The sequence below is a fragment of the Neolamprologus brichardi genome, chromosome 3, assembly GCF_056152115.1.
Source record: "Neolamprologus brichardi isolate AB-2024 chromosome 3, ASM5615211v1, whole genome shotgun sequence".
Taxonomy (NCBI): Eukaryota; Metazoa; Chordata; class Actinopteri; order Cichliformes; family Cichlidae; genus Neolamprologus; species Neolamprologus brichardi.
The window spans coordinates 12735358-13000000 of record NC_142106.1 but is presented as its reverse complement, the minus strand read 5'-3'; the positions used below and the strand labels follow the sequence as shown (position 1 = coordinate 13000000).

General features: G+C 40.1%; 13 protein-coding genes and 5 long non-coding RNA genes across 24 annotated transcripts; 12 read left to right on the top strand and 6 right to left on the bottom strand.

Annotated features, from left to right (window-relative positions):
- Positions 1–14120: 14120 nt before the first annotated feature.
- On the bottom strand, positions 14121–22453 carry LOC102779248 (programmed cell death 1 ligand 1-like). The gene is made up of 3 exons (XM_035916390.2): positions 22210–22453; positions 20738–21073; positions 14121–14743 (listed from the first exon to the last, which is right to left on the bottom strand). The coding sequence occupies exons 1-3, from the start codon at positions 22265–22267 to the stop codon at positions 14376–14378; spliced, it is 762 nt and encodes a 253-aa protein (XP_035772283.2). The 5' UTR covers positions 22268–22453; the 3' UTR covers positions 14121–14375.
- LOC148103541 (uncharacterized) lies at positions 21757–27333 on the top strand. The gene is made up of 2 exons (XR_015718602.1): positions 21757–21856; positions 26834–27333. It is a non-coding gene; the product is annotated as an uncharacterized LOC148103541 (long non-coding RNA).
- Positions 27334–28079: 746 nt separating this feature from the next.
- LOC102778957 (ICOS ligand-like) lies at positions 28080–35408 on the bottom strand. Its single transcript, XM_087838845.1, has 3 exons — positions 35324–35408; positions 29268–29621; positions 28080–29029 (listed from the first exon to the last, which is right to left on the bottom strand). Exons 1-3 carry the CDS (start codon positions 35391–35393, stop codon positions 28836–28838), a joined length of 618 nt encoding a protein of 205 aa, XP_087694971.1. The 5' UTR covers positions 35394–35408; the 3' UTR covers positions 28080–28835.
- Positions 33067–42159, top strand: LOC148103540 (uncharacterized). The gene is made up of 3 exons (XR_015718591.1): positions 33067–33225; positions 39116–39475; positions 41539–42159. It is a non-coding gene; the product is annotated as an uncharacterized LOC148103540 (long non-coding RNA).
- Positions 42160–44746: 2587 nt separating this feature from the next.
- Positions 44747–56939, top strand: LOC148103539 (uncharacterized). 4 transcript variants are annotated; one of them, XR_015718582.1, is made up of 6 exons: positions 44747–45057; positions 47754–47852; positions 50939–52792; positions 53938–54036; positions 55022–55096; positions 55805–56939. XR_015718582.1 is itself a non-coding variant. In XM_087838878.1 (4 exons), the coding sequence occupies exons 2-4, from the start codon at positions 47828–47830 to the stop codon at positions 56044–56046; spliced, it is 342 nt and encodes a 113-aa protein (XP_087695004.1). In that variant the 5' UTR covers positions 44747–45057; positions 47754–47827; the 3' UTR covers positions 56047–56939. The 4 variants fall into 4 exon arrangements, 1 of the variants encoding a protein (XP_087695004.1); XR_015718580.1 differs by having other exon boundaries at positions 55022–56939; XR_015718581.1 differs by lacking the exon at positions 50939–52792 and having other exon boundaries at positions 55022–56939.
- Positions 56940–58688: 1749 nt separating this feature from the next.
- Positions 58689–61783, bottom strand: LOC102775811 (uncharacterized). The gene is made up of 4 exons (XM_006810451.3): positions 61697–61783; positions 60490–60834; positions 59914–60270; positions 58689–59813 (listed from the first exon to the last, which is right to left on the bottom strand). The coding sequence occupies exons 1-4, from the start codon at positions 61770–61772 to the stop codon at positions 59617–59619; spliced, it is 975 nt and encodes a 324-aa protein (XP_006810514.2). The 5' UTR covers positions 61773–61783; the 3' UTR covers positions 58689–59616.
- Positions 61784–69211: 7428 nt separating this feature from the next.
- LOC148103532 (butyrophilin-like protein 2) lies at positions 69212–238885 on the bottom strand. Its single transcript, XM_087838129.1, has 5 exons — positions 238867–238885; positions 236599–236934; positions 232725–233066; positions 70448–70807; positions 69212–70209 (listed from the first exon to the last, which is right to left on the bottom strand). Exons 1-5 carry the CDS (start codon positions 238883–238885, stop codon positions 69971–69973), a joined length of 1296 nt encoding a protein of 431 aa, XP_087694255.1. The 3' UTR covers positions 69212–69970.
- Positions 86621–107349, top strand: LOC102778389 (uncharacterized). The gene is made up of 4 exons (XM_087839496.1): positions 86621–92283; positions 99510–99863; positions 106513–106854; positions 107126–107349. Exons 1-4 carry the CDS (start codon positions 92268–92270, stop codon positions 107347–107349), a joined length of 936 nt encoding a protein of 311 aa, XP_087695622.1. The 5' UTR covers positions 86621–92267.
- LOC148103538 (low affinity immunoglobulin gamma Fc region receptor III-like) lies at positions 110148–116038 on the top strand. Its single transcript, XM_087839495.1, has 7 exons — positions 110148–110246; positions 111219–111254; positions 113093–113353; positions 113433–113678; positions 113764–113967; positions 114106–114195; positions 115884–116038. Exons 1-7 carry the CDS (start codon positions 110216–110218, stop codon positions 116036–116038), a joined length of 1023 nt encoding a protein of 340 aa, XP_087695621.1. The 5' UTR covers positions 110148–110215.
- On the top strand, positions 121326–124612 carry LOC148103537 (cell surface A33 antigen-like). 2 transcript variants are annotated; one of them, XM_087838866.1, is made up of 3 exons: positions 121326–121416; positions 123446–123787; positions 124026–124612. In XM_087838866.1, exons 1-3 carry the CDS (start codon positions 121326–121328, stop codon positions 124148–124150), a joined length of 558 nt encoding a protein of 185 aa, XP_087694992.1. In that variant the 3' UTR covers positions 124151–124612. The 2 variants fall into 2 exon arrangements, 1 of the variants encoding a protein (XP_087694992.1); XR_015718577.1 differs by lacking the exons at positions 121326–121416; positions 124026–124612 and adding an exon at positions 121822–121894 and having other exon boundaries at positions 123446–123533.
- On the top strand, positions 136305–139937 carry LOC148103536 (uncharacterized). Of its 2 annotated transcripts, XM_087838696.1 has the most exons (10): positions 136305–136531; positions 136692–136826; positions 137059–137207; positions 137306–137442; positions 137540–137633; positions 137769–137892; positions 138011–138228; positions 138310–138493; positions 138731–138855; positions 139027–139937. In XM_087838696.1, the coding sequence occupies exons 1-10, from the start codon at positions 136336–136338 to the stop codon at positions 139360–139362; spliced, it is 1698 nt and encodes a 565-aa protein (XP_087694822.1). In that variant the 5' UTR covers positions 136305–136335; the 3' UTR covers positions 139363–139937. The 2 variants fall into 2 exon arrangements, with proteins under 2 accessions (XP_087694822.1, XP_087694823.1); XM_087838697.1 differs by lacking the exon at positions 136692–136826.
- Positions 141161–216408, top strand: LOC148103534 (butyrophilin-like protein 2). The gene is made up of 8 exons (XM_087839494.1): positions 141161–141590; positions 142862–143181; positions 166205–166247; positions 201486–201776; positions 209893–210074; positions 213729–213840; positions 215164–215496; positions 215735–216408. The coding sequence occupies exons 1-8, from the start codon at positions 141521–141523 to the stop codon at positions 215917–215919; spliced, it is 1536 nt and encodes a 511-aa protein (XP_087695620.1). The 5' UTR covers positions 141161–141520; the 3' UTR covers positions 215920–216408.
- LOC148103535 (uncharacterized) lies at positions 147238–153770 on the top strand. Its single transcript, XM_087838865.1, has 5 exons — positions 147238–147467; positions 147547–147792; positions 147879–148046; positions 149497–149583; positions 152998–153770. Exons 1-5 carry the CDS (start codon positions 147446–147448, stop codon positions 153039–153041), a joined length of 567 nt encoding a protein of 188 aa, XP_087694991.1. The 5' UTR covers positions 147238–147445; the 3' UTR covers positions 153042–153770.
- On the bottom strand, positions 178945–195329 carry LOC118455690 (NLR family CARD domain-containing protein 3-like). The gene is made up of 6 exons (XM_087838693.1): positions 195233–195329; positions 187275–187415; positions 186861–186962; positions 181220–181298; positions 180871–181057; positions 178945–180752 (listed from the first exon to the last, which is right to left on the bottom strand). The coding sequence occupies exons 2-6, from the start codon at positions 187391–187393 to the stop codon at positions 178945–178947; spliced, it is 2295 nt and encodes a 764-aa protein (XP_087694819.1). The 5' UTR covers positions 187394–187415; positions 195233–195329.
- Positions 221303–223801, top strand: LOC148103533 (uncharacterized). Its single transcript, XR_015718605.1, has 3 exons — positions 221303–221425; positions 221626–221721; positions 223724–223801. It is a non-coding gene; the product is annotated as an uncharacterized LOC148103533 (long non-coding RNA).
- Positions 238886–239955: 1070 nt separating the features above from the next.
- On the top strand, positions 239956–241299 carry LOC148103531 (uncharacterized). Its single transcript, XR_015718599.1, has 3 exons — positions 239956–240459; positions 240534–240625; positions 240793–241299. It is a non-coding gene; the product is annotated as an uncharacterized LOC148103531 (long non-coding RNA).
- Positions 241300–242216: 917 nt separating this feature from the next.
- Positions 242217–256834, bottom strand: LOC148103530 (junctional adhesion molecule B-like). Of its 2 annotated transcripts, none has more exons than XM_087838854.1 (3): positions 256673–256834; positions 242696–243028; positions 242217–242457 (listed from the first exon to the last, which is right to left on the bottom strand). In XM_087838854.1, exons 1-3 carry the CDS (start codon positions 256737–256739, stop codon positions 242300–242302), a joined length of 558 nt encoding a protein of 185 aa, XP_087694980.1. In that variant the 5' UTR covers positions 256740–256834; the 3' UTR covers positions 242217–242299. The 2 variants fall into 2 exon arrangements, with proteins under 2 accessions (XP_087694980.1, XP_087694979.1); XM_087838853.1 differs by lacking the exon at positions 256673–256834 and adding an exon at positions 248197–248383.
- LOC102779233 (uncharacterized) lies at positions 244228–261352 on the top strand. The gene is made up of 6 exons (XR_004844230.2): positions 244228–244370; positions 249298–249407; positions 255284–255369; positions 259232–259356; positions 260343–260468; positions 260577–261352. It is a non-coding gene; the product is annotated as an uncharacterized LOC102779233 (long non-coding RNA).
- The last annotated feature ends 3291 nt before the right edge of the window (positions 261353–264643 follow it).

Below are 264643 nucleotides of genomic sequence, written 5' to 3'. Positions count from 1 at the left end.
AAACACTAACATCCACTTTCTAATATGACAGAAGAGGTTTGGTGACAGGAGACCTGCGTCCTCTCTGTGAGCAGCTGAAACTAAAGCAGCTCGAACATCTAACAGCGGGTAAGAAATAAATCGATAGGATTTTAAAATAAAACTCACCTGCACAGGTAAACCCCACGAGGGAGACAGACAGTAAAGTCCAGCAGAGCCACGGAGATGTTACAGCAAACATGTTTCATTAGGCACATTCAAAGTGCATGAGTGAATTAATGTGAGATTGTGGAGCCGGCTGTTTTTTTTTTTTCTTTTTGTCATGCTTCACGCCTGCGCTTGTTATTGGATAAGCCTGCTGTCAATTATTCACTGTTTCGCTAACACTGGTAGACGAGTGAGTCCTCCCAGAGGGTTACCCTAACCCAGAGGCGGTGAGCCTCCGGTTTCAAAACTCACTTTTAGTGCAACCGGAAACGTTGGTTTCAAACACCGCTACATGTGGTTTCCTTAAGATTCACGGCTTCAGGTTTCCTTTCTCTCTAAAGGCCAACAGATGATGCGGTTGTAAAAAGACTTCCTGTTCTGTCTGTGGGAAATAGCTTTCTGACTTGACCTTTAAACACTTTACTGCTGAGTTCGTGGACTCAGTCACTTGTTTTCAGTCCATATTGAATAAAAGATTATTTTGAAAATACTTGTATGTTTAAAAATGGAGGAATACCTGAGTGTTATTGTTGAAGTCACCAAAGAAGTGCGACCCTGATGGGGTTTGGAAAGGCAGATTGAGTCAGATGGTTCATGGAGGGTAAAAGTACCTGCTCTCACTTCTGCAGACACAGTCAAGTCCAGATTTGTTGCCTTTTTTTCTGTGCTTCCTGATTTTTGTGCTTCTTAGTTTAAAAGTGACTTTTCTATTTTTGAGACAGGACGACAAAGGAAGGCAGTAGCTAGCGAGCTGATTGGAGACCGTAAGAGCCAATCAGAATTTTTGAAACCAAGTCTGTGATTGGTTGGATTTGTGGCACACTTATAACGGTGTACAGAGAGTTGAGCATACGAAGCAGAGAATGTTGTGAGCGCAAGCAACACATTGCGAGCAAGCCAAATGAAAAAACTGAGCGAGAGGGGGTGCTATTGTGTGTGTATGGATAAGCGCAAACACTGAAATACGTTTTTTGCACGCAGCAATGAATTTTGTTCACTCAAATTCAGCTTTTGTACGCTCAAAATAAATTTCTCCTCAAAAAGCAACACTTGCACCTGCAATTTTTTTTTTTACGTGCGCTCAAATTTTTTTTACGTGCGCTCAGAAATAACGCCATATTTATCTAAATACCTGCCTGTGTATGTGTACACCTTTTAGTACATTTAAAACCTAACATCCACTTTCTCACATGACAGAAGAGGTTTGGTGTCAAGAGACCTGTGTCCTCTGTGTGAGTGGCCCAAACTAAAGCAGCTCTAACATCTAACAGCGGGTACGACATAAACTGATAGGATTTTAAAATCAAACTCACCTGCACAGGTAAACCCCACGACAGAGACAGACAATAAAGCCCAGCAGATCCACGGAGATGTTACAGCAAACATGTTTTATGAAGCACACTCGGAGTGCACCCGCGGGTTTATATTGGGAGTCACGCAGTCACTCCTCCTCCCATTTCTAAGGCACAGCCTCCACCTACAGAAAGCTAAATCTCACGGCTACGTCACAGTCACCCTGTTTAGTGACTGTACTGTGACTGTCACTCTGTGACATACTGTTTAAAAAAGTGGGCTTGAAACGTTACGTACCGCATTGTTTGACAGAATTGAAAGCAGATTAGCTAAACAACAGCTAGCTAATGAACTTTATGACACCACACTTTGATAATAATGTAAATATGATATGAGCTTCAGGAAACATTCAAAGTGATTTTATTTCTGTTTCTATATTCAAATATTGTTCTTTTAATATACTGGCATTACTACATTTATGTGAAAGCTGACTTATATGAGTAAGTAAACTTTTCAAGCTCTGATCAGCTGCATGCTTCTGATAAAATGTGATATATTAAATATTCCTTTACTGTGAATCATGTCATATCATAACTGTTTTAAATCAGATGAAGAAGAGACTTAAACAGGCTGATTGTTGCTAAATCGAGCACATATACACAGCAGGACTGTCGAAACTGAAAATCCACGTTCTCCCACTACACACGCATGCGCACAGAGCATTCTCTGAGCATTCTGAGGATTCTCTTTTTCAAATACCGTAAATTCCGGACTACATAGCAATAGAAGGAAACAAGCAAAAAAAAACAAACAAAACAAAGCAACATACTATACACAACACCATCGCATTAATCTAGCTAAGTGTAAACAGCAGTAAATACTAAATATTGAATGTTGTTGTGCAGCACGCAGGACAGACAGCGCACAATGTGCTTTGAAGTAGCAGCCAAGAAAGGTGTGATTTAAGTCTACGAACAGTGAACACCTGTGTGCACACCTGTGTGGATCGGCGCGCTTGTATTCAGAAGGTTTCCCCATGTAATGGTCTGCTAGAGGATGTAGAGAGCCATAGCCCCGTCCCCCAGGGCATGAAGCAGGCATGGAGGAGATCCAGGCCTCAGACATCCAGAGGCCCCAGAGTGCGAGAGCCCAAGGAGGACCACCGGAGGGGCATCCGTGCCACCTTCATGGGAAGGGCTGAGGATCCCCAGATGAGGGGTCACCCAGTAGCCACCGGGCAGAAGCTAGAGGGGGCTGCACCGGCGTGCTCGCCGGCTCCGCCAGCAGTCAGCTGTGCCAGAGTGAACCGAGCCGCAGGCACAGAGGCCGGAGGCCCGAGGGCCCTCCGCGCCCCGGAAGAGGCCTGACCGAGCAACAGGCGCCAGGCCCCGCCAAGTAGCCACCGGGAGTGAGCTGGTACATACCTGAGCGCCCAGCCCCGGACACCAAGAACCAACAATGCACCGACCCCTGAGGGCATCAGTCACCGGCAGGGAGTGTGGTGAGGGGAGATAGGCCTCCACACTTGGAGGGCCTGGGAGTTCCCAGAGAGGTGGAGTCTAAGACCCGACCTGACATATAGACACAGACAAACAGGCACACACAGACACAGACATGCATTCCCACCCTCATACACACATATACAAACACTCAGCACTCACCCAACGTAGGGATAAACGTAAATGGACATGTACACACAATCACACTCCTCAAACATACTCTATACCCCGGGTCCAGGTATCCTCGCCCCCAGAGGGGGAAACGGCACCCAGACCCAAGAGATGTTACCCTTCCCCCCGGGGTGGAGGCAAGCAGACCGCCCCAGGCTCCGCAGCAGCAGGGAGGCCAATCGGACAGCCAGCATCTCTTCCCAGCCCCCCCGCCCCGATGGCTAGCAGAGAACGGGGGTGTGTTAAGACCCCCATAGCGCCGCATGCTCTAATTTTAGAAAGAAAATCAATTTTGTACTTGTACAGGGCGCACCGGATTTTAAGCCGTATACGGTTCACTTGTAATATGAGATATTTACACAGAAATATTACACATGAGGATTTTTAACGTTAATCCGTAAGGTAACATAAACATGGTAACATAAACGTTATGGTAACATACAAAAATACATACTGCAAATGCTTTTTTTCCTCCAACAGCGCCTGTAACACGGCTACTATTAAGTACGTATCGGTAACACACAAATTATGTTGCTTATGTTTTTTTTTTTACGGAACAGCGCACGAACAACATTACAACGTCTCTTAAAATATAGTAAAAATATATACCGTATATATACTACTTATCAATTTTATTGGTCTACTGTTACCAGGCAAAATGTTTTTGAAAAGAAAATATGCATTAGCCGCACGTCAGTATAAGCCGCAGTGTTCACAGTGTGGGGAAAAAGTAAACGGCTCGGCTTATGACCCAAAAACTACGGTAATGAAAGAATGACATTTTTGCAGATTCTTGTTCAGTTTGACGCTTATATTTTTATTTCCTTTTACTTTTCATATTTATACAGATTATCTCTCGTCGTCTGCAAGTCCTTAAAATTTTGAGAAAACGTGACACGTAGAGGACAGTTTATTATTTAGCTTTCTTAGCGTCTGTTTGTTCTTACTGAACGTTTGAAAACAGTCTACTGCTCTGGACCAGAAGTCCACAGAAATGGTAATGATATTAAATATTTCCCCTAAATCCCCTGAGTGGATCTACACTCTCCGTTCACACATGTCCCGGTCTCGTGTAGACAGATAACCAGATAGCTCGTTACACAGGTCAGGTCTCCCTTACCTGTGCAAAGGTGACTGGTGACAGCACTTTGCACAGGTAAGGGAGACCTTACCTTATACAAGTGTCACAGCAGTGACAGCCAGGCCAGTAAATCTGTCCCCTGAGGTGATGGATGGTCTTGGCGTTGCCAAATTGCCCTGCCCCGCTGAGCCATGGACCTTGAACACCAGGGGGCGTAGCGAATGGGACACCAGCAGCTGTAGGAGGTCTTTGCCCTGTCCTGAGGGCTGCCACCTCTCTTACACGATGCTATCATGAAGCTCAGGGTTGTCCCACTGGGCGTGGTAGCATTCACCTTGGTCGCAGTGCTGACACTCCTGTCCAACATCGGTCTCCTGCTGTTACTACAGCTGTTGCATGGTCAGAGGGAGGCACCCTTCTTCATGGAGATAGTCTGAGCAGCAGCAACATTTGATTAGTTCTTTTGAGAAAATTTCTGTCCCTGCTGTTACTGAATTCAGTGCGTGCTGTACCTCCTTTGGTCAGCTGAGACAAGCACTCTGTTTGGAGCTCATCTCAAAGCTCAATGCTTTAGAAGTAAACAAATGTACTTTCATCTCTTTAACCCCTCTGCTCTGTGTTGTTTCCATTCAATTAAACTTTATTTATATAGCACCAAATCACAACAACAGTCACCTCAAGGCGCTTTATATTGTAAGGTAGACCCTACAATAATACGTACAGAGAAAAACACAACAATCATATGATTAGATGAAGACTTTTCAGCGAGTTTTTTGGACATCCTGATAATAATGAATTACAGTGGTCCAGCCTGGAAGTAATAAATGCATGAACTAGTTTTTCAGCGTCACTCTGAGACAGGATATTTCTAACTTTAGAAATGTTGCGCAAAAGGAAGAAAACAGTCTTACATATTTGTTTAATATGTGCGTTGAAGGACATATCCTGATCAAAAATGACTCCAAGGTTCCTCACAGTGTTACTGGAGGCCAAGGTAATGCCATCCAGAGTAAGAATCTGGTTAGATACCATATTTCTAAGATTTTCAGCGCCGAGTACAATGACCTCAGTTTTATCTGAGTTAAGAAGCTGAAAGTTAGCGGCCACAATACCTACAGCATGTTCTAATCACTCTAACAGGATATTATGGTCAACAGTATCGAATGCTGCACTAAGGTCAAGAAGGACAAGCACAGAGATGAGTCCACTGTCAGAGGCCATAAGAAGATCATTTGTAACCTTCACTAAAGCTGTTTCTGTGCTGTGATGAGCTCTGAAACCCGACTGAAACTCTTCAAATAAACCATTCCTCTGCAGATGATCTGTTAGCTGTTTGACAACTACTCTTTCAAGGATTTTTGATATGAAAGGAAGGTTGGAGATTGGCCTATAATTAGCTAAGACTGCTGGGTCTAGAGATGGCTTTTTAAGTAAAGGTTTAACTGCAGCCACCTTGAAGGCCTGTGGTACATAGCCGATTATTAGAGATAGGTTGATCATATTTAAGATCGAAGAATTAATTAATGGCAGGACTTCTTTGAGCAGTTTTGTAGGAATGGGGTCTAAAAGACACGTTGATGGTTTGGAGGAAGTAATTATTGAAGTTAACTCAGAAAGATTAATTGGAGAAAAAGAGTCTAACTTAACATCAATGGTACTAAGAGTAGCTGTAGATAATATTACATCTGTGGGATGATTATTGGTAATTTTTTCTCTAATGATAAAAATTTTATTTGTGAAGAAGTTCATGAAGTCATCACTAGTTAACGTTAAAGGGATGGTTGGCTCAAAAGAGCTCTGACTTTTTGTCAGCCTGGCTACAGTGCTGAAGAGAAACCTGGGGTTGTTCTTATTTTCTTCAATCAGTGATGAGTAGTAAGCTGTTCTGGCTTTGCGGAGGGCTTTCTTATAAAGCAACAAACTATTTCTCCAGGCTAAATGATGATCCTCTAAATTTGTGACACGCCATTTCCTCTCCAGATTACGAGTCATCTGCTTTAGGGTACGTGTTTGAGAATTATACCACGGAGTCAGGTACTTCTGACTAGAGACCTTAGTTTTCACTGGAGCTACAGTATCCAGAGTCGTACGTAGTGAGGAGGTGAAATTATTAACAAGATAATCGACCTCTGTTGGGGTAGCGTTCAGATAGCTGCTCTGCTCTGTGTTGGTACAGGGCATTGACGATGATAACAGTGGCTGGATTATATTCTTAAGAGATGTAAAGTGATGCTTAAAATGAGAAAGGTAGCAAAGGGTAGCAAAATTATAAAAAACTTCAGTTAATTTTGAATGTTCTAAAGAAATTCAGGACATTATTGTAAGAGGTAAACTAGAAGGGGAGGTGGTGACGCTAATCAATCTCTATATTCCCCCTGAGAGCAACCAACAAAATGTGAAGACTACTTACAACAGTCATGTCAGAATCTGAAGGGACAGTGCTGTGTGCAGGAGACTTTGTAGTATTTGACCACAGGATTGATACAACAAGCATGAATAGGAGCAAAAACAGCCTGGCGAGAATGGTTAATACCTTTATGAAAGAGCAGGGAATGGTAGATGTATGGAGGGAACATTATCCGCTGGATAAGGAGGATACACACTACTCAAAGACTCACAACACTTACTCAAGAATTGACTATGTCTTAATGAACAGAAGGGATCTATATAGAGTAACTGAATGCACAATTGGAGTGACAGATATTTGTGATCATTGTGCCATTTGGAGAGAGGCGATCATGATTATCTCAGTAATCCTTAAAGAAGGAAAAGTCACTGAATATTGTATCAATTACAGACTCGTATCGGTACTCACTGTGGATGACTAAATATACACATCTATAATTGCTAAACAATATGGGGCAATTGTGACAGATCTAATTAATGATTAATTAATGATTAATTAATGATTAATTAATTGGATACAAACAAAAAAGGACAGTGCAGCCCTAATAATCTGGATGCAGAGAAGGCTTTCCACAGTGTAGATTGGAGCTTTGGAGCTTCCCATACGCTGTGCTTGAAAGGTTTGGCTTTAATGACGGTGCTGTGATGTGTATCAAACCTATTTACTAATCTGCGACAGCTGGACTGAGTACTCATATTAAACATGATCTAAACCGATGGTCAACTCTTCCACTAGACTTTTTTAGTGCAAGAATCACAACAATAAAAATGAGTATCCTCCCACAGCTATTGTACCTTTTCCAATCCCTGCCAGTTAAGATCCCAGTGGAAAAATTCAACGACTGTGATAGGCTCATCTCTAGATTTGTTTGGAACGGTAAAAGGCCTAGAATAAAATATTCAACATTAATACTGTCTAGGAAGCAAGGTGGTGTGGGACTCCCTAATCTAAACAACTGAGACTCTGGACTTCCTCTGTTACTGTGTTTCCACACAGCAGCTGCTGCATTAGACTAAGTGAAAAGTTTGCCTTGTTTTCTCTTCATAAAACATGGTTTCTTGGTAAAGAGGAACTTCTCTGCTGTCTTTGCACACATCAGAATAGCTTCAAATTACAGATACTCCTGTATGAAACTTTATTTTATGGCCTTTGTTGTAATAGAGGTACAAACAATCATCACCTCTCAAACTGCTGAAACTTGCACAACTGTCACTGAAGAGTAAACACAGTTTCACAACACAGAGAGGAACAACCAGCAGCAGGCATGTTGGTGATATTCATGGATGCAAAGTTGACGTAATGTTCATTTGGTGCCAAGAAATATGATCCCTGCTCAGATTAGCACCAATGTCACGTGGTGTTTTAGTACTCTGATCTCACAGGAGTAAATGTGACACAGGAATTTGCTCGTGTGAGCCAGCAGATTCAAATCAACACATGTTTATTGTATTTATCCCAGAAACCCTTCAGCAAAGCTCCACTTTCTGCTTCCTTACACACAGGAAGTCTGTGAAAAACTGTGAACCAAATTTAAACAGTCTCACTGAGTCACTGTTTAACAGTCAAACAGTCTGTGGTTATGAGTCACACAAAGGCCACAAAATATCACATTCAGCTTTAACTCCTTCATACGGCTTATGTCTCTCTAAGAAATTATCTTTTTTAACTTCAGATGCTTCATCTTCTGTGAATTCAGTACAATTTGGAACAAAAGAAAAAACAAATCAGGTTAAAAAATAACAACAAAAAATAAACATTCATCTGATCTGATATGTTAACATACACAGTGAGCCTGGTTTGTATTTCTGTCACATCTTAGACTGATATGTGTATTTCTACTCTAAAAAGGACATCTGAAGAAAAACTAAATATCCATCCCTTCACTTCCGTTTATCCTTTTCAGGATTGTGGGGGGCGCTGGACTCTATCCCAGCTGTCATAGGGCGAGAGGCGGGGCACACCCTGGACAGGTCGCAGGGCCAGCACACAGGGACAGACAACCAGAAGCCAGAGTACCCAGAGGGAACCCACACAAACACGGGAGAGAACATGCAAACACAGAAAGAGCCCGGCCTGATGGTGGAATTGAACTCAGGACCTTCTTGCTGTGCGGCAACAGTGCTAACCACCGTGGTTAGCACATTTTTAAACAAAACCTTTAAAAATGTAGTATAGTAGTTTAGCGTTTCATTTTTAGTTCTGTGAAAAAGTAAATAAAAAATATTAAAACATTTTAAATAAAGAAAAACTTGCCTTTTTAATCATTTTATTGGGTGATTATTTATTTTGTCCTATTTTTTTAACAATTAAATCTGTTGTTTGTGTTTTTGTTTCTGCTACTTTGATGTTTTATGTTTCAGTTTCTGCTGTATTTTTACAAGCTAAAGAAAATAAAAGAGACCCTTTTACAAACAGCTGATACTGACGGCTCAAAAGTTGCAGAACTACATTCCAGATAGAGACAAGTAGATTTACACTACAGTCAGTTTGGACCCTTTTCATTTAATGGTTTTTCTTTATTTTCATGACTATTTACATTGTAGATTCTCACTGAAGTCAAAACTATGAATGGAGTTATGTAGTAAACAAAAGTGTGTGAAATACCTCAAAATGTGTTTTATCCTTTATATTTTTAAACATTTTCTTGACTGACTGACCTCCAGTTCTTAAAGTAATGATGGGCTGTCGATTCTCTTAACTTAGCTGATTGGTTCTTGCCATAATGTGAATTTAACAATTGTCAAATAGGGCTGTGTAACAACCAGACTTCTGCACATCACAACTGATGGTCTCAACCTCATTAAGAAGGCAAGAAATTCCACAAGTGAACCCCGACAAGGCTCAGCTGTGAGGGGAAACCATTTCAGGTGATTACATCATGAAGCTCACTGAGAGAAGGCCAAGGGTTTGCAGCACTGGCAACAGCGAGCCCTGCAGCACAGGATTATTTCTTCAAGTAAAGGCTGATAATAATCCTTAATACTGACCTTCTTTGATATATAATAAATAAAATAAAATTAAAATGTAACCTCCACAGCTCCTAATGAGCCTGTGACTGTAAGCAGAGAAGAAAATGGAGGTTGTGGTTTGCCATTCAGCTTCACCTCCCCCTCCTCTGCTGCAAACTTGTGTTCAGGGCTGGTTTCAAAACCTCCCCCACACCATAGAAACAGCAGAGCGCTGCCTTGTACACAGAACAAAGAGTAATTTTTCTTTAACTCACACATAAAACAGTTGAAGTAACACAGTTTTACTATTATTTAGTGTTAGTCTCAACATATGCAGACTCAATCTATCTGTATGATTCATCTACGTGGTATTAAAGCCACATTGTCACACATGACAGCTACAACAGCAGCATAGTGCATGTTTGCATTTGATTTGTTTGCTGTCAGCTTCCCTCTAAAACTGCCTCCATGCTGCACAAAAACTGAATTATGGGGGTGGAGTATAATTACTTTCCTGTGGGGCTGAACTCAGTTCTGGGACTTGAAATCAATAGCAAAGGTTTATTTTAAGACAAACACCCCCTTTTACTTCCATTTATTTCACTAATGCCAAACTAAAGAAGCTGTGAATGGCACACAATGTCTTTAATGCCTGTCATGTGACTCACATGCAAACTCCAGTGTCACATTTCACTGTAGGTGAAAAAGCACACAGTGATGATGACTGTCTGTGTGTGCTTGTTTTATCTGTAATCCTAAACCGACCACAGCTCATGATAAAAGTCTGGATGTTGTATAACTGTGTTTGTATACATAAGCAGAATATAGAACGACACTATTGCCTGTTAAACATTATTTTAGTCATCTCTGAAGATAAGAAATTAGTAAGGAGAGACCATGAATTAGTTCAATTAATGAACTAAATAAAGTGGAGGGTGTAGTTTGGTAACAGTCTGTCAGGTTGGGTGTTGTTATATTTAAGACTATTTTTTGCTCATTTGATGTCAGAGATACTAAAAAATTTTAAACAGGAAGTGAAACTGATTGTTACATTTACAGAAGTCTAATGTGTAATTTGAACAAAAATAATTGTAAAACTCTGGTGAACGCAGTTAAATCGTGTATGATCTGGATGAAATTCAACAACTTAACAGTTGTGAAAATTATTATTGTTGAGGTGACCAAAAATAAAATAAAATAAAATAAAATAAAATAAAATAAAATAAAATAAAATAAAATAAAATAAAACCAAGAATGTTGGGGACTGTTTGTTCATGATTGGATAGCCTGGTGCACGCTCCTGCCGCAGGGTATACACATTTTGTTGGGCATAGCAACAGTAGCTTGGGTCAACACCTGTCCTGCTTTTTTCCACATGTAATGGTTCATTTGCACTGTAACCGTTGGTGATTTGCAGCTGCAGTGTTGTGATACATCTTAGAGTGATGAACAATGTGGGTGGTTTTCATGGTCAACTGGAATCAGCAGTTGCAGCTTTTATGCTAGATTTTACCTGGATGATGTTCTGAAAGCTCCCGTGATGGTTGTTGTGCCACATTATGCATTGCACTAAATTACTAAGCAAGTAAAACAGCCTCAGATCCAGAGGGTTGAAATAGTATCTGCTGAGACACACTTGTCTTTACAGTCACGATTTGTTTTTCATTCGTTATTTCTACAACTGTATCAAATAAATCAAATATAAAGTAAATCATCTGCATAGAGTCTGACCCAAGAGTCATTTAGTTGTCAGCGCTGCATTAATCTGACAGGTCAGGTTACAGGATACCTTCAGATTCACATAGAATTTAATTCTATGTGAATAGAAAACACTTCCATCAGCTTATAAAACCCATGCATTAGTCAATTACAGCATTGGTCGCTTTTTGGCACTTCAAATAGGATCAAACATTCTTGAAGAGAGAAACTTTGTGATTTCACCTTTGAGATTATCTGTGTGCAGTAAATACTTGATGCAGTACTGCGTTTGGCAAGAGTGGAAAATTCCATCGTCAGCTTTTCTTTGACTCACAAAGATTCATGTTCAGTAGTTAGAGTTATGCCACACCCACTGATTGCAACATTCAGTCATACAGTATACAGTAATGTAGGCAAGCTACAGTCGTGCTTCCTGCCTGTAGCTTGCCTACATTACACCACAACTCCACTTTGTCAGTCTTAATGACCCCAAAGCTTTTATTTATCTATTTATACACCAGTTCTGTCAAGTGAGTCAAGACTCCAGCAAACTATTATAGATGGAAGCTTGTGGAAGGATACCATAAATGTCTGGCCCAAGTGAAACAATTTCGGGGCAAATCCACCAAATACTAAGGAAATGTATGCATACTTCTGACTTCGATGAAAGTTATAAAAAGTACAAAACAACTCTCTCTTTATTCTGACATTTCACAAATACAAAAATCAGTTAAATCCTTTGTTTTTTCTCTCTGCAGTCATAAACAACCAGGTTAACAAATTAAAACATAAACATGTTTTACAGCATTTATAGCAGCTGTTGTGTTTATGAACTCTGTCACGGTTTATGGGATTCATTATGTATTCTTAATATTTATTGGTAAAATAATATTTGTAGTAAAATTGTCTGAAAACTGCAAGAAAAACAAAACAAACAAACAAAACGTGGATCACTTTGATTCCAGCTTCAGTTTTATTCAGGAAACAACAACAGTCATATCAAAAGGCACTTTATCTTTACAGTAGAAACATTAGAACCACAAACCCCCTGAAACAGGAGCATAACAATTGTATGAATCGAAGTCAATTGCATTATAAATGAAATACATTTATACAATATTATTAAAAAAATAAATCCTACTCCTCATCACTAATGAAGTCCGCAGTCAAAATAAATATATTAAATACAGTGTGCTCTAATAAAGTTAAATGCATGCAGTGCTTAAAGCTATATATAATAAATGTCAGACGCTTTTGTAATATAAATATATGTTTTATCTGTTTAAAGTGAAGCAGGAGGTAGTTTGATATAACAAGCAAAAGTAACAACTTTCTCTTTTTAAATAAATATGAAGGCTTACAGTTCAGATTGTTGAGTAGTCAGTGAGGAGCTAAAGGCACAACTTGTTCTTTGGATCATTTTTATATAACAACAATAACAATAATAATAATAATAATAATAATAATAATAATAATAATAATGTGTTTAAACATAAAACCTGAAAATATCTGCTGGACTGTTTATTGATGCTTCGCACCAAAAAAATTAAAATAAAACTTGAAGAAATTTGTGAAGGCACATGTGACATTTCAGTCTGCTCCTGTCTCACTTCCATGAAAACCACTAAATATTTTCTTTAAGCACAAAAAATATACATATTTGTGATGAATATTTAGTCTAATTTTACAAAGATGCTTAATACAAAATGTTAGATGTTCTAAAATTTAATTTCAGGATATTCTAAACTGTACCATGAATGCTCAGTGTTGCTCTCACAACCAAAATCCTGCTACCAACGTCAGTTTTGAATAAATTTCATTTTTGTTTAATTAAATTTATGCATTTGTTCATTCCTAAGTTGTAAGTCTACACCAGCCAAAATACTGTCTTTGGTTATTAACATTTGAAATGATGAAGACACTTGAAAAGTAACACAAAATTACCAGAAAAAACACAAAAACTTTGCATAAAACCTTACAGCTTACTCTTTCGCTCCCAGGCTTCAAGACTTCTGATTGGCCAACATTTCTACGTGGCTAGGATGTGGCATGTTCTTGACAGCATTTGACTTTGTTTTTGGCGTTCGCATGTGAACGGAGACATTTTTAAAAAAAACGCATGTGTGGACGGGATTTAGAAAAAAGAAAAATCTGAGTTTTCAAAAATACCCGTGTACCTGTGTACGTAGACTCAGATCATCCGGAAAAAAAAAAACCCAGAAACATTACAAACATGCTGCTGTTCAGCTGGAGGCTGGAAACAACCCTGCTTCTGTTGTTTACATTTTCTGTAGATCACGACACCAACAAAAGCAACTGGAAGACCAACTTTTAGTCCAACAGATCCATCCTCCTTCCCTCCATCCTCCTTCCCTCCATCCGTCCTCCTGTCTGACCTGCAGGTCAGACACAGGTGTGAGGTGTCAGCTGTCAGGTAGGTGATGAGTGAAGAACAGAACAGAATCCATTTCCTCTTCAAACTGCTGTCAGACATTATCTACTGCACTCTGATGTTTCTCTCTGGAAGCAGTCCTGCTGTTTCCTGAGGAGGAGGATGAAGTAGTTCATTCTCAAGTGTCAGAGTGGCATCAGGAATCCTTGTGGAGTGTTGGTGACAGCTGTTTTCTTCCGGGTCATTTCTGTCATTGTGTTCATTAGCAGGAGATTCAGAACTCTGAAATCTCTCAGACATTTCAATCTGTGGTTCAGTGGTGGAGCAATATGAGTCCTGGCTACGTTGTTTATATTTTCTGTAGATCAAATAACCAACAAAGGCGCCACCAGCAAGAAGAAGGAAAATAACAACTGGAAGACCAACTTTCAGTCCAACAGATCCATCCTCTGTGTGTCCTCCAGGCTGACCTGCAGGTGAGAAACAGGTGTGAGGTTTCAGCTGTCAGGTAGGTGATGAGTGAAGAACAGAACAGAATCCATTTCCTCTTCAAACTGCTGTCAGACATTATCTACTGCACTCTGATCACATCACTCAGACCAGCTGCTTTCTACAAAGTCTCATCAACAACATCTTTAGAAACAAACATCAACAACCAGGAAGCAGCTTCACCTCTGATCACACACACACTCAACTCTACTCACTCACCTGGAGGATCAACATGAAGGTGGATGATGCTGATGAGGTCACCACCCTGATAAGCTCTCTTCTTGCGGTTTGCTCCCATCTTGAAGACCCGACACTCGTATGTTCCAGCGTCATTAATCGTCACATCCCTCAGAATCAAAGACACGTCTCCATCCTTCATCTGTCTGTCCTGCAGATCCACCCGGTTCTTAAAAGATGGATGCTGGTTGGCTGAATCAAAGTGTCCACCCCGGTACACAAGGACATATTCTGGCTCCAGGTCAGCTCTGCACCACTTTACAACGTTGGTGTTGTTGTTTGGAACTTGGCATGGCAGAGTGATGTTCTTCTGTCCAGGCTTAGCTGAGATGGTTTTCTGGCCTGAAAGATGAAAAACACAGAACAGAGAGGTTAAAGATTTACCTCTTCAACAGCCAATCAGTATGAAGAGCTACAGAGACACATATCAATGAGCTTGAACACAAATTGAAAACAGTTTTATTTCCATTTCCTCTTCAAACTGCTGTCAGACATTATCTACTGCACTCTGATTGTTGCGGCTCCTCCAACCTATGGCCGCGGCAGGCTAAACATGAGGACACAGATGACGCGCAACAATGAACACATAAAATACACTTCTGTACCATTTGCTCCTTTTATTCCACATGCAACTGTCCAATATACAAATCAGTGCCTGGGATTAACTTATTAAACAAATGCACAGACCACAAACAAATAACTGCAACTCACCAATAACTGCACTAACTACTATGCCAAATTACAACTTGGTCCATGGCATCAAATTAGTGCACAAATACAAAAACCATCAAATTACAGTTAAAATACATCAAAATAATTCAAGCTGCGATCAAGTTGCGGTCAACAGAAAGTTCTGCCTCATGCTCACCCTACCTTCCTGCTCATCAACATCAGGTGCGGTGAACAAGTGAGTGCAACCACATTTATTATATACCACACCCATGAGACACGCCCCACACCCGTGCACCAATACAGTGAGTCCATTTAAACCAACCCACTTAGTCCAAAAAGGAACAACTCATATGGCTCCTACATACCGGCCCCTAATTATTTTAGAGCAATAATTACATCATACTCACCATGTAGGAGACATATTGAGAAACATGATCAATCCTTTATTAAACATTCAAAGATACAATTTTTAATTCAAAATAATGAAATACACATTAATACAAATAGACATTTGAAAAAGTCAATCTTTATGACTCTTCTGCTTCCTGTAGAAGACACACTTTAGTGATCGGCCTGTCCAAACAACCAGTCTTTGTTTTAACACGAACCTGACGTACAAGTCCTTTACCGTCAGGAATTGCTTCCACAATCCTTCCAGTCACCCAAGAGTTACGAGGCGCAGAATCATCGACAACGATTACCACATCCCCAGGAATGAAGTTCCGTCCGATTCTCTGCCACTTCTGACGCTCTTGAAGCTGGGGCAGGTACTCCTTAACCCAGCGCTTCCAGAACAGGTCAGACATGTACTGTACTTGCCTCCATCGACGTCGTCCATACACGTCCCCCTTCTGAAACACTCCTGGTGGTATCAATGGCTTGGTCTTAAGCAGCAACAGATGGTTAGGAGTCAAGGCCTCCAAATCATTAGGATCAGTAGAGGCTTTGGTTATTGGTCTACTGTTCACAATAGCCTCTGCCTCACAAAGAACTGTACAAAGGCCTTCTTCGTCCAAATTCTGCACTTTCAAAATGGAATTTAACACCTTCCTGACAGACCTCATGAGACGTTCCCAAACACCGCCATGATGGGAACCAGCAGGAGGATTAAAAATCCACTTTATGCCCTTTTGCAGCAGCATCTCATGAATCTGTGCCTGATTCCATCCTTCCACTGCCTCTTTCAACTCACGTTCACCACCCACAAAGTTTGTACCATTATCCGATCGTATCTCCAATACCTGACCCCGCCTTGATATAAATCGACGAAGCGCATAGATAAAAGAGTCTGTGCTCAAAGATGACAACACCTCTAAATGCACAGCTCTCACTGCCAGGCATGTAAAGATAATTCCATATCTCTTTACTTCACACCTTCCACGCTTAACTTGAAAAGGTCCGAAACAATCTACTCCAACCCGAGAAAATGGAGGTTCATCTGGAGAGATGCGATCTTGTGGAAGGTCTGCCATCATCTGATATCCTGGTGCTGCATGAAGTCTGCGACACACAATGCATTTAGCCAAAATCCTCCTTTGACAAAAGCAAAGAACTGCATTCTCTGCCTCGTTAAGTTCTTTTACCTGATTGCACCTAAAAGGTAAACCAATGGTGTAATGACCATCAACCAACTTAACAGAGTCCATCACTGACTTCATAAACTGCTGATCTTCTCTAGACAAAGCAAACTGCTCATCTTGAACACATTCTGGAAAATCAGCCTTCATTTGACGTTCCCACAGCTCATCCAATCTTGCCACGGAAATCCTATTGACACTCACATCAAAAATGTCAGTCTTACAATCCTCTCTGAGAGGACCATTCACCGTCCAACCCAGCATAGTTTTTACTGCATAGGGACCTCCATCCTGACTTCTAACAACCTCCCATGGCTCTAAAGCCTTGGGCACATTGGTCCCGATCAACAGGTCTACCCCGGAATTGATCTCCAGTATCTTAATATGGCGCAAGTGTGGCCATCTATCGAGATCTTCCTGTCGGGGAATATTACATCGAAGAACAGGCATGCTTTTCTGAGTAAATAAGTCAGGCAAGTCACAGTAGTGATCTAAATCCAAACCAGCTACTTCCAAATCTGAAACCACATAACTACTGACCATTTTCTCCTGACCCATTGTCCGCAAAAGAATGCCAGTTTTCCTTCCTGAAAGATTCAGCCTATTCATGAGCCCTTCAGTACAAAATGAAGCTGAGCTCCCAGGATCTAGAAAAGCATAGGTTATCAGTGACTGATTACCTTTCTTGGACTTCACTCTAACTGGTATTACGGATAGAGCACTATTTTGCTCACCGGCCCCAGTAACACCACTGCTTTGCACCGCACATTTAGGACCTTCATCTGGAGGTTCTCCCCCTCCTATAGTTTGCACTGAAACACTTTCCCTCTGCTTGGAGTGGATATGTAAGAGTGTGGGGTGTTTCTGTTTACAGACTTTACACAAGAGACGTTTCCTACAGTCCTTGCTTCTGTGCCCAATGCGCAGACAACCAAAACACACACCATTCTCTTTCAAAAAAGATAATCTTTCAGAGTGCAACTTTCTTTCAAATGAAGGACACAAATCCAACATATGCCCTGCTCCGCAAAACAAGCAAACCTTGGTCACAACTGAACCACTCTCTCGCCTCAACACTGGCTCAATCTTCCCTTCCACCTTGGCCACTGTAGTAGCAAAACTACTCCGCTTAGCCTTAGGGTAAAACTGAGACTTATCATTCCTCGCCTCTTTTCTGATGGCTGTTGGGGGATCCTGTATATCTCCAAACAATGGGTCACTTGCGATCTTAACTTGCCTCTCGACAAACTCAACAACATCGCAAAAAACCACTTTACGTTGAAACCTCTCCTGCAAATCGCAGACAACATTCCTCCACTTATCCCTGAGCTTATAAGGCAGCTTTTTTATAACTGTTTGCATATTAGCAGAGACATCCAACTCATGCAAGGATTCAACGTCTCCCATTGCGTTACAACATTACCTTAATAAAAACCCATATTCCTGCAAAGCCTTCACATCATCAGATTTTATAGGAGGCCATTTACTGACCCTTTCAATGTAGGCAGCAGCAATTTTCAGCGAATTGCCAAAGTTCTCCTGGAGCAAAGATTTAGCTTTAGCATATCCATGCTCAGCAGGCATATACTGACAGCTTCTGACCATTTCTCTTGGATGGCCTGTAGTGTATTGCTCGAGGAAATATAAACAATCCTTAGCACTGTGAGCTTGACTCTCCACCATGTGCTCAAAAGCTCTCATAAATGTTTGATATTGCAAAGGATCGCCATCAAATAACTGAATGTCACGCCTTGGTAGCAAAAACAGAGACTGCTGCTCAGCCAATAAAGTTGTAATTTCATTTTGTTTCTTCAAAACTGTGACTAGATGATCATGACCCTCACTACCTTGCGCTGTGTGTGTAAGATGTTTTGATTGTGCGTGAGACTGCGACATCATCCGAGTAGTTGAAACTGCACCTGGAAATACTTGTGGCTTCGTCTCTGACTGTTCCAACGAAACGACCTTAGGCTGAGAAATATTTTTAACCTTGGGCCTTACATCCAAAACCTGCGCTTGATGATCACTTGCATCAACACCCTGATATGGTCGCTCTGGTAACACAGGTTTGAACGTCGGAGCATTAGGATTTAAAACCCCTAAACTCCCCTGCTCTCGATCTAAATACGAATTCATTCCATCAGATTTACCATTAACAGCACTTGAGACTCGGGACATTTCAGAAGCTTTTAAAACATTCACCTTTGCTGCTGAGGCTGCTATTTCAGTTTCTAAGTCAAGCAGCTCCTTTCTTTTCTTAAGCTGTATTTCTTGTTCTTCCAAAGCATGCTTTTCTTTCAACAACCTCTGTCGAACAAGAAGGGCAGCCACGTCAGCCTCTGCCATTATGCGTGCTGACAAGGCAGATGAAACCATGGAGCTACTGAGTGATGATTTGCTTTTCCTACAACTTCCGTTTCCAGCATTAGAGATGCTATCACTTGGATTAACATCATCTATCACAGCACCTTTACCAACATTCCCGGTGTGCCTAGAAGCACCAGAACCCTTTCCAGCAGGTAATACATCAGAGGAATCAACACCAGGTGGATTTAAATGTGGCAAATCAAGCTCAGACACCTGATTTTTACTCTGAGGGTTTCCCTTTGCATCATGAAGCCATTTCTTTATCTCTTCCATAAACTCAGTATTATGTGCTCGCACACTTATAAACCAAGCAGTTTGTTTTTCTTGCTCTTCTTGAGGAAGCAAGGTTTCATGCAGATGAGTTGCCTCATTAAGCAACGCAGACAAACTCTCCAAGTGAGCCTGAACAATGGAAACATTATCTTCAGATTGCTTTAATTCTTTAATAACCTTTATGACATTTTTAATTTTATTCATCTTAGTGTGACGTTCTGTTTGCAGCCTTTCAATCTGATTCTCCAAAGCCTTAGCAGTCGGTTTCGGCTGTCTTTTCTTTCCATCCACATCACCACATTGTATTAATTGGTGTGTCTCCATTTTTCTTCAAAATATTACAAAATCCAAACGCTAAACTGCACCTATGCCACACAGCCTCATTCCAAGACATAAACTTGGTGACATTCCCTTCAATAAACCTTGGACACACACAGTTAACAGGAGCAATATCCCCCACTATCTGCCTATTAAACCTAACTAACTTAACCTAGTCTTCCGTACATACTAGCGGTGGGTATTTATGTACCTCCATACCGTCAGCTGTGAGGAAGACAAACTGTCTTAAACACAAACTGCGGCGGTACTCCCAAGCCAATGGCTTCAGCCGCCTGATGCACAATAACTAGAAAATAAATCAGTACAACGCCTAGCGCAGCTGTACTGCTGAAACCTAACAGGGGAACAAGACTCCTGAAAGAAATCTGTTTTGTGTAGCCAAAGGCTTAATCTAAAAGCTGGGTGGACAAAGGCAACAGCAAACTATAAAACTCATCTATATATAAACAATCCAATAAAACCTACAAACTTTTCTGTTGACAAGTTGTTGCGGCTCCTCCAACCTATGGCCGCGGCAGGCTAAACATGAACACATAAAATACACTTCTGTACCATTTGCTCCTTTTATTCCACATGCAACTGTCCAATATCCAAATCAGTGCCTGGGATTAACTTATTAAACAAATGCACAGACCACAAACAAATAACTGCAACTCACCAATAACTGCACTAACTACTATGCCAAATTACAACTTGGTCCATGGCATCAAATTAGTGCACAAATACAAAAACCATCAAATTACAGTTAAAATACATCAAAATAATTCAAGCTGCGATCAAGTTGCGGTCAACAGAAAGTTCTGCCTCATGCTCACCCTACCTTCCTGCTCATCAACATCAGGTGCTGTGAACAAGTGAGTGCAACCACATTTATTATATACCACACCCATGAGACACGCCCCACACCCGTGCACCAATACAGTGAGTCCATTTAAACCAACCCACTTAGTCCAAAAAGGAACAACTCATATGGCTCCTACACTGATCACATCACTTAGACCAGCTGCTTTCTACAAAGTCTCATCAACAACATCTTTAGAAACAAACATCAACAACCAGGAAGCAGCTTCACCTCTGATCACACACACACTCAACTCTACTCACTCACCTGGAGGAACAACAACACTCAGTGTGATGTTGCAGAGAAGCCCCATTGATTCTCCTGATTTCTGTACAACACGACACTCGTATGTTCCAGTGTCATTAACCTTCACATCCCTCAGAATCAAAGACACGTCTCCATCCTTCATCTTTCTGTCCTGCAGATCCACCCGGTTCTTAAAAGATTGATGCTGCTCTTCTGGATCAGACTGCTCATCCCGATATGAAATTACATATTCTGCCAGATCAGCTCTTTTCCACTCCACAACTGGGATGTTGTTGTTTGGAGCTTGACATGTCAGAGTGACGTTCTGCCCAGACTGAGCTGAGATGGTTTCCTGGTCTGAAAGAGAAAACAACACAGAGCAGAGAGGAAGCAGTAACTTCTACAGCAGCCAATCAGAGTGAGAAATAGAGATAACTGGTCTCTGGTATATGCTGGTTGAATCACACAAACGTGACAATAGACTAGTTTAAAACTGTTAAAGCACCACAGAATCCCACTGAACTCCATACTAATGAATAGCCTGCACAGGCTGCCTGTGGACCTGAGTTCACACTGTGCAGGACAGGGACAAAAACCTGCACTGTCTTTGTGTGGTAAACTTTACAGAAACCATCGTTTCCATGCGACTTTTCCAGTGAGGTCACACGTTGTATGCAGCCAAGATAACCCGTGCTGGGGGCGGGTTTAAGACTGACAATCTCCTCTGATTTATTCATAAATCCATTTCCTTCTGAGTGTTTAACGCAGCGTGAGCGCGCTCGCCCGGCTGCTTGTCTTGCCGGGGCGTCCGCGTGCACGCCTCCGTTCCAAAGGCGGGGCTGTGTGCAGCTACACTACACACTACACTACTACTACAGTTGGGAGCCTGCGTGGCTTTAAAACGTCGCTTCGTTTGGGTTATTAACGTTTGTGTTATCGTTCGTGGACGGTAGAAAACAGCTTTGCTAGAAGCTTAAACAAGGAGTACCCGAAGGCAACGCGGGCTTAACTTTGGAAAATATTTTTTAACTCATGTCGTTGAGAAAAAGGAGTCTGTCAGCAGCTTTCAACGTCTTAATGTTTGCTGCCGAGTGGGATCAGGCACAAAGTAGCAGGTGTTTAGAGCCTCTGCATGCCGTGGTAAGTACAACGGGCTGGCTACAAAAGGCTATAAAATGGCTGCTCTACGCTCTAGTGGGTGTCGTTTCCACACCTTTGTGCGCGTCCCGGTGTAGGGCAGGTTGTACGGTTTCCTTTTTTTTTTTTTTTAACTGCGGGCTGCTCTACTGACCGTGACAATCCTCTGTCAGGAGAATAGGTCTACACCGAGGGATTCGGTGCAAGAGGTTCAGTTCATTCAACGTGATAGTATGTGAGGGTTTAATAAGGTGAGATTTAAAAAAACAAAAACAAAATCACAATCTTGTGTGCGTGTATCTACAACGACAGTAACGGCAGTTCAATACAAGAGCAGCGGAATAGTTAGGTCTCACCTGCAAACACGAAGTGAAGAATCAAGAAACAGAGACGTGACGTCCATTCTAGACGCATCTTGTGATCTCACCGGCTCCTGCAGCTACTAGTGGTGTTCGGGTCGATCCAGATATCGATATTATGGGCACCAACGTTTGTATCAATATCGATCAATACGAGTTTAATGAGATCGACACTGTTGCTACTTCTCTCCTGTATGCACTGCTGCGGTTTCATGGAAGGGTACTGTAAGTGCCGCTGCTTTTGTGCACATGTACCACTGCGTCATGTGACAGGACTGTCACATGACGCAGTGGTACTAGGCTAACAAGCCAAGCCCACTAGGCAGTGCAGTATGGCAGAGAATATTCTGCTATTATTACGACAGTTATCTTCAGAAATGACTTAAAATTGTCAAAGTGCAACTGGCTGATTCTTACTTTAGCCAACTTAAAAAATATAAATTATGCTAAAACCTTGATATAACACATTTATCTCACGGAAACATGTTATTTAAATGAAAACATTTACTGGAACTGAAACAAATATGCTGAATATACCATGGTTCAGATTCGATAGAATATAAATACCCTTTTGTGTTAACTGTGAAATGGATACTGTATGATTACTGTATTTAAATTGCAAGTAGATGTGCTACAGACCAAGTAATCTTATTATTTTGTGCCAAACTAGGTATCCCCGGCAGAATTTGTTTCCCCTGCGTCGGGAGCATTCACTGGCCTTTCAAAGTCATAGACAAACAGTATCCCACATTCGTGATTTTTAGTTCATCAACACTTCAAAATTTCAAAGTTCTTTTTTATGAATTTTTTTCTTTCAGTAATATCATGATAACTGGCTGTTATTTGAGAGTTTTGGAGAGGACAGAGTAGGGCTGACAGTTGAAAGTCACAAGCACTAGTGACTTTTAACTTTTTTTTGGTAAACATATTGCACACACAAGTATATTGACGCCTCAGCGTCCACCTTTGTCATGGTGTTCGTCACGGGAAGCATGGCAAAATTTCTACAACAAACCCATTTACATTAGGTGGTACTCATTTGTAATGGAAAATCAGAATACTTTATTAAGGCCTGAGGAAATTATGTGGTTACAGTTGATCAAAAACAGCAATGGTAACAGGCTGAACTAAATTCAATAATACAATATATTACAAAGTTAGAAAAGAAAAGAAAAAGCTCCAATATATAGAAGTAGCTCAATAATAAATATTTAGAATATTACAGAGATTATATATATATATATATATAATATACACATACATACATACAGTTGTGGTCAAAAGTGTACATACACTTGTAAAGAATATAATATAATGGCTCTACCGAGCGTCCCGTTATTTCTAAAACTCTGATTTTTCCCTGATAGAGTGATTGGAACAAATACTACTTTGTCACAAAAAACATTCATGAAGTTTGGTTCTTTAATGACTTTATTATGGGTCAACAGAAAAAAGTGATCACATCTGCTGGGTCAGAAATATACATACAGCAGTGCTAATATTTGGTTACATGTCCCTTAGCCATTTCCACTGCAATTAGGCGCTTTTGGTAGCCATCCACAAGCTTCTGGTTGAATCTTTGACCACTCCTCTTGACAGAATTGGTGCAGTTCAGTTAAATTTGATGGCTTTCTGACATGGACTTGTTTCTTCAGCATTGTCCACATGTTTTCAATGGGGTTTAAGTCAGGACTTTGGGAAGGCCATTCTAAAACCTTTATTCTAGCCTGATTTAGCCATTTCTTTACCACTTTTGATGTGTGTTTGGGGTCATTGTCCTGTTGGAACACCCAACTGCGCCCAAGACCCAACCTGTGTGCTGATGATTTTAGGTTATGTTGAAGAATGTGAAGGTAATCCTCCTTCTTCATTATCCCATTTACTCTCTGTAAAGCACCAGTTCCATTGGCAGCAAAACAGCCCCACAGCATAATACTCCCACCACCATGCTTGATTGTAGGCATGGTGTTCTTGGGGTCAAAGGCCTCACCTTTTCTCCTCCAAACATATTGCTGGGCATTGTGGCCAAAAAGCTCGATTTTTGTTTCGTCTGACCACAGAACTTTCCTCCAGAAGGTCTTATCTTTGTCCATGTGATCAGCAGCAAACTTCAGTCGAGCCTTAAGGTGCCGCTTTTGGAGCAGGGGCTTCCTTCTTGCACGGCAGCCTCTCAGTCCATGGAGATGCAAAACACGTTTGACTGTGGACAATGACACCTGTGTTCCAGCAGCTTCAAATTCTTGGCAGATCTGCTTTTTGGTGATTCTTGGTTGACTCTTCACCCTCCTGACCAATTTTCTCTCAGCAGCAGGTGATAGCTTGCGTTTTCTTCCTGATCTTGGCAGTGACGAAACAGTGCCATGCACTTTATACTTACAAACAATTGTTTGCACTGTTGCTCTTGGGACATGCAGCTGCTTTGAAATGGCCCCAAGTGACTTTCCTGACTTGTTCAAGTCAATAATTCGCTTTTTCAGATCCATGCTGAGCTCCTTTGACTTTCCCATTGTGGCGTTTGTGGGCGTTTGTATCCAATGAGCCCTATTTAACTGGCCTGAGAGAAGTCACCAGCTGTCGTCACTCATAATCACTCACAAGCAGTTAAGAGGCCATGCTATGAAGCTCAGTTCACTGACAACTTTCTAAGTCACCAAAATTGCTAATTCATGTTGCTGTATGTATATTTCTGACCCAGCAGATGTGATCACTTTTTTCTGTTGACCCATAATAAAGTCATTAAAGAACCAAACTTCATGAATGTTTTTTGTGACAAAGTAGTATTTGTTCCAATCACTCTATCAGGGAAAAATCAGAGTTTTAGAAATAACGGGACGCTCGGTAGAGCCATTATATTATATTCTTTACAAGTGTATGTACACTTTTGACCACAACTGTATATGTGTACAAGTACATATGACATTTTGTACTGTAAACCGTAAAACCTGTTATTTTCGCTGTATAGGGTGTGCAAAAGGGTGTACCTATTGCACTGTGAGCGGTGCATTAGATGGACCCTAACCCATAGAGGATGGCACTGGCCCACCCTTGCACTGTGGTAGCTGAGATAGACATCCTACCATCCTACTCTTGGATATAGATATTGCTGGATATATATAGCTGGAGTTTTAATTGTACAATTTGTCAGCAAAATGATAAGTAAGATCAGCTTTAAATAAATAAATGGTATGGTGATCTCTCTTTGCAGGCAAAATTTAAGCTGCCACGTTTCGTGCAATTGGGAGGACTCGAGACCTCTCCCTCCAGTCCATTTAGGATTGGTCTGTAATCACACAGGCACAAACAGTTCTGTCAGACCAGTCACATCTCCGTCACCCTGAGAACGAGCTCTTTCCTTCTGACAGAAACAGATTCCCAAAATGCATCTGAATGCTTTAAAAATGTATTTTTTCCAACAGGAATCAAGCTTTTGAATAAAAGTTATTTGTAATATGAGTATATACTAACTAGTATGTTTGTAATTATAAATAAACAATTTTATTTTTTTAAAAGCATCTATTTATTTCTTTAATGTTTATTGACTCTGTGACGGCAGCATTTGTGGCAGTACTTGAGTCCACAACAAATTTCCCTAAGGGGACAAAAAAATCCATCATATCATGTTGTTACTGTGCTTATTTATGAGATGCCACAATTACAACTTATTTACTTTATAACCAGAATAATTTAGTCAGTTTTAATTGGATACACACAGTGTTCATAGTGTAGTGTTCAAAGGAAATCTTACTTATACTTATTTTTTTAAGCCATAAGGAGGTTTGCTAAACTCAGAATCTCCTCTAAACTTCACTCTGACAACAGTCATGGTCCATAAATGATCCCATTGTAGTTCTGTGCACATAATAAATATAAATGTGCTCTTTGCACTGATGTCCTATATACACTATATGTCCTAGTTCCACCTTTGTGTTTCTGTCTTCTGTCTTCTGATGTTGGACTGTGTTTTCTGTTAAGCGGTGATATATATTGTCATATCGCACAGCCCTACTCCCCAATCTAAAATTGGTTAGTTGTCTCAGGGCAAGAATACACAATAAGGATACCAAAATGTCACAGTTTCCTATATATACTGCTGTTTATATAGCATTTTTCTATAGAGCACTCAAAGTGCTTTATACTACATGCCACCTTCACTACATACACATTCCTACAAGCACTTTCTCTACATCTAAGTGCTTTCCTTCTAGAGTTCACACTCTGCCACAAGCGATTATTTTGATAGTCGACTAGTCACCGATTATTTTTGCGATTAGTCGACTAATCAGATCATCATCCACTGAACGTAAAAGGTACAGCTTATTGCACCAGCAGCATCTGCTCTTATATAACTATCATTAGCTTACAGCTTAAAGTGTTTAAGGTCTGTGCTAACTAAAAAGAAAGACAAGATGATAGTTTATTAAACTCAATGAAATTGTTTCGGTGGAGTTTAATAAACTCACCCTTCTGCTCCAGCAGAAAATATGTCAAAAGTTCATTAAGTTAAATAATAAAACACTGAAAGTTACATTATTGTAACTGTGATGCATTCACTGACATATAAAGAGAACAGAGAGGCTCTGCTTTGTGCTTCTATTCTCCTCCTGTGTGTTTGTGTGTGCAGAGTTTCTACCAGAGCCAAATGTCATCGACTCCTCACTGAAGTCGTCCACCAGTCCAACCACTGGGATCCAGCTGCTGCTCTCTAACTGGTCCACACAGCAGCTCAGACCTGACACATTCACTGTAAACACACTGGTTTATATTCTGTTTGTTCTCCTCATGAAGGAAACCTCACACAACCACACAACCAAGTTCAAATGGAAAGTTATTATTATTTCTTTTATAAAGAAGCTGGAAAAAACTTTCTTACACTAGTTTTTTAGTTTTTATATTAAAAAAATAAAAAAAATTTTTTACCAGGCCTTTCAGAATAAAAGCATGACCAAGACATCATTTATACATAAACGGTAATAAATGGTATGTAACTAAAATGTAGATGTAATCCATGTTTTCGTGTCTTCAGTAACTTTGCTGTTATTTATGTTATTTCTAAGTGTGCTGTCGTCTCCACAGCAGTGATCTGGTTTCTCTGCAGGTTCAATAAACTTTGGTCTCACTTGATCTTCTCGTGTGCTTCTGTGGGTTTCACAAAGATGTCTGATGGAAAAACGTTGTTTTCTTTTCCTGATGGGAACATAGAGCCAGTCCTAGATTGGTCACTGACTCTGTAAATACTGAGGTACGACCATGAACGCAGCTTTCTGAGTCCTCATGCAAAGTCCTGGTTGAGCCAGTTACACCGACACCTTTTTATGACCAAGTTATTTATATTCTGTTTTCTGTTCGTAGCATCCAGAGACTACAGCTGGACAAACTTGTTATATAATGACAGTTAATGTCTAAATGTTGTCTCATGTACAGTTTCAGAGTCAAAGTGAGAGAAAGTCAGTGAGCAGGTTTTCTGTCAGGTTTTTAATGCAGTTTGATTCTTGCTTAGATCCAGTTCACACATCAGCTCAGTGAGGTTTGTTTGGGTCCAGCTCAGATTCAGTTTCACTGCAGGATTATTCATGAAGCAGCAGGAAACAACAACCACCATCTGAAGGCACTTTTACAGTAAAAACATGAGAAACAGAAAGTTGTGAAAACTGATGAACCGAGTCAACAGGTCAGAAAGTTACATTAAAAACAAACATGAAGCCTCATCATCCACTATTGTAACGTGCATTAGAAATAAATATATTAAATACAGAACAATAACAAAGTTAAGAAGTGCGTTCAGCGCTTAAAGCTGTATATAATCAGAAGCTCCTCTGATATAAACATGACAGAAGCAGCAGGTAGTTTGATCTTAACCTGATGGGACCTGATATGATAGGAGGTCATTTCACTCTGGACAGCAGAGGGCAGCAGAGTGCTGTGGGGACTGAGTTGTGCGCACAGCTGCTGTGAGCTTGTGGTTCTGGTAAGACTGACCAGGCGACCAGCAGCGTGGTTCCTGTGTTCACTCTCTCTCCTGTTTTACAGGATCGTAATCTGGCTGCGCCCTCTACAGCTGGGCCTGTAACACATCCACACATGTGGACATCACATTTTGGGTCGTCTAGAACAAAATACAGAATTTTACTCTACAAGGGTCTGAATCCACGTACGAGGACATTATACTGACATGTTCTATGAAATTTAAAATAAATGTCCTCATATGTGGATCTCATTTTTCTTAGAAACAAAAATCAGATTAAAAAAAATAAAATCTGGTAATTCTTTGTTTTCACATTCATCAGGTCCCAATCAGCCCAAATATCACAGAGAAATTAAAAATACCATGAAAGAGTTTGAGTCTCAGGAGGTTAAAGTAAAAGTTAAAGAGATGTTAGCTCAGCAGCTGGTCGACACTCGATGATGTACGTTTAAACATAAAACCTGAAAATGTTTCCTGGAATGTTTGTCGACATTTTACACCAAAGAAGAAGAAAATGTAAAAATAATTATAAATCTCTTTTTGGCACTTCTTAATAACATGTGTGACATTTGAGTCTGCACATGTTTCACTTACATGATTGGAAAACCACAACTGTCTTTATCCTGAGTGCTCAGTGTGACCTCTGAGAAGCTGAAACATTTCAAACAGGCTGAAGTTCAACTGGAGGCTCGTATGAAGCCTGCTCCTGTGGTTTACATTTTTTGTAGATCAAAACACCAACAACAGCAAGAAGAAGCACAGCAGAAACTACCAAACCAACGATCAGTCCAACATATCCATCCTCCTTCCCTCTATCCTCCTTCCCTCCATCCTCTGTGTGTCCTCCTGGCTGACCTGCAGGTGAGAAACAGGTGTGAGGTGTCAGCTGTCAGGTAGGTGATGAGTGAAGAACAGAACAGAATCCATTTCCTCTTCAAACTGCTGTCAGACATTATCTACTGCACTCTGATCACATCACTCAGACCAGCTGCTTTCTACAAAGTCTCATCAACAACATCTTTAGAAACAAAGATCAACAACCAGGAAGCAGCTTCACCTCTGATCACACACACACTCAACTCTACTCACTCACCTGGAGAAACATTTAAGCTGACTGTGCTCATGGGCTTTGTCTTCAGATGAGCTCTCTTCCTGCGGTTTGCTCCTCTCATGAAGACACGACACTCGTATGTTTCAGCATCATTAATCGTCACATTCTTCAGAATCAAAGACACGTCTCCATCCTTCATCTGTCTGTCCTGCAGATCCACCCGGTTCTTAAAAGATGGATGCTGGTTGTCTGGAACAAAGTGACCATCTCGGTACAAAATGACATATTCTGACTCCAGGTCAGCTCTGCTCCACTCTACAACTATGATGTTGTTGTGTGGAGCTTGGCATGGGAGAGTGACGTTCTGTCCGGACTCGGCTGTGATGGTTTTCTGGCCTGAAAGAGGAAACAACACAAAGAGGTTAAAGGTCAAAGTTTAAACTGTTCACTTCTACAGCAGCCAATCAGAGAGAGACCACTGGTCCATCAGGTTCACTTGATTCAACCTGCATAAACCTGTTAGAACAAGTGCACCGATTAATAAAAATAAGCTATAAAAAACTGTCACTTCTGTGAACATGAGATGAACTTGCCCAGGTTGTTTTAAGAAGACTGACATTCCCGAGAGTTCTTCCTCCTGATTTCACCATGAGACCTACAAGTCCATGAACCTATATGAACCTCTAGTTTATACACCAGGCCCACTGAACCTTATACTAATGAAGAGCCTGCACAGGCTGTCTGTGAACACAAGTTCATACAACATGACTGCAAATACTGTGTGCATTGAAACTTTATAAATGAGCTGTTGGATAAGCAGGGAGAGCAAGTTCTCCCGCTGCTGCTGAACCGAGCTGCCTAGCTCCAGGGAGCTTGTATCCTGAGCATGCTGTCCTCGGCACTGTGTGGCACTGCAAGATTTGTTATTGATCCCTTACCAAGTAAATACAGGGCCAGTATCGCCAATACTGGCCCTGTATTTACCGATACTGATACTTTTTAACAGTTAAGGTGGATGCATCATCAAATTGCTAAATCTGAATGGATGAGTTAAAACCCAGGACAGAGATAATATAATAATTTAGTCTGTAGCACATCTACTCGTTTAACTAATCACACAGTCTTTCACAGTCAAACAAGTATTATATTCAATCAAATCTGAGCCAAATTATATTTAATTTACGGTAATTTATTTATTTCACACTTGGTTTTAACAGTTTCAACAGCTTTATCCTTTCATACACACAAACCATGCTCTCCCTTGATATAACACTGCAACCATGAGTGAAAAGGAGCAGGAAGGTGAAAATATTCCTATTAAACCCTGCCCACATCTACATTCCAACTAATATTACAAGTGGGCACTATTAACCAAGGAACACACTAGCATTTACTGTGTCTACAGATCATAGCGCAGACCAAACAACCAAATCGCAATCAGCAATATACCACACCACATAATAACATAGAGAAAAAAAAGTAAATAAAATAAGAAGAAAGCTTTTTTCCATTCTTCAGTTAACTAAAATTTCTTTCATATTCTTCATATTGATTTCTCGTTTTAAACATGTAACACTTTTTAAAACAATGTAAATTTGTACAGCTCTTAATATTATACTGAAGAGAGTTCTACAATTGTGTACCCATAACTGTTAGACTCATTAATCTTTGTGTAGTCCTAGTGAACTGATGCTTAAAACGATATTTCATTCTGCTGCTTTCACCTCCCAATCACATACATCAATAATCTTTGTAACTTGAGAGGCAATATATTATTTTTAGCCTTAAACATAATTACTAATGTCCATAGTTTCACTAAATCTTCTCATTTCAATAGTTTTGATTTTATAAACAATTTATTTGTTCTCTATATTTAACATTATGAATCATTCGCATCACTTTCTTCCGTACAGGTTTTATGTTGTTTCTCTATTGTGAAGCACTTTGGTGTGCCTTTGGGTTATGTGCTACATAAATAAAACTGTATTGTATTACATTGTATTGTTTTTTGTTTTTTTTTAATTCGCATGTGTATTCAAATTTCCACACAATAACTGAGATAGGAGAAAAACAATGACAAGTATAAAATGCGCATTGCGTCGTAGTCTAATCAATCTCTAACATTTCCTAAAATATAAATGTTTTGAGCATCTTTTTTCTAATATACTCAATATGAGATTTTCACGTTAACTTTTCATCCACTATTACACCCAAAAAAACAGAATTCATTAACTCTTTCAATCAATACTCAATTAACGCACATAATTACTTCTTCTTCCTTTAAACGATTACCAAATATCATGAATTTTGTTTTTGTCAGATTCAAAAGATAATTTGTTTACATCAAACCACTTTTTTAAATATTCCCATCTCAGAAACCATAATTTCAACCAAATCTTTAAAATTCTCCCCTGAGCAATAAAAATTTGTATTTAACATTTTTGTTAAATTGAACATTTTTGATATGTCGTATATATCATTGATATATAAAATAAAAGGTTTAGGTCCCAAAATAGAACCTTGAGGAACGCCACATACAATCTTAACTCTTTCTGAGGTGTTACCTAAATAAATAAAATAAAATAATATAATGTACATACTGCAACCTATTTTCTAAATAACTAAATAACTCCTTAACAATTCAGTGTAACTAAAGTGCAACTCCTCTCGCAGCATATCAAAAGCTTTTTTTGTAAATCAACAAATATTCCAACAGTGTATTTATTATTATGAGTTGCAGATGAAATATCTTCAATAAATGTCATCAATGCTAATGCCATTGATCTATTTTTACGAAATCCATAATGCTTTTCAATTAATAGTTGTTGTTTTTTTTTCAATAAAACTATCAAGTCTTTGTGCAAAAAGTTTTTCAAGCACTTTCGAGAACTGTGACAAAGAGACACTGGCCTGTAGTTGTTAGAACTACGCTTATCTCCTGATTTATATAGGGGTATCACTTTTGCCACTTTTATTTGATCAGGAAATACACCCGAATGTAACTAGAGATTAAGAATATAGCAAAGAGGAATAATTACACAATCTAATGTCTTTTTAACTATAACCATATCTAAACCATCACAATCAGTAGATGTCTTTTGTTTTGAATTTTTCAACAATTGCTATTTAATTAATTATAATTTCTTTTACAGTAATATCTGCTAAGAATGTAGATTTAACCACTCTACTTTCACCTTTCCAGGCTTCCTTATATTCTGGCTAAGTTTGCTAAATTAGGTCCAACATTTACAAAAAGGAATTACATGCATTTACCACTTTGTCCATGTCATCAACAACTTGATTATTCTTATCAAAATAATTAGGCAGATTTAAAAGTGTGTTCTAATTACCCAATACTTCTTTGAAAATATTCCAAATGCCCTTAATATTCTTTTTATTTTCATGAAAAAGTTTACTACAAACTCTTTCTTGGCTTTCCTCAATATTAATACCAGCTTATTTTTTATAAACTTTATATTACATTTCCACATTCTTTGTTCTATGTTTTATCATTATATAAATTATTTTTCTTATTACATGCATTTGCTAGCCCCTTAGTTATCCAAGATTTCAAATTCTTTTTCTTATATTTAAATGGTACCAATGGACAATGTTGACCATACAAGGCCAAATAAGTATTTAAAAATGCTCCGTATGCAACATTTACCTTAATAACTTAAACCTCCTTCCAGTCCACAACCATGAGATCTTGTCTAAACTTAATAATTACATTGTTGTTTCTTATCCTTCAGTCAGCACACTGCGCTGTGCGGCCTAGTTAGCTAAGTATGCTCCAACATGCTCCGCCCATGGAATCTACTCGTCCACACCCCTTATAAACTCTCGGTGAAGAAGCCCTTTTGGCTTCATGTCGGTCATTAATGGATAAAGGAGAAAAAAGACTTGGGATATCCAGTACTCGAAGACGACTATGACTTAACTTTGAAGTTTGAAACTATTTTTAACTCGCGAATCAGCGTTACAGCCTCTGCGTGTTGGGGTAAGTAAAACACGGACATATGTAGATGACGATTTATGGCGGCGGTAGTCTCTCGCAGGTTTATTTCCAGTCTGTAGCTAACGTCATTGTTTGGACAAAATGGTGTACGTGTATTTAACGCTGTGTTGTTCTACAGTGATAATCCTCTGTCAGGAGAGGCCTACACCGACGGATTGTGCTGCAAGAATTTTATATTCTGATAATTTGGGATGTTATATGATTGAAGTCTTATGGACATTAAAAATGTGACTTTCCAGAGAGATCTGGCTAAGAAATATACCATCACAGTCCTGTAAGCATATTTTAATTAACCAAAAGGACTCGGATGATTGTAATATTGGTACAATTACGGAGTTATAACACTTCGAAAACAGGTAATTTCTTTATTTTATATCTAACCTTTTCATTAATCTTGTTCATTACAGTCAATGTTGAAAATATACAGCTATATATGCAATATTAGACATAAGAGAAACATCGGAAATCGCTTTGGGACACATCTGAAACTTCACTAATACCTTCGACATGACCCGACTTGCATTTCCCGAATACTGTGAACTAATGGGCGGTTACGATATAAGTTAGGAGGTAGTTTCCCATAGCAGTTAAAATCAAGACAAAAAGCCAGAAAGTGGCCAGTATATGCTTGGTTTTTGCAGCCAGTGGCAGTACAAAAGCAACCCCCTTTAGTGCTTTTTAGTTTGACTTTTCTTAGATTTGGACCAGTCGACACTTTCTTAGAAGTGTACCAGAATTGATATAATGTATCCTTCCGCGAACAGGCGCCGCAGGAGTCGTGCTCAGATTGTGTAAGCGACCTGCCGACTGGTGATTGGTTGTCAAGTGAGCTCGAAGAGCGCAGTGTTCACCGCATGAAAAGCACCGTTTGTGGTAGCCGTGGACGACTTGTTTTTAACTCTCAAATTCACTTCAGCTCTTTGCATGTTGCATCTTACCAACCAACCAACCCCGTCACCTCATATTCTGACTGGCACAAACATTTATTTATTAAATCCAGCTTCACAATGTTAAATCAATCGCATTTTTAGAGCAGGGCTCAATGGTGTAACCAACCTAGCCTTAATACAGCTAGCGATTCATGTCCACTGTGTATAGTTACAAGGGTGCAGGTTTCCAATAAATGGGACAATGGCACCACCTACTGTCTCAAATGTCATTCTACATTGAATGTGAATGGCAAAGAATTGAGGTGATGTTATCAACACAGCACTTGGACAAACAAGACTGCGTATTCAGCCAGGCTCTGATGTCCAAAGGAGTCCTGTAGTTGTGGGTGTGCTTCCACAGGACAAGTTTTAATAGAGTTCAAATAGTTTCAAGTGTGTTTTGAAGTGCCGACTTTAAGTTTTCTGATTAAAATCCACTTTTTACGATATGAAACCAGTTAGTGTGAGGCCGCAGGTGACTGATGGTAGCCTTGATTGTATAGATTTCTCCTGTTTGTCATTTAGTCCTGCTGTTTACTATTATATCCTATTCCGGCACAGTTGGTGTGGAGCATCCACAATTTGGTTGGACGTGTACAATGACAAAAAGGGTTATTCTTTTAAGAGCGATGCTAACGTTACCATCCAGACACCAATAACAATCACCACTGTTGACAAGTTCGTTAGCTGCATAGCTAAGAGAAAATCTTAGCTGGAGAGTTAAGTCGCTCGCTCGCTCGCTTGCGCTAGTAGGCCTCGTCAGGAACAGGAGTAGATCGGGTCTGTATTTATCATAATGAATGGTGTGGAAAGCGATGTTGTAGCCAAACATTCTCCTGATCTTGAACCCCCCCCCCCAAGAAAAATAAAATAAATCTTATGCAGATTTTTTTCGATCTTGTCGGCGAGCTTAGTTAAAGTAACTTCCAGGCGCTAATGCTAATGCTAGCGACGCCACTCAGGATTTGAGATTATTATTCACGATGTGTCTTGTATCTACAGTGACATTAAAGGTAGTTAAATTCAATAGTAAGGTAATACTCGCAATGACACCGTTTGATGACGCATAAACTATTTTGCTTAGTTTTTCCAAAAGACATTTAACTTAAAAAAAAAAAGAAAAGACATTTAACTTGGAAGTTAAGGCTTACCTGCAGACACCAAAAGAATAAAATAGGTAAAGAGCGTCGCACAGATCCCGCAGAATTGTCCAGGATCCATCTCGTAGTTTTTTCATTAGAGTCTTCTGAACTGTATAGAGGTGTAAAAAGATCTTTTATACCAAGGGGGTGGTGTACAGGTGTGTCAAGGGAGGTGTTTAAAAAAGGGACTTGAATGTGTGAGTGGAATGTGACAAAACCGGCCGTTTTAAAATTTGTAATAATAAAATAATAAATCAAAATATAATAATAATATATATATATATATATATATATATATATATATATATATATATATATATATATATATATATATATATATATATATATATATTTTTTTTTATTTATTTATTTATTTATTTATTTATTTATTTATTTTTTTGTCCTGTTTGGCTCTTTAGCCATCAGAATTGTTGTCTCAAGGCCAAGAAAGATGCCATTTGATTGACCTTTATTATAATTATGTATTTATTTTTATTTTATTTTCGGTTGCTACAGACGGGACAGACATGACTGGGGGATAGGACAGGGAGAAAGAATGAAAGAAAGAGAGGGAGAGAAAGAAAAACAGAGGGGAGAAGAGACGGTGAGAAAGGGGGGAAGAAAGAAAGAGAAACAAACAAAACACCTGGATCACCTGTATGGAGAAAAAAAAAACAGAAGAGAAAGCAAACAAAAAAGAGCAACATAATAAATACAGCACCATCACAATAAACTAGCTAGCAGTAGATAACAGTAGATACTAAATATGAGCTGGTACATGCATGAGCGCCCAGCCCCAGTCGACAAGAACTACCAACACACCAACGTCTGAGGGCATCAGCCACCGGCAGAGAGTGTGGAGAGGGGAGATAGGCCTCCGTACTTAGGAGGGCCTGAGATGTACCCAGAGAGGTCGAGTCTAAGACCCAACCTGACATATGGACACAGACGAACAGGCGCACACGGACACAAACGTGCATTCCCACCCCATATACACAACCAAATACTCGGCACTCACCCAACGTGTAGACAGACACAAATAGACACTGCACAGACAGTCCCACTCCCCAAACATACTCTATATCCCAGGTCCAGGTACCCCCGCCCCCAGAGGGGCAAGCTGCACCTAGACCCAGAAGATGTAACCCTTCTCTCTGGGGTGGAGGCAAGCGGACCACCTCCTTATCTGCAGTAGCAGGGAGGCCCCGCATCCCAGACCCCAATCTGACGGCCAGCACCTCCTCCCAGCCCCCCAGCCCTGACGGTTAACAGAACCGGGGTGAGTGAAGACCCCAAACCTCCCTACGCCCACTCATATGTAGTGTTGCTGTGTGCTGTTCTAAAGTGCATTTAAAACACAGGAGAGCATGGTTCCTGCTTCCTATCAGGGAGCAGCACGGCTCCTCCCGAAAACCCTTAGTGTCTATGTGCATTTAAAATTGAGGGTAGGGCACCAGCGCCAGAGGTGGGTTGGAATACACCGACCATCCTCTGGATGCTGTAAAACGTGCCCACCCCCAAGGCCCCAAGGTCTAGGTTGCAGAATAAAATTGAGGCACAGGCGGCCAGAAGGGGACAGAGGGGGAGTGCCTCCCCTGCACCCTGGTGACATACCAGCACCCCAAGGTCTGCATGTGTGGGTGGGTGTGGTAGAGCGGGAAGAGGGAGGCAGCTGCGGATGGGGAGGGAAGCTCCTCCGCTGACCCCAGTAGGCACCCCCACACTCTGGAACCCACCAGGGCAAGGGGGCCCAGGCCCATCCGGACCGGGGCCCACAGCAGCAGCACCGCCCAGCCCCACAGAGTCCGGGGCAGCCCACCCAACTCCACTGCAGAGAAAACTGCACCCACCCCATCATCCAATCATCTCCCAAACTACACAAGACAATAGACACCCAGGTTGAGTTCATTCTCTATCTCTCCCCCACCTGCAGAGTGAGTTCCTGTAGAGAGGAGACCACCTGCAAAGATGTAACAACCTCTCCACCAGTTAGAGAGCCCCCTAGTTGGGCTGATGCACCAGAGGTCCCCTGCACCCACAGCCCCAGCGACACAACAACATGGACCCAAGCCCCCAAGGCCCAGCCAGCACCCACCCAGGGGCAGCCAGGCTACCAGGCCAGTAACCAACGTCCACCAGCACAGATATGAGAGTGTAGTTAAGTTAATTACTATTTATCAGGAAGTCAGATATTCAAGAAATAGTTTTGACTGCAACCTTATATTTGTTTTAACATTGCATGCTATTCAGTCATATCTAATATGTATTACTGTGTATTTATGAAAAAGAATAGTTATTTAAAAGTTGTTTTTTATCAGATTCTTTTCAGTAATAACTGGCTGTTATTTGCGAGTTTTGGAGGGAACAGAGTAGGGCTGACAGCTGAAAGTCACTAGCACCAGGATAAATGCAAATTTTTTTGGTAAACTTATTGCACACTTACTAATAATACAAACAAAAACAACAACAACTCTGGTGTCCACTCTGTGACAGTGGCAAAATTTTCTCTGCCTTGTATGTGAATAAATAGTCTTCTTTAAGTTAAAGACTTAAAGAAGTCCAGACGCTTTTCTTTGCAAGCTCCTTTGACTACGATGACCTGGATGACTGAGAACCTTCACAGACGTAACTCTCTAAAGTTTGTCACATAACAGACTGAACTAAATTCAATACAATAAATTACAAAGTTACTAAATAAAAGAAAAAGCTCTATTATGTACAAATGGCTCAATAATAAATATTTAGACTATTACAGAGGTTAAATATGTATAATTGACATTTTTCACTATAAACTGTAAAGCTTTGTTTTCTCTGTATAGGGTGTGCAAAAGGGTGAACAATTGCACTGTATGGTGTGCATTAGATGGACCCTAACCCCCAGAGGATGGCACTGGCCCACCTCTTGCCCTGTGGTAGCTGAGACAGACATCCTACTATTGGAGATATAGTAGGATGACAGTTTTTAGAGTTATTTGCAATATGGGTGTATACTAACTAGTATGTTTGTAATTATACATAATAGATTTTATTTTTTAAAAGCATCTATTTCTTATCTCTTTAATGTCTGTTGTATTTGACAGGACACTCAAGGCTAAAATGGTTTAAAACAGGGGTCGGCAACCCTGGGCACGGCACGCGGAGCGTTAACTGATGGCACGACACGCAGTGAATTAATCTGAGAAGGTGCATTAAAAAATAAATGGCCACGCTAGCGGCTCACATCGTAAATTAGCTCGCGTAGATATATTAGTTGTGCCGCTTCTTAATGACGGTATCTTAGCTAACAACCCCAACTACCAGATTCAACGTGTAATTGCTTCTACAGTTTTCTTTCACTCATTACAGTTTCTGTCATTACAGTTTCTTTCATTACAGTTCCTGTAATGACCATTAAAACCTTCATAAAGCTCCTGATCCACAAACTCTGACCTGAAGAAAAGTGAGCTTTGTAGCTGCTCCATTCACCACCGTTTGTTTTACACACTTTGACTGTAGCCCGTTAATCTGAGACGCCACTTACTTTAAAATACTGACATGATCCAACATGGTGATTCACTGATGTCTTGTTTTGTTGATCCTGTTTTCTCGACTTCTGTCTTCATTGCCCTTCCTGAGTTCACATCTCCGGTGGGGCAAAGATATAAGGAGACGAGTACCATGGGTCTCTAGCAATACTCAGATCTCTGCTTAAGTGACTACATGTCTCTGTTTGTAGCTTCTTTTAATTATCGCTGCTGTAAAAATGAGTAACTGCACTTTGACCTTCATAGCCTCTCTGCTGTGTTTCTTTCACTCTTTCAGACTAGAAAGTCGTCCCAGCTGAGTCTGCACAGGACGTCTTTCTGACATGTCGAGCTCCAAACAACAACTTCATAGTTATAGAGTGAAGAAGAGCTGACCTGGAAGATGAACGTGTCCTTTAGTACTGAGACAAGCAGTTTGATCCAGACGACCAGCATCCATCTTTTAATAATCGGGTGGATCTGCAGGACAGACAGATGAAGGATGGAGACGTGTCTTTGATTCTGAACGATGTCACAGCTGCAGATGCTGAGAAATACAAGTATCGTGTCTTCAGGAGAGGAACAAGCCGGGGGGAGAGAGCCCTTTTGAAGAATGACCCCATCAGCATCGTCTCCCTGAGTGTTGTTGTTCCTCCAGGTGAGTGAGTAGAGTTGAGTGTGTGTGTGATCAGAGGTGAAGCTGCTTCCTGGTTGTTGATGTTTGTTTCTAAAGATGTTAATGTTTAATGTTTGGTTACATTTTAGGATAAATTGTAATTATTGTTTTATAATAAGTTTGTATAACTGTGGATCTTTAATGCTACTGATTGTAAACAAAAGAGACACGTGCATAAAAAATTTAGCCATGAAATAAATTTACTGCATTGAAGTGTAGAGTCAACACAATATGGAGGTGAAGACAAAATGGGGAAGAGTTAGTGTGGACACAGTTTCTGCTTGAAACAGGAAGTTGCTTCTTTTTCACAGCTCTTTGGCAGCCTGCCAATATTTATGTAATGTAGCAATAGTAGGATTGTTAAACGAACTGGTTCTTATTGCTTTTCTACTTTACCTGAGTATTTAAAGCACTTTATATACATTTATTGTTTTTTTCTTCTTTTTTTTGACACTGTAGTTTTTATTAATAGTTTATGTCACAGTTTAAACAGACATTTCAGGAGAAATCAACAAACATAACTAATGTGAATAAAAGATGTGGGTGCCAATTATAATCAACTACCAGCAGCGTATATTCTCCAGCACATATACACACTTTTCCTACATGCATATATATGGATATACAAAGTTAGAGACATAAACCTTAAATGTTTTGTTCGTTCATTCATTTTCCCTTGGTGCCATATAATCTCCACTTCTCACTTCAAATGGCCATCTTTCATTATTGTACAAATCACTGTTATTCCTTTTGTTCCCACTTCCTGGATCCTGAGTCGTGTCCACTTGGTACAACACCAACATCATAATCAGCCCAGTTTAAAGTCTTAACCTCTCTTTCCAACTTACTTTGTTTAACTCGGCCGAAACCACATCTCTAGAGTGTGGGATGTTATAGGAAAGTTTTCTTAAGTTGGGACTGGGACATCCTGTAATTTTACTTCAATATCTTTCCATTTAAAGTTCTGATCACTCCACTTTATCGCTGGTCTGGTTTAGGCTGCATAGTAATAATCGTTTAGATTAAGAGTCTCACACCACCTTGCTTCCCAGACAGTATTAATTTCGAATATTTTATTCTAGGCCTTTGACCGTTCCATACAAATCTAGAGATGAGCCTATCACAGTTGTTGAATTTTTCCACTGAGATCTTAACTGGCAGGTATTGGGAAAGGTACAATAGCTGTGGGAGGATACTCATTTTTATTGTTGTGACTCTTGCACTAAAGTCTAGTGTAAGAGTTGACCATTGGTTTAGATCATGTTTAATTTGAGTGGTCAGTCCATCATTGTTTGTTTTATTAAGGTCACTCAATTGTTTAGTCACAGTTACATCCAGGTATCTTATTTGTTTTGCAGTCCAGTTCAGTTTAAACTTATTTTAACCTCTTCAGACGGCCAATAATTGAAAGCAAGTATCTGAGTTTTGGTCACATTACTTTTGTACCTCGAGTTTTACACTCTCAGTAGGGCAGGAACAGAGCAGGAGTTAGAGAGAGAAAGGGGGGAGGGGCGGTAGTTACAGCAGGAGGGGGAGAGAGAGAAAGGGGGGAGGGGAGGTAGTTACAGCAGGAGGGGGAGAGAGAGAAAGGGGGGAGGGGAGGTAGTTACAGCAGGAGGGGGAGAGAGAGAAAGGGGGGAGGGGAGGTAGTTACACTTGCAGTAGGGCAGGAAAAGAGCAGGAGTTAGAGAGAGAAAGGGGGGAGGGCGGTAGTTGCACTGTCAGTAGGGCAGGAACAGAGCAGGAGTCAGAGAGTGAAATGGGGGAGGGGCGGTAGTGACAGCAGGAGGGGGAGAGAGAGAAAGGGGGAGGGGCGGTAGTTACAGCAGGAGGGGGAGAGAGAGAAAGGGGGGAGGGGCGGTAGTTACAGCAGGAGGGGGAGAGAGAGAAAGGGGGGATGGGCGGTAGTTACACCTGCAGTAGCAAAGGGAACGGAGCAGGAGGGAGAGAGAGAAATGGGGAGGGGCGGTAGTTGCTGTATATAAAGAGAACAGAGAGGCTCTGCTTTGTGCTTCTCTTTTCCTCCTGTGTGTTTGTGTGTGCAGAGTTTCTACCAGAGCCAAATGTCGTCCACCAGTCCAACCACTGGAATCCAGCTGCTGCTCTCTAACTGGTCCACACAGCAGCTCCCTGAGACGTCCTGGAGACTCGGACGATCGTTGTCAGAAAGGAAATCACTCAAATAAGTCAATAACTAATCAGAGACGTCTGATTATCAGACAGTTACAAGGTTGATGGTAACACATTTTATATCCTTGGACTAAACTCAGTCTGCATCTACAGGATGGCTCTTATTGCATTATTACTGACTTATTATCACCATTTAACCTCTGCTTTATAACTCAAGTGCTCAGCAGCAGGTTTTCATAAAGTCAGACTGAAGTGAAAGAAGGAGTCAAATACAATCTCTTTATTGTGTTTATTTAAAGTTCACAGAGGAATGAATCACTGTTTGATGTCACAGCTGTCTGTGTCACTGTGAGAGACAATGAAGATAAAAATAAACATTTAAAATCTGAATATTAACACATTTATAGATGGTTTGTAAGATTTATAAGATTAATATCTCATAAATGTATATTTTTCACTATTTTTCACAGGTACAAATGTGTTTTGTAACATGATGGAGATCATTTACTCCATTAATAAACAGCCTTCATCTACAATGTGTCGGGTTTTACTTTCTGAGTGAAATTGTTTTCAACACAGTCACACGTTTATGTTAGAGCACCCTCCACTGCGCATGTCCATCAGTGATTCTCTTCACTGACCCACAGATTTGAAATCAGGATGTCGCTCACATGTAAAACAACGTGTGTGTCTCTGAGCAGCTTTTACCAACCACCAAATTCATGAGACTGTAAAACGTTTACTGATGCTTGTTGCAGCTCTGGCAGCAGTCAGGGCTGCAGGTGGGTTGTTTTCACCAGAAGTGACCACTGCTACCAGAAATATGACAGCGTGACAGGTAACAGGTGTGACGTCAACTCAAAGCAGACGATAGTTTAGGTGGTATTCATTTTAAAGGCATTATTTTTTTTCAAGTTTTATTCTTTAATGAGGAAGTGAGTTTGTAATTTGATGCAGCCAAGATGAAGTGGTCTGTGCTGCCATCTACTGACATTAAAGTGCAACAACAGGCTGCCCACCTCTGAGTCTGCAGCACTGAAGGTTTAATGTTTTCACTTCACACAGGATCAGGAGTGCTCAGCTCTTTACAAGAAAATCTGTCACATGTTTTCACTGACACTGAACACCACAAAAATATACAAACAAGTTTTATTTCATTACAATCATATACACTCATTGGCCACATTATTAGGTACTCCTTCCTAGTACTGAATTTGGTCTTTTTTACTTTCAAAAGGCACTTAGACTAAAACAGATATAACTACGTTAATCCCACCGTAAAACAAAACAATGTACGACCTCTTCCCATGCTCCCAGGATGTAGGTGTGGATTCCAGAACACTCTGGAATGCACACCAAGCCTTTGCAGCCTGCTAAAGATCACACATCCTATCACTACACAATTGATTATACACCTCTAAGCATATATGGTTAAATATTTCCTAATACAAATGACAATAATAAAATCTAAACCCATCAACCACAATCTCCTTAAAACTGCATGAACTGTATGTAAGAAGTTCCTGAGTTCAATTCCACCATCAGGCCGGGTTCTTTCTGTGTGGAGTTTGCATGTTCTCCTCGTGTTTGCAAGGTTTCTCTCCTGGCCCCACAGTTCAAATACATGCAGTCAGTGGTGAGTGCGAATGTTTCTCTGTGTCGATGTGTTAGCCCTGCCACAGACTGGTGTTACGTCCTGGTCTGGGGGTACAGGGGCGCCCTGGTCCCCAAAACCATACCCAGAAGACGAATTAACAGTGAAAGGTGGTTTTACTGTGTCTAAACTGCAGTGTAGGCTGTGGGTAGGTGTCTCCTGATGAATGGCACAGGGGGAGGAGGCAGTAGAGTCGTTGAAAGAAAAGGGTCAGTTGAGGTGCTGGAGGCTGGTATAAACCCTGCTTCTGTTGTTTATGTTTCTGTAGATTCAAACACCAACTCCACAAACAACAGCAATACCTCCTTCAACACCACTGCTGACACCATCAACTCCACCAAAACGAAAAAATGCTTTGATGGCATCGTCACCAACTTCACCAACACCCACAGGACAAACACCATCGCCAAAAACTGCCACGACAACTCCAGATCCACCTGGTTCTCAAAAGATGGATGCTGCTCTTGTGGAAAAAAGTGTCCATTCCAGTACTTAGGGGCAGATTTATATAGGTCAGCTCTGGACCACTCTTCAATTATTATGATGTTGTTGTTTGGAGCTCGAAGTGGCTGGGTGACGTTCATCTGTCCTGACTGAGCCGTGATGGTTTCCTGGTCTGAAAGATGAGAAGAGAGGAAGCGGTCACTTCAACATCAGCCAATCAGAGTGAGGAACAGAGACAACTGCTCTCTGGTTTATGCTGGTTGAATCACACAAACGTGACCACAGACCTGTTAAAATCTGTTAAGGAACCACAGAATTCAGACGAACAACAAAGCGATAAATTCTTGATAAAGAACAAAGTCTAAACATATCTCAGTGCAAACAGAACAACGTGTGTTTAGCTCCCAGTGTTAGAAATCAAACAAAAACACAATTTGAAAGGATTTAAAAAAATAAATAAATTTGCAAACACCTTTGAACAGCTGCATATTTGTTGTTTTTGTTCTTATGCTCAGAAATATGCAATGTTTTGGGATGTGCCTATGTGTACTACTACTACTAATGAATTAAAATAGAGAACCTAAAAAATATCTGGGCCAAACGTGTGTAAATGCTCAACTTAAAACATACATAATAAATTAGCCTATAGGGTTTTGTGTCACTAGTGTACAAAACTACAGTTTTGTGCACAGTGACAAAAACACAAAGTTTCATTCTGCAGTTTTTATAGCAGACCGTTTTTATTATCTTGTAATATTAGTAAAACTTTGATTTATCATTGATAAATCATCAATTCAATCATAATGTTAACTTGTGAACTTAATTCTCATCAATAAAAACGCATAACTGAGGTGGTGGAGACATAACTACAGTCCAGTGGAAGCAGAACTGCATGCCAAACCAGACATTTCACCAGAGAAATAACAATAGTGAAGTTAACATTCCTGCATCTGTGTGTGTCCGACCGGGGGGGGCGCTGTAGTATGTACCATACTGTACACTGCCCCCTATTGCTCATGGGCTCGCTCTGCACACGGGGAACGCACTTCCGCAGCAGTCTTTGTGACCTCGCTACACGGTTTCCCTCCGTGAGAAGAGAAGCTGTTTGTGTTATCGTTCGTGGACGGTAGAAAACAGCTTTGCTAGGAGCTTTAAACAAGGATGCCCTTTACTCGAAAACGACGTGGGCTTAACTTTGGATATTGGAGCCTGTTTTTAATCGTGACGTCGAAAAAACGAAGCTTATCAGCAGCTTTCAGCGTCTTCATGTTTGCTGACGTGTGGGATGAGGCACAAAGGAGCTGCTAGTATGTTTTTAGAGCCTCTGCATGTCGGGGTAAGTAAAACACAGACACAGAGTCATAAGAAGGTCGTGTTTCACGTCTGGTTGTAGTGCTCAAACATGGCTGCTGCTCTAGTTGAGCGTTGTGCCATTTATCACCGACGAGCGTTCCCCAGCGTCGGGAGCGCGCACTGGTCAGGATCCAGGTTACTCCGCTTTCTTTACAACCAGCTAGTCAAGTAGTGATGTTTTAATTTGGTGACAAAGTTAAAGATGGATGTCGTTACATTACCATAAAGTGGAAACTCCTAGAAAAAGAAGTTTAGTTTTAGGAAGTCTTACGTCCTTGTTGTTGGTTCAGAGGTTGTTTCAGCAAATTGCTGCGGAAATGTTAAAGTTTGAGTGCATTCTCAAGTGAGGGATTTAACTTCTATTAGAACAGGAGGAACGAAGCCCAAATATCAACAGGACCTATTTTTTTTTATCCCTGACCTTCGCTGTCATCCAGTTTCTGGATGGGGAAGACTCAGATAAACTTCACTACAGTGATGTTCTCAGCAGGTACTTGATGCGAGAGAAAAAATGACTGTTCCTTAACCAGGCTCTGATGTTTAAATCAACCACACACAATGCGTGCAAACAGTGCTCCAGTTGTGCGTCTCCTCGAGTTTTAGTACTTCTTTAGTGGCTTTGTTGTTCTCCTGAGGTAACGCGGTCGAGTGAACCGTGATTTGTGCGCCGCGATGAAGCCAGTCGACCTGTTACCCGCCGCGAACATTAAAACTCACGGTAGCGCTTCTTCTCCTTCGCTGATCGCTAGCATAGCGCGCGCTACGGAAGTGCGACATCGTGTCGAAACGCCTGTTTCGCCTGTTTAACTTTCTCCTGTAGCAGAGCACTGCACATGCTAATATAATTATATTAGTACCGACTTCAGGTTTCCCGGATTAAAATCCCCTGTTATGACGTGAAAGTAATCCGGGACCAGTCCGCTTTTCCCCGCTACTCTGATTTGTACCGCTATGCTAATTTGACGTGTCGCTTTACTGTCGCTAGCTCGGCAGGTAGCCAAGTGAATGTTTTCTGTTATGTGAGGTTTTAACCGAAAAACGATGTTCAGCAAGTCTCGGTGGCTCTAATAGTGATCACTTAAACTACACACAAACACTAAGACTAAGCAAAACACACAGAAAACTCACACCACATAGAGCCGCTTCTACTTCGCAACTAGCGAGCTAACTTGCGCTCGAAGCCCGGTAACCGGCGAGCTTCGCTAATCACGCTTACGTCCCGGTTGCGTGTATTTAATATGCCAATAACGACAAATGAATTCATCAGCAATCTAAGAGTAACATCTCACCTGTTAACGCAAACGCGAAATAACAGAGGAGAAGAATCCCGAAGAGCGACGTACGAACACCCATCTTGTCGCCGTCGACGTTCGCTCGGGACGGTAACGGTGCCAAATACGTTTGTGCCCTAAACAGGTTTCCTGGTTTCCGCATTAAAATGATTGGCCGTATTTACATTGCTGTAAATGACTTGTTGGTGTATAATATGTGAAACATGTCAAATAACGCAGGATTTAAGATACTTTGCAAAACAGCTAATTTCTAAATTTTATATATAAATCGTCATAAAATCATGTTCACTAAACTCTACTTACCAATATAAGTAAAGACAATACACATAAAAATAAATAGAAACATTGGAAATGACTTCTGTTTAAATGATCAGTTTTGTAAAAACTCCAATAATCCATAAATGCATTGATCGGCTCTACTTTCTAAAAGACTGTATGTTTGTTATATTTATTAATAACTGTTCATTTGTTTTTAGTTTTTAGGGTTTTTTTTTTAAACATTGCAGACAGATCCTTAAATGTGTTTATATATGTTGATAAAACAGAATAAATATTCCAGTCAGTTATTTTATACCTAATATTTTGTCTTCATTATGTTTTCAGTCACATCATAATTGAGTTGTTGAAGACTTTCAGAAAGGACAGAATGAGACTGACAGGTGAAAATCGATGATGACAGCTTAAGGATTCACTATCGTTAGCACAAGTGCACTGACACTTACAGCTGACATAAGTAGCATTATAACTTTTATTTATTATTTTTATAGTTTACATGTTGTGTATATTTAAAGTACCTAAATACATTTATAAGAGGGCCACATGGTGACACTGAGCGTTTGCATCCACCACCTGGTCTGGGAGTCTCTGTGGGGGGTTTGCATGTTCTGCTTGTGTTTGTGTGGGTTCTCTTCAGGTACTCCAGCTTCCTCCCACAGTCCACAGACATGCAGTCAGTGGGGTTAAGTTCACTGGTGATTCTGAATCGCCCAGAGGTGTGAATGTGAGTGTGAATGGTCATCAGTACCTGGTACCAGGTATTTCTATAGTACCTGCTCGGCCGGGTTTCCAAGCGATCTGAGCAGGTACTAAACTGTGATGTCACCGATTGGCTGGTCGGTGACATCACTCGATGAGTCGTAACAAGTCTGACAGGGGTACGCAGGTGATGCTGAAGAGGTTCATCGAGTGGACACTGGTGTAACATCCGTGATGTCGATCAGACGTCCATCTTTGAAATATTCTTTAAAAAAACTATCTGTGTGTTTTTGTAGCAACTTTAAGTAACAGGGCGTTCATACCACGTGTTAGAAGAGAGTAGCCATTACAGTGTGTTAATAGTTGTATATATTTTTAATGTATCTGACCTCGACTCTCTTTGTACCAACAGGAAGGAGGAAGAGGGCGACTTTACCTGGTGTCAGAGACAGAAATGAGAAAAAGCTGAAATGAGTGAGAAGGACGATGAAGGAAACATCTGTGCTGCTCTGTAAGTAGAATCTCCTGCACTACAGAGCAGGTTTATTATACCCAGGGTATCACATCAATGTGAGCCGTGGCAGGAAGGTTTGCTGTGTGTCAGTGTAGCGTCCAGAGCATGGAGGCGCTACCAGGAGACGGGCCGGTACATCAGAAGGCCGTAGGAGGGCAACAACCCAGCAGCAGGACCGCTACCTCCACCTTTGTGGAAGGAGGAACAGGAGGAGCACTGCCAGAGCAAAATAACCTCCAGCAGGCCACAAATGTACACGTGTCTGCTCAAATGTTTACAAACAGACTCCATGAGGGTGGCATGAGGGCCCGACGTCCACAGGTGGAGGTTGTGTTTACAGCCCAGCACCGTGCAGGACGTTTGGCATTTGCCAGAGAACACTGAGATTGGCAACTTTGCCACTGGCAATGAAAGCAGGATCACACTGAGCACATGTGACAGACGTGGCAGAGTCTGCACACAGCGTGGAGAACCTTCTGCTGCCTCCAACATGATGATGGTTTGGCAGTGGGTCAGTTATGGTGTGGGTTAGCATTTCTTTGGAGGGCCGCACAGCCCTCCATGTGTTCATCAGAGGAAGCCTGACTGCCATTAGGTACTAAGATGAAATCCTCAGACCCCCCTGTGAGATCATATGTTGGTGAGTGTAGCTCTGGTTTCCTCCTAATGCAAGACAATGCTGAACCTCATGTGGCTGCAGTGTGTCAGCATTTCCTGCAGGACGAAGGCATTGATGCTGTGGACTGGTCCAGCTGTTCCCCAGACCTGAATTAACCCAGCACATCTGGAACATCATGTCTCGCTCCATCCACCAACTGCACCGCAGACTATCCAGGAGTTGGCAGATGCTTTAGTGCAGGTCTGAGAGGAGATCCCTCAGGAGACCATCCACCACCTCATTAGGAGCATGTCCAGTAGTGACGGGTCGTTCACGAACGAAATGGCTCTTAGAGCCGACTCTTTGAAGTGAACGATGCGAGCCGGCTCCTTATTGGGAGCCGTGAGGTTTTGTTTTTTTTTTTTGTTTTTTTTCTCTCACCCTCTCTCTCGCCCTTTTTTCCGCTAAACTCCGCATGCGCGGCCTGTACTTTGCGCTGGGCAGAGGGGGGAGGGGGGTTAGTTACACTGGCAGTAGCACAGGAACAGAGCCAGAGAGAAAGAGAGCGAGGGACAACAACATCACATTAGAAAGGTATAGTAATCATCCACTATTTTCAGTTGCAGATGATAAAGGATTCAGAAATCATGCAGGCCCATATGACAGAGAATGTGCATCTTCTTTTTGTTTTAATATTTTAATTTATATTTAATTGTGTTGTGGTTTGCAGTGTTTTGTGTTGTTTCACGTTAAATTTATTTAAAAGGAAAAAGCTGAAAATTTAAATAGTTAAAAGTTTAAAATGTAGATTGTTGTTTTTTGTATTATATGATTTATTTTTTACATTTTATGTGGAGTGAATAAATAAAGTATATTTATGGTGGACCTTAGAGACAAAGCACGTACAAACTCCAAAACACATACAAACTCCTAAGCATGTACAAACTCCAAAACGCGTAAAAACACGTAAAAACTCAGAAGCACGTACAAACTCCAAAACACGTACAAAAGACAACAGAAGTGCTCCAGGTTTCTAGGGCGCAGTGTTGAGCTTTTGTTACCTAGTGGCTACACAAGCCAGGAAGTATCAACAACCGGATTTGGTGTGTGGTAGTAACAGGTAAATGAACTTTTTTTAAAAATTATTTGAATAAATATGAGTGCTTGTCTATAAATACACAAACAATACACACATGCTTTCTATTGTGTAATTTAAGTGATCTGGGTAGCTCTGTTTGGAAGTTCAGTAAACGCTAGAAATGTGTTTTGGAGTTTGTACGTGCTTTGTCTCTAGGGGCCAAATCATATATTTATATATAAACACATATAAATAAAACCACTTTTTTTTACATTAGTAATTCCTTTTCTGCATAATTTTATATTATTGTTAATGATTAAATAATTAAAGCAACAAAACAACCTGAAGAGCCGGTTCGGAGCCGAAAGAGCCGGCTCTTTTTAGTGAGCCGAGCCGAAAGAGCCGGATCTCTAAAAAGAGCCGGAAATCCCATCACTAATGTCCAGGTGTTGTAGGTCATACAGACACGTGGAGGCCACACACACTGCCGAGCTTCACTTTGACTTGTTTAAGGACATTACTGTAGTGTGTTTTTCCTCTTTGAGTGTGACTCCAAATCCAGACCTCCACGGGTCTCTACATTTGATTTCCACTCATCATTTTTGTGTGATTTTGTTGTCACCACATTCAACTATCTAAAGTATTTAATAAGAATATTTTATTCATTCAGATCTGGGATTCTTATTTTTCTGTTCCCTTTATTTTTTTGAGCAGTGTGCAACACAGACAGAGTCAACAGTGCAAGTGTTGGAAATGAGAGGAGAGTGTTATGTAGTCCAAGAAGTGTGTGGAGAGAGTCCAGTGTGGAGGAGGGCAGCAGGTGCTGCTCCTGATGCTGCAGAGTCGTCTTCTGGGTGGAAGGAGGAGTAAACAGTCTGTGGGAGGGTGATGTGGGTCAGCCATGATGTTAGTGGCTTTCTGAATGCAGGGTGAGGTGTAAATATCCTGCAGACGGGGCAGAGAGCTGCCAACAATGCACTCAGCGGTTCCCACAATCCTCTGCAGCTCTGTGGTCGGACGTGTGACAGTTTCCATACAGATGTGATGCAGCTGGTTAGGATGCTCTGTGGAGCCTCTGTAGGTGTTAAGGATGAGTTTGTGGAGGCGCACCTTCTTCAGTCGTCTCAGGAAGGAGTGTGTACTATATTACTCTTTAGTCCTTCGCTACACCAACGAGTCCTCAGCAGCTGTTTATTTATTAATGTCACAACTTATTTTATTACAACACTGGTAGAATAAACAGTTTTTACTGAATAAAGTTACAAGTTTAAGAGTCAGTAACTCACTTTAAATGTTCAGATGATTCTGGGAAATGCAGTCTTCTAATGACAATGTGTCTTAAATGCTCTCTGTTAGCAGAAAAGTCAATCGTGCTCTGACGTCCTCTGTGTGTGTTTTATTGTGCAGATGCAGCTGCAGTCGGCTCAGCAGAACTGAAGATGTCGTCAAAGAGAATGTTATTTAAATAAATAAATAAATAAATAATTAGTTTTAATACCATATAAATACGTCCCAGTACCGGTCCACAAGAGTTGAGGCTCGGGTGGGAAATTGATGGTTTTTAGGGTTTTTAATCATTTTTTATTGTTCACTTGGTTTTCCTGGGTCTTTTGCCGTGTGTTATGAATAAATCTTCTTTTTTTGGTAGCTGTACTGGTTTTATTTTGTTGTATTTATCTGCGACACTTTAAAGGCCGGTCCGTGAAAATATTGTCAGACATAAACTGTTCGTGGCAGGAAAAAGGTCTGGGACCGCTGAACTAGCAGACACAGGGATAGTTTCTACCCACAAGCCATCAGGCTTTTTGAACTGCTGACATTCTGCATGCGTCATTACACACTTACTACAACTACTGGACTCGATACACTACCACTTTAAACCACTTTACATCCTCACTGCCAGTTTTTGCACAACTGTAAATACAGAACTGTAAATTCCGAACAAGTGTCTCAAATTCTCTTAATATTAATACTTTAGTATTTTGTTGTTTGTTACTTTTATTATATTTATTTCCTTCTTTAATATAAGTGCCTCTATATGCTCATGTAAAGCTGAGGAGTACGAGCCAAAGTATTTCATTATGGGTAAATGTGGCTACACTGCTTATCTGTATATGACAATGATCTTCTGGTAACGTTATATCTGTGTTTATACATGAGGTCCATGGACTTCAAGGTGCTTGACCACAAAAACAGAAGTGTGCTCATTACATCCATCTTAATTAACGATCCCGATTGCTGTTTTCTGAAGTTTACATAAAGGTTGATGTAACGTTTTACATGTGTTGCCTCAGGCGTCACCACTGTCCTCTAAATGTGGCAATAAAATGAACTGTGAAGTACACGGAGTGATTTGTAATGCAAATAATGTGTTGCTGTTTCTCCACACAAATGTTTCTCCTTAGTTTGTACATGTTTATATTAGATTGTGTTTTCCATTGTTACAGAAAGAAATTTGCTATCAAAGACTTCAACATTATTTATCAACATTTTGACTCAATCGTGCTCAGGAGTCATAACAGTAACATGTACTGCATTCATTAATATTACACTGCAGTGTCACCCAGGTTCCTACTGTTTTTATGCATGCGCTCCATCTACACACAGAGGGGCATCCGTGAGTCATGTTAATAGTAAAGAGCTGAGGGGATTTAAGGAGTGATGGTTGAAGTAAATGTAGATTTTCTATTATCAGCAGTGTCGGAAGGATGAATTAATAATAACAAACCTTGAGAGCAGTTTGTCCAGCAGCTTTGTCCAGCAGCTAACTTCTAACAGCGCATCACAGCGTGTAAGAAATAAATCGATAGGATTTTAAAATCAAACTCACCTGCACAGGTAAAGCCCACGAGGGAGACCGACAGTAAAGTCCAGCAGAGCCACGGAGATGTTACAGCAAACATGTTTCATGAAGCACAGTCAGACTACACGAACGGGTTTATGTTGGACGAGCCGGTGCACCGGTGTGTCGACAGGACAGTACAGCACATCTGTTTGTTTTGTTATCTTGGCCTTGGATTTGATAAGGCTGCTGTCAATCATTCAGTGTCTCGCTTACACTGGAGGAGACTGTGACTCCTCCCAGAATGGGGCTGAACCGAGTTACCCGACTTCCGTTTTGAATCCTGACGCTATTGAAGGACTTCCTGTATGACTGTTGTTGGCTTTTTGGCGCCAATCGGGAGAGGTTGGTGTGGGTGCTGTAACGGAGCTTATGGAAGTTTATTTTTTTATTAGCAGCCCCCTTGATAAAGGCACAAGGTATGTTTATGATGTAAATAAGTACATGCTTAAATATTTTGGGTGACGGAAACTGCATTTGTTATAAATTTGTTACATAAAAGGTTAGGTATTAAACAACACTTAGCTAATGTACTTCATCACATCACACTTTCATAATATTATGTAAATATGATATGTAGACATTACATTTGTATTAACATATGAAACGTATTTAACTCTGTTTCAGATACAGGAAACATTAAAGGTGCTGTTATTTCTGTTTCTATATTTTCATGTTCTTTTAATACACTGGCACCACTACATTTATCGGAAAGCTGATTTATCTGAGTAATAAGAAACTTTTGAAGCTGTGATCAGCTGCATAAATGAATGAAATCTAGACTGATAAATGAAATATCCCTTTATTGTTGATCATGTCATAAATGTTTTAAATCAGATGGAAAAGAGACTTAAACAGGCTGATTTTTGTAAATGAGTCAAATAGATCACATTTAGACTGCAGGACTGGCGAACCTGAAATGCTGACTTCCTGTTTTAAGATTGGGTGTAGGGTTGTACATTTCCGGTAGCTTTATTTTGCGGTCAATCGCTACTGCGAAGATCGACTACAAAATCATGTCCAAAATACAAAAACGGAAAGATTGCATTAAGTTACAAAGAGCAGAAGGTGGGAACACTCACCATTACTGTGTCATTAAAAAAAAAACAATTTTAACGTTTGAAGAGTGTGGATTGATTGGTTGTTTACATCACTCAACACAAGCAGAACTGCATCACTGCAGCAGAAGACACATCGTCCACATTCAGAAGCACATCTCTGTATAGTGACTGTTCTCATGATTTAAACAGGCAAATGTTCAGCATTCAAACTACAGGTGAACAATAGTCAAAGCCAGATGTTTCCCCCGTTATGTCGAGATCAGCTAGTCAAGTACACACCTACACATCATATCAACAAACCGTGAAAAAAAAGCCACACAAAAAATGAATGATTGCTGGTAAGGGTCTTTATATATTAGTATTTACCAAGTGTATTTTGTGACTTACCTTCAAAATTACAGTGGTCCCTCGCTATAACACGGTTAACCTTTCGCGGCCTCGCTGTTTTGCAGATTTTTTTTTTGTTGTGTGTAATTTTGCATGTTTTTTTTGTCCTTCTACAGAGCCTTGTGTTCTGGGTCCTGATTGGCTGTAGATCATTGTCGATCTCCTCTGTGCCAGCTCGCCTGTACAGGACAGAATTGCTACATCGATCACTAGCAGTAAGTTTTCTCCCCAACAAAATCAATGTCGACAAAATGTTTTGCACCGTCAAAGGCACCTGCGGTAGCACCCAAAACACAGAGAAAGATGCGAACCATCGCACAAAAAGTTGGACTTCTTGTTGGACACCCGCGATAAACGAGGGACCACTATACAAATACTGAGAAATATGACATTTGAATGCTTTCCCTCTTTTGCTCTGAGGCGCGGGGAAAAAAATATTGACAAGACGATGAACATCATCTACAGATATATTCAGTAAATGCCCAAGACATCTAGAGAAATGTAAATCACCGCTTGATTCATCGTTTTGGAAAACCCGACCGTAAACAAGGAGCGAATATAAACAAAGCACTCTACAGGAGTTTCCCCACCGGAAGTAGCATATGCTAAGGTGCACATAAACTGTCATTTCAGCACTCAGCAGCTTCCTGTTTTTACAAATAATTAAAGAATGACATTTTTGCAGAGATTCTTCTTGAACACTGGCTGTAATATCACTCAGGAATCCTTTTAGTTGTATTTTGGTTCAATTTGGCATTTTTTTTGTTTTTACTTTTCATATTTATAAAAATGAAGCTGCTTGCAAGATGCGACCACTTCATGTTTCAAATACTGAGAAGCTTCAACAACAAATGTGTTCAAGCCAACATGATGTTTGCTCCTGTAACTGATTGTTTTTCCATCTTCTTCTCTGAATATTTTACAAAGGGCTCCATAACTAATGTCATTCATTTTGTTTGTTATCATTAAAACTGTTGTAGAAAATCCACTTTGTTAAGAAAACAGAGAAACGACCGTCTTTATATGAGACTTCAGAAAAATGTTGTACAAGACAAACTGAACAACATCAGAGCGACATCATGACTTCCTGTAACTTTTCTCTATCCAGCCAAACATGAGTACCTTCCATTTTCTCCTGCAGAGGATTCTGGGAAACGTCAATCGTGCTCTGACGTCCTCTGTGTGTGTTTTATTGTGCAGATGCAGCTGCAGTCGGCTCAGCAGTGAGAACTGAAGACGTCGTCAAAGAGAAGGAAAAACAGTCAGAGCTGAGAGGTACAGCTGCTCTTCTTTTAGTACAAACACCATAAATCTGTTGCTCACAATCAAACTTTATTTTCACGTTTGTGTCACTTTTCAAACCATCGTTACGAGGGCTTCCCAGAGACGATGAGTGAAAGAGCAAAGAGTAAATTATGAATCAAACTACAGCCACACAGACTCAAGTGTCATGTAGTGAATAACTTCCAACAGCTGGATGAATAAGATGAGTTAAAGTTTATATATTAGTCTTTAACAATGATTTAAAAGAAGACACTGATGAGGCGAGCCAGATTTCTTCAGGCAGGTCGTCCCAGGATCGAGGAGTCCTCACAGCAAACATTCAGTCGTCTTTAAGTGTGAGCTGGGAACAGTGAACAGGTTTGTGCCTGCAGCATCTCAGGATGTACACACTGACTGGGACACAAGCACCAGTTCTAGTAAATATTCTGGTGCCAGTAACCTGTTAAGATGGAGCAATTTGATGTTATTTAATCATTTATTTTTCATCCTGCAGTTAAAATGTATCAAAACAAGATTGTGTGTCTCTGCAGATGCTGTGTGATCTGACACACCAGCACAAAATGTGTCAAAGTCCAATAAGTTACATTATTGTAACTGTGATGCGTTCACTGACATGTCCTCATGCTTTGCTGTATATAAAGAGAACAGAGAGGCTCTGCTTTGTGCTTCTATTCTCCTCCTGTGTGTTTGTGTGTGCAGAGTTTCTACCAGAGCCAAATGTCATCGACTCCTCACTGAAGTCGTCCACCAGTCCAACCACTGGGATCCAGCTGCTGCTCTCTAACTGGTCCACACAGCAGCTCAGACCTGACACATTCACTGTAAACACACTGGTTTATATTCTGTTTGTTCTCCTCATGAAGGAACATGAATTCTTTGGAGTCATCGATTATGAATTTATATTTTTCTCTTATTTTAACAGCTACAGGTGTGGTTTGTAATACGATGGAGATCCTTTACTCCATTATTAAACAGCCTTCATCTACAATGTGTTAGATGTTTCTTTGAGTGAAATTATCTTGAACACAGTCAGTCATGTGTTTATATTAGAGTGCAGCTCGATAACAGACACACTGCACATGCTCATTAGTGCTTGTGCTTGTATTCACTGACCCACAGATTTGAAATCAGGATGTTGCTCACAGATACGAACAACATTTGTGTCTCTGAGCAGCTTTTACCAACCACTGGAAATTCATGAGACTGTAATAAGTGTATTGATGCTTATTGCTGCTCTGTCATCAGTGAGGGCTGCTTGGAGGCTTGTTTTCACCAGAAGTGACCACCAGAAATATGACAGTGTGACAGGTAACAGGTGTGACGTCACCTGAAAGTGGACAATAGTTTAGGTGGGCATTATTTGAAAGGTTTTTGGTTTTTTGTTTTTAAAAAACAAACTTTTCTTTAATGAGAAGATTATGTGATTATGTGGTCTGTGCTGCCATCTACTGACGTTAAAGTGTAACAACACTGACTCCGCAACGCTGAAAATTCAATGTTTCCACTTTGTGAATGTGCAGCAGCTGTTTTGTGTCTGATATGGAGGAAACGTCACACTAACAGATTTAAACTTTACAAAATGTCTTCTGTAAATACTTTTTACAGGCTTGTTCACACCTGCTGTTCACAGCTGGTCTTATATCACACAACCTGCTCAGTGACATCACACAGGATCAGGAGTGCTCAGCTCTTCACAATAAAAGCTTGTCACATGTCTTCACTGACACTGAACACCACAGAATATGTATGTTTTGGTTCATGTGGACGTGAGAGCGTCACACAGCTGGTCTGTGTTCTTTTTCTTACTGATTTTCAGGTGTGAATAAATTCATTTTAAGACATTTTAACTTTATGACTTCATGAAATGATGGTGATACAAATGCAAAAATTCATATCTTTTTTCTCATCCATGGATCCAGACAGGTGGAAAGACTGTTCAATATTTGGAGTCACGATGGAGAAATGTTTTAACCACCAGGGTAGTGACTCGGTCACATGAATGAAAGCAATAGCTAGAGCAGGGAGCGATACCAGAGTTCACTGTGAACTGGAAAAGTTCAAATCCCAATAAATAAAGCATGTTGGGGGACGGTCGTGGCTCAAGAGTTGGCAGTTCGTCTTATAATCGGAAGTTTGCTGGTTCGAGCCCCGGCTCCGACAGTCTCGGTCGTTGTGTCCTTGGGCAAGACACTTCACCCGTTGCCAACTGGTGGTGGTCAGAGGGCCCAGTGGCGCCAGTGTCCGGCAGCCTCGCCTCTGTCAGTGCGCTCCAGGGTGGCTGTGGCTACAATGTAGCTGCCATCACCAGTGTGTGGATGGGTGAATGACTGAATGTAGTGTAAAGTGCTTTGGGGTCCTTAGGGACTAAGTAAAGCGTTATACAAATACAGGCCATTTACCATGAAAAGCACAGCAGCAACAGCAGTCACACTTTGCATTGTTTTTAACACTTCAGTTCTTTGTGTGTTAGAACTCCACTAAAAAAACACGAGCAGTGGGGGCTCACAGGCCGGTCGTCTCCTTCTGGTAACAGAGCTCACTGCAGGCAGACGGACAGACCCTTGAGTGGAGCGGACACTCGCTGTCCTTGGTGCTGAAACATCTGAGCCCCACTCTGAGCTTCAGCACCAATGAACCCACAGACAAAGTAATAGTCCAGTCATCATCCTCTCAGATACTCACACCTCAGCGCTCTGAGGACGAGGTCAGCGTTCAGCTGCTGGGGCCTACAAATATGTACAGTACACACTTTAAATAGAAATGTTTCTCATCCATCAGTCATAAAATCATTGTATAATCCACACTGGTGTCTATATCACAGCCAAATGTGGGCCAAGAAATATGTATATGTTGATTGGATGGGTTGTTACTGACATCTGGTGTTAGTAAGAACCCCTTAAACCCAAGTCAGAAGCACCTTTATAAATATAAATATATTTTCTAAGAATATTTGTAATATGTGTTTAATAATCTTATTTTACCAGCTGTACATAACCAACACATTTTACCTTACTACAATGACCCTGTGCTATCAGAAGCCTTCTTCACAATGGTTATGATTATTATTCTTTATGCTGATATATTCAAAAACTGGTGAAAATACACAGGAGGAGTCAAAAGTGCTGATCAGACCAGTGACAGCAGCAGGCTGCGTCAACTCGATGTGTTGTTACATCAGGTTAAATGTAAGGTCCCAGCATAGATTTCCCATTGAAGCATAAACTGGGAATGAGAAGTGAACCATCTTAATATTGCAGTAAAACCAGAGTTAACCCTGAAGTTATCTGGATGAGACTAAATCCTGCTCCACAGTGCAGACCTCTGATCACTGATGATGGAGGAGAAGAAAAACAAATCAGGCTGAATGTAAAACATTTGCTCTGCAGGACTGAGGTCTTTGTTATCACCACTGGGTGATGGCACTGATGCCTCACAGCAACAAGGTCCTGGGTTTGAATCCAGCATGAATTTTACACAAAACACAACATGTTTGTCATGTAGATATGTTACAGGGCAAGTTTTAAAATTGCGTTTTGTGACTTTTTGCAGTGTACTTGGTGTGTAAATGCCTCAAGTCTTAATCTTAGGATATAACTCAAAACTTTATTTATAGCACTTCTCATACAGTAAGGAAGACACTCAAAGTGCTGTACACATTAAAAGCAGAAAAAATACACATACATCACCTTCACTACACCCTCTCATCACCCCTCCATCCCCACTCCCACACCCAGACATCAGACACTCACTCATCAGACAGAAACACAGGAGAAAGAAACAATAAATAACATTACAAGGCTACTAAGAACAGATTAAATATAATAAAAATGGAATAAATAAATGGTGCAAAAAAAGGAAATAAATAAATAGTAAATTACAATAAAGAGACATACAAAACCATAAAATGGCAAACTAAAAAGAAACAGCATGATAAATAAAAGATGGTCAACAGTCTCCTGTCTTGAGGGCTCTGAAGTGCTCGTAGCATAAAAGTAAATCAGAAAGATGAGAAGGTCCTGAACCGCTGACTGTTAAAAAACCAGTAAATGAACCTTAAAGACGACTCTGACTGGGAGTCAATACAGAGACTGTAACATTGGTGTAATTTGGGCTCTGGAGCCGAGTTTTGAAGCAGCTGCAGCAGCGACAATTTTTTTTTTTTGAAAAACTAGAAAGATGAACATTGCAGTAATCAATCCTGCAGTAGATGAAAGCAGGAGTCAGTGTCTCTGCATTGACCTGAGAGAGAGACTGTTGCACTGCTACAATATTCTATAAATATGAAAATCAGTTATTAAATATTTTTGATGCAAAATTCAAATGTGAGTTCTGGATCAAATAAGACCTGAAGGTTTTTAACCTGCTCACACAGGTTTAGTGGAAGAGTGAAGTTTGTTATGAAGTTTCTCTCTGAGCTTCAGAGCTATCTATACGTTTATATGTCATTTTTATAGTTAACCATGTTTCACTGGTTTTAATGTGCTCTCTCTCTCCTGTCATGGTGCTATGTTTCAGACCACTTCCTTTTTTGCTTCTTCATCAGGAGGAGGAGGAAGGGCAGGGTCCTTCTTGTGTTTTTTAGAGATCACAACAAGGAAAACAACAAGGATCACAACAAGTAACAAACCAAAATCTACCAGTTCACCATAATGTCCTCTAGCAACTCCATCTTTCTCCTCTCCATCCTCTGTGGTTCCTCCTGGTGGAGCTGCAGGTGAGAAACATGTGTGAGGTGTCAGCTGATCACATCACTCAGAGCAGCTGCTTTCTACAAAGTCTCATCAACACACTCAACTCTACTCACTCACCTGGAGGAAGAACTGTCAGGTAGATGATGCTGATGAGGTCAGGGTCCACATTCGCTCTCTTCCTTCGGTTTGGTTCTTTCATGAAGACACGACACTCGTATGTTCCAGTGTCATTAGTCGTCACATTGTTCAGAATCAGAGACACGTCTCCATCGTTCATCTGTCTGTCCTGCAGATCCACCCGGTTCTTAAAAGATGGATGCTGTTGATCTGGAACAAACTGTTCATCTCTGTACATAAGGACATGTTTTGTCTCCAGGTCTGCTCTGCTCCACTCTACATCTCTGATGTTGTTGTTTGGAGCTCGACATGTCAGATTGACGTTCTGTCCAGATGCAGCTGTGATATTTTTCTGGTCTGAAAGAGGAAACAACACAGAACAGAAACATACCGTGGAAATATACCTTTAAATTATTTTATTATTTTTATATTTCATTTAAAAATTCTTTATAAAGATGTGTTTAAAATGTGTAATGTTCTGTCTGCATATTTGTCACAGTTAAATGGTTCAAATGAGCCAAACTTTAACATTAGACAGATTACTGATTCCAGACACATTGATCTCTACTCTCTCACCTGGAGGATCAGAGACACTCAGGTAGATGCTGCTGGATATCCATGAGCGCGTTTCTCCCATGAAGACACGACACTCGTATGTTCCACTATCAGCAGTCGTCACATTGTTCAGAATCAAAGACACGTCTCCGTCCTTCATCTGTCTGTCCTGCAGATCCACCCGGTTCTTAAAAGATGGATGCTGGTTGTCTGGATCAAACTGCTCATCCCGATATGAAAGCACATATTCGTCTCCCAGGTCAGCTCTGCTCCACTCTACAACTATGATGCTGCTGTTGTTGTTGTTTGGAGCTCGACATGGTAGCATGACACTCTGTCCAGACTCAACTGTGATGTTTTTCTGGTCTGAAAGAAGAAACAACACAGAGCAGAGAGGTTAAAGGTCAGAGTGTTTAGATCAAACAAATTTTAATATTAGAAAAAGATTATTTATCCAGTTAAAAAGTCTCATTATCATAAAAAATTTGCTTTTTTTAAGAGTAATCTGACCAAGAAGCCAGCAGAAAATGCAACAAATATAATAGTTCTATAACGATATTTTAAGTGGCCAAAAGGGTCTTGACTGTTTATAATGTAGGCACAATAACACAGTCATTAAGATGCGTGAAAAACGGTTAATATTTAACTTTTATTAATACAATCCGTTTGTATATCATGTGCGGTAAAAGTATATTAGACGTCAAAGATAAAAACACACTGAAATATTGGCACAGCCCCGGTGGAGCTAGAGAGCATGAAGTTACGATTGAGACAAGAGTGCGGCCTAACCCACGGGGAGTCATTCTCCTCTATTTTCTTGGCAACTAGAAGCAACTTTTAGCCAAAATGCACCCACGTTTGATTCGAGAGAGAAAATAAAACCCTTGCAGCGTCACGCAAAGCGGGACAGTTGATCACTGTAATCAAGCCGCTGTTAGAGAGAAACGGAGCAACTTCTTACCTCTAAGAGCGGCTTTCCCTCCAGCTGTGGATAAGCGGTTGGCAACACTGCCCCCAGCTGTTGAACGTGCGATACAGCGAACGTGCGATACAGCGAACGTGCGATACAGGCGATTAACTTTAAATCAAAACGCGGGACATGTCTTTCACATTTGATGCGCGAGAGAAAAAAAAAGATAAAATACCTACAGTGTCGCGCAAAGCGGGACATCTGGCCACACGGCGCTGTTAGAGAGGATGAATGAGAGGAAACGGAGCAACTTCTTACCTCTAAGAGGGGCTTTCCCTCCAGCTGTGGATAAGATGAGCAGGAAGATAAACGCCAAAACGCATTTAACATTCATTGTGTCTGAAAGAAACTCTTTCTAAAAATATATGTTTTTTTAATCGTGCTGTCGGATCAACGCATGCTGGTCTGAGTAAATGTTAGTAAATAGTTTCCTGCTTTGAGCTCACGTGGTCTTCGTGGGTGAAGCACCTCCCCCCAGCTGTTGAACGTGCGATTCAGCGTCACTGAAGTAAATGGAGATTTAAGACAGCGGCACCCGAGGCGATTAACTTTAAATCAAAACGCGGGACATGTCTTTCACATTTGACACGCGAGAGAAAACAAACTAATAAAATACCTACAGTGTCAAAGTGGGACATCTGATCACTGTAATCACGGCGCTGTTAGAGGGAAACTGATGAATAAGAAGAAACGGAGCAACTTCTCACCTCTAAGAGCGGCTTTCCCTCCAGCTGTGGATAAAACGAGCAGGAAGATAAACGTCAAAACGTGTTTACCTCTCATCGTATCTGAAATAAAATCTTTCTGAAGCTATGTTTCAGTGGTGCTGCTGGCGGATTGTTGAGCTAGTTAATAGTTATGCCCTCATTGTCATCTGTTGGGATTTTATTTTGAACGGATGCTTCCTGTTATGCTGCAGAGTGCACGCGAGAGTTCAATAAACAAAGTTACCTTTTTGGTGTGAATGTTCCGGTAAAAGCCGATACCCCACGTGTGATTATTCCTCCGACTAAATAATAAGTATCTTCAATATTAATATTCATGCAGATCCTGCTGGAAGACCCGTCTCTGCTAACACGGATCAACACATGCTAGTGTGACAAAATGTTATTAAATAAGCCCCTCCTTTCACCAGAGAGTCAAGACAGAATCGTTGTTATAAATTAACTGGTGATTGACGGTCAAACACATGCGTTTATTTTTACTTTTCGCTTCACTGAAAAAACAGAAAATAAAAGTGTTTCTTTGTGGTTTTTAAACACTACGAGTGTTTAATATGTTAAATCTAGTAAAGCAAAAATGAACACTCCCTCTGCCCCCCCCCCCCCCCCCACACACACACACACATAAAACATATTAAGGATTGTGCATTAACATAAAGCTGTTGTCGAAATTCAACAGAGAAACTCACACACAGACATGAAGAGAGAGAGAGAGAGTATGCATTGTATGCAGACGGCTACTAAACAGCCATCATAATTCGTCATACAATGAGAACAGGACAAATCAACAATTGACAATTGTTGTTAAAATCTGTAACATAATGTATTGTTTGGAGTTTAGTCTGTTACTGTTACTATTTTTACCATTTCTTCTTGGAGCAACTGTAACCCACATAATTTCCTTAGTAATAAAGTATTCTGACTCTGATTGTTTCAGGATGACCCGCCATTATCCAATCACACATCTGATTACCTGCATCTTTTACTTGTTTCTCTTCCTCTTCTATTCTATTTTTTCTCAACTGAGGACCTGATGGCTTTGAACTTTTCTTGTCCATCTTCCATTGGTTTTAATTTTGCACTCCAGTATGAACACCCATCCCTCAATCCGAGGATCACCACAACATGACCTAACACACCTACACCTTAGTTCACAGATTCACTTTGTCTAGGGTTTATTTCTGGGATTTCACACAACCCAGGATTCAAATCATGAATACATAATGGGCTCTGATTTACAACATTATGAATGAAATGTGCTCTATCTGGAAGAAGCAGGGCCCCCTCCCCTTTCGACGGGTTGTGTGTGAGACTTTAAATCATCAAACTGTAAATTATAAATTTTAAATTGTTATTGATCCCTTTACCCCGAGTCCTAAAGTGTATATTTATTTTCTTACTCTTCTTATATATATTGTTTGTTTACTTGCACTGCTGTAACTGGAGCCTCGTCGTCTCTCTATATACTGGACTGTCTGTAGCGGAGATGACAATAAAGTTTACTTTGACTTCAGCAGTGAGCAGGCGCACTCTCGCGCTCACTTTTCATGTATAGAATTTCGAAAAAACATCGGTGCAAATTATAAGTCTGTATCATGATGTCTGGTGTTTTCATGTTTGTTGGTTTGTTTTTATTATGTTTTATTTTGCGAGTTGGTTATTAGATGCTGCTCCAGCCAGAGACTCCCCCGCCGCCCCGCCCTCTCCTCCCTGTGTCGCAAGCAGCAGGCGCACCTAGCAAACGAACGGCGTCCTTACTCCCAGCAAATGTGCGATAGAAAACCGATCGGTGCCTATGCCATTCCCAATATGCGCTGGCTGATGTCGGGGCAGCATGAGTACGAGCAATTTTTTTTTTTGGCCGATGCCCATGATGCCGCCCCGGGCAACCGCCCGTGTCGCCCGTATCAAAAACCGCTACTGTGCGTCCATCTGAGTGTGAGGGTGTGACTCTCAGGTTAAAAAACACTGAGGCTTAAAAAGTCACATGTGAGAGTAAGGATTGATGAGGCTTAAAGTGTTTTGAGGGTTAAAATGGAGTAGAAAAAGACTACTTAAATACCATGTAAGACTTCTGTGAGGCTGCTGTTTTCATCATCCTGACACTCTGGTTTCAGCAGCTGTCAGCTGGTTCATCAGAAGAATTCTTCTTTGGCAGTTTTTGTGTGATCACAAGAACAACAACGAACACAAAAACAAGTAACAAAACAAATGCTACCAGCCCATAATGTCCTCTACCGACTCCATCCTCCTTCCCTCCTTCCTCTGTTTCCTCCTGGCTGACCTGCATGTGAGAAACAGGTATGTATGTAACAGTATACTTACTTCTTGCCTACAAGAACCACCAGGTCATCATCCAATTTCACCTGTGATCTTGTATCACCATTGCTAGGGATGGGTATTGATAAGATTTTCACGATTCCATTTTCGATTCTGTTTAACGATTCGATTCTTTATCGATTCTCTTATCGATTCATTTTTTTTAAAAAAAGGAGAACACTAAGGTCGATTAGCTTAGAACTTTGTTTTATATCTTCTCTTTGAACAACAGTAACATGGCCTTACAAACCCAACAGTGAGATCTTAAGAGATCCACAGCCTACGGCTCTTCAATGGGGTGTCACAGGGTCCCAGGAAAAAAAATTGTAAATGTAAAAGAATAAAATAAATATTCTTCTGTAGCAATAACAAAGTATAACATCAATTATTCTGTAGCAATTACACAAGAATATCCAGTAATGTCCCTGCCTACAATTAAACACATTCACTTACCGAAAATCATCTGCTGTGGCAAATGGGTGCAAGCCTTTGACCACAAACTGAGTCACTGCTCGGTGACATTCGTCTATCCTGGCCTGAAAGGAGACGCTACCGGTAGACTGCAGTGAGAACTGCCAGCATCTGAGCCAGACTCTGTCTGTCTCTCTCATCATGGTCACCTAAACGCACAGTAATGGCAGGTTTGTAATAAGGCAGATCGCGCTAACATAATCTGCACTGTTAGTTGATTATTTACCTGCCGCATTAACGGGAGAGGACGAGCAAACGTTACCGCTGCTGCTGGGTTGAGATTCACGAGTCCGGAGCGGAATTAAAAACACGACATTCATTTAAGGTCATCACGTGTTTTGTGAGCAAATGCTTTTGCATATTTGTAGTGTTTCCTCCCTTAAATGAAATCTCTACTTTGCAAGTATTGCAAGTTGCCCTGTTGTCTTCCGTTCTCGTAAAGTATAACCAAACTTTTGAGCGTTTGATCCGCTTAGGCGCCGTGTTTCCTGCCAGGTAAATGACGCTCCGCAACGTGGTGACGTCATTCGGGGCGACTGGAATCGATAAGGGAATTGTTTGTAAAAATGGCAAACAATTCCAAGGAATTGAAACAGTGGGAACCGGCTCTCAACAAGAATCGGGTTTCGATACCCATCCCTAACCATTGCTCTCTGAGCTTTGTTCTTCTATCACCTGACAAATAGGACAAACATGACAATAAGAATAAAATGTGGAGCTGATTCAGTGTTTCTGTCAATTTGTGCAGATCTTGACTCATCAGTAATGTTTGTAGGGTGAGTGCATTTTAAAAACAATTTGTGCAAACTGCACTACAAGGTGGAATATTTGCACAATCATGACTACCTCATGATATTTTGTCTCAAAAATTAACCCTATGAATATGTCAGTACCATTAGGATAAAATTATTGTGTCACCAACATTTAACATTAGACATATAATTTTAACAGCGTCTGTAAACTAATATCCTGGCTCGCTCGAGGCTCTGTTTTCTCTGACAGTTTCAATCAAAATTAGAAATGCTGCTCTGAGACTGAGAGAACTAATAGTGCTGCATGTTGTGCAGTTAGTTTTATTCATGGTTGCATACAATTTTAGACTGATGTGGGCCAAAGCCTAGCATAGCCTGTAACGTTATTATGACACATTTTATGAGTGAACTTGACTTTAAGTGACTTACAGGTTTCTTTGAAAAATACTTTCTTATATCCAGGTTCTTCCTTTGTGCTGCCGTCCTCCTCTCCTCCTCGCAGCGCAGGTTCCTTCATACAAATCCTCCTTCTCATTATTATAACACTGCACCCATGGGTGAAAAGGAGCAGGAAGAAGAATACATTCTTGTTAGCACCTGCCCCCTATCTGCAATCTAATTATTCTTACATGAGGGCGCCAACAACCCAAAAACCCTCTAACATGTATCTTTATGTAACAATGCAAAAACATTTTCCTTCCACATTTAGCCCAAATTACTTTCATGTTCTTCATATTGATTCATCCTTTTAAGTATGTAACACATTTTGAAACGGTGCATATTTGTACAGCTCTTAAGATTATCTTGAAGAGAATTCCATATTCTTATACCCTTAACTGTCGGACACATTTGCCTTTGTGTGGTCCTAGCAAACTGATGCTTAAAGTCAAACTTCCTTCTACTGTCCCCACTTCCTGAACACAATACAAACAAACTTTGTACCTTGAGAGGTAATGTATTATTTATTATTATTTAACTCTTTCTTCACCGCTCGCTGAATGAGACGCTGACAGATCGTTTTTTTCTTTCTATCGGTTTTGTTTTTCTTTACTCGAAGAGATCAAATTATTGGTGGGGACACGTCCCTTCTGTCCATGCCAAATTTACGCCCTTGCTGTCAGGGATCAACTTTCAGTGACTATTGAAGCATGAACTTAACTCTGAAACGGAGATTTGACTCTCATTTCACTGTGAGTCATTCTGAGACAGAGGTGAGAGTTAATGTGGATACAGCTGTTTGTCTACAACACAGACTTCATTTTGTACAAATAAAAATAAACTTTGTTAAAATCAGTTTAAGATTCCCAGAGAAATATTTAGTACTGTCTGTCTAACTGACAGTACTTTAGTTAGACAGACAGTACTTGTCTGTCTAACACATCAGCCTCTGTTGTGACTTCTTCACAACAGAGGCTGATGTGAAGAAGTCATTCAAGCTGTGGTTTGCCGATAAACCACAAACTCTCGGAGAACAAATGACTCAGTGCTTTCTTAACAAATACAACATTTGTGGTCCTGGATAGAAAATATTCTAGTCAGTATGTGACACCGTCAAACCACAAACTGATCATGATAGAAGTGAAGTCCTCTGTTTCTTTTAGATGTGCTTATTTAACAGGGACGCCCCCGAGAAAACCTCGGTAAGAAATAAGACACTTGTGACTGCTCCACATCAGGACCTGCCCAACATGAGACACTTTCAGAATATGTTTGAAAACCAAATTCTATTCCTAAGTTTTTAAATCAGAATAAGTTCTTAGTACTTTTGTCTTATTTCTTACTCAGATGTTCTCATTTTATGCTTCTCTTTTTACATTTTTACATGTCTTCAAACATTTTAAACTGTTTTGATTATTTGAAATGTACAGCACTTTGGCCAAGAGTTGTTGTTTTAAATGTGCTGTTTAAATTACATTTTGACATTCTGCTATTAAATAACAAAACTTACATTAAATAGTAAGTAAAGATGCAATATGACACTACACACACATCTGAGGCCCCCTTTGGCCCATAATCATGTAAAATAATAATAATAATAATAATAATAATAATAATAATAATAATAATAATAATAATAATAATAATAATAATAATAATAATAATAACAACAACAACAACAACAGAGTTAGCAGTTTACTTCCCTACTCATAGGTCTGCATAGTGTTGAATCCTTGAGCAACAAACTGAACTCTAAGCTTCCCCTGATGCATCTATTGGAGTGTGAGTGTGTAAAATGTAAAGCAAGGCAGTCAGGTATGGGATGATGCTTTCAAATGTGTGTGTGAGAGTGGGTGAATAAGCAAACTGACTATGAGTGCTCAGTAAGAGTACTCCTTTCCCTCACCTATGGTCACGAGCTCTGGGTAGTGACCAAAACACAGAGATGAGGATGATACAAGCAACGGCACTTAGTTTCTTTATGGGCTGATTCTTTTTCCGAGATGGGGTGAAGATCTCGGTCATTCAGAGGGACTAATGATGAGGGCTTTCCTACTGAGCATTCATAGAGCTTTCAAATACTCTTTTAAATGTCCAAAACAAGTCCTGTCCTACCAGGAGGAGGCCCTGGGGCAGACTTGGGACTTGTTGGAGGCATTTTATCTCTTGTCTGGTTTGAGAACACCTCTGTGCTCTCCCTGATAAGGTGGCAGAGTCTGGCTTCTTTGCTATGACTGCTAGCCCCGTGAACCAAACCCTGGAACAATGGAGTCAGGTATCCTGATATATATTTTCTTTTTTTCACCCAGAAATAAAAAGAAAACTAAAATAAAATGGATCGTCAAGTGAACCTGTAAATAAATAATGCAATAATAATCTGGGTAGTTATTTTAAAGTCTGTCCAAATGAAAAGGGAGAGAGCCGTAACTCTGTGATAGCAAACACCACAGTGGGCTAAATTTCAGCGTTGAGCTCTATGTCCTGTGGTTCAACAGGAATCAGTGGTTTCTGTTGTGGTTCATCATGATGATCAGTCCTGCAGGCCGCGTTACTTTCTCTATATTCTATATTGTCTCCTCTTCTAGAAACAAATACAGCTGGACAGAACATCACTCTGATGTGCTGAGCTTCACATAAACACATCCCAGTTTCAGAGTGGAGCAGAGCAGGGCTGACCTGTTACAACACCGGGATGAGCAGCATCTTTTAAGAACCGGGCAAATCGTCAGTTTGTGTTGTGCTCGCTTTTGTGATCTTGTTAACTGAAAAAGAAGAATTCCCCACTTCGTCCCCATCATGTTCAGAGTTAGTGGGTTTATTCAGGCTGTTTTTCCAATCTTAAAAGATCAAGGTCAACAAATCAGCAGACAAATACATCAAACTGCAGTTAACATGCAGTCACATCTATAAACATCACATGAAGTCAGAGTATTATGCAGACGTTAAATTAGCTAAAATATTTTATTTTTTCAGTTCCCAAACATTTTAATGATAAAACATCTGAAATATGACATCAAAACATCTGGAATAATAATTTGAACCTCAACAGCAAAACAAATATTTACCATTTATTAACAATAGTCATTACAAAGCTATATCCTGGATTCACATTCAGCCACAGAAGAAACAAGAAGGCTGCAATCGTCATAAAACATTCAAAAAGTCTCAGTAAGAAGCACGATTTGTGTTGCTACTTGTTAGCTTAAAGGAACAAAGTCTGCAGGTTTTAAATGTAGAAAAACTCCATCAGAAATCACATCTGTGGTCTGAAGTCAACAGTGATGGGCCATCAAAGTCTAAGCACCAAATACTTCAAATTGAATTCTGTACTTCGTTTTCAATTTCAATTCCTTCTTAAGAGCTCTACTCGTTGAAATAACCTGCCCACAATCAGAATCAGGAAAGATCTGATCTGGATCTAATGCTGCAGTCATGCTGACTTCTAGTAAAACTCTGACAGTGACTCTTCAGCTTCACAAAAGGCGAGAACACTTTGCTTTCATTTTATATTCAAGGCAAACTGAGGAGCTGCAACAATCAGGATCAAGGATAAAGACAAATTCCAAAATGTCATTCATTCAATAATCACAGTTAAAGATTATTTAGTAAAAATGCACCAGAGTTCTGTGCAATTCGATCTGTGGAGGAGGTAGAGTGGGTTTTGTGCAAATTGAAATGTTGGTGGTTTGATTCCTGGCTTCTGGAGTCAGCCAGTGTCAGATACAGAAGCCTGAGTTGCCCTGATTCCTCGATCTGAGTGTGAGAGTGTGTGAGGCTACATAAGTAACAGTCCATGTAAAACTTAATGTTGTATGAGGCTGCTGTTTGAATCATCTCAGTGACACTATGGTTTCAGAACAGCTGGCAGCTGGTTCATCAGAAGGAAAATCCTTGGATAATTTTCTTCTTTGCAGTTTTGCAACAACAAAAAAAGCAGCGATGAATACAGGAAGTAACAAAAAAGAAGCTATCAGCCCATAACGTCCTCTACTGACTCCATCCTCCTTCCCTCCATCCTCCTTCCCTCCATCCTCCTTCCCTCCATCCTCTGTGTGTCCTCCTGTCTGACCTGCAGGTGAGAAACAGGTGTGAGGTGTCAGCTGTCAGGTAGGTGATGAGTGAAGAACAGAACAGAATCCATTTCCTCTTCAAACTGCTGTCAGACATTATCTACTGCACTCTGATCACATCACTCAGACCAGCTGCTTTCTACAAAGTCTCATCAACAACATCTTTAGAAACAAACATCAACAACCAGGAAGCAGCTTCACCTCTGATCACACACACACTCAACTCTACTCACTCACCTGGAGGATCAACAACACTCAGGGAGATGATGCTGATGGGGTCACCATCCAGATGAGCTCTCTTCCTGCGATCTTTTTCTTCCAAGAAGACTCGACACTCGTATGTTCCATTATCATCAATCATCACATTCTCCAGAATCAGAGACACGTCTCCATCCTTCATCTGTCTGTCCTGTAGATCCACCCGGTTCTTATAATATGGATGCTGGTCATCTGGAACAAAGTGTCCATCCCGGTACACAAGGACAAATTCTGGCTCCAGGTCAGCTCTGCTCCACTCTACACCTATGATGTTCTTGTTTGAAGCTCCACATGTCAGAGTGACGTTCTGTCCAGACTCAGCTGTGATGTTTTTCTGGTCTGAAAGAGGAAACAACACAGAGCAGAGAGGTTAAAGGTCAAAGTTGAAACTATTCACTTGTACAGCAGCCAATCAGCTTAGGGATCAGAGATAAACCACCTGAGTATCACACCTGTTAGACTCTGTTAGAAGAAGAACAGGGAATAAAAATAAGCCCAAAGTCTGCAGTAAGAACAAAGTATGAAATTTATATTCCAGTGCAAATAAAAGCTTCATGTCAGCTCAGTGTTCACTAAAGAAAAATAGATTTTTAAAGAATAAAGAGAAAGTTTCTTATTAATAGTTTTGAATTTGAAAATTTGAAATTCTCAGTAAAAATGTTTTTTTTTTTTTTTTTTATCTGGTTTATGTCCGACAATATTTTCACAGACTGGCCTTTAAGGTGTCTCAGAAAAATACAACAATATAAAACTAGTACGGTACTAAAAAAAAGAAGATTTATTATTATTATTATAAGATTTATTCGTAACACACAGGGAAAGAAAGAAACTCAGTTAACGATAAAAACTATTTAAAACAACGGTAGAAATCTTTAAAACGATAAATTTCACAACAGAGCCTCGACTCTCGCGGCCTGGTACCAAACGACTCACTGACCAGTATCGGTCCGCCGCCAAGGGGCTCGCTGCTCTAAATTATAGATCCTTCAAGCATATAAAGCTGTCTAACTCAAGAGATTGTTTACTACACATAACCGAAAACAACAAAAAAAATGTATCTTTAGGCACTTTTTTACTAGCAGCCCATCAGAAAAACACATCATTTCTTCTAATTTCTAATCTGGAAACAATCTGACTGGTAGCGCCTTCAGTAAAATCATACCTGGGTAGAATAAATAAATAAATATGGGAGGCCAATCCACAGCTAATACCCACAGTGCTTCAACATAACTCATCATCTGGACAGAGAACTGATCAAAAGGCTGAAACGTCCAAAGAAGAGCTTTGAATGTCCTTCAAGAAGCTTCAACAAGTGTAGACCTGTGACATGTTTACCTGCTCACTCAGTGACTGTATGTGACTGTTTCCTACAATCCTTTTCTTTAGAGGTGGGAAGCTCCATACTGATGTTCAACACTGTGTGGAGCTTCTGGACCACAGAGGTTTCCAAACACTGCTCTGACTGAGGATTTAGGGCACTGAAGTGTAATTAAATAAATATTATATAGATATAAACAAATATAATAATAATAATAATAATAATAATAATAATAATAATAATAATAATAATAATAATAATAATAATAATAATAATATATAAATGTCTTATTTGAATGATTAGTATCATACAGATGAGAGAATGACAGACACTGGTGGGTGGGCTCCACTCACTGATATCAACAGAGAAACCTGTGCTGTAAATTCATTAAAACATCTCAATGAAAACTGTCTCTGCTTTCAGTGAGAGAATAAAGTTTCAGCTTCGACTGGATCTGTTCCCTAGTTTTTCTACTTTCAACAGAAAATAAAGTAACCCGACGGGCGGGGCTGAGATAGATTTTGGTCGCCCGACCGGAGATATCGCTAGCTCCGGGACGTTGGGCTAGCGATTTTGCGAGCCCTGAAGTGACTAAGTGACACTGTAACCTGTCACTCACAGATACTGTGCCACCATAAAGAAAATATTAATACTGTAAAAAGATCCATTAGTTACAGGTGATGTTTTTTTTAAACAATTTTAATAGCAAATGAGTTTTTCTTTTACTTTTTTCTTGCCACTTATGCTTCTGATGTGAATATCTCATAAACTGGAGGCAGGTTCACTGTAACCAAAACTCCAGACTCACAGTAAAACATCATGCCAGTGTTATAACATACAACATGCATTCAAAATGCCAAATTATATACACAAAGTCATAAAGATCACCACCCTTCTTCATCATGATATCAATACTTTTTCCCATAAGAAAAATGTCGTGAACAAATATAGACACAATAATATTTCACCAGTGTTGTAACATCACATGTCGTTAGCATGGGTAAGATAACGAAATCAATACCTCAGATGGAAGCACCTTGACTGGGTTACTTCAACATCATTGGGTGACATGTCACTTTGATGCACCGACAGTGGAATTATAGTTCAGGTGACCTGCATACCTTTGCACTTTAAAGACACTAGAGCACCTAAAGGACGCACGGAAACATCAAGTGATACACAGATAAGACTGTTGCACAGAAATATGCAGTATCTGCACACTGTAACATGTTTAGTTGCTTTACTCAAGAGCCTGACTTCAGATGAATGGCTCTGACCATCTCATTTTTCTTCCAGATTGAATGCACCTTCTGTGGGAAGTGGTACCACACAGTGTGTGTGGACTTCCCCTGTGCAGAAGGCGACTACAAATGTTGTGGTTGCTAAATAAACAGAAAAAATTGATCCCTGTGGTCTTTGCTTACTGATTGTTTTTAGTGTTGACAATCCACATTGCTGCGATTGCATCTTTCAACATGTTTGTGGGTAGATCTGAATGTAAGTGGGTAAGTGCAGCCACTCAGCCTCTACTCAATGTGATCATAGCAGCAGGTGCAGATGTGTCACAAGTTAATCTAGTAGTAGGCTGTGGTATTTGGCCACAGGTGGCAGCAGTGGACTGACCTGCATTGGAGACTGCTCCAGCTGCTATGTGATAGTGGATCTGCTACAAATTGAAGATCATAAGCAAGTGTTGGAAATTAACGCTTGTATTATGTTGAAAAACAAAAAAGTGACATTGATTTTGTTGCGGGTCATTTTGACCCGTACTGTGTAAATCCACTCAGAACTGTCAAGAAACTGCAATAAAACAATAGCAACTTTATTTCCCATCAGATAAACATGTAGAACACAGACATACAACAGTTAGACTTTCCATAAGTATTTTAGGAACAATTTGGTTTTTCGTTCTGACAAACACATTTCTTTTGAACCTGCCCAACGTTCTCAGTTTTTCAATGCTCAACATTTTCAATTTTGTCCACATGATGGACAGAATGTAACTGTGTGCTTTCTGCAGATGTACTTCTTGCATTTCTCACACAAAGTGCTTGTTTTACAACAGGAATCTTCCTAACTTAGATTTAAAACAAAAGATTTCTACGTCTCCTCCAGTCTGACAAACAGATGACAAACCAATCGACACACCTGAGTCACTGACTTTCTTAAATCCACTCACTCTCACTGGCTGTTTATTACTAATCACTGTGTAACTGCTGTAAATTCACAGTAACTGCCGTCTCCTTACAAATGTTCATTAGATTAACCACACTTATACAGACTGTATATAACCACCAACTCTCCAGCCATGTTGACGGATTGCCTATATTGGCTGGAAATATTCATTTCCAGAGAAAAGACACAGACAGACGATGCTTACAGGATGTGATGTTACAACACTGATGAAATATTGATATGTCATATTTGTCCAAAGCGTATTTCATTGTTATGGAACAAGAGAATATTAAAATCATGATGAACAATTGGAGTGGTGATTTCTATGACTTTGTGTATAGAATTTGGAATGTTGTACAAATGTAGGCCAATAACAAATATATGATATCATTTCATTCATTTCAAAGGTTTATTTGCATGACGCACAAACAGACACAATTGAAAGGTACAAATGTGTTGTGCATGAAACGAATTCAAACGTGCTGCAGATGTGTGTCACAAGTTGATCACAAGTTTAGATCAACGCCAGCTGATCTAAACGCCAGTAGATCTGGAACACCGGGACGGATTTTCTCCTGTCACTTTCTTGGCCTTTACAGCTTCGGCATCTCGTGCTCTCCCTGGTTTTTTCCCCTGCCAATTTTAGCAGCAAGCTGGCTTCTGTATCACGTAATATAAGCCCCCCCTTGTCATTTGTTGAGCAGGAAGAGGGAGCGCTTGTTTTCATGCAGATTATGTCCCGGATCAAAATGCGGTACAATCGTCATCTTTTTTTTTTAATAGTTGTCATTTGGAAATGAGTTTCTAACGATTAATTGTGCAGCCCTAATATATACTGATGTTACCACATAAACAACGGTATATGGTATGGAAATATTGTAAATGAATACATTTATAGATGAATAACTACCCCACAAAAATTTACGGTCTGTCTCTTCATTTAAACACGACACCAGAGCGCGTCTCCGTGAATCACGTAACGCGACAACGCGCACCCGGAACCCTCCGCACCCAAGTTCTCACATCTGGCGTCGTCGTTTGACGCGATCTTCAGCACATTATTGGTATAATGACGGTAATATAACTCAGAAAGTTTAACTCTGGTGGCAGGACGACTTTGAAGGAGTACCTGGAGATAAACTCTGCTTAACTTTGGATTTGGACCTTTTTGTTTTGTCGTGATTGTTTCTGGACGTCGATGAGCGTGGTGCGAAGTTTCCTCCGTCTCCGGATTATTCGACGATAAAACGCTTGTTTTCGTGTTTAATCGGTCACAGCTGTGTGTGTTTGTCAAAGCAGCTACAAGCTGTTTGAAGTGAACATGGAGCGGAGACAGAGACGGAGAGGAATGAGGAGCTTGTGTCTGAGCTCTGGATATGTCTACAGGAAATACGCACATATGGCGACTCGACTGTGCAGTTTCTATGGGTGGGTCTCTCCCTTTACTCTGCACTGAGGGTAGATGGCCAGACCTAACCGACATCATATTAAGCTGCCCTAAATCAATCACGATGATTTCTTCGAGAGGGCCTACAACAGTCTGGGGGAGATCTCTAAACGTGGAACACCGGCAGACAAACCACATAGAGACGTGGACGGCGGAGGTAGCTGAAGCAGAAGTCGCTACGTGGTTTGACAGCCTGGTCCAGGCTAAACCTCCACAAACAACAGAACATTCATCACAGTGACATGAAAGATGTGGATCGCTGATCGGTAAACGTCATCCGGAACATTTAAAGAGAAATCTTTACGGAAAACACAATGAATCGGGTAAAATGAGACGCAGGGTTGTGTGTGTATTTACATCAGACACCATGAGCCCAGTCATGTCTGTCCTGATCTTAAAGTCCCCACAGTATCAAAAACACGTCTTTCTATCCATCTTGCTTCTAGTCTAGTAATCATCACTACATCTAACATGTTTGCTGTACATGTTTACTCGACTGGTGAGAAATCCACAAAGCTGCTAACTAAAAAAACAACAAAGATAACTTGCACTTTGTTAAAAGTTACTGTGATCCAGGGTTAGTTCTTACCTGCAGGCGTGAATGAGAGAACAAAGTTAAATATGACCCCGCAGATTAAAACAGATGTTCCAGTATCCATAGTGGGCTGCTCTGTGGGTTGTGGAAAAGTTTCTGTCCTCGATCACTTTCGAGAGGTTACACACGAGTGTGCGGCGAAGTATGCTGAAGGGGAACGTTGATTGGTGAAAAGTGGAGTAGCGCCGCCTCCGGCCACACCCACTTGTGGTGCGTTTAAGGAATTATTTTTTTGTTTCTGTGCTTGTAGAACCAAGTTAAGGATAATTAGTTATACTAAATGCTAAATATCCAAAAGTTAATTCTGTTCATCTGGACGTAGTGTTTGTGGGAGGCGTTAGTTTCTCTCACAAACGCTACGACCAGATGAACAGAATCAACTTTTGGAGATTTACTTACCTGGATGATTGAGCATGCATCAAGACGTTAAATGCTAAATAATTCACAGTGCGTTCATCATTTTTGTTCTGGTCACATTAGGTGGTTTTGTCCCAAAATGTTTCAAAAATTTCATTTTATTTGTATTTTAGAGTTTGAAAACAGACACCAGGGCAAAACATGAGGAATTAATTCTTTTCCGACCTTTTAACTTGTCCCTTAATGCAGCTTTACACATGATGACTAAAATACCCAGTGACTCGATGACAAGAATATGAGGGAGCTTGTGAAAAACAAGTTGATTTAAAAATGTTATGGCATTTCAGAAAAGGTGACTAAACGGCAATAAAATGGAGGGTATTGTGATTTTGAAATCTAATAATTACAAAAACTGCAGCTCTAAAAATTGAAAATGATGACGCTGTACCTGAGCACATATTTAATAAAGTGATGTTAAATAAATGTCATGGAATTTAACTGTCATTTAGCCTGTATGACAAAAATCATTTATTTATACTTTGAATCTCAATTATTATTTATTTATTTATTTTTTAAATCAAATGAGAAAAGATATAACCCCAGTTTTTCTTCTTTTTGTAATAACAGAAAAGCTGGTGCTCAGAGGAAGAGGGCCAGTGAGAGAAATGATACAAGCTCAAATGAGTGAGAAGGACGATGAAGGAAACATCTGTGCTGTGTCTGCTCTGTAAGTAGAATCTCTGTGTTTGTTTGAATTCTTGTACTTTGACTGTCTGCTCTCCTGATAACTGATGATGGAGGAGAAGACATGAAAAACAAATCAGGCTGAATAGAAACTCTGCAGGATGGAAGGTGTCCCATAATCACATTGATTACTGTTTGAGCAGCTGAATGGTTGATGTTTACAAAGAGTAAAAATGTAAATGTTACACAGCAGGGGTGGTGCATTTGTATAAGGATGGTAGCACATCCTTATGGGAACAACACTTTCACACTTTACATTGAGTGGTCAGTGTGTAGGACTGCTGAGCTGCTCCTTCAGGTTCCTGTGCAGTGTTGGGCACATTACTTTGAAAAAGTAAATAATTATAGTTACTAGTTACTTCTTCAAAAAAGTAACTGAGTTACAAGATTCTAATAGTAATTAATTACTTCAAAAGTAACTGTTGATTTACTTAAAAAAACGTTTAACCCTCTGGGGTACAGGGTACGGGGTTCGTATGGGTGCTTGAAATCCTTGAATTTTAATGTTGTCTTTTCAAGGTTTGAAAAGTGCTTGAATTTAAGATGTGGTGCTTAAAAGTGCTTGAAAGTGTAACTGTATTTCATTCACCACAAATAACTATCTGATTGAATAGTTTTCTTATAAGACAGAGAAATAAAATGAGTCGCAAAATGTAAAAGCAAAATTTCCCCGCCTGGGCTGCCTTGCGCCTCTGTCAGTTTCAACGTGTGACCTCTTCCTCGGACAGTTGGGGATGAGTGCGCTAACATACCTGTAGGTTGCTGTTTTAATGAGTGTTGATGGAAAACGACATTGGCGGAGTTTGCGCTCTCCAGTCGCGGTATGAAAAGGAAAAAACAAAACAAAAAAATGAAGCATCGCTGAATATGTTTCCAAACCAACTTCATTCTAAGCCAAAAACTAGAAAATATGGTGAAGCATATCTGCCCTTTGGTTTCACCTGCACAAGTGCCAAGGTAGGTCTCCCCTGCAGAATTGGTTTTCCCTTCGTCGGGAGCAGCGCTGGGTTCTCCAAATCACGGACAAACAGTATCCCACATTCCCGATTTTTAGTTCACAAACACTTCTTGTAATGACTAACTACTCCTGACATTTTGGAGATGTTTGCTCTTTATACAGTAAAGTTACAGTGGGATACAAATAACATCAGGCTGATCCTGCCATGATTTGTTGCCCCGGTTCAAATCACAGACAAACAGCATCCAACAGTTGTTTATGTTTTTGAACCCATTTTGCAGAGGGATTGAAAAATTTATTGATAGCAATGTTGAATATTATTACACAGGAAAAAAACAACTACATGTAAAATAATTACACCGTGACGCCTCTGCCTTTCTAAATGAGGGACATTAACTGCGTGTGTACAGTGGGGCAAAAAAGTATTTAGTCAGCCACCGATTGTGCAAGTTCCCCCACTTAAAATGATGACAGAGGTCAGTAATTTGCACCAGAGGTACACTTCAACTGTGAGAGACAGAATGTGAAAAAAAAAATCCATGAATTCACATGGTAGGATTTGTAAAGAATTTATTCGTAAATCAGGGTGGAAAATAAGTATTTGGTCAATAACAAAAATACAACTCAATACTTTGTAACATAACCTTTGTTGGCAATAACAGAGGTCAAACGTTTACTATAGGTCTTTACCAGGTTTGCACACACAGTAGCTGGTATTTTGGCCCATTCCTCCATGCAGATCTTCTCAAGAGCAGTGATGTTTTGGGGCTGTCGCCGAGCAACACGGACTTTCAACTCCCGCCACAGATTTTCTATGGGGTTGAGGTCTGGAGACTGGCTAGGCCACTCCAGGACTTTCAAATGCTTCTTACGGAGCCACTCCTTTGTTGCCCGGGCGGTGTGTTTTGGATCATTGTCATGTTGGAAGACCCAGCCTCGTTTCATCTTCAAAGTTCTCACTGATGGAAGGAGGTTTTGGCTCAAAATCTCACGATACTTGGCCCCATTCATTCTGTCCTTAACACGGATCAGTCGTCCTGTCCCCTTGGCAGAAAAACAGCCCCATAGCATGATGTTTCCACCCCCATGCTTCACAGTAGGTATGGTGTTCTTGGGATGCAACTCAGTATTCTTCTTCCTCCAAACACGACGAGTTGAGTTTATACCAAAAAGTTCTACTTTGGTTTCATCTGACCACATGACATTCTCCCAATCCTCTGCTGTATCATCCATGTGCTCTCTGGCAAACTTCAGACGGGCCTGGACATGCACTGGCTTCAGCAGCGGAACACGTCTGGCACTGCGGGATTTGATTCCCTGCCGTTGTAGTGTGTTACTGATGGTGACCTTTGTTACTTTGGTCCCAGCTCTCTGCAGGTCATTCACCAGGTCCCCCCGTGTGGTTCTGGGATCTTTGCTCACCGTTCTCATGATCATTTTGACCCCACGGGATGAGATCTTGCGTGGAGCCCCAGATCGAGGGAGATTATCAGTGGTCTTGTATGTCTTCCATTTTCTGATGATTGCTCCCACAGTTGATTTTTTCACACCAAGCTGCTTGCCTATTGTAGATTCACTCTTCCCAGTCTGGTGCAGGTCTACAATTCTTTTCCTGGTGTCCTTCGAAAGCTCTTTGGTCTTGGCCATGGCGGAGTTTGGAGTCTGACTGGTTGAGGCTGTGGACAGGTGTCTTTTATACAGATGATGAGGTCAAACAGGTGCCATTCATACAGGTAACGAGTGGGGGAGAGAAAAGCTTCTTACAGAAGACGTTACAGGTCTGTGAGAGCCAGGGATTTTCCTTGTTTGAGGTGACCAAATACTTATTTTCCACCCTGATTTACGAATAAATTCTTTACAAATCCTACCATGTGAATTCATGGATTTTTTTTTCACATTCTGTCTCTCACAGTTGAAGTGTACCTCTGGTGCAAATTACTGACCTCTGTCATCATTTTAAGTGGGGGAACTTGCACAATCGGTGGCTGACTAAATACTTTTTTGCCCCACTGTATATGTAAGCGTGTAAAACCTGAAGATAGTCAGATTAACAGTATTTTGTCTCTATCTGCCATTCTGCAATTCATCTCATGTAAACAATAACGTGGCGCACAGCGTGACGTGAAAAAAGGCACATACCTTTGACTAGGGCTGCTCGATTATGGCAAAAATGACAATCACGATTATTTTCACTGAAATTGAGATCTTGATTATTTGACGATATTTATTTAACAATAACAATGTGTTGAATAATGAATTTAAAGATTGTCAAAAGATAATATAAAATAGTGTGCAAATATAAATACTGTGGTTTTTAACGGTTTTCAGCGTTATTTTGTTATCGTTTTTATCGTTTACTCGGTTTTCCTTGGTCTTTTCACGTGTGTTATGAATAAATCTTCTTTTTTTCGGTACCAGTACTAGTTTTATTTTGTTGTATTTATCCGCGACACATTAAAGGCCGGTCCGTGAAAATATTGGCTGTATCCCAATTCAGGGTCTGCAGCCTTAAAGTACGCAGCCTTAACAGTCCACAAGGGCCGCGTACTCAAAGACCGCTAAGGCCGGAAGTGCGAGGCTTGTGAAATGGGACGGTCTAGCCTCCGTCGCGCTGCCCAGGTTGCCTAGCAACCATGATTCTGACAGCTGGAAACGTTTCATACAGCTTTGTTTGACAGAAATGAAGGAGAAAATCTTTTGTTCTTTTGTTTGTTTGTTTCTACATGAGCTTTGATCATTCTCTGTAAGATTAAGGTCAGCTATTGAACAGCGTATATTTTAAAGTAAAGGCTTTAAAACCAAGTTAGTACAAACGTCACTAATGTCACATAACTTTGCCGACATGTGGCCAACAGGAATGTTTTAATGTTCTTCGTTATTAAACATTCGGACATAAATAAGTGACATCATATTCAGTACGTACTTAAAGTTTACTCTTCGGGCGCCCCTCATCTCCCGTTTTTTTTTTTTTTTTTTTGGCAAAATTATCCACACCCACCGCCGCGCTATGCATTCTGGGATATGTTGGGCCACGAAGTCTACACCGCCACGTCCTTAAAATTCAGGGAAATGAAGGACGCATTTGAGGGCCGCATTTGATTCGGGACAGCCTTCGTCGCGTCGCTGTGACGTAATCGGCCTTAAAATGCGGCCTTTAAGGCTGCAGACCCTGAATTGGGATACAGCCATTGTCGGGCATAAACCAGTCCTTGGCGCAAAAAAGGTTGGGGACCGCTGCTCTTAATTGTTGTGACACGTGTTCGAAATGCAGAGAGGTGCGCTCGATTTGCCACACGGAGCAGCGCGAGAGTAAAGCACGAGGGAGGGGCTAATAATCGGCTCAGTCATTTTTAATGATCGTTGAAAGCCCAGATTGTAATCGAGATTAAAATTCGATTAATTGAGCAGCCCTACCTTTGACGTTGCGTGACGAACTCTGTATTCCTCGTCCAAACGTAAACGCAAAAAAGGAGTTTTAAAAAATCTCCATTCTCGGTGATTCGAAACGCCGTTTACATGTGGACGAAACAGCTGCGTTTTCAAAAATACCCGTGTAGGTGCGGACGCAGCGTAAAAGACTTCTTACTACCTGTAATTTATTGCAGATTACTTGTATTTGCTTAATTGTTTACTAAATGTTTGAGGTGTGAAATAAACCGCAATGGAGCAAAATATGGGTGTGTGTGTTTGGAGGATGTGTGTGCGCGCGCGAGGGGGGGCGCAAACATTTTGCTTGTAAAACAAAGGGGGCCCAGCAAAAAAAGTTTGGGAACCACTGACTTAGCAGTAATATGAGTTAATTTACTCAAGTAAAAGGCTTTAAACAGTAGCTTGATACATAACTGGCCAACTTAAGGCTTTCTGATTAACTCTCTGGGGTCGACGGACCCAGAGTCTCCATTTCAACTTGGGTCGAACGTGTGGACCAGTTTTTAAATTGTGTTGATAGGCCACGTAAAACCAATGTTTTTTGTTTTTTTTCTGAATAAAACAGTGGCATTTACTCCGTAAAGAAATAGGGATGGGTATCGTTTAGGTTTTATCCGATACCAGAACCAAAAAAAAAAAAAACCCAAACCAGTACTTTTGAAACGGTGCCGGTGCTCAAACTGGTGCTTAAACAATGGAAAAAACACAAACTTTGTCCAAAAACCTCTCATGTTTAGCTGTTTTCCACTTTTTCTTTGGTCATTTTAGCCTTTTTGGCCAGGGTGAAGGGAGTATCTGCCATCAAACAAGAAGACAGCCGCATGTAACTATGATGATGTTTGCTAGTTCACCTTACATTAATTTACTAACGTGGTTGGCCTACTCAACGTAAATTACACACGAACAACATTAAGCTACTCACGCAGAGAAGAACGGCTGCTGCTGCATCATCATCCTCATCATTTCTGCTACACTGGCAGGGCTAGGGGCCAGGACTCTACTCTTCGGGTTTTTGGGGGATGTTGCTAACTCCGGGTCCGATAACAGGCACCACACCCGCAGTAGATGTGCTCGATGTGAGGTCTTGCAGCAAGCTATCAAATACGGCGCATTTCTCGGCTTTTAAAAAAAACTCTATGCGTCGCCAGGTGTTTCATCGGATTTGAGGTGTTACCTCCTTTGACAGTATCACAGTATCAGCTTAAAGCACTTGTTGCAGCTGCTGAGTTTGCATATTTAGCTGTGAAGTACAGCCAGACTTTTGACCGCTTCGCCTTGGGCATTTTTAATCTGTAGCTCTGCTCTAAAAGAACGTACGTACCTGGCCCCGCCTACTATCCTCGGACATGTAAAATGATTGGCTAGAATCTAAAGTGTATCACAGCTCAGGAAAAAAAAAGCACCGAAATGTGCGCTGCTTTTCGGTCTGGTTACTACCGTTTATGTCAGAACTGGTACCCATCCCTAGGAAGAAACTGTAAAAACTGCGTTTTCTGTGGAGAGCACTAGCAAACACGCTTTGCTCATGAGTGAAAAAAGAAAAAGGAAAAAACACTCCTTCCCTATTGGTGGAAAAAATGTGCCATGTCGACCAATCAAAAAATGATATGGCAACATGTGGCATTTGATTGTTTGGGAAGAGAGGGAAGTTTTAGGAGTGACCGGCGAGAGTGCGCGAGTGAGCGAAAGAGAGAGAGAGAGTTTTGATACGTGAGAGATTTGTGACGTTTGCCATGTTTGGAGTCTCAAGTTTGTGTGTTGTCTTGTGTAGTTAGTGTGTAGTATAGTCGTTGTTTTGTTTTGTGTGTCAGTTCTACTAGTGAATGTCACAGTTGCTGCAAAAAAGCCACCAAAGGCAGATTGCAGTGTAAAGGCTGAGTGACACACCTGCTGTCAGACCTGCAGGTTTATCCCTGTGCTGTTCTCATCTGTTATAGTGGACACAAACTATTTTTCGGAGTTACCTAAATAATTTGTGTCTTCTTATTTGATGCAGAGCACCTGATTGTTCTGTAAATAATTTGAAATGGTTATATAAAAAACGTCTGAGCCTTGGCTGCATTTTTAGGTAAATAGTACCATATAACTTTGTTGTTTGCAAAACTTGTGCATATTTTTTTAATTCAATTCAATTTTATTTATACAGCATCAAATCACAATAAAAGTCCCCTCAAGGCGCTTCTTTTAAAAATGTACAATTTCTATTTGCATTTCAAGTTATGAAAATGATTCGTTAAACATGCCTGTGGTTTTTACAGTCAAAAATATCACTTTCTACTCGTATTCTAAATTTTGTCTGAATTTAGATAAATTGTGCTGATACAGTTTGTCAAAACGAGTAAATAACAGATTGGCAAGATAAACAGTTTTTAAAGGTGAAATATAGAGGCCAAATCAAAAGTAGTCAAAAACGGCCAATTATCCCCTGGACGCCAGAGGGTTAAAGGCTAAAGGCAAAGTTGTCACCATGTACTGTTTATATTTGTGTGTATTGCTGCAGCTTTTTTGAGTATTAACTTGGTGCCTTTGGGTGAAATAATGGTAATATGAGGAACCGATCTATATTGTTTCCTCATATTTCCACTTGTTTCTGTGCTACCAAAGTTCCCCGGCTTTCATTCAAAATGTGTTTATTGTCAGCACCTACACATTAAACTACTTACACATTATAAATGTCTTCAAGCTCACACTGAGGCCTGTGGGGCACTATCAGCCACTCAGACAGTACACACATTTATGTGTATTTGTATATGAATATTTCATACTTTAAGGTTGCCTGTTTATTTAAGGGAGACATTAATACATTTGATTGTACATAATAATATCATAGATGATAAATTCAATAGATTTTAAGTAGATGCTTGTGCAAGTCTTATATGTTGAATTGAACTATGTGATGTGTTCAAAGCCTCTCAGTCAGTGCTGTACACATCCATTTCAACACTCGTGGAGACCGGCTACTTGACCATTGCTACACCTCTTTCCGGGATGCGTACAAAGCCCTCCCTTGCGCCCCATTCGGCCAGTCAGATCACCGCTCAATCCTGCTCCTGCCCGCCTACAGGCAGAAGCTGAAACAGGGAGCTCCAACCCGGAGGGCGGTGTACAGTTGGTCGGACCAATCGGAGTTTACACTGCAGGACTGTTTTGATCACACGGACTGGGAAATGTTTCACATGGCTGCCAATGACATCGATGAGTACACAGACTCAGTCTGCAGATTTATTTAATGCGTGGAAGATGTCGTCCGATCCAGAACAGTTAAATCCTTCCCAAATCAAAAACCCTGGATTAACAGAGATGTTCGCATGGCACTGGCGAACATCTCTGTGCGGAGGCAAAAGCAGAGGCAAAAGCGGAGGCACCGCTTTTGCCTTTTATCTCCGACTCACTGGACCCTCTACAGTTCGCATACCGCCACAACAGGTCCACTGATGATGCCACAGCCCTGCCACTCCATGCTGCCCTGTCACACCTGGAGAAGAGAGACACATGTGAGAATGCTGTTTGTAGACTACAGCTCAGCATTCAACACCATCGTTCCCTCGAAGCTGGACAGGAAACTGCAGGATCTAGGACTGAGCAGCTCCCTCTGCAGCTGGATCCTTAACTTCCTGTCTGACAGACGCCAAGTGGTCAGACTGGGCAGCATCACCTCATCCCCCATCACACTGAACACTGGTGCACCACAGGGGTGTGTACTGAGCCCTCTCCTGTACTCACTCTACACCTACGACTGCACGGCCACTAACAACTCCAACATCATTGTGAAGTTTGCGGACGACACTACAGTTGTGGGTCTTATCACCAACGGTGATGAGACGGCTTACAGGGAGGAGGTCAGCGCCCTGACCCACTGGTGTCAAGACAACCATCTCACCCTCAACGTCGCAAACACAAAGGAGTTGATAGTGCACTTCCGCAGGTGTAGAGAAGCACATACCCGCATCACCATCAACGGAGCTGCTGTGGAGGAGAGAGTGAGCAGCTCCCGCTTCCTTGGTGTACATCTGGCTGAGGATCTTACGTGGTCAGTACACATAAAGAAAACAGTGACGAAGGCGCAGCAGCGCCTCTTCTTTCTCAGGAGACTGAAAAGATTCGGCATGAGCCCCCGCATCCTCAGGACCTTCTATTGCTGTGCCATTGAGAACATCCTCACTGGATGCATCACCACCTGGTACGGCAACAGCACCGCTTACAACAGCAAAGCTCTCCAGAGAGTAGTGCGGTGCTCTGAACGGATAATTGGAGGTGAGCTTCCCTCCCTCCAGGACATCTACAGGAAGCGGTGCCTGAGGAAAGCGGGGAGGATCATCAAGGACTCCAGTCACCCCAGCCATAAACTGTGGGGGTGGGGGGGTGGGGGGTGCTGGTTAAAAAGTGCTTGAATTTGACCCTGAAAAAGGCGTATGAACCCCGAGGGTATAATTGCCCATTTTTAACTACTTTTGATTTGACCTCTACATTTAACCTTTAAAACCTATTTACTTTGCATTGTTTCATTCTTTTCAGCACAACTTCACGCGTTTGAATTTAGTTATGTTTTCATTTTCACATACTGTATTTACATAATTGATGTAAAATCAGACAAAAAACATAAAATCCGAGGAAAAAAAGTTAAATCTTTTTTACTGTAACAACCACAAACATGTTTAATGAATCATATTTCAGAACTTTCAGAACTTTAAATGCAAATATAAATTGTCAATTTTAAGATCCTAAGCACAAGTTTTGCAAACAACAAAGTTATTTGCATCCATTTACCTTTTACCCTTTTTTTTTATAACCATTTCAAAATATTTACAGAACAATCAGCTGTTTTGCATTCAATAAGATGCCACACAAATTATTTGTGCCACTCCAAAAAAATAATTTCTGTCCACTATAAAGGAGAACATCACAGCCTGATACCTGCAGGTCTGACAGCAGCAGGTGTATCACTCCTGTTTCTACCGTGGTCATGTGACACAGTGATATCTGTGGGACTCATTCACTCAGTTACTCGATAAGAGTCTATGGCTGCCTCAGAAACAAATGAAACATCAGCTTGCATCTCAGTAATTTGGTGACTTATAGAACAGAAAATATATATATAAAAAAAAAAAACTGGAGGTAACCCCCCCCCCCCCCCCTTTTTTTTTTTTTAACTGAGTGACTAAGAATTAAAGCTGTGTTTCACTCTAAGTTGTGTTCAGGGCCGTTCTCTGTCAGGGAACAGATGACATATCTGTGCTTGAAGCTGTTTTGCAGTGTGGTTTCAACACCTCCCCCACACCATAGTAACAGCAGAGCACTGCCTTCTACACAGAGCACAGAAACTTCCTCTTTAACCCTCTCGAGGCAGGCGTTGCCGATTTGCAACAGTTAAAAACGAACAACCTGATTACCCCACATACATATTTTCTGAGTTTAGTCATAGAAACAGCAGAGCGCTGCCTTGAACACAGAAAAAGACTTCCTCTTTAACAGGACTGTGCAAAAATCATGAATCAGTCATTACAGACTTTTTACAGTTAAATTAACTTTTTAAAAATAGATTAGTTAAATAATTTGTATATGTTTATAATAGTTTTTCTTTAACTCAGCACATAAAACAGGGTTAAAGTAACACCGTTTTACTATTATGTAGTGTTAGTCTCAACCCATTGTGAGATTATTATATTATCTTATGCTATGTTATACCGCTAATTAAAGATTGTGAAATTATTGTGTAGTTTTGCTTTGCATTATTCTCCTGACATAGAAGAAGGTGATAACTATTAGATTTATTAAACTCATTTGTATTATATTAGACTGCTGATTTATTGTGACTGAATGATATTGTTTTATGATGCATTTTACTGCTGAGTTATAAGAAATACTGTTTTCAGAGAATCACGGACTTATTTGTCTGGTTAGAAAGAACAGAACATACTGCACAGGAATCTAAGGTCATAACTCACAGGCTCAGTGAGAGAGAAATAATTTTTTTTTATGACTTTGGAGGGGGGCTGAGAGTATAAGAATGTGAGAAACGCTCAGACACTTCGAGATCAGGCGGACACCTTCCCGCGTTCATCTCCCCTCCGGATGGTTTATGCTCAAAAGTGTTGTATGGAATAATAAGAATTGTATGGAATAAAATGATTGTTGATTGAGCAGGAAGTGTGGTCCTTCCTTCAGCCCAAAGATCAAAAGAACTGAGAATTTAACACCATGCACACTCAGTCTATCTATATGATTCATCTGCGTGGTATTAAAATCACATTGTCACACATAACAGCTACAACAGCAGCATAGTGCATGTTTGCATTTGATTTGTTTGCTGTTAGTTTGCCTCTTAAACTACCTCCATCCTGCACAAACAACTGAAGTATGACAGTGGAGTATAATTACTTCCCTGTGGGGCTGAACTTAGTTCTGGAACTTGAAATCAATAGCAAAGGTTTATTTTAAGACAAACACCCCCTTTTTATTTCACTCATGCCAAACTAAAGAAGCTGTGAATGGCACACAATGTCTTTAATGTCTGTCATGTGACTCACATGCAAACTCCAGTGTCACATTTCACTGTAGGTGAAAAAGCACACAGTGATGATGACTGTCTGTGTGTGCTTGTTTTATCTGTAATCCTAAACCGACCACAGCTCATGATAAAAGTCTGGATGTTGTATAACTGTGTTTGTAAGCAGAATATAGAACGACACTATTGCCTGTTAAACATTATTTTAGTCATCTCTGAAGATAAGAAATCAGTAAGGAGAGACCATGAATTAGTGAAGTGCACAATTTGAGTAAGAAGCTGTCTGACTTGTTGCAGAAGAAGAAGCAATTTTGACAATGAACTAAATAAAGTGGAGGGTGTAGTTTGGTAACAGTCTGTCAGGTTGGGTGTTGTTATATTTAAGACTATTTTTTGCTCATTTGATGTCAGAGATACTAAAAGATTTTAAACAGGAAGTGAAACTGATTGTTACATTTACAGAAGTCTAATGTGTAATTTGAACAAAATAATTGTAAAACTCTGGTGAACGTAGTTAAATCGTGTATGATCTGGATGAAATTCAACAACTTAACAGTTGTGAAAATTATTATTGTTGAGGTGACGTGATACAATATAGTAAGAGTGGTTAGTTGCCTCGCTTCACATATCACAAGATCACATGAAATTTGAAACCACAGGTAAATAACTGGGGTTACAAGAGGCACATTTATTCTACTGTTGCCGTTAAAAGTACTTAAGTGAAATAAATATAATGACAACGACTGTTTTTAGAGTAAAAATGGAGAATAGAGGAGGTGAAGGATAAGTCAGGCAAATCAGTACCACATATCTTAGTAAAACTTGAATGATTTAAATTTCAATTTTGATGCAACGTTTGTGCTGATATCATATATAGTCTCTTCTTTGTGTTGTGTGCTGCTTCAGTGCCAAGATAATCTCAGAGCAAATAAATAAAAGTAAATTCTACTGAAGCTTTTTGCAGTTCATGGGATCTCATAGTTTATTAGAATTCAGTATGAATCTGAAATTTAAAAAGACTAACAGAGAAAAAGAAAGTGGTCAGGTTAACTCAGTGGCTTTGCTGAGCTGATTCAACATTTCTGAGTAAAACTCTGATTCTTTAGAGTCACTCTACACAGTTCAGTGGAACCACTTAAAATAACTTGATATAAGTAGTTTCAAAAATGTTTCTTTTTACTGTACATAACTGTAAAACATTAAACTTTGTATTATTTTAACCCTGTTTTTATGTGATATGAGTTAAAGAAAAACTAACATCACGTAAAAACTATTTAACAACAATTCAGCCTACAGTGGTTTTAAAATGTTGGAGCTGAATAGTGAGTGTGTGGGAATTACAAAAGTTCAGCTCTTTTCTAAACAGAGGCGCAGTCAGTTCAAATCTAAAACACAAAAAATAAGACATGTGTAGACATGCTTTTTTGGTGGTAAATATCTGGATTATTATCAGAACACTACATGCTGAATCAGTTTGAATTCCCACAAAAAGGGTCCTAAAAATATGTGGATTCCCACCTCTGACACTCTATTTATAAACAGAGCAATAAAGTGGTTGTTTCTGAGTCCATCAAAGGCAGATGTGGGACACATTTCAATAGTAGGTCAAACTAGGAAAGAGCAAACTGTGAGACTCTCAGAGACTTTGAACCGAGGAAATACAGAAGAATATTTAAATGTGACTGACTTTGATCCACAGCTCAGTTTGATCAAGTTACAGAGCCAAACTATGTCTATGAGTCCTACAGACATCACATGACATCCAACCAACAGACCCAGGTTTCATGACAGCAGGACTAGGTGTCAAATTCAAGGTTAAACAATTCAAAAGTACTGTTGGACCTTATAAAGGAGAGACACAAATGTGCAATAACAGAGTGCACCACAGTGTCAGAGAGAGTTGCACTGCCTTTGACTCATAAGCGTGAGTCATAGCACAACAGACTGAAACAGCCGGAGCTGTTGTTTTTTTCTTTTGAGTCACAGAAGAAGAACACTGTAAAATGAATAAATAAATAAAAAGAAAAATAAACAGTGGGAGAGGTGAAGCTGAACTTTAAACCAAAACCAAAAATCTGCATTTAGTTTGATTACAAGATTGAGAGAAAGAATTTATCATTTTACAAACTTGTATTTTTCGTTTATTTCAAAGTTGCTATTTTGAACTCATTATTTATACCTGTGATTGCTCCTTTATTTTGCCCTGCTGTGTAGTATGGCTGCTGTTGTTTTCTTTGAGGTTTTTGTTTTTCAATCTTCATGGGTAATTCGATTAAGATAGTCCACTTCCACCAAATGTGACTGAAAACAGCTAAAACTGGTCCAGTGGGAGAAACTAAACAAAAACATTTTGTGATTCCATCAGAATGATTTCAAGCTTGTCTGCCAAAGTAAACACACAGGCCTTTATGCTGGGGCGACCGCTTTACCGTATGACGTGACAAACTGTGTGGTGTGACAAAATGAATTGATTAAATACGCCATTAAATAACTGATTTAATGTTTCATTTATAATTCAAATTATAAATTATAAATGGTTTAATCGTCAGATATATGGTTGGTTTGTCAGGATAGAGGCTACTTGCAAAAATGCAAAGTGTGTCACCTTGCACGCGCTCGAGCTGTTGTACTGCTGACAAAGCGCGAGTCCCACACTGGTACACAACTGTCATACCCCCACTGACTGCCACCTCTCAGCGATTGAACACGACTTGATTTATTTATTTCCTGATGTTCTTATGTCTTGCTTGTTTCAACCGTTTATTTTGAATGGTTGAACTCTACCAGGTGCTGTTAGACACTATGAAACACATGCAGACTTTGCGATGTTGAACTAGCATTTTCATTGTGAATATTAATCATGAGGGTAAACAGGCACCCCAGCTGCTGTCTCAGAGCCCTGTACACCACAGTCATCTATGAATCTAATTCACGGTTCATATCCATGTTATTCCACAGAAATCTATCCTTATTAGTGCCAACTATTCCAGAGACGTGAAAATCTGCAGTCTAGTGAACATAAAAATATACAGCAGGACCCTGCTGGAAAACTAGCTGCACAGCTGATGAACAACTGATTCTGATGCCTGCATACAAACGTAGAACAGAACAGCAGCACAGTGCAGCTAAAACTCATATAACATAATAAGAGTTCATACTGCTCATGGAGCCAGGGTCCCTGACATGATCAATCTGCAGTGGGGGTGTTTCACTCTATTGAAAAACAAGGGAATGTGCTGCTTCAAGCAGATGACTCATAAACTGAAGAGGAAGTGGCATTTAACCAGTTAGAAGATTTTAATTGAAGGAAGTTTCAGCTATTTACAGCCCAAACACAACAACATTGTCCTCAACGTATTATAAAAAATCCTCGATAAGCCAGAACATCTTATTGATAGAGGAGAACAGGAGCAGCATTTCTCTGCACTGCAGCCAAGTCCTGCATCTCTTTACTTTAACTAATAATGACTTAGTAGATTTCTCTGCAACCTCATTAACTAGAAATGTACCTTGTTCTATTGATTTATCTGACATCGTTTCACCTTTTTGTCTGTTTAGACTCCACCCTACAAGACTGCTCAAGGAAGTCTTACCATTAATTAACATTTCAATTTGAATATAATCTGTTTATGTTTATTAACACACTAGAAACCACAGGCCTTTTAATTAAACAATTCATTAAAAAGCCTGTACTTGACCCAGCAGCAGGATATAGAGTTTCTTTTCTTTTGTGATAAAGGTTATAATAAGGAATTGAGTGACCATAAAACTAAGTCATGCCGTCATAGGCTGCTGGAGGAATTCCCACTGAGCTGCTCTTGTCCACTCACATCTTTTCAGTCTCCAGGTGTTTATATGCCAATGCTGCTTATCATTGATTTTTTTGTTTTGCTTTGTTTCTCTCTATGCTCTCTTTCTCTCTTCTCTTTTCCCTTGCTCCTAACCGAGAGTTATTATTATTATTTTCTTTTATAAAGAAGCTAGAAAATTGCCTTTCTTAAACTTTTTATATTAAAAAGATAACATTTTCTTCACCAAAGCTTTCAGAATAAAAGCATGACCAAGACATCATTTATACATAAACAATAATAAATCTTATGTGACTAAAAAGTAGATGCAATCCATGTTTTCGTGTCTTCAGTAACTTTGCTGTTATTTATGTTATTTCTAAGTGTGCTGTCGTCTCCACAGCAGTGATCTGGTTTCTCTGCAGGTTCAATCAACTTTGGTCTCACTTGATCTTCTCGTGCGCTTCTGTGGGTTTCACAAAGATGTCTGATGGAAAACGTGAGTTGTTGTGGTGAACACAAACACACTTCAGTCCTCTTCACAGCAGATAACAAAGTTCATGTGAGCCACAGACTTAAAGCAGCAGGAACACTTTCACACAAGAGTCTTAGTTACTGTGAAGTTTCATGTCTGTTGACAACAGAGCTGAGAGTCGTCTGCTTATCAGACATTACACATTTGATTTTAACAGATTTGATGGACAAAATCAATCTCAGATACAGCTGGACTCAGCTTCTTCTGTATCTACACGATGGAGCGTAGTTCATTATAAAACATGATTTTTAACCTTATTTTATAACTAAAATGTTCAACAGCACGTTTCAATGAAGGAAGAAAAACGTGGCAACTCTATAAGGAGACTCAGAATAGATCGTAACAAAATCAAACTCTTTTTTTAAATAGATACATTAAAATTTGGGGATATGAAGGAAACTCCATTAATAAACTGCCTGTATATACAGTGTGTTGGAGTTTCTTCTAAGCATACAGATGAAACTATCTTCAAAAGGAAGCTCAGTGAATGCATCACAGACACGTCTGATTGTGTTAAAGCGCCCTCTGGTGGAAGGCTATTAAACACTGGCTCTTAAACATGCTTTTACAAACCTCCATGTACTTAAATTCATTCATCAGTGTATTTATTGATATTGTTTATGTCTGCAGGTGTTCTGTCAGCAGTGGGGAGATTGTTTTCACTGAGGTGACCGCTGCTTCCAGAAACATTACAGCATGATGAATAAGAGGTGTAACTCACTTTTTCATGAAATCTGCTTAATAATAATTTTAAATAAGTATCATCTACACTATCATCTGATATTTATTTTCAGTGATGATTTCTTTTATAAGAAGCTGATTTAATGAGAAAGTGGGTTTTTTTTGGCTGCTGTTCCCAGATTAAACCATGCTCCAGTGGTGCCATCTACTGACATTAACCTGCAACAACAGGCTCTCAAACTGATTCTGCAGCAATCAAAATGTTAAAAATCCATTTTGTGAATGAGCAGCAGCTGTTTTGTTTCTGATATGGAGCAAACGTCACACTAACATATATAAACTATGGGTCGCCTGCTTAACCCCTAGAATATGTGGCCATATTGTTGATTTAGTTATGGTGTTATACACGCACTGGCCACTTTATTAGGAACACCTGTCTAGTGTCAAGTTGAACTCCCCTTTTGCCTTTGGAACTGCTTCACTTCTAATACTAATAAAAATACTACTACTACTAATAATAATACATTTTATTTTAGGGTACCTTTCTAAAACCCAAGGTCACCTTAAAAAGAGACAAAGATGTCAATAAAACAGTAGATTAAAATAGATTCTAATAAATTAAAATACAAAAAAACAACAAATAAAAACAAAACACACAAAAAAATAAACAAGATTTGACATCAAGTAAAATCAGTATTAAAGTGAGGAAGCCAGTTTAAACAAGTTGGTTTTGAGTTGTGACTTAAAAAAGGGAAGGGAATCAATATTTCTTAGAGCTGAAGGAATTGAGTTCAAGAGCCGAGGAGCAGAGCGACTGAAAGCTCTGTGCCCCACAGTGATAAGGGGAGCAGAAGGAGCAACAAGATGAGAGGCAGATTAAGATCTGAGAGAGCGGAAAACAGTGGTGATATGAAGCGGATCACAGAGATAAAGGAGGGGCAAGGTTATGAATACACTTCTTCATGTCATAGATTTAAAAAAAAGTGCTGGAAACATTTCTCAGATATTTTAGTCCAAACTGACATGATACCCAAAGTTACTGAAGATTTCCAGAACATTCTAAAGGTTTGTGTTTTATCTGGTGACTGTGGAGGTCTGATCGCAGTGAAGTGATCATGTTAAAGAAAAAGTTTAAAATAAGTGGTGCGTTATCCTCCTGGAAGCAGCCATCAGCAGATGTGGTCTGAAAGAGACAAACATGGTCGGCATGAATACTCAGGTAGGCTGGATTCATGCATTCTTGTTATTCACACACAAAAAAATTCTGATCCTGAAAAAACAAATATAGATATTTGGTTGGTTCCTATCTTCAAATATGAACCATGTGTGTTCACAGCGAGGTAACATCCAGTCAAAGACACCGCCTGTCGACGCTCGGCTCTTTTATTTTTCTAAAAGAGGAAAAAACTCAGAGCAGCGAGGTTAAAGAGGTCAAAGGTAAACGGTTCACTACTACAGCAGCCAATCAGAGTGAGGAGCTTAATCCCTCCATTCAAACACAGAATATAAACAATACGCTGTAGAGCAGATCCTGACAGTCTGCAGTGAACACAAGTGTAAAACTCATTTCAGTGCAAATAAAACATCTTCCTGTTACCTCGACGTTCTCAGAGTCACGAATAAAGCAAGATAACATTTTAAAGGATTAAAGACAAACAGGAAACCATCAGCTTATTGCAGGCACAGCTGTTGGTTATTCATTGAAAGAAGTCACAAAATCATTTGGTCATATTTAAAACAGTTTCATCTTTTTTAAGTCAATAAGTTGTGTTGTGATTGTTAACATAAAAACCTGCTCTGCAGAGGTTCAGTGAAGCAGTTTGTTCCTGCTTCCTCAGTCAGCATGAAGCCTGTGTGTGGTTACGCCCTATGGGCACTCCTACACTCCACTGGTTCAGTGAACGCAGCGTGAGTCATGACGTTGATCTTGTTAGTGAAACTGAAACTGAGCTGATACAAATTCCTTTTGGGTCTCTGCACTTATTCCTCTGGGCTGCTCGCCAGGCTTGGTTCCTCTGGAGGTCTTTGTTTCAGTGCCAAGAACAGAAAGCAGCACATTGAGTTTCACCACCCCTGAGCCCACAGTGACAGACAGCCACAGACTGTGGAGCTGACTCACGCTCACAGGCATTGACACACACCAATAGCTGTGTGTGTCAATGCATGCCAGAGAGCTTTAAAACAAAGTTAAACATATTTAAAACCCTCTCAGATTTCTTCATGACTAAATTTAAATGTTTTTGCATTTGTTGTCAGCTTCATTTCTGCTGCTGGGTTGTTCAATAAATACACAAATATGGAAGAAAGATGGCATGATTTTAATGTCAACTCTGATATTTAGACTTTAAACTGATCTTGCTACAGGCTGTTCAGTGACTTCAGGTCTGACCCTGAAGACTCTGTACACATGGATGACAGGTACTCAGGTATTCTCTGCAGCACAAACAACATGCAATGTGACACGCAGCTTGTGCTGCTGAAACTTTGAGTTTCACGTTACTGGTGTCAGTAACGTGAAACTCAACAGATGCACATGAAATCTGATTCTTTAAGCAGAGAATATATATCTCTATTATACATCTCCATGAAGTCTTCATTGGTTGTGTTTGTTTCTTAAATTTAATTTGGTGTGATTTTAAACAGAAGGTCACTGACTCATTTGCTTTAAATCCTCCACCCACGGTTTACTGTAAGTCAGTATCATTTACCAGGAAGTCTCTTTCTATTTCACTCTGGACTCTGCTGCTCTGTGGTATTCATGCTCCTGTTAAAGATGGGATATTTTAAAATCCTTCTGTTTTGTTTTCTAATTTCTGAGTTAACAGGTGAGTAACGTGTTTGTATTTTTACTTCTACAAGTTAGCTATCTGTCTATCTATCTATCTATCTATCTATCTATCTATCTATCTATCTATCTATCTATCTATCTATCTATCTATCTATCTATCTATCTATCTATCTATCTATCTATCTATCTATCTATCTATCTATCTATCTATCTATCTATCTATCTATCTATCTATCTATCTATCTATCTATCTATCTATCTATCTATCTATCTATCTATCTATCTATCTATCTATCTATCTATCTATCTATCTATCTATCTATCTATCTATCTATCTATCTATCTATCTATCTATCTATCTATCTATCTATCTATCTATCTATCTATCTATCTATCTATCTATCTATCTATCTATCTATCTATCTATCTATCTATCTATCTATCGCTCGCTGGTGTATGTGCCTCTGGTATTCTTGCCAATCCTGGTGCTGTCCAGCTCTTCATACTGGAGACGCGTTCTTGGATGTCTGCCACTGTGATGGTTACTGGTCCCTGTTTAGGGAGGTTGCTGTGGTCTGCCGTCAGATCCACTAGCCACTGAGCATTGCTGTTATGGGTTGCATCCTTCTCCCACATGTTCTTCCAGTATTGCTCTATCTCCAGCCTTGGTGGTGCTGTTCCCCTGCCACTGAGAGTCCACCTTGGCTGGTTCTGTGGAGAACAGCTGGTTTATTCTCCAGCGTTCTATCTCTCTGGTGTATCTCTTCAAGCAAGTAGTTTCCAAGGCCTCAGGTATGGACAGCTTCCTGTACTTCTTAGGCACCTTCTTCATCGCACCTTTCTGCAGCTCCAATGGTTGGCTAACCTCCCTTCATGCTACCTTGACCTTGGCCTCTAGTCTCCCCATGGAGGTACAGCTCCTTGTGGCTGTTCAACTTTTAGCCAAGCATCTCATTGATCACTGCTGCCATAGTATTGTTTAGCTTGTTAGTCTTGGTAATCATGGCTGTATCATCTGTAGTGCTGCATTCACATCATCTAGTAGATTTTCTGAGGGTGTTTCACGTAGTCTTGGTAACTGGCTACTGAGGATCGAGGTTTCAAGCATCGCCATGATTTGGTCTCTCAGGTCAGTTTCTCTCGCACTCAACACTTCTTCTTCTATTGAACTTGGGGCTTGGCACCCAGTCTTGGGTGGGCGTGATTATATCTCCCCCCGACCTGTCGTCCATGTGGGATATGGTCCTTAGTGCAGCGTTCAGTACTGCTGACCATAGTATTCTATTAGCGCGATTAGTGCACGCTGTAGGTATTACAGGTACTGTGCTATCATATCTATGTAATAGACCCCAATTTGTAAATGTAAGTGGAGAGTCAATTAAGGAGCTTGGAAAGAAAAGCGTCTCGACTTCTTTGAGTTGCTTGAAGGCATTTCACCTCTCATCCAAGAAGCTTCTTCAGTTCTAAGGTCAAATGGTGGAGAGTCCAAGATTTAAACCCAATGGGAGTTTCCCCCCAAAGAGGGACAAAGGACCCCCTGATGATCCTCTACCTAATCACATGAGCCAAGGTGTGAAAGCAGGTGTGGGTCCCAACCAGCCAGGGTTTCGGGTGAGCTCATTGTGAAACCTGGCCCCACCCTATCATGTGTTTTCCTGAGGTCGGATGGCTCAGGATCCCCCCCCCCCCCCCCCCCCCCCCCCCGGTCATATTCCTTTTCAAGATTTACTTTATTTAATCACTAGTGTACATATATTTATAGATACATATATATTTAGTCATCTTTTCTCTTTTACTACGTCTCTCTAAGGTTTTGCTCTTTACTATTTTTCTATTTATTTTTTTATTATTTTATTTTATTTTATTATATTTTCTCTACTGTGCCATGCTGCTGAGTGACTGCTGCTGGTCAAACACATTTCATTGCAATGTTGACCCTGTGCTAACTTGCATATGACAAATAAAACTGAAACTGAACTGAAACTGAACTGAGGATGTGAGTGGGCGTTAAGGCGTCTGGGAAGGGATCTCAAAACTGGATTATAGATGGCAGAGAGTTGGTGTCGTAAACCACCGCCTCTGTTCAAAGATGGTCGCTCACAGTGGACATAGATGGCTTCTTTCACTCCTCTTTCAAACCATCTGTCCTCTCTGTCCAAAATGTGAACATTGGCATCCTCGAAAGAGTGACCTTTGACCTTAAGATGCAGATGGACTGCTGAGTCTTGTCCTGTGGAGGTGGCTCTTCTGTGTTGTGCCATGCGCTTGTGAAGTGGCTGTTTGGTCTCTCCAATGTAGAGGTCTGGGCATTCCTCGCTGCACTGTACGGCATACACCACATTGTTAATTCTTTGTTTAGGAGTTTTGTCTTTTGGGTGAACCAGTTTTTGTCTGAGTGTGTTGCTGGGTCTGAAGTACACCGGGATGTTGTGCTTGGACACAGACAAACTCTCCTGAGTTTCTCTGATACACCGGCTACATAGGGGATGACAATGTTGTTTAGATGTTTAGACAATGTTGTTGCGTCTGTCTTTCTTATCCTCCCTCGCTGGTGTCTGGAGGATAAGAAAGACAGACGCAACAACATTGTCTAAATATCTAAACAACATTGTCATGTCCTAAAAACTCACTGAAAAGCCTTCAGTTAATCCAAAATGCTGCAGCAAGAGTACTGACAGGGACTAGAAAGAGAGAGCATATTTCCCTTCATTGGCTTCCTGTTAAATCCAGAATCCAAAATCCTGCTCCTCACATACAAGGTCTTAAATAATCAGGCCCCATCTTATCTTAATGACCTTGTAGTACCATATCACCCTATTAGAGCACTTCGCTCCCACTCTGCAGGCCTACTTGTTGTTCCTAGAGTATTTAAAAGTAGAATGGGAGGGAGAGCCTTCAGTTTTCAGGCCCCTCTTCTGTGGAACCAGCTTCCAGTTTGGATTCGGGAGACAGACACTATCTCTACTTTTAAGATTAGACTTAAAACTTTCCTTTTTGGGATTCCCATGATTCCCATGATGCATTGAATTTTTCCTTTCCAGTCACCTTTCTCACTCACTATGTGTTGATAGACACATAGTGTCTCTCTGCATTGAATCATATCTGTTATTAACCTCTGTCTCTCTTCCACAGCATGTCTTTTATCCTGTCTTCCTTCTCTCACCCCAACCAATCACAGCAGATGGCCCCGCCCCTCCCTGAGCCTGGTTCTGCTGGAGGTTTCTTCCTGTTAAAAGGGAGTTTTTCCTGCACTGTTGCCAAAGTGCTGCTCATAGGGGGTCATATGAATGTTGGGCTCTTGTACGATCTACTGTACAATATAAAGCGCCTTGAGGCGACTGCTGTTGTGATTTGGTGTTATATGAATAAAATTGAATTGAATAGAATATGTGGGAGCATGAGTTCACACTGGACACTCTGGGACATTTCCTTCCTGTTGAGTTTGGCATCTTTGTAAAAGGTCTCTACAGATTAGTTTTTGGAGACTGTGATTGTGTTTCTCTATGTTAAATATAAATATGGATAAAATATGAAATATGCAATGTAATTTATTTTTGTTTGATTGCCTCATTCTGTCTGAGTGAATGTTTTATTTTAGTGTGAATGGAAGCAGCTGGTAAGCCTTATTAATTAATTACCTTCGGGATTAATAATTAATAAAAAGTGTTTTGAAATGAAATGATAAAAACAAGGGAAAAAAACATTATTTTCATGTATTTAGCTCTTCAGCAGGATGTTCCGGGGAGAGTTGGAGCAGACGTCACTCTCCAGTGTCAGATTTCCACAGATGAAATAATCTCAGTGCTGAAGTGGAGCAGACCTGACCTGAACACAGACGGCTACGTCTACTTCTACAGGAACAAACGCTCCTATGAAAACTACCAACATCCATCTTTTCATGGAAGAGTGAAGCTGAGGGACCCGGAGATGAAGGATGGAGACGTTTCTGTGATCCTGAAGAACGTCACGTTTAATGACACTGGGATGTATGAGTGTCATGTAGCTGTGAGGAAATCTGGGAGAAGTAAAAGAGTTCACACAGAGATCAGTCACTTCATTAACCTCACAGTTACAGGTGAGTTTGTGGAGCTCATTAAATCTAAAATAACAACTTCCTCCCAGCTTTATGATCCAGTTAGAATTCTCTCCATCTGTGACTTCTGCTTTCTCTGCAGCTGAAACAAATGAAAGCGTGTCGGAGAAACAAGGGATGGAAAAAGGAGATGGAAACATGCATGATGCTGAAAGGGTTGGAGCTCTGACTCAGCAGGCCATTATTCCTGTTGTTGTTGTTCTTGCTGTTGTTGTTGTTGCCATTGGTTTTGTGGTACACCGACGAACTTGTCAACATAAGAAGCATCGTCTAGTCAAACTTCCTACTGAGGCCTCAGCTGAAGTGTAATGAAGCTGCTACAGAAATGCATAAGCTCTGTTGCTGAAAACTAAAGCACTGACATGCACGCTGTTACAGCATTAACACATTTGATTACATTTACTTTTATACAACTTTTAACAAATTATTAGATCATCATCATAAACCGAGAAAAAGCACCCAGCGTTACAAACTGCTTTAATACGGGCTCTTCGCTTGACTAATATAATATATATAATATATCTCCAAAAGTTGAATCTGTTCATCATAGCGTTTTTGTGGGAGAAACGTTTTGTCAGTCATCCAAGTGACTTCTTCAGTGAATTCTTGACTAATACAATGTATATAATATAATTTTGAATTAAGAGCTTGCTCACGCTGGTGGAGAAAGTCACCAGTCTGTTTCTGGTGGACAGAAACATAAAATAAATGATGACTAAATTCTAATATGTTTGTTAAGCTGTGTACAAATACAAGAGTAGGACAACAGTCACAATGCACATCCAGAACACTCACAAATACTAATACTGGGAATGCCCGTAAATGCATTCACACACTGCAGGCCACCATCTCCAGTCTACTTCACTTTTAGTCTTTTTTTGGTTTGAATGAAATGATTTTTTTTATCAATGTTTTTCTTATTCTTCCCTTCTGTTTGTGTTTTTTTTTTGGATTAATTTCACAAAAATTTTGAGGAAAACCCCAGATGGCAAAAGATTGTTGAAAAACTTACAGATGACCAGGATTAAGTGCAGCCCTGACCTTTAGTTAAAAAGGTTTAGTTTAAAAGGTTGGATTCATGGTTGTCACACACAGACTGCCCACCACAGAGTCCAGACCTTTATTCTTAAATGAGAATCTGTGGGATTAGCTGGAGAAGACACTTTTAATGAAACTGCAGATTGAAATAAATGTTTTGCTTTACATTTACTCAGCGAAACAATCGCCACAGAAAATGTTTGCCTTCGTCAAAGCTAGTCTAGTAAAATGTTTGGCTGTGTAGTATTGATACTGATTATAGTGATCGGTTCAAGGTTTTATTTCTTACAACATTTCTTTTAAAGGCTGCTTAAATTTAGCTGCTGCAACACTGAGATGTCTCAAAGCTTGAGGATGAAGGCATGAAAAACTGTACATTTAATCAACACCAATCAACTTAAATAAGCAATTAAAGACATATATTGTCCACTGGGTAAAATAACTGATGAAACTAACAGCGAATATCTCTGATCTGGTTCAATGAATGACTTTAAAAATGAGAACTTTCCTGATGTACTGATGGCAGCGTCACTATACAGAAGTGCAAACCAGGAAGTTAAACGCTTTTCTGCATCAACACAAACTGCCTGAATGATAAAAGGTTTACATTTGCATATGTGCAGCTCTACTGGGAACACTAACGCATCTTTTATGTGAAATACTGTTACAATTTGAGGTAGTTTTATTAAAATATCTGTGTTTTATGAGAAGGTCCCATAGAGACTGTATATTTTAGATATGATCATTGTCCAACATCTTCACAATGAAATGAAAACAGTTGTTTTATGATGCAACCTGATGTTATAATATTTAGAGGGATTGTTGAAGCTCACTGTGAACTAAGCTACACATGAATTAAACAATGCAAACAAATGTGTACTGAATGATCCCACCCTGGGATATAAATAGGAATAAACAATAATAATATAATATATAATATAATAAATAATAAATAAATAAATGTGTAACACTGATGAAAGTCCAAACTTTAATGTTTTTGTTTATTGCTGCTCAAAATTGTTATTTCAGTTATAAGAGCTGTTGAATTTTCCGGTAACTGTTGTTTTCGTATCAAGTTATTGTTTGAAAATATTATTGTTCGAACCATCACGATGAAGCAAAGTCATTCACACTGATGCTGTTTGTAAGATGAGGTGGAAGCTGCTCTGTGACAATGAATGTATTTATACTTGGCTTGAAAGATCTGTGAACGTTTGCATTGCTGATTTTGTCTGTCTTTAAATATACATACAAATATACTCATAAAACAAAGGAAAATCAAATAAAGAAAAGAAATAAGAAATGTTATGTGCTTTGTGTTCTGTGCACTAGTTTACTGTTTAATGTGTTATTATTAATACACCTTTGTGTAACATATTTTTTATCATTAAAATACTTTAAAAAAAGAAGCTTTTTTGACACATGGTGTGCGAAAAACAAACAAACAAGGAACGTTATATTACATATGTCACTTTTCCCAGTGCATCTCATCGGCTGTCCCCAACATGTGTCATCAAAGTATCGGGAAACTGTCGGAAGAGAAAGAGAAACCATTGGTATTTCCTGTTTCTCACCCTGTGAAAGCCCCAGGCAGGAAACAGATTTGAATTTATCAGAAAGCCTTTGTCCTGATTTTAAAACACTTCTTAAAACACTTCTTAAAACACGCCTTTTTCATTGGCCACAGAGTGACAGCTGATTTCTGATTGTTTTAAAGTGTTTTCACATAAATGATTTTCTATTTTTATTCTGTTCTTAACTTTGGTCGACACTTGCTGTTTTAAAGAACTTTATTAATAAAGTTGGCTTGGTCTATCAAATATGTGAATTAGTTATTTACTCAGGAAGTCTGAGTAAATATTATTTATATTCCAGCTACAGTATTCAACACAGTCACAGATGTGCATCAGTCAGCGTTTTGTTGATATTAAATTTTTTATATTTTTTGTTCATTTTTTTCCTTCTAACTTTGTATTTAATACTTTAATAACCATGCCGTCATGGTTCCCAGGACTTTGACACAGTGTTGTGTGTTTCTGTTGTGGACTTCTTCATTCTTTTGGATTTCGAGATGTGGTTTATGTTGTAGTTGTGTCTAGTTGTTCCTGTATGTGTTGTTCTGCTTCTGAGTTTCCCTTGTTCCTGTTTTATTCTCACATTCTGGTGTCTTGTGTGCTTGAGTTTAATTCTACATGCCATGTCTCCTTATCCTGAGATTATTATCAACCTGTTTCCTTTTCCCTCGTTACCTGTTGTGTGTATTTAAGCTTTTCAGCAGCCATTCAGCCTTTTTAAAGACAGGAATAATCGTTGTTGCTATTCAGGCTTCCACTCCACAGAAAACTGTATGATGTCTGTCATCATCTGGAAGATGCGTTCACACACTCCAACAAACTGAGATTAATTTTGCTCTAATTTAATTCTGCCATTGCTTCCTTCCACGCTCACGCCAGTATAAAAACTTTGTACTCAAGTGGGTTTCCATCAAATATCAGCACGTCTCACACGGGCAAAGACGATAAATGAAAGCTGCTGTGATCTCATTCTGTTTTTGGTTTGTATTGAAAATACCTTCAGGTGTTTCTTTTTTGACTTGCAGCTTCATAAGTTGCATTAATTCCTGTGAGAGAACTGATGGTGGTGGTTGTTTTTCATGCACATGAAATATCTCCACTTAGCTGAATATTATCTGCCTCTTTCCTTACAGCACCCTAACAGTGAAAACCGATCCTTCCTCTAACAGACTCTGTAAATGGATCGTTTTCCTTTGAGGTGAAGGGTTTTAGAAACTGCAGGTTGCTGAGTCTTTTAAGGCTAGTAATTTATGCCATGTTCCAAGGACTCGCTCATGCTCTGTGGCCGATGATGCAGTTATTTCAGCCGAAAAAACACAGCCTACTCACTTTTCCTCAATCGTTGATCCTGTTCCTGTCACTCACACTTCTCCATCAGAGCAGCTCTCTCAGCTTCTGCTGATGCTGCCGAGCCAAGATTTCCAGCTGCCTTTGCAGTCAACGAACCATCTTCAGTACAAGTGTCTGCACCCATCTCAGGTCGGATCTCCTTTTTGGTCGTTAGTTATGGAGGTAACAGCCCTCTAGTGTCCAAATGTGTAACAACACAAACTACAAACAAAATACTAAATGAGTCCGCACAGAGGCAGTTCCAAACTGTGGTTTCTGTCTGTGCTGCTGCACCTTGACTCATTCTCAGCTTCGTTTCTTTTAAGTTTTATTGTGTCTAAAAAAACAAACTAAAGTGAAAATGTCAAGCATGAATAAATAGAAAATATGCAAATCTGACCTTTATATGATTCACAGACAGACTTACTTAACTGTGTGAAGGGATTTTTTTACCTATGAATTTAACTTCAAGGTAAAATTTGTTATTTTATTTCACTTTGACATTTTACTGTGAAAACAATGTCAGTCATTCATTGACTTACTTCTCCTCATTGGACTATAGATGCTAATTTATTTCAATATATTTATTTAATATACTTATTTCGTGGGTACTTGTGAGCGACAGAGGTGTGATTTCCTTTGAACTTTTCTCTTTGAACTTTCTAAATCTGCTGTTTCCTTTAAATCATTGTCACCTCTCAGTCTCTACCATGCTGTCATGGATGGCTTCTCTCAACGTGCTCCTGTCTTTATGTTTGATTTCTACATCTACCGGTGAGTTAAACCCAGAACTGAAAATAGATTATTACAAATTGTAAGTAATGTTGAGTCTGTATCATTCTGTGTAATTTCTTTAACACGTTGAAAAATCATTTCAGGTTTTTTTTTTTGATCAGCAAATGTTGCAAATAGTGCAAAATATAACATTTCCTGTCTTAAAATCACTGTTTAGTCACCTTGATGGAGACTTATCTGTTATTATTATACAACACTTAACAATGAGACAATAGTTGGCAATAGTACAAACTGTGGAGTGGGGTTGTCTCTGTTCAGAGGCTATGTTGAGGATTTGTTCTAAATGAGTGGAGATATTTGATCAGAAAAGTCTCACATTAAGCCCTTGTTGATAAGTGATGAATAGACTTGTTCTTATGCACTAAAATCTTTCATACTCTATGTCTGAGCCATTCACACTTGTCAAGGTACCGCCTGATTAACCAAAATAAAATTAAAGTAGAAGTAGTCACCAGGCAGAATTATATTCCGTGTTTAAAAAACAAAATAAAGGAAAAAAATTTGTAACACAAATTTATCACAATATATTGTCCTAGTGTCCGTCCAAGTTTCTCGCTGCTGTATTACTAAACTAATCTTTGCAGCAACTTTGAAGGTATTGCCTTTGACGTGTCACGCGCTGAATGTTAAAACTTGTTACAGTCTAACCCATTTTCAGACTGAGTCAGGACTTCCGACAGTTTGATATAGTTGAATAGAAGCCCCTCAGCTTCTATTGAACTATATCTATCTGAAGTGAACATCACGAGATGCAGAAAACTGTGACTGTTACAACCACAGAGCTTTAAAAGAAACAAAAGGTCAAGTCAAAGATGAAATGTCCAGACACAACTCAAATAACTGTCCTCTGCTTGGAAGTGGTCTCAGCTTTCTCTCCACAGGCCGACCTGCCTTTAAGGGGGATTTTTTAAATGAAATCCTGGCTGTCAGTATGACTCTACTGTGAGACCACTTGAGAAGAAGGGGCATCATGTGATGAGTTGGACTGTTTCATGCTGACACATCAGGCAGAGCTAAAACCAAAAGGTTTTACAACATTAGTCGAATAAGTACACAAATACAGGATAGTATACCTGAATGTGGAATAAATCATATTTAACATGTCGGACTTGTGTGTAAACATGTGTTTACCTAGAAATTAAAAATATATGACATAAGAAATGAAAAGCATTTCCATGAAGGATCAATCACTGACTGTTATGTGAACGTCATTAAAATCAGTCTGAAGTCACTGTCTGACAACCAGGAGATAATTCAAAGGAGACATGTGTTCAGGTGAAGTCCATCTGACAGCTGGATACAGCTGTGATCACATCTGCTCGAGTCTGGTTCAGAGATCATTCCAGGTATTTTAAATCTAACTTGGAAAGCTGGTGAAGGAAACTCAAAACTCAATATGTCACGAACACCTTCAGGGAATTTGATCATGTTTAACACAAATGTTTACCTGATCTGAAGGACCAGACTTTTGTTTCCAAGAGTCAAATATCACTTTGACATCAGAAAAAAGTGCTTTTGTGTTTCCAGGCAGAGCAAATCTACAGCAAAGAGTCTGAAAGAATTAAGTGAAGTAACACTTCCCTTCAATGAAAATGAAGTGAAGTAACACGGTAAAGAAGAGTTGCCCGAAATTCCTCCACAGAGACGATGATGTTATACAGAAAAAATGTAGGGCATTCCTGTCAAGACACTGAATCATGAGTGTGCTTACCTACCTTACTGAACTTTGTTTTTCTCCAGTGTGGGCAGATTAAAAGAAGCACGTTTGTTTGACTCACTAAAAATGTTTCCGGTGTTTTCTCACCTGAGACCATGTGATTTATGTTAAATGTTCCTGTGAGCTCAGGTCACTGAGGTGTGTTAAATATTAAAAATATCACTTCTTTTTGCTTCAGCTCTGCAGCAGGATGTTCAGGCAAAACGTGGAGATGATGTCACTCTCCAGTGTCAGATTTCCACAGATGAAAGAATCTCGGTGCTGAAGTGGAGCCGAGCTGACCTGAACACAGACGGCTACGTCTACTTCTACAGGAACAAACGCTTCTATGAAAACTACCAACATCCATCTTTTCATGGCCGAGTGAAGCTGAGGGACCCGGAGATGAAGGATGGAGACGTTTCTGTGATCCTGAAGAAGGTCGCGTTTAATGACACTGGGATGTATGAGTGTCACGTAGCAGTGAGAAAAAAGAGCGCTCGCACTGAGATCAGTCACTTCATCAACCTCACAGTCACAGGTGAGTTTGTCACCTCTGAGAAACTGCAGCACCGCCCATGTTTACAGCCCTGCTAGAGTTTCCTGCACTTGTGATTTAACACATGAACATCCAATAGGTGCTGAGCAAAATAGCTTCACCCACAGCCGCCTTGATGTTTAGATGTTTTCTGTGTCTAAGGTGAAACTGTTCAGAAACCGAAGCTGTTCACTTGCAGAACTCACACCTGTTAGTTTCCTGCTGTGCTGGTGTGTAAATGACTCTGCTCTGACAGCTGCTGATTTCTCTGCAGGTGAAGCACATGAAAGTGCGTGGGAGCTGGATGGTGTGAAAGAAGAAGAGGCACAGAGAGATGTGGTTGACACATCCGAGGTGGAAACTTCAACCAACCTGAAAGTCGTTCCTGCCGTAGTTGCTGCTGCTGTCGGTGTCGTCGTTCTTGGTTTTGCGGCACTCTGGAGATTTAAAAGAAGCAAGAGTCGCCTCACTGAGGCGGACAACCAGCCGGAGGTGTGAAACCAGCTGCTATCACCACAGCAGCGATCTGATCAATAATCTTTGTCTCACTGGGTCTTCTTCTGCTCTTGTGGTTCTGTTGATAAAGCACAAAGAACAAAAAACTGTTTCACTGTGAAGTACAAATAACATGATTGAATACCTAAATATTAACGCATTACATGTTGTAGATCATTTGGTTAAATGATCACTCCGCAATGTTTGTCTGTTGAGAGCTGCTGTACCTACATCTCTTACAAACTACCTCCAACGCTTCAGTGACTGGGATGCAAGTGAAGACGGATGTAACATCGCACAAGACCACGGTTTCCTCTGCCTTCATGATGACTTCTCTGACCTTCTCAACAAAATCCAACGTGTGGTGTTCAGAGCTGAGGATTGAGGCAGAAACTTAGAGATGTGACGGAGTTGATCATACAGACACCTATATAAAATGATGACCTGTTTATGTATCTTCAGTAAACCAGATCTGGTGTAAGTCTGATGTCATTCGCTGTTTACGGGTCCAAACTCTGCTTCAGGGCCCAAAGTCAAACGAACACTGCAGCATCCTTGCGAGTTAAAAACTGTCTAAATTCATCTTTAATAAAATGATCAGTGTCGCTGCTTTACCAGGTGCAACAATTAAGTTTAACATCCAGGCATCTATGAAAACAGAATTTATTAAATTTAACAGAGTTAGAAGTTAGCAGGAAGTTAGCTCGCTAGTCTCCACCTAAACATGATTTACCATTATCAGAAACATTTCAGAAACAATTCAAACATACAGCTCTGCTATCACTTCCAACATAAATGAGCCTCATGCCCATGTATTCTGTTTTGCTTCCTGCCTGTTGCCTCATGCTTAATTAGGTTCAGCTGTATTGTTTGCATGCCAATTTGTAGCTTCCCTCATACCTTGCATGTTATAGTGTGTGGATTACTTTGTGCATCGTTGAACACTCTTGACACTCTTCAACGCCCACATTCATGCATGTTAAAGTGAAGGTACTATTTATTGACAGATGAATGAAATACATCCATTTTAATAGGAACAGCTCAACCTCAGCCTCTCATTTACTGTAATAAACTATGGAAGCATCACTGATGACCTGCTTGTATTCAAGAAGTACTTGAAGACAATTTTCTCCCTCTAGTGGTCATGTATGAAACAATCAGTGTGTCCCTGGAAAGCTGTGAGTGGAATGATCCAGTTTGACTAAATCAATAAAAATCAAATAGATTGTTGGAATAATCTGTAATCAGAGGTGACAAATCATCAGATCTGTAGTGACTGAAAAACTGAACGCAAAATGTTTAATTTTGAAAATGAACGCACAATTTACATGTGAGAACTGATTATTATGAAGCAAACTAGCATAATCTCCATGGAAATCCACACTCAGAGACAGGCGCTCATTGTAATGTAATGCTAATACAATTGGAACTGGTTTAAATCTTCACTGCTGACGATAAGAATATAATAACATATGCTTTGTTGTTGTTTTGAGGTTGTTTTGTTTGGTTTCAGATAAAGGTCATACAAATATCTCTCATTTTATTTATATAGCACCAAATCACAACAACAGTCACCTCAAGGTGCTTTATATTGTACAGTAGACCTTACAATAATACATACAGAGAAAAACCCAACAATCATATGACCCCCTATGAGCAGCACTTTGGCGACAATGGGAAGTAAAAACTCCCTTTTAACAGGAAGAAACCTCCGGCAGAAATGCACTTATTACTTCATGCAAAATCTCCTTTTAACTTGGCTTGAGTAATGAACTGTGAACATTACTGCATTCATTCCCTTCTTGCTAAACTGTGGTGCTGTTGTTGTCAGGCTTAACAGAGTTCCTTATTGTTTTATTGTTTCTCCCTCCTTGTGTCACTTTTCCAAACATAAACTTTAATGACTGTGGATTCTGGACGTCTTTATGAAGAAGCAACTGGCGAACCTGTGTGTCCATTAACAATTGCAGCAGGTTGGTCCTTGGCGCAATGACGCAATGTCACCACCAGAGGGTGATAATCATGCAGGTCCGAGTCCGACTATCATTTCCACCTGATGATGTCATCATTAGGGGTAAGTACTGGAGCACAACAATAATGTGCATGTGTATGAATCACTACACATGGTAGTAACACTTTTAGATAATATACAGTATTTGTGTGACGACAAAACAGCATTAATATAACTGTGATGAGTTTGTGTCTATTTAACTTCTTTTTTCTTTAAATAAGACAACAACAATATTTTGCTCTCTCATCTCTAGACTACATAGTGTAGAGATCTCCATAGTTTCTTTTACTATTGTGCTGAACAAACACACAACAAACCTACATTCACATGAACAAATGAATGTAATCTGTATTAAGATTGAAAGAAAATAAGGCCATTTCAGGCTATTTATTTATTTATTATTATATATATATTATATATTATTATATTTATTATTTATTTATTTATTATAACGACCTGTAAAAGAATGTGAAATGAAAGTCAAACATCGCCCTCTAGTGGCCATAAACAACGCGTGTGGGAGGATTAATGTAACGTTGCAGTTATTAAACGTAATTTGATTATTTTAAAACCCTTATTTCTTCTGGATAAACTCGTCATCTCTTGGTGTTGTGTGTTTGTGTGTCAGATCTAAGTCAGTGTTTTTAATTCAAATCATTAAAAAAATACACTTCAGGGTTTTCACTGGTGAACAGTATATGTAAATAATTGTATTCACTTCTATCTTTAGACAAAAAAGTCAGTCTCCCACTCACTGTATTTCAACCAATAGCAAAGCTGGTGCTCAGAGGAAGAGGGCGGGCTTTACTTGGTGTCAGTGAGAGAAATGAAAAAAAGCTCAAATGAGTGAGAAGGACGATGAAGGAAACATCTGTGCTGTGTCTGCTCTGTAAGTAGAATCTCTGTGTTTGTTTGAATTCTTGTACTTTGACTGTCTGCTCTCCTGATAACTGATGATGGAGGAGAAGACATGAAAAACAAATCAGGCTGAATTCAAGTTCAAAACACCACGAGGACCAACTGCAGGTCTGAACTGACTCTTTATCTTTGCTCAGGAGTCGAGGAAACACAGCAGGCAGTGAAAAGATCAAATCATTCACTCATTATATCAACACAGCTGCACAGTGGACACATGACTTTAAAAGTAGTTGAAAATTTATACTCACATTAAAGTCAATGCACAGAAAAAGCTGCTTTAAAGATATAAACTGTGAGAACAGTACAAAATTACATCATTACTTGTCAATAACTGTAAGATAAACCTCAAGACATGCTAATAAAAACAGAATTTAAAGATATGTAAATTAAAAAGTACAGGTGTGACAGAGGTGCAGTGGTTAGTGTCTGTGTAGGTTTCCTCTCACAGTCCAAAGACATGTTAGACTAACTGATGATTCTAAAGTGGCTGCAGGTGTGAGCGACCGTGGCTCAGGGGTTTGGGAAGCGTATCGTAACCGGTTCGATCCCCGTGCTCTCTGTCCTGGTCGTTGTGTCCTTGGGCAAGACACTTTACCCTACCACCTACTGGTGTTGGCCAGAGGGGCCGATGGTGCGATATGGCAGCCTCGCTTCTGTCAGTCTGCCCCAGGGCAGCTGTGGCTACAACTGTAGCTGTCTCCACCAGTGTGTGAATGTGAGAGTGAATGAATAGTGGAATTGTAAAGCGCTTTGGGTGCCTTGAAAAGCGCTATATAAATCCAATCCATTATTATTAATGGATACATGGTTATGTTTTTGTTTTTTAGTTTTACACATTTTTCCAGTATTTTATTTTCCAGTATGTTTGTGTGTTTGTCAGCTGTTTGTGTGGAGTTGTTCTTTATGTTCACCTCAAATCAACCTGAGTGTCATTTCTCTTTAGTTCTGATCTCACTGCTGAGCTGCACAACAAACCAAGGTCAGTAACCTTCTTCTGTCATCTGTAATCCTGTTCTATTTATCATTTAATATATCAGTGTAAATTTTAAACACTAAAGTTGACAAGTTTCACCAACAGCTAACCACTAACACCTGCTACACATTGCCTTCACCACTTCCCTCAGACCCGTTCACTTGCATACTTTCAAATCTGAAACTTTTCGCTGTTTCTATCATTTCTAACCTTATTCCAAAATTCAAGTAATCCACTCGCCAGTTTGACCCTCTTAAAACTTACCCTGTGTTCACCATAATAACTGATGTTATTCAGTTTTCCTTCACCTTTCAGATCAGCTTTTATAACACCTGTACTTAAGAAACTGCATATAAAAAATATAAAAACAATACCTCTCATCCTAAATTCAACTCTTTGTGGATCGGGTCCTCCGACACAAACAAAGGAACATAGTGTACGCTGTTATGTGCCAAAATGTATACATTGGGAAAACCAAATGGAAAAGGAGGCCATTTACATGAAAAGGGAAAGACCATCTCTGAATCGAGGAGGGGGCCTAAGGGTACATCTGTCACCATCTTACAATGCTGTGATTGCAGCCATTCCCCAACTATCTGTGAATGGTACTCATGGCCATTGATCAGTGGTTGTTGATCAATGGTCATGAGAATTTGCATCATTATGATGAAGGAACTGACCTTCCAGCCCATTGTTCCTTTAGTGGGCTAATTTCACTCATTATGCAAATGTACTGTTTATAAACCTGCAGTCAGCTTATATTGAAAAAATCACTTGAATGAGTTACAAAAAGTTTCCCCCACTGAAAACATTATGTTCAGATGAACAAAATCAACCTTTTGGGATTCTTTCCATCATTTTTCAGTTGGATTCAGGTGATTGGCTGAACCATTCTAGCAGCTTTATGTCGTTTTTGTGAAATCAGCTGAGTTTCCTTGGGTGTGTTTTTGCAATCATTGTCTTGCTTGACTCTGTTGACCTTCGCTTCATCTTCATCACTCTGGTAGATTTTTTTTTTTATCAAGAATGGCTCTTTTTCCATTCGTCCTTCCTTCAATTACACGAGTGCGCCTGTCACAGCTGTAACGGCAGTCGTGTGGGGTTGAAGGGACACAGCTGAACTTAACGAATATGATGGGACAGGGAGGATGCAAACTGGATACACTAACATCAGATACGGACCTTCAAAATAAAAGAAACACTGACAGATCTCAGAGACAGAGTACAGACAGAGTAAGATGAGGAACATAGAGGCCAAAACCTAAGAACAAGCGATACAGAAATAGTACAAAAACAAACACTGCATAAGAACTATTCATTGGTTTTAATCATCATGAGACATGATAATGTGTCTCATCAATATGCGTCTTATTAATGATAATGAGACACATATTGGAAGTGAATCAGCTGATATTAATTTGCACTAACTGGCAGGATTGCTTTCTAATTATTTATAGATTTCAGCTGGTTTCATGACTGCTCATGCCTTTCTACCTCTCTCTCCTTTTCCTGTGTCATTTCTCATTATTACGCACAATTTATGGATTTCTACAGTTTGATTTCTTTGGTGTGGATCGGATGGGTTGTCACTCACATCTGGTGTCAGTAGCACCTTTAGAAATATATTTGCTGAGGAAATTGTTGTACTTATTTTTACTTATTTTACCTCTGTTATTAATGGTTTTATGTATTGCAAACTTAAACTATTTGTGTTTATTCTTATTGCTTTTAACTTGGGTTGATGCTTCCAGAATGGATCTCAGATATAAAACTGATGAGACAACTGATTAAGCAAAACATGATAACATAAACAGATCATCGGTTTTTCATTTTAACCCTCACAGCTCGTCTGACTGTGAGTCCCAGCAGCTCTCAGTTCTTTAGAGGAGAGTTTGTGACTCTGAGCTGTGAGGAGGACGACAGCTCTGCTGGATGGACTCTGAGGAGAAACACAAGCAAACAACAGAGGAGTCAGTGTGGAGATGGGTGGGGGGAGGCAGTTGGTTCTTCCTGTAACATTAATTTTTTCCCATGGGACACTGGAGTATACTGGTGTGAGTCCAGAGAGGGTCCCATCAGTAACATGGTTAACCTGACAGTCACTGGTAAGCTGAGTGTGTGGAGTTAGTGTTGATGAAGCTGTGTGTAAATGGATGAAATGCTGTAGTTTGTCTCTGTGTTGAGGTGGATCAGTGATCCTGCAGAGTCCTGTCCTCCCTGTGATGGAGGGAGATGACGTCACTCTGCTCTGTAAAACAAAGACCACTCCCTCCAACCTCCCAGCTGCTTTCTATAAAGATGGCTCCCTCATCAGGAAGCAGCCTACAGGTCACATGACCATCCAGCATGTTTCCAGGTCTGATGAAGGCCTCTACAAGTGTGACATCAGCGGTCATGGAGAGTCTCCATCCAGCTGGATCACTGTCACAGGTGACACACTCACCTGTCTGTGTTTCTGCAGCTTTCAACATTCACAATGTGACGACAACTTAATGACTGTGTTTGCTTTATTTAGAGAAGGACACCACCACACCTCCACCTACATCCACCTCTCCTCCTACATCCACCTCTCCTCCTATATCCACCTCCATCACTCTTCCTCCGTCACTCTCTCCTGCTGTTCTCTCTGTGTTGTCATCTGTTGGATCAGTCTGTGTTGTGGTTCTACTGGTGTTACTGGTTCTGCTGGTGAGACGATGTGTTCACAGGAAACCTGAAGGTGAGACTCAGACTTCCTGATCTTTCATAAGTCTGTTTAGTAGAAAGTTCACATTCATCATGATCACAGTAACAACGTTCTTACATGTAATCTCTGTTTACATAATCTATATTAATGTTTAATTTTTATTGGATCAAGGTAATGGAGAAGATGACATCATCACTGACATCACGTGCAGTGTCATCAACATATCCAAGTGTCAGCAACAACCAATCAGAATAACTCAAGGTAATGCAGTGTTTCAAACTTTATTATGTCACAATCTTTGTAAATATTCTAAGACATCTTTGGATATCATAATAGTAGTTTAACCCTCTCCCACCACTCGTAAACAAGACTTAAATTCTTCCATTTGGGGCTGAACTCATCCTCCTTACTGGAGTACCATGGCCTCAGACTTAGAGGTGTTAAATCTTATTCCCCTCTTGGCTGTGAACTGTTCCCGGAGCATGAGTACACCACCTGATGAAGCCCTCAGTTATGAAGAGCATCTTTGTCACAGATTTCAATAGACTGAGCTATTCAGACTGTTTTACATGGACTGAATTGGTTGTAGCATTGGACAATATTCCAAGAGGTGAAGTTACATGTCCCAGTTACAACACTTAATAGCTGAGTATACAGCCACACTTCACTGCACCACACATTAGACCTGGCCAATATGGCAGCTCCTGTGGGTGGAGGACTGACAGGAAAAATGACACATATCTTGAAGCTGGCCCTCATGGCCACCAGGTGCTCCCTGAAGCATCCTCCCAGGCTTGGCTCCAGGGTGGGCCCTAGTAAACCAATCCCAGGAAGGGTAAACTAGTCCCTTGGTTTATTGCTTCTTATAGGGGTCATCTGAATCGCTCTTTGTCTGAACACACACTCTGGTCCAGTCAGTCTTAGGAAACCCTAACAGTCCTTGACAACACAGTCTGTGGGATGACTGGGACACACAAACACCACAGTATGGTGGCAATTCACTGATTGGAAGACAACGAGCATTATCGCAATATTTTGGAATTTGAAAATGTTTTCTACCTGTATGATAAAAAAGGGAAAGAAGAAATGTCTAAAATTTTGAAAGGGAAAGTAGGAGAAGATGTTTTCATAGCAGTACACATTATATGGATCGTTTTATCGATGAGAATATTTCCTCTTCAAATGTCTCAGACTGAGATTCGTATGGTGATAGGAACTTCATACTAAGTTCACAATGACTGTTGCGGACTTTAATGATGTGATGCATTATGAGGATGTGAGGGATCATCAGAAGTGTAAAAATGTGGATTGTTGTTACAGTAAAACAAATAGTTTCCTGATTTGATGCAATTAAAACCTGAAATCCCATATTTCACTTTATACTTTTGTTATGAAATCGCCTTAACTAAAATGTGCAAACTTAGTCTTTCACTCTGTTCTTACTGAGTGTTGTTCACTGTGAGCTGGACTGTGTGTTTGTGGTCTGTGGTTAACTGAAGCTAACAGCTCTGCAGTCGTCCAGCATCCTGTTTCTGAAAGAAAGAAAACACTTCAGCTGCAGGTGTTTCAACACAGAGCTGTTCAATTTAAAAACACATCTCCAAGGACATGGAGACATGATCTGGAAAAGCATTTCTCTAAATCCTGCACACAGAAATTCAGCCAAAGTAGATTTTAATTTTTAAAATAGTGTTCAGGCTGCGACACGTGTTTGCTATGTGCTCTATAGTAACGAGAGTCAATCTGCACTGAAAGCAGGTGGCAGCTTTGTGGTCGTCCAGTTTTCTTTTCCACAGAAACACCCCCACTTCTCTATTGTCAAAGCTGTGTCATTAGAGGTGTTAAGAACACTGAAAAGCTGCTGTGGTTTATAAAAATGATCAGTTAATCTCTTCACAGAGCATCATGGTAAACAAATAATGCATTAATCTAATATGTTTTATTCTCAGAGTGCGATTCAGCTGTGATCTACTCAGCAGTGAGAACTGAAGACGTCGGTTATGGACAAACAACCATCAGAATAAGAAGGCCCAGGTTCTCCTTATCGTTGACTATGGACAGAGACAAGCTAGCTGCTCACCCTTTTTTCCAGCCATCATGCTAACCTAAGCTGAAAACAACAACACGTTATGACTCATGCTCTTTACCAGATAAAAGCTCACTTCACACTTATAAACCTTTATCTGGAAGCCTGCAAATCAAAAAAGTTGAAACTGAAGCTGATTAAACTGCAAAGCATGTAATCACTTTGCCACTGCTTCTTTTTACTGTTTACACTGACATCTTCCCCTCATTAATAATTCAGCACTAGTACTCCAGCCTTACTCACATGATTATTTCTGACATAAGTGCTGTAGATAACAAGGTCAACAAACCTTTCCAGTGACACACCTGAGAATGCCTTCCTGTATAAATGGAGTCATTCAAAAAACAACTTCCCAAAGCATCCAAAAAAAAAAAAAGAGAGAGAAGGGAATTAATAACTCACTCTTACACTCCGGCCCTAATTGTTGAAATTATTCCAGATAAACATACTTTGCATTTTTCAAGAAAACAGTATCAGCATGTTATATGTTAGAGATTGGAGGATGATTTTCATTGTGATGTTCATACAATTACATTATACTACAAATAGACCATAACAGGCCATGCAACACATAAGTTATTACAAAATGCTCTGCAGTAACCTTTAGCCATCCAGAGGAAACAGAACAGTTCTTTTCTGGATTTTGAAGCTGGGAAATGTTCAAGTCAAAATTATCTAATTACACTTAAAATAAGACACAATCAGCTACAGAGCAACATTTCTGTAAGATACAGAAACTTGTTTCAAGACAGTGAATCTTGAAACTAGAGAGAAACTAGAGAATATTCACTTGTTTCCATGGCAGATTTTTTCACTTAATACAAGATATTTTAGGTTGAAATTCACTAGATTCACCGTCTTAAAACAAGTTAATATACAGTGGGATTCAAAAGTTTTGGCAGCCTTGTTAATAGTCATTATTTTCCTGTATAAATCGATGGTTGTTACAATAAAAAATGTCAGTTAAATATATCATATAGGAGACACACAGTGATATTTGAGAAGTGAAATGAAGTTTATTGGATTTACAGAAAGTGTGCAATAATTATTTAAACAAAATCAGGCAGGTGCATAACTTTGGGCACCACGAAAAAGGAAATGAAATCAGTATTTAGCTGATCTGCCTTTTGCAGAAATTACAGCCTCTAAACGCTTCCTGTAGGTTCCAATGAGAGTCTGGATTGTGCTTGAAGGTATTTTGGACCATTCCTCTTTACAAAACATCTCTAGTTCATTCAGGTTTGATGGCTTCTGAGCATGGACAGCTCTCTTTAACTCACACCACAGATTTTCAATAATATTCAGGTCTGGGGACTGAGATGACCATGTCCAGAACGTTGTACTTGTTCCTCTGCATGAATGCCTTAGTGGATTTTGAGCAGTGTTTCGGGTCTTTGTCTTGTTGAAAGATCCAGCCCCGGCGCAGCTTCAGCTTTGTCACTGATTCCTGGACATTGGTCTCCAGAATCTGCTGATACTGAGTGGAATCCATGTGTCCCTCAGCTTTGACAAGATTCCCAGTCCCTGCACTGGCCACACAGCCCCACAGCATGATGGATCCACCACCATATTTTACTGTAGATAGCAGGTGTTTTTCTCTGAATGCTGTGTTCTGTTTCCTCCATGCATAACGCCTCTTGTTGTGCCCAAATAACTCAATTTTAGTTTCATCAGTCCACAGCACCTTATTCCAGAATGAAGCCGGCTTGTCCAAATGTGCTTTAGCAGCTTTGTTTGTGCTGTGGGTGGAGAAAAGGCTTCCTCTGCATCACTCTCACATACAGCATCTCCGTAAAGTGCGAATGGTTGAACGATGCACAGTGACTCCATCAGCTGCAAGATGATGTTGTAGGTCTTTGGTGCTGGTCTGTGGGTTGACTCTGACTGTTCTCACCATTCGTCTCTTCTGTCTATCTGAGATTTTTCTTGGTCTGTCACTTTGAGCCTTAACTTGCACTGAGCCTGTGGTCTTCAATTTTCTCAATATGTTCCTAACTGTGGAAACTGACAGCTTAAATCTCTGAGACAGCTTTCTGGATCCTTCCCCTAAACCATGATGGTGAGCAATCTTTGTCTTCAGGTCATTTGAGAGTTGTTTTGAGACCCCCATGTTGCTACTCTTCAGAGAAAATTAAAAGAGGAGGGAAACTTACACTTGACCCTCTTAAATACTCTTTCTCATTATTGGATTCACCTGTGTATGTAGGTCAGGGGTCTCTGAGCTTACCAAGCCAATTTGTTCCAATAATTAGTTCTAAAGGTTTTGGAATTGACAACAGTGTCCAAATGTATGCACCTGCCTGATTTTGTTTAAACAATTATTGCACACTTTCTGTAAATCCAATGAACTTCATTTCTCTTCTCAAATATCACCGTGTGTGTCTCCTATATGATATATTTAACTGACATTTTTTATTGTAACAACCAACAATTTATACAGGAAAACAATGACTATTAACAAGCCTGCCCAAACTTTATCCCACTGTATCTTACTGAAATGTTACTCTTTAGCCTAATGTGTCTTATTTTAAGTGTAAAGAGATATTTCTGACTAGAAATGAGACAAATATACTTGGTAAGATTTTGAGTTTTTGCAGTGAGTAAATATTCTGGTGCCAGTATACTGTCTTAAAATGGTGCAATTTAATTGAATGTTAATTTGTTTATTTTTTATCTTGTGGTTAAAATGTATGAAAACAACACTGCATGTCTATGCACATGCTGTGTGTTATGACACACCAGCAGAAAATATGTAAAAAAGTTAAATACGTTACATGATCAAAAGCAGAACGTTAAATTATTTTAACTGTGATGCGTTCACTGACATGTCCTCATTCTTTGCTGTATATAAAGAGAAGAACGAAGCTTGGCTTTGTGCTCATATTCTCCTCCTGTGTGTGTTTTTTGTTTTTTTTGGCAGAGCCAAATGTCATCTAATCACTGAAGTGGTCCACCAGTCCAACCTCTGGAATACAGCTGCTGTTCTCTAACTGGTCCACAAATTCACTGTAAAACACACTAGTATATATTATCTGTGTTCTCCACATAAAGTTGCCCTCACTGAGGGGCAGAACATTCAAATGGAGAGGTTTTTATTTTATATAAAGATGCAGAAAAAGAATGGCACCATAAAGTTGTTTTTATGGTAACTTCACCACCACTTTCTAAGTGTGCTGTCGTCTCCACAGCAGTGATCTGGTTTCTCTGCAGGTTCAATAAACTTTGGTCTCACTTGATCTTCTCGTGTGCTTCTGTGGGTTTCACAAAGATGTCTGATGGAAAACGTGAGTTGTTGTGGTGAACACAAACACACTTCAGTCCTCTTCAGTGCAAATAACAAACTAAATCTCAGCCACAGATCAAAAGCAGACATGGAACTTAGTTACTGTGCAGTTTGATAGCTGGTTATCTTTCAGGGGTCATAAAGAGAGCATCTTTGACATCTATCTTTATCCAGTCTGAAGGAATCTGAAAACAAATGACCATTTCCAAAAACTGATGGTTAAATAACTTCAGACAAGTAAAGCTGAGAGTCATCTGCTTATCAAACATTACAGATTTTTTGGTAACTCATTTTATGAACAGGGCTAAACTCTAAAATAGTTTAAAGCCCAGAAAGACCTTCATGTGCATTTAAACGATGGATCATAATTCATTATAAAATATAATCTTTAATTTAGACTCAGAATAGATCATAACAAAGTCAAACTCTTATTTTAATAGATCCATATCAAGATTTGGTGATCTGGAGGAAACTTTATTAATAAACTGCCTTTATGTACAATGTGTTGGAGTTTCTTCTAAGCATAATTATGAAACTCATCAAAAGAAAACTCTGTAAATGCATCACAGACAAATCTGATGGTGTGAAAGCGCCCTCTGGTGGAGCTGGACTATAAACACTGTTCAAACCTCGATAGCAGACTCAACAGTGCTTCTGTGGCCCACTGCGCATGCTCAGTGTTTCTCTTCACTGACCCACAGATTTTAATGCAGGATGGGCTACACTACAAACCTCCATGGACTTAAATTCATGAGACTATAATATGTGTATTGTTTCCACCAGAAGTAAATCCTGCGACCAGAAATATTATAGTATGATCAGTAACATGTGTGACGTCACCTGTGAGCAGATGATAGTTTAGGTGGTATTTTGAGTTTTGAGTTTTGTTCAAAAAAGAATGACTTCATAGGGAAAATATATATCACATATGCAGGACACCTTAAACTAGTTTTTTTAATTAAGCAGCAGAACAAGAAAATGGAACAAGATAGACCCACCATCACAGGACGGATGGATCAAAATTATAGATGAAATACAAACCATGGAACAATTGACCACAGAATAAGGACTCAGGAAGATCAACACCATAAAAAGTGGGAGAAATGGACTGAGTACATAAACCCAACAGGATAAAGACCAACACATTGATAATGAGAAATGATCAAACTGTAGAAACAAAGAGATCCAACATGTTTTTTTTTGTTTTGTTTTTTGTTATCCTACTTGTTGTATTTATCTTTTTGTTGTTGTTGTTGTTTTGTTGTATAGTGTATAGTGTTTAAAGAAAAACAATAAAAAGAAAGTTAAAAAAAAACATCCTGAGACATTTAGAAGAATCGAAGCGTCGGAGTTCAAGAACACGGAAATGTCTGCTGTGACTGCGTCGCTCTGCTCAACTTTGCTGTTTGTCGGCCTCTTCGTGTTTGTCTCTGCAGGTGAGATTCACTCTGTGGGACAGAGAGGAAAAGCATCAGTCTGCTTTACATGTTAACAACATTTCCTGAAGATTTATTTTCATATTGATTCAGTTTTTCTGTGTTTGTGAAGGAGACGCGAGGCTGGGTGGACCTAACATGGATGAGAGAAAGAACACTTTGAAAGTTTCACATCAACTATCAAGGATGATTTTTAATGACTTTTTGAATATGATGTGATCGTATTGCATTGACTGTAATGAATTTGAGCATAATTGTCCTTTATGTTGTATGCTGCTTTAGAAGTGAACCGTTGCAGTTTGATCCCTTTAACCTCCCTGCTTTGTGTTGTTTCCTCTTTCAGACAAGAAAAACATCACAGCTGAGTCTAGACGAAATGTCACTCTGACGTGTCGAGCTCCAAACACCAACACCAGGGCTGTAGAGTGGAGCAGAGCTGACCTGGAGCCAGAAAATGTCCTTTTGTACCGGGATGGCCGATTTGAACCAGCCAATCAGCATCCATCTTTTAAGGACCGGGTGATTCTGCAGCTCAGACAGATGAAGGATGGAGACGTGTCTCTGATTCTGAAGAATGTGATGATTAATGACACTGGAACATACGAGAGTCGGGTCCGATTGGATGAAACAGTCATGCAAGCTCATCAGCATCATCTACCTTCATGTTGATCCTCCAGGTGAGTGAGTAGAGTTGAGTGTGTGTGTGATCAGAGGTGAAGCTGCTTCCTGGTTGTTGATGTTTGTTTTTAAAGATGTTGATGAGAATTTGTGTGTGTTTGGTAAAATTATGTTTTTTAGCGCTAATATTTTATAGGAAACTCCAAACACCCTCACTGGTTCTCCCAAGGGCGTAGATTTGGCATGTCCCCACCAATAATTTGATCTCTTCGAGTAAAGAAAAACAAAACCGATAGAAATAATAATAAAAAAAACGATCTGTCATCGTCTCATTCACCCAGCGGAGCAGAAAGAGTTAAATTATGTTCTCTACTGGAGTCGTATATCATGTGACAAATATGGGCAATGTGATTGGCTGAGCCTTTCAGGGAGCTCTGTTTAGTTTTAGCAGCGGCAAACCTGCGCTGCGATGAGGAGAGGAGGACGGCAGCAAAAAGGAAGAACCTGGATATAAGAAAGTATTTTTCAAAGAAACCTGTAAGTCACTTAAAGTCAAGTTCACTCATAAAACATGTCCATCATAATAACGTTACAGGTTATGCAAGGTAATACATGCCAACCCTCCCGTTTTTTCTCGGACAATCCCTCATTACTCTTTCTGGGTTGCAAAATAAACTTTTAAAAAAATTTCAGGCGAGAATGTAGCTGTGCAAACTTCAAATATCTGAACCGGGGAGAACAGCAAACTCCCGGCTCATCGTTTTAGGCTTTGGCCCACATCAGTCTAAAATTGTATGTAACCATGAATAACGTGTTACCATGACCACCAGGAGAATATGACTCACTTATTTGTGGTCACCCTACAGCAGTGTAAACGCACGTGGCTCTAACGTTATTTCCTTCAGAGACGATGAATTGGACGTATTGAGTTTGAACGAGTGTCTAAAAAGTCAGATCTGTTCTCAGTCAGAGACTTTCAGGATCATTTAAACCTTAAATTTAATCTCATTTAGTCAGGATTTAAACTCAGGTTCATTTATTTAAATAAAACCATCCTGACACATTTAGAAATATCGAAGCGTCGGAGTTCAAGAACACGGAAATGTCTGCTGTGACTGCGTCGCTCTGCTCGACTTTGCTGTTTGTCGGCCTCTTCGTGTTTGTCTCTGCAGGTGAGATTCACTCTGTGGGACAGAGAGGAAAAGCATCAGTCTGCTTTACATGTTAACAACATTTCCTGAAGAATTATTTTCATATTGATTCAGTTTTTCCGTGTTTGTGATGGAGACACGGGGCTGAGTGGAGTCTGTGTGGACCTAACATGTCGGTGTGATCAGAGCCCACAGAGACAAAGAAGTGTAACGTGTGATTTTTACATCCACGTAGATACGAAAAATGTTGTTATTATTAACGTTTATTTCCAAATAACATTTAAATGTAAAATAATAACCTACACAGCAGTGGGGAATAGATTTAACCACAGTAGATGTCTTTTTGAAACTGTTGTAACTAAGTTTAAGGATATAATTCCTCCACTGTGATCTTCTTCATGTGCCAACATGGTATCTTGTTAACAGTGTTACATCCTCACTGCAACAACTTTGGATACTTTGGCTATTCTGAAAAAAAGAAAGGATCAAGTCAGAGAGTTTAACTCGCAAACGTGCATTTTCAATCAGATGAGGAAATTGTGTTGAATAACTTAGATTCTTCATTTTATTTGGATTTAATTCAGTTTCATTTCTATAGCAACAAATCACAACATCAGCTTTCAATACATCCCCAATAACCTGGATGAATTCTATATGACTCATTATCTACTAATTTACATCTAAACTATCAGTTTGTCTTAACTTCAATATTTATTTCCTCTGAGCCACTGTGCCTGTTAGGCCCCGCCCTGCACGACTGTTCAGGTGTTTTTCAAGTTATGACTGGTGCTATGTAAATAAAACTGAATTAAACTGAAGTATGTGTGAGCTCAATGATCTCCGTCTCTGTAGCTCCTCACTCTGATTGGCTGCTTTAGAAGTGAACAGTTGGACTTTGACCTTTAACCTTTCTGCTCTGTTTTGTTTCCTCTTTCAGACCCGGAAACCATCACAGCTGAGTCTGGACAGAAGAACGTCACTCTGCCATGTCAAGCTCCAAACAGCAACATCACAGCTGTAGAGTGGAGCAGAACTGACCTGAAGGAAGAACAACATGTCCTTTTGTACCGAGATGATCAGTTTGTTCATGAAGGGCAGCATCCATCTTTTAAGAACCGGGTGGATCTGCAGGACAGACAGATGAAGGATGGAGACGTGTCTTTGATTCTGAAGAATGTGACGACTGCTGATAACGGGACATACGAGTGTCGTGTCACCATGAGTGGAACAAACAATGAGCTCATCAGCATCATCTACCTGAGAGTTGTTGTTCCTCCAGGTGAGTGAGTAGAGTTGAGTGTGTGTGTGATCAGAGGTGAAGCTGCTTCCTGGTTGTTGATGTTTGTTTCTAAAGATGTTGTTGATGAGACTTTGTAGAAAGCAGCTGGTCTGAGTGATGTGATCAGAGTGCAGTAGATAATGTCTGACAGCAGTTTGAAGAGGAAATGGATTCTGTTCTGTTCTTCACTCATCACCTACCTGACAGCTGACACCTCACACCTGTTTCTCACCTGCAGGTCAGACAGAGGATGGAGGGAAGAAGAGTGGACATGGTGGACTGATAGTTAGTCTGATAGTTGTTGGTTTTCTTGTTATTGCTGTTGTTATTGTTGTTGCTGTGAACTGCAGACAACGTAAATAACAGAGTCAGGATTCACATCATTCTAATGCAGAACCAAAGACTGAAATGTCTGAAGTCTGAATCTTCTGCTGCTGAAGACAAATGATCTGAAAACAGACACCAACACTTCAGAAGGATCCACGATTTCACTCTAATATTTGACAATGAACCGTTTCATCGTCATCCTCTGCAGAAAACAGTATAACTGCTAGATAATGTCAGACAGGAGGGTCTGTTGGACTGATTGTTGGTCTGTTAGTTCCTGTTGTGCTTCTTATTGTTGCTGTTTTGATCTACCGAAAATCCAAGAAGGTTACAAAGCATGTAGCTGAACTCTGAGTCTTGTTATGCTTTTCTAAATTCAGTGTAGGGCTGCACAATTTTGCATAAAATGAGAATCAAGATTTTTTTTTTGCTTAGAATTGAGATCATGATTCTCTCACGATTTTCTTTTCTAATATAAATATTTATTGGACTCATTGACTGCACATCAACTTCATAACAGTTGTGACTGAACATAAAAAAAAAATTTGTCTCCACCGTTGCTCGACGCTGCGTGTATACAGCAGGTAGTGCAACAATAGGAAAATAGTTGCAGGCCTCGAGGGCCGGTGTCCTGCGGGTTTTAGATGTGTCCTTGATGCAGCACGGCTGATTTAAATGTCTAAATTACCTCCTCAACATGTCTTGAAGTTCTCCAGAGGCCTGGTAATGAACTAATCATTTGATTCAGGTGTGTAGACCCAGGGTGAGATCTAAAACCTGCAGGACACCGGCCCTCGAGGACTGGACTTCGACACCCCTGGTCTAGGGTGCTGACAAACACCCTTCAAAAGGACGGATTTTCTCCTGTCCACTTTCTTGGCCTTTACAGCTTCGTCATCTTTCACGTGCTCGCCATTGTTTTTGCCCATTTTAGCAGCAAGCTGGCTACTGTATCACGTGGTATAAGGCTCCACTCTTGTCATTTCTTGAGCAGTAAGACTGAGCACTTGTTTTCATGCAGATTATGTCCCAGATCAAAATGCGGTACAATCGCCATCTTTTTTTTTTTTTTTAATTCGTTGTCATTTGGAAATGAGATCGCACATAAGTATGAATTGAGATCGCGATTTTCTAACGATTAATTGTGCAGCCCTAATTCAGTGTCACTGAAATGAAGAAGGACGATTTTAAGACAAACAAATGATTCTGAACTTCAATCAGACATCAAACGCGTCCAGATTTAGTTTTGATTTGAAATGTCTGATTTCTGTCCTGTTACATCAACTCATGATTTTACTACAGTATTTAAATCGGTGACTGTATTTATTTTAACTTTCAGGTTAGCCTCAAATTTCAGTGTAAGAAGTTAAATTCACAAAAACGATTTTTCCATTTCTGCCTCAACCATGTGTTGAACTTCCAGGAGGTCATATTATCAAACAAAGACAATATCATTGATGTCAGCAGAAATCACAAACAATAATTTGTTTGTTTCCACTCATTATTCATCAGTGCAGTGTCTTGTATGTTACAGTATCAGAATCAGTGAATGTGTTTTATCTTCAGTTTGTGGATCAAACTTGTTCTGTGAGGTGTGAACAACACAAATTAATGCTCATGCAGAGATCAGCTGTTACAGAAAATCAACAGTCTGCCTGACAGTTTTCATTATCGATCAATCGGCAACATGTGACTGAATGTTATGATGGACAGTGTTATGAAACAGAACAGAGAAATTATTTCCACGTCGCTGCAGAGTCAGACGTTTCCTCTCTGACCTGTGAAGCTTTGAACTTTTCCATTCATGAAGGAAACTCTTCAGTTTTAGCATTTCAAGCCCAAGGTTCCACATTATTGATTAATTTTCTTTTTGCTGTGACTTTGTTTGTTCATTGCTAATAAAGTCTTGAAAACATTAGTAGTTTTTCTTTAATTTTTTTCTTTAATTCAGTCTTTACTCATTTATTTTCTGTGGCTGCAAAAAAAACAACTTTCTGACCAGTTCATGCAAATTTTATCTGAGCTGAAATCAAATCAATCCAAATCACTGAGCAGATATGAAGAACAGGTGGAACTGAAAAAAACACTCAAATTAAACCTGATCGTAAACCTGCTCTCTGAGTATCACTGCATCTCTTCTCAAGTCAGTAAAGAGTTCCTTTACTGATGGCATGAAGTTGGCTTTGATGTGTGTTGTAAAATCTTAGAGTTGATATTGTTACAGCATCACCTTCATCACAAACTACATCTCCAACTAAAGCACAACATAAAATTCAATGAAAAAGTAAGACGGGTAAATCAGAGACATAAAACGATCTTTATAACATACAAAACATGCTTTGAGGTAGAAATGAGAACTTTGCAGATACTTTTAAGAACATTTGAACTTCCACTGACTTAAATTGGCCTCTCCTGCTTTAACATGCTCATACATCAACGTGGGCTTGCATCTCCCTCAGGTGCACCAGCAGAACCAACATGCAGTACAAATGTTTGTACATGAGAATTTCCACAATAAATGACTCAATGACAAAAAGAAGTATGCATAGTGCAAGCAAAATACATTCACTAAAAGTATGGCAGTAAAACTCCTCCACATGTTTACATTTTAGCTTTCATTCTGCTTCTAGTAATAACACAGTTTTGTCTACTGGCCTGTCAAACACTGGTTTGACAGTCTTGTCCTTATCCAAGGTTGAATCACTGAGGAAAAGCTGAACCTTTATAATTCTTCCATCTGCACTTGGATATACCTCTGTTACTCTTGCTAGTTTCTACTTGTTCCTCGGAAGCATTAAGCATTTTAACAATGCTTAACAACAACTTTCCAAAAAGTAAGAGAAAAAACACAGGATGCAACTTTATAAAGAGATTCAGAATAGATCATAACAAAGTCAAACTCTTATTTTAATAGATCCATATCAAGATTTGGTGATCTGGAGGAAACTTTATTAATAAACTGCCTTTATGTACAATGTGTTGGAGTTTCTTCTAAGCATAATTATGAAATTGTCTTCAAAAGAAAACTCTGTAAATGCATCACAGACAAATCTGATGGTGTGAAAGCGCCCTCTGGTGGAGCTGGACTATAAACACTGTTCAAACCTCGATAGCAGACTCAACAGTGCTTCTGTTTCTAGAATATGTGGCCCACTGCGCATGCTCAGTGTTTCTCTTCATTGACCCACAGATTTTAATGCAGGATGGGCTGCACTACAAACCTCCATGGACTTAAATTCATGAGACTATAATAAGTGTATTCATTGATATTGTTTATATCTGGAGGTGTCCTGTCAGCAGTCAGCGCTGGTTGTTTCCACCAGAAGTGAATCCTGCTACCAGAAATATAATAGCATGATCAGTAACAGGTGTAACGCCACCTGTGAGCAGATGATAGTTTAGGTGGTATTTTTATTTACGCTTTTTAAGTTTCATTTTTTTTTAGAAACTTATTAAACGAGAAAATGAATCTTAGTTGTACAACCTTTCTGGCATTAAACCTCTGCTCTAGTGCTGCCATCTACTGACATTAAAGAGCAACAACAGGGTCTCAAACTGAGTCTGCAGCACTGAAACTTTAAAATCTTCACTTTGTGAAGGTGCAACAGCCTTTTCATATCTGATATGGAGGAAATGTCACAAATTGTCTTCTTTAAATTCTTTTTACAGGTAAGTTTACACCTGCTAATTCCAGATACCAACCTGGTCCAATCTACTCATTTTCTGACATCATACAGGATGAGTGGTGCTCAGTTTTTTTTTTCTTTAAAAAAACCCCAACCAACTCTGTCACACTTTGTGAAAACAAAGACGGAATGCCCCAAAATATATAACCACAAATATGTGTTGACGTTTATGGTTATGGACCCTTTTGGCCACTTTAGGTACATCTCGGCAGTATCTAGTTAGACCACCTTCAAAATTGCCTGAGTTCTTCATGTCATATATTCAAAAATATGCTTGAAACATTTCTAAGAGATCTCGGTCCAGATGAAGGAATCACACACATCACACATTCCTTATGTGTTGTTCTAGTCTTTTTTTTAAAAAAAGAAAGAAACAAACTGTTTCTGTGTCTCTGTTTGTTTGAGTCTATCTGCTCTGGCCATGTCATCACTGTCGGTCTCAGTCGTGTGTTTGAGTGCAGCGCGTTAACGTTAGCATTCTTGATAAAAGTGAAAGTTGGCTCCGCCCACTGTCACAGTTTGCTAGGCAAGCCGTGTGAAGGACAGATAAAGACCCAAAACGCAGGCAGGTGTGAGTGAGCTTTATTGCAGGAGGGTGACATAAGACCAAAAGCGAGAGTGGCAAGAAACAGAACTAAGAAAGACTCGAAACTGGGAAAACTAATAAAACAGAACTGAAACCTGAATCTGCAAGAAGACACTGTTGCAGAAACTCAGGGACAAACACGGAGAGACACAGACGGACCAGGGACGAGCACAAATAGCCACAGAAGGAAATGAGGAAATAGCAGACGGGGGTAGACACGGCTGAACGTAATTAACATGATGAGACTGGGAGGGTGCACGGAACACACTGACATCAGACACGGACCTTCAAAGTAAAACAGGACATAAATAGACTGGATTTAAAGACACGGTATGAGGAAACACACGGGCAGACACTTACCAGAGGGAGCACAGACTCCAAACCCTAAGAACTAAAAAGTCTAAACCCCTGTACATAATCAGAATACATTAGAAAACAAGATCGGGATACAACAACAACAACCTGCTGGGTCAAAAGACCCAGGACCATGGCATCCACACAGATGTTTCTACATTTGAAGTTTCACAGAAACATCTGGAGCTTTGTGAAGTCAGAGGTCATGCTGCACACGGATTACACGGAGTAATTTTTCTAATAAAAACAAAACAAAACAAAACAATTTTTAGTACTGTAAAATAACTCTCTGCTACTTCCTTTGCCAGCCACACACCTTAATTAAATTTATTTTTAAAGTAAGTTAAGTTTATTTATTTCGCTTTTTTAAAAGAAAATTGTGTTGCTGTTGCTGAGGAACATCAGATAACCACACACCTTGTATTGTTTATTGTTTATTTATTATAATTTTTTGCTGGTCTCCACCTGGTCAGAAAGGTCTTTTTTTCCATTTCCTTAATTCACACGTTCTCCTGAGAACAAATAAAATTAATCTTCACATTGAACTCTTTTGTGATTTCATTAAAAGCTCACATGTAAGATAAGATAAGCTTTATTAGTCCCACACAAGTTACAGCAGCAAAAATGAAGAAAAACAATGGACTGGGATAAGATAATAAGAATAAGATACTATATACAATAGAATAAAATACTATGTTAACAGAAAAACAATTACACTTAGTGTTATTGCACATGTGTGGATGTGTGTGTTTGATCAGTTGAAGTCTTTATTGTGGAGTCTGACAGCAGTGGGGAGGAAAGACCTGCGAAGTCTCTCCGTCCCACACCGTGAGTGCCGGGATGATCTGATATTGTCGTGTTGGTGTTGTTCCCAGATCATCATGAAAATGTTGTTCCAGGTTCAACATTGCAAGTGACCAATCACATTATTGTGACGTTATTCTTTTGCGCACCAACCCATTCGTGCATTTATGAAATTCCAATGTTGCAAGGACAATATCAATTCTGCTTAGCGTTTATTAAAGGGTCAGGGTTAGGGTCCGTTGATTGGCAGACAAAAGCGGTTTCTCGCAGCTTAAGTACAGTTTTTTGTTTTACGCCGGTTTTTCCCGAAGTCGCAAAAGTATGACATCACAACATTCTGATTGGTCACTTGCAATGTTGATCCTGGAACAACCTTTAGTATGATGATCTGGGAACAACACCAACACGAGGATATCAGATCGTGCGTGGGTGCCGCAGCCACTGAAGGAGCTGCTCAGTGCTGTCAGTCTCCTGCATGGGGTGGGAGATGTTGTCCAACAGGAATGACAGCTTAGCCACCATTCTCCTGTCACTCACCACCTCCACTGGGTCCAGAGGGCATCCCAGAACAGAGCTGAGGTGGCTGAGGCCACCACAGAGTCATAGAAGGTCTTCAGGAGTGGGCCTTTCACTCCCAAAGACCTCAGCAGCAGGTACAGCCTGCTCTGTCCCACACCGTGAGTCTCTTTTCTGTAGAGGGCGTCTGAGTTATGAGTCCAGTCCAGTTTATTGTTCAGATGAACACCAAGGTACCTGTAGCTGTCCAGTCTCAATGTCCATACCTTGGATGTTTAATGTCTGCAGAAGTCTACCACCAGCTCCTTGGTTTTATTAGTGTTGATCTGGAGGTAGTTCAGCTGGCACCAGTCCACAAAGTCTTGGGTCAGTCCTCTGTACTCCTTGTCGTCCCCATCAGTGATGAGGCCGACTATTGCAGAGTCATCAGAGAACTTCTGAAAGAAGCATGGGTGGAGTTGTGGGAGAAGTCTGCAGTGTAGATAGTCAAGAGGAACGGAGCCAGAACCGTTCCCTGTGGGGCCCCCATACTGCAGACGACCCTGTCCGACACACAGCCCTGACTGAGTTCTCACATACTGTGGTCAGTCGGTGAGGTAGTCCAGTATCCATGTAGTGAGGTGATGGTCCACTCCTGAGTTCTCCAACTTGTCCTTCAGGACCGTGGGAAGATTGGTGTTGAAGGCACTGGAGAAATCAAAGAACATGATTCTCACAGTGCTCCCAGCGGTCTCCAGGTGCACGAGGGAACGATGTAGGAGGTGAATGACAGCATCATCTGCTCCGATACCAGGTTGGTAGGCAAACTGGGTCCAGTGATGAGCTCACCAGGTGCCAAAGCTGAGCCAGGACCAGCTGCTCCAGGGTCTTCATCTGGTGGGATGTCAAGCCACCGGCCTGTAGCTGTTGAGGTCCTTGGGATGTGGAGTCTTTTGACACTGGTACAACACAGGAGGTTTTCCAGAGCTGTGGGACTCTCCCCAGCCTCAGGTTCAGGTTGAAGATGCGCTCCGTTATCCCACACAGTTGGTCCACGCAGGACCTGACGACCCTTGAGCTGATGCCATCTGGATCCGCTGCCTTCCTAGCTCTGATCCTCCTCAGCTCCCTCCTAACCTGAGTGGTTGAGAGAGACAGGCTGGAGCCTTGTGTTGAGTGTGTATTGGATGCTGTTGTTAGAGTGGGGAGAAGTGAGCAGGGTGAGTAGACGAGGTGTGAAGCATCTGAGAGATGGAGCATCAGTAGTGGGGGTGGGTGAGTCTGCAGCCGATGTTGAAGACTGCCTCCTGGAAGAATCAATCCTGTATAAGAAATGATTCAGTTCATTTGCCCCCCTCACATCTCCCATGAGCAGTGAGTTCTGATCGTTGTGGCCTGAGATGGTTCTGAGGCCTCTCCAGACTTTGCTAACATTCTTTTGTTGAAGCCGTTTCTCCGTCTTCTGCCTGTAGCTGCCCCGATCAGACCTCTCAGCTCTCTCTGCACTCTTTTCAGCTCCTCCTTGTCTCTGGATTTGAAGGCTCTCCGCTTTTGTTTGAGGACGGCTTTAATTTCTGGGGTAATCCAGGGTTTGGAGAAACACCGCACAGTCCTGGTGAGTGTAGTGTTATCCACACAGATGTTATCCAGTTATGACAGTTATGATGGAAAGGTCCAAAATTCTAAAATGAAAATTCTGAAGGACGTACCAGGTTCCAATAATGGCACTTTGACACAGTTCAGTGATGTGTGTAGAAATAAAAGCTGCATATAAATAATACAGAGATGCTTATTTTCCTCCAGTTGTTTAAACTATTTGTAGAGACAGAGAGCATCAGTCTGATCACTGGAATCTGCTCTTTGTCCCTGGATTTGGACCCAAGCAGACCCTGATGGACTCAAAAACACAGAAACTACAACATTCAAGAAGTTTTTATTATGTCTTCTTATGTTTATATTTCTTTTGATTATCTTAATTGTACAGCACCTCGGTCAACACCTGTTGTTTTAAATGTGCCATTTAAACAAATTTGACTTTGACTTTTTGCTACACTGAGATTGGAATCAAATCACTTAATCAGACAGTTCATGAACAGAAACAACAGATAAGACAAGAAACGAAACTGTACTGAGCAACATGTGCTGACACTCACTGCTGAGCCTGTTTGTCCAGGATACTGACAGAGACACAAACAGGCATCTTTGCCACCCACACAGTTCTGCTGAACACACAGCTTTGACTTTTGAAAACCATATAACAACCTTCACTGCTGAGCGTCTGTGAGCCCTGACAGTAAAAATCATCATCATCATTAATATGTGCTGACAGCAGCTGCTGGACTGTGTATGGCTGTCGTTTCCAGTTCTTTTGTTTGGATCAAACTAAGATCACTGAAAGAGCTTTCACTGTGATTCATCAAACACATGAGCTAACAGCCAATAAGAAGAAGGAGAATGTGAATGATATGGTGATGACACAGATTTGTCTTGTAAAACAGGTTAACTAGGAAATACAGGTGCATTTTCTCATTGGTGGCTGTTTGATACAGAGGTCTCTTTACTTTCAGATTTTTAATTTTTTAAACTTTTTTGATTGTGAGGATAACATTTTAAGGAAGTTCCTCTTGACCTCACAAATAACAACAACAGGACACATGGACCTAACACAGTTTAAAAAACATCTTTCACTGGATAATTTTAATTTTTCCATCCTGATGATCAGAAGAGTGTTTGAGGGTTTCAGAGATCCTTCAGAACAACAGTAAGTGTTCATGAGCTTGTAATGATTTTACCAAGTTTCTGTAATTTCACAGACAGTGTGGAGTGGGAATTTCTCCCTATATCTATCTGTGTTAGTGGAAAAAGGTTCTCATTCGTATATGTCTTTCTTTTCCTTTGAATTTGAGGTATTTGTTTGTCACATGTCTGGACTTGCAGCTGCTCAAACAGGACAAACAAAGGTGGGCGTGAAAGTGTTGACTCAGGTCACAGATGTCTGATATAAAACAGCTGACAGGAAAATACAGGTTAGTTTAGTCTGCAGCTGTTTGATACAGACACACCTTTACTTTGGGATTTTAAACTTTTACATTTTTTATGATTTGATTTTTTTAATTTGTCAAATATTTACATCTGAGTAACTTTTCACTTGTTTGTAACAAAACTTCAGTAGCTTCCTTTTCACCTACTGAAAAACCGATGGGACATACTGACCTCACAGTTTTTCATCTGTCAGTAGATCATTTTATTTTTTCCACTCTGGTGATCAGAAGAGTGTTTGAGTGTTTCAGAGATCCTTCAGAAAAACAGTAAGTGTTTAAAATGACGTCTTTCAGTTTTTTAAGTAATTTGACAGGCTGACCAAAGCTGTGAGCATTAGTGGATTAACCCGTTACTGTAACCACTAACTGGTTCAGCTGGTTAGATGAACGTCATGTCACGTTAGTGTAAAACATTTGATTTACTGTTGGCTGGTTTCATCTGTGAAAACACATCAAATTAAATGAATTCAATCTTTTATCATCTGAAGAACCAAAAGCTGTCAGACTTTATCTGACGCAATATAAAGAAGAAAATCACCTCAATCACAAACAGGAAGTGTACTCAGTTACTCTCCTGTACTCTGATTACAGTCATGTATGTTTTCTCTGTTTCTGCTGCTTCTTTGTCCTCACTGTAAACAGATGTACTGAGAGACTCCTGCACTGATGTTTCATAGGAAAGTCCAAACAGCCTCACTGGTTCTCCATAAAGAACAAAGATTTGCTCTCTGTGGCTCCAACACAACTTAAAGACAATTAAAGGTGGACAAAGTTCTCTGTGGTTTGATGGAGGCTACAGCTAAATGCTGCCTCCTCCATAGTACAATATACATTTTATACAGTGACGTCATGTTGAAGTACTTTGACTGATGATGGTCTTTAGTATGTAGCTGATGATTGATGATGAGATGTTTGTGTTTTTCTGTGGAGATCATTGAAGAACTGAACCTGTTAAACACTCAGACCTGCTTTAGATTTCACTGCTTTAGTTATGACGCACTTATTTATGGTCACCCACAGCAGCGTAAACACACGTGACTCTGACGTGACTCTGACGTGACTCTGACGTGACTCTAACGTGACTTCCTTCAGAGACGATGAATTGGACGTATTGAATTTGAATGAGTGTCTAAAAAGTCAGATCTGTTCTCAGTCAGAGACTTTCAGGATCATTTAAACCTTAAATTTAATCTCATGTAGTCCGGATTTAAACTCAGGTTCAGTTATTTCAATAAAACCATCCTGACACATTTAGAACAATCGAAGCGTCGGAGTTCAAGAACACGGAAATGTCTGCTGTGACTGCGTCGCTCTGCTCGACTTTGCTGTTTGTCGGCCTCTTCATGTTTGTCTGTGCAGGTGAGATTCACTCTGTGGGACAGAGAGGAAAAGCATCAGTCTGCTTTACATGTTAACAACATTTCCTGAAGATTTATTTTCATATTGATTCAGTTTTTCCGTGTTTGTGATGGAGACACGAGGCTGGGTGGAGTCTGTGTGGACCTAACATGTCGGAGTGATCGGATCTCGCAGAGACAAAGATACAAAGCTTTTTGTTCAGTGTATACAAACAGCTGTAGCTACAGAAAGGCAGCATGCAGAGACTCACAGTGTCTTATAATGAGAGGGCTGCTCGTCCACTTCGGCCTTACTCACAGTTTCTGTCTGATTCTCAGACTTTTATCTGATTTAGAGCTCAGATCAGATAAAATGATAATTGTGGCTAATTTTAACATCCATGTAGATACTACAAATGGCAGTATTATTAACAGTATTTCCTGAAAATCCTCTCTTGTCTGTTCATTTCTAAATAACATTTAAATTTAAAATAATACCTACACAACAGTGAGGAATAGATATAATGACAGTATTTTCTTATCTAGTGTCTTTCTTAAAGTGCTATAACTATATTTAAGGATGTAATTATTCCACTGTGATCCTCTTCATGTGCCAACGTGGTATCTTGTTACCAGTGTTACTTCCTCACTGCATATGACTCTGGATACTGTGGATTCTTTACATTATGCAGATAACTTGAAACTTTGCAGAGATGTAAAAAGGATGGATGAGAGAAAGAACACTTTGAAAGTTTCACATCAACTACACAGCAAAAACTGGAGTGTTAAAATTTCAGGGTTAAACATGTTAGAGTTGATTTCCACTCTCAAAGTGTCATTTTAAAACATTCTGATTCAAATAGTGTTCAGTGTTGGAGTTATTAAACAGTGTTATTCAAGTCCAGGCAAATGAACTCTGAAGAGAGTTATTTATCTTGGTAGGCCCCTGGGCTTCTGCCCAGGTAAACCCGTGGATCAATTAATAGTTTGCTCTGCCGGCCGATTTTCCATGTGCTTCTGCTGGTTACACCGTGGTGGATGCCTGTCGTGTTGCTGCGTGGAGTATTTTACACAAACGGTAAGTAATTCAAACTTATATAAAATTCACGGTATTCTATCGGTGCAGTGAGGTTTTCTTGATGTTTCTTGGTGTTCGGTTGCTGAAAACGAGCTTTAATAGAGGAGGAGATGTGTCGAAAATTCTATTTAGCCTCCAATGCTAATGTTAATGTTGCAGTCTTTTTACTCGTGAGTGACGGTAGACACTGCACGTGCAAGCGCCGCGCCACGTTCAGCTTTTCCCCTGTTCACACAGACACGTCTTTCTCCACGCCAGTTCATGAGCGTTTTTGCTCCTCTGTTTATTCAGAGCAATTTTTTCACAATTGATAAGTAAATAACATCCCAAAATAATTGAAGAGAGCTTGTTTTAGTCACTCCTGCTTTTACTTTGACATCGTTCATCGTTGACTTGTCTCTAATCTGTCTCTCTCTCTCTCTCACTCTCTTCTCCCTTTGAGACACCCGCCCCAAACATAGTCAGTTAGGCTGTCCCCTCCTTTGCGATGTGTTTATTTTCATCTCTATTGTCTCTTTTCATACACGAATCTGATCGCATTTGTCAATCGCAGTATTTTATTTTGGAGAATAGCTTTTATCTTCAAAATTGCCTGGATTGTCTTGTGTGTCTTGGTGTAACTTCCTGCGTAACATGCGTGGCCCACGCAAAAAATAGACCAGATACCGAAACAATCGCTTCGTAGCACTCCGTGTCTGGTGTAAACTACAGCATAGATTAACATGTATTTTGTATTGTGTTGTGTATTAATTGGACTCCTGCATGGACAGACACAGGTTTATTTGATAACATTAAATGTTATTGCAGTGAAATTCAAACGCATGGTCAGTATTAATCACCATGTACGGTATATGTCAGTGTTTTAATCATTTTTGCTTGAATTGCTCTAAATGTCAAATACTTACTAGTATGCCATTTTTGTTATTATTTTGTCTCAGTAAAATGCTGGTCCAGGTTCGATACTGCCAACAGCAGAAGTATGTGAAGTTGGAAGAGGTTGATGGGCGGTTTGAGTTTATGCAGTTTCATGAAAAAGGTTTGTTTATATCTTACCTAATTTTAGTTGGGGGGACAGAATTTTTTGTAGGGCGTTTCGCCAAGTCTCTTGAATCATACAGTGGTGTATCACTTTAGTGAATGTGAGGCAAGAACAGTTTACTTAAAAGGTGCACTCAGATATATCTTATCTTTTCCAGTCATCGAGAGATTTTGCCTGCCACCTGATGCAAAAGTAGTGTACAAAGATGCAACAGGGACAGAAGTTGATGAAGTGATTTTCAGTGACCTTATCAGCCAAGGCACTGTGGTCCTAACAGTTTTCTCAAGTGATGGTGAGAAATTTAAAGGGGCAAGCTCAACACCAGACATGGGGAAGGGCTGTGTGGCTGCTGGTTGTTCCAAATAATCAGGAGCACACAATTTGACCAATCAGCTGTTTGAACATTGAGATCAGTTAATTTAAAGGAGTCAGGTCTGCAGTGTGATGTTGCTTTGTTAGTTAAAAATCTGCAGCCAGATTTTTTTTCTACACCTTACAGAATAATGTTGTTTTTTTCCTTTTAGAATTTTCTGATTGCTCCTTGTCTTCTGCATCTGATTGTTCTGACTCAAGCTTCAGCTCAAATGCAAGTACATCAACTATACTTCTAGATGAGGGTCCCAGGAAGAAAACAAGAGTTGAGGGTACTGTTGATGCAGCATCTGCTAAAAAGGTTGTGACGAAACTCAGTTCTCATAGTTTTTTTTCTACTTCATTATTCTTAATATGTAGAAAAGCTATTCCTCACTTTTTGCATCTTTTTTTCTCAAGTTAATTGAAGGTGTACTTGGAACCAATTCAGGTGGTGAAGAGGTTCTCCAGGAATATCACACAACACAAACTCTAACAGATGCTACCAGAAGAAAAATGGTCAATATAATAGTGGCTCACATGATTGATTGCCATGGGTATGTGTGTTCTATTTGTGCATTTTATTTATTTTTTTTAAATACAAGTTACTATTTTGCCATTACTTAAGCATGCTAATTTAAAATCGTTTTTCAGGCACCTCCCCACCAAAGCTGTTAGAGAACAGTACGCGCTAGGGGTAGTGACATTGTTCCCATCCCTGAAAGACCCATACTCCAAGAAAGGCTATGTATAGTCACTATTATTGCACTTTGTTTACATAATTTTCATGCTGTGCATCATTGGGATTTGTGTGCGTTGACATTTAAGTTCTGAAAATTTTCAGATTGACAACACATTGTTTTTGAATGTATTTACATTTTAGGAACACTTCTATGATGCTGCAAGCAGCACTGGATACATTTCTTGGCGTTTGAAAACGATACAGAGAAAGACTAGAAGAGGATCTGCACCACCAAGTAGCTCCACTGGCTTTGCTCGAGAAGGAGGTAAGAAATTAAGTGTCCACAAACTAGATAATGTTCTCATTTACATTATATACTATTTTGTTTTCATTTACCTATCTGCTCAGCACCTATGCTTTTATGTTTGTGTGTTTTTCTTCAGGGGGCCCAAATTACCAAAGGCCCATTAATGTCGACATGCAGCTTGATGGAGATGCTTGCCAGGAGGCCATCTCTTTGCTGAACCATACATCCGACACTTCCTTGATTTTCCAGAAGATGAGAGAGACTTTTCAGCATCGTCAGAAGCTCATCAATGATCCTGACAAAAGTCTTGATATCCTGTCTATCTTCCCAAGATTCTTGGATACAAAAGGATTGGTGAGAATATTCAGTGGAATTTTTAATATCACTTTTAAATTTCAAGATGAATGTGGCAGTAGTAGATTTTCTTTCTTAAAGGTGAATCAAGACTTCACTCTCCTGTTTGATGATGAGATATCTACCAGGCTGCTTCAGAAATGGGATCCAATCTTTAGGTATCAAATCATCAAAGAGGCCAAGCAGCTCACCTCAGCAGTAGAGTTGCGTCAATTGGTGCAGTCAGCAGAGAGTCCACCAGGAAGTGATCTTGATGAGGCAGCAAGTGAGTTTGTTAAATATGATTTGCTATAAGCAGTTAAAGTTCAATAGCATCAGGATTCTATTAATAAATACCAATTCATTCACCTGTTAGCTTTGCTTCATCAGTTTTCTTTAGCTGTTAGTTTAATGTTTATGACAGCACATTTCAACTTTCTTAGGAAGTGCTTTTCTAGTTCTCCTTAAAAATTGCATTTGAAAGATTTGCTGTCAATTGATTCTTGTGACTCTTTGGCCGCAGCCTTTGACCAAGACATGGCCTCCCTGTTGTTACTGCTACATCTCCTTCCGCCACCTCCAGGAGGACCAAAGTATCAAAAAATCAGCGCCTCTGATGCTGTTGAGAGACTTGTAGTCTTTCATAAGGTAATTTAATATTTATAGTTTTTATCATAAGTTGTCATGTCACTGGTTAAGAGGTGAATGAAACAAATTACAGTTGAGCTTACAAAGGAGGTTTACATACTCATTTCTGTGATGCTATTATCTCTGACTTGCTCCTGTGTCTAATGCTCAGTATCTTTGTCTCAACTCCAGTCTTGCTGCAGTTTGGAAGAGCATCTCCAGAATCAGCAGAGTCAGCAGCCATACCTCCTGGCTGTTGGGCGCCAGAAGAGGAAGGTCGACAGCTTCTATGTTGCCATAGACAAGCGTCTCATCCCCTGCCAGGCCAGCCGCTCCCTTGGGGCATTTGATGAGCTTTTTAAAGCTCATTTTGCGTTCAATGTGTCTTATGATGCTGCACTTGTGAATTTCTACACATTTCTGCAGACAACAGTATACAATATTGATATGGGGAAAATGAAGGAGTCCCCAAGAGTTCGTGACCTGAGAGCCAAAATCCTTAACCAGGAAATTCTTCTCACAACCTAAGTAAAAATCATTAAAATGCTGACATGTTTTTTGTGTAAGAGAGCTTATCCCAGCAGGCAGCAGCTGATTTCACATTTAAGAGGTGAACATGGTTATTATCCTGGACCTAAGTTTAAGTTATTTTGTTGGCAGCCAGGCTGCAGGCTTCAGTTCCAAACTTATGCAGGCTTTAGGAAGCACCTCAGTAGTTTTCACAGCAATGTTGACCAAAATGATCGAACTTCAGCCATTGCTTGTTTTTCTAATGACACAGTTTCACCTGCTTTGGAGGACCAGTTTAATTCCTCAAATCTTCCTCACAGTTCTCCCAGTGTTCTTCCAGAGTCTAGTTCTTCCAGTGTTCCAGTGAGCATTGATTCAGTACTTATAAGGGATTCATCCAAAGAAATGTGTGCATCCATTGTGGCCAAACTGCAGGGTAGTGCAGACCATTTGATATTGGTCTGCACATTTGATATTCAAAACTCATACAGTGCTGCAGATGAAAGTTTGTACATTATATCTTCATTTATTATGTTTTGATTCACTTTCTGGGAAAAAGAAGCATGATAATAAATGTTTTTGGACAATGTACAGTTTTCTTGAAATTATTCTCATAATTGTAATTGTTGTCGTTAAAAAGTTATGTTAATCTATTACATAAATAGTTCTTTTAGGGATTAAAACTACCTTAATAAAAGAGTAAAGAGTTAAAGTAGTGTTATTTTTCAATCTGTGTAGTGTTAATTTAACCCAGTTTGGTGAGTTAAAATTAACTCAGACATGGTGTTAATAATAATTTGCTCAGTGTTAATTTAACCCAGTTTTAAGAGTTAAAGAAGGAACTCTGACAAAGTGTTAAATAATTAACTATTTTGAAAATGTTAATTCAACTCTGTAGAGTGTGGAGCTATATAAACCCTGAAAAAATGTTAAAATCAACTCTGTGGGAGTTGATTCAACACTACAGTTTTTGCTGTGTATCGAGGATGATTTTTAATGACTTTTTGAATATGATGTGATCGTATTGCATTGACTGTAATGAATTTGAGCATAATTGTCCTTTATGTTGTATGCTGCTTTAGAAGTGAACAGTTGCAGTTTGATCTCTTTAACCTCCCTGCTTTGTGTTGTTTCCTCTTTCAGACAAGAAAAACATCACAGCTGAGTCTAGACGAAATGTCACTCTGACGTGTCGAGCTCCAAACACCAACACCAGGGCTGTAGAGTGGAGCAGAGCTGACCTGGAGCCAGAAAATGTCCTTTTGTACCAGGATGGCCGATTTGAACCAGCCAATCAGCATCCATCTTTTAGGTACCGGGTGGATCTGCAGCTCAGACAGATGAAGGATGGAGACGTGTCTCTGATTCTGAAGAATGTGATGATTAATGACACTGGAACATATGAGAGTCGGTCCGATTGGATGAAACAGTCATGCAAGCTCATCAGCATCATCTACTTGACTGTTGATCCTCCAGGTGAGTGAGTAGAGTTGAGTGTGTGTGTGATCAGAGGTGAAATTGCTTCCTGGTTGTTGATGTTTGTTTCTAAAGATGTTGATGATAATTTCACGTGTGTTTGGTAAATTATGTTTTTTTAGCGCTAATATTTCATAGGAAAGTCCAAACAGCCTCACTGGTTCTCCATAAAGAACAAAGATTTGCTCTCTGTGGCTTCAATACAACTTAAAGACAATCAAAGGTGGACAAAGTTCTCTGTGGTTTGATGGAGGCTACAGCTAAATGCTGCCTCCTCCATAGTACAATATGCATGTTTATACAGTGACGTCATTTTGAAGTCCTTTGGCTGATGATTGATGATGAGGTTATGTTTGTGTTGTTCTGTGGAGATCATTGAAGAACTGAACCTGTTAAACACTCAGACCTGCTTTAGATTTCACAGCTTTAGTTATGACTCACTTATTTATGGTCGCCCTACAGCGCAGCGTAAACACACGTGACTCTAACGTGACTTCCTTCAGAGACGATGAATTGGACATATTGAGTTTGAACGAGGGTCTAAAAAGTCAGATCTGTTCTCAGTCAGAGACTTTCAGGATCATTTAAACCTTAAATTTAAGCTCATGTAGTCCGGATTTAAACTCAGGTTCAGTTATTTCAATAAAACCATCCTGAGACATTTAGAAGAATCGAAGCGTCGGAGTTCAAGAACACGGAAATGTCTGCTGTGACTGCGTCGCTCTGCTCGACTTTGCTGTTTGTCGGCCTCTTCGTGTTTGTCTGTGCAGGTGAGATTCACTCTGTGGGACAGAGAGGAAAAGCATCAGTCTGCTTTACATGTTAACAACATTTCCTGAAGAGTTATTTTCATATTGATTCAGTTTTTCCGTGTTTGTGAAGGAGACACGAGGCTGGGTGGAGTCTGTGTGGACCTAACATGTCGGTGTGATCAGATCTCACAGAGACAAAGAAGTGTAATGTGTCAGTGTCAGTGTGATGTGTTGTAGTTTCAGGAGTCAGTATGCAGCTACAAAGCTTTTCGTTCAGTGTATACAAACAGCTGTAGCTCCATAAAGGCAGCAGAGACTCACAGTGTCTTATAATGACAGGCTGCTTTCTCTCACACATTATGTTCACTTATTATCAGGACGTGTTTTTGTTTGTGGAACCTGCAGGAACTCAATTCAGTAAGTAAACTGTGAAAAACACAAGAAACCAAATGTCTGTGAGTTCATAACAAACAATAACATCTTCTCACATTAATAATGACGATTATGAAAAATACTCTATGAAAATAAAAAAAACATAAAACACTCTGATGCAGTTAACATTATTAAGTACAAAGTTACAGTAAAAAAACAAACATCTTTCTTAAACGTGAAAGAAAATAAACTACCCTATAATCTTTCCACGTTTGGTATCGTCCACTGAGCACTTCCTGTATATAGTTTGCTGGTTTATGAGGCCCCTCCTTTGCTCAACAGACCCTCAGCACCATTGAAAGATTTATTTTATATTATGTATTAATTGTATATTATGCAGTAATTATTATGTTTGTAATAAGTTGTGCTGGACTAACTGTTTCTGGTAAATCTCATCTGTAAGGCTGCAGTTTTAATTCATTTGAAGGCAGGACTCAGAAACCAGTCTTGTTATCATCTATCGTCCACCTCACACAGAGTTTCTGTCTGATTTCTCAGACTTTTTATCTAATTTAGTTCTGAGCTCAGATAAAATAATTATTGTGGGTGATTTTAACACCCATGTAGATGCTAAAAATGACAGCCTCAACACAACATTTAATCTGTTATTAGACTCAATTGGCTTCTCTCAAAATGTAAAAGAACCACTTTAATCACACTCTAGATCTTGTTTTAACATATGGAAGAAAAACTGAACATTTAACAGTGTTTCCTGAAAACCCTCTCCTGTCTGATCATTCCCTGATCACATTTAATTTTTTCAATGTGTTCAATTAGATCTTCTCACTCTCACTACAGAAGTGAACATTTGTGCTTTGACCTTTAACCTCTCTGCTCTGTGTTGTTTTCTGTTTCAGACCAGAAAAACATCACAGCTGAGTCTGGACAGAACGTCACTCTGACATGTCGAGCCCCAAACAACAACATCATAGCTGTAAAGTGGAGCAGAGCTGACCTGAAGCCACAACATGTCCTTTTGTACCGAGATGGACACTTTGAACCAGTCAACCAGCATCCATCTTTTAAGAACCGGGTGGATCTGCAGAACAGACAGATGAAGGATGGAGACGTGTCTTTGATTCTGAATAATGCGACGACTGCTGATAGTGGGACATACGAGTGTCGTGTCTTCATGAGCAGCCCAAACAATGAACACATTTGCAATATCTCCCTGACAGTTGATCCTCCAGGTGAGTGAGTAGAGTTGAGTGTGTGTGTGATCAGAGGTGAAGCTGCTTCCTGGTTGTTGATGTTTGTTTCTAAAGATGTTGTTGATGAGACTTTGTAGAAAGCAGCTGGTCTGAGTGATGTGATCAGAGTGCAGTAGATAATGTCTGACAGCAGTTTGAAGAGGAAATGGATTCTGTTCTGTTCTTCACTCATCACCTACCTGACAGCTGACACCTCACACCTGTTTCTCACCTGCAGGTCACAGAGGAGGACACACAGAGGATGGAGGGAAGGAGGCTGGATCTTTTGGACTGAAAGTCGGTCTATCAGTTGCTGTTCCTGCTGTTCTTCTGTTTGTTGCTGTTGCTTTTTTGATCTACCGAAAACACAAGCAGGATAAGAAGGTGAACTATGAATCTACTTGCTCATCACAGTCCTAAATTCTGTTTCACTGAAATCAAGAAGGATGATTTTAATACAAAGAAACTAATAATGCTGAACCTCAATCAGACAGACATCAAACGCGTCCATATTTATTTTTGTCATTATTTGTCACTTCAGTGTCCTGTATGTAACAATAACAGAGTCACTGAGTGTGTTTCATCTTCAGGTTCAGCTGTTTGTGAGATCAAACTTGTTCTGTGAGGTGTGAACAACACAAAGTAATCCTCATGCAGAGATCAGCTGTTACAGTATAATTATTGATATTGACTGAACCAACCTGCACCATAAACACTGTATGTGGTGAAGAAACGATGGATTACTGTGGATTATAAACAATCAGTCATCTGCCTGATAGTGTTTAGGATTTATTGATCATCTTCAACTGAATGAATGTTATAATGTACAGTATTATAATGTACAGTGTTATGTGTTTCTTCAGTATAACTGCAGATTTTGATGTTGATCTTTTCTTCTCTGTTACTGCAGTTTACATTTCAAAATCAGGTCAAATGTTATTGATTGATTAATTAATTCATTTATTTTTTGTGACTCTGTTTATTGACAATAAAGTTTTGAAAACATTTTTATGGCATGTTTCCTTTTAATTCTTTTCATTTAGTTCAGCAGAGTTTGAACTCAAAACTCTGCTGAACTATGATGATGTCATCGTTAGGCACATGGTGTTTAAGTACTGGAACAAAACAATGAATTGCTATAGGTGAGCTCCTGATTAGATCATGAACATATTCTAAAATCATTTCTCTATATCAGCCTCATCTATGTATATCTATATGTCTGCTATCTGATCATCTTGCAACCTGCAACATTTTCACAATAAAAGCCCTCTTAAAGCTCTCTAATGTAGCCTTGCTACTTAATTAAAAAGTAATGTAATATAATACATGTAAAAATGAAGGAACTGACTGCTAATGAGAACTAGGCAAAACAAACTAGAAGCATCACTGACAATTTGCTTGTATCGTTATAGACTTTAGGGTCAAACACCGCCCACTAGTGGCCATATATATATAAATGTGTGGGAGCATAAATGTTCCATCAAAGTTATGAAATGTAATCAGATGATCTTAAAACACTCTTGATCTTCTGGTCGTGTGTGTTAGTGTGGCAGCTTTAATCCACAACATTTTATTTCAAAGTATTTCCAGAAAAAAAACTACACTTGAGCTTTTTCACTGATGAGAATATTTAAATAATTCTATTCACTTCTATCTTTAGACAAGGCAAAACATGAGTTACCTCCTCTGTGTTTCAACCAATAGAAAAGCTGGTGCTAGGAGGAAGAGGGCGGGCTTTACTTGGTGTCAGTGACAGAAATGAAAAAAAGCTCAAATGAGTGAGAAGGACGATGAAGGAAACATCTGTGCTGTGTCTGCTCTGTAAGTAGAATCTCTGTGTTTGTTTGAATTCTTGTACTTTGACTGTCTGCTCTCCTGATAACTGATGATGGAGGAGAAGACATGAAAAACAAATCAGGCTGAATATAAACTATTAACTGCAGGATTAAAGGTGTCCCATATAATCACACTGATTACTGTTCTAGCAGCTGAATGGCTGATGTTTACAAAGAGTAAAAATGTGAAATGTAAAAAATGTAAAAATTGTCATTGAATGGAAAACAGGCCCAAGTTTATTTTCAGCACTGAAGTTCAATTCAATTTATTGAATATCAAGTTCTGCATCACATTAACTTTAACTAGTAATGACTTCATAAATTTCTCAACAAACTCATTACTCTACTAATTTACATTTAATCTGTAGATTTATCTGACCTAACATCAGCAACTACTTCTGATAAACCAGCCAGAGTCTGTGCTGTAGCCCACTTAAAAAACACGAAAGTCACATGGGCCCAGTGATCTTAAATCTTCAGTCTAATCAAAATAGAAAGAGTTTTTCTTGACATTTTTGTTAACAAAACAAAAACATAAATCACACAGTCTATAAACTGCTAATGCTACCCAGTGATGTGCAAAGTGTTTGGGAAATTGTGAAACCCACCTGGTAATCAAACTTCAGCACAAAAGCAGTAAATTTAGGTCAGAAAAATGGGTAATATCACAAACTAACCACATCCTATTACCAGTTTTAATAATTATTTTGTACTATAAATAAATATTTTTGTAAAAATATTTAACTCCACATAGTTGTTCAATTCAATTCAATTCAATTTATTTTTATTTATACAGCGCCAAATCACAACAGCAGTTGCCTCAAGGCGCTGTGTAATGTACAGTAGATCGTACAATAATAGAAAAACCCAACAATCATATGACCCCCTGTGAGCAGCACTTTGGCGACAGTGGGAAGGAAAAACTCCCTTTTAACAGGAAGAAACCTCCGGCAGAACCAGGCTCAGGGAGGGGCGGGGCCATCTGCTGCGACCGGTTGGGGTGAGAGAAGGAAGACGGGATAAAGACATGCTGTGGAAGAGAGACAGAGGTTAATAACAGATATGATTCAATACAGAGAGGTCTGTTAACACATAGTGAGTGAGAAAGGTGACTGGAAAGGAAAAACTCAATGCATCATGGGAATCCCCCGGCAGCCTACGTCTATTGCAGCATAACTAAGGGAGGATTCAGGGTCACCTGGTCCAGCCCTAACTATATGCTTTAGCAAAAAGGAAAGTTTTAAGCCTAATCTTAAAAGTAGAGATAGTGTCTGTCTCCTGAATCCAAACTGGAAGCTGGTTCCACAGAAGAGGGGCCTGAAAACTGAAGGCTCTCCCTCCCATTCTACTTTTAAATACTCTAGGAACAACAAGTAGGCCTGCAGAGCGGGAGCGAAGTGCTCTAATAGGGTGATATGGTACTACAAGGTCATTAAGATAAGATGGGGCCTGATTATTTAAGACCTTGTATGTGAGGAGCAGGATTTTGAATTCAATTCTGGATTTAACAGGAAGCCAATGAAGGGAAGCCAAAACAGGAGAAATATGCTCTCTCTTTCTAGTCCCTGTCAGTACTCTTGCTGCAGCATTTTGGATTAACTGAAGGCTTTTCAGTGAGTTTTTTGGACATCCTGATAATAATGAATTGCAGTAGTCCAGCCTGGAAGTAATAAATGCATGAACTAGTTTTTCAGCGTCACTCTGAGACAGGATATTTCTAATTTTAGAGATGTTGCGCAAATGGAAGAATGCAGTCTTACATATTTGTTTAATATGTGCGTTGAAGGACATATCCTGGTCAAACATCACTCTAAGGTTCCTCACAGTGTTACTGGAGGCCAAGGTAATGCCATCCAGAGTAAGAATCTGGTTAGATACCATATTTCCATAACTCCACACAAACAGTTTGTCAGCTGTTTGTGTGGAGTTTTTCTTAATGTTCCCCTCAAATCAACCTGAGTGTCATTTCTCTTTAGTTCTGATCTCACTGCTGAGCTGCACAACAAACCAAGGTCAGTAACCTTCTTCTGTCACAGTTTACCTTATAAATGCTCACTGATATGACCTGATTGAGTTTCAGGATCTCAGACATAAAATTGACAAAGCAAAGAGCATTTTTAACAACTGTCTAAGACAGAAGTTATAAAATATAAAATATCAACAGTTTTTCATTTTAACCCTCACAGCTCATCTGACTGTGAGTCCCAGCAGCTCTCAGTTCTTTAAAGGAGACTTTGTGTCTCTGAGCTGTGAGGAGGACGACAGCTCTGCTGGATGGACTCTGAGGACCAAAAATAAGACCACTCAGTGTGGAGATGGTTGGGGAAGATGGTCTGGTTCTTCCTGTAACATCACTGTGTTCCCATTGGACAGTGGAGTTTACTGGTGTGAGTCCAGAGAGGGTCCCATCAGTAACATGGTTAACCTGACAGTCACTGGTAAGCTGAGTGTGTGGAGTTAGTGTTGATGAAGCTGTGTGTAAATGGATGAAATGCTGTAGTTTGTCTCTGTGTTGAGGTGGATCAGTGATCCTGCAGAGTCCTGTCCTCCCTGTGATGGAGGGAGATGACGTCACTCTGCTCTGTAAAACAAAGACCACTCCCTCCAACCTCCCAGCTGCTTTCTATAAAGATGGCTCCCTCATCAGGAAGCAGCCTACAGGTCACATGACCATCCAGCATGTTTCCAGGTCTGATGAAGGCCTCTACAAGTGTGACATCAGCGGTCATGGAGAGTCTCCATCCAGCTGGATCACTGTCACAGGTGACACACTCACCTGTCTGTGTTTCTGCAGCTTTCAACATTCACAATGTGACGACAACTTAATTACTGTGTTTGCTTTATTTTAGACAAACACACCACCACACCTCCACCTACATCCACCTCCATCTCTCTTCCTCCATCACTCTCTCCTCCTGTTCTCTCTGTGTTGTCATGTGTTGGATCAGTCTGTGTTGTGGTTCTACTGGTGTTACTGGTTCTGCTGGTGAGACGATGTGTTCACAGGAAACCTGAAGGTGAGACTCAGACTTGTTGAGTTTTTTATTTTATTTTGCAGGATAATTTAGAAATTGACTTTCAGTCCTCATGATTAGATTTTCATTCCTTACCTGTGCAGCTAACTCTTTAACACTACAAATCAAATAACGTTTTCAGTTTTCTTAAAACCTAATTAGAAAAATTAATTTGCTGATGATTTGATACATTTAAGGAGCTCAAGAAGAAGCTGCAGAAGATGACATAAAGTACAGTGACATCAGAATATCAAACTGTCAACAACAGCCAGTCAAAGGAAAGAGAGGTACTTTATTTTAATTATTTTTTTTATTTTTGGACAACTAAGTAACATCTATGTTATGTCTCTTAGTATAATTAATGGCACAGCTCAGCAGCCATATTGTTGCTGAGGCAATGTCATTAAACATTAAAACCTGTCCAAAAGGCTCCAACAGTAGGTCTGGTTCAGGAAATTCAGTAAGCTAAGTTGAATTCTAGCTGATAGCTAGCAGCTTAAGGTGCCTCACATTTGACACATGGACCCATTTTTTCTGCCTTTTAAGCCTCAGAAGTTGATGATTGGTTTGTTCAGTGCTCATGTGTCAGAAGCCAGCGATGGTGATCACATTGATGCTCTGGGCTGGGATGTTAATGAAGCTGTAATGCTTGAAAATTTGACACATGTATGGCAGAAGTGTGGAGTGCATTAAGTCTCCATGATGTCCAAGTATGAACTTTTAATGCTATACAATGTACAATGCTATGCAAATTTACTGTTTATAACGTTGGGGAAACCTGCAGTCAGCTGAGATTATAGAAGTCATTTGAATGAGTGACGAAACATATCTCCCAGATGAACAAATCAACTTTTGGGGATTTAATACTATACAGTTTTTATTGAAATAGTTTCCTTTGTATTAAATTGAGCAACTTTATGATCTTAATCATGATGATAAAAGTGAGCAACACTGTGTTCACTGTGTGCTGGACTGTGTGGTCTGTGGTTAACAGACGCTAACACCTCTGCTGTTAGCCCACAATTTGTTTATAATAAATAAATAAAATAAATAAACAAAGCTGCTAATTTAAAAAAAAGAAAGTGACAAACTGTGTCAAATGTAAAGCACAGGTCTAGAAACACAGAAACCAGTTTTATGTTCATTTGATACTCTGAGAATTAAAAAAACATACTAAAATTTTATACAGCCTGATCTAAAACCACTGTACCCTCACCACTTCTTTGTTTTACACCAGGGGTGCTGACAGGTAGGGGCAACCCCCCCCCCAAAAAAAAGTGAGATACTGGCTTCATCTCTTCGTACATTATAACTTTGCTCTCCTTCACTTCTGCTTCCTGCTCAAGAATACATTTTGCTTTATACAGATAAAAATAATTTACAGCAGCTCTAGTGTTATATTATTGCACTACAGTAGTTGTATCTGTTTTAATTTCTGTGTTTCATTCTACAGAGGATGATCGAGCTGAAATCTACTCAGCTGTGAGAACTGAAGGCGTCTGTTATGGAGAACCAGTCATCAGAACAAAGAGGACCAGAGGTACAGCTGCTCTTTAACTTTGACAGAGCCAAGCTAGCTTCTATCAGTTTTTATGCTATTGATATCATCACTCAAGCTTCTGATCTTTCTGTGAAAGAGACAAAACAATTAGAGACAAAACAGCTGCCCTTAACAGTGGTTTGTATCATATCTATCTAATAGACTCAAATTTGTTCATGTAAATGGAGAGTCCTCTTCACACACATACTACTGTTGCATCGGAGAATTATATCACAGTCAAGCACTTCTGATTGAGGCCTTAGTTTTCACAGGAGCTACAGTCAATTGAGTGATAGCAGATTAAATGCTGTGTTGAGGCTGTCATTTTTAGCATCTACATCAAGAGTCCCAAACTTAACTAGAGCTGTGGGCCACTGCTGGCACTGCCATCTCATTGGAGAGCCACTTTATTGTTCAAGTAGTACAAAAACCCCAAAGAAACAAACAAGACATTTTCCAAAAATGTAGTTTTTTGTTTTTAAATTTCAAATAATGTATAACAAGACAAAACTGCAAATGTGAATACATTTTTTTAGCCTTTCATTAGACTACCAAATAAACAAATTGGCACTCTCTTTCTGGCCAGACATGTGGCAGCATTTCTGATATAATTTGTTTCGTATTTAACAAAATGAAACTGCAGACACAATTGTACACATTGGTTTTTGACTGCTAGTGAAAATTGTTTTCTTTCCAAATAAATCTCTCACTGAACTAACACAGCCAATCAGTCCCTCAATGTGTTTGTACTCCCTGCTGTTGTTGTCTGCATAATAAATATATTTTTTTGTTTTTTAAAGAACTTATTGTAACATTGCACTCAACAACCAAAAAATCCTCTCTAACAAAAAAGTAACTTCAAGGGTCAAACTGCATTATATTTCTTCAATATACAGGGCCACAGGTAGGGGTGATGTGGGCCGCAAGTGTTCCCTGGGCCGTGAGTTTGAGACCCCTGATCTACATGGATGTTAAAATCACCCACAATAATTATTTTATCTGAGCTGAGCACTAAATCAAATAAAAAGTCTGAGAAATCAGAGAGAAACTCTGTGTAAGGGCCAGGTGGACGATAGATGATAACAAGTAAGACTGGTTTCTGAGTTTTACAGCTGGGGTGGACAATGTTAAGCATCAGGCTTTCAAATGAATTAAAAGTCTGTCTTGGTCTTTTGTTAATTAATAGGCTGGTGTGAAAAATTGCTGCCACACCGCCCCCTCGGCATGTGCTTTGAGTTTTCTGGTAGTTAGAATGACTCGGGGGTGTTGATTCATTTAAACTAACATAATCATAGAATAGAATAGAATAGAATAATCCTTGAAGGAAGGGGAAATTTGGATGTAACAGCAGCAATAAAGACACATATATACAAACAACCAGGACACAGAACAGAAACATACACAATTTTTACATATTTACATGAAGGACAATGGTTATCAAAACAGAGTACTGTACCGTTATTAAATTGAATTAAATACAGATAAGAGGCAAAGCCAGGTTGTAGTGTGAATCGGTTGATAAAATAGTGCACAGTGCTGATGTAAACCTCTATGTTTGTTGAGAGCTAGAGGTGGGAATCACCATACATCCCATGATACGATATTATCACAATACTTAACGCACGATACGATATTATTGCAATTTTTTAAAATATTTTGCAATATTCAGATTCTGTACATAAAGGTAAACTTTATCAATATTCATTTTATCTAATATCAAAGTCTCGCACTCAGTCTTTGTCTCATTTTAGTCAGTTTTATTGTTGACAAACTGAACGGTTTGTATTACAGTCTAGTCCAACTTAACTGAATGCAACCATCTGGTACAATTATAGCTATTCTGAACTATGCAATTTATGAAAACTATGCAGCCCATTCAGCAACTGAAGAATTTGAAAGTAAATTAAAACAAAATATAATTTTACATTAAATAAAAAAGTTTTAAACTTAATTAAAATAAAACATGTTTATTGCTGCCAAAAAAGGTTAAACACATTTGGACAGTGAAGGAATGTCAGGATACTTGCTCAGAAAAAGGATCAACATGCTCTGAAGTCAGAGCACAAAAACCTTTTTTGTACCAAAATATCAATTTCTGCTGTCCCTGTATTGATACATTATTAGCAAACAAAATATCACGATACTACACAGTATCGATTTTTTCCCCCACCCCTATTGAGAACAGTTTTGATTGTACAGTCTGACAGCTGCAGAGAGGAAGGACCTGCGGAAACGCTCCTTCATGCAGTCTGTCACTAAAGGAGCTCTGCAGTTCAGCAACATTTACACGCATGGGGTTGGAGACTCTGTCCATCAGAGATGTTATTTTGGCCAAAGTCCTTCTGTCTCCCACCACCTGCGCTGGGTCCAGGGTGCATTATCCTGCTGTAACCAGGTTTCTGTAAGGCAGAGTAAATGGATTTGTTGATCAATTATTAATTCATTTAATAATTTATAGTCTCATCTATGAAGCCCACATTGTTTTTTTGGACACCACTCAGACAGCCAGCAATTTAAGTAGAACATGCAGCTAAACATGTCACTCCTGGTCTGATTGGGGAGGGGACCAGAGAAAACATTGTTTTGGCAAAGTTACACACCAATTGAAAATTGATTTTAGTGACCTCCAATAGATGCAACTGGGCGTCATTGCTGCCGACATGAATTATGATTTTACTGAATTTGATCCCCAGTGGATGTGTTGTCAAGTGGGGAAAAACGATTAGACAAATGAGCAGAGGTTAGTGGTGTACAGGTATTGTGCCAAAAAGTGATTTCCTGTGTTTCGATGTGTTTTTTTTCTCTCTCTCTGTGTGTGCGTGTGTTTTTTTACATTTATAATATCTTTACTTATATTGGTAAATAGGTTTTAGTGAACAGGATTTATAAAGAGGCTATATAAAATAAATGTTTTGCAAGAATTTTATAGACTGAATTATTTTACCTACAATATAACTAATCCAATCCTTGTTTGCCTATAATATGTGAAATATATGTCAAATTAATGATATCAAGTAATCTTGAGCTACAAAAAACATTCCTGTGACAAGTCCCAATTAGTTTTTGGCAAAGTGTCATGTATATATTTATTATTTATCCAGCTACAAAGGTCTCATTGACATTAAAAATGTATTTTTAAGAGAGACGCTGTAGGGAGGGCAATAGAAATTGCAACACGTATAACAATGGTTCTATAATGATATTTTATTTGGCCAAAAAAGTAATTTACAGCTGTTTAAATATGGGCAATCACTTTTGTGATTTGCGATGTCACAGGAACAGGAAGTGATACCCTATGGCAGAGAGAGCCAAAACCAAGTGAGCGCGCCAATCAAAGGAAGAGTTCAAGTCAAAGTAAAACTACAAGGCTTCTAATCATGTTTTGTGTTGTTTGAACTGTGTGTGTTTGTTCAGACTTTAAACCAGAGCCAGATGTCTTCTACTCTTCATTGAAGTAGTCCACCAGCATCCAGCTGCTGATCAAGCCAGTACCTCAGACCAAAAGTTGCATCCGCTTGTTACAAAGTGTGTATAATGGTTTTTTTTTTGTTTGTTTGGGGGTTTTATAGATCGCATTTGAATTGGAGCTTTTCACATTTATTTTCCTGCAAAGTCAACAGTGGGAACATGTATATGCTAACATTTTCTTATGTTCTCAGTAACTTTATTCTTTTATTTTTTTGTGTGTTGGTTGCTGCTCACGCAGCAGAGGTGCGGTTTTTCTGCAGGAGGACTGAAAGCTTGTTCTCGCTTCTTTTTCCTGTGTGGTTCTGTGGGTTTGACCAAAGTGAGAGAGGATAAATTTATCTTGTTCCGATTTGGTTGTGGCTCATTGATACATGATTTTTTTTTTCATTACAGAGAACACACAAACACATTTTCATTAATTGATTGTAGAAATAATATTACGGCCAAGGAAATACAATACTCATGTGATGAGTGTTATGTTGATAATATGATATTGTTACAAAAATATCTGCTCAGTCAAATATGTAGATCCATCGGCTGCACTGACCCCTTGTGAATGTGGGAGAAACTGAAAAAGGCTTTAGCTTTAGGTGTTGATCAGCAGAGTGCAGAGTATAAGCAGAAAGTACTTCTTACTCCTGACTGTGTTTCTTAAATGTTACATGTTCACTCTACTCTGTAATAAATGAGATGATCTTGTTTTAAAAAGAATTATTACAGCCTCATGTCTATTTGTTGTTTTTAAAATGTGTTTACATTAAGTTAATCTTTACTTGGATATAAATGCATTGAGGCCATTTTATTAAGAACTCCACATACTTAACATGTTTTTATGTATTTATTCATATAGTAACCACAGCTTCTTCAGTGCAATAGAAAAGTATATGGGTACTTAAAATGTTGCCAGTGGAGAAATATGTATTGGTATCAAATCAATACCAGCATTATAAGATAAATGCTTTTGTTCATTTTTTCTCCTCTGTGTTCAGTACGTTGTTCCCATTATATCAAAAAGCTGACATGTTTATGCAAACACCATTCTTCTCATGCAGGCACACTTTGCTCTGTCTCCTCGTCCCTGGTTCACTATGTTTGGCCTGTGGTACATGACCGAGCAGAATCCTGCAGGCAGAATGAGTAAGAAAGAGGTACATCAGATGTGCAGATGAAAAACTGCAAAGAAGAATAATCTTATTACTTAAAGCAGCAGCAAAAGAAAACTAGAAAGCAGGAAATCTCTCAGACAATGGTAGTATATATATTTATTATTACTATTATTAAATTATAATAAGACAGACATGCTTTTCCAGCACCCTTTCATAGACTTTCCCAGGGATGCTGAGGAGTGTGATCCCCTGTAGTTGGAACACACCTTCCAGTCCCACTTCTTGAAGAAGGGAACCACAACCTGGGTCTGCTAATCCAGTGGTACCACTCCTGATCTCCATGCAACATTGTAGAGGCGTGCCAACCAAGACAGCCATACAACATGATGAACCTTCAGGAACTCAGGGCGAACCTCATCCACCCCAGGGGCTCTGCCACCAAGGAGTTGTTTAACTGCCTCAGTGACTTCACCTCCAATGATGGACAAGTCGTCCCTCTCGTCCCCAGAGTCTGTTTCCTCTACAGAAGACATACCAGTGAGCATTTGGAGGTCCTTGAAGTATTCTTTTACCCAACAATGTCCTCAGTCGAAGTCAGCATTACTTCAGCCACACTATTCACAGTGCAGGTAGAGCACCGCTTTCCCCTTCCTGAGTTGTCTGAAGGTTTACCAGAACCTCTTCAAGGGAGTCTGAAAGTCTTTTTGCACAGCCTCTCCTAACTCCACCCACACCTGAGTTTTTGCTTCAGCCATTACCTGAGCTGCGTTCCATGTCTGCTGGTACCTATCAGTTGCTTCCAGAATATCACAAGCTAACCAAGCCCGGCAGGACTCCTGCTTCAGCCTGATGTTTCCCCTCACGTCCAGTGTCTACCATCTGGTTTGGCAATTGCCACCATGACATTCACAAACCACCTTGCAGCTGCAGCTCAGTGCAGCAGTTTCAGAAATGAAGGTGATGAACATGGTCCATTGGATTCAATGTCCCCAGTCTCCCTCAGACCACTGTTAAAGCTCTGCCGGAGTTGGGAGTTTAAGATCTTGTGAATTGGGGCCTCAGCCAGGCATTTTCAGCACACAATGACTATACTTTTAGGCGCCCCAGGTCTGTCCAGCATCCTCCCCTGCCACCCGATTCAACTGATCACCAGATAGTGATCTGGTATCAGTTCAGCACCCCGAAAAATATGGACATAAAATATGATATGATTATAAAATTGATAATCAGCCCCATTACCCATAATGGACACCAATTAACTACACACGGTGTTCATTATGGACAGACTGGGGTTTGCAAAGCAGTCCAGAAACAAAACACTACTCTCGTTCAGATCCGGCAGTGGCACCCCTCTAGGTCTAACTGTCAGTGCCTAAACTGAAGTCTCCCAATAAGATGACAATGTCCCCAGGTAAAATACCCTCAAGCACCAAACCCAGGAATTCCAGGAACTCTGAACTGTCGTTAAGCTTATGGGCACAGAGTTAGGACCTGTTCCCTGACCTGAGGGAACAAGGAGCAAACCTTTTCATCTGGTGAGAGCCGAGAGAGGGTCCCATCAGTAACATGGTTAACCTGACAGTCACTGGTAAGCTGAGTGTGTGGAGTTAGTGTTGATGAAGCTGTGTGTAAATGGATGAAATGCTGTAGTTTGTCTCTGTGTTGAGGTGGATCAGTGATCCTGCAGAGTCCTGTCCTCCCTGTGATGGAGGGAGATGACGTCACTCTGCTCTGTAAAACAAAGACCACTCCCTCCAACCTCCCAGCTGCTTTCTATAAAGATGGCTCCCTCATCAGGAAGCAGCCTACAGGTCACATGACCATCCAGCATGTTTCCAGGTCTGATGAAGGCCTCTACAAGTGTGACATCAGCGGTCATGGAGAGTCTCCATCCAGCTGGATCACTGTCACAGGTGACACACTCACCTGTCTGTGTTTCTGCAGCTTTCAACATTCACAATGTGACGACAACTTAATGACTGTGTTTGCTTTATTTTAGGGAAACACACCACCACACCTCCACCTACATCCACACCTCTCCTCCTGTTCCATCTTCATCACTCTTCCTCCATCACTCTCTCCTCCTGTGGAAGAGCCATTCGCACTCACATTCACACCTAGTGACAATTTGGATTATCCAATTAACCTATCCCCACAAGTTGCATGTCTTTGGATGGTGGGAGGAAGCCGGCGTACCCGGAGGGAACCCACGCAAACACGGGGAGAACATGAAAACTCCACACAGAAAGACCCCGGCCTGATGGTGGGATTGAACTCACCTTCTTGCTGTGCAGCAACAGTGCTAACCACCGTGCCACCGTGCTGCCCGGTTGCCATTGCAGTTCAGTTATTCCTAAATTTATTTATTTATTTGTCGGAATTTCTTTATATCACAGGTTTCTGTGGCCTGTAAGTATTTTTCTTTTTCATTTGTAATTATTTATGCGGTAAAAGAAACATTTTTTAGCAACCCAAATTAATAAAAATGAACTTCCACCTATATACTAAACTCAGTCTAAAAAAATGGAGTGTTGTTCACTGTGAGCTGGACTGTGTGTTTGTGGTCTGTGGTTAACTGAAGCTAACAGCTCTGCAGTCGTCTAGCATCCTGTTTCTGATAGAAAGAAAACACTTCAGCTGCAGGTGTTTCAACACAGAGCTGTTCATTTTAAACACAGGAAGGAACGTGGAGACATCATCTGGAAAAGCATTTGTCTAAACTCTGCTCACAGACCATCATCTCATTTAAAGTGAATCTTAATTATATTCAGAACTTCTGTTCCAGTATCATTCACTGTTTTCCTCTATATTTATCCTTTGACTTTTTCTTATGTTTATGTGACTTCAAGATTCTAAATACAGTCTATCTCAGTATCTATAATTCATTTATCACTTCTAGAAAGTTAATTTGTTTGTTTCTGTGCCATGACGACATGTTGACCACATGATTCTAGTTTCACTGTAGTCTGAAGCTGGTGACACCTCTCACCACAGTCTGAATTGGTTTGGCCAATAATAGTTTCTGTGTTGTGAGAAAATATTTGCTTTGTGCTCTGTGGTAAAGCGAGTCAGTCTGCCCTGAAAGCAGGTGGCAGCTTTGTGGTCATCCACTTTTCTTTTCCACAGTGTTATGACCCCACGATGTAGGTCTAGGGGTGTGTGTGGGACTGGTAACAAATGGGTCCAGAACAGAATGAAAGGAGAACAGACAGAGGTGTTTAGTAAATAAAATAGTTTTTATTATAGAGAACCTTAACATAAAGTGCCGACAACGCCGTTTTACCAATAACAATAGAAAAAGAAAAAGGTTGCAACAACAAAGAACACAACAATCAAACAAAAAACCTCCACACCACGAGGAGGCACTTCCAGGGGCCTATAAGCTCACTCTGTCACTAGCAGCATCTTTACTGCTGCTGAGGCCCACAAGCCTACACTACTCACATGTAGCAGCTAAACTGCACACTGCTTCCACAACTCCCCACAACAGGCAGGACAATCACACACTGGGGCGATTGTGGCTCAAGAATTGGCAGTTCGTCTTGTAATCGGAAGGTTGCCGGTTCGAGTCCCAGCTCGGACAGTCTTGGTCGTTGTGTCCTTGGGCAAGACACTTCACCTACTGGTGATGGCCAGAGGGGCTGATGGCGTGATATGGCAGCCTCGCTTCTGTCAGCCTGCCACAGGGCAGCTGTGGCTACAACTGTAGCTTGCCTCCACCAGTGAGTGAATGAATAGTGGAATTGTAAATTGCTTTGGGTGCCTAGAAAAGCACTATATAAATGCAATCGAGTATTATTATTATTATTACCTAGAACACAAAGCAGAGACACCAGAGAAAACCACCCTCTCACATCAATTCAATTCAATTTTATTTATATCGCCAATTATAGCACCAAATCACAACAAATGTCCAGTTCATCCCCAGCTTATATGACCTCAGAGAGGAGATTACTGACTGGGCCCAGGTGCTGCACACATACATGAACACATCATATTTATCTTATAAAAACATTCTGTTTATTATTCAAAGTTGTTTGAAAGCCTTTCCAGGTGAGTTTGATCCAGGAGGATCTGAAGCCAGTGTCAGACAGAGACTCTGCAGAGACTGTACAAGGACAAAGCAGCAGCAGAGCAGTCCAGATACACTGATGATCCTCTGTCAGATCCAGAGGGACACACAGGGGTGATGCTGGACTACATTGTGTCTGACAGTGGAGCTGTTGTCAGAGCAGTTCACTCTGCAGCACTGACAGTCATCTGCGCTTCTTCTCATTCCTCTGTCGGTCACTGCTGGATGAAGCTCTCCACTCCACCTCCCAGTAACATGGCCCAGTCAGAGCGTCTCTACACACAAGCTGCTGTGGCTTGAACCTCTCTGGATCATCAGGACACAGCTCATTTTCTTTCAGCACAGATACTGTCCTGTTTACCATCATCAGCTCCACCTGCAGAGAGAAGGAGGAAGAGCAGAGGAGATAAACAATTGTTTCCAGAGACTCTTCATCAGCTTTCAGTCAGTGATGCAGCACATCCAGTACAAAGAGCAGCAGGGACTTCAGTGCTAAGACTGTACTAGTACTCGTTGTTTCACTTTTTCTAACATTTACTCTGGATTTTTATTGAAGTGCATGAAAATGTTTTTCACTCCTAGTTTTAGTTTGGACTTTTATCCATCCATGCATCCATTTTCTTCTGCTTATCCAGAGCTGGGTTGAGGGGGCAGCAGCCCAAACAGAGAAGCCCAGACCTCCCTCTCCACAGCCACTTCCTCCAGGGTGAACACCAAGGCGTTCCCAGGCCAGCCATCTCTCCAGGGCGTCCTGGGTCGGCCCCGGGGCCTCCTCCCATGGGGACATGCCCAGAACACCTGACCCAGGAGGCATCCTTGTCAGATGCCCGAACCACCTCACCTGGCTCCTTTCGATGTGAAGGAACAGCGGCAATACTCTGAGCCCATCCCGAATGGCCGAACTTCTCACCCTATCTCTAAGGGAGAGGCCAGCCACCCTTCGGAGGAAGTCCATTTCTGCCGCTTGTATCGGCGATCTCGTTCTTTCGGTCACTACCCAAAGCTTGTGACCATAGGTGAAGGTAGGGATGTAGATTGACCAGTAAATTGAGAGCTTAGCTTTTACACTCAGCTCTCTCTTCACCACAACAGACCAGTAAAGCGTCCGCATCACTGCAGCCGCAGCAGCAGTTCTTCTGTCGATCTCGCATTCCCGTTACTCATGAAACAAGATCCGGCGATACTTAAACTCCTCCACTTGGGGCAGAAACTCGTCCCTGACCCGGAGTGGCCACTCCATCTTTTTCCAGCTGTGTCCTCAGATTTGGAGGTGCTGGTTCTCTTCACACTCGGTTGCGAACTGTTCCAAGGCGAGCTGGAGGCCATCAGCCGATGATGCCAACAAAACCTCATCCGCAAAAAGCAGAGATGAGATCCTGAGACCACCCAAGTGAAAGCCTTCCGCCACTTTGCTACGCCTAGAAATTTTGTCCATAAAAATTATGAACAGAATCGGTGACAAAGGGATACCCTGCTTGAGCTCATCACCCACCAGGAACGAGTCCGACTTATTGCCGGTTATGCAGAACAAGCTCTTAAGACGGCTGTATAAGGACTGAATGGCCCATAGCAATGAGCCAGACAGACACCCCATACTCCCAGAGCAACCTCATAGGACCCCCTGAGGGACACGGTCGAATGCCTTCTCCACATGTAGACTGGTTGGGCAAACTCCCATGCACCCTCCAGTATTCTTGCGAGGATGAAGAGTAGATTCAGTGTTCCACGCCTAGGATGAAAAATGCATTGTTCCTCCTCTATCCGAGGTTCGACTAACGGATGGACTCTCCTCTCCAGCACCCTGGCATATACTTTCCCAGGGAGGCTGAGGAGTGTGATTCCCCTGTAGCTGGAACACATTCTCCGGTCCCCTTTCTTAAAGATAGGAACCACCACCCCGGTCTGCCAATCCAGAGGTATGCAACATTGTAGAGGCGTGTCAACCAAAACAGCCCTACAACATCCAGAGCCTTCAGGAACTCATTGATCCCTACGGCTCTGCCACCAAGGAGTTGTTTAACTGCCTCAGTGACCTCGCCCCCAGAGATTGGCAAGTCATCCCCTTTGTACCCAGACTCTGCTTCCTCCACGGAAGACGTGCCAGTGGGATTAAGGAGGTCTTCGAAATATTCCTTCCACCACCAAACAATTTTCTCAGTCGAAGTAAGGAGCGCTCTACCCGCACTATACACAGTGCAGGTAGAACACCGCTTGACGGTTTGTCTTTTTCAGTGGCTTCTCCGAATTCCTCCCACACCAGAGTTTGTTGTTCCACTTGGCCTGTCAGTACCTATCAGCTGCCTTTGGTGTCCCACAGGCTAACCAAGCCCGATAGGACTCCTCCTTTAGCTTTAGCTCTTTCATTCATTAGAATAACCTTGGACTGTCCACTCTGAGCTCTTTAGGAACCCCAACAGCCCCAGCAATCCAGATGGAATGGTTCCAGCTGTTAACTGTAGGAATTCCATCTAAAAATCTGGTTTCACTAAATTCTTCCTTACCTACAGACTGTCTTCTTCACTGCTTTAAACTTGGAAATAAATGCTGTTATTGGTCTGCGTGCTGCTTTGTTCAGAGAGCTGATTGGCTGTTGACACTGTTTGATCAGAGCATGAGCCGTTACTATGGTGACCATAAAGGTCACAAAAAGGCAGAAACAGGAAGTGTTTGTGTACAGTCCTGAAACCTGTCACCTTTCTCCTCTCACGGCTTCATTGAGAAGCTGCAGCTTTACAGGAAACACTGGATCTTTGTTTCATACTGACTGTGTTTAGTACAATACTGCTGATAGCACCACCCGCTCACTCCAACACTCTACTGACCTCAGAGTCTCCAGTCTGCAGTCTGGACTATCCTTAAGATCAGTCAGCTGCTTCACATCTGGAATCTGCAGGTCATTTCTCCATAGGTTCAGCTCTCTCAGATGGGAGTGGTTGGATGTCAGTGCTGCTGCCAGATAATCACAGCTGATCTCTGACAAACCACAGCCCTCCAATCTGTATAAAGAGTGAAAGATGTAAGTTTATTAGACAAAGTGTGTGCTTGAAATCATTCAGTGTTTCACAATCTGTTCAGAATGTATACGTTTAGAAAATGGAAACTCCAAACAGCTGAAGCCAACAGATTTGAATCTCTGTTCTGTCCTTGAATCATTTCTTCCAGTTTCTCCAACAAGACAGGCTAAGTATTGGACATGTGTTGTGGCTCCATTAGGGGAGATTCTAAATGTAATGTGATGGCCCCTCTGGGTCTGTCAGATCACAGTACTGAAGAGAGCTGAAACTGAGCACACAGTTGTTCCAGTCTGGACCAAAGACTCTATACTGGAACTGAGGGACTGCTTTGACTGTCCACTGGGACTTCTTAAAGGCTCATGTTCTCACTTAGATCATCTATTTCTACTTACATTTCTTTCTGGGAAAAATGGGGATTACTTTGAAAACAGTAACTATTATACCCCAATAAGCATCCTTGGATTAGTAAATCACTCAAACAAGTTCTCAGTCAGAAGAAGCTGTCTTGTTATGAGGAAGATAAGAAAAAGAATGAGGCACAAGAACTTGTTTAAAGAGATTAAGCAGCTACAATCAGGTCTAAAAGTAAAGCAGATAATGAGCTGAATAAAGGACACTCAAGGCTGGCTTGAAAAGGAATGAAGTCCATGGTGAGGATGCAGAACAAGGACAAAAGATGAATGTGATGCTGAATAAGCAGAAGAGTTGGACTCATTTGATTCTAGCTCTGATATCATTGATTTCAATGGAGAGGTTTATCATTTTAGGAAAGGGCTGGTAGGCTCTGAGAGTCACACGGTGATGTGTTTGTGTGTAAATCTCTTAGTTGAATCAAAGGCCTGGTCCTGATGCTTTGGGAGGAAAATGATTGAAGTGTGCTGTGAGGAACTGACTGGGAAATTCACACATTTCCCAGTCCTCTTTGGAACATCAGAAAGTTCCCAGCATATGGAAACAAAGGTTAAGTGTCCTATGGGACTCAGTGATGATGGTCCTGTGGCTCCCCCACCTCCACCTCTTTTTAAAGGAACTAACTGTAATCTGAAGCTTCAAATGGAACTAAGACTTCTTCCACTAGGTGGCAGTGTCTGATGAGAAAGGATTTTTCTTCTTCTTTGAAGGTTTGAAATGTGAACATTGTTCTACTACAGTCAATGGACTAAACCAGAGAAGAAGAAAACAGACTTTACCATGAAGATCCTCAGTGTGGATCAGTATAATATCAGCTTTATGTCTGCAGTTTAGTGTCAGCAAAACTTTCACATCATATTCATCTCAGCACAACTAAAACATGGTGCCTGACCTCAGAGTTTCAAGTTCACATCCTGGACTCTCCAGAAAACAACACAGCTGCTTCACTCCTGAATCCTGCAGCTTTTCATTGTCACTCAGGTTGAGCTCTCTCAGATGGGAGGGGTTGGATGTCAGTGCTGCTGCCAGATAATCACAGCTGATCTCTGACAAACCACAGCTCTTCAATCTGTATAAAGAATGAAAGATGTAAGTTTATTAGACAAAGTGTGTGCTTGAAATGGTTTAGTGTTCCATAATGTGCTGAGAGCGAAAGAAGGTTTATAATGTAGAAGTTTAGAAAATGGAGACTCCAGACAGCTAAAGCCAACAGGAAGCAGCTTCAAACAAACACAACAAGAGAAAAAAACTCAGAATGTTTCACATTAAAGTTGTACATGTATCATAAAACATGAAAAATACTAGGGGTGGGGGAAAAAATTGATACTGCGTAGTATTGTGATATTTTGTTTGCTAATAATGTATTGGTACAGGGACAGCAGAAATCGATATTTTGTTACAAACAATTTTTTCGTGGACTGGAACATGCTCTGACTTCAGAGCATGTTGATCAGCTCCTTTTTCTGAGCAAGAATCCTGACATTCCTTCACTGTCCAAATGTGTTTAACTTTTTTTGGCAGCAATAAACATGACAGTTTACTTATTTTAATTTAAGACATGTTTTATTTTAATTAAGTTTAAAACTTTTTTATTTAATGTAAAATTATATTTTGTTTTAATTTACTTTCAAATTCTTCAGTTGCTGAATGGGCTGCATAGTTTTCATAAATTGCATAGTTCAGAATAGCTATAATTGTACCAGATGGTTGTATTCAGTTAAGTTGGACTAGACTGTAATACAAACCGTTCAGTTTGTCAACAATAAAACTGACTGAAATTAGAGAAAGACTGAGTGTGAGACTTTGATATTAGATAAAATGAATATTAATAAAGTTTACCTTTATGTACAGAATTTGAATATCGCAAAATATTAAAAAAAAATTGCAATAATATCATATCGTGCGTTAAGTATTGTGATAATATCGTATCGTGAGTTGTATGGTGATTCCCACCTCTAAAAAATACATGAAAAAGTTGTGCTTTTCATCAAAGGAACCACATTGCTTCACTTTGAAAGGTGTAGTTGGATAGAAATTGACATATTTGAAGTCCAACAACACCTTTTTCCAATCACATTATTAAAGTAGACAAACTAAAAGCTCATTTCATTTTCATTCCAACATGTCATCTTCTGACCTGGGCTAACAACACTGGTCTCTATGTGCAGCTGGCTGTGAGACCAGTGCTCAGGGACCGTCTACAAAGTGCAACAATGAAAGAACATCACACACAAATTTACTTCCAGCACTTTCACAGAAACATCTACAGTCATTATTTTCACCGAACTCTGTGGGGTCCTTTATTGGAAATTCAAATGTAATTCAAATGGTCAGACAAAAGAGGGTTATGAGGAAATATGATAAAATGTTGTCTATTAGAAGGAAGTTATTGAATCATTTTACTCATAAATCAAACCAAGTGATTGACAAACATGTTTTACAAACTCAGTATTGGACTTTGATCAACAGGAAAAGCCTGAGGTTTAAAGGCAGTCATATTTGTATATTTTCCACAATTATCAAACCAAGTGGTTATGAAGAAACTCCATCATATTATTGTTCAACATGTCCCAGGGTTCCTCTGGGATCACTGGAACTTGTACAACTGCAGCATTTTCAAATGATTAGAGTCTAAAGTCAGAACATGATTTACTCACTTCTACATCAACACATATTTAGACATGGTTGTGATCAAAGTACATTAGATTATTGTTGATTATCAGAAATCCTTGTGCCCAGCTCCACAATGATTTCCCATTTCTTTACTGGAAATGCAACATGTACAGCAGGTCCTGAGAAACATTAGCAGCATGACAGGTGAGTCTCAGCTTCTTCTTCTCATTCTTCATCATTAATCACACTTTGTTTTCATTCATTTTCTCATCACATTTATTTTTTAACACTATTACAGTTCAGCCACAGATTCCCTCAAACACATGATCATGATTCATACAGATGTGAGGAGCACACATCTGTTAGCTGTTCTTTCTTACATGGGTAAGCTTGTACACTGATCTACAGCTGACTGACACTGAGTTATTTCCTCATTCATAAAATCAATGCTCAGAGGAGAGAGTTCATCTACACAAGTGTACTTTGTTGCAAAAGCCTAAATTACAGTTAAATATTAGTTTGCTAAACATGAAGCTTTTAAAGCCAATCAGTGATTATTATATTAGGATGGGGATGGCTATAGCATTACAGATTTACCATGAGCTCAGGATAAAATCTATGATCTCCATCTTTGTAACTCAGACTCTGTGGACAGTGTTGCGGTCAAATTGGAAGTTTCCTGCACTGCAAACAGTTGCACACTGATCAAATCAATCACACTGATGGAAACGTGTGTGTCACAGGTTGATCTTGGAGATGATGATGTAAATATCTGAGTGAAGATGAGGCTGAAATGACTTTAAGACTTAAACTGAACTCAAACATTTTCAAGGTAGCTGCTCTGGTAACGCTCTGATTGTAATATGGTTACATTTCATGATGAAATGTAACCATATTACAACTGAATCATTAGATTTCAAATCAACAAATCACAAGTAAACTTCATATTCACCAACACTCAGTGTGATGCCATCAGTAAATATCTCAGCCTCCAGCTCACTTGAAAGCATCTGGCTACCTGACCAGTCACCATTACCCAGCATACCATGCAGCTGTGTCAGTTTGTAAATGTGCAATAATTCCTGTTCAAAACAATTTGTTTCACAGATTGTGGTGTGCTGTGACCTTTGACCCACTAAAGAGAATCAGCTGTGGATTATTTATTGTTGTGTCTGATACTTAGAACCATGAGGAAAAATGCTACACAGTTAATGAGGATCCCCTCTCTCTGAATTAGGAAAAGTCAGCAGGTCGTGTATGTACTGTGGGCCACGTGTTGAGTATCACTGTTTGAAATGTGAACATTGTTCTACTACAGTCAATGGACTAAACCAGAGAAGAATAAAAGAGAGTTTACCATGAAGATTCTCAGTGTGGATCAGTATATTATCAGCCTTATGTCTGCAGTTTAGTGTCAGCAAACCTTTCACATCATATTCATCTTAGCACAACTAAAACATGGTGCCTGACCTCAGAGTTTCAAGTTCACATCCTGGACTCTCCAGAAAACAACACAGCTGCTTCACTCCTGTGTCCTGCAAGTTGTTCAGGCTCAGGTTCAGCTCTCTCAGATTGGAGGGGTTGGACTTCAGTGCTGCTCCCAGATAATCACAGCTGATCTCTGACAAACCACAGCTCTTCAATCTGTATAAACAATGAAAGATGTGAGTTTATTAGAAAAAGTGTGAGCTTGAAATTATTCAGTGTTACATCATCTGTTCACAGCTGAAGAAAGTTCAGAAAGTAGAAGTTTAGAAAATAGAAACTCCAAACAGCTGAAGCCAACAGGAAGCAGCTTCAAACAAACACAGCAAGAGAAAAGACCATAATTTTTCCACATTAAAGTCGTACATTTCTAACAAGAGTATTTTAAAGACAGTGTTACTGATGATCATCTTCTGTTCAGTTAAAAAAAAATGAAGCTCTAAAGGGCTCAGCCTTTATCTCCAAGAAACAAAGTTGTTCTCGGAGACCCACCAGGTCAGCTGATCTGTAGACAGCGCAAGCATCTTTAAATGAGTCTGAGAGGTGAGCAGTCTTTGGAAGCCTTTACTGTCTGATAGTGATGTTTAAATGATGGCTCAGAGCAGGATTTTGATCATTATTTTGCTTTTCTTCTATTATTATGTTTAGCTTCTGCTTCACAGATATTCTCTGAAATGTTTCCCACTGTTGGACAAGCTTTCAGAGTTTCTTCATAAAGGAGATCTCCTGTGGAGTCCATCTGTGCACACACAGTACCACCAAACTCGTCTCATACTGAACATGCAGTCTTTGCAGAATTCATCAGTACTTTGACTGTTTCTCAGGTTAGCCATTTAGCATTTCTCCAGGCTGAGTCACAGAGCATCACATGACGTCACAAAAGCTGATTGGTCAGCTGCAGTGATAGTGACGGAGCAGCATTAATGATGATGCTGTAGAACAACAGGAACACAGGATATCAGAATGTTAGTGGGTATAGTCATTCCTGCTACACTGTTTGTCCTTCTTATTGAAGTGACCTGCTGAGAGCTCACATTTTTATCTGTAGAAATTATGTCAGTCTGACTCATCACGTTTTTGGAGGCATTTTGATGTTTGCTCTTCTGGAAACTCTCAGTAGAATTTAAGGAATATGGAAAGGAATGGCGACACGCTTCAGTCTTTATGGACCTGTTTTTGTACCTGACACAAAACAGGCAGGTACATCATTCTACATGTTTGTACATCAGCTTATGAAATCCTGTCTGCTGTTAAAGTCTTTATTTATTACTCTTCACCTGCTTCACTGTCACTGTGTGGGCGGAGCTGCCTGAGCCCCACCCACAAAGACACAGCTCTTCTCTTGAGCTAAACTTCTGCTTAATCTCCGTCTCTTTTCTTCCTCCTCCATCTCTCTTTTCTCTTCTTCAGTGTTCTGCAGCCACGGAGGCTCTCACGGCCGTTAACACACCCATACCTGACCAGTTACCATTACCTAGCATGCGGTGCAGCAGTGTCAGTTTGTAAATGTGCAATAATTCCTGCTCCAAACGGTTTCTGTTTCACAGATTGCGGTGTGCCGTAACCTTTGACCTACTAAAGAGAGTCAGCTGTGGATTATTCATTGTTGTGTCTGATACCTTGAATAATGTTACACAGTTAACCAGGGTCCCCTCTCTCTGAATTAGGAAAGGTCGCCAGGCCGCGTGTGGACCGCGGGCCACATGTTGAGTATCACTGTTTGAAATGTGAAAATCGTTCTACTACAATCAATGAACTGAACCAGAGAAGAAGAAAACAGACTTTACCATGAAGATCCTCTGTGTGGATCAGTATAATATCAGCTTTATGTCTGCAGTTTAGTGTCAGCAAACCTTTCACATCATATTCATCTCAGTACAACTAAAACATGGTGCCTGACCTCAGAGTTTGAAGTTCACATCCTGGACTCTCCAGAAAACAACACAGCCGCTTCACTCCTGAATCCTGCAGGTTGTTCAGGCTCAGGTCCAGCTCTCTCAGATGGGAGGGGTTGGACTTCAGTGCTGTTGTCAGATAATCACAGCTAATCTCTGACAAACCACAGCTCTTCAATCTGTATAAAGAATGAAAGATGTAAGTTTATTAGACAAAGTGTGTGCTTGAAATCATTTAGTTTGTCATAATCTTTTCAGAGCTGAAGAAAGTTCAGAATGTAGAAACTCCAAACAGCTGAAGCCAACAGGAAGCAGCTTCAAACAAACACAAGAGAAAAAAACTCATAATTTTTCCACATTAAAATTGTATATTTCTAACAAGAGTGTTTTAAAGACAGCGTTACTGATGATCATCTTCTGTTCACTAAAACTTTGGTTTTCCACATGTGAGTGCAAAGAGGGAGCCAGGAGGACGACAGGGAGATGGTACAAGACCATCAAGAACCCAGCGAGGAAATGAGCAGAAGGCTTTTGGAGCCTGTTGGATTGAACAATCAAACCAAGTGGCCCTAAAGAAACTCCATCATATTATTGTTCAACATATACCAGTTTCCTCTGGGATCAGTGGAACTTGTACAACTGCAGCATTTTCGAATGATTAGCGTCAGAACACGATTCACTCACTTCTACATCAACACATATCAGATTATTGTTGATCATCAGAAATCCTTGTGCCCAGCTCCACAATGATTTCCCGTTTCTTTACTGTAAATGCAACATGTACAGCACGTTCTGAGAAACATTAGCAGCATGACATCATCACCATCATGACCTGATTTCAGCTTCTTCTTCTCATTCTTCATCATTAATCACACTTTGTTTTCATTCATTTCCTCATCACATTTATTTTTTAACACTATTACAGTTCAGTCACAGATTCATTCAAACACATGATCATGATTCATACAGATGTGAGGAGCACACATCTGTTAGCTGTTCTTTCTTACATGGCTAAGCTTGTACACTGATCTACAGCTGACTGACACTGAGTTATTTCCACATTCATAAAGTCAATGCTCAGAGGAGAGAGTTCATCTCCACAAGTGCACAGTAGTCCCTCGCCATATTGTGGTCCACTTTTTGCGGCCTCGCTGTTTCGCACAATTTTTTTTGTGCAACTTTGCATGCTTTTTCCCCCCCAAATAAACACAGCACATTGTGTTCTGCATCCTGATTTGCTGTAGAGCATTGTCAATCAATCTCTTCTGTGCCGTGTCTCCTGTCCAGTATTGAATGTGTTCAGCTTGTCAAATTTACATAAATGTCCGATCGCTACAGTGTGACTCTGAAGTGCTGTACTGTATGTTTGTAAGTTTTCTCCCCAACAAACACAACAATGTCGACAAAACGTTTTGCACCATGAAAGGCACCTGCGATAACACCCAAAAGGCAGAGGAAGATGCTAACCACCACACCAAAAGTCCGACTTCTGGACATGCTAAAGGAACACAGAAGTTACCATATTTTACCATAAGGCACACCGGATTATAAGGCGCACTAAGTGAAACAAAACAGTCATATAAGTTGAACTTTACTCAACTCATTCTTCTTGCTTCCTCTACTTCTGTACCATTGATTCATTCATGTTGAATTCTGCTCTATTCTAATGTTCTGGACCTGAAAAGAGGCCTTGATCTTTGGTTTAATTCTAGAATACTCAACTTATTTTTCTATCTGTAATAATTGTGAAAAATAAAGTTGGCTACTTTGCAGATTTCACCTATGGTGGGTTATTTTTAGAACGTAACTCCTGCGATAAACGAAGGACCACTGTACTTTGTTATAAAAGCGGAAATCCCAGTTAAACATTAGTTTGCTAAACATGAAGCTTTTACAGCCAATCAGTGATCAATATATCAGGATGGGGACGGCAATGGCAGTACAGATTTACCATCAGCTCCGGATAAAATCTATGATCTCCATCTTTCTAACTCTGAGACTTTGTGGTCAGTGTTGCTGTCAGATTGGAAGTTTCCTGCACTGTAAACCTTTACTGTGTTGCACAGTGATCAGTGATCCATAATTGTTTGATTAGAATCAATCACACTGATGAAAACATGTATGTCACAGGTGGATCTTGGAGATGATGTAAATATCTGAGTGAAGATGAGGCTGAAATTACTTTAAGACTAAAACTGAAGTCAATCTTTTTCAAAGCAGCTGCAGACACTCTGATTGTAATCTGATTATATTAGAGTTAATTATTTTAAGATTGTCATTAGCACAAAGTCATGTGACCATTGCTTTTATGTGTCCTAATATGGTTGTCATTGTGCAGAAAAAGATGGATAATTAGGAGCTGTATTTTCAGCTTTGCACAGACATGTGCAAAGCATCCCCATTACACATTTAGATTTCACACTTCTATGACCTTAGGCAAGTTCCCGTTTTTATAGTTTAGCGAGACACTCACTTCTGCTGTTTCGGCATGACGCACGTTAGTTTGTGAAAGGTCACACTCTGTATGAGGGCGACTGGAGTGACTGATATCATGCCTTGTATGGTGTCAGGAAAAGACAAAGACACACACACACACACACACACACACACACACACACACACAGGCGTATACTTTGCTCACACACACATGCCTGCTTAAAACTGTCATGTGGTTAACTGAATTGTGTGTGACCTCTGTTGTCAATAAAGAGTGAGGCGGACACAGAGGAGTTTGAGTTGCTTGGACAGGCGAGTGGCAGCACTGCCCTCCGACGCTCCCCTTGCAAGTAAAACTATTGTGGTGTCTTTGTGGTTGCTTTCAGTAACAGTTTCTGTTTACCAGCAGGGGTGACTTAAACCCAACATATTACATCTCATGATGAAATGTAATCAGGTTACAGCTGAATCATTAGATTTCAAATCAAAATGTAAAGTTAGGATTCATCTAATCAAATTTCAAACTGCTCGACGAGGAGCATTGACATTAGAATAAATGATGGATTTTGTATAAACTTTATTAAGTCTGTGATGATGACAGAGTGACCCACACTGATTCAAACTCTTCTTCCTTCCTGTTTTTATGTCACGGTCAGCACTGGTGCGTCTTTATATTCCTGCTCCTCTGGATTCACACCGAGCCTCTGCTCTTTATTTACCTGTTGCCATGGTGAATCGAAGTATCGGGCTCCATAACTAAAACTGAGCATGCTCTACAGTGGGGCAAAAAAGTATTTAGTCAGCCACCGATTGTGCAAGTTCCCCCACTTAAAATGATGACAGAGGTCAGTAATTTGCACCAGAGGTACACTTCAACTGTGAGAGACAGAATGTGAAAAAAAAATCCATGAATTCACATGGTAGGATTTGTAAAGAATTTATTCGTAAATCAGGGTGGAAAATAAGTATTTGGTCACCTCAAACAAGGAAAATCCCTGGCTCTCACAGACCTGTAACGTCTTCTGTAAGAAGCTTTTCTGTCCCCCACTCGTTACCTGTATGAATGGCACCTGTTTGACCTCATCATCTGTATAAAAGACACCTGTCCACAGCCTCAACCAGTCAGACTCCAAACTCCGCCATGGCCAAGACCAAAGAGCTTTCGAAGGACACCAGGAAAAGAATTGTAGACCTGCACCAGACTGGGAAGAGTGAATCTACAATAGGCAAGCAGCTTGGTGTGAAAAAATCAACTGTGGGAGCAATCATCAGAAAATGGAAGACATACAAGACCACTGATAATCTCCCTCGATCTGGGGCTCCACGCAAGATCTCATCCCGTGGGGTCAAAATGATCATGAGAACGGTGAGCAAAGATCCCAGAACCACACGGGGGGACCTGGTGAATGACCTGCAGAGAGCTGGGACCAAAGTAACAAAGGTCACCATCAGTAACACACTACAACGGCAGGGAATCAAATCCCGCAGTGCCAGACGTGTTCCGCTGCTGAAGCCAGTGCATGTCCAGGCCCGTCTGAAGTTTGCCAGAGAGCACATGGATGATACAGCAGAGGATTGGGAGAATGTCATGTGGTCAGATGAAACCAAAGTAGAACTTTTTGGTATAAACTCAACTCGTCGTGTTTGGAGGAAGAAGAATACTGAGTTGCATCCCAAGAACACCATACCTACTGTGAAGCATGGGGGTGGAAACATCATGCTATGGGGCTGTTTTTCTGCCAAGGGGACAGGACGACTGATCCGTGTTAAGGACAGAATGAATGGGGCCAAGTATCGTGAGATTTTGAGCCAAAACCTCCTTCCATCAGTGAGAACTTTGAAGATGAAACGAGGCTGGGTCTTCCAACATGACAATGATCCAAAACACACCGCCCGGGCAACAAAGGAGTGGCTCTGTAAGAAGCATTTGAAAGTCCTGGAGTGGCCTAGCCAGTCTCCAGACCTCAACCCCATAGAAAATCTGTGGCGGGAGTTGAAAGTCCGTGTTGCTCGGCGACAGCCCCAAAACATCACTGCTCTTGAGAAGATCTGCATGGAGGAATGGGCCAAAATACCAGCTACTGTGTGTGCAAACCTGGTAAAGACCTATAGTAAACGTTTGACCTCTGTTATTGCCAACAAAGGTTATGTTACAAAGTATTGAGTTGTATTTTTGTTATTGACCAAATACTTATTTTCCACCCTGATTTACGAATAAATTCTTTACAAATCCTACCATGTGAATTCATGGATTTTTTTTTCACATTCTGTCTCTCACAGTTGAAGTGTACCTCTGGTGCAAATTACTGACCTCTGTCATCATTTTAAGTGGGGGAACTTGCACAATCGGTGGCTGACTAAATACTTTTTTGCCCCACTGTACTTCCTGGAACATACCTTATTATCTAATGTGAGCTGATTCTTTTTATTAACACCTTATTCTGCTCAAAGAGCACTGCACTCTCAGACTGCAGGCTTACTTATGCTTGCTGGAATATTAAAAATTAGAAATTTAAATGTGTTTCTAATAAACTGCTTTGAAAATAAATGCTTGTATGTTAAACTGTTGGGGTGAGCTCCCTGTAAGAGAGGAGGAAATAACTGGAACCAATTTCAAAGTGTGGATTAAAAAACAGTCCTGTCAGCTGAACATTTTCAACTGTGTGTTCATGGTGTCACTAAATGAAAACATGAAGCTGTGATTAGCTGACACTGTAAATGCCGGCAAAGCTACTTTACTTTTACACTTTCATTTTGAAAGAGTACCATAGCACTTCCTCTTTTATTGTGTGAGACTTCCTGTTCTGTTCTCAGTGAAACAACTCAAACATGTTGCTTCAGAGTGAGTGAAAAACTTTATTTTTTTAAAAAATACTGATGCAGAATTATGTATTTTATTTACCTGTCACATGCTAAAACTTTGGAAAGTTTACACAATATAGTTGAATTCAGTTTTTTTTGTATATGCATGTCATTTGTTTGTGGTGTGGAATGACTAGCTAGGAGATGCTCATGGAGGAGGTTGCTAGCAGGGTCAGCATGATTAGCACCCTTGGAAGCAGAAAGAGATTGGTTTAATGATTGCAAATGATTGTTTATGTATTTAAGAGACAGAAATGTTGTCGTTAATTCATTTTATTAAATGCTGTAACATAAATTTTTAAAAGCTGTTGATTTATGTCAATGTCACGATTTGAGTTCATCAAAATAATTTTCTATATAGTAAAATGTGAACATTTCTGCACTTTCCACTTAAATGCTATTATTGCATTTGTTTGTGCATCTTTATAGTTTTCATGGTGCCATATTGTCAGTGGTTTAAAGAGGAGAGAATAAAGTTGCATCAGTCGAAGCTCTCTGCGTTATGAGTGGTAATTCCAAGTGGGCAGCTACAGACACTTTGAACACAGTTAGTACACACAGAGGCAGACTCTGTCTACACCCTCAGAGCAAAAGCTGTCCACATGTGTCTGTCAGTCCAAATACTTCTTATTGCTGGAATCACTACAGTCAAAGCTGGAAATCATTCACAAGTAAACATCATATTCACCAACACTCAGTGTGATGTCATCAGTAAATATCTCAGCCTCCGGCTCACCTGAAAGCATCTGACTACCTACCAAGTGTCAGCACAACTTTCACATCATATTCATCTCAGCACAACTAAAACATGGAGACTGACCTCAGAGTTACAAGTCCACATCCTGGACTCTCCAGAAAACAACACAGCTGCTTCACTCCTGAATCCTGCAGGTTGTTCAGGCTCAGGTCCAGTTCTCTCAGGTGGGAGGGGTTGGACTTCAGTGCTGCTGCCAGATAATCACAGCTGATCTCTGACAAACCACAGTCCCACAATCTGTATAAAGAACGAAAGATGTAAGTTTATTAGACAAAGTGTGTGCTTGAAATCATTCAGTGTTTCAAAATCTGTACAGAGCTGAAGAAAGTTCAGAATGTAGAAGTTTAGAAAATGGAAACGCCAAACAGCTGAAGCCAACAGGAAGCAGCTTAAAAATACACAACAGCAGTGATGATGTTGGCATAGTTTCACTTGGAGGCGAAGTCTGTTTACACACACACACACACCAAGAAAAGAGGCTGCTACCAAGATAGTGAGCTAAGGCTGGGTGTAGTTTAAGATATGAAGTCCAGACTTTACCTTTGAACTGGACACAATTATGGCCAGAGATGGGCAGTAACGCGTTACTGTAATCCGATTACTTTTTAAAGTAACAAATAACGTAAGGGATTACTATTGCAAAAAAGTAGATTACTGTTACTTTTCTGTAAGCACGCTGCGTTACTTTTACAGTTTAGCAATGCAGTTTGTGTTTGTTTGTAAGTGTCTCATAACAATGATGTAAGCATGTGTGACGTCCGTGGCAACGTTAGAGTACAACCATACAGCGTTAAAAGCGTGGAAATACTTAAATTACTTCAAGTTTTATTTTGTAAAATGTGACTAAAATTAGTGTCCGCTGTACACTCTTCGTGGGAAGAAAACTTCTTTCTACTGCGAAACTTCAAATCTGATCAACCATCTAGGCAAGCCGCCACGACAATGTGAAATCAACAAAGAAACCCCCAGATCCACCCAATGGCATGACTGCTGTGGCACTGGGCAGATCTCCAATTGCTCCACTCCTGCTAAACAGGTGAAAATAGATTTAATAGCGACAGGACTAGGGATGGGTATTGTTTAGGTTTTATCCGATACCGATGCCAAACCGGTACTTTTGAAACAGTGCCGGTGCTCGAACCGGTGCTCAAACTGGTGCTTAAAGAATAGAGAACACAGACTTTGTCCAAAAACCTCTTATGTTTATATTTTTAGCAGGGGTTTTTTTTCCAGCAAAATGATAACCATGATTATCCTTTTCTGTTGATACAACATACCTATTTTGGTTGGAACCGGTGCTCAAACAATGGAAAACAAACTTTGTCCTAAAACCTCTCTCTTAGCTGTTTTTTTTGTAAAAAGATAACAATGTTAGCCTTTTCTGTAGCTATAGGGCATACAGTGGGATGCAAAAGTTTGGGCAACCTTGTTAATAGTCATTATTTTGGTTGGTTGTTTTTGTTGGTTGTTACAATAAAAAATGTCAGTTAAATATATCATATAGGAGACACACACAGTGATATTTGAGAAGTGAAATGAAGTTTATTGCATTTACAGAAAGTGTGCAATAATTGTTTAAACAAAATCAGGTAGATGCATCAATTTGGGCACTGTTGTCATTTTATTAATTCCAAAAACTTTAGAACTAATTATTGGAACTCGAATTGGCTTGGTAAGTTCAGTGACCCCTGACCCTACATACACAGATGAATACAATAATGAGAAAGAGTATTTAAGGGGTCAATTGTAAGTTTCTCTCCTCTTTTAATTTTGTCTGAAGAGTAGCAACATGGGGTTCTCAAAACAACTCTCAAATGACCTGAAGACAAAGACTGTTGACCATCATGGTTTAGGGGAAGGATACAGAAAGCTGTCTCAGAGATTTAAGCTGTCAGTTTCCACAGTTTGGAACATATTGAGAAAATGGAAGACCACAGGCTCAAGTTAAGGCTCGAAGTGGCAGACCAAGAAAAATCTCGGATAGAGAGAAGGGACGAATGGTGAGAACAGTCAGAGTCAACCCACAGACCAGCACCAAAGACCTACAACATCATCTTGCAGCAGATGGAGTCACTGTGCATCGTTCAACCATTCGGCACACTTTCCACAAGGAGATGCTTTATGCGAGAGTGATGCAGAGGAAGCCTTTTCTGTTAAAGTTGAGGGACACATGGATTCCACTCAGTATCAGCAGATTCTGGAGACCAATGTCCAGGATTCAGTGACAAAGCTGAAGCTGTGCCGGGGCTGGATCTTTCAACAAGACAAAGACCCGAAACACTGCTCAAAATCCACTAAAGCATTCATGCAGAGGAACAAGTAAAACGTTCTGGAACAGTCATCTCAGTCACCAGACCTGAATATTATTGAAAATCTGTGGTGTGAGTTACAGAGAGCTGTCCATGCTCGGAAGCCATCAAACCCGAATGAACTAGAGATGTTTTGTAAAGAGGAATGGTCCAAAATACCTTCAACCACAATCCAGAGTCTCATTGGAACCTACAGGAAGCATTTAGAGGCAGTAATTTCTGCAAAAGGCGGATCTACTAAATATTTTTTTCATTTCTTTTTTGTGGTGCCCAAATTTATGCACCTGCCTGATTTTGTTTAAACATTTATTGCACACTTTCTGAAAATCCAATAAACTTCATTTCACTTCTCAAATATCACTGTGTGTGTCTCTTATATGATATATTTAACTGACATTTTTTATTGTCTGTCAGTGCGCCCCAGGGTGGCTGTGGCTACAATGTAGCTTGCCTTCACCAGTGTGTGAATGTGTGTGTGAATGGGTGGATGACTGGATGTGTAAAGTGCTTTGGGGTTCTTAAGGACTAGTAAAGCGCTATACAAATACAGGCCATTTACCATTGTAACAACCAACGATTTATACAGGAAAATAATGACTATTAACAAGGTTGCCCAAACGTTTGCATCCCACTGTATATGGTATTGCTCTATCAAACAAGAAGCCAGCCGCATGTAACTACAACGGTGTTTGCTAGTTCACCTTACGTGCATTAATTTAATAACGTGGTTAGCGTACTCAACGTAAATTAGCTACTCGCCCAGAGAAGAGCGGCTGCTGCTGCTATCATCATCCATCATTTCTGCTACACTGGCAGGGCTAGGGGCCAGGACTCTCAGCCCTGGCGCGGGGTGCCACCAGTGCATCGAGCCACCTGAGGGGCTCTTCAACTGGTGGGGGAGGCTGCTACATATTTGCAGGTCTCCTCACTCCAGGAACTCACTCTGCAGGTGGGGTAGAGATATAGGAGAGGTGGAGAAAGAACTCAGTCTGGGTGTCTATAGTCTTGTGTAGTCTGGGAGATGAGTGGATGATGGGGTGGGTGCAGTTTTCTCTGTGGTGGGGTCGGGTGGGGTGCCCCAGGCTCTGTGGGGCCACTTGCCCCTCCCTTCCTTCCCTCCCCATCTCCAGCTGCCTCCCTCTTCCCACTCCTTCCCACTGGAGCTCACGGGCATGTCACTGCAACCCCCGACGGCTCCTGCTCAGCAGCTGCTGAGTGACCCCTTATCTGGGGCTCTCCTCAACTCTTTCCGGGATAGTGGCACGGTTTCCTCTCCGTTGGTCTTCCTTGGTCTCTTGTGTTCTGAGGGCCTCTGGATGTCTGGAGTTTTGATCTCCTCCATACCTGCTTCATGCCCTGGAGGACGGGGCTGTGGCTCCCCACACCCTCTAGCAGATCATTACATGAAGGAACCTTTTAAAAACAAGCGCGTTCATGCTCACAGGTGTACACACGGGTGCTCACAGACACAAACTACACCCTTTTTGGCTCCTACCTCAAAGCACACTGTGCGCTGTAGATTTTACGTGCTGCACAATAATATTCAATATTTAGCATTTACTGTTATATTCACATAGATTATTGCGATTATGTTGTTTATTATATTTCTCTTTTTTTTGCTTGTTTTCTTTTTTTTTTTTTCCTCAACAGGTGATCTAGGTGATTGATATATGTATTTTTTGTTTTGTTTGTCTCTGTTTTTTGCCCTTTATCACCATTCCTCTTCCCTGCTGTTTTTCTTCCCCTACCTCTCTTTCTTTCTCCCTTTTCTTCCCCCAGTATGTAGCAAGTAAAAGCAAAATAAAATAAACAATAAAAACAAAGGTGAATCAAATGAGCCCGGGATGGTCCATTTGGTAAAGTATATCCATTGGTCATCTTTGTTGGCCTTTAGACAATAATTCTTTAGACAAGAACCAAACGGGACAGGCGGGAAAAAAACCAAACAATGTAATGCGCGTGAAATTATAAGATTAAAACTAATAAAACTATTTTTAAAAAGAGACTTTTCCATTAGATTCAATTTTATACGATGGATCATGCAGAAAAAATAGAATTGGGCTGAAAGATCTCTTGCTTTAAGTTACTAGTAACCAATTACTTTTGAAAATAAGTAATCAGTAAAGCAATGGGGAAAAAAAAATAAGAGGTGGTGCCACTCAAGGTTAGTTTCAAACCAAGTTATGACTAAGACATCTCTTTCTCTAATATTAAAATTTGTTTGATGATCTACAACATGCAATTATGATAAATATGCAAAACAAATAGAAATCAGGTGACTACAGAAGACTGTGTTTAAATGATATGCATTAGAAACAGAACAAAAGACCTGGTCTTGGAAACAACTTAGGGCTAGGAAAGCTGAAGGTTCCTGAAGGATCAGACCTATGCTTCTATTTTGGTTAAATGGATGCTGGAGGTGCTTGGTGTTGACAGGTGAATTATTCTGAACCGAGTGCACTGGGTCAGGCTGAAGAGAAATGCTGCTCAACCAAGAACAATGGTTGAGCAGTATTTCCTTAAACATAAGGAAAAACTGAATGTAACGTATAAAAAGAAATCGTTTTTTTTACAAGATTGTTCTTAGATCTGGTATGAGAAACCCTAAAGCAACACCAGACATACGATTCAGTTCACCAGCAGCTACAGAGACTGGACACACCATACAGAGCGACTGTACCAGTGAGGCTGTAACGAACACCTTCTACTGCATCTTTAACTGAGGGATGCACTGAATTTAGTTCATAAAACTAGAAAAACACGACACTTTTGACTGCTATGAAATATTAAAACAATCATCATCTTAACTACAAATGTTGAGGACTGTTTTGTTACTTTTAGAGCATCTTATACACTGTTTAGCTTGATTATTTTTAATTGTTTGTCTCTGATTTTTACAGAAACAACAAATTAAGGTATGAGCACATATTTACTTACAGAGCTTTGTTGGAAGCTTTGACCACTGGCAGCAGCCTCAGAAGAGCCTCCTCTGAAGCAGAGTATTTCTTCAGGTCAAACACATCCAGATCTTTTTCTGATGACAGTAAAATAAAGACCAGAGCTGACCACTGAGCAGGAGACAGTTTATCTGTGGAGAGACTTCCTGAACTCAGGGACTGTTGGATCTCCTTCACTAGAGAACAATCATTCAGTTCATTCAGACAGTGGAGCAAATTTATGCTTTGCTCTGCAGACAGATTCTCACTGAGCTTCTCCTTGATGTACTGGACTGTTTCCTGATTGGTCTGTGAGTCACATCCTCTCTGTGTCAGCAGACCTCGAAGGAGAGTCTGATTGGTCTGCAGTGAAAGACCCAGGAGGAAGCGGAGGAACAAATCCAGGTGTCCATTTGGACTCTGTAAAGTCTTGTTCACAGCACTCTGGTAGACCGATTTTAAATTGTTAATTTTTCTAAATAATTTAAACTTCTTAGTAGTAATTTGTTGTTCTTCCAGCAAATTGAGTCCAGAGTTGATGAAGGTCAGATGGACATGAAGAGCAGCTAGAAACTCCTGAACACTCAGATGGATGAAGCAGAACACCTTGTCCTGGTACAGTCCTCTCTCCTCTTTAAAGGTCTGTATGAACACTCCTGAGTACACTGAGGCGGCTTTGATGTCGATGCCACACTCTGTAAGGTCTGATTCATAGAAGATCAGGTTTCCTTTCTGCAGCTGATCAAAAGCCAGTTTTCCCAGAGACTCAATCATCTTCCTGCTCTCTGGACTCCAGTGTGGATCTGTCTCAGCTCCTCCATCATACTTGACCTTCTTCACTTTGGCCTGAACCACCAGGAAGTGGATGTACATCTCAGTCAGGGTCTTGGGTAGCTGTCCTCCCTCTCTCGTTTTCAGCACATCCTCCAGAACTGTAGCAGTGATCCAGCTGAAGACTGGGATGTGGCACATGATGTGGACACTTCGTGATGTCTTGATGTGGGAGATGATCCTTTTGGAATACTTCTTGTCTCTGAATCTCTTCCTGAAGTACTCCTCCTTCTGTGGGTCAGTGAACCCTCTGACCTCTGTCACCATGCCAACACATGCAGGAGGGATCTGATTGGCTGCTGCAGGTCGTGTGGTTATCCAGAGGTGAGCAGAGGGAAGCAGTTTCCCCCTGATAAGGTTTGTCAGCAGCACATCCACTGAGGTGGACTTCCTAGGGTCAGTTAGGATTGTAGTTTTATGGAAGTCCAGAGGAAGTCGACACTCATCCAGACCATCAAAAATGAACAGAACCTGGAAGTCTTCAAAACTGCAGATTCCTGCTTCTTTGGTTTCAGTAAAGAAGTGATGAACAAGTTCCACCAAGCTGAACTTTACCTCTTTCAGCACATTCAGCTCTCTGAAAGTGAATGGAAATATGAACTGGATGTCCTGGTTGGCTTTTTCTTCAGCCCAGTCCAAGGTGTATTTCTGTGTTAAGACTGTTTTTCCAATGCCAGACACTCCCTTTGTCAGCACTGTTCTGATTGGTTCATCTCTTCCAGGTGAAGCTTTAAAGATGTCTTCTTGTCTGATTGTTGTTTCTGGTCTGTCTGGTTTCCTGGATGCTGTTTCAATCTGTCTGATCTCATGTTCATCATTGACCTCTGCAGTCACTCCCTCTGTGATGTAGAGCTCTGTGTAGATCTGATTCAGAAGGGTGGGGTTTCCTGCTTTAGCGATCCCCTCAAACACACACTGGAACTTCTTCTTCAGCTCAGATTTAAGTTTACGTTGACAAACTTCAGCAAGATGTTCTCAATAAATAAACAAAGAATATTACTTCATTATTTACAAATACCATATGACAACTTTTTTTGAACAAATGTTATTCATCTCTTGAGAGAGCTTAAATATTCAGAGATATCCTCTTACTGCTCTGCAGATGGTCAGCCAACTCCTCCTGCTTCATTCTCCTCAGAAAGTCCAGTGTGATCTTCACAAATGCCTCGCTGCTGCTGTTTCTCTGACTCTCTAAGCATTCGGGGTAATCTGGACTCAGAACCTTCTGGATCTTCTTCAGCTCATTCTTCACAAAAGTGATGATGTTGTCCTCCAGCAGCTAGAACAGAATACTTTATGAATGAGCCAATCAGACTGAAATCATGGAACCAAACATCAGATCCATGTTGGACACACTGACAATCCACTGGTCTATAAAGATCAGCATGGAGATGACTGTGAACAGAATAGATGTAAAAGTAGTTTTTGTACATGTACAGACCATAAATATGGAGTCCAGGTGTGTTTGATGCTGCTGGGCAGACTGACCACTGGGAAGCTCTGAGCTCTCCTGGTCCACTCTGTGGAGGAATCATGAAGAATTAGTTCAAGCCGAGGATAAAGATCCAGTAGACTTCTGCTCAAATAACTTCATCTGAATTAAGTTTGTCAAGTGAACACTCCGGATGTTATTTCATTGAAGAGTTAATCCACCCAAGCACAGGTGTGTACTGATTTACACAACACAGGTACGGTGGCTCATGACAGGCAAATTGGTGCTCAATGAACATTTAACCACCTGATCTGCATATTTGAATAATTATCCTGAGTATGCGCATTAGTATTGGACTTTGAGCTGTGTGTTGTTCCTGCTCTTCACTCTTTCTAGCAGCTTCTGTCCTGTAAAGCTTTGTCAGCTGCAATGAATCTACAACAACAGCATGATATGTTTCTGGAGTTTGAACAATCACAGATTCGACTTTGGGACTGACCTCAAACAACTTGTTGTCATGGTGATAGTCTACATATTCATTGGCTCCCAGTCAGTGTAGTTATGTGTGTACAGAGTAAGAAGATGCTTCAGACAGATGTTCCCACACACACAGCAGTAAAACATCAGACTACGTGGACAGATGAATGCTTGAAGCTTCCAAACATTTACATGGAAAAGCTTCAAATGTCTGTTTGTGTCAACAGTTCAGTGAGCAGAAGATGAACTGATCTCCCCAAGGCACAAAGTGTTCTCCATCTATAAGATACAAATGTGAAACCTTTCCTACAGAAACTGGAACAACTATAAACATTTGTGTAACTGCTGATCAATCCTACATCACCGAGGGAATCTGAGCTCAGTCCTTCACACAGAGCAGCTTCAGCTCTGGGTGTTGGTGGATTTTCAGTTGAGGAACTTCTACAATATTTCTGCTGGATTAGGATCCAGAGTTTGAGTTCGTTTAGTGCTTATAAAACTTTTTTTTTTCTTTGACCGTCCTTTAGAAGAACAACTTGTTTGCTTTGTGTCACTGTCTGACTTTCTCATGAGACTCAGTGATTCTACAAGAGGAGCAGCAGTAGGATGACTTAGAGCCCAGTAAATAACACTAAATAAAATATGAGGTCTGTGACAGTTATTAGACGTGATCTTGGAGAAATACTTTGTTTCTGCTGCTCTTACAGCCTTCTGATTGATAACAATGATCTGGTAAGATTATTCAACCAAGGCTGGGTTTTAGGTTTTAGACTCCTGGTTGTGAGAAGACCAATGGAATCAAAGATTTCCACAGGCGGGATATTTGATAACTCCTGACATCCTGGGGCCAGTGGGGACTGCTCCTCAATAGCGGCTAAGATACACACAGGCGCCATCTTAACACAACCCTATGACAGGCAGCTTGGAGCTGAGTACAAAATAAAGCGCCTTGAAGCGACTGTTGTTGCGATTGGGCGCTATATACAGTGGGGCAAAAAAGTATTTAGTCAGCCACCAATTGTGCAAGTTCCCCCACTTAAAATGATGACAGAGGTCAGTAATTTGCACCAGAGATACACTTCAACTGTGAGAGACAGAATGTGAAAAAAAAATCCATGAATTCACATGGTAGGATTTGTAAAGAATTTATTCGTAAATCAGGGTGGAAAATAAGTATTTGGTCAATAACAAAAATACAACTCAATACTTTGTAACATAACCTTTGTTGGCAATAACAGAGGTCAAACGTTTACTATAGGTCTTTACCAGGTTTGCACACACAGTAGCTGGTATTTTGGCCCATTCCTCCATGCAGATCTTCTCAAGAGCAGTGATGTTTTGGGGCTGTCGCCGAGCAACACGGACTTTCAACTCCCGCCACAGATTTTCTATGGGGTTGAGGTCTGGAGACTGGCTAGGCCACTCCAGGACTTTCAAAGGCTTCTTACGGAGCCACTCCTTTGTTGCCCGGGCGGTGTGTTTTGGATCATTGTCATGTTGGAAGACCCAGCCTCGTTTCATCTTCAAAGTTCTCACTGATGGAAGGAGGTTTTGGCTCAAAATCTCACGATACTTGGCCCCATTCATTCTGTCCTTAACACGGATCAGTCGTCCTGTCCCCTTGGCAGAAAAACAGCCCCATAGCATGATGTTTCCACCCCCATGCTTCACAGTAGGTATGGTGTTCTTGGGATGCAACTCAGTATTCTTCTTCCTCCAAACACGACGAGTTGAGTTTATACCAAAAAGTTCTACTTTGGTTTCATCTGACCACATGACATTCTCCCAATCCTCTGCTGTATCATCCATGTGCTCTCTGGCAAACTTCAGACGGGCCTGGACATGCACTGGCTTCAGCAGTGGAACACATCTGGCACTGCGGGATTTGATTCCCTGCCGTTGTAGTGTGTTACTGATGGTGACCTTTGTTACTTTGGTCCCAGCTCTCTGCAGGTCATTCACCAGGTCCCCCCGTGTGGTTCTGGGATCTTTGCTCACCGTTCTCATGATCATTTTGACCCCACGGGATGAGATCTTGCGTGGAGCCCCAGATCGAGGGAGATTATCAGTGGTCTTGTATGTCTTCCATTTTCTGATGATTGCTCCCACAGTTGATTTTTTCACACCAAGCTGCTTGCCTATTGTAGATTCACTCTTCCCAGTCTGGTGCAGGTCTACAATTCTTTTCCTGGTGTCCTTCGAAAGCTCTTTGGTCTTGGCCATGGCGGAGTTTGGAGTCTGACTGGTTGAGGCTGTGGACAGGTGTCTTTTATACAGATGATGAGGTCAAACAGGTGCCATTCATACAGGTAACGAGTGGGGGACAGAAAAGCTTCTTACAGAAGACGTTACAGGTCTGTGAGAGCCAGGGATTTTCCTTGTTTGAGGTGACCAAATACTTATTTTCCACCCTGATTTACGAATAAATTCTTTACAAATCCTACCATGTGAATTCATGGATTTTTTTTTCACATTCTGTCTCTCACGGTTGAAGTGTACCTCTGGTGCAAATTACTGACCTCTGTCATCATTTTAAGTGGGGGAACTTGCACAATCGGTGGCTGACTAAATACTTTTTTGCCCCACTGTAAATAAAATTGAATTGAATTGATGGAGGTCTCATTAACAGCAGCCAGTATGAGCCAGGCTTTAGCTGCTTAGATGTTACCCTGGGTCTCTTTGTGACCTCTCAGACTGTTTAACAGATCAGACATAAAGACATGAGAATCAGAGACCAAGTGTTACGTGCAGGCTGTGTGCAGGCAGGAGTGGTGATATGAAGGACCCAAAATGCAGACTCACGGAAGTCAAAGGTGAACTTAAATACAGCTTTAATGCTGAAGTCCAAAAAAAGTAACAAAACTGAGACTCCAAGGTAAACTTTACACAGACAGAACACACAGCAAAATAAGGGTAGATCGCGACACGGACACAGAGAATCACAGGGCTTAAATACATAGAGGGAGCAATCAGGGAATAGGTAACAGGAGGGAAACACAGCTGGGGCAAATCAGGCCTAACGAGACAAGAGGAAGCAAAACCAGATACATTAACATCAGACATGGACCTTCAAAATAAAAGAGGAAACATAACACAGACTGAACTAAAGACACAGACTCACATGCAGGCACTGCAACAAAGGGAACAAAGACATGGGACCAGGGCAGACAGACACTGACTGGACATGGGGATATAGCAACTAAGGATTACACAGAGACATAAACCATAATACATAACTCTAACGAAGAAACCAAAGAATAGAAATTATAAATAATACAATAAACTCAAAACCCTGGGTCAACGACCCAGGCATCCTAACACCAACCAGCTCTGTTCTTTAATTACAAACATGAACCCACTCAGTACAGACTTTCCCCAGAGATATGAGCATCACTGTCCTGAAACAGCAAATGACCAAGTCTAAGATTTTTATCTTTGTTTTTTCATTGTTTTCTTTTTAATGAATGTCTTGATGCATGCTCAATCATCCAGGTAAGTAAATCTCCAAAAGTTGATTCTGTTCATCTAGACGTAGCGTTTTAAGTGGGAGAAACATTTCAAGATGTCATTATGGAGGCAGATTAAACCATGGTCTCGTACGACGTTACATCTCTCTTCACTTGCATCCCAGTCACGGAAGTGTTGGAAGTACTTCGTAAAAGATTACAGGATGACCCCAACCTCAGCAACAGGACCACTCTCAGTATCGACCAAGTGTGTTTGCTTGTGGAACTGTGTCTTCATTCCACCTACTTCACATACAAGGCTCAGTTCTACAGGCAGAAACATGGGTGTGCCATGGGTTGCCCAGTTTCACCCGTCATGTCCAATTTGTACATGGAAGAAGTGGAAAAGAGGGCTTTGTTATCCTACCCTGGAACACCACCAAGTCATTGGTTCAGATATGTGGATGAAACCTGGGTGAAAATCAAATCTCAGGACGTACCAGAATTCATGGATCACATTAACTCGGTGGACCGACACATCAAATTCACCAGGGAGGATATGAAAAGTGGCAGGTTAGCCTTCTTAGACTGTGAGATTTCCATCTGTAATGGGGGACATCTAAAAGCTGACGTGTACCGTAAACCTACACATACGGATCAGTATCTAAGGTTTGACTCTCATCATCCACTGGAGCACAAACTGGGTGTCATCAGGACGCTACAACACAGAGCGAACACCACCCCCAAAGACACAGCGGCCAGGGAAGCAGAAGAACAGCACATCAAGAAGGCCCTGAGTAAATGTGGTTATCCCAGCTGGACTTTTGTCAAAGCAGGAAAGGCACCTAAAGAAAGCTCCAGCTGATCCAGCAGAGAAGGACAACCGCTGCCCAAGCAAAAACCTGTAGTGATCCCGTATCTGTCAGAAGTATCGGAGCAGTTGAGATGCATTTTTTCTAAACGCCGCGTCTCTGTGGCTTTTAAACCCCAAAACATGCTGCGCCAAAAATTGTTCCACCCCAAGGATTGTGTCCCCCGACACAAACAGAGTAACATAGTGTACGCTGTTAAGTGCCAGGAGGATTCCCAGGGTTTATGCATCGGGGAAACCAAACAACCTCTGGTGAAGCAGATGGCACAACATAGAAGAGCTACCTCGTCAGGCCAGGACTCTGCTGTCTATTTACACCTACAGGCCAGTGGACACTCTTTCAATGATGAGGATGTACACATCCTGGACAGGGAGGAACGCTGGTTTAAACGCGGGGTCAAGGAGACCATTTACGTGAAAAGGGAAAGATAATCTCTGAATCGAGGAGGGGGTCTAAGGGTACGTCTTTCGCCATCTTACAATGCTGTGATTGCAGCCATTCCCCAACCATTGATCAGTGGGCTTCGATCACTGGTTGTTGATCAATGGTCATGAGAATTTGCATATTAATGATCAAGGAACTGACCTCCCAGCCTATTGTTCCTTCAGTGGGCTGGTTTCAGTCATTATGCAAATGTACTGTTTATAAGATTGGGGAAACTTGTAGTCAGCTGAGACTGAAGAAGTCACTTGGATGAGTGACGAAACGTTTCTCCCACTGAAAACGCTACTTCCAGATGAACAGAATCCACTTTTGGTGCTTTTTAATGGATCTTAGTAAAAATCAGAGGATTTTCAGATCAAATTCATCCAGGAAAACACAAATATGTAACGGAACTCATCACAGTTTTCTGACCTCATTGGTCCAGGTTCATCACTGAAGTTTGGATTGTGACCTTTGGACCGGTCACTGATCACAGACAGACGGCTGGATCCTCCAGACGGGGACCTCTGACCTCTGCAGACAAACACGTTTTATTTAATGATAAATTCTTCAATAAAGTCATTGAAGCAGCTCTGATCACACAGACTGCAGATAATGCAGCTGCTTCCTGTCAGTAACAGTCCTCTTAGATGAGAGTACAGCTTTTTACAGGAAAACTGGACAAAACTAACTTTTGTTAGAAATTCATTTTCATTTCCTCTCAGCACACAAACCAACCCAGTCATAAAATCAACCAGAATCAACAGTATATATATATATAATATAATAATGTATAATGTTAGTGCAGAACTATTTCTGTTAACTCAGTGAGTTCAGCTCTCTGACCTCGATGGTCCAGTTTCATCACTGAAGTTTGGATTGTGACCTTTGGACCGGTCACTGGTCACAGACGGACGGCTGGATCCTGCAGACTCTGGACTGTCCTCCTCTTCCTCCAACATCATCTTCTTGTGGACTTCAGTCAGTCTGAGAGGTAAACCAAAAACACTCATTAACAGAAGTAACTGAGTTACAGTCGCTGACCTCTGACTGTAATGTAACCTAGAAACCAGGTCAATATGTCTGTAGGTTCTCAGTCATCCAGGTCATGATAATCTAAAGAGCTTGGAAATAAAAGAGACTCCTTTAAATTTCTTGAAGACGTTTCATCTGAGAAGCTTCTTCAGTTCTAAAACCAAACACTGCACAGTCCCAGATATTTAAACCCTTGAGGAAAAGAAAGAAAGAGGGTCGCTGACCCACTATTGATCATATGATTTATTACAAGATCAATAGTGGGTTTTACTGATTCTCAGTAGCTCTGCTTTGACAGTCACCACCATCATTAAGCAGAATATCAAACAACTGCATGTTGTGGGTCAAATGTTTGTGCATGTTGGATGTGTTTCCTCTTTGTTGTTATCAGTGTTGGGTCATTACTCAAAAAAGTAATTATGACACAGAACACTTTTATTAAAGGTAATGAGTACGTTACTTAATTATATCCACAAGAAAATACTTATACCCCGCATAACATTACTTTCATTTTACTGTGTAAAATGAGCTGAAGCACTGTCTCATTATGACCATTTAACAATATAAAGCTACAGCCCCACACACCAACACAGATCCTGATGAGGACACACGTGATTTTTCTGAGTATTTAGGTATGAACACAAATCAAAGATGAAACCAGCAAAAAGACACGTCAAAGTGATTCTACTGTAGAAACATGAACAGGTAGAAACCTGCAGGCTGACTGCTTATAAGTTTGTTACCTGTTCAGGTTTAGCAGCAGCTCACTTTGTCACAGTGCTGGTCTGGGGTCAGCATTTACTCAGCTTTAATGTCACTCTGGGTTCTTGGTTAGCTTAGCATTAGCATGCTGTCTGGCTAGCGTAAACGGAAACTAGGGTTGCCAACCGTCCCTTAAAAAACGGAATCGTCCCGTATTTAGAAACAAAAGTACACGTCCCGTATTGAGCTAATAAGGGACGCACTTTGTCCCGTAATACAGTGAGAATCAAAAGTAGTCTCTAAGTTTTAATGTAATTAACGCTTTGTTTGAAACCATAATTCCCAGCCCCGCTCCTGCTTTGTGACCAATGAGCTGACAGCACACTTATGACAATTCGAGTATGACAATTCAGATTACCGCTCATCTCATTGGTTGAGGAAAGGTCGCTTGCGGAGAAAATACCGGAAGACAACAGATGACCACAACAAAAGGCATGGCCAACGGGGAAACAAACGCCGACACTGCGGTGCAAGTCTCAGATGACAGTACACCTGAAGCTGGGCAAACACTGTGCGATTGGCTCGCAGGGGTTATAAGTTCGTAGGTCACGATGCAGGGTCTCACACTATACCGCCCGGTGCTCTGATGCGACCTGAGTGCTCACACCGTGCCTCCATAAAATGAAGGTTATAACAGAAAATCTGTCGCTCACTCTCCCTCTCTGTCTTTCACTCACACAGACACACACCATCATCAACTTTGCTAAATTGCTAATGAAAAACATGATCAGGCAGCTGTGATTGAGCAGCAATGTAAATCCAACTATTTTCACGGTTGTTGTGGTCATGATAATTTGGTGATGCCACATCGAAAAGGCTCGGATGAGCTTTCCAAAGTTCTACAAGTTGTGCCTCCATCGCTTGTGTCCAGATCACACGCTGCACAGCCGTGCTGCTCCGTCTTTTTCACCGACGTTTACTTGTTTGCGCGTGAGCAGTGTGAGCAGCTGCGGTGACACCCTCACGAGCGATTGATGATCGGGAGCTGGTCATGAGGTGTTAATCACTTCTCGTTACCCCGCGTATACTACACGATGCACGATGAAGGCCAAAATCGGGCCGATCACCAAATTGGTCGCACGACTCAAAAATCGGCTCAAAATGGGCCAAAAATCGCACAGTGTAAGCCCAGCATTAGACCAGCAATGTTTGTTCCTCTCAGAGAAAGAAAAAGGGCTGCAAAAGTACAGGGATGAATGGGAAAAGGAAAACACCTATACATGAAGCACGTGAAGAACATGAGGGGCGTGAAAGCTCGGGGAACCCTTAACCAATTTGTTGTCCACCAGGCCATGGCAGAAGCAGATATGGTATGTAAACATTGTTTTGTTTTGTTTTTTAAACCCTCTGGTTAAGGTTAAAATGGGCATGTGCAGTGAATATCAGCGCTATGTGGCCAGAAGTGTGATAATATAATTTATTTTGTGTAATAAACAACTGCAATGATAGATGATTACAACAAATAGATGAGTAATACATAAAAGTAATACATAGATGAATAATGATGATGAGTTATGATGCGTAATCATGGGAACAAGTGGGTTTACAAACGGGAGCAAAAGCTGAAATAATGCCTCTACTGAAGCCAATTGCACTAAATGCACTAAATGTGCACTGTTACAAGAATATTTTTCTTTTTTATTGTTTTCTATTAATTTATATAATTTTAAGTTAAGCAGGACAGAGTTCTTTTAAAGAAAGATTTACTTATATTCTCAAAAGTTAAGCATGACAGGCTTCTGTTTAAGAAAGAGACCTGTTTTATTGTGTTAATGTTGTCATTTTGAGCTAAAAATAAATGCCTAAATGATTTTTTTTGTTTCCCATGTGTTGATATCACAAAGAATACGCATCTACTTAAATCAAATTCAAGTCAAATGGTTAAAAAAATAATTTCACACACAAAAAAAGAGCTAAAAAATTCACCACACTGGGAAGGGTGAAGACAACTGGGTCGCCCGGCCCTGGCCACGAGGTGTCCCTTATTTATTTCTCAGGGAGTTGGGAACCCTAACGGAAACGTCGAAGCACTTTTGCAAATATGTGATGTCTTGATAAACCGAGCAGATATTTAAAGTTTACACAGCTACATTCACGCTTGAAAATATGTTAAAAGTTTATTTTATGACCCAAAGAGTAATATTAAAACTTAAAGCCACGCTATGAATTCTGGGATATGGTGGGCCACGAAGGACACACCCGACCTATCCATCAAATTCGGGGAAAGGAGGACGTATTTGTCGGCTGCATTCAGAGGAGTATACGAATTTGGACAGCCTTCGTCACGTTGCTGTGACATAATCGGCCTACAAATGCGGCCTCAGGAGGATGCAGCCCATGAATTTGGACAACCCCGTTGTCGCTACCCGATCCGTACCAGAAACCCGATCAGTACCACGCATGCATAAATCCTATGTCACTTCCTCTTTTTGCCAACATTGCGACAGTTAATGGGGGTGTCTGTATTCGGGTCCTCAGGAGGATGCAGCCCATGAATTTGGACATGACAAATATATTTGATAATATACACAGTTAGCGCCCAGTTAGCTCCTAGCATTTCTCGACAGCTCTGCCTCTTTTTGGACTGCCCGGGACATTTAAACAATGGATACCTCCATATACAAACAAATTCATGCTTTTCTCCTCAACATAGAGCTTCCCCCGATTGAGTAACAGCGCTGTAAAATAACAAGGATTTTTTTTTATTAATCTTCTTAAACACTTTATTTTACATGTCAACAAAAAGTTATATATCAGTATAAGTGGTTAAGAACAAAGCAGTCATCGAATAAAGAACATTAAAAGAACAGTATAGGTCAGGAATACCATAAAGCAGCATACAAGTACATAGGGCTGCCACGATTAGTCGACTATCAAAATCATTGACGACTGATTTAATAGTCGACGCGTCGTTTGAAGCTTTGTAAGATCACAAAAGCCATTGGAATAAGTAGTAGGATTTAAGAGTGTAATAACGGACTGAAACAGAAGATGGCATGTACAAGGATTGTTATTATTATTATTATTATTATTGTTTGGCTTTTTTAAAATATTTTATTTGTTCCTGAGTAAATCGGTTTGGCTGAGATTAAAGTTATAGTTTTTACACAGCTGAATAAATGTCAAGCACACAACTGATTATCAGAAGTGTGAGGTTTATTACTTTATTAAACTTCACCGAAACAATCTGTAAATTTCATTAAAATTTAACAAACTATCATCTTGTCTTTATTTTTAGTTAGCACATACCTTAAACACTTAAAGCTGAAAGCTAATGATAGTTATATAAGAGCAGATGCTGCTGGTGCAATAAGCTGTATGTTTTACGTCCAATGGATGATGATCTGATTAGTCGACTAATTGCAAAAATAATCGGTGACTAGTCAACTATCAAAATAATCGTTTGTGGCAGCCCTACAAGTACAGTAAGGTGACCTATCATATAAAAGTAATAACAAAAGAAGGCAAATACAATCTAGCTACAGCAATTGAAAAGCTGCATCAAAACTTCAAGTAAGGTGTGAGATTTATTTAAGTTACTCTTGTCTAATGAAGCCTTCCACAGCAGGACTTAATTTTTAAAGCCAACAAAGATCGGAGTAATTTTCAAGAAGCGACATTTATGAATGAAAACTTTTGCAACTATAATAAGTTGTTAATCCCAAATTCTGTTTTTTTCTGCTTATAGGCCAAATCTAATTCTTTGAAAGGTTAGAGATATTTTTAGAGGTTAACCAGTACTGAAAATCATCTGGAACTCTCACATGAATAAAAAAAAAGATGCTGTAGTTTCAATATCAGTATTGCAGAAAGTGCATGTGTTCGTATCTATATTGAATTTCTTGTGAAGATTGGATGTCATTGGATGGATATATATCATTTAAAAATTTAAAGTGATTTTCTTTTGCTTTGTGGAATTGGAAAAGAATATATTTAGTCAAAATGTCGAATTATAATCTCTAAACATATATTTTCCTTTTAGTTGAGAAGAAAAAAGTTGTTCGGTGAGAATTGTCCTTAAAAATGTATTATTGCATGCCTTTCCTTTAAATTGGCGATCATCGATTACGGTTCACAAATATAGAGGAGGTACAACAGGTAAAGGCAAGAAAAACACTGCAGCTGAGCTGTGACGTCATCACGTACGCCGCGTCCTCTGTGGACTCAGAGTGAACTCACAAAGTACAAACTATGGCTGTGTCCCAATTAAGAGACCGCACGCTTGAAGTACGCGCACTACGTACGGTGCGTACTATAAGTACGAGAAGTGCGGAAGTGAGAGGCTTGTGAAATGGGACGGTCTAGCCTTCGTCGCGCTGTTCAGGTTGCCTAGCAACCATGATACTAACTGCGAGGAACGTTACATACAGCTTTGTTTGACAGAAATGAAGGAGAAAAATGTTTTGTTGGTCATTCATTTTTGTCATGACATCGCTGTGATTAGTTGAGTATCTGAGGCTGAAACCACAGGACTGTAAAACATGATTGTTGGGCTTCATTTCTGTACTGAACAGTTATTTCATGAGTAGTTAGTAAACAACAATTAGCTAATGTTGGTCACGAGACTAAAATCATGTCACTGTGGTAGTGTAAATATAATATTGTCATATATATATATATATATATATATATATATATATATATATATATATATATATATGTATATATGGGACCACAAAGCGTGCACTGCAGCACGCTTGATATTTGGGGAAATCGACGGCGCATTTGGAGTACGCATTTGAAGTACACTTCAAATTGGGACAGTCGATTTCCCCAAATATCAAGCGTGGTCCGGTGCATGCTTCGTGGTCCCATATATCCCACAATTCATAGCGCAGCGGTGGGTGTGGATAATTTTGCCGCTAAATACGGCAGAAGGGAGTGGCCGAAAAGTGAACTGTCAAAAGTAAGTACTGAATATGACGTCACTTATTCATGTGCGAATGTTTAATAATGAAGAACAATAAAACATTGCTGTTGGCCAAAGTTATGTGACACTAGTGATGTTTGTACTTTCAGCATTAACTTGGTTTTAAAGCCTCTACTTCTAAATATACATATAGTCGACCTTAATCTTACAGAGAATCTGATGATTTTATGGATAATTAAAGTCAGTCATATATCCACAAACACAACAAGCTGAAAGTCACATATATATATATATATATATATATATATATATCATAATAATCTGACAATACTATACTATTGGCCATATTATATTTACATTACAACAGTGAGATGACTTTAGTCTCATGAACAACATTAACTAATTATTATTTACTAGCTAATCTTAAATGACTGTTCAGTACAGAAATGAAGCCCAACAATCATGTTTTACAGTCCTGTGGTTTCAGCCTCAGATACTCAACTAATCAAAGTGATGTCAGAACAAAAATGAATGACCAACAAAACAATGGACTATGTGCACGTTAGCATATGCTACTTCCGGTGCGGAAACTCCTGTGGGGACGTTTGTTTCCGGTATCCTATTCGCGCCCTGTTTACGGTCCAAAACAAGTTAAGCAAATAAATAAATAAAGCGGCGATTCACATTTCTATAGATGTCTCGGGCATTTACCCCAATATATCTGTAAATGATGTTCATCGACTTGTCGATATTTTCCCCCCACGCCTCAGGGGAAAAGAGAAAATGGATTCAAACGTTATATTTCTCAGCTGTCCGTCGTTTATCGCGGGTGTTATGTTCTAAAAATAACCAGCAATATGTGAAATCAAGTAGCCAATTTTATTTTTTGACGGTGCAAAACGTTTCGTGTACATCGTGGACATACAGCACTGCACTTCAGAGTCACACTGCTAGCGATAGATGCAGCGATTCTGTACTGTACAGGAGAGACGGAGGAGATCGTCTGCAGCGATCAGGACGCAGGACGTAAATAAGCATGCAAACTTGCACTAAAAATCTGCGAAACAGCGAGGTGAAAGGTGAACCGCGTTATAGCGAGGGACCGCTGTAATTTTGAAGGTAAGTCACAACATACCCTTCGTAAATACTAATGTATAGAAACCGTTACCAGCAATCATTAATTTTTTGTGTGGCTTTTTTTCACGGTTTGTTAACATGCTGTGTAGGTGTGTACTTGACTAGCTGATATCGACATAACGGGGAAAACACCTGGTTTGACTATTGTTCACCTGTAGTTTGAATGCTGAACATTTGCCTGTTTAAATCATAAGACCAGTCACTATACAGAGATGTGCTTCTGAATGTGGACGATGTGTCTTCTGCTGCAGTTCTGCTTGTGTTTAGTGATGTAAACAACCGATCGATCTAAACTCTTTAAACGTCAAAATTGATCATTAGATTTTTATGACACAACAGTGGTGAGTGTTCCCACCTTCTGCTCTTTGTAACTTAACGCGATCGTTCCGTTTTCGAGTTTTGGACATCAATTTTGGAGTACATCTTCGCAGTAGCGATTGACCGCAAAGTAAAGCTACCGGAAATGTACAACCCCACATCCGGTCTCAAACCAGGAAGTTAGCATTTTCTCGTGCACAGGGTCCATTTTCTCCTTCATTTCTGTCAAACAAAGCTGTATGTAACGTGTCTCGCGGTTAGTATCATGGTTGCTAGGCAACCTGAACAGCGCGACGAAGCATATACCGTCCCATTTCACACGCCTCTCACTTCCGCACTTCTCGTACTTATAGTATGCAACCGTGCAGACCCTGAAATGGGACACAGCCAGCGTGTGTACACAAAGACGAACGTAGCTTAGAATGGCGGACACACTCGTCCCCCTTGGTCCAGCTGTGAGTCCGTTACCGTGAACTATGGAGCAGCAGATTTCTGCTGTTTGTGCTGGAACGAAGCTGCACACAGCTGATGTTAGCCAGGAAAACATCACACACTGACTTTAATGGAGAGACCGGAAATAAAAACACACACAGTTTGTTGTGTGAAGAAATCAAACATCAGCTGAATAAACAGTAAAGTTCATAAAGACAAACTGTTATAGGAATAAACAAAGCAAACTTACAGTTTCTTTACACCCACCAACAACAAACGCTCAACTCCACACCTGGACACTAAACATTTGTAATGCGTCCAGCAACACTGACGCACCGACGCTTGTATCAAGCTCACAGAGTGAAACCTGTGTCGGTGCGTGCGTCGCTTTAAGAAAAGGTCACGTGATCCATACAGCTGCTGTATCGCTCATTGCCAACGCGCCAAACTGTGTTTAAAAGGTACCGCATCCGCATCTGCCAACGGAATGAGTCGCCACCAAAAAACCCACAAAATTACTCTCGCAAAGATTTAAAAAAAAATACACATCTCTCCATAACAAAATGGAGCCCGAAAGAAAACAAAATGTTTCTGCTGTGTGGGATCATTTTGATCTTTTAACTGGAAATAAGGTAATAGCTTGTCTGTCTTTGTTTCAGTGTAATCTATCAGAACACCTCCTCAGTGTTTAGGCATTACAGAGCCAAACATGAAAATGGGGAGACAAACACACCGAGAATGAACACAGGTCGGCCTATATTGACACTGAACAGCTTCATCATCATTTTTTTTTATTAGTATGTGTTTTATTATTTTGAAATCAAGCATCTAGGAAGATTGTTCTGGGCCAGGCAGTCCTGAATTTTATTATAAAGGACTGCCAACCCCTTAGTATTGTGGAGAGTGTCGGAGAGAAACATTCCAAGATCAGAGGATCCTTTAACGTACTGGGAGAATAGGAAGACATCTTATCTTCCACCTGGCTTTACAGCTTTTGTGTACCCCAGCTTTATCTGTGCCTGTGAGTTTTCCAAAGCTGGGGAAATGGTGTCAAAAAAAGGCAATAGACTGAATGCAAAAACAATGGATAAACTTATTTTTCTGGATATAAATGTATAATAAACTCTGAGTCAAATACATTTAAATAGGTAATATTACATTCACAATACTTTCATTTTATGATGATTCCATGGAAAATACAATACCTTACAGTGTACAAGTATGACTAGGTATTTGAATCAGTGGCTATGTCCCATTTCAGGGTCTGCACGCTTGAAGTACGCGCACTACTCGTACTACGTACGGTGCGTACTATAAGTACGAGAAGTGCGGAAGTGAGAGGCGTGTGAAATGGGACGGTATATGCTTCGTCGCGCTGTTCAGGTTGCCTAGCAACCATGATACTAACCGCGAGACACGTTACATACAGCTTTGTGTGACAGAAATGAAGGAGAAAAATGTTTTGTTGGTCATTCATTTTTGTCATGACATTACTTTGATTATTTGAGTATCTGAGGCTGAGACCACAGGACTGTAAAACATGATTCAAGGGCTTCATTTCTGTACTGAACAGTCATTTAAGATTAGCTAGTAAATTTTAATTTTTTAATGTTTTAATGATGGAATCCAGCTTATATCATCTTCGATGAAGATTTTTCTCCGTTTTTGTTTTATAAACATCGTCTATTGGAAAACAAATAAATAAAAAAGGAACTTTCGTGGTTTAGAAAATAAAAAATAATTAATTTCCTGTACGTGGACATGAAGCATATAGTATAGCAGTGCATATATGAGAGAGGAAAATACTGTTCAGGGAAGGGAAAAAAATAGCATGAAATGAAGTTACAAAACCCTCATAAGATTCATGTTTAGGTCCTGGTGCGAATCCACCTAATATCGTTTTAATTACTTTTAAAAGAATCCCGAAAACTATCGTGAGAAACTGAATGAAAAATTTAATTAAAATAAAAACTCATCTTAAGAAAATCGAATAATTTTGTTTACGGGGTTCTGCGACAGCTTTTAATCATGACAATAATTGTTAAGTTAGACCTAAACGAAAACCCAACAATTTACTGTCACTCCTCTAGGGCGTGGTCGGTGTCTGCGTCCTGGTGTTCTTCCTTGTATAATCAGCAATAACTTAATATTAACAGTCGTGTCTGTGATTTCAAAGGGGTCGGGAGCGTTACTTGTGAGGGACTCAGTTTAAAGCCAATAACTTCAGAATACATAATTCTAATTCTAACTTGATGATGGACTTGCGTGTAATATTTAACTTGTTCCTTGTCTTACAAGACACTCAAAGAATTTTTAGCTACACGTTTCACTTTACCCTTACATTTATACCGCAGCAGGGGCGATTTTAGCCCATTTTTTGGGGTGCTTCAGCACCCCAAAATGAATCAAAGCACCCCCAAAGATTTCTTACTTTTTTTGACAATATTTGCTGTTTGTGTGACACACTACTAAAAATATAAAAAGCATACAGTACTGTACTGGTTTGAGACATAACATTTAAACAACAAAAGTATAGATAACCCCCCCTCCCAAAATGGTTTGTTCCAGCTTGCCTCTCCCCTACGCTGACTCTAGCGCTCTTATTGCCAGAGCGATGGTGGCTGAGACGCAGCAGAGCGGAGGTGTAAGTGCCTGGCTTAAAACAGGACGTATTAGCTGCATTTAACCTTCAGTTACTCTTTATATAGTTAGGTAGGAGTAAGACCATGTTTCTTTTTAGCTGAAAAACATTACACCCGGTAATGCCCAGTGTTGAAAGCGTGTTTTCCGACAATGTTTGCTACCCTACAATCCGTCCTGCTCTGTAGTAAATTCAGCGACATTTCACCGCCTATTTATACAGCCTATTTAAAATCTAAAACTTTAAATTGTCCGCCGCCTGCTGTTGTTACCACTGTCCTGTTTGAAAGGGATACTAATTAGCTAACTGACTGAATGCCCATTAACCTTATAACTCCTGTTGTGTGTGTGTGTTTGTGTACAGAGAGACAGCCAGGTTCATAATGGATATAAGGTAAAGTTTTTTTTCAAAAAAAGGAGCCACATTCAGGTAAAAGTGTAAAATCAAATGATCCATCAATAAAGGATAATGTTGGATCTGTGTTTTAGTATTTATATCTTTTATTAGATGTTTGTGTGGTTTGGTTTTTTTCCTTTTGGTTGAAAGTAGACTGAGAGAGGACTTTTTATTAGTGATCGTAATAATATTTTTTTCATATTAATGTAATTTTTCATCTAATTGAATACAATCTATTTGTGTATGATTGTCAGTCCAAAAAGGGAGAGAGGAAAGAGGGAACGTGAGGAGAAAGTACAAGGTCAGGAAGAACCAGGTAAGAAAACAGACAGGGAACAGTGACAGACACAACAGAAACTCACACAATCAGGAAGTTGTGTCCTCCCCATATTAAAGCTGCTATACAGAATCTGCAAAACAAACTGGGTTGAAACATTTTTGACCCTCTTTAACAACATTCCAACATAACATTATCATTGATTGGGGAGATTAAAATTAATGATATATTTTTATGTGGTTCAGCCACAACTCTACTAAAACCTCAGCGAGTAATAGGTAGGCCAACATTTGGACCGTCCAGTTGTCTGTATGACTGCCACAGTACGTACATCACATTTGCACACTATCAGAAAGAGCCAAACAGCCCTGGTGGAGTGAGGAGCTGTAAAGAGAAGCAGATGCTCTGTTTATATTCTAAAAATGTTTTAAGCTTGTTTCAAAGATTCTGTACTGCAGCTTTAAATGTTTTCCAAAAGCACACATACACTTATCAGTGTTTCTCAAACTTTTTACAGTGTGTACCACCTGATAAAATGTCAAGCTCTCCTAAGTACCACTATGAAAGCATGAAACTCATAAATCTTACAACACAAAATTATTATTATTAAATTAGTAAAATTAGTATCTGCAATAAAGATTTTTTCATACATTGTATACATTCTACCACAGGCAAAGTTGCCTCCATATATTATATTATAGTTTTTATTAATATTTTGTAATAATTTATTTGTAATAATTGATTCTGTTTTGGGAGTTTATTTTTATGTATCTGTATTATATTATACATACACATTAAAAGTGAATCTCTGTCCAAAAAATGCATTCAGTTTACTTTTTACTCACTGTGAGCATCATTCATTATTCTCCCCCAGTAATTAAGGTTAGGATATGTATTTTTTCTATTCCAATCCATTCTTCTTTGGCAGCATTTAAATAACCTTGATCAGATTTGATGGTTTTGTTACAGACTTTTCAAAAAAGTTGTTTTGCTTTTCTTTTACAAATGTGGGGATTAAATTGTGTTAAAATGTACAAAACAGTGATGTCATGTTTTGTGACGAGGACCCAGGCACAAAGAGACTTGATGAATTTAAGAATCTTATGATTTAATAAAGAAATTTGCAGACTTGCACAGAGATGGTAAAATTATGATGACTGATAACGGAGACAAAGACAACAGACAATGAGGACAGGGAGGAACGGGTTTAAATGCATCAAAGTGACAGTCAGAGAGAACTCGGGACAACATTTAAGGATGCAGGGACTGACAGAGACAGGTTTATCTTGCCTGGCCGGGCAGCTCTCTGGGTGCTGAGCACCCCCAAAGCTCTGATCCTAGAATCGCCCCTGTACCGCAGTTTATTCTGCACTTAAATACTTTATCTACCTTGCATCCCTGGTCAAATTAGAATCACCAGTTAACATGTCTTTGCACTGTGGGAGGAAGCTCACTCTTCTTATACTCTAAAGTGGTTCAAACGCCACACAGAAAGGGCCCCAGCCTAAATTTAACTCAGGAACTTTCTTGCTGTGAAGTGACAGTACTAAACACTGCAGCATCGTCAGGATCTCAGATCATAGCAAAGAACCCTCTGACCTCTGTCTGTTTTCTGTTACTTCTGTGTACAAAATGCTGTTTTTCTGCAGTTTCAAAATTCCCCCATGACGTTTCAAAGATGACCAAGTGTCTGTCTCTGTGGGAACCTGTTCTCATGACAGTTTCAAAGACCAACTAGAACTCTGTCATTACTGTCACTTAAAGAAACACAATACACGCAGACATGACACGTACCGTTTCAAGATTCCCCAAAACAACAATTGACACTTATTTGACCCACTCAGACCGTTTTAATAAAAAGAAATTGTTAAAACATCATCAAATGTTATATTTAAAGAAAGAAAAAAAAAGAAAAAAACTGTCACATTTAAAACAGCTGTTCCATCCCGGCTCCACCAACTCCTTCATGCCCTAAATGTGGCGTTTTTATCATTTAAACCAGGAACATTTAATTTCACGTACGTGGTCGTGGACTGATAAGAGGTAATAATCAAAACAAACAAAAAACAACAACAAACAACAATACGAGGGGTGGTGTGGAGAAACGCGGAATACAAGTGAAAATCAGCCTATATCTTAATTTGATGTAACATTTGACGTAACTGAGCTACCCCACAATGTCATAGAGGGCTTTCCATTCATGTCGTGCGTGTTTAGGTGGCCTCTTACAAAGAGGGAGGAATATACAAAAAAGTCCAATGGTAAATTTTACGCTTCTCATGTTCCCAAACAGTCCAGTATTATTTTAATGATATTTAAATCATGACTGAAAACTAGTATGGAAATTGTTAAAGTGTGTTATCCATTTGAAACCAAATTAAAATGAAAACCAGCGCAAAACATCGAACTAAAATAATATAATAATAACGCTGTGAAAAAAAACACAATTGTTTAAGGTTACGCTGAACGAAAATTTCAAAGGCTGTTCAGCAGTTAAAGAGTTTTCATCTTACCGTCAGAGGCTGAAGCCAAACTTAGGCACAAAAGCTGCTGTCCACTCTGAAACGATAAAACCGAGAAATCTCAACGAAGTCAGTCACGCAGAGGCTGCTGAAATGTTTTCAGCTCGTCGTTTGTGGCTGCTGTAACTATCGTTTCTGTGAACGACAGAACAGATGCGCTTCACGGAGATTTTTCCGTGTGCCCTCAGAGGCAACGTCATTATTTACGATAACGCCCCGGTCACTTTTCCTGTTTGTGATCTAGGTCTGCTGGCGAAGGTTTCTAATTCTGTGAGCACGATTTTTAATTTGATCTCTCCTGTATAAACACCAAAATGAAACAAAAGTTCCAATTTTAAATTATGAAAAAGGTCCGCTACTAAATATCAGAAATCATAGTATAATTTCAGGCAACATTTATTAATTTTTTAAAACACATGTTCATTTCTTTCATCTGTCACCCATATGTACTTTTGGGATTTCCTTACCTGTATGATTGAGCACTCATCAATACAATATAACCACTAGCTGACACGGTCCTGAAATTCTACTGTGCTGGACTCATATGTTTCATGCTTCTCTTTGAGTGTTTTTGTATGGAGCCCATCACAATAATCACTGTTCTAGAAATGAAAAGTTGCACTTTAACCTTTGTGACCTCTCTGCTCTGTGTTGTTTCCTCTTTCAGACCCAAACATTGTCACAGCTAAGCCTGGAGAGAACGTCATTCTGATATGTAGAGCTCCAAACAACAACATCACAGTTTTAGAGTGGAGCAAACCAGACTTGGGAGGTAACTGTGTCCTTTTTTATGACAAAGGGGTCAATGATACCACCAACCAGCATCCATCTTTTAAGAACCGGGTGGATCTGCAGGACAGACAGATGAAGGATGGAGACGTGTCTTTGATTCTGAACAATGTGACGATTAATGACACTGGAACATACGAGTGTGGTGTCATCCAGAAAGCAAGAGATGGTTTGAAGCTCATCTGCAACATCACACTGAAAGTTGATCCTTGAGTGAGCAGAGTTGAGTGTGTGTGTGATCAGAGGTGAAGCTGCTTCCTGGTTGTTGATGTTTGTTTCTAAAGATGTTGTTGATGAGACTTTGTAGAAAGCAGCTGGTCTGAGTGATGTGATCAGAGTGCAGTAGATAATGTCTGACAGCAGTTTGAAGAGGAAATGGATTCTGTTCTGTTCTTCACTCATCACCTACCTGACAGCTGACACCTCACACCTGTTTCTCACCTGCAGGTCAGCCAGGAGGACACACAGAGGATGGATCTGTTGGACTGAAAGTTGGTCTTCCAGTTGTTATTTTCCTTCTTCTTGCTGGTGGCGCCTTTGTTGGTTATTGGCTCTTCAGAAAAGATAAACCACAGAGTGAGGACTCACATCGTCCTCCCGCTGAACTGCAGATTCAAATGTCTGACAGCCTTCTGAATTCTGAATCTCCTGCTGATCAACACAGAGACAGAAATGACTCAAAAGCGAATAACTCTCATGGACACTCCACAAGGATCCCTGATGTCACCCTGACACTTGAGAATGAACTAGTTTGTCCTCCTCGGGAAACTGCAGGACTACTTCCAGAGAGAAACATCAGAGTGCAGTAGATAGGAGGAGGCACAGAGGATGGGGGGAAGGAGGCAGGAAGAAAGGAGGATAAAGGACACACAGAGGATGGAAAGAAACATGGCAACAGAGTACATCTTGTACTGATAGTGCCGTGTATTTGTGTAGTTATTATTTTGATCACTGTAAAGACGTATTTCTCTCTCTCTCTTCCTCCTGAAAAAGCAACTGACACGCAGCATGAAATATAGCATTTGAGAATTTTTATGTCACAGCAGACAAACTACCTTGTATTATCATCCACAAAAAACAGTTATGTGTCAAATAATGAATTAAACATAAAATTAAAATTAAATAATGAAATCCTAATGTTAACTGCACAACAAGGAAGCAAACAAATGTCGAGTGAGTGTTGGCTAGTTAAAATCTGAACATAAAACAAATAGTTCAGTACTCCCGTAGAATCATATATTTAAACATACAAAGAGAAATCTTAAAGTAAAGTTGTCAAAGACAATTAATGGAATTGAGTTGAATTTCATAATTGTGCAAAACAGGGCATTTTAAATCATTTTAAATAAATTTTAAATAAACTTCTTAAAAGTATGAAATTCCATTTTCATTCAGCTTTCATGCTAAATCATGTTGAAATATAAAAAGAAACATAAGAAACACCAAAAAAGTGCAAGTACAGTATTGATCCCTAAATTTTTTAAGAGATACAAATTTGAGATGGTTTTAAAATGAGATCATTTCTGACTTATGATACTATGTTCTTCATAGATTCAGATTTCAAAATATTGGAGTCAAAATAGTGTCAAAATACTGGAAACTCCAACATTTTGTTCTTTTTGGATAACTTTTTGACCAACTTCTTTATTATTTTAATTGTACAGTTGCTTGCACAACAAAATTAGGTAGCAAAACCACAAAAAGTATAAAAGTAAAGAAAATAATATACAAAAGAAAAACCACAAAAAGGGCATCATTCTAAATATAATAAATAACTAAGAGTGGAAGGGCTATGGTCAGTAAGGATAGGGATGGAAATTGCACATCTTCCAAAATGTTGCACAGGGAATGGCAGCAACATAGTCAATAGTAGCGACAGAATGACTGTATGGGAGAAGTCTACTCACACTCTTAGTTTGTATAAAGAGTTCTGACAGCCCACGTAGAAGCTGTTCTTGAGTCAGTTGGTTTTGCACCCGATGAATCTGAACTTTTTTCCAGAGGGCAGGATGTTAAAGAGGTGGTGGTTAGGATAGGGGGTAGTCTTTTATAATTGACCAGACTCTGGAGAGACATGTGATCAGTCAGTATAAAAGTTTTTGATCAATGCACATGGACCAAGTTTGTCAGCTTGGCTAAAAGAATAACGGTATTGAAAGCCGAGCTGAAATCAGTGAAGAGCATCTTTACTGAGAGTCCCAGGACTCTTCAGGGGATTCAGAGCAGAGTGGAGGTCAGTGGATGCCCTCCACTAAGACCAAGACTATCTACTGCTTTTTTGTTTTTATTTTATTTTATTGTGTTACCGCTATAGTTGGTCAAGGAAAATGTATTTTTCTTCATTTTGTGAATAAAACTTTAAATAACAAGTATTCATACAAGTATTTCATTTTGCAGTATTGTGAAATTCAATGTTCAGAAATTGTCATTAAGTGTTTTTTACAATGTAAAGTTTTTGTAATTTTTTTCATTTTTATTATTAAGATGTCCTTAAATATTATACTTTTTCAGATTTTAACTTGTCAATTCTCTGTATTTTTTATATATAAGAAGCTAACATTTCACAGTGCTCATTATATTAACATTTTTATGCAAATCAGCAATGGTCAGAAAAAAATGTTCTATAAATTTGATACTTTCAGATGATCCTGTTGTAAAGAATAAACATTCTTGCTGTGAAGTTAACACAAGCTCAACGTGTGTGACTCTTCTATTCTTTACTACAGCACAACATGTTGCATGCAGAGGACACTAGTTGTCCTCTGCAGACTTGGAGAAGCAACACACACATGCAGTTTTATAATCACTGTGATATTCACTAAAATGATTAAAAAGGAACAAAAAGGAGCTGGGGTTAAATTTGAACTTTTATGTTGTGTACAGATGATCCGGAGACAGAATTGAATATTTTGGGCTGCTCTGGCAACAGTAGAGGCCATTTAGATCGTAATACGTCTCAGTGGTTTTCTCACCAGGGTGGCCAGTATTCAACCAGAACTTCTGCCAATACACCTTAGATGAAATGGTGAACTTGGTCATCAGCGTGGCTTTTAGGTCTTCAGTGTATCATGCTCCATCCATTATAGTGTAAACTTCCACTATTTTCCCAGATAGCAAAGGAACCAATGAACAAGTCCACTGTCTCTCTGAGCATCTCCAACATATTCTAATATAAACCTCTTAAAACATCAAAGTTTTAGTATAGTCCTTGGACTTTGTGGGAGTAACACTCTCTGTTTTACATTATTTAATCATTTCTCAGAAACAAGACATTTTTCGTTTCACTGACTCGTGGCTTTAACCTGGGCAGGTCGAGGTGGGGAATAGTTGGTTTTAGAATCCCTTTCTGAATTCAAACATGAGATCTCAAATCAACTTTTATTCCTTTTTATTGAACTTAACAAGTTGAGTTTGTTCGGTTTGTAGGTGACCTTGATCTTTCCTCTAATTATACGGTCACCAAATCTCATAATCATAATTAAAATCATTTAGGGCAACATGTTAATTGTTCTTCTGATGATGTCTGGGATACCCTGGACCTTGTTTTTACTCTTACCCTATCCTAAACTCTCTCTGTATGTGTAGTAATCTATCTGACTACACAAGAATCACTCTTGCATCTTTAACTTAACTTAGCAGCTAAATTTCCAGCCATTTCTCTTATTTGTCCATGTCATGACCACCTCTTGATAATATGGACCCTCAAAATAGATGTTAGAAATCCTTCCCATTGAATCAGTGAAATTAGAAGAGAGTGCAGAAGCTGAACAGGAGTGAAAAAATACAAGCCTCTATGTGTACTGCAAGGAAATGAAGGATTTTCCGACTCATGCACCACCAGTCAAAAGTTTGGAATCAGCTTCTCATTTCATGATTTTTCTTTAATTTCATGACTATTTACATCGTAGATTCTCATTGAAGGCATCAAAACTATGAATAAACAAATATGGAATCATGTAGTAAACAAAAAAGTGTGAAAGAATTCAAAACATATTTCATATTTTAGATTCTTCAAAATAACCCTTTGCTTTGATTACTGCTTTGCCCACTCTTGGCATTCTCTCGATGAGCTTCATGATATAATCACCTGTAAGAGATGCTTTTCTAGAGATGCTGACCACTTGTTGGCCCTTTATCATCACTCTGGGGTCCATCTCATCCCAAACCATTTTGTTTAGATGTAGATCAGGTGACTGTGGAGGCCAGGCCATCTGGCACAGAACTCCATCATTTGTGGGTCTCATTTAGTCTTATTTAAGAAAAATCACTAACACCAGAACGTCACTGGCACTCAATAATGTGGAACTGCTAAAACTACTTTAATTTTCTCCCATCTCATTTACTGTAAGTCACTTTTCTCATAAAATACTGTTTAAATCTCAGTTGTATAGGTAGCATTTCTCTACCCATTATCTCAACAATTCTTTTTTGTAAATCTAATCCCCAGGTCATAGATAGCTGTTAAGAATGTGCTCACTGATTTGATGGAGGATGATTCAAAATATAGTATGGGTGTTTCTCTAACTCTAAATAGTAAGAGCAAGCACATAACTGTGGTTTTGCAATAAAAAGATGCAGAATGGTAATGATGGGTTTAACTTTCAGAGAGGAAACAGAAATGAACATGGTGTGTTTGCAGAAGTGTGTTTCCACATTATCCCCTGATCCTGTACTCGATAAGGCTATTTTGAATTTCAAATGTGAAGGCAAATGTCATTTCAAACTTCTCCTTTCCATTGCAGTCTAATTTTACTGTTGCCTCAGCAACCATGTTTTATGTAAAGTATGAAACAAAGACTTTGGTGAAGGTTTTCTGTGTTTAAAAAAGTGTTTACATAATACACATTCATGACAGTCTGCAAAGTTTTCTACCAAGGAAACTGTTATATGATATTTAAAAGTATTCCTTAACCCTCCTTAATCCTCATATATGCCTCTTAGAATATCATGATGTGGAAGATGAACTTTATGTTTTCATTTGCATTTGCATTGTTAAAGACATTATTTTCTTGTAAAGAGTAAAATAGCTATATTTAAAAAAACAGAAGTTACATTGTCAGTACAGTGGAAATACATTTCACATAAATAATTTAGTGCTGAACAAGAATTAAAATGTTTAAAAATGAGTTAATTTTATGATGTTTGTAAATGTAGTTAAAAATTACAATTACATAAAAAATACATTGTGAATCTGATATTATCAATGGATTTAAGCAACATTTTGTTCATGTTTTGTCAAAGTTGTATTGAGAGATTTATACAGTCTCTAGCTTAGGGAACTGTGGCCATGTATGGTAAACTGGACTGAAGCATAAGGACATTTCTTTGCAGTTAGTATGGTGATACCTGAAGCTGTTCTAAGCTGTTGTGAAGAATAAACCTTCCTGTTGTGAAACTGACATCCGCTCAACATGTGTCCCTTTTTCTATTCTTTATCACAGCACCACACGTTGTTGAACAGGAAACCAGTTGCCCCTCTGGTCATCATCGTAGTGAGGCAACATATACATAGACTGGCAAAAGAATTTGGTTTTTAGCACTGCAGAGTTGGTTGACAAGGTTAACTTTTCCGTTCCCCAGTCATGTCAGTTTAACTCCGTGCACCATGCTTTTCAGCCAGTTGTCCTGGTCCTTGTGTGTCTTAACTCTCTGGCTGTGCTTTGTAAGACAGATCTCTAAAAGTTGATTCTGTTCATCTGGACGTAGCGTTTTGTGGGAGAAACATTTCGTCACTCATCCAAGTGACTTCTTCAGTCTCAGCTGACTGAACGTTTCCCCAAATCTTATAAACAGTACATTTGCACAATGACTGAAACCAGCCCACTGAGGGAACAATGGGCTGGGAGGTCAGTTCCTTAATCATAATTATGCAAATTCTCATGACCATTGATCAAAACCCACTGATCAAAGCCCACTGATCAATGGCCATGAGTACCATTCACAGAGAGTTGGGGAATGGCTGCAATCACAGCATTGTAAGATGGAGAAAGTTGTACCGTTAGGCCCCCTCCTCGATTCAGAGATGGTCTTTCCCTTATTACGTAAATGGCCTCCTTGACTCCGCGCTCAAACCTTTGTTCCTCCCTTTCCAGGATATGTACATCCTCATCCTTGAAAGAGTGTCCACTGGCCTGTGGGTGTAAATAGACTGCAGAGTCCTGGCCTGACGAAGTAGCTCTTCTGTGTTGTGCCATCCGCTTTGCCAGAGGTTGTTTGGTTTTCCCGATGTATAAATCCTGGCAATCCTCCTGGCACTTAACAGCGTACACTATGTTACTCTGTTTGTGTCGGGGGACACAATCTTTGGGGTGGACCAATTTATGGCACAACATGTTTTAGGGTTTAAAAGCCACAGAGACCTGGTGTTTAGAAAAAATGCGTCTCAACTGCTCCGATAGTCCTGACACGTACAGGATCACTACAGGTTTTTGCTTGGGCAGCGATTGTCCTTCTCTGCTGGATCGGCTGGAGCTTTCTTTAGGTGCCTTTCCAGCTTTGACAAAAGTCGAGCTGGGATAACCACATTTACTCAGGACCTTCTTGATGTGATGTTCTTCTGCCTCTCTGGCCGCTGTGTCAGTGGGGATGGTGTTCGCTCTGTGTTGTAGCGTCCTGGTTACACCCAGTTTGTGCTCCAGTGGATGACGAGAGTCAAACCTTAGATACTGATTCTTATGTGTAGGTTTATGGTACACGTCAGCTTTTAGATGTCCCCCATTACTGATGGAAATCTCACAGTCTAAGAAGGCCAACCTGCCACTTTTCATATTCTCCCTGGTGAATTTGATGTATCGGTCCACCAAGTTAATGTGATCCGTGAAATGTGGTACATCCTGAGATTTGCCGGCTCCTGCACCCATTCCAGTTCCTTGGGTAGGAGCAGCAGAGGTCCAGTTAGCTCCTGCACCTACACCAGCTCCCAGGGTAAAGGCAGCCAGAACCCAGCTTGTCCCTGCATCTGTATGTGTTCCTTGGGTGGGGATGGCTGGAGTTCGGCCAGGCCCGGTACCAGTTCCTGCTCCCCGGAGGAGAGCAGCTAAGAGTCAGTTATCTGCTCAGTCACTAGCCCTGCTACCTGCACATCCATCATCACTACAACCACCATCCCAACCACCACTACACCTTGTATGTTTGTCCCTGGTACACTCATTTCAGTTATTGACTCAGTCTTTAGTTCATTTCTTTGATGGACCTTTGGTTTGGTTTGAGTTTGGTTTTGGACTGTTTCCTGAGCCTCAGGCTGTTGTGGGCACTTTGGTTTGAACTTGTGTTTCCCGTTTGTTTTGGACCCTGGCTCCTTGTTTTGTGTTTGTTTCGGTGAGGTCTTAATCGCTTCTCCTTACCCCATGTATACTACATAATGCACGATATATGATTAGGACGAAACTCTGGCTGAAAATGGTCGCATGACTGAAAAATCACCTCAAAAAGGACCCAAAATCGCAGTGTATGCCCAGCTTAACAGTAAATACTAAATATTGAATGGTACTGAGCAGCACGTGAGGCCGACAGCACCAGATATGCTTTGAGGTAGCAGCCAAGAAAGATACAGTTTGTTTTTGTAAACATGCGTGTGTATACCTGTGTTAATGTTCAAAAACTCTCAGTAGTCTGTTACATGGATAAACTTTTTGAACAATCTATTATAGGGTGTGGGGAGCCATAGCCCTGCCCCCGAGAACATGAAGCAGGCATGAAGGAGACCCAGGTCCTGGAAATCTAGAGGACCCCAAAATGCTAAAGCCCAAGCAGGACCACCGGAGAGACAACCACGCCACCCTCCTGGAAAGTGCTGAGGAGAGCCCCAGACGTGGGGCCCTCCGCAGCCACAGTGCAGAAGCCACACAGGGCTGCAGTGACAAGCCTGCAGGCCTTGCCGGCAGCCGACTGTGCCAGAGCGGACCCCACCGCCCCAAGGGGTCCCACCCATGCCCCGGTCACCAGGTCCCACCAAGCAGCCACTGGGAGTGAGACGGGTACACACTTGAGCACCCAGCGCTGAACACCGAAAACCACCAGCACACCAACGGGTGAGGGCAGTAGCCACTGGCAGGAAGTTGTGGTGGGGGGACAGAGGCCTCCATACCTGGGGGGTCCTGAGATGTTCCCAGAGAGGTAGAGACTCAACCAGACACATAGAAAAACTGTCACACCCAAATACAAGCATACATTCCCAATCTCATGAACACATATGTAGTATACCAATACTCAGCACTCGCCCAACATGGGGACAAAGAGAAATGAACACTGTACACCCGTTCACACTCCCCAAACATACTCTATAGCCCCAGGTCCAGGTATCACCACCCTCACAGGGGTAATCAGCTCCCAGACGCAGGAGATGTTACCCTTTTCCCTGGGGTGGAGACAAGCAGACCGCCCCTGGCCCAGCAGCCAGCGTCCCAGACCACAACCAGACAGCCATCTCCTCCCAACCCCCTACCCCAACGGTGTACACAGAACAGAGGTGTGAAGGCCCTATACCTCACTCCGTCCTCTCATATGTTGTGTTGCTTTTTTTAAAACACAGGAGGGGAGGGGCATGGTGCTTCCTGCCAGAAAGCAGAAGTGTCAGCACGACCCCTCCCAAGAACCCTCAATGTCTACATGCATTTAAAATTGAGAGGTGGGCACCGGCACCAGAGGTGAGGTTGGATATACATAATAATAATGTATAATATACAATATACGTACTCTGGATGCTCTAAGGCCCTATGTGTTTGTGTTATGAGAGTATGGGTAAGCCTAAAATATTAAAATGGAGTTAGTGTTTCAATCGTCTCACTGCAGAGTTTTTTTTTGTCACCAGTTATATGCATGTCCACCACAAATGGGCCTTATGTTCTACCCCCCCCCCCCCCCCCCCCCACCCCTCCCTCACACACACACACACACACACACACACACACTGGGGCCATTATGAGTTCATGGGAGATGTTAAACAGATAGTTAGACTCCTCCTGCTTTAGGTGAGGGCTAAGCATAAAACAAGTGACATGGGCAATGTGGAATGTTTTTGTTTGTGCGTGTATGAAAGATGTGAGGGTGGCACCTATCGTTGAGATATATAGTACAGACAAAAGTTCACTTGTTGACACATGGATCTAAGTTTTGATAAGTTCCACAAATGAAAAAAAAGCAGGTTCTTAGAATATGATTTCTTATAATAAAATGTATACTATTTTTATTTATTATTTTCTGTCTTTTTGTCTTTTTTTTGATTCACATATGATGGTTTCTGAAGGCAGAAGAACATCTGTAATCACAGCTGCACAAAAGAAAAGAAAAAAAAATGTATTGAGCAACATTTAGTTCTGACCCTCACTGCTAATCCAAGTTAACCAGGATACTGACAGATACACAAACACGCCTCCAGCATCTACACTGTGATGAATAGTCTAGCACAGGTTTAAGATTTGTCTTGTAAATCAGGTTAACAAGGATAAACTGGTGCATTCACTTGTTGATAGCTGCTTAGTACTGAGGTCTTATTACTTTCAGATTTTTATCTTGTTATATTTTATCATTTGGTTTTTAGTTTTGTAACATTTTGTTTAACTTTCTACTTGTGTGGAATCAATTTTAAGGATGTTCCTCTAGGTCAGTGGAAAAACAACAGGGTACACGGACCTTACAAAGTGTTTTATGTTTCATTGATCATTTTAGTTGTTCCATCCTGTCAGAAGAGTGAACTAAAACAAAACAGCACTAAAACAATTAAATCTTTTTCTGCTGAACACCTCCACACAACTTTAAAGAGAGAACTGATGATTACTATTATGTAGCATTATTGCAAACTCAGTGTGATTTCCATCGAAATCCACACTATGATGAAACTACAATATCCTGTTTCTTTCTTCTCATTATTTTTTAATTTTCCATCTAGCTGAGAGACTTTGAGGCTGTTATGTTTTAGAACTTAATGACCGCATTTCTTTTAAAGTCAGTGAAATGGCAGGTTGAGTGAGATCATTAATATATTAAACCATTACTGCTGAGTGTCTGTGAGCACTAACAATAATAATCATCATTAATAATGTGGCTGACAGCAGCTGCTGGACTCTGTATGGTTGTTGTTTCCAGTTCTTTTGCTTGGATCAAACTAAGATCAGTGAAAGAGATTTCTCTGTGATATTTGTTTTTCAAATACACATGCTTACAGCCAATCAGAAGAAGAAGACTGGTTTCTATGGTGACACTGCTGTCACAGATTTGTCTTGTAAAACAGGTTAACAAGGAAATACAGATGCATTTCCTTGTTGATTCAGAGGTCTCTTTATTTTAGATTTTTAACTTGTTAAGTTTTATAATTTGTTTTTTTTTATGTTTTCAACCTTTTATTTTTTATTTTTCTTTAACCTTTTGGCTTCTGGAGAATCAATTTTAAAGAAGTTCCTTTTGACCTAATAATGAACAACAGGGCACATGAACCAAACACTTTAAAAAAATCTTTCAGTGGAGCATTTTTCCATGCTGATGATCAGAAGCGTGTTTGAGGGTTTCAGAGATTTATAACAACAGTAAGTGTTTGAAATGATGTCGTTCAGTCTTTAAGGTAATCTGACAGGTTGAGTAAAGTCTGTGAGCTTTAGTGGGTTGAAGGATTGTTAATCTATGTAGTGAAGTGTTTTGTACTGTTAAGGAAAAGATATTCTTTTATTGGTGTCTAAACTGTTAATAGTACTTTGATCAAGTTCCTCAAATTTCACAGACTGTGTGGTGTAGGAATTTCATTTAATATTTACCTGTCTCAGTGAAATAGTTTCTCTCTCTTTTATCTTTGAATGTGAGGTATTTGTTTTTCACATCTGGGCTTGCAGCATCTCAAACAGTTGACGAGCAAAGGTGGGCGTGAACGTGATGATGCAGGTGTCTTATATGAAACAGCTGACAGGGAAATACAGGTTAGTTTAGTTTGTGGGTGTTTGATACAGAGGCACCTTTACCTTCAAATTTTAAACTTTTAAATATGTTCTGATTAGATTTTTTCATTTGTCAAATATTTACAACTGTGCAACTTCTTGGTTTTTTATAACAAACCTTCCTTTTGACCTGCTGAGAAACTGACAGGGTATACTGACCTCACAGTTTGTTTGTTTGTTTGTTTTTTTTTAAATCTGTCACTGGATAACTTGATTTTCTTTCAGAGATCCTTCTAAACAACAGTAAGTGTTTAAAATTACGTCTTTAAGTCTTTTAGGTATTTTGACAGGATGACATATGTGAGCGTTAGTGGAAAAACTACTAACTGGTTCAGCTGTTTAGATGAATGTCATGTGGAGTTAGTGTGAGGCATTTGATTCACTGTTGGCTGGTTTCATCTGTGAAAACACATCAAAGTAAATGAATTCAATGTGTTTCATCATCTGAAGAACCAAAAGCTGTCAGACTTTATCTGACACAACATAAAAAAGAAAATCCCCTGAATCACAAACAGGAATTGTACTCAGTTACTCTCCTGTACTCTGATTACAGTCATGTATGTTTTCTCTGTTTGTGCTGCTTCTTTGTCCTCACTGTAAACAGATGTACTGAGAGACTCCTGCACTGATGTTTCATAGGAAAGTCCAAACAGTCTCACTGGTTCTCCATAAAGAACAAAGATTTGCTCTCTGTGGCTCCAACACAACTTAAAGACAATCAAAGGTGGACAAAGTTCTCTGTGGTTTGATGGAGGCTACAGCTAAATGCTGCCTCCTCCATAGTACAATATACATTTTATACAGTGACGTCATTTTGAAGTCCTTTGACTGATGATGGTCTTTAGTATGTAGCTGATGATTGATGATGAGATGTTTGTGTTGTTCTGTGGAGATCATTCAAGAACTGAACCTGTTAAACACTCAGACCTGCTTTAGATTTCACCGCTTTAGTTATGACGCACTTATTTATGGTCACCCCACAGCAGCGTAAACACACGTGACTCTGACGTGACTCTAACGTGACTGTAACGTGACTTCCTTCAGAGACGATGAATTGGTCGTATTGAGTTTGAACGAGTGTCTAAAAAGTCAGATCTGTTCTCAGTCAGAGACTTTCAGGATCATTTAAACCTTAAATTTAATCTCATGTAGTCAGGATTTAAACTCAGGTTCAGTTATTTCAATAAAACCATCCTGAGACATTTAGAAGAATCGAAGCGTCGGAGTTCAAGAACACGGAAATGTCTGCTGTGACTGCGTCGCTCGGCTCGACTTTGCTGTTTGTCGGCCTCTTCGTGTTTGTCTGTGCAGGTGAGATTCACTCTGTGGGACAGAGAGGAAAAGCATCAGTCTGCTTTACATGTTAGCAACATTTCCTGAAGAATTATTTTCATATTGATTCAGTTTTTCCGTGTTTGTGAAGGAGACACGAGGCTGAGTGGAGTCTGTGTGAACCTAACATGTCGGTGTGATCAGAGCCCACAGAGATAAAGAAGTGTAATGTGTCAGTGTCAGTGTGATGTGTTGTAGTTTCAGGAGTCAGTATGCAGCTACAAAGCTTTTAGTTCAGTGTATACAAACAGCTGTAGCTCCATAAAGGCAGCATGCAGAGACTCACAGTGACTTATAATGAGAGGCTGCTTTCTCTCACACATTATGTTCACTTATTATCAGGACGTGTTTTTGTTTGTGGAACCTGCAGGAACTCAATTCAGTAAGTAAACTGTGAAAAACACAAGAAACCAAATGTCTGTGAGTTGATAACAAACAATAACATCTTCTCACATTAATAATGACGATTATGAAAAATACTCTAGGAAAATAAAAAAAAAACATAAAACACTCTGATGCAGTTAACATTATTAAGTACAAAGTTACAGTAAAAAAAAACAAACATCTTTCTTAAACATGAAAGAAAATAAACTACCCTATAATCTTTCCACGTTTGGTATCGTCCACTGAGCACTTCCTGTATAGACTTTGCTGGTTTATGAGGCCCCTCCTTTGCTCAGCAGACCCTCAGCACCATTGAAAGATTTAGTTTATATTATGTATTAATTGTATATTATGCAGTAATTTTTATATTATTTTATTTTTTATATTATTTATTTTATATATAATTTATAATTTTTAATTATTATGTTTGTAATAAGTTGTGCTGGACTAACTGTTTCTGGTAAATCTCATCTGTAAGGCTGCAGTTTTAATTCATTTGAAGGCAGGACTCAGAAACCAGTCTTGTTATCATCTATCGTCCACCTGGACCTTACTCAGAGTTTCTCTCTGATTTAGTGCTCAGCTCGGATAAAATAATTATTGTGGGTGATTTTAACATCCATGTAGATGCTAAAAATGACAGCCTCAACACAACATTTAATCTGTTATTAGACTCAATTGGCTTCTCTCAAAATGTAAAAGAACCACTTTAATCACACTCTAGATCTTGTTTTAACATATGGAAGAAAAACTTAACATTTAACAGTGTTTCCTGAAAACCCTCTCCTGTCTGATCATTCCCTGATCACATTTAATTTTTTCAGTGTGTTCAATTAGATCTTCTCACTCTCACTACAGAAGTGAACATTTGTGCTTTGACCTTTAACCTCTCTGCTCTGTGTTGTTTTTCTGTTTCAGACCAGAAAATCATCACAGCTGAGTCTGGACAGGACGTCACTCTGACATGTCGAGCTCCAAACAACAACATCATAGCTGTAAAGTGGAGCAGAGCTGACCTGAAGCCACAACATGTCCTTTTGTACCGAGATGGACACATTGAACCAGTCAACCAGCATCCATCTTTTAAGAACCGGGTGGATCTGCAGGACAGACAGATGAAGGATGGAGACGTGTCTTTGATTCTGAAGAATGCGACGACTGCTGATAGTGGAACATACGAGTGCCGTGTCTTCATGAGCAGCCCAAACAATGAACACATTTGCAATATCTCCCTGACAGTTGTTCCTCCAGGTGAGTGAGTAGAGTTGAGTGTGTGTGTGATCAGAGGTGAAGCTGCTTCCTGGTTGTTGATGTTTGTTTCTAAAGATGTTGTTGATGAGACTTTGTAGAAAGCAGCTGGTCTGAGTGATGTGATCAGAGTGCAGTAGATAATGTCTGACAGCAGTTTGAAGAGGAAATGGATTCTGTTCTGTTCTTCACTCATCACCTACCTGACAGCTGACACCTCACACCTGTTTCTCACCTGCAGGTCAGACAGGAGGAACCACAGAGGATGGAGGGAAGGAGGAGGGATCTTTTGGACTAAAAGTCGGTCTATCAGTTGCTGTTCCTGCTGTTCTTCTGTTTGTTGCTGTTGTTGCTTTTTTGATCTACCGAAAACACAAGCAGGATAAGAAGGTGAACTATGAATCTACTTGCTCATCACAGTCCTAAATTCTGTTTCACTGAAATCAAGAAGGATGATTTTAATACAAAGAAACTAATAATGCTGAACCTCAATCAGACAGACATCAAACGTGTCCATATTTATTTTTGTCATTATTTGTCACTTCAGTGTCCTGTATGTAACAATAACAGAATCACTGAGTGTGTTTCATCTTCAGGTTGAGCTGTTTGTGAGATCAAACTTGTTCTGTGAGGTTTGAACAACACAAATTAATCCTCATGCAGAGATCAGCTGTTACAGTATAATTATTGATATTGACTGAACCAACCTGCACCATAAACACTGTATGTGGTGAAGAAAAGATGGATTACTGTGGATTATAAACAATCAGTCATCTGCCTGATAGTGTTTAGGATTTATTGATCATCTTCAACTGAATGAATGTTATAATGTACAGTATTATAATGTACAGTGTTATGTTATATTTCAGTGTAACTGCAGATTTTGAGGTTTTCTCTGATCTTTTCTTCTCTGTTCCTGCAGTTTACATTTCAAAATCAGGTCAAATGTTATTGATTGATTAATTAATTTATTTATTTTTTGTGACTCTGTTTATTGACAATAAAGTTTTGAAAACATTTATATGGCATGTTTCCTTTTAATTCTTTTAATTTAGTTCAGCAGAGTTTGAACTCAAAACTCAGACTAATCAGTTATTCCAGTTTTGATGATCTCATTGTTAGGTTTGTAGTGTACCGGAGTACTGGAGCAAAACAATGAATTGCTATAATATATATAATATAGGTGAGCTCCTGATTAGATCATGAACAAAATCATTTCTCTATATCAGCCTCATCTACATGTCTGCTATCGGATCATTGTGCAACCTGCAACATTTTCACAATAAAAGCTCTCTAATGTAGCCCCATTGCCTAATTAAAGAGTAATGCAATATAATACATGTAAAAATGAAGGAACTGACTGGTGAAAGGTAAAGAGAACTAGGCAAAACAAACTAGAAGCATCACTGACAATTTGCTTGTATCTTTATAGACTTTAGGGTCAAACACCGCCCACTAGTGGCCATATTTATAAAGTGTGGGAGAATAAATGTTCCATAACAGTTATGAAATGTAATCAGATGATCTTAAAACACTCATAATCTTCTGGTCTTGTGTGTTAGTGTGGCAGCTTTAAGCCACAACATTTTATTTCAAAGTATTTCCAGAAAAAAAACTACACTTGAGCTTTTTCACTGATGTGAATATTTAAATAATTCTATTCACTTCTATCTTTAGACAAGGAAAAACATGAGTTACCTCCTCTGTGTTTGAACCAATAGAAAGCTGGTGCTCAGAGGAAGAGGGCGGGCTTTACTTGGTGTCAGTGAGAGAAATGAAAAAAAGCTCAAATGAGTGAGAAGGACGATGAAGGAAACATCTGTGCTGTGTCTGCTCTGTAAGTAGAATCTCTGTGTTTGTTTGAATTCTTGTACTTTGACTGTCTGCTCTCCTGATAACTGATGATGGAGGAGAAGACATGAAAAACAAATCAGGCTGAATATAAACTATAAACTGCAGGATGAAAGTTGTCCCATATAATCACACTGATTACTGTTCTAGCAGCTGAATGGCTGATGTTTACAAAGAGTAAAAATGTGAAATGTAAAAAATGTAAAAATTGTCATTGAATGGAAAACAGGCCCAAGTTTATTTTCAGCACTGAAGTTCAATTCAATTTATTGAATATCAAGTTCTGCATCACATTAACTTTAACTAGTAATGACTTCATAAATTTCTCAACAAACTCATTACTCTACTAATTTACATTTAATCTGTAGATTTATCTGACTTAACATCAGCAACTACTTCTGATAAACCAGCCAGAGTCTGTGCTGTAGCCCACTTAAAAAACACGAAAGTCACATGGGCCCAGTGAGCTTAAATCTTCAGTCTAATCAAGATAGAAAGAGTTTTTCTTGACATTTTTGTTAACAAAACAAAAACATAAATCACACAGTCTATAAACTGCTAATGCTACCCAGTCATGTGCAAAGTGTTTGGGAAATTGTGAAACCCACCTGCCAATGGTAATCAAACTTAAGCACAAAAGTGTTATATTCTGGTCTCATTCACCACAGACTCCAGAATATCTATTTCCTACCCAACGGGGTAGTAAGTTTTATTAACAAGTCATGCGACTCAGATTGGTCCTGTGCCATGTACAACAGCAACATACGGCCTAACAATCCTTACTTGTGTGTCACTCTAAAATGTCCGTGCAGCAACACAATCCATTGTGGAACAAACCATCTTGCAAACAATAATTCACAATACATCCCTTCTCTCTTTTTTTGTTGTTTGGAAAAAACAGAAGTCCTTTTTTGTTTTGATTTGTCCTTCTTCTCACTGAGGGAGAAAACAATATGAAACACTCAAAGAATACAAAAGCATTCCACTATTCAAACATGTACATTTCTGCAAGCTGTAGGGAACATCAATTTCCACAGAATACACAACTCTTCCCCTCAAACAATAAACAATAAATCCTCATTATGTAACATAGTCCTTGTACCGAAGTGGTGGAACCACTTTGCGGCCTGACCTTGTCCTGACAATACCTCGTCAGTCTTGATCTGCTGCCCACGCGTTTCTGAAAGAGCTGTCACTGAGCTGCTCAGTGCCCCCAGTGTCTGTCATGGCATTTTCTTGATCCATCACACCTGCATGTCTCAGGTGCCTCCGATTCCTCCTCAGGACACTTCCTGAGTCCAACTGAACCTCATAGGACCTCGGGTCAACAGTCCCAATCACCACTCCCCTGCTCCAAGTGGAATGGCGGTCAAAAGGCTGAACTCTGACACTGTCCCCTAGCTTCAAAGAGTCCATGTCTCGTGCTGATCGGTCATAGCACAATTTTTGGCGCTTCTGTTTCATCTCCAACTCCCGCAGGGCTGGAATGACTTTTGGCCTTAGCAGGCTCGTCCTGGTTGGCAAAAGCGTCTGTGTCCTCCTGCTGAGCAGCCTCTGAGCTGGGCTGGTCTCCAGGCCTTGTGATGGTGTGTTGCGATGGTCTAGCATTGCAAGATACGGGTCCTGCCCTGCAATTTTTGCCTTTAGTAGCAGCCTCTTTGCTGTTTTCACTGCTGATTCAGCCTTCCCATTACTCTGAGGGTAACCTGGTGAAGATGTTTTGTGCTGGAAATCCCACAGTTGACTAAATCTCAGAAACTCACTGGACGTATACTGTGGTCCATTATCTGAAATAACAATGTCCAGGATGCCCTGTCTGGCAAAGTGAGCCTTCAGTGAGCCTAATCACTGTGGTGGACTTAGTGTCCGGGAGATAGTCAATTTCCCAGAACTTTGAATAGTAGTCCACTGTTATAAGGTAGTCCTTGTTGTCAAACATAAACAGGTCCGAGCCCACCTTAGCCCATGGTCTAGTCGGGATCTCATGTGGGACCAAGGTCTCTTTCTGCTGTCTGTAGTCAACTGACCTGCAGACTTAGTCACATTCAATTCAATTCAATTCAATTTTATTTATATAGCGCCAAATCACAACAAACGTCGCCACAAGGCGCTTCATAGATACAGAGAAAAACCCAACAATCATATGACCCCCTATGAGCAAGCACTTTGGCAACAGTGGGAAGGAAAAACTCCCTTTTAACAGGAAGAAACCTCCGGCAGAACCAGGCTCAGGGAGGGGCGGGGCCATCTGCTGTGATTGGTTGGGGTGAGAGAAGGAAGACAGGATAAAGACATGCTGTGGAAGAGAGACAGATTAATAACAGATATGATTCAATACAGAGAGGTCTGTTAACACATAGTGAGTGAGAAAGGTGACTGGAAAGGAAAAACTCAATGCATCATGGGAATCCCCCGGCAGCCTACATCTATTGCAGCATAACTAAGGGAGGATTCAGGGTCACCTGGTCCAGCCCTAACTATATGCTTTAGCAAAAAGGAAAGTTTTAAGCCTAATCTTAAAAGTAGAGATAGTGTCTGTCTCCCGAATCCAAACTGGAAGCTGGTTCCACAGAAGAGGGGCCTGAAAACTGAAGGCTCTCCCTCCCATTCTACTTTTAAATACTCTAGGAACAACAAGTAGGCCTGCAGAGCGAGAGCAAAGTGCTCTAATAGGGTAATATGGCACTACAAGGTCATTAAGATAAGATGGGGCCTGATTATTTAAGACCTTGTATGTGAGGAGCAGGATTTTGAATTCAATTCTGGATTTAACAGGAAGCCAATGAAGGGAAGCCAAAACAGGAGAAATATGCTCTCTCTTTCTAGTCCCTGTCAGGACTCTTGCTGCAGCATTTTGGATTAGCTGAAGGCTTTTCAGTGAGTTTTTTGGACATCCTGATAATAATGAATTGCAGTAGTCCAGCCTGGAAGTAATAAATGCATACTGGTTAGATACCATATTTCCATAATTCCACACAAACAGTTTGTCAGCTGTTTGTGTGGAATTGTTCTTTATGTTCCCCTCAAATCAACCTGAGTGTCATTTCTCTTTAGTTCTGATCTCACTGCTGAGCTGCACAACAAACCAAGGTCAGTAACCTTCTTCTGTCACAGTTTACCTGATAAATGCTCACTGACATGACCTGATTGAGTTTCAGGATCTCAGACATAAAATTGACAAAGCAAAGTGCATTTTTAACAACTGTCTAAGACAGAAGTATAAAATATCAACAGTTTTTCATTTTAACCCTCACAGCTCATCTGACTGTGAGTCCCAGCAGCTCTCAGTTCTTTAAAGGAGACTTTGTGTCTCTGAGCTGTGAGGAGGACGACAGCTCTGCTGGATGGACTCTGAGGACCAAAAATAAGATCACTCAGTGTGGAGATGGTTGGGGAAGATGGTCTGGTTCTTCCTGTAACATCACTGTTTTCCCATTGGACAGTGGGGTTTACTGGTGTGAGTCCAGAGAGGGTCCCATCAGTATCATGGTTAACCTGACAGTCACTGGTAAGCTGAGTGTGTGGAGTTAGTGTTGATGAAGCTGTGTGTAAATGGATGAAATGCTGTAGTTTGTCTCTGTGTTGAGGTGGATCAGTGATCCTGCAGAGACCTGTCCTCCCTGTGATGGAGGGAGATGACGTCACTCTGCTCTGTAAAACAAAGACCACTCCCTCCAACCTCCCAGCTGCTTTCTATAAAGATGGCTCCCTCATCAGGAAGCAGCCTACAGGTCACATGACCATCCAGTATGTTTCCAGGTCTGATGAAGGCCTCTACAAGTGTGACATCAGCGGTCATGGAGAGTCTCCATCCAGCTGGATCACTGTCACAGGTGACACACTCACCTGTCTGTGTTTCTGCAGCTTTCAACATTCACAATGTGACGACAACTTAATGACTGTGTTTGCTTTATTTTAGGGGAACACACCACCACACCTCCACCTACATCCACACCTCCACCTACCTCCACATCTCCTCTTGTTGTCTCTGTGTTGTCATGTGTTGGATCAGTGTGTGTTGTGGTTCTACTGGTGTTACTGGTTCTGCTGGTGAGACGATGTGTTCACAGGAAACCTGAAGGTGAGACTCAGACTTGTTGATTTATAGTATAATTAAAATTAAATTAAATTAAAATTATAAAGTATAATTTTTCATGTCTGAGTTTGTTTATTAGAACAAAGTTCATATTCATCATGATCACAGTAACAACTTTCCTAGAATTAATCTCTGTTTTAGATATTTAATTTGTATTATTGTTTAATTTGGTTCATTTTAATCAGATCAAGGTGTTGGAGAAGATGACGTCATCACTGATATCATGTGCAGTGTCATCAACATATCAACTTGTCAGCAACAGCCAATCAGACAAAGTGAAGGTAGTTCAGTGTTTTTATAATATTTTTCATTATGTGAGGATATCTGTAAATATATCCTCACATAATGTATCTTTGAAAAGATTTAAGATATCATAATATTAGTTTCTCCCTCTCTCTTGTCCTGCTTGAGGGGCGTGGGAATAATGAAGAAAATAGCAATGAACCAATGACCAAACACTAAAATGGCACCTTGGAAACTGGGAGCTCAAAAGGTTTTAAAATGAAACAGAAAACCTGACAATGCCACCCTGGGAATTTCATCAAGAGAATATCCAGTTATAAACTTCAGACAGAGTCGTGGTTCAGTGTAAAAATAAACAATTTATCGACAGCTATTTAATTAATTTTATTATTTTATTTTGGTATATTTATCAGATCAAGATGCTGGAGAAGTTCTGATGATCACTGTCATCAACATATCAATATATCAAACTTTCAGCAACAGCCAATCAGACAAAGTGATTGGTTGTCACTTGTAGGGCTGGAAACGCAACCAGCAAGTGACTCCTGGAGAGTGGGATGGAGGGAAAAGGTGTGAGTCACTGAAAATGAGGGGGAACAGGTGTTAGTTGGAAGTTACAGATGCCAGGCCAAGGTGTACAGGGAGGCAGGCAGGTGAGCATGAGTGGGAAACTGAGCTGACCAGCGATTGAACCCAGGCAGGTTATGGCAGTGACTCAGCAACAACCAGACGTCTCCAGCGAGCAGAAGCACAAAGGTCAAATACACGAAAAACTATGCCGAGAAGTAATAACTGTGGCAGCCTAGACGGATGAAGGTTTGCAGACGATGTGACGAAGTTTGATTGTGAGCGCTGGTCTTAAGAAGCCGGCAGTTCAGATTATACTCAGGTGCAGCCTGTCAGTGCCCAGTGGGGACGGGGGTTACCATTGACGGTCCGCCCAGTGGTGGAATGCTGGCACTGTGAAAAAACCCAGCACTCACCTGGACCATGACTAGACTGACTTTAGTATGAATGTAGAATCATATTTAGATCATCATCATTGATGATATGATGGGTTATGAGGACATTATGGAGCATGTGATCAGAAGTGTAAAAATGTAGATTAGTGTTACAGTCAAAAAACAAAGTCGTGATTTGATTTAATTAAAACCTGAAATCACATATTTCAGTTCATACTTTTATTATTAATTCATTTGTCTTAACTAAAATGTGCAAACTCGTGTGTCTTTCACTCTGTGCTTACTGAGTGTTGTTCACTGTGTGCTGGACTGTGTGTTTGTGGTCTGTGGTTAACTGAAGCTAACAGCTCTGCAGTCGTCCAGCATCCTGTTTCTGATAGAAAGAAAACACTTCAGCTGCAGGTGTTTCAACACAGAGCTGTTCAATTTAAACACAGGAAGGAACACGGAGACATCATCTGGAAAAGCATTTGTCTAAACTCTCCACACAGACCATAATCTCATTTAAAGTGAATCTTAATGATATTTAGTATTCTGATCCAGTATTATTCACCGTTTTCCTCTATATTTATCCTTTGACTTTTCTTATACTTATGTGACTTCAACATTTTAAAACGAGTCTATCTCAGTATCTATACTTCATTTATGACTTCTAGAAAGTTAATAATTTGTTAGTTTCTGTGACATGTTGACCACATGATTCTAGTTTAACTGTAGTCTGAAGCTGGTGACACCTCTCACCACAGTCTGGACTGGTTTGGCCAATCATGTGTTTATGCCGTGGGAAGGTGTTTACTTTGTGCTCTGTGGTAAAGAAAGTCAGTCTGCACTGAAAGCAGTGGCAGCTTTGTGGTCGTCCACTTTTCTTTTCCACAGAAACACCCCCACTTCTCTATTGTCAAAGCTGTTACACAGTCGAGGTGTTAAGAACACTGAAACACTGCTACAGTTACAATAACGATTATCACTTGATCTCTTCATAGTGCATCATGACAGATAATAATTTAATTGTGAATTGTACTGAATTAAACAAGTGCAGTTTATGTACCTGCAGTAATTTAATGTGTTTTATTCTCAGAGTGTGATTCAGCTGTGGTCTACTCAGCAGTGAGAACTGAAGATGTCAGTTATGGACAAACAACCATCAGAGCAAGAAGGTCCAGGTACAGCTGCTCTTTATCTTTGACTGTGGACAGAGTCAAGCTAGCTGCTCAGCCTGTTTCCAGCCATCAAGCTAACCTAAGCTAACAAAAGTCCATCACAGCTCTTTACTAGATAAAAACTTACTTCACACTGGTAAACCTTTAACTGGGAGCATGTGTGAACCAGAGACGTGGATAGGAAAGGCTGATTGAACTAAAAAGCTTGTAATCACTGTAATCACAACCTTTCAGTAAGCGCTGCTGCTGGGTGCTTTTTGCCACTTTTACTTCTTTATTGTTTAAACAGGCATAACATTTTCTCCTCATACCTGTTTCAACATTAGTTATCAAGACTAATTTAACATGGTTAATATTGATTATCGTAGATGACAAGGTCAAAAAACTTAACACACATTAATAAATGCCTTCCTGTGTAAATGTAGTCCGTCAAAAAGACAACTGCCCCCTACTGTCTACATGTTTATTAAACAAAAGATGCTGTTATATTGTAACTGTGACGCGTTCACTGTCCTCGTTCTTTCACTTTGCTGTATATAAAGAGAACAGAGAGGCTCTGCTTTGTGCTTCTAGTCTCCTCCTGTGTGTTTGTGTGTGCAGAGTTTCTACCAGAGCCAAATGTCATCGACTCCTCACTGAAGTCGTCCACCAGTCCAACCACTGGGATCCAGCTGCTGCTCTCTAACTGGTCCGCACAGCAGCTCAGACCTGACACATACACTGTAAACACACTGGTTTATATTCTGTTTGTTCTCCTCATGAAGGAAACGTCACACAACCACTGAGGGCAGAAAGTTCAAATGGAGAGTTATTATTATTTTCTATTATAAAAAAAAAAGCTGGAAAATGTAAAACCTAAACAACTTTCTCCAAAGACATTTTTTTCTATTTAAAAAAAAAAAAAAATCTTTACCAAGACTTTCAGAGTAAAACAGATTAAAAAGCAGCAGGAACAAAAGCAGCTGTACACAGGTATCTTAGTTACTGTGCATGCTGTTCTCCCTGGAGTTATAAGGAACATCTAAATAAAGATGATGATGATGGTGACATCTGTCTCAAAACAAGTCTGAGCGAATCTGGAGACACAGATGATCATTTTCAGAAAGTTAATAAGTTAGAAAGAAAGTTTAAAAAAAAAAAAAAAAACTTAAGAAAAGTAGACCTGAGAGTCACCTCCTTATCAAACATTACAGACTTTATCATAGTTATCATATTTAATTTTATGGACAGGACTAAATGCCTGCACACCACCCTCAGCTACGTGGACAAGAAGCAAGGTAACTATGTGAGACTTGACTACAGTTCAGCGTTTAAAAAAAATAGTGCCCTGCAGACTGTTCACAAAGCTGAGGGATCTGGGACTCAACAGCCGTCTGTGTGAGTGGGTGTTGGACTTCCTCACTGGCAGAACTCAGATGGTGAGGGTGGGTAGATGCATCTCCAGCAGCATCATCATCAACACAGGAGCGCCACAGGGGTGTGTCCTCTTGCCACTGCTCTACTCCCTCTACACTTCAGACTGTGGCCACCCACGGCTCCAACACCATTGTTAAGCTTGCTGACGACACAGTGGCGTTAGGCGCCATCTCCAACAACGATGAGGCGGCCTACATGGAGGAAGAGAAGAATCTGGCATCATGGTGCCAAGACAACCATCTCCAGCTAAACGTCAGCAAGACCAAGGAGCTGGTGGTGGACTTCAGAAGGTGTCAGCACAGAGACTACAAGCCCATTATCATCAATGGAGCTCCAGTGGAGAGGGTGCAGTCCTTCAAGTATCTCGGTGTCCACATCTCTTCAGACCTGACATGGTCTGCCCACATTCAGATCCAGTCCAGAAAGGCTAGGCAGCGCCTGTATTACCTCCGACAACTGAGGAAGTTCAGAGTCTCTCCAGTGATCCTCAGGACTTTCTATACAGGCACTGTATAGAGCATCCTCACACAGAACATCACGTCCTGGTATGGAAACTGTGTTAAGGACCAAAAAGTTCTTCAGAGAGTGATACGTACAGCAGAACGATGCTGCAGGACTGCTCTCCCCTCCCTACAGGACATTTACACCGGGAGATGCTGGACTAGAGCAACTCGGATATTGAAGGACCCGTCTCATCCCAATCTTGTTTTATTTTATCTTTATTCATATAACTCAGCCACTTGCTGCACATAAAGTCCTCTTTGTATATACTCATTCTCTGTATATAAAGTTCTGTCTCTTTTGTGCACAGTCGAAGAGCGTATCAGGTCACATTTCACTGTGTGTTATATCTGTATTACCATGCACGTGACAAGTAAAGAGTCTTGAATCTTGAATAAAATAAAGCTCAGCAACAGCTTCACTCAGCTTCTTCTGCATCTACAGAATGGTTCATAAATCATCAAATAAAACACTGGGCATGCTAAGTGTTTCTGAAATTGAGATCTCCAATGAGTTTTTAAAAACCACTGTGGAAACTCATGAGACTTTATTATGTGTATTGATGGATATTGTTTGTATTTGGAGGTGTTCTGTCAGCAGTCAGTGCTGACAGGGAATGTTTACACCAGAAATATCACAGTTTGATGGATAACAGGTGTGATGTCACCTGAAAGGAGATTATAGTTTAGGTTGATATTTTTATTTAAGTTATTAGATTCTTATCCAACTGCCCTGTGATTAAACCGCACTCTGGTGCTGCCATCTACTGACATTAAAGTGCAGCAACAGGCTGTCTGCACCACTGATATGGAGCAAACTTCACAATAACAGATATAAACTTGCGGCCGCCTGCTTAACCACCACAATATGTGGTCATATTTTTCATTTAGTTAATGCAATATAGACTCACTGCCCACTTTATTAAGAACTCCTTGCTAGTATCAAGTTGAAATCCCATTTTTCCTTGAGAACTGCTTCATTTCTTCATGGCATGAATTCAAAAATATGCTGAAAACATTTCTCACAGGTTTTAGCCCAAATTGACATAATACCCAAAGTTGCTGCAGATTTCCAGAACATCCCAAAGATGCTCTGTTGGATTGAGATCTGGTGACTGTGGAGGTCGTTTGAGTGCAGTGAACTCATCATGTTAAAGAAACCAGTTTGAAATAAGTGGCGTGTTATCCTCCTGGAAGCAGCTGTTTATACAGTTCAGGATGAATCCATGCTTTTGTGGTGTTTATATTCTAACTCTACAATCTGAATGCTGCAGCAGAAATTAAAACCATTATAATCAACATGATCAATGGGTCATGAGGTGGGCGGGGCTGTCTCTGGTGATGTCACCATGAAGGAACAGCATCTGGCACGTGTTGCTGAAACATCCCAGTACACTGGTGTAGTTTCCTCTCCAGCTGTTTGACATTTGACACTTCAATATTAAGGGGAAGAAGAAGAAACAGTGTTAGGTCAGGTGACCACATGGTTTCTAAAGTAACTGACAGGAAGTAACCAGGCCGTTAGAAATGGATGGCATGTGTTTAGAGTTACTGTAGTTAGGTAACTGTACTTACCAAAAGCAGAAGCACACAGATGACAGATCAGATGCTGAATGTTGCAGGAACATGCTCATGTGTGGTGGTCATTCAGTGCTGCAGGTTAGACAGTCCAAGACTGATATGCTGCCCATCTGAGTTTGAAAACACACATGCAAAGATTTATTTTGTATTACAGTCAAAGTTGGATGTTCATTTTTGTCCTTTAAAAATGTTTGTGTATTTGAAAGCACTAACATTTAAGGATGACTTGGATCGTCTCCTTTAAAGGGGAGACAAGTGTATCCACTGATGACTCCTCTCTCCCTCACTCAGAAACACTCCTAATATAACCAAGCAAATAAATAATATTGAAGATTTACTTACATCATTACAAAAACAGCAAAAACATCTCCCTTTGATTCTATTTCTCCATTCCTGCTGAACATCAGGCAAGAAATATCTCAGTAAATCACAGTAAAATGTAAAGCACATATTTTCTCTGCTTTGTCTAACCTCTGCAGAGCCTCTGTCAAGAAAAACATATCTGTAAGCATAAAACAAATATACATTTCATACATTTGTCACTGGACAAACCTCGGTCAGTTGATTTCCTCTGTGCAGTGCAGACGAGCATCAGTCAACAAGACAAGGTCGTGAGATGGACTGGTGTCCTTTGTGACTCTGTTGGTTCTTCTGAGGAAACACCACCGTCTCTCCACACCGTCACCATCTGTGAGCACAAACTGCTGCTCTGCTCTGCCAGCATGTAGGAAATCACATATCACACACACAAGGGTGAAGAAACATCAGAGCTCGAGTTTGGATACTTTAGATCTAAACAGATCAAAGTAGCTCTTAGTTTCAACAATCAGTGAACAGACAAACAATGATATCAAACTGATTCTGTATGAATACAATATGGTATTTTCAATACAGGTGTCAAATTAATTTATTAAAACTAATACAGATATTTTATTTTATTTTTTTTTATTTAACAATTGCAACTGAATGAATTAAATATTGAAAAAATATATATATTGTCACACTCTGCATTCTCAAAAACAAAAGTACATTTTTGATTAACAGAAAAAATATGAATTACAAAAAATAATTGTATATTATTAAAATATTATCCAACCATGACCAAAGTCAGAACCTTCATTACAGTACTGTGGACCTTCTGCTTGGGTAATAGTGATAAACTTCAGGGGAGATCATGATGACAGAAAACTGTAAACAACACTCTGAAGTCTGAAGCTTCTTCTCTTGTTTCTGTGACCTCAGCACGCTGACAGACCTGAAGTTGCTAAAGATTTTAAAAAGTGATAATTACAGGGAAGAAACTTCTATTTTTCATCCGTTTAATCAAACATTTGATGCCTCAGCTGTCTCAGTCCTATAAATCCTTCTCAGCAGCACACATGTGGGTACCATTTAATCACACTTCTTCCTGAGCTTTGCTTCATCACAAGACTAAAGGTGGCATCCCGTGTCACAGTCTTATCATCATCCAATTGGAGAAGAAACATTTACACGCCTCCTGGTTTTGTTTTCTGATTCTGCAAAAAGACTGAGGACAACAAAGCCCAGAGAACACGAGATACACAACATCCAACATTCAGACTCAACAGCCTCCATAAATGAAGAGCACCACGTTTGTTCAGTTATAGTAGATATAAGCATGCTTCACATTACTGTGTATGAATAATAATCAAGAGACAAACTTTAAAGATGCAGAGCATGATGTCCCATCATCAGACTGTAAACAAACATCCACCAGGCTTCTTTGTTGGCAGAGGTGATGATTCTCCTATCAGGGATCAGTAGAGTGTATTAACCTGTGGTATAAGCAGCAGTCACTGAAATATTACTGTTTCAGATATGAAATCTAGCACATAAAAGTCAAGATGTGAGGGATCTCCACAAACTAACTTACCTCTGCAAGTGTGAGGCTGTTCCTCCAGCTTCAACAGAAATCTGACTCTCCAGTCAAACAAAAAAGTCCAGCTGGGAGATAGAAAACGCTGCTTGGGTCTTGCTGGATGTTGCTGGGCAGAGTCCGCACATTAGCAGGGTGCTTCTTGGTCCCACCGACCCATGTGGACAGTGACTGTGGAAAACTGTTCTGGCAAACAGAAAAGAGTAACAAATCTATTTAAAATTAATGCAAGCTTGCTACAGCTGTATGTATGAACATGTGTTTCTGTGCTCACAGTCCACCCCTCAGGAACCTGGAGTTCATTTTAAGTCTACTTTAAACAGACCTCACAAAAGGCTGATGTGGCTGGATCAGTACTCTGATTTAAGTACGATACCTTTGGCCAGGGATTAATCTGGTACATCACTTCACTGCAGTCTTAGGTATTTTCCCCACATCTGGATTAAAAATACTGATATTTACAAATAACAGCTTCAGCTGATGCAGCCTGACTCAATCTGATTCTAGATGTTCAGCACACACAGAGACACAGAGGTACTGTTTAAAGTTTAGTGTTAACCTGAGTCACTGATCATTTGCAGTATTACAGAGTCTGGCAGTCTTTGCATGACGTCCACGTCACTGTAAGTTTCCAGCTGACTCTCAGGTGTGACAGGTGTGCCAGCAGGAAAGAGTAATAATAACCTGCATCCTGAGGTTTGTCATGCAGGATTAAAGGAGCCAGGCTTTGTTCACACAGCTAGGATTGTATTTTACACTGACCCTGGGTCAGTATAAGTATCATACAGTTTAAACGAAGCACTGAAACTTGCACATATTTATTACAGATGCACTGAAGCTAATCGAGATATTTGCTGTCAATCTGTGGCTGCGATTAAACACTTTACTGGAAACTTTACTGGAAACTTTATAACTAGTAACTTCATCAGTCATGACAGAAGCTAATATTTCTGTGCTAACATCGTTAAAACAGTAACAGCTTTACTCCTATATAAGCTAACGTTTACACGTAACTTTAAGCTAGCACCATAAAGACGGTAAAACACGTAATAATATCTAATGCATCTTAAAGCTGTTATATTAGCACTCGGTGTATTACTAACATAACCACATTAACATTATTGACACTCGCTGACTTTTAATAGTCATTCTATAAATGCTGTCCGTTTAAACGGCCTTACCTGTAAACACTGCTGCATCCACCGGATTCCAGCCAGAGTGGATTCTGGAGTCTTCCCACGATCCTGTTAGTGATCCTCCATCTGGATGGATGAGAACAACCTTCTGAACAATCTAGCAGGAGATGGCCCATATCTATGGGACTGATTTCTGCTAATAACGCCCATTGTATGGACTGATAACAGCCGAAGCGGGTGAATAAAGTCACCCAGTCGCTAGCTGTGCCATTACCCAGCATACACCACTCCCTCCATAAATGCAATAAACGATACAAAAGTAATAGCCTATAATTAATTTATCTGCTGTATCTGCTGTTTCTCAGGTAGTTGTTTACAATATATAATTTATTGTGTTCTGTATACGTCACTACAATGTGATTTTGGAAATATATAAATATACGGACAACAGGCTCTTCCGCGGCAATCTCTTGTCGTCAATAAGCAACGTTTAGGGAGCTCTATAGTATTCAATGAGAGGACGCTGCACGTCAATTATCGACGCGAGGGGGTACCCTGCTCGTCGATAAGTGAAGCAGAGGGAGCCTGACCATGCGTCACACATTTGACGAGTTGGGAGTGAGAACGTGTTGGAAAATCAGTGTTGTGTGATGTGTGAACCATCTGAATGAGGTTTTCTGTCTTTCCATGTCTGCACATCAAGAGCATGATTTATATCACATCAGTTAAATCCTTTGTTCTTTCTCTCTGTAGTCATAAACGACCAGCTTAACAAATTAAAACATAAATGTGTTTTCTCAACATTTATAGCAGCTGTTGTGTTTATAAACTTTGACAGGGATTTTTTAATATTTATATTTATTTAATATTTATTGGTAAAATAATGTTTTTTGTAAAGTTGTCTGAAATCTGCAAGAAAAAAACATGGATTACTTTGATTCCAGCTTCAGATTTATTTACAACAACAATCATATCAACAGGAACTTTATTTACAGTAGAAACATTTGAAGCACAAACTCTTTGTTTGTGAAAAGTTCCTTTACAGATAAATACAAAAACTTGTAGCTCTGCATGATTGTTGGTCAGACGTTGAGGAGTTAAAGACAAAACTTCTAATTTGGATCATTTTTATACAACTTTTAAAAATAATCATTAATTATTGGAAATGTAAAAATAAAATGTGAAAATGTTTGCTGGACCGTTTGTCAGTTTTTTTGCACCAAAGAAAACAATTTGAAGAAATTTGTGAAAATTGTCTTTTGGCACTTGCTGGTGTTACATGTGACATTTCAGCTCGTTTGTCTTACATGATTGAAAAAAAATAACACAAGAACACTATCTCAAAAACCGAGGCAAAAGGCAGAGGCAGGAGGGACAGCCTACACAGTCTTCTCAAATCAAAGAGTCCCCCACGAGTGAAGAATCCTCATCCTTTGTATTCCTAGGTAAACGCAGGCAGCCGCGTCATTGGTCCGCTGCATTCGAGGATCCCACAGCAGCCAATGGTGTGTGTGGACTGGCACACTCCGATTTGCATGCAGTTGGGCGGGCATAGGTCCCTGGCCAGCCGATCACCTGTGAGTCCTGGCACACTCGAATTTCTATACAGGAAGGCGGGCTGTAGCTCAGGTGGCCGCTAACCAGAAGGTCGGTGGTTCGATCCCAGGCTGCTCCAGACTGCATGCCAAATATCCCTGGACAAGATACTAATCCCATGTTGCTCTCCGATGCATCCATCGGAGTGTGAATGTGAATGAATGTTAGATTGAGCTCTTAAGAGATTAGAAGAAGTGCTTGTTTGAATGAATTTGTTGTATAAAGCGCTTTGAGTGCTCAGACAGAGTAGAAAAGCGAGGACATGAAAATTAATTTCAGGATATCCTCAACTGTTCTCTGGGAGACTCAGATCAGCTTGAAAAACTGAAACATTTCAAACATGCTGAATTTTAACTGGAGGCTGGTATGAACCCTGTTTGTTTGGTTTAACTTTTCTGTAGATCAGAAAACCAACAACAACAACAACTACAACAGCAGCAACAATAGCCCCAACAGCACGGACAACTTTCAGTCCAACAGATCCATCCTCCTTCTCTTCATCCTCCTTCCCTCCTGCCTCCTTCCCTCCATCCTCTGTGTCTCCTCCTGTCTGACCTGCAGGTGAGAAACAGGTGTGAGGTGTCAGCTGTCAGGTAGGTGATGAGTGAAGAACAGAACAGAATCCATTTCCTCTTCAAACTGCTGTCAGACATTATCTACTGCACTCTGATCACATCACTCAGACCAGCTGCTTTCTACAAAGTCTCATCAACAACATCTTTAGAAACAAACATCAACAACCAGGAAGCAGCTTCACCTCTGATCACACACACACTCAACTCTACTCACTCACCTGGAGGATCAACAACACTCAGTGTGAAGTTGCAGAAAGATTCCCACAAGCGTGTTTCTTTCATGGAGACAAGACACTCGTATGTTCCAGTGTCATTGATCGTCACATTCATCATCCTCAGAGACACGTCTCCATCCTTCATCTGTCTGTCCTGCAGATCCACCCGGTTCTTAAAAGATGGATGCTGGTCATTGGTATCAATGTGCGTTTGCCGATACAAAAACACATATTTATTTCCCAGGTCAGGTCTGCTACACTCTACAGCTGTGATTGTGCTGTTGTTTGGAGCTCGACACGTCACATTGATGTTCTGTCCAGACACAGCTGGGATTTCTTTCTGGACTGAAAGAAGAAACAGCACAGATCAGACAGGTTTTCACAGATTAGAGGAAAAGAAGCAGACATTAGTTTTTTTGCAAACATAACTTTGAACAGTATTCATTCTCTTCTAATTATGTTTGAAATTTTAAAAAATTGATTTTTATTATGTTAATTTTTTCTAAATAGTTCAATTTGAAATGTTAAAATTGTGGACTCTAGCTCGTCAAACCCCTGAATTAATGTTTCTCTGTGTCCATTGTTCATTGTAGAGCCGGGCTCTGTACAAACACTGTGCCTGATCATAAATGCATCCTCACTGCAGTAAGACTGTCCACAAAACATCCTTCCTGATTTCACCATCAGTGTCAGATAGATGCAGGTGACAGGGCTGACTACACTTCACACAGCAGGCCCACTGAACCTCATACAGGCTGCCTGTGGACCTGAGGCAGCAGTCCGAGAAGTCATTCTGATACTTCTTTGACATTTTGAGTCCATGGCCTGGGAAGCATGTGTAGTTGATGTAATGTAACAGTTCTCCAATGACTCTCTCTGTCACTCCTATCAAAGAGTCTCAGGGCAACATTAATACAAGAAAGATTTATCGATCACTTTGAGAACAACGTCAAAATTTCCACATTAAAGTCCAAATTATATTTCAAGGTTCAAGGCTATCTATGACTCCACGCTGTTGGTTTTTCCTCAAACTCGTTAATGGATAATACAAAGCAAAGCAGCACGTTCGGTACATGTTAGAGTCTCTGCGTGTTGTGGTAAACACGGACACACAGCGTGGGGAGGTCGTGTTTCAGACCTGGTTATAGTGCTGGTGAGGAGAGTAAAGACAGCGGGGCCAGAGCCTGGTTTGTGTGCTGTGGAGTCGGTCCTGTAGGGCGGACTGTACACAGTGCTGTACATTTGTGTAACGCTGGATTGTGCTGCAGAAGAGGCTGCAAGAGGTTAACTTTACTTTATGTTCAACGCGATAGTACGTGTTTAAAAAAACTAATAACAAACATCGACAGGACAAACATATTAAGAAGCTGCCACACCTCAATGTACAAAAATAGGAAAATACTTCCTAAACAATTCCCAAATCTGCCACAAGATGACGATCCAGGACAAGGAATAAAAGCATTCCTGCTCAGCCATGCCTTCACCGTGACTATGGTTCATTAACCACATCACACAGTAATGTTCAAAGTACTAATTAAATTTTATCCCTGACCTTGGCTGTAATCCAGGGTTTCTGGATGGGGAAGACTCAGATAAACTTCTCCCAACTTCATTTGTGCGTCGCGGTGAAGCCAGCCGACCTGTTACCCGCCGCGAACAATAAGCCTCGCGGTAGCGCTTCTCCTCCTTCGCTGATCGCTAGCATAGCGCGCTACGGAAGCGCGACATCGTGTCGAAAAGTCAGTTTCGAGCTTTTTATTTTTAATTTTCTCCCGTACCAGAGCAATGCACATGCTAATAGCATTATATTAATCCCAACTTCGGGTTTGCCTGATTAAAATCCCCTGTCATGTGAAAGTAATCCGGGACAGTCCGCTTTTTCTCCGCCACTCTTGTTTGCACCGACAGGCTAACTTTAGCGTGACGTGTCGCTTTGCTGTCGCTAGCTCGGTGGGTAGCTGTGTTTTGATTGAAGTGAAGGTTTTTTTCTGTTTTCTGAGGTTTCAGCCGAAAAACGATGTCCATCATGTCTCGTTGGCTCTAACAGTGATCACTTAAACTACACACAAATGCCAACACTAAGCAAAACACACGGAAAACTTACACCACATAAGAGCCGCTTCTACTTCGCAACTAGCGAGCTAACTTGCGCTCGAAGCCCGGTAACCGGCGAGCTTCGCTAATCACACTTACGTCCCGGTTGCGTGTGTTTAATATGCCAATAACGGCAATGCAGTTCAACAGCAATCTAAGAATAACATCTCACCTGTGGACGCAAACACGTAATAACAGAGGAGAAGAATCCCGAAGAGCGACGTAAGAACTCCGGTACCCATCTTGTCCGGTGTCCCCGCTGTGACGACGTTCGCTCGGGACGGTAACGGCGCCAAATACGGTTGTGCCCCGAACTGGTTTCCGGTATTTGTATAAAAGAGATTGGCCAACACTGCTGTAAATGACTTGTTGGTGTAAAATATGTGAAATGTGTCAAATAACACAGTCTTTAAGATACTTTACTAAACAGCTTATTTCTATATTTTATATAACCCGTCATAAATCAAGTTCACTAAAGTCTACTTACCAATATAAGTAAAGACGTTACACATAAAAATAAAATAAAAATAAATAGAAACATTGGAAATGTGGGGATGGGTTAATTGAAAAATCTAAACTGCCCATAGGTGTGAATGCGGGAGTGAATGTGAGTGCGAATGGTCTCTGTGTGTTAGCCCTGCGACAGACTGGCGACCTGTCCAGGGTGTACCCGCCTCTCGCCCTATGACAGCTGGGATAGGCTCCAGCTGGATGGATGGAAATGACTTCTTGGCAAATGATCAGTTTAAAAAAAAAAAACTCAGATCGGCTCAGTGTGTTTATCAGTGTGTGTTGTATGTTTGTTATATTTATTGATAACTGTTCATTTGGGGTTTTTTTTTTTAGTTTTTGTACCAAACAAAAAAACTGTAAAAATTAGACTCCAGATGAGAGTTACAGCTGACATAAGTAGCATTATAACTTTTATTTATTATTATTTATAGTTTACATGTTGTGTATATTTAAAGTACCTAAATACATTTATAAGAGGGTCATCCCACAGTCCACAGACATGCAGTCAGTGGGGTTAAGTTCACTGGTGATTCTGAATCGCCCAGAGGTGTGAATGTGAGTGTGAATGGTCATCAGTCCTTTCAGGTCAGAGTACCTGGTACCAGGTTTTTCTTTAGTACCTGCTCGGCCGGGTTCCAAGAGATCTGAGCAGGTAGTAAACTGATGTGTTGGCTGGTTGGTGTGGTGATTTGTTGTGGTGAAAAGCAAGAAAAATTATTTCCCACAAACCAACTATGGATCGAGTCCAGCTCACATTTTTCTGTTACTCATGAAGCAACAGGAAACAACATTCATGTCAAGAAACTTTACTTACAGTGCAGGAGAAAAACACCATCAACAGACTGTACAGGTCAGAAAGGGTCTTATAAAGTGACTCAGAACAAACAACTACATGAAGTAAAATGTATTTAATTTAAAGTTCAGAGAAAAATGACTGATCATGAGTGTGATGTTTGCCTGTAAGCGTTCACAGTCTGTCTCACTGTGAGATACAAATAACACAATTTAATATCTCAATATTCACACATTTCATGTGGAGCAGCAGATACTATAATATACAGTAATTATATCTACTGGTGGATTTGTCACACAAATTAATACAATATGACTTTTTATTGTAATAAAAACATTTTTTCCCATGTAAAGGAAAAAAAAAGCAGCACCAATGAGCTGTCTTAGTGTACAATGTTGTTGGATTGTCTTCTAAGCATACAGAAACGTCTGTTTATGTTAAAGTGCCCCCCACACACACTAAACTCTACTCACTCACCCGGAGGATCAACAATACTCAGTGTGATGATGCTGATGGATTTCCATGAGCGTGTTTCTTTCATGATAACATGACATTTGTACGTTCCATTATCAGCAGTCGTCACATCCTTCAGAATCAAAGACACGTCTCCATCCTTCATTTGTCTGTCCTGCAGATCCACCCGGTTCCTAAAAGATGGATGCTGGTTATCTGGAACAAACAGATTATCCTGGGGAAAAAGGACATAATCTGACTTCAGATCAGCTCTGATCCATTTTACAACTATGATGTTGTTTGGAGCTCGACATGTCAGAGTGACGTTCTGTCCAGACTCAGCTGTGATGTTTTTCTGGTCTGAAAGAGGAAACAACACAGAGCAGAGAGGTTAAAGGTCAAAGTTAAAACCATTCACTTGTACAGCAGCCAATCATGGTTTGGAGCTGCATATCAGCCTGTTGTGTTGGAGATATTCTTAGAACACGACATGAACTTAAAATTCAGCCAAACAAATCCAAACTTTAAGGGTTAGCAATAACAAAAAAAAAAAAAAAAAAAAAAAGCCAACAGAGCCAAAATCAACAGCGTTTCCCTTTTCGTGCTTTCACAATAAAAGTTAGTTATAAGAAACATATGCTTTCCATTTTATTAGCACCACTTTGTGTTAATAACCACAGCTTCTTTGCATGGATTGTATAGATATTACATACACACTACTGACACACTACTGACAACACCCAGCAAAACTCTTTTATGCACACATTTCTAGTTATTGGTATTTATTAATATTTGACATCTACTTGTTTTTGCAGCTCTGCTGTTTTTATGGTCTACTAAATACATGAAATTATTTAGATTAAGGTTGTTGTTGTTGTTGTGTAACCGAGGACAAGGTATGAGTAAATGGGGCAAAGAAATAAATTGATCATTTATTTATTACATCAACTAGACATACAAATTCCCAGTTATTTCCAGACAGGACTTACAACACATCCTGCTGATATCCCAGCTGCACATGAGACTTACCACACCAACGGTGCGAAAATAACAACACTGCAACCCGTCACACCCCGCTTAGCGACACTGCAATCGTGGCACACACTGCAAACAATTCGGGTCTCAGCGCTATGCGTGACCTGCGATCTGGGAGATAAAGGGAAGTGGCACAAACAATTAAACAAAAAACAAAAAGGGAGGTTAGTCCGCCCTTACACAACTCACTCCTAATCAATAACCATCTTTACTGCTGGACAGACTAACCAAAACAAAATTACAAATCAATCAAAAGAACAAAAAAAGGACAGCAGAGACAGCACAGCTTAAAAACACAAACAACATTATCGATTAAAATATTACCCAATAAAATATCAATTTTATGAAACCATTCAAAATCATGAAGCTAAAACAAACACTCAATATAGCTACAATATTGATCAGTTTCCCTGCGCGCCGTCGATCTAGGGCTTGATTAATTCTTCTATTAAAACTCGTGGTCACACTAAAAAAGTCCAACGACACATTAAAAATAGGCACATACAATAGCAAATGATCCAAACAAAAAATGGCAAAAGTCTCTTAGTGATCCTTACTAGGGTCCTGCAACAATGACGCACCAACGCTTGTATCAAGCTCACCTAGCGATGCCTGTATCGGTGCGTGCGTCGCTTTAAGAAAAAGTCACGTGATCGATGCAGCTGCTGTATCGCTCATTGCCAAAGCGCCAAACTGTGTTTAAAAGGTATCGCATCCACATCTGCCAACGGAATGAGTCGCCACCAAAAATACGAAATTACTCTCCCAAAGTTAAAATAAAAATAAACATCTCTCCATAACAAAATGGAGCCCGAAAGAAAAAGAAATGTTTCTGCTGTGTGGGATCATTTTGATCTTTTAACTGTAAATAAGGTAATAGTTTGTCTGTCTTTATTTCAGTGTAATCTATCAGAACAGGAAAAACAGCAACGTGACTTGAAGTGTAAATGATTTATTTCATTTTATGCAGGTTAAATGTTGCATCTGTTCTGCATTTCTTACACAAACAAAAGCACCTCCTCAGTGTTTAGGCATTACAGAGCCAAACATGAAAATGAGGAGACAAACACACCGAGAATGAACACAGGTCGGCCTATATAGACACTGAACAGCTTTATCATAATTTCTTTTAATTAATATGTGTTTTATTATTTTCAAATCAAGCATCTAGGAAGACTGCTCTGGACCAGGCAGTCCTGAATTTTATTATAAAGGACTGCCAACCCCTTAGTATTGTGGAGAGAGAGTGTAACGTACTGAGGGAATAGGACGACATCTTATCAGAACCTTTTCCACCTGGATTTACAGCTTTTGTGTACCCCAGCTTCATCTGTTCCTGTGAGTTTTCCAAAGCTAAGCAAAGTAAAAAAAACGCAATAGACTGAATGCAAAAACATTGGATAAACTTATTTTTCTGAATAGAAATTTATAATAAACTCTGAGTCAATTACATTTAAATGGGTAATATTACATTCACAATACTTTTATTTTATTTTCACTTAATGTCATTCATAATATATTTTAAAGATGTCTACAATATGTGTAATATAGAAGATATAAAATGATTCCATGGACAGTACAATACCTTACAGTGTACAAGTATGACTAGGTCATTGAATCAGTGTCTGTTGGGAGTCTGAAGTAAGTTGCCTGCAATGATATTTAAGGTCCAGCAGGTGTCAGTATGGAGCAAAACAGCAAAACTGTGTCGACACAGTGTCGATACAGTTTGGGGAATGTGCTGAAACGCTTCACGAGGCCACATCTACACATCACTATCTCTTACCGACAGTATACCCACTCGCACCCGAGTGAATTAATTGCCTCTGGTTTTTTCCACAGAAGAGCGCTGACTTCACCCCACACACCCACTACCTTTTCACAGCTCTTCAGCCAATCACCTGGCAGAGAGCAACAAACTGCCAGGTGACACTTGTTACAATTATTTAATCTTTAAATTGTATAGTGCATATCTAAAGATGTTTAATACTTACAGACATAAAGTGGAGCTTTAATAAAGCTTCCTGCAATAAACCAATGTACACACACACACACAAACAAAAGAAGCATAATATAAGAAATCCGCTTCAACAGTTATTTTTAAATGAGACCTATTTGTAGAAACAAGCACGAACTTATTATTGTTTAAGTTTTTATGTAACACAGACATAAACATACAGATATTAGCTGACAGTTTTTCAGTCATTTTAATCCAACACAAGCAAGAAATACCTGCGTGTATATAAGTAACATCCATTTTACGGTTCATTGGGGCAGGAAGTAGGTGTTTTATTTTTCTTTTCGACAAAGAGGTGGGGAAAAGAACTTGTTTCCGGTAGAGCTCCGCTTTGACAGCGTTGCGTTTACGCGCTCCTTCTTTTGACGGAATCTTTCCTTTAAGAACATTTTAAGAACAGTCGTTAAAGAGGCGGTAGAAATAACGTCTGAATACCAACTCTGCGTTATTAGAAATTTTAAGGAGGATAGCCAGACGACTTTGAAGGAGAAGAAGAAGGACCGTGTTTAGTTTTAGAGAGAAGCTTCATGAACAGGCAACGAGCAGACGTCGCCCTCTCCCTCCGCCTTTTCTCTGACGTCGAAATAGGGTTGGGTCAACCCATGCCGACTAAAACGGGTTTCAAGAATTGGATATGGATATTGTTGCGCTGCACACTGTTGCAGTAGAGGGACATTCCTGAGAGTGAGGAGGAAGACGAGCTGTGAGGGAGAGGAAGAGGGACAACCAGCGGTTTGTGATGTTGAACAGACCTGTGTGTCTGAGAGTGTCGCGTCATTACAATTCATACAGTCATTGTAACTGACAGTAATGAACAATAATGACAGAATAAAGTAAGAAGTTAACACTGATCAGTTATTGTCCTCAGTTACAGCCTCATGTTTACTCTGCATTCATCTCTTATCAGACGTACAAAGATGATCCACCAGTGCTGCCCAGTTTGAGGACATTTCCAGTCACATTAATGGGGGACAGGAGACGCAGCTTCCATCAAAGCTGGTATGAAAGTCATCGTTGGATTCTCTGTAATTATGGACTCTGCCTGTTTCAGGCCACCAAATATGTATTTTAAACAGCTATTGTGCACATATGTGAAACCTTTAATTTGAAAATCTTTTGGATATCTTTTTATTATTTTTTCTCCTCCTGTGTGTTTGTGTGTGCAGTTTCTACCAGAGCCAAATGTCATCGACTCCTCACTGAAGTCGTCCACCAGTCCAACCACTGGGATCCAGCTGCTGCTCTCTAACTGGTCCACACAGCAGCTCAGACCTGACACATTGACTGTAAACACACTGGTTTATATTCTGTTTGTTCTCCTCATGAAGGAAACCTCACACAACCACTGAGTTCAAATCACTGAAAGTTCAAATGGAGAGTTATTATTATTGTTTTCTTTTATAAAGAAGCAGAAGAAGAATGGTACCATGAAGATTTTATTTATTTTTCATACTTAAGAGAACAATTCTTCACCAGGCCTTTCAGAATAAAAGCACGACCAAGACATCATTTATGCATAAATAATAAATGGTATATCACTTAAATGTAGATGTAATCCAAGTTTCGTGTCTTCAGTAACTTTGCTGTTATTTATGTTATTTCTAAGTGTGCTGTCGTCTCCACAGCAGTGATCTGGTTTCTCTGCAGGTTCAATAAACTTTGGTCTCACTTGATCTTCTCGTGTGCTTCTGTGGGTTTCACAAAGATGTCTGATGAAAAACGTTGTTTTCTTTTCCTGATGGGAACATAGAGCCAGTCCTAGATTGGTCACTGACTCTGTAAATACTGAGGTACGACTATGAACACAGCTTTCTGAGCCCTCGTGCAAAGTCCTGGTTGAGCCAGTTACACCGACACCTTTTTATGACCAAGTTATTTATATTTTGTTTTCTGTTAGTAGCATCAAGAGACTACAGCTGTACAAACTTGTTATATAATGACAGTTATATCTCGTTACAGTTTCAGAGTCAAAGTGATTCAGTGAGCAGGTTTCCATCTCGCTTAGATCCAGTTTACACATGTGCTCAGTGAGGTATGTTTGAGTCCAGCTCACATTATTCAGTTTCACTTCAAGATTATTCATGAAGCACCAGGAAACAACAACCATCCGAAGGCACTTTTACAGTAAAATCATTAGAATCAGAAAGTCCATGAAAAATGCATGAACTGAGTCAACAAAGTCAGAAAGTTTCTGATTAAAAAAATAAACATGAAACCTACTTAACATCCACATTACTATTTTAACGCACATTAAACATAAATATATTAAATAAAGTTTGCTGTAAAGTTAAGAAGTGTGTGCAATGCTTAAAGCTGTATATAATAAACATTAGAAGCTTCTGTGATATAAATATGAGTGAAGCAGTATATAGGTATTTTAATATTAAAGTAAAGCTAAAGAGACATTAACTCAGCAGGAGTTTGAGACAATGATGGACGTTTAAACATAAAACCTGAAAATGTTTCCTGGATTCTTTGTCGACAATTTAAACCAAAGAAAGAGAAAATGTAAAAATTCATAAAAATCGTTTTTTGGCAGTTTTTGATGCCATGTGTGACATTTGAGTCTACACATGATTCACTTACATGATTGGAAAACCACAACTGTCTTTATCCTGAATGCTAAGTGTCACCTCTGAGAAGCTGAAACAGCAGGAAAAAAACTGAAACATTTCAAACAGGCTGAAGTTCAAATGGAGGCTGGTATGAACCCTGGTTACGTTGTTTTCGGTAGATCAAAAAACCAACAACACCAACAAGAAGCACAGCAAAAATGACCAGACCAATGATCAGTCCAACAGATCCATCCTCTGTGTGTCCTCCTGTCTGACCTGCAGGTGAGAAACAGGTGTGAGGTGTCAGCTGTCAGGTAGGTGATGAGTGAAGAACAGAACAGAATCCATTTCCTCTTCAAACTGCTGTCAGACATTATCTACTGCACTCTGATCACATCACTCAGACCAGCTGCTTTCTACAAAGTCTCATCAACAACATCTTTACAAACAAACATCAACAACCAGGAAGCAGCTTCACCTCTGATCACACACACACTCAACTCTACTCACTCACCTGGAGGATCAACAACTCTCAGGGTGATGTTGCAGATGGGGGGACATGTTCCTGCCACAACGATGCAACACTCATATGTTCCATTATCAGAAGCCGTCACATTCTTCAGAATCACAGACACGTCTCCATCCTTCATCTCTTTGTCCTGCAGATCCACCCGGTTCTTAAATAATGGATGCTGATCATCTTCTTTGAGCTCCTTTTCTTTAAACACAGCTACATGTTTATCTCCCAGGTCAGGTCTGCTCCACTCTACAATGAAGATGTTGTTGTTTGGAGCTCGACATGTCAGAGTGACGTTCTGTCCAGACTCAGCTGTGATGATTTTCTGGTCTGAAAGAGGAAACAACACAGTGCAGAGAGGTTAAAGGTCAAAGTACAACTGTTACACCAGCCAATCAGAGTGAAGAGTCTCTCTGGGATCTGGTTTACGGTGGCTGAATTAAATCTGAGCATCAGATCTGTTAAAAAACTGTGAGAACAAGAACGGAGCACAGAGAATAAAAGCTCCTGAACAGAGTATGAAACATTTCATTAATAACAAAATCTTAAATAACATAAAAAAAAAAACTTAACTGTCACTTTTGTGAGCCACTTGCTGGGCTTGTGTAGACAAGAACATGCCTGAAAATTTTTATTTTTCAGTTTCACCATCAGAAATGATCATCCTCATCACATCCAGCACATTGACATCAGTTCAAGTGAGTGATTAAATAATTAAATGAGCCTTCTGTTCATACACCAGGCCCTCTGGACCTCATACTAATGAGGTCACATTGACCACCAGTGGCGGTTTTTTGATATGAGCGACATGGGCCGTTGCCCAGGGCAGCACCATGCCACCGCATTTTTGTGATTGCACAGGCACCGATCGGTTTTCTATTCTCCATTTGTGGGGAGTAAGGGCGCCCTCGGTTTGCGTGCCTGCTGCTTGCTGCACAGAGAGGGGCGGGGCTGGCTGGTGCAGCATCTAATAACCACTTGGTAAAATGAAACAAACCAGCAAACATAAAAACACCAGACATCATGATATAGACTAGTGATTTGCACTGATGTGATTTCTAAATTCTATCACATATATACGTGAAACGTGAGCGCGAGGGCCCTCAGTGTGCCTTTCTGCTGCTGCTAAAGTCTCACACACAACCTGTTGAAACTGAAAACAGTAGACACTGATGTGGCTTATTGAATCTTTTGCACTTTTGTTCAGCACAATATTAATTAACCCTTTATTGGAAGAGCTGATTGTAGATTTTGCTGTGAACGCGGACATGCGCGTGTCAATACTCAGATCTGTAAATGTGAAATAAAGCGTAAGATGCACAGATATGAAAAAGTCAAGTGTTGCTCAAAGCTCTCGAAACAGACAAGTCACGCAGGTTTTCCCCCCCTCTCTGGACACGTCATTCTCTCCACCCACTTGTTACAGTCTGTAACAAGTGGATGGAGAATGACGAGAGTGGGTGGAGAGAAAGGCGAGGCTCAGTACACTGAGTTTTTTTTTTTTCTCAGTACACTCTGAGTACACTGACACTCTCAGAATGACTCTCGTCATTCTCAAGTGGGTGGAGTAAAACGAGAGTGGGTGGAGCCTCGCAAATGACTAGACCGACTGAATGCTGTTTGCGCCTCGACGCAATGCAGGCTCAGATGGACAGACTACCGTGTGCTTGCTGTAAGTGCTTTATTTATTTATTATTTTATTAACATATGACATACATGTATTAGAAGCTCGGTGTTATTATGACAGTGTTTTGGCAATGGCGTTTACGGACCGATCTGTGCTGAAAACACGAGTTAAAGAATAAATAATAAAGTACCGAGCAGCTAAACCCGAGGCAGACACATGGATTCATCTTTTATTTTGTCCTTTTTCGTTCAAATAGTCCGAAAAAACGTGTTATTTCTAGAAATCTTAACCAGCTGGTCTGAACGACGGCGAAACGGGGAAGGCGTCTTTTTATTAGAAATATAGGCGGAGTCTGAATAACCCGCACCTACAGCGCTTACTCAGCTTACAAATATTTGATGACCTCTGACGAGTCACAGAGAAAATGCTCAAGTTTTTAAAGCCAACACACGTTTTTATAGATTCAACGACAAATTATATATCTTTATATAGTTATTATACAGAGACATACACACAGTAAAAAGAAGCTTGTGTTTCAGGCCTGGTTTTAAATTTGATTCTACAGTCAGAGACGTAAGATGGCGGCTGTTTGCTCGTTCAGCCACCTTTGTCCTGATCCTCAGTAACATTTAATCGACTTGTAGAGTTTTAATGCCTAAAGTATTTGAAATAATGTGTGACCTTGGATTTAAAGTGTTCCCTCTTTAGTACTCTAGTTACATAGTTGTAATAAGTGTGGAGGGACGTCCTCTAAAAGAATATATTAGTCTTTTGCCAACTGTATTTTCCGTGTGTCAAAACAGACTACTGGCGTGTTAAAGCTTATTCACAGTACAAACAGGGTTTTTGTGGGTGTAATTTTGATCACGAATCTGATAAACACGTTGAAAGTCATGTTCTAGTCTTCCTGTGCTAGCCTGTTGTGTGTTACTTCAGTTTAATGGAGCAGAAACCCTCCTCATGTTACTGAGCTAATCCTACCCCACAGCTAGCAGGCCGTGTTAGCAACACGGAAAGGGCGCGTGCCTTTTCCTAACGGCTGTTTCTGTTGTTGTTGTTTTTTAAAATAAAAACGCAATTTTGTACTCAAGGTAGTGTTTGGGAGGATTGCTAAGGAAGAGCGTTGCTCGGAGACTCTGAACGACTCTGTGTTTAAACTGCGACAGCAAACAACGAGAATAACGTGTGAAAAATAAGATTTGAATTTTTAAAGAAAACGTTGTTGAGTAATATCTACAGCAGCATTCAGCTTTTTTCAAGCTAACAGGATCAAGTGTCTAACCTGTAATTTACTTATATGACTCAAAGCTGCCGCTGCAGAGTCCTCACACTGAGTCGAGACAAACAAATTCATCTTCCTCAGTAACTCTGATGATGTAAAGCACAACTGAAAGCTCTGCTCAATTCATTCATGTAAGCTTTGCACAAACACTGACTTCTTTCTGCCTAATCTGTAACGAATAAAATCACATGTCTGAAGAAAAGCAGTTTTTAATTAGTCTGTGTTAGTGTGTTAGACTATTTCCTGATATCCAAAGCATATTGGTTTTGCTTTATTCACTGATCTGAACTAACATGTTGTTTTCAGAGAGAAACACATGCGTGAAACCTGGGCTTACACTGGATCAGTTAATATAGATTTTTTTTTATTCCAGCAGTGTGATGTTCAGAGTTCAGTTGTGAGTTTAACGGTTTTAACTGTTTGTTTTTTTGTTTTTTTTAAACAAAATATATCAGCAGCTTATGGCACAAAATGGAAACCGCAGTTACAATTAATATTTACATGATCTGCGTCACTTTGTTCATGATGTTGCTCATTTTCATGAGTAATATAATTCTGTGGCAATACTCATCTCGCCTGATAGGAGGCAGCCTTTCTGCAAACTGTAACAGCTTGGACTTTTTCTGACGCAGACACTCTCAGAAAGATTGTTGAAATTAGGAAAACCAATGGAACATAATAAGATGAAAAGAATAACATACTATACAAGATAGAATAAAATACTATGATGTCAAAAAATTACGCTTATAAATGCAGGCAGATTTCCAATATGATGTCGTCAGTCTTTGTCAATGAGCACAACTTGAGGACACTTGACTCAACTGGTTGCCAGCTGGTTGTATTCTGTTTATATTATTATAGAACAGGAAGTGTGCAAAGGCCAAATAGAATAGACAGAAAGTTACATTTAGGATTTTTGGTGATTTATAACATTTATTGCGATATTGTCAGAAACAGCTCGCATGCAGTTAGCAGCTTGACCTCATTGAATCACAGACTGACTTCATCATATGGAAACATAACATCTATGAAAGATTTTAGTGATCTTGTTTGTGTGCTTGCAAGTCTCATTTTGAGGGGAAATTAACTCTATGACTTGAATTGATACTAGTGAATATCTGTGCCACTCCCATCCATCAGTGAAAACACTGTTAAAGGGGTTTCAGGTGACAGCAACAGCTTCGTTATATTTATCTATATCCTTTACATTTAACACTTTTACTGTCAAGCTTAAGTGGCAACGAAAAAAAAATGTTTTGGTTGTTTCAGTTATTTTTACGTGATGTCGTTTAAAGCCCTCACAAATATGCCAGTTTGCCATACATTACATTAAACGACGTATCAATTTCCTCGGGTTTCTTTTCTCGTTTAACTTTCTGGAAGAATCCATTAGCACCGGCTACAGCTAATTTGAGCCTAAGCTAACCAGCTGCTGCTGTAGGGGCCGTTTTTGCCTGGTTTAAATACCAGCGTCCGTCTCCGATTACGAAAAATGTAGCTACCATTTATACGACCCCGATTGCTTCGTGTTATTATCCTTGTTGGGCTCCGCTTTGTTCAGTGCTAGTTAGCTGTAGCCGGAGCTAGCTGCTGCCGACGTGTTACGCGAGGGCTCGGTCATATTGTCAGACACCTGATACTAATGCTAACGCACCAGTATGAGCTGCTAGCGATTACTTTCTCGTTTAACTTTCTGGAAGAATCCATTGTGGCATATGACTAAATGGATACTAGCAGTACCTGTATGGATCATCTCCGATGCACCTGTAAGTCAAGGTAGTGAGACGGTTAAGTGCTAGTTAGCTGTAGCTACCTGGATCTAGCTGCTGTCGGGTTCGTCATTGCGCTGTTTTGATGCGTTTAAAGTGTCGGTCTAAGAGTACGGTGAATTTAGCCAGCGGTTTAGCACCGGCTACAGCTAATTGGAGCCTAAGCTGACCAGCTGCTGCTGTAGGGGCCGTTTTGCCTGGTTTAAATACCAGCGTCCGTCTCCGATTACAGCGAGTGGTATTAATACTAGTCTCGAACTTGGACTACGAAAAATGTAGCAGCGGATGACTAGTAAGACCAAACAGTGATAGCAGCTACATCCATGTAGCCCCAATTAGCTCTAGCCTGTGTTAACTCGCTGGCTTCGGTTAGCCGGGGCTAACCCCCTGGCTCCGCCAAGGAACAGCACCTGTTAGGCCATCACTGCTCGGTATTAACACTCGTCTCGATCTCCCATTGCGGCTAGTGAATGTATTGAGCCCAGTCTCTAGACGGTTAACCGCTAATTAGCTGTAGCCACTATCTATCGCTTCGTGTTAATGTCCGTTTTGGTCTCCGCTTTGTTCAGTGTTAGCTAGCTGTAGCCGGAGCTAGCTGCTGTCTGCAGTTGCCAGACACTGATGATGATGCTAATGCTAACACACCAGTATGAGCTGCAAGCGATTATAGGAGTACACTGGATTGTGCCCCCATCGTTGCTGGATTACAGTAAAGGGGGTTTAATCAAAATTCAGACCAAGAAAACTGTAACAGACACAATCTCAGATGCAGTTGACGGATAAGCTCGCAAAAGCCAAAAGCTGCTTTGACGGATCTCACCTGTCACCAAGTGAAGTAAAACACTGACAATCAGGCCGAATAAGAGAGAGAGATTCCCCATCTTGTGGTGGGATTCAGAGGATCTGAAGATCAGTGTAATAAATGTCCAAGGATGGTGCAATTAGACCAACAAACTGAGAGTGCAACAACAACTCGATCATTAGCCGGTCTGTTCACTTGGGCACACCTTTTTATGCCCAGTGTGTGTGCGTGTGCGCGTGTGGGTTTTTTTTCTTCTTTTTTTTTTTCTTTTTCTTTACTGATCACATGTTTGTTTCAGAAGTCCTACATGGGGTTTGGGGGACAAAAGACAATACCAAGCTCTATTAATTTATTTATTTAGATTTTAACTTCAGACATGAAGTTAAATCTAAATTTATGTGACTTGCAGTGTTATCTTTCCATTACAATAAGAAAATTGATTTAACTATAGTTTGAATCTCAATGTATAAGTAAACAGGTCTTGATAACCCCAGAGGAAAAACAGCAATGAAAGATCAGGTATTGTTTTCTTGATATATCGGCAGGTACATGTACCTGCTTGTAGTAAAAAGAAACGATAGTATTAAAAACATTATGGTCTATAATTAGAAGACCCAGCCCAAATTACAGCTTTCCAAAGCCAGAATCCAGGTTTGTAACCTATTAATTCACACTGATGAGAGTCTTTTGTTTTATTAGAAGGGATAATATGAGAGCATAAAACAAAAATTGAGCAGAAACTTTTCTCTCGTTTCAAATTCTAATAAAAGCGACCAGGTAATGTTTAAGAGGTACGACAAACTGACGTTGGCAAACACTAACATGTCCGTGTCACTGCTTCTTTCCACTTTTTTCAGCCACTAGTAGATGTTAACAAAAATTGCCACCTGATTGTTAAATAACGACAATGTTTACTGGGGAAGATTAGTAGACGTGTCAGATGATTTTCTTTAAATAAGCCATAGTCACTGTTCTCGAACCAATAACATTCTTTTAAAAAATAAGAACCTTTTTTGTCTTTAAGTGTTTAATTCAGTGTTTTAAGGAAATTAAAAAGTATTGCAGTGTGATATATATTTTATATAGTTTACCTTACCAACACTGTTTTTGTACCAACAGATCGGCTTGTGCTCAGAGGAAGAGGGCGGGCTTTACTTGGTGTGAGAGTGAAAAACAGCTCAAATGAGTGAGAAGGACGATGAAGGAAACATCTGTGCTGTGTCTGCTCTGTAAGTAGAATCTCTGTGTTTGTTTGAATTTTTGTACTTTGACTGTCTGCTCTCCTGATAACTGATGATGGAGGAGAAGACATGATTTTCTTAGTAGGACAGAAGGTGTAGATCAGGCCTGCACAATAAATCGAAAATTTATTGTCATCGCAATATCAGCCTGTGCGATGGGCCCATCGCAAAAGATGGCGAAAACTGCAATAATTGGGTACTTTAAAATGTTTACACACGTGCTTTAAAGAATTTACCAATCAAAGAAACCCCTTTACAGATTTGACCAGTCGAATAGAGCCCTTCACAGCCTTAATCAATCAAATGGATTAGAGGCCCGCCTCCCACGCAGGTGGGGAGCGAACAACGCTGCAGCAAAGAGTCAGTTGTAATGGCTGAGAGCGAGATGCATGACGAGAACGCTACTGACTGAACTCGTGGGTAAAAAAAATTGTACCTCGCTTATATGGAGGTACATTGGATTTGATAAAGATAACGTTCTCCAAACACAGGTACTCTGCAAAACTTGCCGAACACTTGTGGCAACCACCAGAGGAAACACGACTAATCTCCACCATCATCTTCAATACAACCACAGAGAACAGTTTGAAAAGTTCCAGAAAGACAGGACTAGCCAAACAAAGGTTGCTAATGTTAAGACAAAGAGCACAGCAGTCCAACAGCCGTCTCTGTATCAGAGTTTTTCAAGTGGAACTCTATGAGAAAACGTCAAAGCGGTACAAAGCAATAAATGAGGCCATTACACATTTTCTGGCTAAAGACACGATGCCTATAAATACAGTTAGTAGAGAGGGCTTCACCAGTCTGATACATAAAGTGGACTGGAGATACCGCATCCCCTCACGAAACTACTTTTCCCATGTCGCCATTCCACAAATGTACAAAACATGCCGCAAGACTGTCATGTTTGAACTGAGCCAAGCTGAAAACTACGCAAGCACTACAGACCTATGGTCAAGTCCTACAACGGAACCATATATGAGCTTCACAGTGCACTTCCTCACCGAAGACTTTGAACTGAAAACATGGTGTCTAGAGACTGTGTATTTTCCAGACTCTCACAATATAATTTAAGTTATGTTTATTTAAATTAACTTTACAATTAAAACTGTTGCAGTAAAACTGAAATTATGTATTCTGGGTTTTTTTTTGTTTTTTATTTATTTTATTGCAAGTCATATCGTTATCGCAATATTGATCACAGTTGTCGCATATCGCAGGTCTTCCTAATATCTTGCAGCCCTAGTTTAGATGCTGGTCACCCATCTTTAAATATGTCAGTGGTTCTCTCCTTAAATCGCCATGGTAACTTGTGTTGTAGAACAGACCTTTGGGGTCAAAGGGTGCGCTGGCGCGTCAAAATCACATGACCAATTTAGGACGACACAGCTATAAGATGCAGCAACTCAGAGTCTCCATTTCAACTTGAGTCGAAAGTGCGGACTTCAAACTATATACCAGTTTTTGAATTGTGTCGATGGGCCACGTAAAACCAGAGTTATGATAAAACTACACGCGATGTTTTTTTCTGAATAAAACAGTGGTGTTTATAGCGGGAAGAACGGTAAAAACAGCGTTTTCTACAGACAGCGCTAGCAAATAGAGCAGGGCGATATGACCTAAAATATTTATCACGATATATATTTGAAAATTTGTGATAACGATATAACTGACGATATAATTGACACGAGACAAAATACTGCTCAACTCCACAACTTTATTGGTGCAAAAAAAAAAAAACCTCAATGTATTTTCACTTAAACAAGCAGCTTTTTTAAGTGCATTAAAGTTATATAAAAATTTAACAGTGCAAATGCAAATTCCTTGCTGACAGTTTAATCAAAAGGCATTTCTAGTGGAAACTGGCCGACATATCCTCAGCATAACCATGTATAATATCCACAAAACTTAAAAAGAGGTTATACACACACAATACCGTTATACTATGTTGAAGCACAGTACGTATCACTCCGCGAGGCTCCTGCCTACGATAGCCGTAATGCTCCGACAATCCATCAAGCGGTGCGGCTTCGTAGCTTAGCAAAGTTGTACTAAAACATATGACAGATTTTCGAGCGCCGTGTACATAAAATCGTTTCGAGGTCAGTAAACACAACCAGAATTCATACATAAGGCACACGGGATTTTAAGTGCCGTATTTTCCAAACAACACGGTAATAACGACGGCCCGCTAGCATGCTCTACCAAAAATAGTGCTTTGTTGTGTATCTGACGGACGAAAGCTAAACCAGTTCCACACCAGTGAAGTTGCAGCATTTTAACAAACCAATTCTGGTTCATTCGTTTCATTCAACGATCCACTTTCGCTCTTCTCATTCTGCGTCGCCGCCATGTGCGTATGAAAACAAAGGCACTGCGCACGCGCGTTTTACCCATATTCTATCGCGATATTTCATTTTCCTATCATTGCCCAACATTACACCGGTATTACCGTGAACGATATGATATAGCCCAGCCCTACTAGCAAACACTCTCCCTTTGCGAGTGAAAAAAGAAAGAAAAAACACCCCTTCCCTATTGGTGTTAGTTTACCATGTCAGCCAATCAAAAAATGATATGGCAACACGTGGCACTTGGTTGTTTAGGGAGAAGGGGAAGTTTTTAGGAGTGACACCCACGACGGAAAACGGGGCGAGCGAAAGAAAGAGAGAGAGCGAGTTTTCATATGTGAGACATTAGTGACGTTTAGCGTGTTTGGACGCTGTAGTTAGTTTGTAATTATTGTCTTGTATTGTGTATCAGACTGCTGAAAAAAGCTGTCAAAGGCAGATTCCAGTGTAAACGCTGTTCCCACATGGAAAACTGGACTGATACACCTCTTGCTGTCAGAGCTGCAGGGTTTAGGCCTGTGGTGTTCTCCTCTGTCTTATTCTGAACACAAACTAAATTTTTTTGGACTGGCACAAATAATTTGTGTGCCTTCTTATTTGATGCAGCACACCTGATTGTTCTGGAAATAGATTTAAATGGTTATATAAAAAATGTCTGAGGCCTCGGCTGCATTTTTAGGTAAATGGTACCATATAACTTTGTTTGCAAAACTTGTGCATAATATTTAGAAATGTACAATTTCTATTCCAAGTTATGAAAATGATTCATTAAACATGTTTGTGGGTTTTACAGTAAGAAATATAACTTTTTTTTCTACTCGGATTGTGAATTTTTTGTTTGAATTCAGATCAATTGTGCTAATATAGTATACCAAAATGAAAAAATAACTCAAATTTCAGATATTTGAGGTTGTGCTGAAAACCCCCCGATACCAAACAAGGCAAGATTAACAGTTTTTAAAGGTGAAATATAGAGGTAAACTCAAAAGTAGTCAAAAACGGCCAATTATACCCTGAATCCCAGAGGGTTAAGATCCAGATAAGAGATGAACAGGTATGAGATCACTACCTATTGAACAATCAGTTCTTCAGAAAATGGTGTCACCATTCCCAGAAGATTCCTTGGCCTCGACAGGGTTAGTAGGAGGGTGTTTTTTAATAGTCTTTATGTTTCCCTGATCCCTGGTTGCCTGTAGTTGCCTGTAATGATATTTAAGGTCCAGCAGGTGTCACTATGGAACAAAACTGTGTCGACACAGTGTCGATACAGTTTGGGGAATGTGCTGAAACGCTTCACGAGGCCTCATCTACCCATCACTAGTGTTTTTTAATAGTCTTTATGTTTCCCTGATCCCTGGCTTTTAACAACAGTTTGCATTAGTCTTGTTATTCTAAATGAATTAATGTATGATTCTAAAACAGGACACCTAGAGTGTACTTGATGACCTCATATCTAACAGCTATGCTTTTATATTTTAACTTTCTCTCAAACCCTAATTTGGTGATTTAGAAAAGGTATATGTATTATTCTCCGTGATTCCAACCTGCTGTTAAGTCTCTTTCACACTGCTGTAAACACCAAACACACACCAAGAATGTCTGTTCAATCAGTCACATTAATCACTTTGATCTGGAGCAAACGTCAATGATTTCCACGTCTCCTTCCTCAGGGTTTAGGACAGTAAGCTTCAACCATCAGCCATCAACTTAGAACTAAACAGCAGCACTGAGAGCGCACCAAGTGGTTAAACTATTAGTTGCCAGTACACCAATCAGTGTGACCAAGCAGCTGAGGGGCAGATTTATAAAGGAAAAATAAACTATAACGATTGTAACGCATGTATATCTGTTCCTAACTCCTCCCAGATGTGTGAATTTATCTGAATTGAAATTTTGATATAAACTACCTAGGGTCATTATTTTTATAACACTCAGATCCTTACAAATTATATTTATTATTAGCTGATATCAAAACAAACTGTAACATTATGCGTACGTAGGGCTGGGCGATATGGCCTAAAATTCATATCTTGATATTCTTTAGCTGGATGCTGACACATGATATAAAGCTGTGTCCCAGATGTCACATAGGCACTTTTATTAACATACAATGTAGAAGTACATTAAAAAAATACTCCTAAATAAATTATCAAGATTTATTAAATAATACTCCATGAATAAAATAAAACAATGTTCTTTTGTGCATAACAAAAAGATCGTGATTGTGCAGTCAAAATGTAAACTAAAAAGTCAAAGAGCATAATAACAAAGACAGATTTTGCAGCTGCTCTGTTCCCATGTTGCTGCGTGACTGATAGCTTTGAGTTTTGAAATCTACTTCGTACACATTTCTCTCAACAAGCCCCAGTTTAGGGTCCATTATGCACACACAATACGGTAATATTATGTTGACGCGCAGTACGTATTACTCGACGACGCTTCTGACTACAGTAACCGATATACTCCGACAATACATCAAGCAGTGCGGCTTCTTAGCTTGCCATGAAATTGATTCGACATCAGTAAGCACAACGAGAACTCGTACATAAGACGCACCGGATTATAAGGTGCACTGTCGATTTTTGAGAAAATGAAAGGTTTTCAAATGCTTTAACCTTAAAGTCTGAAAAATACGGTATATGAGTTTTGTAAGGTAGATTGTTTCGGGGCAGGAGGAAGTTTGTTTGCAGCCATCAAAAAGAGAATTAAACTATGAAAAAAACACGGAGATGTGAGAGGTTTATACCCAGTGGTCTACAAAGTGGCCCAAGGGATCTTCCAGGAATAGTGGCGCTAACTTTTGGAGAACTGATCGGTCAGGAGGATTTCAATCCCTGTTGATCTATAATCTAGAACGTAACTGATTCTAGAACAGTTCACAGCACAAGTTACCGTGTTGATGATACTATTTTAGGGTCTTACTTTACAAAGCCTTAAAGAATGCCTTTACTTCAAATAACAACAGCGGTTTCCTAATCAAACGACAAATGATTTGAATATATGCTGGTAAGCAGTGAATGACCTTTTGTAGTTAACTCTGAGGTTAGAGCAAATCCTGCTTCAGGCCTGCAGGACTGCTGAGTTCAGAGGAAAAAATCGACTCAACTCTAAGTTATTTGTCAGCTTGACAGGATGAAGGCCGACTGACATTGAAGTTTTTTTTAATGTATAAAAAAGAAAATAATAATCCTAGTCTTAAACTTAACATACAACAAACATTTTTACTGACTAATAGATAACCAGTAAGTATAAGATGGTGTGTGATGCTACTACTGAGGTAACAAACATTTTCTAATATTAAACTAAAGAAAGGAAAATTCCCTTTTACTCAAGCATCAGCCGGTGTGCTCCAATAAGAGGACTGACACCTGAACAGCGTGCTGTTCATGAACTCTGATTAGGCCAGATTGAATAATGTGTCTGATTTTTGTGTTATAATTAAAACAACAGCAGCAGTATCAGTAGGACTGTGCCTGCTGCACTGACGTCCTCTGTATGTGCTTTGTTGTGTAGACGGTGGTGGATCTGCAGGAAGAACTGAGGACGTCCGTCATGGACAAATCATCATCAGAGAGAAGAGAAAGAGTCCGACCTGAGAGGTAGAGATGCTCTTGCTTGTCTCATGGTTCAGAGTGAGAGCAGCAGCTATTCAGATTTCAGAGTTACAGACGATGGACAGAACTCGTGTTTCCTTTTTCTGTGGTGGCCAAAAGCTGTGGTGTCAGATTGTAGTGTGATGTCAGGCATTTGATTCTAACTTGAATTCTTAAAGGAAGATTTAGGGCCAGATTCACTAACATCTACAGCAGCACACAGCCTTGTCTGAGATTAAAAAGCTGCTGGATGTACTCGGCGTCATTTTGACTGACTGTTGTATTGTTGCAGCTGGTTTCATGGCGTTTGTAAGAGTTTCAGGAGGAGAATATTTAAACTAGTCGCATAAATATGAATTTGAAAGCCCGTGGCACACACCTTATTGCAAATTGTATAAACTTAGCCCCCGCTCTGTTGTCTTGCTCCTTATCCCTAAAAGGAGGGAGGAACATTACCAGATAGAGTAATGGTTCTTTGCACAAGCATTTTAAAGCTACTATTGCTTTGGCTCAACTCAGTCCTCACGCTGAGTGTTTAGAGGCAGGGCCTCTTATTGCTCGTCAGTAATACGGATTTTACTGAAACAGAGCAGAAATGAGCCGAGTTGTCTTTATATCAGCGGTGTGCAAAGAGCGAGCGACTTCTCTCTGATGAATCTGTAACTTTGTGGTTCACAGACTCAAATGCTCAACTGCGGTTACAATTTTTTATTTTACAACACAAGTAATCCTTAATATTGGATGGACTGTGAAGACTCTTACAAGTGAAATCTACAAAAGAAACATAAACCCTTAAATTTCCAAAACATTCATCACAGCTGTAACACGTTTCATTGTCCTCAGCTTTACTAAACATGTTAGTATCTGGGTAAAAGTGATACCAAATACTAAAATGATACTAAATAAATTGATCAAGAGGGCTCATCTCGCCTGATAGGAGGCAACAATCTGCAAACAGTCAAAGACTGGACTTGAACTAACTGCAGTCACTCTCGGGAGGAGCCCAGGATTTCAGACCATACGTGCCCTATTATTACTGTCCGTTTTCTTTTTTGCACAGAATAACTTGCTTTGTGTTTATCAAGCCACTGCTAATACTGTAAAACAAGAAAAGCTGCCCCACTCTGGTTTCTTGTTATGGCTGTAGGTCCGGGTCCTTATGGGACATCTGGTGGTTCCGGACCCGGATCGCAGACGCCCGCTTTATAAAATAAAGAACCAACGTCAAGAGCCAATTGAATTTCTGATTCATAGATTCAAGAGCGTAGTGTCGGCTAGGCTAGGCTAGGCTTCAAGGTTGAAATCTCACCTGCAGACGAGGCATAGCAGACATGGAGAACACCAAGGAAAAAGTACAACTTTTCCGAACCCCCCATCTCGTACTGGTGGTCTGTGAAGCTGAAGATAAGCGTTATAAATGTGTAGAGAAAGGATAGTCGATACCGCGGTTGACCGGCACGTCTGAAGCACAGGCACTTCCTTGTTTTGCCTCCTCTTCTTCGGTTGGAAAACCAGCTTAGAGGTGCATCAATACTGCCCCCTACTGAGGAGCTGGAACACAAAACAGAGAAAAAAGCCCCTCTGTCTATTAATCTTGTTCTTATCACAAATTTCAACAGTTGGCCATAAATTTGGCAAAAATTACTGAGAGTCTGGTATAATAATTGTCTTTGTTTGGAATTGTGCAGTTTCACACAACAGTGTCATAAAGATGTGGTGAAAGCCAAATTAGCCAGCAGGTGTCACTGTTGAGAAGGTGTCAGATTTTTGAGAAACTTTGATGCAACTCCAACAGAAATGCTTCAAATGTTTTAGTGATTCATGAAGCCTGGCTTTGCCCATCAAATGTCCCAAGATGCTGTGATTTTGTAAAACCAACAGAGTCTGTGCCTTGAAGTGAGTGTTTTATTTATTAATTTATTTATTTAGTTAATTCATTGAATGCCGCTGTCGAAGTCAAAAGACAAGACAGGAGATGGATTTCTGCTGGCAGTGTCACTTTTTCTCTGATGTGATTTTAGTCCAGTCTTTTTCTCTCACTCATTAGATGAGAGACTGCTGGCCAGTATGACAGTAATTATTAAAATAAATGATAATGATAAAAAATAAAGGGAGACTGTACTTAATTTCACTTTGGATTTTGCTGTTTAAATAAGTAGCAAAAGTTAACAATGATAGATCAGGTGCTGTTTTATTGATTTATACATGTGTGCATATGTCTGCTTTTAATACATAGAAATGATATGATGTTTAAAAACAAACTTTTATATCAGTCTGGCGTTTCCAAAGTCAGAATCCTGGCACTGCACTTGTCCTGCATTAATCTAGAAAGCCAGTGAGATAAGCTATAACTAAGTAAGTACTATTCCATTCAATATGTGGAATGACATTTCCAGATGTTCCAGGACTAGATGTTTTCCCTGATTTTTCTCAAGGATGCCACTCACAGGCTCACCTGTGTAAATCTGTAGATTTGAGGAATAGCTGTTTTTTGCATCACAAGCTGCCATGATTTATTTATCAGATTTGCCTGGATTGCTGGCCGTGTATTACCAGAAGGAGCATTTTCCATGGAAATGGACTACGCTGTCACCTCTGAAGATCAGAGCTAAGAGCTTGGAACGGGTGGACTCTTTTTACATCTTTAATATATTCTGCAGGCTTATTGGGCAGTGACGTAAAAAGACAGTAATTGGAGGACTGTTGAAACCTTTATGTATAGGTTTATAGGAAAACCTTTTATTTACAGGTTTTCAGCTGAGTGTATAGGTGGTGGTCGTGGTCGGTGTGTTTAAGTTCTAGTCGTACTTGTCTTCTTTCTTATCTGCGCCTCATCACTACGGTGTTGGTCTACAATAAAAAAGCACAGAAAGATCTATATCAAAATTCTATAAACTCATCTAAGTTGTATAATTTTCATGTTAGCAATTATAAATGATACTGTTGCTCACCTGCTGCTTCCTGGTTCCGATATTGTGAAATATCGGGGAAAATGATGCCCTGGGGCCCACAAACAGTTTATTGGTTTCTTAGAGGAGGAGGAGGAGGAGGTAAGGTATGAGTAGAAAGTGTGGGAATTTCATTTATCTTTATAGGATTATTGTTGGTTATTGTTTTTAATGTGTGGATGTTGGAAATGTTTGAGCATATTACAGGTATTTTATAGATATTTGTTATGTAGTATTTTGTTTAATCCTGAGTGTAAACTGCAGAATGCTTTAATCCAATTAACGAATCCCAGAGACTATCAGTGTATTCGGATTTGTACACTACAGAGACAAGAACATGGGAATCCACGTATTCTTCATCAGTCTCATTCCAAATGTCGCCATCAACTTCTTTTCTTTCAAGATTTGTCACAGCAATGATGTCGTTCTTGACAATGGCATAAAAAGACACTTATTCTTGTCACAGCAAACCTGGTGAGCCCAGGTTAATGCCCTGCCATGTGAGCCAGGAGGTGCTGCACTTTTGGATTTGTATATTTCAGCAGAAGCAGCTTCAGCACCTGTGACCTCCTCATCAGATGTGTCTGTGTTGATGCTCTCTATCATCCTCCTCGTCAGAAACTGGCTCATTCATATTGCAATGCTGTTTTCTGTATTTTCCTTCAGCAAACATATGATCCACAGCTTGGCTTATTGTAAATCTTCACATATTTGCGTTCTGCAGATCTGCAACTCACCAAGTAAACTGAGTTGTTCTGCACATGCCGTACATGACTATGTTGATCTGTACTTGTAAGTTCGAGTCACTGTCCCAGAAAGTAAGAACTTTCTGTTGGAAAATATCAACTTTTTCACTTCTCCTAGGTTTTAATTCAAATAAAAACCTGTTAAAAATATATATATTGTTTTTGAATCAACAGAAAGGTGCTCCGAGTAGGTGCTCAGAGGAAGAGGGCGGGCTTTACTTGGTGTCAGAGACAGAAATGAAAAAAGCTCAAATGAGTGAGAAGGACGATGAAGGAAACATTTGTGCTGTGTCTGCTCTGTAAGTAGAATCTCTGTGTTTGTTTGAATTCTTGTACTTTGACTGTCTGCTCTCCTGATAACTGATGATGGAGGAGAAGACATGATTTGCTCTGTAGGACTAAGGGTGTACATGCAGGTCTACCCTGGGTTTTCTGTACCACGAAGGTGGTTCCCTTCTTACTGGGGTGAGTCGCCATTGTAACTTGTGCTGTAGGGCAGGTTGTCATCCAGATGAAAGATCAAGAAACAGCTTTTTAATCGATCGATTTAATTTCCTTTGGGGACAAACTGCAGAGATTTCCACGTCTCCTTTGTCAGGCTGTGGGACAGAAAGCGTTAGTGTTTAAAGTTTCAGAGCTCTAATGTTCAGCTGTCACCCTAATAATACACACTTCTTTTGCCTTACATCTTTCTGTGTAAGCAAATGTCTCCATCCAAGGTTGGGTCGGGTCACTTATGTGAGACGTGTCCCCATGCAGTCCTCCACAATCCTGACTGCGTGGTGCTAGAAGTGGATGTTGACTGGTTGATAAGTGGGCAAGGATAGCACAAGGTGGTGATTTCATACCTGCGGATTTCTAATCGGCTCCAGAATAGGTTATGTTCACAGCACAAGTTACCATGGTGATATTATGGTAGTCTTTACCTTATTATAGCTTTATAAAGCCCACTGATGCAATTGTTGTTATGATTTGGTACTATACACACTGGAAGTGTGTTTGGGGTCAGGACTACAGGTTAGGAGAGTTTGAGGACTTGACTTTAACTCTGCTTTGTTTGTCAGCTTGACAGAATGAAGGGAGACTGACACTGATGTTTATTTTTAGTATCTGAAAAGAAAATAATAATAATCTTAATATAAATAAAGCTTAAATGACTAATAAAAATGTGTGTATGTCTGTCTTTTTCTCAGTGTTTATTTTGCCATTTCGGTTGCTTCCTTGTACTTTTACTTTAAGATGAATCATTTCAATTAACCTCAATAATTATAATAAATTCTTACAGGTGGTCCAATGTTTCTGGATTACTCACAGCCTCCTCTGTCTGCATAAAAGCAATGCTGGAACATTGGTGTACCATGGCCTCGTGAGCATCAGGGGAACAGTATTGTCCTTGTTGCTACAGAAAATGGTGAGAAAAAGTAATTAACAATGGAGGAGAGACAGACCATCATAACACTTAGATATAGGTCTTGTAGTCTGATAAATTATAATCTGAAATCTCCGGTTCATCACGCAGGATCTGTGTACGCCATCGAGTAGGCGAAAGAATGGTTACACAGCATTCTGCAGCGCCATGCTGTACCCTCTGGTAAGCTTGAAAACATGGAGTGGTCAGCACGGTCTCCAGACTTAAATCCCATCAAGCTGGTTTGGGATGAACTGGACCGAAGAGTGAAAGCAAAGCAACCTACAAGTGTCAAACATTGTAGAAAGAATAGCATGGCTGTGTTCAGCTGTTATATCTGCCAAAGGTGGCTACTTTGATGAGAAGTTGAGAATACATTTTGGTCTTTAAATTGATTCTATGAACTCCAATTGCCTATTTGTACTATGCTTTCATTTCAGAGTACAATGAGACATTAAACTGGATAATTTCCAATAAGCTCTGATGAAGCTGGATTGACTGAAGTTATTGATTGTGCCATGTTTCCATATGTTCAGTAACTTTACTGTTATTTGTATTTTGTTTCTAAGTGTGCTGTCATCTCCACAGCAGTGATCTGGTTTCTCTGCAGTTTCAATAAACTTTGGTCTCACTTGATCTTCTTGTGTGCTTCTGTTTGTTTCACAAAGATGTCTGATGGACAACCTGAGTTGTTGTGATGAATCTAAAACACTTCAGTTTTCTTCAAAGCAGATAAAGTTCATGTGAGCCACAGACGGCAGGAACAATTTCACACATGAATCTTAGTTACTGTGAAGTTTGATGTCTGTTGACAGCAGAGCTGATTTGATTGTAACTCATTTAATGGACAAAATAAATTTCAGGTACAGCTGCACTCAGCTTTTTCTGTATCTACACGATGGATCATTGTTCATTATAAAAAATATGATGTGAAAATTTAACCCTGTTTTAGAAAATGTTTAACAACAGTTTGCTTGAAGGGGGGAAAAAAACACAGGATGCAACTTTGCAAAGAGACTTTGACTTTGTTATAATCTATTCTAACTCTTATTTTAATAGATGCATATCAAGATTTGGTGATATGAGGGAAACTCCATTAATAAACAGTCATGTACAGTGTGTTGGAGTTTCTGCATACTGATGAAACTGTCTTTAAAAGAAAACTGACAATAATTGCATCACAGACACATCTGATTGTGTTAAAGCTCCCTGTGGTGGAGGGCTATTAAACCACCACAAAATGTCCATACTGGCCATACTGTGGATTTAGTTATGATGTTATACACTCAGTGGCCATTTTATTAGGAACACCTGTCTATTATCAAGTTGAACTCTCCTTTTGCCTTTTGAAATGCTTCAGCACTTCATGTCATAGACTTAAAAAAATATACTGGAAACATTTCTCAGAGGTTCAGGCACTAAATACCAGAGGTGAACAGGACTAAGAGGACAGGGAGGGCACAAACGAGAACACACTGACATAAGATACAGACTTTCAAAATAAAACAGGAACTGCACAGGCAGAGAACAGGGAGCACAGAACCGCAATCATAAGAACATAAAAGTCTGAACCCAAATACATAATCAGACTAGAACACAAGATCATAAGAAACACTTAAAGCTGAGTCAGAATCTATCTATACACACATATATAAATGTATGTATGTGTGTGTGTGTGTGTTACACCAGTGGTGTAACAAAAAACCAAACTACAAATCAAAACAAAAGCTTTGTTTGTCAGCTTGACAGAATGAAGGCAGACTGACAAGTTTATTATATTTTATTTTTATATATTAAAAATAATCTTAGTATACATAAATCTTAAATGACTATTACATTGATTGTGTCTGTTTTTCACAGTTACTGTGAGTCTTTTTCTCCGTGTTTATTGTGTCATTTCGGTTGCTTCATTGTACTTTTACTTTACGATAAATTTTTTTCAATTAAGCGCATTCATTATAATCAATTCTTACAGGTGGTCCAATGTTTCTGGACTACTCACAGCCTCCTCTGTCTGCATAAAAGCAGTCCTGGAACACTGGTGTACCATGGCCACGTGAGCATCAGGGGAACAGCATTGTCCTTGTTGCTACAGAAAATGGTGAGAAAAAGCAATTAACAATGGAGGAGAGACAGACCATCATAACACCTAAATGTAGGTCTTTGACCGATTGACTGATGAATTGTAATCTGAAATCTTCGGTTCATCACGCAGGATCTGTGTACGCCATTGAGTAGGCGAAAGGATTGTTCCACGACATTCTACAGCGCCATGCAGTACCATCTGCTATGCATGTTGTTGGTCAGTCATTTATCCTGCAGCTAGACAATGACCCAAAACAAAAGTCCAAACTCTGCCTGAACTACCTCAGGAAAAAAAGAACAAGATGGTGAGCTTGAAAACATGGAGTTGCCAGCACAGTCTCCAGACTTAAACCCCATCGAGCTGGTTTGGGATGAACTGGACCGAAGAGTGAAAGCAAAGCAACCTACAAGGTTCAAACATTTTAGAAAGAATACCACGGCTGTGTTCAGGTGTTATATCTGCCGAAGTAGATATATCTACTTTGATGAGTAGTTGAGAATACATTTTGGTCTAGAAATTGATAATTTCTTTTAACTCCAATTGCTTATTTGTACTATTCTTTCATTTTAGAGTACACAGAGACATTAAACTGGATAATTTCCAATAAGCTCTGATGAAGCTGGATTGAATAAAGTTGATTGTGTCATGTTTTCATATGTTCAGTAACGTATGTTCCTAACACAGCAGTGATCTGGTTTCTATGCAGGTTCAATAAACTTTGGTCTCACTTGATCTTCTCGTGTGGTTCTGTGGGTTTCACAAAGATGTCTGATGGAAAACATGAGTTGTGGTGAACCCAGACACACTTCAGTTTTCTTCAAAGCAGATAAAGTTGATGTGAGCCAAGACTTAAAGCAGCAGGAACACTTTCACACATGAATCTTATGCTATGTTCACACTGCAGACGAAAGCGCATGAAATCTGACTTTTTTTGACCCTATGCGACCCATATCCAATCGTGGCATGACAGTGTGAACAGCACAAATCTGATATTTTCAAATCTGACCTGAGTCACTTTCGTATGTGGTACTGAATCAGAAACATAATCTGATGTTATAGAAAGCGACTGCTGTTTGAATGGTCATGTCGCAATAAATCAGTCATTTACGTCACTGACACAAGACAGACGTCAATTATTTGCGCGAGAAGTCTGCTGTCTGCTACAGAGTTACAAGTATTATACTAATAATATAGCATCCACCATCTCCTGCTTGCAAATTTCTGAAAACATCTTAGTGGTGTGGCAGCTGTCGATTGAGCCAGCCCTGCAAACCCTGTGAATGGATAATGGAGTAGACCATAGGTGTCAAACTCTGGCCCGTGGGCCAAATTTGGCCCGCAGCCTAATTACATTTTGCCCGCGAAGCCATACCAAATTACTATTAGAGCTGGCCTACTGGTATTATACAGCTAATATATATATTGTTTAGTATTAAGCTTTGCTTGTTCCATATTCAGTTTTTCAGCAAAACTTGTTTGAGTCCATAAGAAAAGATTCATTCTCATATCTGGAGGAAGATTTTTTTTTTCAATAAATATTAATGCTAGCCCGCGACTTTGTTCCAGTTTTGAATTTTGGCCCACTGTGCATTTGAGTTTGACACCCCTGGAGTAGACAGTGGGAGGAAGCATCCTAAAGCTGTCTTTGCAGACCACCCTGTGTGATTCTCCACTCACTGACCAGAAAAGACAAACCGCAGTGTGAGCAGTGAGTGTGTGTGAGAGCGAGAAGACTGCCAGTCGGCAGGCGTACCGTAATGTGTTTAAGAATAGTGCAACAGCAACATGCGGCGGCTAGCTTGACTGTGACGTGAGGGCTCACGTGCCCGCAGTCTGGGACCGACACTCCCTACACACCAATTAAACGGTGTTACTCGATTTATTAACAAAGTGGCTCATAGGAGACTTCTGCAGCTACGACCTATAAACAACATTGGTTTGCCACCGAGTGAAATAATGAACGCATTGCACCAAATAAACACATAGCAGCAAATACAATATTCCTTCTGCTACATATTTGTATAGCACAATTAGTTATGCATAAATATAATGCACTTAACAAAGAAGACAAAGGCGTAAAAACGTGTGCAGG

What these genes read in the sequence shown, in the direction of transcription:
- LOC102779248 (XM_035916390.2), bottom strand. Translation starts at nt 22,267, where the DNA reads ATGCGTCTAGAATGGACGTCACGTCTCTGTTTCTTGATTCTTCACTTC. An exon ending in TCTTCACTTCGTGTTTGCAG is followed by an intron (nt 21,074 to 22,209) that starts GTGAGACCTAAC and finishes TTTCTCTTTCAG; the next exon opens with ACCAGGAAACCATCTCAGCT. An exon ending in GAGTGTTGTTGTTCCTCCAG is followed by an intron (nt 14,744 to 20,737) that starts GTGAGTGAGTAG and finishes TTCATCTTTCAG; the next exon opens with GCCAGAAAACCATCTCAGCT.
- LOC102778957 (XM_087838845.1), bottom strand. Translation starts at nt 35,393, where the DNA reads ATGGATCCTGGACAATTCTGCGGGATCTGTGCGACGCTCTTTACCTAT. An exon ending in TATTCTTTTGGTGTCTGCAG is followed by an intron (nt 29,622 to 35,323) that starts GTAAGCCTTAAC and finishes TTCCTCTTTCAG; the next exon opens with GCCAGAAAACCATCACAGCC. An exon ending in CAGCTTAAATGTTTCTCCAG is followed by an intron (nt 29,030 to 29,267) that starts GTGAGTGAGTAG and finishes TCTCACCTGCAG; the next exon opens with GTCAGCCAGGAGGACACACA.
- LOC148103539 (XM_087838878.1), top strand. Translation starts at nt 47,828, where the DNA reads ATGAAGGAAACATCTGTGCTGCTCT. An exon ending in GGAAACATCTGTGCTGCTCT is followed by an intron (nt 47,853 to 55,021) that starts GTAAGTAGAATC and finishes TTTATTGTGCAG; the next exon opens with ATGCAGCTGCAGTCGGCTCA. An exon ending in AAAACAGTCAGAGCTGAGAG is followed by an intron (nt 55,097 to 55,804) that starts GTACAGCTGCTC and finishes TTGTGTGTGCAG; the next exon opens with AGTTTCTACCAGAGCCAAAT.
- LOC102775811 (XM_006810451.3), bottom strand. Translation starts at nt 61,772, where the DNA reads ATGAATGTTAAATGCGTTTTGGCGTTTATCTTCCTGCTCATCTTATCC. An exon ending in AGGGAAAGCCCCTCTTAGAG is followed by an intron (nt 60,835 to 61,696) that starts GTAAGAAGTTGC and finishes TTCTTCTTTCAG; the next exon opens with ACCAGAAAAACATCACAGTT. An exon ending in CCTGACAGTTCTTCCTCCAG is followed by an intron (nt 59,814 to 59,913) that starts GTGAGTGAGTAG and finishes TCTCACCTGCAG; the next exon opens with CTCCACCAGGAGGAACCACA.
- LOC102778389 (XM_087839496.1), top strand. An exon ending in CATTAACCTCACAGTTACAG is followed by an intron (nt 99,864 to 106,512) that starts GTGAGTTTGTGG and finishes TTTTTGCTTCAG; the next exon opens with CTCTGCAGCAGGATGTTCAG. An exon ending in CATCAACCTCACAGTCACAG is followed by an intron (nt 106,855 to 107,125) that starts GTGAGTTTGTCA and finishes ATTTCTCTGCAG; the next exon opens with GTGAAGCACATGAAAGTGCG.
- LOC148103538 (XM_087839495.1), top strand. Translation starts at nt 110,216, where the DNA reads ATGAAGGAAACATCTGTGCTGTGTCTGCTCT. An exon ending in CAGCTGGATCACTGTCACAG is followed by an intron (nt 113,679 to 113,763) that starts GTGACACACTCA and finishes TGCTTTATTTAG; the next exon opens with AGAAGGACACCACCACACCT. An exon ending in TGTTCACAGGAAACCTGAAG is followed by an intron (nt 113,968 to 114,105) that starts GTGAGACTCAGA and finishes TATTGGATCAAG; the next exon opens with GTAATGGAGAAGATGACATC.
- LOC148103537 (XM_087838866.1), top strand. Translation starts at nt 121,326, where the DNA reads ATGACACTGGAACATACGAGAGTCGGGTCCGATTGGATGAAACAGTCA. An exon ending in CCTTCATGTTGATCCTCCAG is followed by an intron (nt 121,417 to 123,445) that starts GTGAGTGAGTAG and finishes TTCCTCTTTCAG; the next exon opens with ACCCGGAAACCATCACAGCT. An exon ending in GAGAGTTGTTGTTCCTCCAG is followed by an intron (nt 123,788 to 124,025) that starts GTGAGTGAGTAG and finishes TCTCACCTGCAG; the next exon opens with GTCAGACAGAGGATGGAGGG.
- LOC148103536 (XM_087838696.1), top strand. Translation starts at nt 136,336, where the DNA reads ATGTACGGTATATGTCAGTGTTTTAATCATTTTTGCTTGAATTGCTCT. An exon ending in AACAGTTTTCTCAAGTGATG is followed by an intron (nt 136,827 to 137,058) that starts GTGAGAAATTTA and finishes TTTTCCTTTTAG; the next exon opens with AATTTTCTGATTGCTCCTTG. An exon ending in GACTTGTAGTCTTTCATAAG is followed by an intron (nt 138,856 to 139,026) that starts GTAATTTAATAT and finishes TCTCAACTCCAG; the next exon opens with TCTTGCTGCAGTTTGGAAGA.
- LOC148103534 (XM_087839494.1), top strand. Translation starts at nt 141,521, where the DNA reads ATGTCTGCTGTGACTGCGTCGCTCTGCTCGACTTTGCTGTTTGTCGGC. An exon ending in TGTTCTCGGAGACCCACCAG is followed by an intron (nt 166,248 to 201,485) that starts GTCAGCTGATCT and finishes TTCCTCTTTCAG; the next exon opens with ACCCAAACATTGTCACAGCT. An exon ending in ACGGTGTACACAGAACAGAG is followed by an intron (nt 210,075 to 213,728) that starts GTGTGAAGGCCC and finishes AACCATCCTGAG; the next exon opens with ACATTTAGAAGAATCGAAGC.
- LOC148103535 (XM_087838865.1), top strand. Translation starts at nt 147,446, where the DNA reads ATGGTTAACCTGACAGTCACTG. An exon ending in CAGCTGGATCACTGTCACAG is followed by an intron (nt 147,793 to 147,878) that starts GTGACACACTCA and finishes GCTTTATTTTAG; the next exon opens with ACAAACACACCACCACACCT. An exon ending in TGTTCACAGGAAACCTGAAG is followed by an intron (nt 148,047 to 149,496) that starts GTGAGACTCAGA and finishes TTCATTCTACAG; the next exon opens with AGGATGATCGAGCTGAAATC.
- LOC118455690 (XM_087838693.1), bottom strand. Translation starts at nt 187,393, where the DNA reads ATGATGTTGGAGGAAGAGGAGGACAGTCCAGAGTCTGCAGGATCCAGC. An exon ending in ACCTGGACTCCATATTTATG is followed by an intron (nt 181,058 to 181,219) that starts GTCTGTACATGT and finishes ATTCTGTTCTAG; the next exon opens with CTGCTGGAGGACAACATCAT. An exon ending in GGCTGACCATCTGCAGAGCA is followed by an intron (nt 180,753 to 180,870) that starts GTAAGAGGATAT and finishes TTATTTATTGAG; the next exon opens with AACATCTTGCTGAAGTTTGT.
- LOC148103532 (XM_087838129.1), bottom strand. An exon ending in GAGTGTTGTTGATCCTCCAG is followed by an intron (nt 70,808 to 232,724) that starts GTGAGTGAGTAG and finishes TTCCTCTTTCAG; the next exon opens with ACCAGAAAAACATCACAGCT. An exon ending in GAGTGTTGTTGATCCTCCAG is followed by an intron (nt 70,210 to 70,447) that starts GTGAGTGAGTAG and finishes TCTCACCTGCAG; the next exon opens with GTCAGACAGGAGGACACACA.
- LOC148103530 (XM_087838854.1), bottom strand. Translation starts at nt 256,739, where the DNA reads ATGGGGGGTTCGGAAAAGTTGTACTTTTTCCTTGGTGTTCTCCATGTC. An exon ending in CTGCTATGCCTCGTCTGCAG is followed by an intron (nt 243,029 to 256,672) that starts GTGAGATTTCAA and finishes TTCCTCTTTCAG; the next exon opens with ACCAGAAAATCATCACAGCT. An exon ending in GAGAGTTGTTGATCCTCCAG is followed by an intron (nt 242,458 to 242,695) that starts GTGAGTGAGTAG and finishes TCTCACCTGCAG; the next exon opens with GTCAGACAGGAGGACACACA.